The 288,358-nt window shown below is 45.4% G+C and overlaps 5 protein-coding genes and 1 long non-coding RNA gene across 12 annotated transcripts in view; 1 reads left to right on the top strand and 5 right to left on the bottom strand.

Annotated features, from left to right (window-relative positions):
- Window positions 1–44,431, bottom strand: part of TSPAN4 (tetraspanin 4) — a 573,087-nt gene extending 528,656 nt beyond the window's left edge. Inside the window, exons 1-2 of one of the 2 annotated variants that reach the window (XM_067540551.1) lie at window positions 44,171–44,431; window positions 41,761–41,828 (exon numbers count right to left, since the gene is read on the bottom strand). The gene's annotated coding sequence lies outside the window, so the exon portion shown is untranslated. Of the gene's footprint in view, window positions 1–41,760; window positions 42,147–44,170 lie in introns of those variants that run through there. The other variant, XM_067540550.1, reaches the window with a different exon arrangement.
- Window positions 44,432–44,458: 27 nt separating this feature from the next.
- Window positions 44,459–51,255, top strand: POLR2L (RNA polymerase II, I and III subunit L). The gene is made up of 3 exons (XM_067540554.1): window positions 44,459–44,647; window positions 45,759–45,866; window positions 50,823–51,255. The coding sequence occupies exons 2-3, from the start codon at window positions 45,772–45,774 to the stop codon at window positions 50,929–50,931; spliced, it is 204 nt and encodes a 67-aa protein (XP_067396655.1). The 5' UTR covers window positions 44,459–44,647; window positions 45,759–45,771; the 3' UTR covers window positions 50,932–51,255.
- A 2,977-nt stretch (window positions 51,256–54,232) lies between these two features.
- Window positions 54,233–58,017, bottom strand: LOC137147971 (uncharacterized). The gene is made up of 3 exons (XR_010918400.1): window positions 57,926–58,017; window positions 56,165–56,280; window positions 54,233–54,408 (listed from the first exon to the last, which is right to left on the bottom strand). It is a non-coding gene; the product is annotated as an uncharacterized lncRNA (long non-coding RNA).
- Window positions 58,018–74,006: 15,989 nt separating this feature from the next.
- Window positions 74,007–130,095, bottom strand: CD151 (CD151 molecule (Raph blood group)). Its single transcript, XM_067540547.1, has 8 exons — window positions 129,588–130,095; window positions 100,791–100,894; window positions 99,339–99,530; window positions 91,829–91,903; window positions 88,738–88,842; window positions 86,595–86,750; window positions 83,088–83,174; window positions 74,007–81,877 (listed from the first exon to the last, which is right to left on the bottom strand). Exons 2-8 carry the CDS (start codon window positions 100,872–100,874, stop codon window positions 81,818–81,820), a joined length of 759 nt encoding a protein of 252 aa, XP_067396648.1. The 5' UTR covers window positions 100,875–100,894; window positions 129,588–130,095; the 3' UTR covers window positions 74,007–81,817.
- Window positions 130,096–147,271: 17,176 nt separating this feature from the next.
- On the bottom strand, window positions 147,272–220,943 carry CRACR2B (calcium release activated channel regulator 2B). 5 transcript variants are annotated; one of them, XM_067540544.1, is made up of 18 exons: window positions 220,155–220,943; window positions 191,683–191,944; window positions 189,961–190,072; window positions 182,827–182,998; window positions 179,386–179,532; window positions 178,540–178,630; window positions 177,548–177,640; window positions 167,741–167,928; window positions 166,401–166,472; window positions 165,470–165,527; window positions 158,399–158,478; window positions 155,337–155,640; window positions 154,976–155,111; window positions 154,290–154,371; window positions 152,794–152,908; window positions 150,789–150,896; window positions 149,733–149,809; window positions 147,272–148,502 (listed from the first exon to the last, which is right to left on the bottom strand). In XM_067540544.1, the coding sequence occupies exons 2-18, from the start codon at window positions 191,884–191,886 to the stop codon at window positions 148,418–148,420; spliced, it is 2,124 nt and encodes a 707-aa protein (XP_067396645.1). In that variant the 5' UTR covers window positions 191,887–191,944; window positions 220,155–220,943; the 3' UTR covers window positions 147,272–148,417. The 5 variants fall into 5 exon arrangements, 2 of the variants coding, with proteins under 2 accessions (XP_067396645.1, XP_067396647.1); XR_010918430.1 differs by having other exon boundaries at window positions 148,487–148,502; window positions 150,779–150,896; XR_010918431.1 differs by lacking the exons at window positions 147,272–148,502; window positions 149,733–149,809 and adding exons at window positions 150,979–151,096; window positions 152,093–152,150 and having other exon boundaries at window positions 150,788–150,896.
- A 7,152-nt stretch (window positions 220,944–228,095) lies between these two features.
- PNPLA2 (patatin like phospholipase domain containing 2) lies at window positions 228,096–277,400 on the bottom strand. Of its 2 annotated transcripts, none has more exons than XM_067540542.1 (9): window positions 277,079–277,400; window positions 247,570–247,802; window positions 247,011–247,076; window positions 236,624–236,833; window positions 235,485–235,545; window positions 234,262–234,438; window positions 233,309–233,441; window positions 232,195–232,317; window positions 228,096–230,859 (listed from the first exon to the last, which is right to left on the bottom strand). In XM_067540542.1, the coding sequence occupies exons 1-9, from the start codon at window positions 277,263–277,265 to the stop codon at window positions 230,595–230,597; spliced, it is 1,455 nt and encodes a 484-aa protein (XP_067396643.1). In that variant the 5' UTR covers window positions 277,266–277,400; the 3' UTR covers window positions 228,096–230,594. The 2 variants fall into 2 exon arrangements, with proteins under 2 accessions (XP_067396643.1, XP_067396644.1); XM_067540543.1 differs by having other exon boundaries at window positions 230,771–230,859; window positions 232,150–232,317.
- Between the last annotated feature and the right edge of the window lie 10,958 nt (window positions 277,401–288,358).

The raw sequence follows: 288,358 nt of genomic DNA, 5'->3' as shown, positions 1-288,358 counted from the left end.
TAGACACAAAATTTACCTCCATGCCACACTCACCAGGTGTTCCCTAAGTCTCCATAAGATCCCTGGGTCTCCTCGTCACAGTAAACAGGTGTTACTATATATTATTATCTGAAATGCTGACTCAGACATGATTGTTCAAAGCCTGAAGAGACAGTATTCTCTTCAGTGTTCATAAAGCTCTCCTCTCTGCTATTTAGGGTTATGTTCCTCACCACAAATCTATCATTTGAGCTTCAGCAGTCTCAGAGGTATGGGAGGGCAATAATCACATGAGGCAAGAACCGGATAGGATATGGTAGGCTGCTGTTCCCAATGGCAATTGCTGCTTTTCAAAAATGAGGAAAAACAAAAAACCCACTACTACACAGACAGCTGTGCAGCAAAGCAACAAGTTACTGCATACACACGTATACTAGATGTGCCAAGGATTCAAAGCCTATTGAAGTCTAATGATCAATTGCCATGGACTTCAATGAGTTCTGGAGCAGGGCCTACCTTCAAGCCTTGTAAATTCGTTTTATATAAATCGATAGTCCTTTTGCCCCATCCCTCCATAGGGAAGTAGGGCGAGAGACATTAGAAGTGTTCGTTTCTGACCATACTTATATCTTAAGCAGAGTAAAGAGCATCACAATGAAATGTAATCAAACAGAAGGAGTTATAATAGACCCTAAAATGAGAAAACATTAATACCAGCTCCCCAGATGTAAACGGAGCCAATGACCAAGTGCAGCTTCATCACAATTCACTATCCACAAGAAAAGCAGAATTAGCTTTACAACAATCAAAAGAGATCTATGAAAGAGAGACTAGAGCTGGACGGTTATAGACCTGGGTTGAGAACATCTTTGGACATTCAATTTACCTAGCCAAAACAAAAAACAAGTGGAAGGGGACAGGAGCCTTGTCTCAGGCACTCAGAAAGTACACTATGTTTTTGGCCATTTCTGTACTAAAAGTTTCTCAGCACTTGAAAGAGGCACTTTGCAGTGCTTACCACCCCATGCATGCCTTATATATTTTATATGACTTGAGAACAAGACTGTCTACATTATTCCAAGTCAAGCACTAGACCTATCTGCTGAGACCAAATGAGCAGAAGTCCAATTTTCCTATTCTGCCCAACAAAATAAAACAAAAAAAACCAAACAAAACCCCCACAATCCTGACAATTATTTACTGCCTTTGTCCTAGGTCAGGAAACTTGCATGGGGAAACTCTTGTTCCACCAATCCTTCTTTTGTCAATTTAGCAGTCTATCTGGCAGTGATACTGGTCCAAATTTTTCAAAGTAAAAACATTGTATGTCAAAATTTGGCCTTTATTTAAAGCTGTAGTTTTTCCACTGAAATATGTAATCGCTTTAAAAATTTCCACTTGAAACTTTAAATTAAAAAAAAAAAAAAATGGGCTGGTTGTTCCGCTCAATGTCTATTCAGTTTCTGTACTACTGCTATGTAACGTTTGAGCGGCTATTTTGCCTACAGAGAAATATCCCACTATCCTTCTGTGTTAGGTACTTATATGGCTTCCATCACTATAGTATCTGAGCATCACATAATTTTAATGTATTTGTCCTCCCAACACCCTCATGAGGTCGTGTAGTACTATTATCCCAACTTTACAAATGGAAAAATGAGGCATAGAGAGACTAAAAGGCTATGTCTACACTGCAGCACTAATTCGAATTAGCTTAATTCGAATTACAGAAAGCGATTTATAGAAAACGCTGCAGACTGTCCACACTACAGTGTTTGTGCTGGTTTCTTGCATCCACACTGGCCAGCCTTAATTCGAATTAGAAAGCAGTGCAATGTGGGAAGCTATCCCACAGTGCAACTAACCATAGAGGCTGTTGTTACGAGTATCATCATCCCAGGATGCAGCGCTGCTTCCCCCACCCTCTACCCCCACCCCCAAACCAACAGGAAAAGGATTTTCATGCTTTTTTTTACTCCACCGATTGCCATTGCTGCAGGCACATGGAGCCAGCTGAACTATGCCCTCATTTTGACCGTGACAAATACATTGCAGCTTATCCTGGATTACTTTAGAACTGTATGCTGTTTGCCTTTTATGCTCCCCCTACCACACCCTGTATACTGCTTGCCTTTGATTTTGATTCTATAGGTGTCTGTAGAATGTAAGATAAATAACAATGCAGTCAGTTAGTATATTAATACAGTGATACATATGTTTCCATTTCACTGATGGAAAGCATGATATAATGTATCCACATGTAGCACTGTGAATAAATGCTTAAAGTATCAATTTCCATGATTGGCCACTGAAACAATGTAGCAAAAAATTTCCTCTCACTGCTGGCATTTAAAATGTGTTCACCACGCGGGGAGGGGGTGGGTGGTGAAATCTTTCAAAGGGACAAACTTTAAAGGGCTAAACTTTCAAAGGGACAAATCTTAAAGAGACAAACTGCAAAGGGCTTGTGTGTGTGTGTGGAGGGGGGGGTGATCGCAGATTGGATTTTAAACCCATTCACCACAGGAAATGAAGATTTAAATCTTCCCGGGCTTGCTTTGCAGGAGGGTACTGAAATGGGGCATCATGGGATACAGTCTGGAGGCCAATTAACTCGAATTAAGTCCCATTGTGTCCACACTCACACTAATGTGAATTAACTGATGCGCTTCAGGCGCTAATCCACTTGCAGAGGTGGTTTTATTAATTCAATTTTAAAGGCTCCTTAATTCGAATTAACAATGCGCAAGTGTAGATGCGGGAGTAATTAATTCGAATTAAGGGACTTCAATTCGAATTAAGCCACCAGTGAAGACCAGGTCTAAGTGATTTACTCAAGGTCATACACAACGTCTGCAGCAAAGCAGGGAACTGAAGATGAAATTTTTCTCATCTTTTTCACAATTCAAAATTGAAAAATCCCTGTTATTAAAACAATTCTGTGCAAAAACACTGGAAAATGAACAAGCCACCACAAAACATAATGGGATGGAAAATAATTTTGAATTTGCCAGAAATATCTGATGAATGGCATCCCCACCTTTTTTTCAACCAATTGTGTTAGACAGAATAAATGTTGGGGACAGATTCCTTTGGGCAAACACAGGACAAGGACTAGGTGATCATCAGTTCCTATATGTTCCTTCCAACTGAATAATAAGGTATCTTGTGAACGCACCAGTCAGAGGATTAAGGACCATAAATTCCAGCAAACACTGGACCACACAAGAAAGGGTTTTTGTTTTTAAAATGCATGTGTTTAGTTTTAACCCCCAACCTCTAAGATTCATGTTGTGGAGTCCCTATCATCTGGAAGCTAGTTTTATTTGTAAGATATGTTTCTGTTTGTAGTCTCGGGTCACATGTAATATATTATAAAAAGGATACAACTGAAACCTCAAAACAACTCAATAGTCAGGCAAAGTACATTCACCTGCAAAATAATATTCAAGAAAATTGGACTGGTGTTAACATTTGATAGGCATGTCTGGTCTGTTAAATATACATAATCAGATTTCACTCAATTTAATAATATCACTAGAAAAGACATCATAGGTGTTGTAATGGTGCTCATTCTGTAATACAGTAACTCCGTTAATAAGGAGGACTGATTACTGTATTCCTGTATAATGTCTCTTTCAACAAAAGCTCATTGTTGTTATGCTTATTGTTTTGTTTGATATTTATATGGCAAGCATATGCAAACCTGTTAATAGTTCTTAAATAATATGGCAAATTGCCGGCTCTGCTACTGTGGGTCCTGCACTTTTCTCTCTCGTGGAGGGTCATGGCGCTGCCTGTTGCTCCTATTTCTGGGCATTGGGCAGCCCGGTAATACCCAGTGAGGCAAGGGGGGAAGGAGAAGGAACCCTGGGCCTGCCCTCATCTCCAGGTCCCAGATCAGGGGCCCTAACAGTAGCAGCTATGCACTGCTGACAGTGCTTCCAGCTGCAGTTTTCCCCTGGGCTACTTTCCCCATTTGGCCTTTCAGCTTCTGGGTTTCCCCACTCCCTCTCTTCTTGGGCAGGGTCTCTTCCAATCCTCCTGCCTGGGGAAGTTTCTCTGTCCCATTCCTCCCCTTTTGGCAGGGTCCTTTTCCCTCAAGCCTCTGTACCTTTGAGCCAGGGGTTTGGCAGGGAAGCCTCCCTCCCAGCGTGCCCCTTCACCTGGTTTTTCGCTCTGGCCCTCAGTCACTGCACTCCTCCAATACTCCAACCAGCTCGCCTTTCTCTCGCCCACATCTGTCTGGTTTTGTAACAGGTCTCTGGCTGAGCCTTAATTGGTTGCAGGTGCTCCTAATTAACCTGTAGTAACCCCCGTTCAGTCCACAGAGAACAAGGCTTGACCATTCTGGGGCACATAGATCTCCTGTCTATTACCCTCCTGCTGCTTTCTGGCACTGCTCTCTCACAAAAAAAGCTCACAAAGTGACACACACAGGTCAACAAGACCTCCTTGACCCATTCTATCAACTCACACTGCTTATTCTGGGAAAGTCTGGGTCAACAGCCTGAGCTTCTGAGCACAACACAAGGCCTTCAGAAACTGGCCCAGGTCAGACCAATAGGCCCCTATGGAGAACATCTCAATTATGACAAGTACCCCAGGTAATCTTGGCTACTTGAATGGTACATTTAGTGGTTCCCTAGTAGTAAATGAATAGGGCACCCTCAGCACCACTGTAATGAGGAACAGGATGGTTGATGTACAGGTCTAAGCCATTGGACCTGTATCACAGCTGAAGAATGTCTATTATGGTGCAGGAAAAATGCCTCCACAGCTACTAGGAGTGGGAATTTTGCTTCAGGGTGTTGCCCTACTTCTACAGGAACCATTCCAGCTACTGAAGTATGTCTCATGGAAGAAAACTAACCTGTGACTTTCGGAGAATCCATTGGATAATACATGAACTGCTCTTATGAGGTCAAAGGTTCAATTCTTGCTGTGAAGAACCAGAGTTCTCCTATGACCAGGTGAATCCCAGACTCTGGATTCAGACACATAAGATAAGGTCACTTATGTTCTAGAACGATGTGGTTGGTTTCTATGGCTAGCTCAACAAATAAACAAATAGAATGGAGAGTTTCCTTGATTTTGGAGAAGTGAGTTGCTACTGACATAACCTTGTTTGTCTGATTATAGATCGTCAAACACCACTTTGTTTTCAAATGATAAAAAAGCAATCAGTATAAACAACATCCTTGAATGTTGTTTGTCTTAGTGACTAAGATTAGATGCCAATTTAGATAGGAGTAGGAAGCTGTATCTGACACTCCAATTCAGCATACCGTGATGTTTTACTAGGTTATAAAAATTACCTACATAATTCTCTGTTCATTTTTCAAACAGAAAACTCTACTGTCTGTCGTTTTATTTGATGCCTTAAATAAAGCTTGAACAGTTATTTCTTCTGGAGTTTGTTCACGCTTTGTCTCATCTTACTGCCTTTGTCATCTTTACACTGACCTTCGGTAGAACTGCTCTCAACGCGCCAAAGCCCTAATGTGTGACAGTGACCTTTAAAGGAGGACTTCCATAAAAAAGTGATCAAGCAGAGAAGAATCTAGTTAAGAACAATATTGCTGCCTTCTCTCCACGTGTGGAGGAGATTGAAGGGAGCTAGCTGATGGCTTTTTAAAAAGCCTCCAGGAATTTATATGTGCTAAGACATTATTATGTTGTATTACAGTCGTGACTAGAGGCTTCAGCTGAGGGCAGGTCTACACTACCATTTTAGTCGATTTAACTTACGTTGCCAGGGGTGTGGAAAAGACACACCTACCCCCGAGCAATGCAAGTTACACCAACCTAAGCGCTGTCCACACCAGCACTATGTCAGAAGGAGACACTCTCCCGTCAGCATACAGCATCTTCCCCAGATGTGCCACAGCTATGCAGATGTAGCGCTTCTAGTGTAGACCTGCCCTGAGATTGAGGCCTCATGGTGCTAAGCACTGCACATACACAGAGTAAGAGACAGTCCCTGATGTGAAGAGCTTACAATGTAAATAGACAAGGCAGGCAAAGGGTAGGAGAGGAGAGAGAGACACAGTGAGTCCAAGTGACTCACCCAAAGTCACATAGCAGACCTGTGGTAAAGGCAGGATTAGAATGATGTCTCCCAAGTCCCTATCCCATGCCCTAGTACAGTGGTTCCCAACCTGTGGCCCAGGGGCCAAAAGTGGTCCGCGGGGTCTTTCAAAGTGGCCCGCTGCTCCCTGCCGCTGGCTGCAGAAGGGATCCACTGCCTAAGGACTCAGGAAGAGCATGTTACCATGGGGCTACAAGACTGGTGCAGGCTCTTTGCTACAGCCAAGAGGACGGGAGATCAGCACTCCCCTCCCCCTGGCTGTAGCAGGAAGCACGACAAAGTTCTCCTCCTGGGTCCCTAGGCACTGGGGTTCCTGCTGGAACCAGAGGGAGGGGAGCACTGACCTTCCATCTCCCTGGCTGCAGAAGGGCGCCACTGCCTAGGGACCCAGGTGTAGCTCACATGGCTACAGGACATGTGCAGTTTCCCTGCTGCAGCCAGGGAGACAGGAGACCAGCAAGGAGGCAGCCTCCTCACGGAACTCCTTCCGTCTAGATGCAGTGCCTTATGGTTTGGCCTGCCCTTAGCAGGCCACCCACCGTGACTTAGCTGCCCGGCCCTGTGTTTCAGTGTGTAGTGACAGTCACGCATCTATACTAGTGCTTTGTCTCTGAGTGTGACATATTGTGAGTAATCTGTAGGTGTAAAACAGTGAATGTAACAAATGAGCACAGTAGCATCAAAATGTTTACTTTAAATATGTAGTGATCTGTAGTCCTCAACGGTGTGTACATCAATACGTTTTTTTATGAGTTGATAGACTGGTGGCCCTTCAGGGTTGAAAAAATTATATTTGTGGCCCTCAAGCCAACAGGGTTGGGAACCACTGCGTTAGTGTGTGCGCATGCATGCATGCACGCCCTCTTCGGAGCCCTGTAGGAAAGGAACTGTACTGCTGATGAATATTTGGAGAGGCACGATAGATGAAATATCACGGCCACAAGAGTACACTGGGATTCTTCTCCCTCTACAGAGGGCATGATCTACAGCAGCAAATGTGGGCCTCTACACGTCACAATAAACTTAGATGGAATAGGGGTGGTGAATGGATATGAAACACCACTTCTGTTAATTAGTGCAGGTATGGTGTAAGTATAGCTTGTGGGCACAAATGGCACATGTTCACCTTTATATGCAGGACCTACATTAAGTGTCATTTTGCACATTCTTTCCTGCAGCAACGGTTATTTATATTTTAAAAAATCCTGCTTAGGTGAACACAGGACAACATTTATGGCCTGATTTTCAAATATGCTAAGTAACCCAAATCCATACACTTAAATGAGAACTGCGGCTGCTCAGTGTTTTTCCAATATCAAACCACTAAATATTTCAATAGGAATAAACCAGGGTTGAAGTTTTATTGCTACCATATATGTGAAACCATTTTTTAAAATGGATTTAACACACAACCACAAGTTAAACATGGTTGGCCTAGTTAGGGAAAATTGGGAGAGAAACCCTTTATCTAGACTAGACCAAACTTGGCCTAACTGGCAATGAAGCCCTTAATATTTATTTGTTTAAACATGCATACAGCATATAAAATAGCTGTCTAGTGAAACAGAGGTCCTGGCCACCTGTGGTCATTAAGGATCCCACAGCATTTTTTGCAAAAGGGGTTAACTTCATGGTCCTGGGCAAATTCCAACCCTCGTAACTAAGTTCCACACACCCAGCTTCCCCAGCCACAGTTTAGAAATGCTATTCTTCACTTCCTGTCCTGCATTTTACATCATGTTTCTCTGTTGTTGCTGAACAGCTGCAATAGCCACCTACGGAAACAGCAGCACTTCAGCAATAGATGAAGTGAGCCATATCTCCCCCTTACCTGGGAGGCTTCAGAAATTACTCTCATAGCATTTCAAGCTCCTGAGATGAAAGGTGCTAAAGAGGAACCAAGTGTTACGGCTGGGATTTTCAAAAGGAGTCTGAAGAGGCTAGGTGCCCAAATCCCAAGGAAAGTCAACAGATTGTGGGTGCCTAAATCCCATAGGCTTCTGAAAATCCCAGCCTATATTAAAACAAAAGTTTTATTCACAGAACAAGAAACACGAGGATCAATGAATAAAGTAGGGAAGAGAAGATGTGTACCAACCTGCTTGTCCTTTGTTGCAGTGGGCTCTGTGACAGGCCACTTATATCAGGCAATCCAAAAAGGGAGCTGCCCCCTGCAGCTGAACGCCTAGGAGCTGTGATGTACTCATGAGAGCAGGCAGATGTCCTATGTACGTATCGAGATGGTGCAGGCTGTTAAGCACAGATCCCTTTGGTCCAGGGATTACTCACATCTATGCTCTAGAGACGTACCGTACTGAATATCAAACATGTAATCTGCTGGCACATCAATCCTCTCTGTTCTACTCTATACAGGTTCTTACACTGCTGACATCACTGTAGTATCTGAGCACCTCTCGGTAGTGCATTAAGCGCCATGACTAACATCCGACATGTGTAGTTCATTTTCTTCCTCTCCTCAGGGGAAGAAGTGTGTGCGCAGTGGATACAATTGTTTTGATAGGGTTTGGTTTTCAGTATAAATTTTTAAATGTACATGCTACACTGTGTTTCTATTGGAGAAGGCAGACCAAAGAAGCTCTCCTGGCACTCGCAGTGATAGGTGGTGAGTTTGCAGACTCAGAAAGATCTGGATTCTATTCCTAGCTCAGCCACTGACCTGCTGGATGACCTTGGGCAAATTACTTCCCCTTTCCGTGCCTCTGTTTCCCCATCTGTAAAATGGGGGTGATACTGGCACTTCCTTTGTAAAGTGCTTTGAGACATGCTCATGAAAGACCCTATATAAGAGCTAGGAGGCATTACTATTATTACTGTGATGATCTTTAGTTCCTGTGGGAGTTTGTTCACAGTCTCAGACAAATGCATGAGAAAACTCTGTCCCATGCATAGACAAACTCTACCCTCTCTGATGGTAGCAAGTTCCATTGGGCCTGAGGAGCAGAGCTGTTGACCATGGTCTTCAACCCAGAGCTTTTCTCAGGGCTGTTTCTTTTACATGTATTAGTTTTTAAGGCCTCTAGGCACTATTGTAATAGAAATAGTGTAATAATTCATGTTTACAAAGTGCTTTGGGCTCCTTGAATAAGCTACAGGAATACTATGTAGTACAACTATTAATTTAACATCAGTATTTTTCCCTGCTTAATTTTTTCTTCCGATCTCTCAGATCCCAATTTCTTGCCACATGTACCAAATGCTGAAGTTCTCCTTGACCTAGAACTATCCTTTGCCCACCTCCATAATGTTTTCTTTATCTATCTTTGTCTTAGCTCCCCATCTGCTCACATCTTTATCCCCACACTCATGCCTTGAGGCACACAAGAATATAATGCTTCTTAAAAGTTAGATGAAATGTTTGATTGTATCAGTTTAATATTAGATTGTGCATGTAAGCCAGGATTTTCAGTAGGTCTTTAAATTGAAAATCTGCAATCTAGACTGTAAAATAAAGAAATAAATTCTAAAAATGGGAAATGAAACAATACAAGGATGCTTGTATGAAATGTAAACGAAATATAAATCCATTTTTGCAGCATACACAGGCTTGTCAATTCTGAAGAGCGTCTATTATATTTCCTGCCCTACAAAGGGTCAATAGCAAATGATGGGGCCATTTTGTTTCTATTATCTAGTGCTATTGATGGACACAATGCACTTCTTTCCAAGAATTCAACTTTAGGGTTTGTCAAAAGAGTTTCCATCGTAACTATTCTGTGATGGAAAACTGGATTTTCAACTAATCAAGATTTTTAATGGAAAGAAAAGGTCTGTGCACCATGGAAAATTTTGAATTTTCATCAAAAAACAAAACTTAAGTACCAAAAACTTTCTGGTTTTTTATCAAACAGCAAAAATCACCAATGTTCAGCTGGAAATTTTCAGTTTTTCAATGAAAAGCTGAAATTTTACCCCAGAGTAAAAAATTCCGACCAGTTCTATTGAACATAGTGCTTGTGTAGAACCCCCAGGCCTGCAATTGATAGATTGTGAAATTGTATGCATAAGTGTATAACACATTTGCCAGGAGATGGAGTTACTATATGGAAGATATTGACACATCCTACTGATGGAAAGAAGTAGCCAGAAAAGACTTTGGGGCCACAGAAGTTTTAATGCTGGTTCCAGATTTTACAGTAACAATATAATTTTTTTATGTTATAGTCAGGCTCCATATGCAAGTCAGAGATAGATGATTTTTTTAAACACACTGGCAATGAAAATTTAAGGACTTGACTTAACTTAATAGGAAAGAAACTCACAGAAGCGTATCCTGTGTTTCTGTTGTGCCGGAGGGCAGAGATGCCGTGAACGCCACTGGCATTGTCAGTATAGGAAGTGGGAGATCATGGAGGTCTAAGAATTCTGCCCCTGAGTCATTAAGCACAAAAAGCACTGAAGTAGTTCTGATGGGTAATGGTAGCACATGTTTTAAACTATAAGGGTCCAGTGTCAGTAATCACCTTACCTGCACAGGTGAGAAGTCCATGATATACTGCACTTTACAGTGCCCCTACCACTGTGGTGTTCATTTAATGAGTCCCTCCTCTAAAAGATATTACCTCATTCACCTGGTCTCCCTCTCCAAGATAAGTCTCGGCTGAGTCTATTCTGGAGGGAACACACAAACTGCAGTGAATGATGGGGTCAGACAACACATTCCAGAAAACTGAGAGAAGGGGAAAGAAATACGAGAAGAATTCATTTAGAATGTAGCTGGATGCTTGTGCTCTGAAACAGAGGCCAAAACAGAAGGGTAGCTTGAGATAGAGAAACCCATAACAAAGAGAGAACCAAATGCTTTTCAGATGTAAGACAAGAAAGTGGAGAACTGCTCCTTGCCCCCAAACAGAAAGTACCTCAGTAAATCAAACCACTTTTCCCTTCCAGACTAATACATTCCTGCAGATCACCAGATCTCTTTCAAGCAAGGAGGCAGAGGACACAAGAGGTAAATTACAGTATGGTAAATATGACAGCAGCCTAGGAGTTATAAAATTATTTTATTTTAGGTCTGTGTTGCAACTAGTTTCCCCTTATGTCCTTTAGAAATGATGAGACAATTTTACTTGAGGTTTAACGACACATTTCTCTCAGCTAGAAATACTGCTTAATATCTAAGTTTACTACTAATGCATACCCACTTTTGATTTTGCCTTGAGGTGCCTAGATAGAAGATGCTTATGTGAGTGACAAGTATTTTTATATTCAGATTTCTGTATATAAGAAGGTCCATCTGACAGACTATGGGACTCTTTCTACAGCTATATATGATTGAAAACAGGGTCATTCAGATAAGAGTCTGAATATCTTGACTATTTTATTACAGCATCCTATAATATTCTAATCCCACAAGAAGAAGTTGAAAACTAAACCAAATATTTATTGTGATTTCTGCTGATAGCTCATTTTCCTAGAGTTTTCTTCCCTTGTTCTCTGTATTAAGGATAGTCACAGGATATAGCCTCTAATCCAGCAAAGTACGTGAATAGTCCCACTGAAGCCATATGCTCAAGTGCTTTGCTGGATCAGGGCCATAGGATCTTTATTTCTTAAAAGTTCATCAGCTCCTGCTTAATATGCCCCCCACCCCCAAAATCCATAATTTCTGTGATGTCATTACTATCTCTATTGCTTCAATGGTGGTAACCAGGTATTACCCCACATAGGACATCATGATATGTTAACTTTAGTTTCCTGAGGCAACATTTCTTTGAGTGACAGGCAGGTTCTTCCCCCAGTTTGGTGACAAACACAGCTATCAACAGTTGTCATCAACAGTTTCCCCTTCTAGATTAGTGGTCAGATGGCATGCCATCTGCATGCTTGTTTGCCTTGGGAGACAACCATGAAACAAGAAATGTAACGTTTCTTCTTACAAGGGCCAATCTGTAGTTGCCCTCTGCTCTCATTAAAGCCCATAATCCCACATGGTAGTCATGGGTCAAACACTGACTTCAGTGAGGTTTGCTCTGGTGTAACCAAGATCAGTGTTTGACCCAAGAGAACCACTAACATGCCTGGGACAGCTAGCTAGGGAGCTCTGGGAATGTGTTCATAAAAGGTTTAATGAAGAATCGGCCAGTAGCAATAATAAATATTGCCCCAAGGAAATTTAAAATGTTATGCTAGGGTACAGAGGGCCTAAATCTGCCTGAGCTCATGGGTCTCTGGAGATAGCTGGGAGGAGGGGAACATGAATCAGCCAGCACCTGGACAAGTTACATATTGCCATAGGTGAGAGTGAGCATGGGGGATAGGTAGCAACATCACAGATGGAAGAGGATGGATGAGTGCAGATGAAGAGCAGGATCTGATGAACTCTTGAGTGCTGCTAGGAATAAAGACTGAAGAGGCAGAAATAAAGAAATCACGACACAGAATCACCAACTGCATCTGATGAAGTGGGCTGAAGCCCACGAAAGCTTATGCCTGCTGAAATTAAATGTGTTAGTCTTTAAAGTGCTACAGAACTCTCGTTTTTGCTGTATGCAGACTAACACTGCTACCCCTCTGGAACGATACAGAAGGAGACTTATTTTTCAGTTTGCCTCGTGCCAGCAACACCTCCTGATAACCTTCTCCATCCTGTTCCTAAAGGCACAGTCATCCCCCAACGCTTATCTGGTGATCAAGTCAGGAAAAGCAATTTCCTCTGAAGCAGTTTCCTGACTAGAAGCTGGGAAAACATGCTCCTCTAGCGTGCGCCCATCTACCCCTTCCCAAAGCCATACTGCAGCACCTCCGCAGCACTGCTTCTTCCCTTAAAGGAAAAGTGATGTCTGTGCTGCACCCCTTTCTGAAATACAAAGAGCAGCTCAGGGCCTGCTCTGCTCCCTGCCTCCCTTCCTGTTACAGCTGCAGGTGGATCTGCACTAGAGGAAAGTGAAAGTCAGGGACAACAAAGGAAACTTGGACTAAGTAAACAAGTCAGTCTCTTGAACATCTAAATGTTGGATCAGCGGGGTCACTCTGCTGTGGGAGCAGTCTTCCAGAACAGAACTCTTGCACCACAGCAAAGTGACTCCACCAGTCAGACACTCTAGCCTCAAGAGACTGGTTTTCTTCTTATTCAAAGGTCCCCTCCATTTTCCTCACTAGGAAGCAGTGCAAAGAGATACATGGTCCTTTTCTTGAGGGGAGGGAGCAGCAAGGAAATGGAGCAGAAAGAAAGGAACAGGCGCTACCACTGCTTTTCCTGGAGGAGAGGGGGAGCAAGGAGGAAAGTGGTCTGTGTGGAAGAGCTGGTAGGCAGATGGCCTCCTGTGTGCCCAGGAGAGTGGCAACCCCAGAAGTGGCCTGCAAAGAGGGATGGAAGCCTGGCATTCATTAATAGCAGGGAAGGGCCTTCAATGCATTTTCTCAGAGGATGTGGAAGAGTTCAGAATTCAGTAGAGATTGGGAGTGCCCAGAACCCATTCGTGAGCAGAGCCAAAAATTCACTACATGATATGGAAGGGGAAAGAGCCTACAATTTAATAGCAGAGAGGCCATATTTAAGAGGTGGAAACCAGTAATCATTACCTGGAAGGAGTAAGGTGACTAGATGTCCCAATTTTACAGGGACAGTCCCAATATTTGGGGCTTTGTCTTACATAGGCACCTATTACCCCGCATCCCCTGTCCCAATTTTTCACACTTACTTCCTGGTCACCCTAGGGAGACTGGACCTCATCAGGCTTTTTGGAGGTCAGGGGAGGGCATCTAGAATTGATTTTTTTGGTAGGGGAGTGAAGATATGGCAACATAAATTACATTGGGGTGGTTTGGGGTGGACATGGCGATGCAGATACTTTTCATCCGGGATTTTGTAGGTTTAGTCCTTAGGCAAATAGGAACCATAAAAATTTTTCAAGTCTGCATAAAGTGATAATAGTAAAATGTCTAGTAAAAACTGTTTTACATCAGATACAGAAAAAATAGCAGTTAAGACTTTCTGCAGAGCACAAAAACAAGATTAAATTATGCAACTAATGGGGTGGGGGGAAAAGGAAATATAGCATAAAAGGAACAAATTTCTCTGTGTCTCATGAGATCCATACTGAAATTCTGCAGCCCTGTCTGTAGGAAACTGAATATAAGTAAACAACTCTTGTGGAAAGAAGCTTATTTTAAAAAATTTCCTTCTTTTCTTGACAAACCTTCTAGATTGTGAAAATCTAGCCATGCCTTCTTCCCTCTACTGGGAGAATGCACATTCAGGAACAGAAAGAGCAGCAGATGATGAAATGAGGAAGAAAGAGGACAAAAGAAAGAAGGTCATCCTTTAGTTTCAGAGGTGACAGAATCCTGGTCCTATAGTAACACGTCCTGGGGCTCAGAAGGATCTTCTGCAGAGAACCCACCAAAGACTGAATTGGAAGTTGAAGTCAGGAACAACAAAAGAAAAGAAAAAAAAAGCAAACAGAGGTTCCCTCCACCTGTGTGTCCCACAGAGCCTGTGATAGAGCAAACCCTATTGGCCATAGAAACAATCTCACCAACTTGGATGTTTTGACTCCACTGTGGTTTGATTTGGTACCCGCTTTTGAACATGGCTACACGTGTGCAGCCTGCTGCATCACATACCCCACCATCAACTCCCTCTCCAGCACATAGTCAACCAAGGTCAGAATGGACTTCGGTTGCTACATTGTCTTCCAGAGGTTGAAATCCATGCGGCTTAGAGAACCCCTGGGGAAAAGGAAGTCCCTCCTTCACACCACAGGGAAAGGTTGATATTAGGAAGCACAAGGAGCATATATCCATTCACCAAAGCTAATCACACAAGTCATTGCCACTTAATGAAATGCCATTCAAATGTTATACACTGGCATAGATAGAGTCAATCTACAGTTAATTTAGAATAAAGAACACTTGCTTTTACAAGCATATGTTGCTACACCGGTATTGTCTGGATTTACTCATCTTTAGCAACAGAAGTTGGTTCAATAAAAGATATTACCTCACCCACTTTGTCTCTCTAATCTCCTGGGACTAACATGGGCTACAATCAACTGAATTCATATTTCCCATGGCAAACACTACGTACATTTGAACTAAACAGCTTGATCAATGCTCCAAAACAGCCCAATAGCTGGTTTAAAAAAAAAACAAAAAAAACCCACCCAATTTTTAAAAAAACTTGGGGTCTGAATTTGAGGGTTCTTCCCTCATCAAAAGTCAAACATTTGTCCAAAAAAATGATATTTGGAGGATTTTGACCAGCTCTTGTCTCAATTGTTTTCCTATCAATCAGGTGTTTGCATTAAAATTGGGGAGAAGAGGAGGCAGCACCCTCCTTGGAATCTCTGAGCAAAAAGACGTGCATACCGTACTGCCCCCTAACACTCAGAGGGGGTCCCCCTATGTCAGGGTGGAAGCAAGGCAAGGCTGGGGAGCTTACACCGTTGCAGCTGCCCTTATTACACCTGCATTGTGGATTTAAAGACTCGAGTCTCCAGGGCTGTCAATTTGGCACCTTTTGCGAGCACTCAATTAGCTTATAATTTAAGAAAATAAAAGAACAAATTCATTGACCAGTGAAGCCTTTGAACAAACTTGGTACTTTGCCATCACTTGGAAATGAAGGGAACAGACTATGAACAGCCCAAACAATAGGAGCCAAAAATTCCTTCCATGCCAACAACTCCCCAAGTGGCAGCTTTGGCTCTGATCAGAGGAGCTAATGGAATTATTTTTTTTAAAATGCATCTTTGAACATCAGTACCAAGCTAAGTGGCAACCAACTCAAAAATCCTGTGCACAAAAACAATTAAACAATAGCCACGCACACTGCTCATGCCATTGACTTGGTCTGTCCTCCTGGAGTACCTAAAGAATTGATAACTAACTAAAGCACAAAGCACATTATTAAAATGGAAGGGAAAGGCGGAGAGAGCAAGCAAAAGCTGTATTCTGGAATCCATCTCTTCCCAGAAATGTAACTGGAATGAAAATATTAAATCACTCATTTTCATTCTGTATATGGCATAATCCCAACTGCTTTAGGTTATTATAATGACAACCAGGTCTTTTCTACATACATCAGACTAAGAACCTGAATACTTTTAATAGAGCAAAACTGTAATTACACTGAACTTGGGTGTTACTTTGCCATTCCCAATATGTTGTACTGGTCAGCTAATTATAAAGGTCAACACTGGGCCAATGTTTTATCATTGGACCTCTAGGGAAACAAACTATAGTGATTCCAAAGAAAAGCTAACAGTGACTAAGTCCTCACATTTCTTTAGTATATACAGTAGTAGCCTTAGCTTAGCACAATACCAGTTGTGGACTCTGCTTTTATGTTTGTAAAAGGAATCTGTTTTTCAATTATGAGCTCCAGTGACCACGCACATTACAGTAACTGAAAACAAGTTTGTAAATGACAGTAGGTATTAACATTGTTACAGCCCGATATCTCATGACAGAGTAGGGGGATAAAGTGCTGGCCATCTTTATATGCACCAAACTTAGTTGAAATTCCACTGTTTTCAATTACCTTAGCTGCCAAAAGCCCCTCCCCTCTCTTTCCACCCTCAAAGCATGTGCAAATGAGCAAGGCAGACTAAACCAATTATGAAAACACTGTCTATCAGCATATCATTTTTGTAGATCAAAGATCTGCATCCTTAGAATGCTCTTTGGCACCCTATGGAAAATAATGAACCATCACTCATGTCCTCAAAGAGATGGGGAAAAACTGGTTTTGTATCCCTTTTTTTGCTTCTTTATTTATTTTTAATAAATAAAAGTTTCTCCTTGTGTTCACCTTCAAAATACCAAGAATGTCATGTCCCTTTTACTACGGTATTCATTAGAGGATTTGGAGACGCATATTAGGAGCTTTCGCAGCCCTTAATCCTAGAGGGAAGGATATTTAATCTTTAACAATGATATTTCTTCTTCTAATAGTTCATTAGAGTTAGATGTGTTAACAAAAACAATGAGTTCCAAATAGCCTAAAATAAAGATCACTTGTATGATCTTTGTACTTGTATAATCCTAATAGTTTTTCTCCTCCATAAAGTTTTCTAGGAAAAACAGTGCAGGCAAGACCTACATTCTAATGTAAAAAATCAAGCAGAAAATACTTTTAAAATCATTTCAGACCTTATATTTAATAATAAAAAGGTACAAAAAGCCAATTTGTTTTTTCCTGTGTAAAACTCCTTTAAACACATCAAATGTGCTTATTTATCATTCTACCTAAAAGCTTTTATTTTCCATCTCTGGGTTGCTGTATTTCTCATCTGAACAGCTTTGAAAAGTCAAGGCCCAATGACTCCAACAAGCTAGAGTCTCAAGGCAAACTGACACACACACATACAAAGATACAGGTTCAAAATCCCAAGGACACTGTGAGCTCTCTTTAGACAAAGCATACATGGAGTTACATGGGAAATAAAAAAACGTGAGGCACCCAAAAGCTCTGTGCTTTGCCAGGCTGGAGCTGTATTTCAAAGACAAATGACATTATTGAGGGCAAGAAAGTACCACATGGATTAAGATTGACAGGAAGGAGAAAGGTGTGTAGCTTGTTATGCAGTTTAAATGCCAAGTGCAAATCAGGCGACAGGTCACTTCATCAAAGAGTGGTTGTGTTCTTGCTTGATTACTTCTTTCCAGAACCATAAGTGATTACAGAGAAACTTCAACACCATAAAGACACTAGCATAAAGGCAAATTTACTGTCATTTCAGTGGGTTGAGTTACAATTACTGCCCCAATGCAACTTCTGGCTTAAATGTATCATAGCTGGCAAGATGCCACAATGACAAAACTGTGAGAGATACCCAGAATGAAAGTAACACAAGAAAACATGCAATAGGGATACTGGCATCTTCCAGAGTACTAGCTAGGAAAGACATATGTGCCAGGGGGTGAGGAGGGAGTTAAGTTTGGCTAGTGTCTCAAACTCTCTCACATTGCAAGGAAGAGAAATTCTTGAAGAAGGGGTGGCTTTTTGGGATTGGGGGAAATGGGAGGACCTGTATACTATTCCAGATGCGAAATGCAGACAGTTAGCCCCTAGTGACTCTATAGACTAGTGAACATACTGGATTTTCTAGGAACCTGGCACTGCAGGTGGTAGAATCCCTAGAGAAAAGACAAGTTTTATAACTCCTTGCCTCTTCTGTGCTCCAGCAACATCCCCTAAGAGATAAGGAAAGCTATTTTGCCTCACATCTGTGTCCAAATTCTTGAGCAGGAAGATAAAAGGTGGCAATAAAGGCAGTAGAGCTTGAGGAAGAGACCTCTGTGCTGATCCATATGGAAGATAAATCCACTTGGATCAGAGAGTGGCAGAAAATCACAAACAAAGATTTTATGTATATACATACATTTTAAAGATCTTCAGCTAGATCTCTCCTCCTTGCAGCACACAATTTATGTTTCATTTAATAAAAATTAGTTGTAAATAGTGGTTTTCATAAAGGAAGCTGTAACTTTTCATGGGGACTGTATTTTCCTCACAGAAAATAAGTTAATTTCTGATGAGTGAACCAGGAGGGAGAGATATCTGTATGTTATCTGATTGGCTGAGGGGTAAATAATATTTTTCATTGAATTCATCTAAAGCCACTCACAATGCAAAAATTTACATATACAATCTGATCAGTTAGCAATGTAAAGACCTCATTATTGCTGACATCAGACTTCAACAATAGAAACATTTTGATATGTCACATGACCTTTCCAACACTCATGAGACAGGATTTTCTCCACCTGTGTAACAATATAAATTTATCCTAGCACCTGTCAAAGTCTTCAGCCTCACTGCTGCATTTGACCCCTGAAATGCACTTCCTTGGTCTCAAACTACAAACTGGTCTTCCTGCTGGAAAACAGCAGTAACAAAATAATTCCCAAGGAGAGGCACAAGAACAATCTGCTGTTATGGCAATATTAAGACAGAGGCAGATATTCTGATGAAATTTTTTGAAAATTCAGTTTCTATAGTATATATTCTTTCATCAGTAAATATATAACCTAAGACCCTGCCATAGCAAGTGACATCACTGGAGCTCCATTTGGGTACTGAATCCTCTCTCAGGATTCTCCTTGTGGGACTGGAGCCTATGGTATACAAATGGCTCCATTTTACTTTAAAGAGGCACTGTCAGGCACAGGTTTGTTATAGCCAAAAGCATACATTAAAAGAAAGTATGAAGTCATGCCAATATGATTGTCATATTCTTTACATTGGCCTTGAAGTGGTGCTGTTTTGCTCTGGTATGCATATACAGCTTTTAAATCCTTTTATCTGAAAAATGTTTTTAAATAAAACCTATCATTAGAATTGATAGATTATGTTTAAATGGAAACAGATTTGTTGTTTTTTTTTTTTAAACTTGGTATTTAAAAGCATTGTCTTGCAGTGAAAGCATCCAAGATACTTCAGTTCTATGACAGTTCACGAGAACCAGAAGCAGACACAGTAATCCCCATGCTGATCAGACCCAGGGCCCACCTAATCCAGTATCCTCTACCACTGTCAGACGGTAGCTCAAGCTACTTCCGAGGAAGGTTCAAGACCCTGCAGAAGGCAGATGTGGGATGATCTTCTCCTATGGAAAGCCCATCCAAATCCCAGATACTTAGAGACTGGTTTAAACCATGAAGCATGATTTCTTATATCCCTTCCAAAACTTATTTAAAGTGACCATAAAAAGGTACACTGATTAGCATATTTTCCATTGCTTAAACTGAATAACTTCTGACCAATCTACTATTGGTAACACACACAAGAATTTTGGGGGGTTTTTGAAATTCATTATTTTTAAACTGTGTCTCCTTTTAAATTAGGGCAATAGATCCAGGGATTGGTGGGCAAAAGAACAGGCTGGATGAAGAAACGTCTTTGGGCCACAGTCTGTAAAGTTTTATTTGCAAAGCTAGTCAAGGCATAATGAGCATGAAGTCTTGGATTCTAACATGCATGGGTCTGATCTTGCCCTCTGGCTCCTGTCCGACTAGCAACACTGCCTGGGTTCTTTACAGGAAAGTTTGCCAAAAGAGTTTGTTATTTTAAGCCAAAGGCTGGGTTTTATTTTTGTGTTTCAAGTAAATGAAAATGAACACACGGTATATCGGGCGGGAGGGGGGGGGTTTAAAGCTTCACAAACAAGTCTGAAATCTCAGCCAGCATTAAGCCTATCTAAAATTTCCATGGAAAGCATTTGCCCTGGGGAATTACATAGCTAGGGAACAGCCCTCCAACAAGAGCAAGATTTTCTAAGATGCTCAATACCCAGCAGCTCCCATTGAGACACTTATGGCCAGATTGTCAAAAAGCACAACACCCAATGTACTGAACTCATCTGGAAACCTGGGCATTTTGCTGCTAGGTGCCTAAGTTATTACTAAATGTGAGTGGAGCCCTTTTGAAAATCTGGCCCACAGGCCTTGTAAGAAAAAGGTGGTTTTTAAGGGATTATGGATCCCCAGAATGTATTTAAAGTCCCATTTGATGAATAACACAATCCCTCTTTTATCTCAAGATCGGTCACGACCCTTGTGGAAGGATATCTGGAAATGGCCCTAGAGAAGCAGTGGGTAACCTGACAGCAAAAAAAAAAAAGTTCCCGACTAAAAGAAGGTTGGTTAGGAAAGCTGTTTTTCACATGCCCGCATTCAATTATAAACCCAAGCAGCAGCGAGTCCTCCCCCCTTGCGGGAAAAGTGACTAACCACAGCACTCTAAGGAACTTGGAGCTATTGTTTTTCAAAGGGAAGCTGACACAGGTTAAAAGGGCAAGAAGAAGCCATTGGTGAAATAATCTTTTTACTTGCATGTAGCATTTTTCTGGTTTTCCTCAACTAATTAAATAGTTTGGGGAAAATGGCTCTCTGTTGCACAAAGAACCCTCCCATGTAAGAAGTAAACAGAGAAAGACATTCTTTAATTTCAGCCAGATCCCAAGCCTGCCACAATTTTAGAAACCACAGCCGGACAGTTGTAAAAGCATTTCGGCTCCAAACTTTGTTCGTGTGAACTCCTGGAATGTCCACAAGAATCTGGATAAGATCCCAGATTCTAAGAGGGACATGAAGTAATTTATAGTCTATTTATTTTAAACTTATTTGTAGGCCCAGGTTCACAAATCCTCTGACTCATTCCCATAGAGAGCTGAGTGCACCAGCTACACACAGAGAGCAGCAACTGGAATAAAAAAGGCCAGAAATCCAAGATTAACTGGCCAGCCATCGCCACCAAAGAAAGAACCAAGATGCCATGTTTGCTTCTCAAATTATCCCTCTTCTAGCAGACATGAACGTCTTCTATATACAGCTGGAAGGCAGATCTGGACTGGACTAGGACTCAAGAGAATTGAGTTCCAATCCCAGCTCCACGATTAACCTGCTGTATGCAAGTCACTTCATCTCTCTGTGTCCCTCTGTTTCCCCGCCCAAATTTTGTTGGTTTAGACTATACATTCTTGAAGCCAGGGACACTCACTCACTCTCTGTATACAGTGCCAAGCACAATAGGACCTGATTTCAGTTGGAGTCTCTAGGCACTATGTCAATACAAAGTAGTAATAACCACCACCATGCACTAAAACTGGGCCACCTGCCAGCACAAAACTCCAAGACTTCAGTAAATGTAGATGACAGATAACATATAGAATTGAGGCAAATTAAGTTTGGAAAAAACACTGGGGGAGAGGAAGGAATAAAAGAGAGCTCTTCATTAGCTGAGGTGCCACTTAGACATGACCTACAGTGCTCACAACTGCTCTGCTCCACTAAAAAACATGCACAGCTCTGAATGGCACTGCAGCATCCCCCAACTCCCTCCTATTCATCTAAGTTATCAATGCAGTCCTACCATTTTGTTATTCAAGAGCTCATTCATCTGATCAGCATCACTACCACCACCACATCTTCAATTTCTAGAGCACATTTCACCAGAACGTCTGAGCCACAAAGTGCTTTGACAAATAATGTCCGGTAGATCTGATCAAAACTCAGTGATGTCAACGTGAGTCTTGCCATTGACTTCAATGGACTTTGGGCCAGGCCCCATGCCATGGATTGAGCAGTTGTCACCCCTGTTCAGCAAAGCACTTAAGCACTTGCTAAGCCCCTTAAATTCAATGGTCTCTTCATTTTCAATGAGGCACATATGGACCCCACATTCTCATATTTCTTATCCTACAATCCCTGAATTGTTTTCCCCAAAGGCTCCTGATTCAGAAAAGCATTGAAGCATGTGCTGAAGTGCCCTTCTAAATAGGCACAGAAGTAAGCAAGTGCTTCAGGGCCAGATTTTCAAAAAGTATTTAGGCAACTAGTAGGATTTTCAAAACCCCTCAATCAGGTTGGTAACTAACTTCCATTGACTTTAATGAGAGTCTGGCACCTAACCTCCTTAGGGGCTTTTGAAAATCCCCCACTCCGTGCCTACCTTTGTTTTTAGGCACCTAAATGCCTTCAAAAATCTGGCCGCAAGTGCTTTGCTGAGCAGAGATGCCATAAACATATGCTGAAGGACTTTACTGAATAGGAGCCCGCATAATAAAACAATTCACCAGCTGCATGACGATCAGAAATCTGGGTACTTATTTTCTATAACTTAAAGACTGGGGAGCATGAGCCTTCCCTTTTTCCCCCACCCTGCTTTTTCCTTTCTTCTCCCCTCCTTAGCAATAGGGAAGGTGGTTTTATAATTTCAATCTACATCCATTTCAGCTTCCTTGCTGTCACCATGTGTTTAGCAGGTACTAGAAGAATCCGTTCATTTTTTTGTTGTAAACTTCTCTTTTCATAACATTATTCTCCCTCCACAATTCAAAAACAGAGAATTTTAATGAGTTTACATTACACCTTTAAATGGTCAAACTACTTCTTTAGGTGAGACAGCGTGGTGACACCAAATAATTTAGCAATATTGCTCTTCTAACCAGTTCATTAGCTGCGGACATCTAGGAGAGATTTGGTACTATTAAACTATAAACTCCTGGGACCTATGGAAAGGAAATAAACAGTGCAGATTCAAAATGGGGGACTGAGGGAAACCAAACAAGGACTAAGGTAATTTCTTCTAGTCTTGCTATTACAGTTTTACACGGGAAATCAAGTGTTAAGAATTTCCACAGGGAAGGGATGGGACAGAGATTCAGAGGGGTCCATGATAAGGTATCTGTGTCTCTATGGTCCACAACAGGAACAAAGTTTGACGACCATGGTTCCAAACCAGTAGTTTTCAATATTTTCCATACTGGAAGCCCCAGAACTACCACCTCATTTAGTCCAGAACCTCCTGGCTCCTCAGGGTTGCAGTATGGAAATAGCAACATGATCATGACCCCTGACACCTGGTCATTTGCCCGAGGTTAAGAATCTGTGTGCTTGAACCAAGTGATCCAGATAAAGAATGAAAAAAGTACCAGCACCAGACATACAGACACTTATCCAGGACAAACATTTTGGCTCTGTCCTCATACAACTGTCAACTGAGCTTGCAAGCAGCTGCAGGCATGGCTGCTAAACATGGTGTGAGTCCACACACCACATGGTTGTTAGTAACTATGGCACCTGATAGCGTATCAGAAGCCTAGGCCTGCAATTAGTCCTGCATACTGTTCTTTTATATTGCAGACAGATCTCCTAATCACATGTGCAAGAAGTCTGGCCAATCCTCTTTCCTTCCAGCTGTCTGTGTGATAGGACATCCCAGAATGCATGCTGGTTCCATTGTCTGCATGTCCTTTATCCTCAGATGAGGCACTGTGGGAGAGTAGCCCTGATTTCCCCAGCACGCACTGACACAGATGCAGTCAGGTAGCGTGCTAGGTGTTGACACACAAAACAACTATAATAGCAGGGAAAACCACTATGTGGAGTCAAACGTAATCATGTTGCTTACAAACAGCTATGGTGATCAAGGGCCTTAAATGGTTACAAAAATCAGTGAAAAGCTGTAGCATGGACTGGGGCCTTTATGCTGATCTTTCCCCAGTATGAATGTGAAGAGGTGAGAATCCAGCTCTTCCCTGTACATACTGCACAACATACAAACATAAAATGCTGCCCTTTAAAGCTAGACTTCCCCCCTCTTTAATTAGATATTAGCTGCAGTTCAGTGCATGAGAAATTTATCTGAAGACTATAGTGTACAAATACAGTCAGGCAACTGTAAGGAACGCTATACCATCTGCTGTGGCCCTTCTACTTCTCAGAGTGTAATGAAAAAGCACCTCTCTTTCCAAACAATCGAGGAAAATAATGTGGCCAACACAACCTAGTTGAGAGATTAATTATCTACTTGAGGCTGCATGTGAGAGGCAGCTCGTCACACTTTAAAGAGAAAGAAAAAAAAATGAATTAGAGGAAGGTTGCAAAGCTGCTATGCTAACACTCCACTTTCTTGAACCTTCTGCACAGCTCAATGCTAGAAGATAGATGTACAGTATTCAGAAACAATGCTGAGGCCAAACCAAAGCAGGGGAATACAGGTTCCTCTGAATAGGACTAGGAGACGGGTAGGATTCAGAGTACCCACCAAGAGAAGATTATTTGCTTTACCCTAGCTATCCTATCTGCTCACTCCCAAGAGTGGGGAAATAGCTGGAGCCACATTAAGATTCTTGGGGGCTGTCATGATATAGGAAATCACAGACGGTCTTAAATAGGAGGCGTTTATTAAACAAAATAGCTACAAACAACAAACAAACAAGCAGGTTTCCACATAACTTCAGCTCCAATTTTGTCTCCCTTGTTTACCTGGGACCACACCCTGGCTGGAGTTCTACACAGTCAGAGATGTCTAATAACTGAACAACATAATTACTAGCATATGTGATTAAATGGTGAGGAAAGGGAGGGCATGAGAGCCTTAGCCCTACCCCCAGTAACCTCACCACCTTTAGACACTCCAGACATTTCAAACGACCAAAAATCTTTCCTGATTATCTATTTACTTTAGTAACTCCTGACATAGCCTTCTTGGGCCCCAATCCATGATCTCTGATGGGGGAGAAGGACAAGGAGGTGAGGCGGATTGACACTGGATTTGAGAAGCAGGGTGGATCAGGGACAGATGGCAAGAAGATGTAGGGAAAGGAAAATAAAAAGTATCTGATAAGCCACATGCCACACTTCATCTCGCTCCATTTGTATGCTATCCCATCTCCCTTCGGCTTGTTTTTTTTTCCATTTATAACTCAAGGCCCTCTGGATAAGACCCTGCCTTATTCGATGTCTGTGATTGAGCTCTGCTCAGGACAACACTCAAGTACAGTTTCTGAAACCGTGCAGAATGCAGTTTGGTCCTGTCTACACTTCCAGTTAACAATCTTCAGCATTGGTTCATCAGCATTCATTGCTGAGTCCCACTGTCAGCAACAGGTAAATTTCCTAATGGAGAGAAGGCTTAAAGGACTCCAAGTACCCAATCCTAGCATTTAGTAGAGGTATGCCTGCAAAATACAAGGGATGGAGCCAAGTTTCACTTTATCAGCAGCGTAACTAGATGACGCTGTACTGTGTAACTAGAGAAAGAGGAAATCAAACAATTTGGAATTCACCAACTTTGAACATGTCCCTTTAAGCATAAATGAACTTTCCTTTAGCTTCAGTTTTTGCATCCACAGAGATTGAGAAGTCGCAGTCAGACAATACAAACTCTGCGTGTCACCTAGATTCTATGGCACTAGCTAGAAACCGCTATATTAGATACAGCCAGACGTTCAATACCAATGTAACATTGCCCTGCTTAGCTGGGGATTTGTTATGTTCAGAGTGCTGCTATTAGTTCTAATTATTCTGCCTTCATCTTTCACAGTCACCTCCAGATAGACACAGAAACGCCTGACATATTCTGAGCAACGGTCTTGTCCCTCTACACCAGCAAGTAGAAGAAACCTTGTTTTAAACCCATGCCATCTACACAGAAGCAAAAAGCTGGCCCTGCAGTCAAGTTTCAGCAGTGGTAAGTCTAGTTTTCCAGTGATGTAATTTACCCATGGAAGTCATGTTTTGGAAAACAGCAATTGCATCACAGCACTGGACAAACATCAAGGTAAACAATACGTCTAACACGAATCAGTGACCTTGCCATGATCTTTCCATCATAGGAGACTTAAGAGGGATCGTTTCCTGCCTCCTTATGCTAGGAAGCTCAGTAGTGCAATAACAGCAATAACCCAAAAAACACCGTAGAATTTTGTTCGTGTTCACCCGACAGTTAACTCAGATACATCGATGGAAAGGAAATATGTGAATGGAGGCAACCAGGCTTAGCGAATAAAAGCACTGGATTGACCTGGGTTTCTATTCCTGACTGTGCCACTGGCCTGCTGGGTTACCTTGCTCAAAATCACTTTGCCTCTGTTTCCCCATCTGTAAAATGGGAATGGTAGTGACCTCCTCTATAAAGTGCTTTGAGCTCTACACAAGAGCTAGGCATAATAATTATTTTATATGAACTGGCTAAATCTGGCTGACAACATGGGATCAAGACACTGAGGATTTTACATTTCTTCCCCCTATCCCCCATATGAACTCATTTTCTCCACTGGGGAGCAAGAGAAGAAAGATGCAAGCATACTGCAGAAAACTAACAGCAAGAGGTAGCAGCAGCAGGATAAATCCAATAAAATACAGAAGAGGGACCACTAAAGTAAAGGGAAAAAATGTGAGAGAAGTGAAACAGCCTACCTCATGACAACTTAACACATGACTCTGAAGTGAGATGGGAGAGAAAGTAAACAGCCAGCCCAAACTTCTCAGGGTCACTAAAGGGCGTTTTCTGTTAAGCATGAAAAAAGGCAATTGAGCAATTTCTCCTGCTAACCCTCTTCTGGCACATGCCTAATCTGCTTCTGCAGCTGCTAATGGTAAAGCAAAAACTGGCAGGCCAAGGGGCTAGATTGCCTGAGGTCTTCCCTTTCCAGCTGTTTATAGTGTAGGTTTCTCTGCACTGGTGTTTACCTCCATGGGTCAGCTATCACTGAGCCATCTCTCTATCAACAACCCGTCATGACTCAAAAAATTGAGGCACTTGCTCTCTGCCCCTGTGCACACCCTTCCCACATCAGCCCCCCATTATAATTCCCCAGTGGAATACGAGCAGCGAAGAATGAGGAAAGGGAAGGCTCCTTATTACACTGCACCAAGGCTCTTGCTTTTGGTTTGTTTATTTGTCTGAATGTTGGGAAGGCTTTAAAAAGAGAAGACATTTGAGAAATGGGACTGGGAGGCCCAAGGGTCTCTGGGGGCAACGCACCAGATGTGGATTATTTCTTTCTTTTCCATGAGCAGAGCAAGGAAAATAGCACCTTCCCTAATTGAAAACAACTGGGCTTCCTGCATGCTGCACATGGCATTAGGCACACATTGGAGGGGAAGCGGGGGATAGGATTCCTGCCCTGCTCTGGTGGGGAGGAGAAGGATGGCTTACAAAAACTTTATTGAAAGGAAGCCTAAGGGAGTTACGAGCGTAATTCTCAATCTTGCTGCCTCACAGATCGACTCACTCTCGGATCTGTCTACAAGCAGAATCCAGCACTGGAGAAGTGCCTTACTTTGTATTCAAACAGCACTAGCCTCATGTATAAGGTTACAAAACACTGCCTCCCCCTGTACAAGGCCAGACCAATTTCTCTTCATTGGCACAAACAGAGAGTGAAAGCTAACTCTGGCCCACTCTTAGCCTGCAGGACAGGAGATGGAGGGCAATTCCACCCCTGGCAGCAGGAGAGCCACAGAGCAGAGGCATCCTGCTTTTGGGAACTGTGCTGGAGCTCCCTGGCACCTGAAAATCTCAAGTCTGACCAGCATATTTGCTTCCCCTAGAAAAGCTTTAAGTGGGTGATCCTGGTTGGGATCACAAACACAGGGCCAGAACCTCAGCCCCAAAGGCACTTCATAGCAACAGAGCAGCACAAAGGGACTTTAATCTGCCCTAAATGGGCAGTAAAGCAAACCCCCCAGCCTTGGGGGAATTCTCTGCTGGTGTCAAGCTGGCATATTTATCTTTATGCCAGCCCATCCTGCTCCCCCAGCTTCTCACCCACCAGTGTAGGGGACATGTCAGAGGCTGGAAGGGATGAAATCAAAGTGCACTGTACTCACAAAAGTCACTAGAGCACAGTGGCTCAGAAGTGGCCATTACAAGTCAGTGCAGGATAGATGAAGGGCTCCCTCCATCGCCCATTTTCACCTGTGCCAATTGTGAGCTCAGTGTCACATAAGACTGTACCCCTCAACGGAGATGCTAATCACAGCACGATCTGTTGTTGTCATTTGCCCACACACAAAAGAGTTCAACACTAGTTTGTTTTTTGCATCCTCCGTTACTTTTGATTCCCTCTTTCATTGCCTCCCCCTCCCTGATATTTCCATGGCAGACACAATGCTCCTTCAAATATCAATCTGGGTTTCTTGGCATCAAGGACTCTGACATTTTCACTTCCATTTCTTGCTCTTAATCAATTCCTTACTCCTTGTTCTGAGCAGAAATTCAAAACTATACCACAGAACTCTGCTGTTCATGTTCACTTACTTGAGCAAACCCTTCTTTATCACTGTGGTAGCCCTAACCCAAAGTAAGTCTCCAAAAAGTTAGAAACTTGGTTTTGATTTTAAATATTTCAAAGTATAGTTGCTACTATAGCAGAGAAATACAAGCCACAAAAGGCACGAGCAGAACCAAGCCGTGGTGTCAAGTGAGCTCTCTGCAAGCAAGAGCAGAGACATTAAAGTGGTGGCAGAACGATGCTGCTGAACTGTATGGCGTGGTTGCAACTGGCACCCAATTTTTCAATGTCGGTCCAACAGCTGCAATACATGTCACACAGATACCACAGTTCAGAGCAACTGCATCTGGATTCCCCTTCCATGATCCCTCAAGGGCACCCACCCTAGGCTCCTGGCTCCTCAGACATCACCTCTCTTGGGTGGGTGGGAATCTGTGTCTCTTTCCTGCCTGACTCAGGTTTTTCCAGACTTACAGTTCCCTGCTTACACTGTAAATGAGCCAGGCTGTCTAAACAAGCCTGCATCTGTACTGTGCTTTCTCTTCAGAGGCTACAAGCAGCTGTAATTGCCAGCAGTTGTAAGCTACGACACAACCTTTCTAAGCAAGCACATTTATTCTTAGGATAAAAGCATTACAGAGAAAACATGTTAAAATAAAGAAAGAACCTACACACACACTAAGAAGTTTACCAGAGATCACCCCCACCTCTTAATAAGGGCTCTGGTCGGTCAGTCCTTCCAATCCTTCCACCAGGATTGCCCCCAACAGCTCACCCATGGCCAGAAGGTGCTGTCTATTAGAAAGAAGGCCCAGAGTCAGTTAAACTCAGGCTATTTATTCAAATGTCCCTTCTTTCTTGGTCTCTGGAGAATCCAGTTTGAACCTGTATACATGAGCCTTCCCAGGAAGTGGTAGCTCTCTGGAGGTGTAACAACCTGAGTAAGTTTGCCTAATCCTGCACTGTGCTTAGTTCCAAAAGGGCTGTAGTCACCCTCCCGTATGGAATTACATACAGTCCCTGCCCACAATGATACATAAACATAAAACAGTAAAATCTCCCAAAGACATTGCAGGAAATTGCTATATCTGTCACAGTGGGATTGCAGTTTTCCTCCATGGACTGTACAGCAATGCCTAAATGTTTGTCATAGTTCTGCTCATCCACGGCTGGCATGCGTTCAGAGAAGGCAAAGGCAAGCTCAAGCTTAGACCAACTTTTCTACCTCTGATTTACATTGCACTTCCCCCCCCCCCACAAGGATTTCACACGGCTTTGCTTGGATTTGATCTCAGCTGAATCCCCGGGGTGGGACAGAAAGAGGTATCATGCACTAACTTTTTTTTTTTTTGTAATGCACATTCAAATAATTTTTAAACATCAACTATTCAAAATCAGGAATTTTTTTACTCTCTCTAGATTTGCAATGGATTATAATAGTGATACTCTGACCTCAGTGATTCAAAAGCCAAATTGGCAATCAATATTACCCGAAAGAGCCATGGTAGTGTGAATTCATTGTTTCATTTACTATTCATATTTAAACAGTACGACAGGGGAAATATTTAGTTTATATATTTTTCTCACAGCAAATAAGTTAATAACTTAGTGCAAGTTGATAACTTAATTGGTTAACAACATAGTAAAAGCATCCTGATTGGTTAATAATTAAATCACACTGGGTTTTAATATCATGTGTTGCAAATAGCCACAGGAGACACATTAAAAAGCTACAGTCCGAGTGTCACTGCGTTATAACTAAGGGTAATGGGAAGAAATCAATAAAAGGAAAATTTGGACGAGGTACCAAGAAAAACATCCAAACAGTGTAAGTCGTTCAGTTGTAGAACAATCCTCCCCAGGAACTGAAAACCTCATCACTGGATGTTCAAAATTAGACTGAGCAAAACACTACAGTACGCTGAAGGGAACAGCCCTGAACTGACAGCAGAAGAAAACTAGTGAGTGTTCTTTTTCTCCGATTATTGTGATGTAGATAACCCCCTGCTGACTTCACATCACATACTAGACATGCAGAGAAGTGAGTAAGAAACCAGCATCTACTTTGAAGATACAGTACAAACAACAGGTCAGAACTGAGTCTCTGAGAGATGTACAATTGACTCATAACACCAATCACTATGAGAGAGAGAGCTAAAAAAAAAAAGGGTCCAGCAAATCAATATTCCTCACTCAAACCAATGAATCAGTAAAATGCAGTCAGCTCTGGTGTACAACACAGCTCCACTTCAGAACCAGCACCTCACGTAACGAACAAATGGAGCCTTGGCCAGCTTGAGGTCTCCAAGTGTTACAGTGATATAAATGCTAAATAAATAACATCCCCGGTTTGGAGGGGACAGGGAGAGGATCTGGAAAACAAGCAACACTTAAATTACAAGTTCTCTGGAGAAGGGACCATCTGTTTGTTCTGTGTTTGTACAGCGTCTAGCACAATGGTGTCCCAGGCCCTGACTGGGGATCCTAGGTGCCACTACAATACAAATCAACAACATAAAACCTTCCCTGCTCCCCAAGGATCAGTAACTAAGAGTTCATCCTGGATGCTATTTTAAGAAAAAGACTTGAATGTAATATGGCACTAGCATGCATGGGCTTACGGGAGTTTTCCCAGGGATTTATGGGAGTTTGGCCTCTTTTCCCACAATTCCTTGGGCCTCCCTGAGGAATTCCCAAAGGCCTTTTGAAGCCTCTCAGAATGACTGCCTCTAGGACCTATGCAAGGGACAGAGAGATACCCAGAAGGCAGTACAGCTGCAACCCTGTAGCAGAGCATAAAGGTGGACAAGAAATGATATTTATACCGAAACATAGCTCTATTACCTGACCCTAAACACAGTTCAAAATGCAAGATGCTGCAAGAACAGCCATTTAGAAACACTGAAAGCAAACAAAAATATTTTAACAAAACAGTAAGAGTCTCCAGATGAGCTTCTAGAATCACAGGGATTTCGTAAGCATACCATGATGTTCAGGAGAAGAAAACTGTGCTCCAGAGCATGAGCTGAGACCCCAGCGGCTATCCACACGACATTCTCTCCGGCTGTAGTCAAGCTAACTTTGCCCTCCGGGTGGCTCTGGCTTTCAGATACCTGGTCATCCGAATGCCTCCTTCTCCTGGAGTGAGGTTTCCCTCTGAGGCAGTTCAGCGCTAGACCAGGCGAAACAATGCTGCAAGGGGCATTGGAGCCAGCTCTGTGGCCTTTCAATACAGCCCAGTACATGGGGTTACAAGTGAAGCATCTCCAGCTCCTCTACCCTGTAAGCCCCCTCCAACAAAACAGCTGGGGGAAAAAAAGTCATTCTGTGACCCAAATCCTACATTCTTTTACAGCCACAGAGGATTGTGGGATATGGGAAGTTTTTTTTTACTTTGTGGGCCACTAAAAAAATAAAAGGTTGAAAAATCATTGCCTTGAACTGAGCCCCCTTGGGAACTTGTTTCTTCCTTCTGAGCCTGCTTTAAATCCAATCCAGTAAGGAGGATTGCTCCCTGCCCTCCAGCTGTGATGAGGTACTAGCATCTCACATACATACTGCACTAACAGATGCTTCCCAAAAAGGTTTCTTATTCCCCACTGCAAATTAACCCACTGCATACAATTCAGTTATTTAAAAATTAAGTCAATTGTTAGTCTGAGAATTACATGGCAAAAACCCCACACAATTTGTTGATTTTTTTCCAAAAACAAAACTGTAAAATATTCTCTTTTTATCGTAAAGTAGTATTTATTATTAATAGTTAGCTCTTTAGATCCTTAGATATCAAAGCATTTTACAGAGGAAAGTAAATGGTGGTATTCCCTTTTACAGTTGGGGAAACCAAGACACAGAAAGAAGTGACTTGTCCAAGGTCACACAGCAAGCAGGTGAGCAGCAGAGGTAGATATGGAACCCAGGTCTCTCAACTCCCAGTCCACTGTTCTATTCATTAAACTACCACGGCTTCCATTTAAAGACACTGACCTAGACTGCCTTGGAGTTAAAGTCCAGCAAGCACAGTGATACTCAGACCTCAGTAGTTCAGGAGTCAAATTAGCAATCAACATTACTCAAAAGTGCCACAACAGTGTGAAAGATAGGGGAAATATTTAGTGTATTAGATATATTATATATTATTTTCACAGCAATAAGTTAATAATTTATTTGCTGTAAGTTGATAACCTAATTGGTTAATATAGTAAAAGCATCCTGATTGGTTGTTAATTAAATCATACAGTGTTTTAATATCATGTGCTGCAAAGAGCTGCAGGAGACACATTAAAGAGCCCCTTCCAGCTTGAGAGCCAAAGTCTGAGTATCACTGGTCTAGCATAAAATGACTATGACACGAAAGAATTTCAGGGGACCTCACAATGCCAGGTATTTCCTGGGTGGGGATGGAAAAAAATACTCTCCAAAGAAATGTCAGTGGCTTTTCATGTTCAATTTTGGAGTGGGGAGGCCAGAAAAAGGGGATCTTACCTTAGTTTTGGCCAGGCAGGGTGGAAGGCAGCTAACGGACAAAACTGCAACCTTGATCAAATTTTATGTTTATTCAGACCAACCATGAATGCAAAATAATCAGCCCCTAAGTATAGCTGGCTACCAGCTATCAGTATATTCTTCTGAAAGGGTTTATCAATCTTTACAGACAATGCTCTGATCGGGTCATATGATTAGAGGCTCTCTTTTATTATTCCCACTCCCCACAAGCAAGCGTTGCTGCAGCAGCAGATCAGATCAGATGTAGTAGAGGCTGCCCTTCAGAACAAAGTCTTGAATAACTGTTCCCTGATGTGCTGGTGTGTGTGTTTAATCTTGCACTCTGGGAATGCAGGAGTTATAACATGCCACACATACCACTACTATAATGTTTAAAGAGATGACACACAGTGACAACAGCCAGGACATTCAACGTTAAGACTCTCAGTCCTTAATTCACTCCACTAGGCAAGAGTTCCTTTAAAATGAACGACTACGTGTTCTCCTAGGATACATAGTTTGTTGGGTAACTGCGTGTTGTAACTCAGCACTTGCCTTCTTCCCTCCCAATCACCACACACTTAAAAAAGGGGGTTGTACCTAGAGCCCTACACAGATACAAAAATTGTTATCTGCATCTGATCTACAAACATGGTCTGTGGATATAAAGCGGATACCCGCAGATTTGCAGGACTCTACTTGTACCCCTGGATGAAACTGATCAGAGTGTTGGAAAGCTCTGTGAAAGCTTCCTCTGCACAGCTCTGCCAATGCATCTCAGTCCCTACTGCAACATCCCCTACTATCTCAGCCCTGAGGCCCCAAATGCATCTCACCAGTAAGCTGTCAAATTCCCTGCCTGTACTAGCTGTACATAACCCCCATCACCACCACTGCCGCCGTGCACACAAACATCATAGCATCTCATATCCTGACCTGGAGCCCTCTGCTAGTCCAGTGCTGCTATTGCAATGTGAACAAAATCCTGGTAGTGGCACTTTAAAGGGGTGGGGGGAGAGAAACACTCACTAGAAACCAAAACAGCGTCAGAATCCATATTTATAAAGGTGTTGGAAGGATTAAAGGGTTTTTTTTCTCTTTACCCATTAGAACATAACAGCTCCCAGCCCATCATATAAATAAGTGCAATAAAAATCCTTTTGCAGAGTAGTTACTGTGCATATGCAGCCACTGCTTGAATACCATAAAGTTCATTAAAAAATGTTTTGTGCAACAAGAGTGATTCAATGGACTAGCCCTCTGCTAAATGTCAATTTAATATCTGCATTTTAAGTGCTGGACCCCTACAGTTACTGTTTCTGCAGTGCAATAGCTTCAGCGTCTCTTGTGAGACCAAGCATGTCGTCTTAATGCATCCTTAAGGTGAGAGAACCACCAAGCTTAGCAGCTTTATCACCCTAAGGACACACAAAGTGACATGCTTAATCTGCTGAGAGATGCCAAAGCAGCGCCTATTAATATTTTATGAACCATTTGGTTGTTTTTTAATTTTAAAAACAAAAAACAACACAAAAATCCAACAACAGCAACTCAATAAAAAGAGATGAAATGTTCCTTATGGATGGAATAATACTGGACGTGCAATGGCTCATTTCATCCGAGTGATATATTACCTCCTTTGTGTTTACGCTTTTTTTCCATGCCGCTTGCTGAAATCCCACTTCACCGGAAGACTTCAGGCTCTGTTTCCTGACAGGGATGGCTGCTTAAAAAGAGGCCTCTCTCACATTGGCAGAGGAAGCTTCTGGGTTGCTTTAGAATGTTGAACTTCCATACAGCATCATAATCTGAGCACGGCATGTGAACATTTAGCAAGGTGAATTTGCCTACCTCACTCTTTGCCCTAGCAATGCTACCTCTTCCCTAGTCCCTTTGACAGACCACAACAACATCAGGTAGCACTCCCCACCACCCATGGAACTTGAATCCAAACATTAGGGTCCATGGGCCTCCCCAATCCCAGATCCATGGGTGCAGTCACAATTGACTCCTGCTTACAATTGGAGTTTCCCTCCTAATGTCCCTACCCAGTCTTGAAAGAGGCAAGAGAGATTCTTCATAGAAGATATGCAGAGAGGATGGTTGAAATGCAACCTCAAAAATCCCCTGGAACCACGATCCCATCAGGGATTCGATAATTCACAGTTCCAAGACACAAGCATTCACGATCATGTATGGGAGTCTCTCAGATAAGATCTTGAAAGAAACCAGCAGAGCCCTGAACCTATGTATGATTATTAGTGAACCCAGAAAACCAGAGCACCTATATAAAAGAGCAGTGTTTTACTGCAGTATCCTTAATCCAAATGTTTCTCTCCCCTTAGTACTGTATGCACTGATTATTAGTGTGACTAGGATCTGTCCACTCAGAAGATGGCTGCGGTTCCATGGTGCTGTATGGATGTTTCTGCTTCTGTTGGATTTGCTACTGACTTCAATGGGGAACAGGATCAAGCTCTTGGAGCCCAAACCTACAGACACTTATTCATGCTTAGCAGAATCAAGACCCTGAGTTGCTAAGCCCTTGTGGGTGCTTTGGAAGAAAAGGTGCTATCAAATGTAACAAAGTACCCCCAAAAAGGGGACTTCTTATGACATTTGAGAACACCTGCAAGAAATAACAGAGCTGATGGACAGCTTATTGATGAAAATGCTGCCACGGGATTTTACTGAGTTTTTTGGTTTGTGTGTTTTTTACATGAAATGGTCAATTAACCAGCAATATATTCATGTCATCAAGACTTTAGAAACAAGTCCAAGGCAGGCAAAAATTAGTTCTGCCTTGAAATAACCTTACTGAGACCAAACATATCAGATCAAATGCAGCATCGATCAGGTTAAACATTTACATCTGGAGCAACTGAGGTGTGGGTCCTTATAGAGCTCCGTTTCTGTCCTCTACCATCTCACTCCTCTTCAGAAGAGGAAGTTAAGGGTGACTCAGACAACTGCAGGGAAGGGCAGGTCTAGAATTATATAGATTACACGCACACTCTCTCTCTCTCTCTCCCTATGGCACTTTTTGAAGATGCCCCCACACAGTACAATAATAGTTTCTGTGCCAACAACTTCTTTATGGTGTCAGATTTTCAATGGATAACTCTTGATTCTCAATTATGCTAAGACCCCTTTTTATGTTGACAGAGTGCCATAAGAGTCTTATTAAAATAAATAGAAAGTACCCTCTGAGAACTCTCCCTGTGCAAAAGGCATCCCCAGCTAGAATAGAGATGGCATAAGGGCTCTCCTCCTAGCTTCCTGCACAGGGGACAAACTGGAGAGGGGCATGGGCAGAGTTCACTGCTCTATAGCTACTCTCTAGTCCCAAGGCCAAAACCCACTGTGGGCCAGGAGAAGCAGAGCATAAATTACAGCAGCCCTCAGGCAGCTCTGATTTACACCAAAGGCAACACCTTTCCACACAGCCACAGCACACAGTTTAATGCCAGTTTTGTTCCCCACTTCTGCTCCTGCCCCAAATCAGGACCCTTTTCTCCACAGACTGATTAGATAGACAAAAAATGCAACAATTCTTGCCAGTTTCCAAAGGGATCTTTTAAAACAATTGGAATTAATTATTTGTATTGCAGTAGCATGTAGAAGGCACAGTCATGGACCAGGACCCCATTGTCTAGTTGCTGTATGAAATAAAAAAGGAGACATTCCCTGCCCCAAGGAGATTACAATCTAGAAATAAAATAAATCTTTACATGTACAAAATAAACTTTACATCCAGCATGGTATTTTACACAGGATTATGGTGAAATATTTGCATTTGGGATGCGTTGAGGGGATTTTCACGGGTTTTATTTTCTTAAAAACTGGAGATGTTAAGAAACATCTGCTACTCAACATATATTTTTGTATAAAAGGATGTTATGCTGATAATAAAAAGCAATTCTTTGAATCCTTTCCATCGGTCGTGACTAATGAAGTCCGTGTGTGCAAAACTGAGTTTATTCTGCCCCCATTAGGAAACCAATTACACTGGGAAAAACAAGCAATTAACAAGGTGTAAAATAAACAGCTTGCCACCTGCCTTTAATAGCAACCCCACTTCAAACAAGTCAAGGTCTCCGCACAGCTTTTGGAATTGGCAATGGATATTATATACATATTTATTCAGCAGCTGCTCTTCACTGCAACAAATATTACAAGCTTACCAGATAAGGTCAACATATTTTTTTAAAAATACACTAAGTATTAAACCCCGCTTTGAGGCTGCAAATGTTGCTTTTAATGAAAATCGGCAGCATCAGGCTTGTCTGTATTACTGTGAAATCTGCAGTTACATTCCCTAGCTTAGAGACACATTTCCCTTTATTTCCATGGGTTCAGCAGCTTCTGAATTTGTTTCACTAAATTCAGGGGCCTGGACTGCAGTTGAACAGCACATGTGGGCCTGCTGGAGCTGTTAAACAATGCAATGCATTTACGAGCCCAGTAGAGTAGACAATTCAATTCCTCCTATCATCGTCCTTTCCTTTTGTTCTGACCTTTTGCCACCCCTCCACTGTCAGATGCAGAAGGTACGTCAAGGGAAGGCAAAAAGGGCAAGTTTCCCACTCAGCTGTTGGTGTAAAGGGCAGCCAGTCAAGCTTTCAGTTCAGCCCTTTGCCCCTTCACCAGCAGAAGGTGGAGTGCTTCGAAGGAAAAAAAAACAGTATTCTCAGCCTTTATTGGGAGGAGAAGGAGGAGTGAAGTGGAAGGAGGGTTACTTACTGTGCAGCAACTCTTCCAGTACCCTTCCAAAGCAGTGCTGACTAGTTCCAGAATAAGTCACATCCACCCCTGCTCAGATGGAATGATAGTGAGTGAGAGGCTCTACTGGTGGCAGATAAGGACTAATGAGAACCAAAGGTAAAGCCTTTGTAGGCAAAGAATTTGAGGTGAGAGGGTGAAAGAAGCCACCAGTAATTCCTTTTTCCCCCAACCACTACACTCCCAACCTCTGATCTGTAAAATCTTCCCTTTCCTCCAATTCCTAAAATTCATGCACTTCTTTTCTTTAGGATTTCTCTCTCTCTTTGGTTCATTTAAGGGTCAGTAGTGTGGCACTGAGAGGATATCACCAGTGTTTAATATATCAGATCAACACTTCTGAGGAATCAAGACTCGCAGAGATGGGCCAAGCACCTCAGTAAAGATATTCCTTCTCTGAATGACCAAGGGAGGAAGCAAGAAGTAGACCTTCTGCTTCTAACTAGACAAGTGGCCAAACGTCCACAGATTTTAAAAAGGGTGCCGGGCAAAACTAATAGGTCCAAAATTTCACTTAAATCAAAGGAATACTTACAAAAAAGAACCCTTTTGCCTTTCACCCAAACGAGGGTTGCAACAGAGATATAATCAGAGCTTCCCACACTTGAGTAAATCAGATCATTACAGGCCACATCTTCCACTGTTCTGCACTTTTTGTAGTCATTTACCCTTGCATAAAATAAATGTAAATTCAGATCAGGATTTATACCCTCACTGCACAAGTGTAAAATATTCAAACATGTGAGGCAATGGAGAATCAGTTCCTACCTGCCCAAGAGAGTACAATCACGCACACATACGCACGCACAGACCTCCGTGGAGCATGAAAAGGAAGCTGTCAGACACATTCCTTGAATTTCTCAGCATCACCAGAAGGCAGAACAGCTCTATATCAAGGCACCATCCTGCAGTACAAACTACAAAAGCAGGAGGTCACAGAAGACAGTGACACAGCCTTTCAACATGGCTAGATGCAGAAAGTCACTCGCCCTCACACATTATAAAAACACTTTAGGGATGGTAGAGCCAGGCAGGTCACTTAATTGTCTGAATATTGTTAACAAAGGTGCCCTGGGCAATGGAGTGGCTACTGGAACACCAGACTACAGTATTCCACAGAAAGTGCTTTAAGGCAATGGTTCCCAACCTGGGGTGCGGGACCCCCTTCGGGGGGGTGCCAAAGATTACAGGTGATCCATGAGGCTTCAGTAATATTGAGGTATTCAGCCCCGAGTTCCGTGCCAGGAGCAGCAGTCTCAATTTCCGCACTGGCTGGAGCACAGGAGCAACCCCCTCCCAAGCTCCATGCAGGCTGCTTGCAGACCACCTCTCCCCCCGAGGCTGGCCAGAGTGGAGTAGCAGCCCCAAATTCTGCTCCAGCTAGAGCGGTGGAGCAGCCGCCCCCAGCCCGGCGCTGGTGGGGGCCTGCAGCAGCCTCGGCCAACCACCAGGGACAGCCCCCATTATGCTCAGTCCATGATGGACAGGAAGAGGCGGGGCCACATGAGGTGTGCGGTGCCAGCTGCGCCAGGGAAGGCTTCGCTTCTTACTCAGGTAAGAGTCATTTATTAATTATTATTACTACTACTATTATGTAATTTAGTGTTATCAATATATGTGTTTATAGGGATTATATGGGTTTATGGCTGAGGGGACGGCGGGGGGGGAGCACATGTTTTACGTACTGTTAACTAGTAGGGCTTTCGCTCACTGCTTTAAGGGAAAGAGTAGGAAGGAGCATCTACTGTCTAGATAAGGGGGACCTTTTAGAATATGATTTAATATTAATATTTCAAAATTACAATAATTCATACAGGATAGGCCATGTCAGGTACCATTATAATTTGCTAAGTATGATGATATTGTTTATGTGTTTGTGTCATATTTGTATTGTAAGTTATGGATATATTTGACATATCTGTATTTCAACTTGTGCTGCGTTTCTGGGTGATACGCAAGACAGGATGGCAGCAGCAATAAGCCTGCTTAATGGCCCATGAAGGGAACTCAAAGGTACAATAAACCCAGGGAAAGAACCCAGGGGCTACACCTTATCAGTCACCAGGATTTGCCCAGATGACCCTGGACTCCATCTTGTTTCTGTCAATTTCCACCAGGCAAAGGGACATAAAATGCAGCTGTCCCCTCCATCCAATGTTGACTTCATTCCTGCTTCCTATCTCTGGATCAACTCATCTACAACTGCAGCTCTGAAACAAAGAACTGTGACCCACCCAGATACTGGATGTATACCAGAGGGACTGTAGAAGCCTGCAAATTCCACAAGTCTACTGAAAACCTGATATATATAGACTTTCATATCATTTGTATGTATCTGATTGCTTTGACCATTTAACATCTCTCTTCTCATTTATTTTTTTCCTTTTATGATAAACCTTTAGTTTTAGTTACTAAAGGATTGGCTGGCAATGTGGTATTTTGGGTAGAATCCAAACTCACATTGATCTGCCAAGGTGGCTGATCCTTTGGGGTCAGGAGAACATTTTGGTAAAGGGAACAGAGTTTTAATAACTTATCTCTGGACCTAGTTGCTGATTGGGAGCCAGAGACTGAAATGCAGTAAAGGGGATTATGTATTTTTTGTTTTAGCTTTTTGATAACCAGTATGGGGAATCAGAAGCACTGTTTGAAGTTTAATCCTGGGGAGTCTCTCATCAGTTCTGAGAGAACCTACTTTACTTTTGCAGCCTGCCCCGACGTTGGCATTTTCAGGTAGGCTACCCTAAGCACGGACAGGTCACATGTATGATATAAATATTCATCGCTATGAATATTTTATATCCAAGTCTAGACGTCTATTTCTTTGCAGTTCTAAATCCATCCAAAGTCCTCAAGATGTATTTAACCCCAACAGTGTTCGTGCCAAGGTAAATACAGGTAGCCTTCAAAAGCTATGCCAACAGCAAGAGAATCTATATGTACCTAAAGTCTGGTGCATTAATCAGAGAGTGGGTTATACAGATGTCTGCAATTTCACAAAGTCGCACAAACAGCAAAGTTTGCCTTAGAAGACACCCATCCAAAAATATGTTGAGGGGTGGCATCACACTTCTTTACTCATTACAGAGAACTAACGTAGACAAACAAAATCAGAAACTAGTCCACAATACTCCAACCTGTTCCAATTCAATCAGTTCTAGACAAGCCTGTTACGTTCATTGTTGAGAAGCACTCAGATAGGGTCACTAGCTCTGAGCCATTTGAAGCATCCTGCAATCTGAGAGCAGTCCAAAGATCAGGAGGCAGCATATTACTGAAAGTGGTGGGAGGCCTGGGGAATGGGATAGTGTGAAAACTTCTTGGTGTGAGAGATACAACCACATACTTCTAGTGGTATAGAGAATGCCAATACTTGCCAAAGGAGATATTTGATTTAGTGCCAAAGAGCATAGTTTGTATTAGAATGTATAATCCCAAGGTATGCAGCTATCCACCCAATGAAGTAGCAAAGAATCATTCTAATAAGAATGTGCTATGGTTCATAAATTACTGACTCTGCTTCTTAAAACACACAACACACAAATCTTTTAAACAGCCCATTGTGGCTTGGCAGGCAAATACGTTCAGAATAACAGAGGACACACAATGTGCAACATAAAATGTTCTGAAATGTAGCAATCTCTACAGTTCACAGAACATAACAATCCTTAAATGTCATAGGATGAAAGAAGTTAGAGACAGAAGAGATCTATTAGATCATTAAACCCCTTGCCCAGCTAGAGTAGGCTATACACAGAGGACACAGAATGTTAAAGGAATACTGTGGATCGAGCATAATAATGTTTTCTTGATGAAGGTGCAAATGCAGTAACGTCTGAGAATTAGTTCTGAAAATTGCTGTTCATTTAAAGTTTAGTTTTATCTTCCTTAAAAATAAACACATTTCCACAATTTATCAGTAAATTGACCTACCTGTAGCGTTATCACTCTGTCACAACCGCCCAGCAACAGCACCTCCCCTTCTCACTCTCACTTGCTACCTGCAAATACAAACACTTCACTTTGCAGTTCAGCAAGAGAATTTCTGTAGAGCCCCCATCCTGAAAAGGTATCAAATCACAATCTAAGTTCACCAAAAAAAAAAAAAAAAAAATCAAAGGAGAAAAATAAATAATAAACACACACACAGTTCCCATTGGCCTAAGAATCTACAGCTCACAGCAGTTCATTTGCCATTGATGCCAAGTCAATTCATTCTGTTCACAGCTGAAGATAATTATCGTTCCTGGGACTGCAAAAAAAAAAACCATCTCTCGTCAGTGATTAGAATCATAAAACTAGTTATAAACAATCCCAAACCCCATTTGTTATAATGGAAGTATTTGCTCTTCTACAGTTTAAAATGGGTCTGGAGTTTCTGCCTACTTTGCAATAATCCATGTTTAAAAAAAAAAAAAGTCACGAAAAATGTATTAACATAATCTGTGCATTAAGACAATTATGTATATGCTGAGCAGTAATGACTCCACACTGTGCATGGTATCAAATCTCAAATACCTCAGAAAATTACCACTTTAAATAAAGAAAATTAGCATAATGTTAATGTTGTAACAAGTAAACAATAAGAATAGTCAATATTCAAATTGACTCTCTAATCCCACAATCCTCACTCCCCAAAACAGCAGAATATGCCACCAAAGGTGGTAGCAGCCACCTCTCCCTCCATTTTCTGAACACACACACTCTGCTACTAATACACTTCCTCACATCTTTAATTTACTCTAATGAAATACCTCAAACAACCAAAAACAAAATGTAAAATGCATTTTACACACTACCTCTTAGTTTTTGAGGTACCCAATGAGATAATTTGTCACCCTGTCTACACCAACCCCTCAAGTTCTCCTCAATGAGGCATGACCCTTTCTTTCCCTTCCCTTTTCCCTAGATTTTGCAGTGACTTCCTAATAATGCATGATAGAGCTCTAATGCTTAGGCACAAGGAATGAGCCAAGAATGGTGTGTGCCAGTGTTAAATCAGAACATTCTTGCTTTGGCCACACATTGCCTTTTAAGTTTACACTAACACCATGAGTCCCATTAACATCTGTCCCTTACAGGGCCATTTTCAAGTTTCATTTGGCCCTAGTTTAGATTATGTAAAAATAAACTTTTACAAATCTAAAATAATTAGAACTCTCCCCATTTTGTTTTAATTTCAATGAAAACAGTTGTTTTAAATCAGTAAACATTCCCTGTGGTTTGAGAAATACACCACTAGTAACATGGAAGTGAAACAAACAATAAACAAGAATAAAACAAACCATGCTGATTTTCTTCACACAAGCTAACAGAAGTGTAAAAAACAAACAAAGAGTGACAAGTAACTTGGATTTTTAAAATGATTTCTGTTTTAAAACTCTTGTGTATTTGCTTGCAACCAATTATTGATATCTGGTTTTAAATTGGCAGAGTGTGTATTTTGTGCAAATATCTCCACAATTGTTTGTAGGCAGCCAAATTCAGAAACTTTACATTTAATACAAATTATTAAAATACAAAGCAGTACATCAGAACAACCTGCAGGGTGCACTGGGTGGCTCTCCATTGATCTTTGGGATGGAGTCGCACTAATTACTTCAGCTTGGGAGATTTGTGTTTGGACAGAATAAGTTTTTTTGCATGACATCAAGTATGGGATCTATCAGGTTTCACTCACTTGGATAGAGGCTCCCTCCCTTTCGAATCAAGAGCACTATATGAATATGAAGTATTAGGCAGCATTGTGAAATCAGGTCGGATTAATTTCCAAGGGCTGTTTTTGTGTGGGTGTTTGTGTGTGGTTTTAAGTCTCTCCAAGTTAGGATAAGGGATTTTGCACTCTGTGGTTTTTTGTTTGTTGGGGTTTTTGTGTGTGTGGTTGTTTTTACATCGCAGCTTGTCATCACAGCTCGCGAGCAGCTGGGGTGGGGTGGGGGGGGGGAGGCATCCCTTTGCAAACCATTACCGCGCCCTAGGAATTTGGGCATTTCTTGCGTTGCAAAAAAAAGGAATTCACAACTAGCGGTGCCCACAGCAGAAACGCCCCGTCCCTGACTCTGTCCCACCGCACCGCGAAGCGACGGCAGGTCGGGGAGTGCTCTGAACTTGCAACCGGGAGAAGCAGCCCCTTCCTCAGCCCTACCTCGCCTCCCCGCTCTCAAGCGCAACTTGCTGGGGCTGACTCTGAGCCGCTGCAGCCACCAGTTGCGCTTTCCACTCATGCCCAAGCTCTAGCTAGGATGGAAGAAAAATCTTCTTGCTTTTAAAGCCCTTTCTTAGAGCCCGAGCAACAAGTGTCTGCAGAGAGCGCACGGGAATCATTAGGAGTGAAGAGAAGTACCTGACACTGCGCCGCCTCCGCCGCCGCTGCTGCCGCCGGCTCCCTCCAGCTGCTGCAGACCAAGCCCTCTGCTCTCCGAGGGCGCCAGCAGCTGCCACTCAGCGAGCGCAGCAGCAGCGCACGCGATTCGCGAACCTTCCGCCAACGACGCTATCTTGAGCCACCCGAGACGCCGTCGATTTCGGGTTGTACCACCGTCGCATTCCTGGAGGGAAGGGGGGGGGTGTGAGTTGGCTATTCTCCTCCAACGTACCGCTATGCCGTAGGTCGGTCGCTATTATCCCCGGGCACAGTGCGCCTTGTGTACAGAGCCGCCGAGTAGGCGAGGTAGACCGCCACCCTCCCCCCCCATTCAGGTGTAGAGTGGTATCGCCGGCAGAAGAGCGGCACGGACGGGGCGCTACCTACCGTACAGCGGCGCGTGGAGAGAAGCTACGGAGCCTGGTCCCGAGCGCGGTGCGGGCGGGCGCTGCTGAGGTACCTGGGCACACTCGCCCGGGGGGGGGAGGGGCTGCGAGTGAGAGCCCCAACCCCCCCCTCCGGGGGGGCCCCCTTCCTCGGGCCCCGGCTGGCGGGGCGGCCGCCCGCGTCTCTGGGCCCCGTTTCTCTCACCGCCCCCTGCCCGCATCCCCCGGGGACCGACTCGCCCGTCTCCGCGGAGACCCCCCGCCGGGCAGGGAGATGGTCCTTGGCCAGCGCTTCCATCCCGTGCGGCTGCGTGTAAGGCCCGGCCCGGCCCGGCGAGCCTGGGGGGAGTGTGAGGCGGCCACGCGACGTTAAACGGCCCCGAGGTCCTGGAACGGGCGCGAGCCCGCGCGGCCCTCGTGGTGCGTAGGCGGCCCCAGCCGGCCCCGTGTAGCTACCCCGCGCGCTGCTCTGTAAAACAGCTGGGCCGGGTGAGCTCCCGTGTGAGGATGCTCCTCTGAGCCACTCAGCCCCCCCCCTTACTCTAATTCAAGGGCAGCGTGTAGACACCACACGCCCAGCTACCACGGGTGCGAACAGCGTCCTAGACGACCCGGCTTGAGCGACTAGAGGGGCCCTACACAGGCAGTGGCTAAGTGCCCAAGCAATGCCTCCACAAGTTTAGCATCCCACTGCTGCGGCCTTTCCCCTGCATAATAGGGAAAGCATGGGGGGGGGGCTACACTGAAGCGTGGAGCTACACCACAGTGAGGAGTGTGGATTCAGCTTGCCTTTCACTGCGGTCCATAGCTACCTGTGCCATGCCTGTGCTCTGCACACTGAGGTTCGTGTAGCCGTAGCCTCAGCAGGTTGTGTTAAAACTGCTTGTGGACTGAAACTTGGCATGGCCTCTAAGCAACTAAACTGAAATGCTAATGTACAGCTGCTGTATTCTAATAATAGGTTAATCAATTCAGTCATATCATTAAAAGAAACAAAAGGAAAATGTTTATACTTGGGTCATGGAGCTGACCCTTCCAGCTGTGGTTCAGTCCTGGAGTTCCCACCACCCTTTTGGCCTATGTGAAAAACTTCCATAGTGATGTTTTACAGATGCATCAAATGCATTCCAGCACGTGCTTACCACTTGTGTTTACAGGTTATTTGGTTAATGTTTTGACAGTTACTGCAAGAAAATGATTATCCCAGTCAGATGCTTCACCTGCGGTAAAATAGTTGGAAATAAGTGGGAGGCATATCTTGGCCTTCTGCAAGCAGAATACACAGAAGGGTAAGCATTTGTTTATGCTCCTTGGCCGAAATTGGCCCTGATCTTGCAAAGACTTACTCAGACCTGGCCTATAGAACAGTTAGGTTAATGTAAGGCGGCCTATGTCGACATGACTTTGCCAGGGTCTAAGTTACAATGGTGCTCCTACTGATGTAAGTCACCCACTATGTCGACTTAACTCCACCTCCACCAGAGGCATAGCATTTTGGTCGATGTAGTTAGGGCCATGCAATCTTTGTGTAGACACTGGTGGCCCCCTGGTGCTGACAGCCCAAGCTGTCAACAGGGCACAGGGCTCACAGCTGGGGCCCTTGCCCCTGCCCCAGACAGCCAGAGACAATGTGAAATAATAGCTGCCATGAAACTGACAAGAATATCAGTTTTGGGGCTGGTAAGCTCCCTGCTGTGAAATTCAGCCCCATGCTCTGGCTGTTGGTGCCTACAGTCTCCCACTTCAATCAGTGCAAGCACTCATGGTGAGGACATGCACCACTAGGAGAAGGGAGGGTAGGGTGGACACCAACAGCTGATTTAACTGCTGTGGTGGCTGTAGGTTGACCTAATTTTGTTTTATAAACAAGCCCTGAGTGGATATGCATTGACTTCAGTGTGGCAGTGCCTAAAGTTAAGTATGTGTGTCAATATTCACAGGCCCCAGTTTGCCACTTGACTACTTTCCCAGTCTATTAAGTTTTCTCCAGAGGCACTGGAGTTCTCACCAGACCTATCCCATACATCTTGTCTGTAAAATGAACAAGGGCACCCACTGCTTGATTTTTCAGAGATACTGGACACTCACATTTTCTATTGAAGTCAGTAAGTGTTCAGCAACTTAGAAAAACTACCCTTTCTGCCCAACACTTTTTCTAATATCTGAAGTGGAGCTATAATGGAGACTTTGCCACAAAGCCTACACCACTGATTCTTCAACCATAGAGCTAGAAAAGAGCTGTTATATCACTTAGTGAATCCTTCTACCAACTAGCCCAAAGGATAGTCAGGCTTGAGTTAAGACCCAAACAATCTCAGATGATTAACTCTGTACAGGGAAAAATAAACAGAATTCAACTTGCTAGACGTTTGTTACATCAGGACTGCAACTGGAAAATACATGAAAGAGGAAGGAATTATAAATGGAGGCTAAGATTGTCAAAAATAAGTAATTTTGGATACATACCTGGTTGAGCTGTGTGCCTGAGCTCCTACTTTCTGAAAGTCAGGCCCCTTGAAGGTGTCTCAGGTAGACACCCAAAGTTGCTAGTCATCTTTCAGAGAGCTGACTGAGGATTTTTTTGGGAGAATATCCTATTCTTCAGATGAAATGATTAATCACATAATTGTCCCTCAATATTTGGTTGATAACCGTAATGCTATTCCACATTTAACACAATCTACTTGGGGCTGCCCAAGAACTAGAACTATCCTATAACTTGAAGGAGACCTCTCAAGTCACACTATAAATCTCAGTTATGCACCAGCCAAGTCCTAAATGTCTGCTTGAACATTAGGAAGCATAGCACTCTACATTGAAAATAAGCTTTCTTTTCATAAGTCATTTAAAAATAAATCACATAAATCATTTGTACTTTTTACCCACTGTTATATGTACAAATTGACAGGTCAGAAAAAATAATGTATTGTGCATTTGATAATTCTTTATGTATTGTCACTTTCAGTGTTTATTCTCTAGTCTGTTTCCCTTTAAGGAAACTTCTAACCAATTCAGCTTTTCTATGAGGTTTGGGTCTTAAGACTCCCAGCTTTACCAGAGAGACTATGAAGCTGAGATTGGTTTTTAAAAACCCTAAAATCTTCCCTTGCCTATCCTTTAACATGTGGGGATTTATAATCCACCCCTTTATCCTCTTCAGAGGTTCTTGCAAGGCTGTAGAAAAGACATATTATCTCACAACTGACAACTCATTTGTCAGTTGTGTTAGATAAATGTGCAGTGAGACCCATTCTGTACTTTTCCTAAATCCCATTGTTCTCCTGAGTTGGGAGCTTGTAAGTGCCCTTCCAGAAAGATCATAGCAGTTGATGTTGTTGAACTCAGCTACTGCAGGTCCAGAAAGGAAATTATAGCAATTTGTTCTCGCTTCATCATATAGAGTTAGTAACACTGAGCAGGTTTTAAGAATTTTTTTGATAATGCTCATTTTCGTAGCTATTTATCATGGCTATTTTCAGTGGCATGCTGCCAACTACCATTCAGCTCCTAGATAGTGTATTTGTTTTTCAGTCTTTAGTTTAAGTAACTCTACTTAGAGGAATGCCAAAACCATGATTAATTATTTGTATGTTGCAGAAATGTATGTTTGAGACTTTTGATAGGATTGTTTTGACATACTGTGCACCTGGTTCTGAACTTGCACTAGTGTAAATCAGGAACAACTCTGTTCAAGTTTGTGGAGTTACACCATTTTAATATCAGAAGCAGGGCATTGGGCTCTAGAACTTAAAGTTACAGTGAAGCTCAAATACTGTGTTTGCATGATAAATGCAGTCTGAAACAGAGCATGCCTTAGGCGCACACAGTGATTTCCACACCATTTCACTGTATGGATTCCTATCTCCCCTAAGGTGAGGAGTGATTCTGCAAGCTCCTCTCTACTGTACTACCAGCAGTGAAACTACATACAATTTTAAGTAATGGTATGCAGCCTTCTGACAATCACCTGGGCAGATAAATGTGTCAGATGCAACTGAAATCATTTACTGTAACTTAAATGGGTTATGAAAATGGAACAATCTGAGGTTTCGAAGCAGCATGTAGTAGCAGAAACTGCTGCATCTCACTAAACATTTCTTTTCTTCCTTATAAACACAAGTTCCTGGAAGGTTGAAGAGAGGGAAACATCTAAGGAACTGGTGCTTCTGAATACTGTTTTAGCTGAAACTATACAGCGTGTAAGATTTCTAAAGTTGTAGGTCACTCTTGTATTCTGCAGCTCTGTCAGACCAGTAGTATTTGAGGTCAGAATTTTCCAAAGTAAATGTTACTTCCCAGACTTAAACTCTTCCCATGTGAAAAGTGTTCTGCTTTGTAAAAAGTATGACAATGCAGTGTGATGCATTGGTCTTGAAAACCACACTTCCTATGTCCTTGGTAACTTTCACCAAGGTTTGTTTTGCAGTGGAAAATATTCTAGCTGCCGTTGGAAGCCCCACTGTTTAAAACCTTTAAAAGTGAATTAGATGCAGCAGTAGCAAAGATTATAGGAGCAATTCTATGCCAGCCAGTGGAAGAACTAGCTGACTTAATAGAAGTTCTGTAACTTCTGATTCTGCAAACAGTGTTTAGTCCCTATCATATCCACCCAAACATTTTACCAAGATCCAGTTAACGTAAAAACTTCCTGGACTTCTTTCAGTCATTACAAAGAGTTCATGAACAGCAGCTCTCCTCATTCAATGTCCTGTACCATATCACAAATTTGTTTTAAGTTTATTTTGGAAATCAAATAGTGGATTGTTGTAGCACTGAATAATGCAAGTCTAAAGATTAATAGGATGTCCATATGTTTCAGGGATATCAAACCAATTTTGAGGAAAACTGAACTACATTTATGATCTATGGGTTGGGGCTACAAAGTTCAGATGCTATCATTGATCCATTAGGAGAGGCATACGAGTGAGGGTGAAATACAGCTCATGTGGTGACCAAATTTCTAATTGCATTTAGCACCACGTGAGAGGTAAAAGGTGGAAAGTAATACAAGGCCCTTTTAAGATTGTATTTTTTGAGCCATTTGCTTTATTATCCAGTTCACAAATGCAGTTGCATATGCTTAAGTTGTTAGAAAATCTACTTCTTAGAGGATCTTCTTTATGCATCAGTGATAGCATCCCATTTATGAACAGAAGTAGTCACAGTTTTGACCCATTAACCATAACTTCAGACCTTTGTATACTTCTTTCTAGGTACCTTTTTGGCCCCCATCTTTGCAGTAGAAATGCCTCATATCAATCTATTTCTCCTCAAACATCTTTGAGGTAGATAAGTATTATCCCCAGTTTTATAGATGGGAAACTGCAACAGATTGTTTGAGCTGGGAAACTAATTGACATCTTTCTAGTGCCTTAACTACACAATCATCCTTTCTTCCAGTGTAAGAGTAACAGGTCTCCGAGTTGGATATAGTGTGACCACATCTACACTAAGTAAATCACTTAAAATCCTGGACCATTTAACGCTTTTATTACAGTAGTAATATGTAGATGCTGTTATAGTACAAGTTTCCACCAACATCCCTGTTGCCAGGATAATGCTCTGGCTGTCCAACTTTTTAAACCAGAGTAGGTCCCCTCTATGCTACCAATTACAACAGTGTTGAAACCTAGTCCCCTTACTCAGTTATAATAATGTAAATGGTGCCTAAAACTGCTGCACAGGCTCATTTAAAAGATTAATGTTCACAACCATGATTTAGTCTAAAAGCATGTTTCCTAGCTAGAACAACTTGCATTCTACTGATTCGTCATGGGGGCCCAAATACATAAATCACATGGGTTGAGTTTGACAGTCTTTCATAGTGGAGAGAATCCTTCTGAACTATACATAAAGCTTTTGGATTTCCAAAAGCAGTTAATTGTGGCCGCTTGGGAATTAGGCAGAGTCAGATTTACCACCTGTAAGAGCAAGGTAGTAGTATCACTGTCAGTTTGACTCTATATTAGTTCCACAGAAAGGGTTGGACTTCATTGTTGAATTAACCTGACAGGAGGAACAGGCTTCAGCTACATATCCTGCTCAGCAGCAACTCTGGAAAAGAACATTAACTAATAGAAATAAAGATACATTTCCAGGACTAAGCAGGAATTCATAAAAGCTGCAGACAACTTGTGTTTCTCTTGTCACTCTAATTTAAAGGTCTTACGTATGTTGCTTAGGACCATTTTCAATTATACTTTTCTAAGGAATGCTCTTTCACTATGTCATTTGTTCATTGTCAGGGATGCCTTGGACGCCTTAGGATTGAAGAGATACTGTTGCCGTCGAATGCTGCTAGCCCACGTGGATCTGATTGAGAAGCTCTTGAATTATGCCCCTCTGGAGAAATAAGCCGTGTGTGGAACGTTTCATACATCAGACACATAGGCTAAAAAAGCACCACTAGCAAGCCTCCAGTTGTACTGTTTAAGAGTTGAAGAGATGCAAGCCATCCATACACCAGCCAATGAAGGATTTCACTTTCCAGCCACAATACTGCCCGAGCCACTAATCTCTTCCAAGGAAGCATTTGAAAAATGATAGTGTGGATTGAAGTTATTTTTTGCAATCCCAGATAGTCAAGCAAGCAGTTTTCCTCCCCCCCTACTTCCTTCAGATACTTAAGAAATTTTCTCCCAGAAAAAAGTATTTAATAAAGTTTATTATTAAAATGTAGCTAAGTTGTATTGTGATTACTACAGAACTTCCTCTCCCAATCCCATTTCAGGTGCTGAATAGGGTTTTAGCATACACTAAACTTGAAATTCCTTATTCCTGGTGTTAGAGTTAACACCACTCAGTGCTGAGAAGAAATCATTCCTTCTCTTGAGCAGTTGTCCACACTAGTGTATGGGGATGGTCTGAAGTTCTGAGTTCCAATGCAGTAAGGAAAGTAGGTACCGTATAAGAAGTGAAAGGTCATTTTGTAAGAGCAAACATTCTTTTTCACTGCCAGTGATAGTAGAAGGGACTCCCAACCCCCGTGAAGGCAGCAGATGGCCTTCACCAGAAGTTAGTTTGGGAGTGCCTATGCCTCAGCTACTTGAACACTGTAGAAAAACAAATAGAGCAGGCATTATTAGCCCCGCTCCTGCATATACTTACGCAGATACTTAACTTGGGATCTGTCACTCTGAAGCCAATAAAACAACTGTAAAATTAATCAGGTATGTTAGAATTGGCAGGATAGAGGTCTATCACTTTGATCCTGCAAGGTATGGAGTACCCTACGCACGACTCAGCAAAGCACTTAGTCCTGTGCTCAGTTTAAGAGTACATGAGCAGTCAGTGAAGTCAATGAGACTATTCACATCTTAATGTTACATATGTACTAAACTGCTCTGCTGGATCAGGGCCAGAATGCTCAACAGCTTCCACGACTGAACCCTAGGGTCCTCAGCAGTAACTCACATAAAAGTCTGGCTGTTACCTCTTTAAGAAAGAGTGAGTGTTAAGTAGGACTCTTTCCACATCCAGGCTGAAGGATAATTCACCCCTTAGCTTCTGGATGCTGTCGGAACAGACATTTAATCTCATAGCTAAAGGAAGGACTATACATTTCTTACTGTGCCTTTCCCAACACGTACCTGTACCTCTACTGGCTGAAAGACAAGTTTCCACACACAACTCAAACAGAGTAGAGGGCGAGGTCCTGCGTTGTGTGCATGCCCAGGACTCCCCTTGAAAATGCAGCTTCAGTCTGTATGCAAATTTCAGATGCAAGTCACAGCCACACAAGGTTACTAAAAGATAAAATGAAGCACACAATACAATAATCCTCCAACTTGGAGATCACATTCCTTGGCAAAATTCACTTTCTTGGCACATAGAGCTCAGCTGCTGGGTAAGGAGTAACAATTCTTTACCATAAAGAAAACTGCAAAGTTGGGTTAAACAAAATCAGGTTTCTAGACATGTGCTGTTTAGTAATAGGATGACTACTGGGCACAATTTCCTCTACACAGTGGTCCAGTTTTGCTACAATAACTTTAAGGGTGCTTTAACAATTTGCTATAAAAATAAATTACCAAGCTTCTAGCTGTAATCTGTCCCAGGAATCTTTATAGTTTAAACTACCTTTTTAGTTTATTACTGAGACACAGTAGATAAGTTTTCCCACATTCAGCAGTTCTTCATTTGAATGGTCCGTATTTTAAAACACATGCTTTATCCTAATGCAAAGGGCATTAAGTGATTAATTTTGGCATTTGTGTTTCACAGCTGAATAGCTTATGTTCTGCACATCTGCCATCTTATATAGGAAAATACTTTTAAAACATTGTTTAAGGCTATATGGTTAAAGGGACACTATCAAGTACATTAGGTACCTTTTCAAAAGCGGACTCTTCCATTAGAGAGTAATCCTGCACACCAGTGCATGTGGGTTGGGTTAGATGAGCTAATATGGTTTTATTTCTAGCTGTAATTCCTATGATATCAAGCAAGTGTCCTGTTTTACACACTTTTTTAAAAAAGTCTCCCATCTGGGGGAAACAAGTCTATTCTCTTTCAAAACAAGTGAAACACAAGGTCACGTATAAGCAGTGTGATAAAAGTAACTGTTTATGTAGGTCCTACAATGGAAGTAGTGCTTGTTTCTTAAAACCACAGATTTCGTTCAAAAGACATGGAATGGGGGCTCAACAGACATGCTTCTCGCAGGCTCCCATTGTGTTTGTGCTTAGATCTTGGAGTTTCCTACCTTATGACTCCACACTGAGTCTCCTCCAGTCAAACTGGATTTTATGCTAAAAACGATCGTGGGAATGGTATGTCACAGTAAACAAGCATGAAAAAATACAACACAACAGAAAACCTTTCTGCACCATAGCTCTCAGCCCTAGATAAGGTCCTGGATATATGAAACATCCTGATTTGATATCAAACACAGAAAGTGACCCGTCTTGAGATGACACCAAATGGACAATGCACTGGAACATGCGAGTGCTTGCCTCAACAACACAGACACTAGAGCTTTAGGAATAAAGGCAAAAGGCACTGAGCAGGAACAAGCACAAACACTAGAAGACGCAATAGAGGCCCGTGATGTACTTAGCCATATACTTAAAGCTTTAGCTCAATCTCTAACCTACACTATGCTCATTTTGGTACTATACGTAAGGAAGAATCTTGATTTAAGTTAGCTTGTTGGAAAACCTAGAGGCTGATTTAATCAGTATGAAAAAAGCATACAAGCGTCCTTACAAAATATGGTTAAAGTCATAAGCAGTAGGGAAACAAGAGTTCTCCAGCTTTCCTCTCCTGCTACTGAGAAAAATCACAGGAATAACACTGAGCTCCACAAAGGCTGAGTTAGGCACCTAGGCTCCCTGTACAATGAATGGAGAGAAGGAGGTGCCTTAGAATGTGATCCACAAAGCCCAGCATGCTCCCAGGTTAGGCAGTGAGAGATGCTGATGGCAGGGATGTGAACTAAGCCCTTCCCCTTTCGGAGATAGGTGCCTCCCTGCAGCCCAGATTTCGGTGCCCACTGCCTATCTGCTTAGTAATCCAGAGAGGAATCTGCTGCCTGGAGTCAGGCAGCTTCAGTGCCAGAAAATGAGTTAGGCACCTGCCCTGCTCCACAGAAAAACAGCCAGAGGAGGAAGTGCTGGTGACACTGGTGCCCACCTTAAAACTTTTAGCCCAGCAGTTTAGAGTACCCCCCAGGACACGGGAGACCACCCATTCAAGTCCTTCCTCTACCTAAATTGGGAGAAAGGTGGGGAGACAGATCCCTGTTCAAATCCTCTCAGGAGAGTGCTTTAACCACTGTATTATGGTATACTCTGATGTGGGGATCCTTCAGTCTCTTCTGTTGAAGTTGTTCTACTGTGGATAAACAATTAGAAAGTGACTGAAGCAGGGGGAGTAGACCCTGAGTCTTCCACTTCCTCAGTGGATGCCCTAACCGCTAGGCTACTCACACACTCTCTCTCCCACCAATCCCCTCCAATAACTCCAATAACCGGAGATTTTGGTGTCTGTGGATTGAGGCCTAAAGGTTGGATGTTCAATCAGCATAAACTGGAATCACCCTACTACAGGGTATGGAACTATGCCAATTTACATCAGCTGAGGTGGCTCCAAGACTGTAAAATGAACAATCTTCTGTACATATGTATGGATTGGCATGTTCTGAAAGATGTTGTGTACTGTGTGCTTGGAGTTCAGATACAGAATGTCATCAAACCTCCGTCTCACTAGTGAGATGAAAAACCAGCACTGTTGTATCTTTTGAGTGTGGAATAGGTGCACAGGAATACTTTCAGTTCATTCCAGTAATCAAAACAACATAGTAATTAGAGGGCATGTTTCTATTTTTAAAATATAAACGTGCAATTTTTTCAAGAACACACCACACCCACACCATTCTTATCTCTTTAAGATGTGTGGAAAGAGTAATACTTAAATTGGGAGAGCACAGATTTAAATAAGTCCAGTAGTCTTTCGTGTTTGGGGGGTTTGTTCAGTGCTTAACCACTATAGGCTATTAATGTAAGTATTTATTACTCTAGGCCAATAGATGTCTCCCCATTGATTTCACTGGGGTTGCACCCATGTAATAGTGAAGAATTTGGCAATGGCTCTGTGGGCTACTGAATAGATAACTTAATATCTGCACTAAAGAATAAAGATTCCGAACGTATAAGGAGCTCCACTCAGACAGATGCCTATGCCCCTGTGGTGATCCTTGCAGAATCAGGGCCTTAGCAGGCTGCCATGTGTTTACAAGAACTTGACTCTCCTGCACGTAGTAAGTGGCCTGGTCTAAACAGCCAGCGAAATTCAGTGGGAGTTGATGGGAGATACGCAAACTACGTAGAGCTAAATTCTAATTAGCACGGCATCCCCATTATGCTGCACCAACAGGAAATGCCCCCCCGTTGACACAGCATTAATCTTTTTGCAGGGGTGGATTTATTTATTAGACTTCCGGATTGATTGGGTCTCCACTGCTGCTTAATCGATCCTGCACTGCCACCAATGCTGCCGGCAGTGTAGACGTACCCTTGTACCTTTGTGTTAGACTACTGTCATTACACAGAAGTGAATTTAAATGTTAACAGGATACTTGAGTTCTTGAATACAGATCTGAATATTAAACCCGCCCCCAAATTAAGTCACTTTATAGGAAATTTTAGGGCTATTGTAATACACTGTTGTAATTAAACTATCATGCGTCAGTAAATATAAGCATAATATCAGGAAGGCTATTTCTTTAAAATACTTACATGAATAGTTTTTCTCAATACTTAATGCTCCACCTTGCTCCCATAAAAGACAGTCTGGTAGGAGGTTTGCCCTTAACATTGGGCCTGGAGGTGAAATTCTAGCTCCAGTGAAATCAATGAGAGTTCTGCCATAGACCTCAGTGGAGCCAGGATTTCACCCAACATCCTTTGACTATGCTCCAAAAGTGGTTCTGTTCTTATAGCTATTACTTATATGTTGTATAAGAAAAATGCAGGAGAAATGCTAGAGGCTAACATGAACATATCAGATAGACTTAGTGGCGTAGAAAGACTATTTAAAAAGAGCAATCAAACTGATGCACAGGACGGCAGAAATAATCAATATTTACCTTGAAAGCTCAGATGAGTTTTTTTAGGCAAACTTGATCAGCCCCGAATCTTCACAAAAGGAGAATTTTTCACTTCAGCTTAGATACACACAAGAGATCATGCTACTGGGGCAACACTAAATTAAATGCAGAAATCTGTTAGCTAGAGGACCTGTAGAAATCACAGTGATTTCACCATAGCATAGGTCGCTTACCTTCTTCATAATAATTCTTAAGTGGATTTTGGAATTCTAAGTAAAAAAAACAAAACAACAAAACCAAAAAACTAATAGAAGAATTAAAATACTAAAAGGTAACCTGGATTATAAACTCTGAGTCATCAGATGTGCAGTGCCTAGCACAATGGGGCCTGATTTCTGACTGGATTTTTAGGACTCTATAATAAATAAGTAAAATAGTGACTGAGCAATATGTGACAGATATTTAAGTTCTTGAGGCCAGAGACTGGGTCTTCTTATGCTTTTGTGGAGAGTCTAGCACAAAGAGGCATCAGTAATATTGCAACATTGAGAATATCTTTATTCAAATAACCATTTCAAAGAACTATAAACAATCACACTTCTGCGGCACATGAACTGAAATACTTTTAGTGCAGATGCACATAAAGTCTTCAGCTTCAGACCTTCAAGAGCAATTCTATTCTAAAAACAATCAACAAGCAATAATTCTATTCTAAACATCCCATCAGAAGGTTCCATGTTTACTGTCTTGCCAGTGAGGCAAGATCAAATATCCTGAGTTAACATGATTTTTCCAGCTGCCAGTCCTGCAAATTCAACCTGGAATTCTGTAGTCAAATACTGTTGATGAATGAAGACATAATATAGCCCTTTATACTAGAGATCTGCACCTCCATAGGATTCGCGATTAACACGGGAGCATTCCTAGAAAGATCTCTACATGCCAGCATTCTGTAGAGGAGTTTGCACCTGCTGTGGATCTGGCACCCTATTTATAGTGGGATATACACACAGCCAAAGCCTTGCTCAGCCAGTCAAATGCCTCTTCTAATAACGCCCTTCTATAGAACTATAACCAAGATGCAGTACCCAAAGCAGTGCATAACCTGACCCACTTTTTTGTTGGCCCTACTCTACATGTGCTGTGCTGAATGTAATCATAATGCCTTGCAAGAACTGAATCAGAAATAGATACAGGAAAATTCTCTCTTTATCCTTCCCAAATACAAGAGTAACTGCTTTAATAAAACCGGTTGGTTATTTTCCACTTTTGGGGGCAGACGTAATGGTGAGCAAAGGAAGCATTTCATCAGCTGTTGCACTATTGGGAGTGCAAGGAATAAACATAGTTAACACTCCTAAAAAGCCAAAATGTTATGGGCTATGGCCTAAGCTTTCCAGAAGTCACTAGTGATTTTGCATGCCCAATATAAGGGACCTAGTTTTCAGAGGGCAGATGCTCAGAACTTTCTGAAAATCAGACCCTTTTACAAGGAGTCTCAAGTTGGGCACTCCAAAAATCACCAGCTGCTTTTGAAAAATGTAGGCTTGTGGTTTTAAGTGAGAAGAGCCTGATCCAAAACGTTAGGAACAAGACTTTGCTCAACATCAGCACCCTGTCTAATTGAAATTAACAGCTAGACAAGGGCCTGCACTAAACCCCTGGATTTGAATGTGTTCTATCTAGGTATTATACTCTGCTTAATATCATGGTAACTGAGTGCTTTAAATAGGATGCCATGTGTATTAAACAAAATTACCACCAGAACCTCTCTTTAGGGACCTGATCTGGGATACCGACCTCAATGAGTTTGAATCTGGCCCGACCGACCCATCTGATTCTCCTGACAGGCAGAACTCCTATTGCTTTCACTGGGATGTTTTCCATATCTCTGCAACAATGAAGGTCATGTTAGCTATTTGCCAGGAACAGATGGACTCCACCTAATTAGCACACTCATTTGTAGAACTTAAAAACAAACAGTAAATATGCACAGCCATAGGGAAGGAAGGACAGGTTTGTAGTTAAGGCACTGGGCTAGGACTCAGGAGATTTGAGTGAAGTAGCAGAGCCAAGGGCAGATTTCCCAAATGAGTTTAGACAAGCTACTTACTTAATTTCTCTCTGCCTCAATTTTTTATACTTCCCTCATCTTATGACAGCTAGCTAATTTATGAGGCTTTCAGATACCATGATGACAAGCACCACAAAAAAGTCTTTAGATGATGTAATAATCCTAACATTTGCTTCTACTTGTATCTTTCCAATTGATAAATAGAAGTGGCTTTTTGGAGACTGGAGTTCACTTGCAGTACATTGATCAGCTTCATACTCATTCTGCAATGACATGGACAGCACAGACAGGAACTAGGCTCTATTATTACTCTCTGGGTTGTGTTCAGCCCTTGGGCACCATTCTGTGCACTCCTGCAATATTGGATGGAGCTCTTACTGGGAATTTTGTCCTGTACAGAAACCCTATAACTGGAGTTAATTGGCATGCACTCACATGCGTGTGCACACCTCTCCTTCCCCCCAATAGGTTAGACACTTTAACCATCCCTTTCAAACTATATTCCCTGCCTTCCCTTATTAAAGAACTTGTTTAAAAACTGATAGTGAGAAAAGAGAAAAACCTCGTAAGTTCTCCAACTCATGTGGAGTCTTTAAATCAAGGTGGGATCTCTTTCTAAAAGAGATGTTCAAGTTCAATGAGCAGTTGTTGGGCTTGAAAGTCTATGCAAGAGTTCAGATTAGATTATCACAGTGGTCCCTGCTAGTCTTAAATCTATCAAGGTATAGTCTAGTTATCCCAACTTGTTTATTCACAGACTGCTGTGACTACTACAAGCTACTGGGTTTTCACTAAGGCCTGTCTATCTTACTAGTGTTAGCCTTGTTCAGATAGGATTACGAAGAGATCGGTTATGTTTAGTGCCACTAACTAGCCAGCACAGAACAGGACAAATTATGTCCAGCACTGTGTCAGCCATTCATGATTAAACCCCCTGGGTTGCTGAAACATGATGTCTTTATGTACACTGACCAGGCAGTACCAGGCCAGCTAATACGAGTCTTACCAATAACATTTTCTAATATACAGAAGCCCTAAAGTTAACTGTGCTCTGAAAAGTTGGGAGTTCAGTACTCTTTTATTTAACTTGCAAACAAATTCGCAATAATGAAATACTTACCAGCTGGGCTGAAAGTGTAAAACAATAGCACAAGAGGCTTTGCTTAAATTCATGCTGAAAATTTAACAAAATGAAACTGAATTAACATTGTCTTGAGCTGTAGGCCTTTCCCAGTCCTGATCTGTGCAACTCAGGCTGTTAACTGTACTTTTTCTAACTAGCAATAGCAGTTTGACCATGGGGCTTCCTCCAGGAATGATCTAGTAAATGAAAGCATTAAGTTAATAATGACTTGAGTGCATCAGGTCATTATGGAGAAAGCCTACAGCACCAAACATCGCTAACTTGATTTTTTTATTGTCAGGGTGGCTTTAAGAAAACCCACTTTGGTTCCAATCAGTATTAAGTGCGGCCTTGACAAATGGCTGTTCTTCTCCACTAAGCATAATTTCAAGAGGCAAAGGTAATTAAAATTTACTGTTGAGTAATTGTTTGTTTGCAAAACAAAACCATCCCCATCATCCTCGAGGGATTATTGAGTTATCCCAACCAAGTTACTGCTGAAGGAGAGTCACATCATACACTGTGATGGGCATGAGAAATGTGATTAGGGTCGGGGGGGGGGGGGGGGGGGGGAAGAATCACAAGGTCAATTACAAAAAGTAACTTCTCAAGATGCATAAGATCAGGGCTTGAGGGTTAGAGCAAAGCCCTGGAGGGCAGGTGACAGGGTTCCAATCCTATTTTAGGGCCCAGACTCAAAGTTGATTTCAATGCAAAGAGTTCTGCCCATCATTTAGTCACCTGTCATGTAAGCAGTACAATTTAGAACTCTTCTGCCCCCTCCCGCTCAAAAACACCTTCCTGGTAGACAAAGCCCACCCTGCACCACCTCAGCCCTCTCCACTCATGCCTACTTATCTAGATAGTCTGAATTAGTTGTCCTTATGGGCAAGCTGCATAGTCTGTTTCAGATCTTATCATTCCAAAGGAAAGTGACCCTTATAGAAAATTCTCTGCCAGTGGTGCCCTCCCTACTGTTTTAAGTATTTTACAACTTCCCATCTTCCCACTCTCCAAAATCCCCTCCTTGGCTGAAATTTCTAATGCTTCTTCTAAACCCTGTAGTTTTTTTATTATTAAAGGAAATTTGCATTAGCCAAGCATGAAGAAATGTGGCTTTAGGCCCCAATCCTCCAATGATCTCTCTCTGGAAGGAACTCCATGGAGCTCAGCTGAAGTTAACAGGGGGTCTAATCTGCATCCTGAGCTAGCTCAGGAAGTTACACTGACCACATCTTTCTCCTGTGCTTTAAAAAAAGGCGGTTACTCACCTTGTAACTGTTGTTCTTCGAGAGGTGTTGCTCATGTCCATTACATTGTAGGTGGGCACACACCCCCTTGCATGGCTACTGGAACTTTTTCCCCCTTAACAGTTGCTGTAGGGCCAGTTTCAGTGCCCCCTGGAGTCCCGCGCACATGGTGTGGTATATTAGGTGCTGCCAGCCCTATACCCCCTCAGTTCCTTCTTGCCATCAACTCTGACAGTGGGGACGGGGGTCAGGTCATGGAATGGACAGGAGCAATACATTTCGAAGAACAGTTTCAAGGTGAGTAACGGTCTTTTCTTCTTCGATTCCATTGTAGGTGACTCGCAATCAGTACCTTGGAGGCGGGTTCGGAGTTTATAGGTCAGTTGAGCGCGGCACCGCTTTGCTGAAGCTGGCGTCATCCCTTGCCTGCTAACCGATGGCGTAGTGGGACGTAAAGGTGTGCACTGACGGCCACGTAGCAGCATTGCACATGTCCTGAATAGGCACTCATGCTAAGAACGCCGCAGAAGAAGCCTGCGTTCTAGTCGAGTAAGCTGGGACGTTGCCCGGGAGGGGAACCTTTGCCTGCTCGTAGCAGAAGCGTATACAGGAAGTTATCCAGGAAGGATCTGCTGCGATGAGACAGGTAAGCCTTCATCCTATCAGTCACTGTGACGAACAGCTCCGTGGACTTACAAAATGGTTTGTCCTTTGTATGTATAAGGCCAGGGCTCTGCATACATCCAATGTGTGCCTTTTCCATTCCTCGTCTGAAGTGTATGGCTTTGGGAAGAATACCTGCCAGAAGATGTCCTGGCTGGTATGGAATTGCGACACCACCTCGGGCAGGAAGGCCAGATGAGGCCTCAGCTGGACCTTGTCCTTATAAAAAAAAAATCATGTAAGGTGGCTCCGAGGTAAGTGCCTTGATCTCAGACACCCTCCTAGCTGAGGTGATGGCCACTAGGAAGGCCACCTTCCATGATAATAGCAGAAGGGAGCAGATAGCCAAAGGCTCAAATGGTGCCCCCGTGAACCTAGAGAGGACTAAATTTAGGTCCCAAGGGGTTAACGGATCTCTGACCTTGGGGTAGAATCTGTCTATACCCTTCAGGAACCTAGCTGCCATGGCGTTAAAAAATTGACCCCCCCCCCCCCTGTGAATCAGGGGGTGGAAGGCTGAGATGGCGGCCAGATGAACCTTCAATGATGCAGTAGCTAGGACCTGAACTATCTTGCCTCTCAGGAAAGGAAGAAACACTCCACATGCCAAACGGATCATCCTGAGCTCCCTAATGTTTATGTGCAGTTCCTGGTCCTACCTCAACTAGGTCCCTTGGGTGCTGTGGCCAGAGCTAATATGTTCCCTCCACCCCAAATCCAAAGCGTCCGAAACCAGAATCATTGAGGGCCCCATGTGTGAAAAGGGCATCCCCTCCATTACCACCCAGGGGCCCAACCACCAACCCAGGGAGGCTAGGACTGCGGGGGCACCATAACCACCCTGTCCACACAGTGCCTGCTCGGGGCATATGCAGAGGCCAGCCATAGCTGGAGCGGCCTGAGTTTCAGACATGCATGATGGAGCACGTAGTAGCATGCTGCTATGGCCAGCAACTGCAGGCAAGTTCGTGCCTTCGTAAGGGGAGAGGCCCATAGGTTCCTGATCAGGCTGGACATGGCCTCGAACCAAGCCTGTGGCAGAAATGCTCTGGCCCGCTTCAAGTCGAGAACGGCCCCGATACATTCTATTCTCTTTACTGGCACCAGAGTGGATTTTTGTTCGTTCACTAGCAGGCCCAGACGGTGACAGGTGGCCCACACTAAGCCCAGACTGGTTTGAACTGGGCCCGCAACCTGCCTCTGATTAACCAAGCGTCGAGATACGGATAAATCTGCATCCCTTAGCACCTGAGATATGCGGACACCACTGCCATGCATTTTGTAAATACTCTTGGGGCAGATGACAGGCCAAAGGGGAGAGCCATAAACTGGTAGTGGAAGCCCCCCACCACAAACCGGAGGAAGCACCTGTGTCCTGGAAATATCGATATATGAAAATATGCGTCCTTCAGATCAAGGGCGGCATACCAGTCTCCTGAAGCCAATGAGGGGATGATGGAGGCTAGAGAGACCATGCAGAACTTCAGCCTTTTGGTGTATCTGTTTAGGTCCCACAGGTCCAAAATGGGCCTGAGGCCCCTTTTCACCTTGGGAATGAGGAAATAGCAGGAATAGAAAACTCTTCCTCTCATGTCCAGTGGCACCTCCTCCACAGCTCCCCGTATAAGAAGGTTCTCTATCTCCTGCACACGAAAAGTTGCTCGTGAGAGGGGTCCCTGAAGAGGGAAGGGGACAGGAAAGTGTGTGGAGGGGAGGAAGAAAATTGCAGGGTATAATCCACTGCAATGGTGCCCAGGACCCAGCAGTCCAATGTTATATAGGCCCATATCAGGAGGAAGGGGGCAAGTCGGGTCAGGAAGAGCGGGGACGTAGGATCCTGGCGCGAGACTGGAATGCTGTCCTCGGATGCACTATCAAAACGACTGGCGCTGTCCACCCAAGCACGGGGAGGGAGCCGGCTGGTTAGCCAAGGAAGAAGGTGGGGGCTGGCCGGTGCCACCTAAGACTCCTGTTTTTATCCCTCATTCTGTAGGTCCCAAAGCGCTGCGCCTGGAACCTAGGCTGCTGCTGCTGCAGGCGGAACTTCCTTCTCGCAGCCTGGGGTGTGTAAAGGTCTAACGAGCGCAATGTGGCCCTCAAGTCCTTCAGCCCATGGAGCCTGGTGTCTGCTCCAAGAAGAGTGCACTTCCATCAAACGGCAGGTCCTGTATGGACTGTTGCACCTCCTGGGGCAGACCAGATGACTGCCTCCAAGAGCACTGGCACATGGAGATTGCAGAGGCCATGGACCTTGCAGCTGAGTCAGCCGCATCTGAGGCTGCCTGTAAGGCTGCTCTGGCCACTGTATTGCCTTTCTCCAATATGGTGGAGAAGTCCGATGCCTGCTCCAGGGGCAGGGCCTCCCCAAAATGTTTGAGGGAGTCCCAGAGGTTATAATTATACCTCCCTAACAGTGCCTGCTGGCTGGCAATGCGGAATTGCAGGCTGACAGTGGAATAAGTTTTCCTCCCAAACATGTCCAACTTTTTGTTGTCTTTATTTTTGGGGGTTGAGCCGGGCTGCCCCTGCCTGCCCCATTCATTGATGGCTGCCACTACCAGGGAGCTCGGAGTGGGATGCGTGGATAAGCATTGAAACTCCTTTGCGGGGACATAATACCTCTCCTCTGCCCTCTTCGAGGTTGGAGGCAGAGAGGTTGGCATTTGTCACAGACCCTAAGCCAATTTAAGGACCCCATCATTTACTGGCAGGGTGACCCGGGCCGGTGCTGCCTCTGCTAGGACATTGAAGAGATTATCAGACTGCTCCTGTAGCTCCTCCTTTTCCAAACCCAGATTTGAGGTCACCCTCTTAAGAAGCTCCTGATGATCTTGAAAATCATCCAAGGAAGCCAACGGTCCCACAACAACTGCCTAATCCGGGGAGGAGGAGGAGGACTGTCCCGGGGCTGGAGGAGGTGGCACTTCCCCTGGGTGTGGGGGGACCTTTGTGGATGTCCCCTCCAGTGGATCGGATTTTGCCCCCAAAGCAGAGCTGTGGCCTCCACTGGGAGTGCCAGGGCTGTAGATTGTGTGGGTGACCAAGAGCAGTATTGTGCCAATGCTGCTGGGCTCCTCCGGTACCAGTGTTTTGTCTCTGGTGACCATCTCGGTGACGGAGAGCGTGCCCTCAGGGATCGATGCTCGAGGGTGGCAATCTTCTCTGCGGTGACCTGACCCGTGAAGAAGCATGTCGGGGCTCTAGAGAACGGTGTGGCCACTGGGAGGGGGTCCCAGCGGGGGTTTCCCCTTCAACGCCGGCACCCTCCCCTTTGCCTGCTCTGTCTGGGGCATTGGAGTTGGAGGTAAGGGCAGGGCCATCAGGTCGCTTGCTGCTTGAAATGCTTCCAGCGTTGAAGGCATCACAAACTGCAGAGGCCCTCTTCCGCTCCCTGGAGTCGGAGGGTGCCCTCTGGCAGGGTTCAGAGCCCTAGGTGAGGCCTGTTCCTGCAGGGACTGCTCAGCTTGCTGGATCTGTGCTGCTCTGACACTCGACCGCGTATCCTTGGCCTTCTTTTACGCGGGGGAGCGGTCCCTCTCCGAGCACTGTTTCTTATGCTTTTTCTTCGACGGCGAAGAGGAAGCTCGGTGCCGCTGTGGTTCCGGTGTCGGAGGAGCACTTTGCACCGACACAGTGCTTGGTACCCAGAGGGAGCGGGACGGCTCTGAATCCGGTCTCAGAGCCATCTCCATCAATAAGGCCTTCAGACGAATTTCCTGCTCCTTTGGAGTCTGCGGTCAGAACACCTTACAGATCCAACACTTGTCCTTCCTGTGCAACTCCCCAAGGCACTTCAGACAACTGTTGTGGGGGTCACTAAGCAGGAAGGGTTTTCCACAGGACTTGCAAGAGTTGAAGCCCAGAGATCGGAGCATGCCCCGCTTCCGGGTGGAGGTCCCTAAGGGGACTACATTACCGACTAAACTATTTACGCTATCAACTAACAAACAACTACTTAAGGGAAACACTTAACACTAAATTGCTAAGAGGCACTAGCAGATGCAGCAAACTGGAACTGTGTCTGGCAACTGTCAGTGGTGGAGAGAAGGAACTGAGGGGGAGTAGGGCCGGTAGCGCCTAACATACCATGCCATATGTGCAGGACTCCAGGGGGCACCATAGTCGGATCTATGGGAACTGCTAAGGGTTAAAAAATTCCGGTAACCGTGCCTGGGGGTGCGCACACACCTACAATGGAATCGACATGAACAAGCATTCAAAGAAGAATATAGTATTCAGATGATCCAATGGCTGGTTTTTGAGCTATGTCCAAATATGAATCCATCCCAACAGCTAGGGAAAATACAAGAGGTAAGATATTAGAAGAGGAATACTCTGACGCCCAGAGAATATTGTCTCCATCTCTAGGTATACTATTCATAACTGAAGCCAGGTATCATGTTGCTATATTAATATGTGGTATTGATTTGTTCCTAATGCAGTGAAATGCCCCTGTAATGAACTATGCTGTGCCCCTAATGATTTAATATCAAGAGATGTTACGTGCCTTGCTCATAACTGGGGAACTGCAGCTCCAGAAATAGCAAACCACATAATAAAATGTTATGGAGGATCCTGGATTTCAATATAAAAAGGACTCAGCTGTGCTAAAGGGCTTACTGGAAACAAATGCATACGTAAGAGTTGCATTAAAGTCATGTCAGTGACCAAATTACACCAGCACTGGGAGATGTTACTTCAGGAAGTGACTGAGCCCTGGGTCCCTGAGACACTTGTAGACAGATACTGTACAGATGGGATTAATCCCATGGCGTGTGACCGGGGCCAGATGACAAGAAAGCAGCTGGGTTGCCCAGCTTCTGACTAGCGAGGTTTGGAGTTCAGAGGCAGACTGCTGTAACTGGAAAGAACTCATAAAAAGAGACCCAGAATTTAAGATGCAGCATGGGTTGTGAATAGATCAAAGAGGCAGCATGCCTGCATTCTAAATTGGGCTCTGCCACAGATTCATAATGTTGCCTTGGTCATGGCACTTTACCTACCTCTGCCTCAGCTTTCCCTATTTATGGAGAGATTAAATCTATTTACCTCCCTCCCTCACCAGATTTGTTATTCCGTGTTTATGTGAGGCCAGATTTCCAAGGGCTCACCACCTCCAATTTGGACCTGACATCTCAAGAGATCTCAGCTCCCGTTTAGGCACATAAATAAAGGCCAGATGTTCAATAGCATTCAGTGCTCATGAGCTCCCATTGTGATGCTCATGGCCAGATTGTCAAGAAAGTGAAGCCCCCAATGAACTTTACTTTTGAGAAAAGCTGTGTTCTGAAGCATGCTAAAATATTACTATTAAAAGTTACTCGGTTACACACACCAGAAGGTCTAAGAACTGCTTCTGCTTTAATAATTCCGTTCCAGGTGTTGCCTCACTTTAAGGGTCTCATTTTACACAGCAATAGTCCACACATTCATTTAGTCTGCTATGGTTTCTGTATGCAGCGCTCTTTTCATAAAATAGGGTGAGGAAGAAAGCATGGACTTATACACGAGAAACATTTATGAGTACAGATTGAGAACAACGGGGGAGTCAGCAGTGAAGTTCTGTACAGCGGGAACGGGGGAAAAAAAAGGGGAAGAGAATTAATAGTTGGCATCTTCCTATAAAGTGGGAAGAAGCTAAAGATGAACCACATATTTAATGTATGACCTGCCCTCAACACATGCTGCTCACAAGAGGTGTTAATTACCAGGATATCTACCAACTAACGTGCACAAGACTTGCAACTGCTGAGCCAATACATTCCCTATTTTAAAGAGTTAGGAAGTGAGGCACTAGGGGATTTAGGGCCTGATCTAAAGCTTGCTGATGTCAGTGGGAATTTTTCCTTGGACTTCACTGGCCTTTGGATCCAGCCCTTAGCAGTGATCACTAGCATAGAGGATGTCCATAGAGCTCTGCCCGAAACACGAACAGCCCTCTCCTCACTCTGCCAATGTGTTTCAAGCAAGGGTCACTGATCTCTGGCAAGCTCTGCTCTCCCACTTGTCCATTTCACTCACTTGTTGCGAACAAGTGCATTTTCAAGTCCTGCTAATATAGTAAAGGAATCAATATGTCAGCCCCTTATGAGAGAACAACACGATGAGTGATAAGCAACTCAGGCTCATAAAGAACAGATTGTACCAGACAAACCTGATTACATCCTTTGACAAAATTGCAGATTTAGCTGACAAAGGGAATGAAGAGAATTTAATATAGCTAGATGCAGACAGGCTTTAGGCAGAGTCCCTTGTGGAAAAATAGCAGATTGGGAGTAGGTGTCTTCTGATTAGAAGACATCGGCAAGTTTCCCATTATCAAAGTACCGCAGAGAGAAATAGTCATATAAATAAACAAGTTACTAAGACAATCCAAGTACGACTTTCAACACTTCTGCAGGAGGGGGTGGCTACAAAATCATCACATAGATTCAGCCACAATCCTGGGAAATAGCTGAACCAGGGAGGAAAGTTTCTATACCACCTTTTCTCTACAGAGGGGGCTTCGTGGCACTTACCTTATACAAGAGATGTTTAAAGAGACCCTGGAAAGATCCACTTCTTCCCCTGTCCTGCTCTTGGAGTGGAAAACAGAATTAGCACCTATCCAGAGAATAATAAGATCATCCTCCCAAGGAAAGGCAACACATATTCATTCTCCCCCATTTCAAGAAAGCGCCACAGGACATTATCACAGCAGAAAAACCCCTCCGTGGTCCCATTCCACTGGAAGTTCTAATTGCACAGGTTGCTTGTGTCACCTCATTCCCCCTCTCCCGTTCCCTTTCCTACATTCCCTCTTTTTCTCCCTCCTTGCTGCTCCTTTCACACACACAGAAATAAGGTGTCAGTTGATTATCATTCACCTATACTCCCCTCTGCTTCTTCTCTCTAGACTTCTCCCAGCCAAAGGCCCTGATCTTGGCAACAAGTTCAATGTAAGCAGGCTCTTACCCCAGCATGGAGCTCATTAGAGCATATGGGTGCCCTCCAGAGGAGAAACTTCCTGTTAGGGAGGGTCCTGAACACAAACTAATCACCTGAATGTGCCACACCTGGAATATTATTCACGTTAGCCCATTTTCAAGCAGATGAACAGGGAGATCTCTCCTTTCCTTTCATGCCCCAGAGAGAATCAGTCTGCCTTTGTATAACAGGAAAGCAGTTCAGAGGAATTAACTTAGACCACAAGCTGTTTGGGATACTGCTCTACCAGCAGTATTCCTGAGGAAGCAATGAGTCTCAGGTGCCAGTGAAATTTTTTTCTTTAACAATTGCATCTGCAACATAATGGATGAATATAGATTCAGCATCTTCCTCAGAAAAATTCCAAACTGTTGCCACTTTCTCTCTAGCCTACTTCTTGTTAGATGCTGACAGAACCTACAAGAGGACCCTGTGCTACAATATGTGCGTACAGCACCTAGCACAACTGTCTCAGCTGAGGACCAGTGCTAGTGCAATAGAAAGAGGAGCGCTTTCCAAGAGTGTGGAGAATGCAGTTTATCTGTGTTCATATACAAATTCCAGAAGCCTTCTGTCTATAAAACAAATAGAATTGAGTTAACTCAAAGCAAAGCTGTATTTGCCACAGAACAAAAATTGAAATAGTTGCTGAAACTAGCACTCAGAGGTAGATTTGTTTTCCTGATTGAAATCCATGTAATAGAAATGCTGTTGAAGCATTTTCATGGATACATAACTGCTTCTAAGCAATAATTTTTATTATTATTATTATTATTTATATTACAGGAGCACTTTCAGGTCCCAAGACAGAAAGTAGTTGTGCTAGGCACTGTGCATAAACACAGCAAGAGAAACCTTACAAGCTAAAGAGACAAGACAAAGGAAATGTTCTTAGCCCTGTTTGTACACGTGGGACAGAGAGGCACAGAGACATTAGTGACCAGATTTTTCAAAAGTGCTCAGCTGCATCTGCAAGTGGGGCCAAGATTTTCAGATGACCTCAGCTCTCATTTAGGCCTCCAAACCCAGATATTCCCAAGGTGCTGCACCCTCTTCAGCTCCACTGACAACAGTGTTGAGCACAGCTGAACTTCTGGCCCCTTTTTCTAGGTGCAGAAAGAGGCACGGAACTCTTTTGAAAATCTGGCTGCACATTACCTGTCCAAATCTGTGGCAGAGCTGGGAAATGAATTCAAATCAGCTGAGTCCCAGGCCAGTGCTTTAACTAGCTTCACAGGGGAGATTTGTATTTAAAAAAATCAAGCTCCATTCTATTTGATTCAGGGTTGTATGATTCTTGAATCTGGATAAATCACTGAAATGTTCCTTTTGAGAATATTGTTACATGTATATAGACCTGACAGACCATAAACAAATTAACCCTTCACTGAACCCTGTCAGCATAGGTATTAAACAAAGGAAGTACTAAATCAGTCTTGGGATGGATATTATGTAAAACCTTCATGAATGGCCTGGGGGGAGGGGGAAATAAATTACACTTTTGATCACATTTGCAGATCAAACAAAACTAGAAGGGACTGAAAAAACACAGGAGGAGAAATGGAAATTACAGAGTGACAAGGAGATCTTAGAAAGATGGGCAAGTCTAAATGCAGTGACGAGGTTTGAGTCAGCAAAATGTAAAATAATATGTGACAATGCCCTGCAGAAGCGCATATAATAGAAGACTGCTGCCTAAAGAGGAGTAATGTGGAAAATGAATGGGAGTGAGGTAGCTTGCAATGTGACACAGATGAACTTCAGCGGTATACAAACAGGGTCGGTACCTGAAAGAATAGGGAGGTAAGAATGGCTCTTTTTACAACTTTGATTTTACTTGTACTGCAGTAGTGTCTAGAGGCCTCAGTGCGCTAGGTGCTGTACATACACATAACAGACAGACACTAGAATGCTAAATAGACAAGACAGGCAAAAGGAAGAAATGAGGAAGTATTCAAATCCCCATTTTACAGATGGGGAAATTGAAGTAACTGGAAATAAAGTGACTCATCTGAGGTCACACAGGGAGTCTGTGGCAGAGCCAGGAACTGATCCCGATCGCCTGAGTCCCAGTTCAGTCCTAATCCTAAGATTGTCACACTTCACATTCTATGTTTTGGTGCCCCACATTACAGAACAGGCATCAACAAATTAGAGAATCCAAAGCAAGGTGATTAAAGATATGAACTGTGAAGAGGGGGGTGTGATACCCTGTGTCTGAGTACAACACCCCAGAAATTCCATTTTCACCAAGGTCATATAATTATATGTTCTGTACAAAGTATGCCTCGTTTGGTATTATTTTAAAAGTCTTGGTCTGCTGAACATTAATATCTTGGCAGAGTGTATGTGTTACCATTGTATGTACAGTTATGAAACATTGTTGAACATGCTATTAGAACATATTGCCAGGTGGGAAATTCCCACAAACACCCTTTCAGGCACAACAATGGAGTGGCCAGACAGCATTAGCGGCTCTCTCTCACCCATTCAAGAACAGATTCCACTAATAGGAATTGTTTATATGGAAGGCTTCACTATAGGATGCACATTTGCAATGGGATGGCCTGTTCTAGCAAGCTGAAATGGACTATAAAAGGTGGAGTGGGACATCATCATTTGGCTTCTCTCGCCCCCCATCTCAACACCTGAAGGATCATCTGGAAGACAAAAGGACTTTGAGAGGGGAGACTCAGGCAGGGAAGGCTGCCCAGCCTGCATTAAAGAAACTGCTTGTATCGGCTAACCAGGGTGACATTCTCAATTTAAAATCTTGTTGGTGTGTAGAACTTTTTGAGACCTTATGTTTATTGTATTTGGTAACCACTTTTAATCTCTTTACACTTGCCACTTATAATCACTTAAACATCTGTTTCTCTGTAGTTAATAATGTTTTGTTAATGTTTAATCTTAACATTTAATGTTTAATGTTTTATCTTTGTTTAATGTTTTATCTTAACTAGTGTGTTTTTGAGTGAAGTGTTTAGACAAACTGCTCTGTAACAAAAGCTGGCGCACATTCCTTCCCCTTTGAGGGAAAAGTGGACTGGCTAATAATCTTCATTACTCAGGCTTTTTGGCCAGGGTTAGATGGTATAATCCTGGGGTCAAGAGATGGGGAACTAGCTGGAGCTCTAGATTATTGGTTTGAGAGTGGCTGGAAAGCATTCATCAAACTAAATTGGGTGTCTAGCGCCACCTGCTGTCAGGTTGGCTGATAACAGGGTCTGAAGAGGCTGTCTGTGAGTCACGCCCCAGAGTGAGGTGGAGGGCTCACCCCAAGCCAAATAGTTGATAAGGGTACCAGTGGTTCCAGAGCACCTAGCTGTACCCCAGTGGTTCTGCATCCCATCACAAGGGGCTAAAAGCATATTAAATATGCAGATCTTGGAGGAAAAGGAACGGGGAGATATGAAGCTTTATAAATACCAAAGCTAGGCAATAGCTCAGTATCTTTGAGGGCCCATGGGCCAATTATTAGAGTACAGCATTTTATAATGCTGGGTCCTACAGAAAACCCACAAATATGACTGTGATTCAGGATCTCTGGATTCCATTGCCTGATTTGCTACTGACTTTCTGTGTGGTCTTGGACAAAATATCTGGCCTCTCGGTGCCTCAGTTTCCCCATCTAGAGAATGGCAATAATACCTCACATGGGGATTCTGAGCTTTAATAAATGATTATGAGTTGCCCTGAAATTGCCTCAATGAAAGGGGTTATGGAAGTGGCTAGGGTAATGTTACCATTACCAGTCTCCCAATGCCTGAGAAGTTTTACTATTAAGAGACAAGGTAGGGTTATTGATAGTGCCTGACAGTGGCTGGAGCAATGGCTTGAAAATTAAACTGGCCATCTTTGTGTTGTGGAATGACCTGTCTACGAACTTGGATATTCCTGGGATAGGCACCCTAGAAATCCCTTAGCTATGGGAGCAGCTGAGGCTTTGTCAATGCTGGTATGTGAAAACAGGTCAGCTGAAACTCTAGGGGAACTCAAGTAGAAGAGAGTCCCTCTCCCTGCAGGGAGCAGTGATACTTTGAGAACCTGAGCAGATTTCTATGGTGACAAGTTAGTAAGGGTCATTTCAGTGGGAATCTTTATTCTGAACAAATTAGGAAACAAAAATCCAACCTGTAAATGTCCCTGTGCCCTGCTGCTGCCACTGCAAACTCCTTTCCTTGTGCCTGCTTCCTCACCCAGCATGGTATGTGTGCTGCTGCTGCTGATTGTCCAGCCAGAATAAAGGAGAATTGGGCTTGATGTTGAGAGAGCCAGATGCTTGTCATGTGTGAGAAGGAGAAGATCTGCTATGAAAACCTCACTTTCACCTCTTGCCTCTGTATTACACTATAACAAATCTAGGACTTCGTGGTTGTCACTACGCTGCATACCATGGCCACAATCATTTCACAGTGGCAGCAGGGATTTCACCCAGGTCTTCCCGTTCCCAAAGGATAGGACCGTGTCCTCTGCGTTCCAGGAGACTCCATTAACTGCTATGGATATATGACCTAGGACACCCAGCTGAGCGGTTCTGATTCAAGACAGCATATGCTAGCCTGGTCATTATGGTAATTAACTCTGAAAAGCATTTTGGGGGGACAGTTTGCAGGAAATACATTACACTTTGCACATCTTATTTGTGTACATCCTTGTCTAAGGGAGGTCAATGCTTGTCTCAAGGGAGACTGTCAAGAACACCCAGGTGCTGCAAGAACTAATGCTTGCGAGCGACTCATTATGGGCAATCTTCCCTCTCAGTCAGTACTGAGTAAATGCTCCAGCATGGCATAAGGGCACCTTCTCCCAGGAGGGTACTTAGGCTGAGCCAACAGGTGGGACATGCTTCTCAATTTTTTCTCCAAAGGCTCAGCTTTCGTTTTAAAAAAAGAGTTAGTCTTGAGTTGTTAAAAAGAAAACCTTCAACATGGGACCTAAGTGTAACCCATGCAGAAATATCTGCCTGAGTCTGCAGAGAGCCTGAAACAATAGCGCTGAAGGATAAACTGTCCTGTTCATCTCAATGAGTGCTAATTCAGATGCCAATGACGGTACTTTAAATACCACCACTGCTCACTCTGTCACTGCTCTCCAAAACATGTAACAATAGAGAGGCCATGTATTGTGAAGCTCTACACAGTCTGCTTGGGTGCGTGCTTGTTTTGGGTAGGCCTTTTACAGCTTCTGGCAGAACTGAAAGGCAATGCTATTGGATTTGTGGCTTGGCTGTCCAGGGTTTGGGAAATCCTGCCCAGTGGTATGTTTGCAAGGGCGTTAGCACTTGAGAGGAACCAGCATTTCAGTTGGGGAGATAGATCACCCTTCTGGCCATGCAGGAATCTTTCCTTCAGTGCAAATAATGTAGCTTGCTGCTAGCAATGAGTGCTGGAAATGCCCAGCACTGAAAAGCCATTTGTCTGTACCAGGGAGCAGCGATTAGCAAGAGAGAAAGCAACTGATCTTAATAGGCTCGGTGTGTGTGAATTTCTTGCCACTAAAGGAGGCAGTGGTTATGATGCCAGGGCCCAGGCTTCTTTTACAGTGAATAGGAAGGATTTAAACCCCTGTATGCTTAATGATTGACTGTGACTGAATGATTCATTGAATACATTTGTTGGACACAAGCCAGCCCTGCTGTTCATATGATTATAGCTCATTTGAGAGAATAAAACCCCAAAGGAATTTACCTTTTCTGGGGCCTTGGCATAGATTTTTCTCTCCGTTGTTTATTCCTCTCCCCTTCACCCACCTCCAGCGAGTCTGAAGAGGTCACCAACACAGCCACGGCCATTGTTCATGATATGGCTTTTAAACAGAGAAGCTTTATTAGGAAGCGTTTTTCCTGCTGTAACCTCTCTCCAAAGAGGAAGGTGACACACAGTTGGAAGTTGTAATAGCATGGAAAGAGGCCAGGTTACAAATAGCAGAATAATAAAACTCCAGATCTATTTAGCATCTTGTAGTAGCTCCCAGGACCCCGTGAGCAATGTTAGCCAATGGTGCAGGGAGCAAAGGGCAGGCAACACTCAGCCAAACACACATCCAGTGTGCAGTGCCTCAGTTCCTGCGCCAGCAATGCTAACCAGTGCACCATGAACCAAAGGCACGCAGCTGGCAGTGAAATGCTAACAGGTGCACTGGTAATGAGCGAACATCTTGCAAATCCCAAATTCAGCGTCAACTGACTGCCACATTAGTACAACAACAATTGGACAAAACATAGCACCTTTTCTGCAGCTATGGCAATATTATGGTCTACATTAGGCTGTGTGTTTTGTGGAACCCCGCTGAGCAAGCTGAGCGGAGGACAGACCAGCACGAGGCAGATGTATAGATTCGAAGGTCAGAAGTGATTACTGTGATCATCTCATCTGACCTGTACAACGCAGGCCCTTGGACTGCCACAAAATAATTCCTGTTTGATCCAGGGTATGAACAATATTATGGCAGCCCCCCTGGGCAGAGAGAGAGAATATGTGGGGGGGCTCTACTGTCTGGTCCACAGGAGCATCAGCAGCTAGGACCAACTCCAAGGAGGGAATTCATAGGCTGCAAAAGAAACAAGCTTTGGGAAACCCTCCTGATTAAAAAGGAGACACAGAAGGCATGGGGCTCTCTGCAGATGTCCCAGTGCATGTTCTTGGCTTGGCGTCAATTTGGAGATCATCATCAACTACAGGGCTTGCTCCACTGACTGTCAGTCGAGGGTTCCTGGCTGCTGGCGGTTACTCTGAAAGATGTTGCTTCACCACCTAGCATGCCCCAGGCCTGAGCCCCCTCTCAGTTATTCCAGTGTGGATCAGGAGGCACTACTGGAAAGGCACTGGCATGCCACAAGCATGGCGCTTGGAATCAGGCCCCCTCAGTCCATGCTGGTTAAACACAGCCAGCAAGATCACTGCAAGATGGTAACCATGGAACAGGCCAACTCCAAAAGGGGAGAGAGAACCGCTCTTAAGAGACAGCTCTTCTTTCAAGATGATTTTCAGACAGCGGCAGAGCTTGCGGTTTCCTGGCAAGTCGTCAGCCCATGACACCTGGCTCTAAGGGGGCTATTTTCCTTTAGAGGTGGCTATGGGCTTTGTTGGGCCTGGATTCCCCTGCCATAGATATCAACGGCATCAGAATCAGGCCCACTGAAGGGAGACCAGACAATTAATGCTCAGGGTTGGCAGAGCAGCCGGAAGGGGCAGGTCAGACACTAGCTTTCCCTATTGGAAAGCATAATTCAGCCCTGCCCCGATAGCAAGTGAAATGACTTTGGTGGCCTCCCTCCCTGCCAGGTGGAGTATAGGGACGCAAGGAAATTGGCACATCTGATCAAGTTGAGTGGTGTCTGCTAAGAAGCATCCCACAGCTGGGATGGAGGGGAGGGGGAAGAGGCAGAGCTGCATAGCAGAACTGTGCTGGCGAAGGCTGCCCAGCCACACCTGTCCCACAGCCCGTGCCTTCACACCCCCTCCCCCACTTTACTGAGCACCGACATGCAGCAGATCGTCTCACTTCTGTGTGAAACAGTAAAATAAGCAAGCGTTTATTAGGTGGGTCCCTTCAAGAAGGATAGAAGTTAAATGACTGATCAGTAATGGGAAGGGGACAGTTGGTTTAGCAAGGGGCATACAGCAGTGGGGAGCTGGGTTAGTTAGGGGCATATGGCAATGGGGAGGGTTTAGTGTGAGGCATACGGCAAGGGGGGGGGGGGGGGGGAAGGGCAGTGGAGTTATCCTGAGGTGTGCAGGTGAGGAGGAATATCCCAGGATGAGTGGTGTGTTTTCCAGCACTCCCAAAGGGACCAGAGATTTTTGCCTAGTGCCCACTGGGATCAAAAAGGTAAAACAGTTAGAGCCGTGATAGGCATAATGCTGAAGTGTAACTAGACCCAAGTGAGCTCTGGATGGACAAATAAATGCGCTCACCAAGAGGCGCTGGCACTCAGAGAGCAGTGGAGGAAACGCCTTGCGTCACTCACTGCCCACACCCAGATCTGATGGCTTCTGGAAGGTGTGTTGTCCCGTCCCTAAAATAACACTACCATTGCCAGAGGAGTCGGTTCTGCTCTGGTTCCCTCCAGCATTTTTCCCCGCTGGTACTTCTGCCCGGGCCCGTTCCAATGTGTGTGAACTGCAAGGGGAGGAAACGAAGCTATGAACATGAGGGAAGGACAGGCAGAGGTTTACAAGAACTGTGTTTATTACATAAAGTGATTTGAACAGGCTTTTGCTCCCCTGTCCCCCCTTTCCTGCAGGCCTAAGCATATTGCAACATCTCCTCTTCGCCACAGGCCAAACTCAGCGTGATAACAAAAATCTACCGTACAATGTGAAAGTGCCCATTTCTCTAGAGCTGCGATTAGCTTCCTTCCCTCAGACGAGGGGAGCAGAGGCCTCCCCACTTCAATCTCTTCTGGAGTTATGTGCAATATGCCCCCCTCAGGTCTGGTGGTGACTTGAGTGCACAAACCGTCACAGCTGCACTGTTTGCATTAACCCAGCTAAGTTAGCTGAGGCTATGTCTTCACTGAGATGGCACATTCGCTGCTGTCAGATCGACTTATCTGGATCGACTGAGCGGTCAGTGAAGACCCGCTCAGTCGATCCAGAAATCGACGTATTAAGACCACCTTCTGAAGTGGCGTAGCGCTGCGTCGATGGGAACGCGGTTCCATTAGGTGCAGTGCAGTGAAGACAGCGCGCAGAAGAGAAGCACAGAAGTCGACAGGAGTTATGCAAGTTTTTTGCGTAGTTTGCGTAATTCCGGTCGACAGCCGCCGAATCTCCGAGGTAAGTGAAGACAAGCCCTGAGAGAGCTGGGATGCGGCAATGCTTCATGCGATGCACTGTACATGGGATGCAGAGTGCCACCACGTGGTCAGACATGTTAATGGCGGGTGGACTTTTCTCCAAGGGTCTCCGGTCACATTGGCACAGGGCTAATAACGGTGGCACTTGTGGCTTATGCTTGTCATTTTTCATTCCTAAGGCAAACCCAGCGTGAGCTCAAAGCTGGACTGTGGAGAGGCTGCCAGACCCATCTGCACCTGCACTCTCTGTGCACACGTCCCTGGCTGATGCTGGACTGCTGTGAGCTACGCCCAGATCTCAGACACAGGAATACATCCCTGCAGCACGGGCACAGAGACAGAAAGTGAGTTCAACGTATGGCACTAAAATGGTGCTGCATTCCACTGACCTGCAGCAGCTAGCGCAAGTCCCTACACCAGAGGTGGAGGACCTCGGTTATGTTTCATATGAGTGGGTGCTGGGTGCAGAATTAAGCACAGAGTAGTGCTCTCTGTCCAGTGGTTGGACTCACTATCCATGCACATCCTGCCTGTGACTGCTGTCAGGGCTTGAACAGAGCCCCTGGTAGTCCACGGGCAGCAGCACCAGCAACTGGGCTGGACAGGAGCCGCCCACAGGCAGAGCTGTGCTGAGCGTGTTTCACTCTCTGCATCGCCATGGACAGCAGTGCCTTTCCCGCTATGGCAACTGTGAAGCTGAACCTACTGAAAAATACTATAATACACGCTGTGTGGCACGTGTGCCTCTGCCGCACACCGTGTAGCAAACGCCTCTGCGTACTCTCATTTAGGGCCTGACCCCAGGAGGTCCTAGGGCCTCAGCTTTCATAGGAACTCTAGTTGCTGGGTGCCTTCCGGGGCTGGACCCCTATAAAGCTGGCTAAAAAGTGCCATCAAACTAATTTGTCAGCTGCTCCCTTCCTACCCCATTCTCCCAGGTCAGCTTGTTCAGGTTTGAAGGACTGACTGGGGTCCAGCAGGTTTCTTTATCCTGTCCCATGCTCACGATTTATTCAGCCCTTGTTGTTTACAGCATGTACCGTGCACAACTGGCGCCCGTGGCCAGAGAGACATGCTTCAGGATGGGCCTGATTCAAAGCCTAGTGAAGCCAATGGGAGTTTTTCCATAGACTTTGATCAGGCCTCTTGTTTGGGGAACAGGAGGGGCTGAGTGCCCTAAACTTCTATTGGCTCCAAGGGGGTTTAATGGCCCTCAGCACCTTGCAGGACTCCGACATCCAGGAGTGCTGGGCATCGACAGCTCCCAGCGCCTGCCAGTGCTCAGCGCTCTGAGAACCAGCTCTGTAGATCAGCGCTTTTCAAGCTTTTCCATAGGGGGACCCCCTCCCCCCCACACTCCCACTGAGCAATATAGGAAGGGCAGGGTTGTTGTGATTTCCTTACATAGGTATGTAACCCCTTGGGGGATCATGACCCTCCAGATTGAGAAGCCCTGCTTTCCAGCATTAGCTTGTTTTCTCTGACACCCTTCCTGTCGCTGTAGCTAACCAACTACTGCACGTTAACTCTTTAGTATTATTACAAAGGATAAGTAAAAAGCATCTTTAGCTTTATTGGCCAGCATCTTAAACTGGGTTAAAGAAAAGCATGAACATTACATGGGGGAAATATAAAGCAGCTCAGCAGACACAGGCTACTGACTGATCCCAGCCCATTCTGCCCAGTCACTCCCTCCCTCTGGATGGCGTGTCTTCCAGGGAGTGGATACAGACTACTAGCACTACACGCTTAAGTAACTAGAAATATTGCTTCAAGCAATGTGGTCAGTATTTTCCTTTTCATGAATTGTCAACTTCTAAGGAACTGAAGTAGAAAAACGAGCAATAATTTACTTTTATCCTTTAGAGCGTTCTACAATAATTTAGGTTCTCTTTCCCCCTTTCCACTATCTCAAGGTCAAAAAGGCCCCTCACCCATGCTCTTTCCCCATGTTAGCATTGAGAATTATTTCATGTTGCTGCCGCATTGGGGACTCCCAGTTTCTCCTGCCCTGATTTTTTTTTAACCTCATCACCTTTTAACCTCTCACCAGGAGGCCTCTGCTATGTTGAGCAAAGCCTCCCAACTGGGTCACAGGTCCTGTGGCACTTTGGGGGATTCCACAACTGTTAATTGTCTGGCTGCAGGGCTCAGTAGTGCCCAGAGTTGCAACAAACTCCATAACAAAAGGCCAAGGAAGGGAATAAGTCACCCAGTTTATACCATCTTCCTGCAGTGAATTGACCTTCCTCACCCACACTCCAGCTCTGTTCACTTTTATTGACAGATGACGTATCTCCAAGGACCCCTTGTTATTTCCACAGACAATTTTAGGCTGGGGCTCTCAAGAAGAAAGCTAACCCCAAAACCCCTGCATTATTGACTGTACAGCACACACCCCCCCATGTGGGTTTTAGTCATCACTTCACCATGGATCTGCTGTCTCAGGCGAACTTCTGTAGGAACTGAGGGTGGAGAGGGGAGTAATCAGTTTAGGGGAATGGGATGGAGTTTGCAGTTGCTGATCATCAGGGAGAAATTATGTACCTTAGTTGCTTGATTTCTCCCCTCCAGAACCACAGAAAGCTCTGCAAAGCAAAACTTAACCAGAACACGGAAGGGCATAGGATCCAATGCCATGAATCTGCTGCTGTGCTGGGTGGCATACTGAATCCAATGGGGGATGGGGAGAATAGAATGGGGGGGGGGGGGTAGCATAGGATGCTGTGCTGGGTGCATATAGTGAATTCCTGGGTGGAAGGGGGCCACTGCTGGTGCTTATGATGGAAAACAGCCACAAGTGGCTGGTGGTGAACAGAGATCAGCACCGCAGCATCTGGAGAGGACAAGGATCATGGTCACCCAGCAGTTCTTGGAGGGCTCCAAAAGGAAAAGAATATACAGGTGCAAGCCCAAGGAGAATTTGGATTTCTACAAAGATAGCTAGAATGGGAACCCCACAAAGATTATACTTCAGGGCCCTGCACTACATTTTAAAGCACTTTCCCATAACCCAGATGGATGTTTCTCTTACTGCAGCCTCAAGAGCACACTGCTCCCTTTAGGAACTACAGCCACCCACTCCGCAGCATTGAGATAGCTTTCAAGGCCAAAAGGGACCATGATGATAATCTGGTCTGACCTCCTGCATAACACAGGCCAGAGAATTCCACCCACTGACTCCTGCATCAAACCCATCTCTACTGGTTGAGCTCCACCATATATTTTTTAGAAAGGTATCCAACCCTGATTTAGTTTAACTTTATTGCTGATTACCAGACGGGGCATTTGAGGACCAAATTTTCACCCATGCGTCTCTAAAGGCATTATGTAAATTTTGTAGCTACACCAATTTGTGTGTGCAAAACCTGCCAGGTGCCCGTGTGCCAGGTCTATCCTTTGGAAGCACTGATGTAACTCTGGCAATATCTGGGACAGAACAGCAGCTGCCAGGAATTCAGGCTAGCACCCAGCTGACATCATGGTCCATAGCCAGTGGAGGGACTATGGTGGCAATAGATGTCTACTGCTATATTAAGTGTCACGGATTCTAGTGGCGTCACCTTGTATTTACACTTAATTTACAGCCACCAGACAGTTAATTTGCATCCCCTGGTACTACCAATTTACCAAGTGTATTTTGCAATCAGATGAAGCTGACCTGGCATATTAGGTGAGAGGAATAAGAAAGCAGGGTTACAGGTTTAATTAGAGCCAGAGAGTGACTAACTGATTAATGAGATCCTGGGAGGCCAGTACAAAACCCTTAGTGTACTTCCTCTGCAGCCTCCATGCCTCTCTCTCTTGGGCAGGAATTAATCCATAAGGCTGGAGTATATCTAGTCACATAAGAGGGTTTGTCTGGGGAGTAGTGTTCCAGGAAGCCATTCAGGCAACTGAAAAGGCAAAGGAGTGAAACACCCATATATGGAAAGGTACAGTGCATTCCCCACATGGACCAATTATATATACCTCACTGTAGGGCCTGTCAGATAGGGAGAGGAGGGGGACGAGTTAATGGTTTCCAATGTGAATGGGAAAAGTTAAATAAAAAATAAATCACAGAGAATCAGAAAATGATTGAACATCCCCTCTCCAGTCACTGAAGGCAAAAGGCCCCTATTTTCCCAATGGGCTCTGAGTGGGATGGAGACTTTGAGGAAGAAGGGGCAAGGTTGCTGTGTAATCCCAGCCAGCCACATCTCAGGCAATATCAGAGTTCTGGCAGGTCACCCTCCTACTGGGGAGATGGAGAGAGGTGACTGCAGCAACTGATAAGATCAGGTATGGATGGAAGATAGCTCTGTTAGGACATGGGCATGGCCCAAGGGGAATCTTCTGGATGTGAGAAGAATTGGTGTGGACTCACACACAGCACAGAGACATCATCTGTCCTCATGGTCAGTGCACAGTCTGTTGAATGGTCTATCAGACAGAGCAAACCCTTGTTCTTGTGTGGCATCCTGATACCTCAACGGCTGGGCCCCAATTGGCCCCAGTTGACTTGGATGATCTGTCTTTGAGGTTGCATCATGGGCTTGGTTTTTAAAGCTCGTAGCAGAGTGGAATCTGCAGCTCAGTTGTTTCAGAACACACAGGGAACCCACTGAACTCCTGGCCATCCTGTGCTGCATCAAAAAGAGTGGCCTTCTCTGGCAGAGGCAGGATAGGTGCTGGATGATCCAAAAGGAATTTCATAAGGAAGGCAAGTCCTCGGTTTACTGATGTTTCTGTGCTGCTGGGTAGAAGCTGGTGGGGTTGACAGACATTGAGGGTAGTGGTAAAGGGGGAGCCGATGGATTTCCTGGTGTTCCTAGTAGGGTTCTGACTTTAAACTCTTGTACAAGCAGCAGGTGAAGATCATCCCAAAGATCTAAATGGTGAGGAGAGAAGAGATTGAGAAACATGGCGTGTGCTTAGAGGCAGCTGTGTAAAGATGGGTCTATGTAACCTAACAGCTATCAGCCAGTTGAGTCTTCTCACAGACGCCAGTTTGACTCTTCCATCTGACACAAGACCTGACTTTCAGACATGCCAAGCACCCACAACTCCAGCTGAAGTCAACGAGATCTGCATGTATTCAGCACCTCTGAAAAATCAGGCCCATTGGGACTTAAAGCATCTGAGGATTGACTGTACTTCCAGGAATCCTGGAAGGGAAAGGGTCAGTCTGGATGTAAACAGGATGAGGAGAAATGACCTTGTAACATTCCTACTGGACCTTGCCATGAGTACTCAATGGATGAGCTGAGTATTTGGGAAACTAAGCTCTGTGTTTCAATAAAACAGCAGGATGGACCATCATCAAAGCAGGGTGTCTTCCCCTACAACCAGCCACAGACATCAAATTGGCACAGTTGGGTTACTAGCCAGGAGAAGGGGAACTGAGACCATCTCCCACTGTCACTCCTCTGGGAAAGCCTCAATCTTGAATCAGAGAAAATACCCTGCACCTTTCCTCTGAGATACAGGCAGGCTAAGAGGAACATGTACCACCCCTGCAATGTGTGTCCCTTTTTCAAATTATTCTCACAATGGTATTAAGACCACAGCACCGTTCACCTCTGGTGACAAAGCAAAGGAAAATAATTGTGGAGTAACTAAAAATCAGGGTACAAAACTACTCCACATGGGCAACATCTATTCTGAAGACCTCTCATGCCGCTCAGCTTCACTTGTAATTGTGGGGGGTCCCCACCAGAGGTCTCCCTCAGTCTGCAATAGAGAACACCAAGTGGTACCATTCTGCTTCTCTCTCCGTCTGCATTTCAGAACAAACCCATAGCTCAGTTCTCACCCAGTCTGCTGCACTGGGTTTTATAATCAGAATTTCTCTCTTGGAAGAATAGTTAAAGCCTCCATTTTTACAGGCTCAAGGAAAGTGAATTATCTCAGGGCATCTGTACCTTGGATCCCACAAACTACTTAGCACAGTTTGTGGAGATCCACAAACCAAACTTCCAATGAATCAGTGCCATAACTTCCTAGCCATGCTCTGGGCACAGCAGACAGTGCTTTGCTGTCCTATGGTCCTTTTTATACTTGGGCCAAGCTTTACCACTCTAGAGCAGTCAGTCCTTTACCTGAACGCAAGCAATTCCAATCCCCACCGCTCCAATAATTTTCAGGTGTTCCTGGATGAAGTTTTCCAGCTTAGTGATGCAGCCACTCTGGGGGGGGGAAACAAAAAGGATAGATAGGTGTTAATGCCTTGCCCCTCATGCATTACAACATTGGCAACCCTTTAAGGTGGGTGAAGGGATGTCAGTGAAAACTAACAGGATGGATTCCTTGATACAGCTGATAGTTTGTATTCTGGAACCCCAGTCAGGCATCATTGTCCCATCCTGTTAGGCACTATCCAGGCAGTGCACAGAGAGCTCATAATCTACACCTCCATCTTTGTTACAAATATAGAATGTAACAGTGCAACATGGACGGTAGCCACTGTTATAGCAGGGAGTCTGGCAGCTGCCCAGAAATGGCTAGCAGGCTTCAATAGGTCCAGGGCAACAGCCTTACAAATCACAAGTGAGCGAGGCAGTGACGGCAGACCTTAGGGCAAGACGGCAGCCCAGCTGGGCATAGGTGACCAAGAGGCAGTCCCCTCGTAGAGACCAACTAACATCAGCCCTGCAGCCCAGGTTCTGCATCGATACCCAGTGACCGCAAAGAGTCACCCTAGGACTGTAATGGCTTTGACCTGAAAAAGGACAAGGAAGCCCTTGCCGGGTCTCCAGGAGCTGCAGTTGGGGCTGGCCAGAAGGTCTCCAAAAAGAGCAGCAGCCCTTTAAAGGAGAATTCCTTGTAGGATTGTTTCTAAGAGTGACGAGGCGCGGGCCCAGAAAGGTCAGACACTGCCTGCCTCCATCTTGTAATTATGTCCTTGGCTGGCAGCCTGCTCCCCGCCCAGCCCTACCAAATCATTGCTGACACACAAGCAGCAACAGGGTTGGTTGAGTTTTGATCCAAGGGTCTTTATGTGATTAAGTGGGTCAATCTAGTGAAGCAGATCTGTGGGACATGGCACCTTCCAAACAGATGGCAACAAGGCTCCTGCCCCAAAGAGCTCACAACCCACAGAGACACAGCAGGAAGGGAGAGGAGCGTAACATGTAGGCTGAGGAGTTGGCGAAGGAGTAGCACAAGGCTTGCTCATGCCATGGTTGGGCTTGGGTGTCAAAATCTAAAGTCTCCCCAGCTGTCCCCCTCTGGAGCCATTCATGACCCAACCCTTGTCTAACTTTTTCAAACCCACTAATATCCTGCTTGAACTATCTCCTCTTAGCCAGCCCCCAAGAGCCACTCTGCAGGTCTCTCTCCCCAGAGCTAACCCATGCCATGCCACCCCACAGGCTCTCTCTCCAAAGCTCACCTAGTCCCCATTATCCCATGGTCCCTTCCCCCCCCAGCTAATCTGGCCCCTGCCACCCATGGGCTCTCCCTCAGCCCCCAAAGCCCTAGGCACTCTCTCAGTAGGTCAACTGTTGTATGCAATGTAGTTGTGGCCCTGTCAGTCCCAGGGTATTAGAGAGACAAGGTGGGTGAGGTAGTATCTTTTATGGGACCAGCTTCTTTGGGCGAGAGACAAGAGCTCTGTGCAGCTTGAAAGCTTGTCTCTCTCACCAGTTGGTCCAATGAAAGATACTACCTCATCCACCTTTGTAGGCCAACTGGGCAGCTTTGTGGGCAGTGTACAGTGATGGGCAAAAAAGGCAGCCCCCAACCCTCTCTCTGACATGGGTTCCCCCTTCATACTGTCTCAGGGCTGCCTCATAGGCCCTCTGTCATTTGTTTGGTTTCACTTCTGCACTTCCTGGTTGGGGCCAGGAGCAGATGTGGGGGAAGTGCCAGGCAAGAGGTTCTACTCAGTTCTAGCCAACCAGCCCAGAGTCACAAATCTTCTGAGCTAGCCCCTTTCTCCTGACATTCCTAGCTCAGGACGGTCTGGCTAAGCAGCTGAACTTGAGGGAACTGTGCTGAACCAGAGAGTCTCAGGTTCCATTATCACTATTCATGCCCTGAGGCATGAGAGCTGATTTCTCTTGGATCTGTCGGATCTGCTCAACTTCGCTGCAGATGTTATTCATGCTCCTAAAATTGTCAAATCCTTGCGTGACTCCTGCTGAAAGCACACACCCTGTGAGTAGGAATGTTTGCCTTAAAGGGGTCACCTCTTCTTGTCTCCCATCATGGGAAATTATAAATAAGGAAAAGATTCCAGCAGGCGTTCTCCACCCCTCTGATTACCTGTCTCAAGGCAGCCAACCAGGATGCTGACTCCACAGGTTAGGGAACTGGCTGTGCTACTGGGAAAAATCAGGCTAGAAAGCCAGTGAACAGTTCCTGGGTTGAGGCAAATGCATTTATAATGTTGTGAGCTAGGTGAAACCTTGCTATAGGTTTAGTTAAAACCTTGTTCAAACTATGTGTGGACAATAGTTGTAAGAGACAGTTAAAGGGGCCACACCTAATACAAGGCCTTACTAGAGGCTGCCCAGAAACTAGCACCCTGTGGGAGGAGGCTTCCACTGGGTAGTGTGACCGGGTGTGTGAGAGAACACACAGAAACGGAGAACAGTCAAGAATGGAGAGAGTGGCAGAGGCCAAAAGCAAGAAAGGCAAGCAAACAGTAGCCTGTGAGTACAGTGTGACCCTAGGGAATGCTATTGATAGAGCTTTGGGGTCTTTTGGTAAAGAGACTAGGAGGGGTAAACTAACAAACTGCTCCTTTAGTTCCTGGTTCCTCCTGCAATCAGAGAAGAAGGACTTTGCATTGATGAGAATACCAGACTCCATCACTTTCTACTTCTAACTGGAGCATCCTCAGAGCCCCAAAATTTGATTAGCTGCCTCCTCATCCCATTTCTTTCCTTCACGCTGGAGGCCAAATCCATTCACCCTACCATCCTAGCACGTACCACTCTTCCAGAAGAGGACTGGATGGGACTCCATTTGAAGCCTACCAAAGCCAAAGTTGCTGAGATGCCACTCGTGTTCTGGGACTCAAACCCAGGTTTCCTGCACAGAACTGAAGAGGAGAAGCGCTACGCCACTGGGCCTGCCTCACTTTTCCCGTTAGCAACCCGCTTCCCAGTCTCCCCTTCACCATTTCCTGGGGTGCACTTTTTGTCAACTTCCTGTTCTCCACCCACAACCAAGTTCCCTACAAAAATCCAGACCCGCTACTTCTGCGCTAGTCGCTAGCACTGTCTGCTGCACACTGGATTCTTTAACTTGTTCCTCAAGCTTTTTAATGCCAGAAGGCAATTTCTGGACTGATTTTACATGAACTACTTGCCCAATCCACACTCCCATCTGCAAGGTGCGGCCTATGTAACTTGCACCACACTTGCTCAGGACATCAGCTCTGATCCCAGATGCAAGACACCCGTGATTAGTACAGCAAGTGCATTTGTAGTAATGCCCTTGCTGCTGGAGTGAAACACTAGCGTCTTCAGTAGAAAGCCCCTGCCCACCCCTGACTTCAGTAGGCTTTGCATTCAGCCTTAAGGAAGCACCAAACAAGTCTGTCCAGCAGGTGCCCCATAGTGTGATCCGGGGAACTTTGAAGTCAGCCTGTTCTTTACCTCCTTGTTGATGTTGGAAGGATGGTCTCTCCGACTACAATGTTCTGTTATCGTCTTACAACAGCTGTCTGGGAATTTCCGGCCTCCAGCCTCCGCAGATTTGATCCAGACACTCTCGCTCCAGTCTGTAGCATTATTGCTTCCGCAGCACTTGAACTGTGTGCGCACAAAAGCACAGGATGAGTCTGCAGTTTGTCACCAGAAAGCATAGCCCTGTCCCCCACATCCATCCTCACCGCACCACGCTCCTAGTTGCACTCCCCCAGAGCATCGTCAATCAGTGAATCTGGCTGCTTATGTTTACCTCTGCTTTTGTGAGCGCCGTAATTATTAGTGACCATTGTGTCTAAGGTTCCTAAAAACGTCTGTTAAATATCAGCAATGCCTTTCTTTTAGCTGTGGTGGCATCAGTGCCACTTACTTCTCTGAGCAGAGATGGACCTAGCAGTCGCTGGTACATGTCTGCAGCTATTTCTGGTCTGAACAACACAACTGAACAGCACCAATCATGCTCGTATTGTTGAATCAAATTACAGATAATCCTGCATTTCTCATGTCGATGTATCAGAACAGAAGTGAGAGTCAGGCAGTGGGACATTAGGCTGTTGTGGGTTGGAAGTAAATTCAGGTCTATTGCGAGGGGCACGTCTCCTAGAGAGGGGCTGAGAGGTACTGGATTATGAAGTTATCAAGACTGTTCAACCACTCGGATCACTCAGTCACTCCAAATCTCCAGCAGTGCCAATAATGTTACTAATAGCAGTAACAGAGCACTTCATTCATTATACTTCACTCCCAGGGGCACTGGGAAGCTTATTAACATTAGCAATGCCCCTAAGCCACTCCACTTACATCTCAGAGACAACCTGTTGGAAGTGATCAGTATTGAACTGGCCAGCACTAGTTCATCCAGTAAGTGATGTGAAGGTCACCCTTCCCCTTACAATCCATCACGCTGTCCAGGGAGCAGGAGTCCCAGTCTCTGTGATAGCAGACCAGTACCATACCCATCCTGACTGAGTTGGATTGGCAAGAGCTGGCCAAGGCTGTAGGCATCAGATGAACACTGACAAATTCATAGCTGGAAACCAGACCAGCTCACCTGGATGTTAATATTGTTCAAGACAGCTGTTAGACTTGTAAGGATGTGTTTAGACTGTATAAAATGCTTGTAAGTTGCTGCATGCATTAATCTTACTTGTAATGTCTGTATCCTGTGCTATAAGGTAATGTGAAAGTTTTGCTTTATAATTGTAAAAATGCCTGCTCTGAACTTGTGAGCTTAGGCAGGAAGAGTGGTTCCCCCGCTCATCAAGAAGGACTATGAATATTAAATGAGCCATTGTAGGACAAAAACTTTGTTGATTTCCCCATCCACCCATAAAGAAATTACATGCAGAAACACTCATCCAATGGGTTTGAACTGGGGGGTGGGACGACACACACGACACATAAAGGTGGTCACAAGAAGTAGTTGTATCTTTGCTGTTTGGACTCTAACAAGGGCTGGAGCTAGGAAACAAAAGCACAGATCCCCAGGGTCAACTTGGGTTAGCCCTAAAAGACATTCAGTGGACAGATCACTACATCTCTCTCACCTTTAGAAACCGAAGACTAACTCATTTGTGCCTATATGTTGCTTGCTTTAACCCATAAACAACTCTCTCATTTCTTTTTCCTAGTTAATAAATCCTTAGTTAATTTACTATAGGATTGGTTACCAGTATTATCTTTGGTAAGAGATTTAAGGTACAAATTGATCTGGGGTAAGTGACAGGAAGCAACCTGAATATTTTATGATTTTTGGTGTAAGTGACCATTTATCACTAAGTCCAGCTTGCAGGGGGGGCAAGATAGACCAGAGTGCCCAGGGCGACTTATCTGTGACTCCATGTTAAGACTAGTACAGCGATCCAGGTGTTTTATTGGTGAAATCCAATTACTGCGCATACCACCAGCTTGGAGTCTCTGCCTGCTTTTTGACAGTCTGCCCTGAGGCTGGTACTCGTGCTCGTGAAGATCTCGAGACAGTGTGACATGGGGAACACCACTGTCTCTTCAGTGACAGGATCCCGTGATCTAAGGATGGTATGTTTTTTAGCTATATCCTTGGTTTAATTCTCCCTCTGTCTTTGAGGCCTACCTCCTGCTGCAGTTTGTCCACTGCGCTGGTCACGCCCTCCTCACCCTCCTTCCGGTACTTCTGGGTCATGGTCTCCTTCAGGTTTTGCTTCAGCTCCATACTCAGCTAAACAAAAGGAGCAGAGAGGGTGAAATCACGAGGCAGACCCTTCCTTACTGACAGCCCTTTATATTTTCACTCCAAGACAACAGCAGAGAGCCTTGTGGAAGCTATAGCCCCCTTGTAGCGTCCCTCCTCCACTGTAGACCGTTTTGGTTCCAAGAAAGCGCATGCGGTTATTTCTGCCTCTCCTGGCTCTTTAAACATCATTCTCCCATTTTAAAGTGAGAAAGTCTCTCACTGGGCCAAATCTCTGTCAGTCTGTGGCACGCCCCACTGCAAGAGTCCCGCCGCGCACCTGCCTCCACAGTGAAAGGGATACCATCAAGATGGACAGCCCTGCCCCAAAACAGGATTGGCCCTCTCTAAAAATCTCTTTCCTGCCTTATGAATATTCCTCTGATATCAAAGGGGCTCTCATGCCTCTGGAAGCAGGGCTGCCAGAGCAATAAAACCAAAATGATCTGGCCTGGAGTATTAGGAATTCAGAGTTCTGGGCCTGCTGGGCTGAAGTTGTGCAGTCTAAACACCTTTTGTATCAGTGATTTAAAGGAGATTGAGAGCATGAGGAGGGATCTTAAGACTGTTGCCTTCCTGGCTTCAGCAGCCTGTCTGATAGTAGGGATATGTTCAGAAAGCACGATTGACATTGCTCAGAAAGAGGGTCTGATATTGGGAGCATGTCAACCATGAAAGTGTCCTTTACAGTGAATGGCTGACACACACAAATGTATCCACAAACTTCTCTCTCTGTATAGTTGGCTGGCGTGCCACAGACTGCCACATCCTTTTCCAGTATTCTCCTGCCTGCTGATAGACAAAATACAGCTAACATCTGCCTCCTTTCTAATCACCCTCCCACTGCCTGGCGCATCCAGTAACAATGCCATCATCCGGTGCCTGTGAAATTACAATTATCCCATGCTCCTGAACAATGTCATCACATGTACTGGATGGCATCGCTGAATAAACCAAACAGGAAGAAAAGGCCAGATGGAGAGATAAGGAAAAGCTTCCCTATATATGTGTATTTCTTAGTAATAAGCAATAATTGTGGGGTGGATTAAAGTGAAAACACATTTCGATTACACTGGATTGGGGGAATATGACCTGAGTTCCCCCCACCCTTTCAAATCTGCTGAATGTAGCAGTGGTTCTTCAGACCCCATCTGTCAAATGGAGGGAACACCTACTTCACAGAGGTGATGTGAGACTTCATTCATTAACTTTTGCAAAGTGCTTTGAGATCTTGGGATGGGAGGATCTTTAGAAGCGCAAAGTATTTAGCGTAACAAAGACAAGAAGAAAGATTTGGCAGCTCACTGGCCCCAAAGGCAAATAGAGAGACAAAACCCATTCGCGGAAATATTACTCCAGAGGAGAAAAGCAGTTACCTGCGGGCTGACGGGGAAGAACTGCAGCATGGAGCAGAGACAGCAAAAGAAACACACAGTTTATACACACACACACACTGGACACAACAGCAAGGGAAGGAGAGAAAGAAAACCAACTGCAAAACAGAGAAAGCAGCCTGAGCCCAGGAAAGGAGGGTCATTTACATAAAAGAGGGCATGGGGATAAGGGCAGCCAGTAAGCCAAATGCCAGTGGGTGATCTACAGAACAGCCTGAGACTCTACCAGAGACACTACAACTCTGAGCATGCCATGCTCCATCTTGATCTGAGAAGTTCCCACTGTTTCCTCCATTGCCATGTGTTACTTTAGTCTTTGCTCAGGTCCAGATGGAGCATGGCTTTCTGGGCTCTACAGCCTCCTTAGGGGCTATCCCTCCATACTAAAGAGAGGCAGCTGGAAAGTATTCCACTTGATAACAATAAGGCGTAGCTCTTTGGCTCCAGGCAAACTGCTAAAGCTGCCCTCGGAGTGCCACTGAATGGATGAAAGGTCCTGGTTTAAGGGTGTAATCCAGGGAAGCCTACAGTATGTGAATACAGAGCCACTGAAATTGCTTGCATCCCTCTGCAATGTGCACTTCCCTGTCAGACACACCCCACAGACAATCTCCAACAGTCTGCCCTCTTCAGACACCCAGCCTCTCCCAAAGGATGGAGGTCGGGGGAGAGAAGACATGGGGGGCAGCCTCATCTGAGGAAGCCTTCCAAGCAGTATGCCTCCCACTGGCCATATCTAGTGTGATAACATGACACCATCACTCCCCCATGGTGATTTCAAGCTTAGAGCTGTCTGTGACTGCAGCAGACTCTTGGCTATAATCAGGGGTACTCTGAGCTGCGACAGTGTTGCTCTATCCTCAGCCGGACCATTTCCTATCCCTTCCGACCCAGGTATATTACAGTGAGCTTGCTGGGTTTAGCAGGAGCATTTCTGCTTGGCTATTAGCCAAGATGGCCAGGGCCGCAGCACCATGCTCTGGGCATCCCTAAGCCTCTGACTGCCAGATGCGGGGACTGGACAACAGGGGATGGATCACTTGATGATTGCCCTGTTCTGTTCATTCCCTCTGAAAGCATCTAGCATTGGCCACTGGTGGAAGACAGGAGACTGGGCCAGATGGCCAATATTGCCATTCTTATTTCTGCTTCATGGACATACTAGATGGCATGACTGTAACTACAATTGCCTGTATTACTCTTATGGGCATCAGAAAAATCCTCGGGCTGACAGTCTGTGCTAGAAACAACACAATTCACTCCAACAGCCCTCTTCATAAGGCATCACAGAGGCGGGGGAGAAAAGATGATATTCAGGAAGGAACTGGATTGCATCTGACACACAACAGATGAATGCCTTGTCAAATATGTTTTATAACTCAATGCATTTTGTATATTGGGGGAAGTGAGTAAGGAGGGATAAAGATGGGGTAAGGAATAGACAGGCCCAAACCAACCACCGGATCCCTTCCAAAGCCCTTGAAATTTTGGCTTAGGCCCACTCTCTAAATAGAAATTGGATGATAAGCAGCTGCTCCCTCCCTCTCTGTTTTGATCCTCTTTGTTCGACATTCACTTACCTGTTGGTAATAGATATAGGCCAGGATTCCAGCAATGATCTCAAGCAGGAAAATGCACAGCAGCAATATGAAGTACTGCAAAACAATGGTAAAATTGTATATGTTAAAAGAGAGCATCAAGGGGGGTGGGAGAGAAGTCCTGGAAGCTAAATTGAGATTATCAGGAAAAAAGGCTTAAAACCATCATTATTATTGCTTTGAGCAGGGGTTGGATTAGATGACCGCCTGAGGTCCCTTTCAACCCCAATATTCTATGATTGTTTGTATTACAGCAGCTCTCAAAGGATGTGATCAGTATTAGGGCTTTATCGTATTGGGTGCTGGGCATGGAAAAGGTTATAATGTAATTTAAGATAGGCAGCAACAAGTGAGTTTATTAATGAGTAGGAGGTAGAGAAGGAAGAAAGAATGAGGGTAACAGTGATATGATAAGTGCATCAAGTAAAGGACAAAACAGAAATTCCAGCTGAACTGGAGGAGAGATGCTCCTATCTACCCTTTTTCCTGCTACAAGAACAAGGGGGTATCCACTGAAATTGAAAAGTAACATTTAAATTGATACAAGAATTTCTCTTTTTACAAGATGCATGCTTAGCTCACTGCTACAAAGTCTCCTGAAGGCAAGAGTTTAGCATGATTCCAAAAGAGACAGGATGTTGCTTTGGATAATAAAAACATCCACAGTCGCATTAGATGGGATTAAAAAAAAAAGTATAAGAGATCTAAACGTTCATATTTCAGGGCATAACTCAAAGGTACTTGGAGGAAAATACCACTCTTGACAACTTAATCCATAATTATCTATTCTCTAGGGGTTCTTGCATCATTTTCTGCAGCAGCCTGTACTGCCCCACTGTCAGAAATAAGATTTTGGGCTGGATGGACCATGGGTTTGATCTGGAATGGTCATTCCTATAAGCAGGCATGTATAAATATAATTAAATGCAGCCAACTAGATTCCACGGTTGCAGCAGCTCAGTTGCTGATGCCACACACCCCAAAATGCAGCTGCACCAGTTGCTCTGTAGAAACTCAACACTAACTTGTTAAGTAGGAGCGTAATGTCTGATTGAGCCAGGTGGCAGGAGCCCCAGAATAACCATGCCTATGGGGAGGGCTCTCGGAACGGACTAGAAGCCAAGGATGAGGGTGCAACATAAAAAGCAACTGCAGGACTTAATACTGAATGGCCAACTAGTTGTTAAAAAGGAGGAAACAATGCAACAAGGTGGCACAATTTGGCAATTGCAATGCTCCTGGATTTGGGGTGGGAAATTCCCTGCTCTGGGGAGCTTCAAGCAGAACACAGAGTGAAACACCAACACTGAAGCTCTGTATTAAAATGTGCCTGTTACTCACACAGGGTGAAATTCATCCCTATGCACCACACCGGTCCCAATTAGACCCTTAGAACAGAGCTTAAACTTAAGTAGAGCATACACCGTACTAGTGATAGTGGTATGTAAGCCCTAGCAGTGAATTTCACCCACCACAATTAGCCGTGGAGGGCTGACCTCCATCCTTGGTGTAATTCTGTGGAGCACAGTGAGATACAGAAGGGATGAACTGAACTTGAGCTTATTGCTTAATCTTTTACACCCTATGTATCTGCTTAAAATTTCAAAAAGTGTGATTTTAATATTGGTGAAGGAATCAAACTGACATCCCTGGAGACCAACTAGTGCTCGCTTTCTAAAGTGCCCAGTGCTGTAGGGTCTAAGCTTCATGTAGTTCATGAGTCCAAATTCTCTTAGAAAACAGGGCTGTGCCCAGGCTAGCCACCCTGCCGTCGTTTAAGCTACTATCCTAAATGTAGTATCACCATGGCCACGGTCACCTATGCAGCTAAAGCCAGGTCATTCTATGGCTCTGTGATTAAGGGAAGAGAAGGACTAAATTTGGGCTCATCCTATAATATTCTATGTCATCACAGCACTCAGCAGTGCAATCTTCCCCACACGCTGCCCCACCCAAGAGCATTGGCCAGAGCTGGAGAGACTACCTTTAGAGACCCTTGAGGCTCCATACTCATTCTGTGGCCTTTCTGCTGAGATTGTCAGGTAGTATCAGTTCTGATGGTGACTGACTCCACTAAGAACCAGACAAACACACGCGCCCAAGCTTATTCCACAGAAAGAAGCCATGCTGGAAAGCCCCATTTTTACCCCACCCCTGACATCTGTTCTCCTTGCAGCCTCATGTTGTTCTGCATGGGGAACACACTCACTATTGGATTTGATACCACGCTGCACCAGTCAGAACAAGGGCAGTATGGGGAGGTGCTTTGTAAAGTCCCATCAAGCCCCTGAAATCCCCCCCGTCATGCTGGCTGGATTGGGGGGGGCCATTTATTATGTTATTTAACATAAATACATCAGAATCATAATAATTCATGTGAGATATGCCATGTCGGGTACCGTTAAAAAGGCTATAATGTGCTAAGTAAGATGATGATGTTTATATTCATGTGTTATGTGTGTAATGGAAGTTATGGATATGTTTGATATATCTGTATTTCAACTTGTGCTGTGTCTGGGAGACACCCCAGACAGGATGGCTGCAGCACTAGCCTGCTTAATGGCCCATTAAGAAATTCACAGGTACCAGGAGCCCATGGAGAGAAGTCAGGGATATACCTGATGAGTCACCAGGACTTACTCACGTGACTCTGGACTCCATCTTATTCCTGTAAATTTCCACAAGCAGCATGGCAAAGGCCAAAGGACATACAAGGCAGCTGCACCACCTCCATTTTGTCTTCTGTCTTCGGTCAGTCTTCAGTCTCCAGCCTACCGCTGGATCAATTCATCTACAACTGAACTGAAGCTGTGAAACAAAGGACTGAGACCCATCCAGGTACTGGATGTATACCAGAGGGACTATATAAACCTGCAAACTCCACAATTCTGTTAGAAACCTGATATATATGGACTTTCAAATCAATTGTATGTGTCTGATTGCTTTAATCCTTTAACATTTCTCTTATAGTTTGTTTCTTTCTTTTTATAATAAACCTTTAGTTTTAGTTACTAAAGGATTGGCTGGCAGCGTGGTATTTTGGGTAAGATCCAAACTTATATTGATCTGGTACTGTGGCTGACCCTTTGGGGTCAGGAGAAACCTTTTTGGTAAAGAGCATAGAGTTTAAATAACTGGTCTCTTTACTGGACCTAGTGTCTGATCAGGAGCCAGAGACTGAAATGCAGTGTGTATATTTTTATTTTGGCACCACAACACCCTGGTAGGAGAAGCAAAGAACTAGAGGCAAGAAATCTGCCTTTGCATCACAGCTTGTCTTTTGCTGAGTGACACCTCCATGTTTCACTGTGCTCCCTCTTTGTCTGAAGACACAGGCAATCAAAATGCCTTGCCCCAGTGAGATAATGCCAATGCATAATACTTGTCTATTGGCCTTCGGGGAGCATTTCACCCTCTGCTGGGATTCAGCAGCTGTATGGGAGGGACAACTGGGTTTTATCTGCAGGCTGGGTTTTAATAGGAGTGTACAATCTCAGGCATTCACTCCCAGCCCCAAACTCCCCCCACTGGCTCTCAGCTGAACATTGCAAGTGTCTGCACATGTTTGTACAAGGTACCCATTCATACCATGGGAATGAGTCACCCGATGTAGTGCTGGATAACCAAAGGCGGGGCTCCTCACTAATAGGCGGCTGAAAGGGACAGAAAAGGAGAGGAACCTTCCTAAACAAAGGGTCTCTGTCTTTTGTTGGAGCTTGGTTACGTAATACCTCTCTGACATCACCGTGCTGTCAGGCTGCTGCACTGGGGGAAAGAAAACCACCAGTTAACTGGAAAGTTTCTGTTTCCTGCATCTATACATGCGGGTATTTTCTGCACTGATATCCAAGGCATTCCGGTGGAGCTGGCATGTGACACAATGTCTCAGCTCACCACATTATTTTAAAGAGTCCTCCCACCTTTTAGTAAACAAGTTTTACCAAAGCCTGGATAGAGTGAAGGTTATTACATCTACCACTTGTGCCCTCAGCTAGCCCGGGCTAAAACGTCTTGTTATTATTTTTGCCCCTGCCTGCTTGTTTCATTTACCTGTTACACCTTGTTTATTTAGACTATGCTCTTTGGGACAAGAACTGACTATACTCTGCACGTACAGCACCTAGGACAATGGGGTCACCAGCCTAGTCATAGCCAGTTGTAATCTAGATAATAATAGCAAAATGTTTTCCACCAATTCTCTTTTCCAAGGTAGCTAAATATTTGAGAGAGGTGTATGTATGTGGGAAAAACAGGTCCTTTTTTTATATTCAGCTTTTCTACTCTGATGGGCTCCTGCTTTTATCGTGTGCGCTGTGTTGGTCTCCACGTGACTGCAAGATCCACGATCACCCGACATGCTTGAAATGAGCGGTGTGCACCAATAGTGACCTATACATTATGTTCCTGATCCTCAGTTACGTTTCCCCTGCTTTATGCTCTTCCAACAGCGTAAAGCATGATGAAAGCTGGCTTAACAGGCATTTCCTTAGCAAAACGGGAATCCTAGGTGGCAATCCTACACCGTGTCCATCTTTGTAGCCCACAGGAGAGGGATGTGTCAGGTTGTGTGGGGTGGGAAAGGGTATGACCTGAACATCCATGTGCCCTGGTTATTCCTGACTGTTAGAATGGCTGCAGCATCTGAGCTCTAGTTAGAGTAGGCCTTGGGATTCCACTACCTATGCTAGGGACCAGAGCATTCCCTGGCTAGCTGCACCATCTGAAACTCTGAAACTCAGAGTCAGGATGAACTATAAGCAACCAGACTTTGTGATGTCATAGCTCATCATTGTGGGCCTGATCCTGCAGCTCTTTGCTCACGTGAGTGTAACTCACTGAAGTCAATAGGCTTCAGGCCTAGAACCCCTGGAAGCAATTGTGGAGTCACATGTGCTGGACCACTGTGGCATCACTGATTGTGAATCAGGCTGGCTGCAAAAGAGAAAAATGCTCTTGACACAAACCGATCATGGTGATCGGCGATGAGAAATGAAACACAGGGGAAAGCCTGGAACTGAGAGTGAAAACCCACCAGAAGCTATAAAAACAGCAAGAATATACCTTCCTGGATCAAAAAATCCACACATGCGCCCACATGCCTACCCCTGGTCTGAAATTATCCTTGCAACTTGCTTTAAAGACCCTCTGGAAAATTACAGGACACTCCCCATCACAGCACACCTCTCTATATACGTGGTCCTTTGGTACAGAGAGAAATTGGGACAGACTGGCACAGACGCATTTGTCTTTGTTGTGAAGATGTCGGGATTACTGGTTGAGCTAAGAGCTGGCAGGTCCCTTCAGCCTCAGCCCTGTCCAGCACAAAGTATTTCTTTTATGGATTATTTAATATCAACTAAGCCAGAGGACAGGAGAGACAATAGATCTGTCACAGGCAGCCACTCAGCGGGGGGAAAAAAAAGACAGAACAACCTATTGTTTCCATGAGACAATTATTAGTTTTCTGGGTCAGAAAAACAAAGAAAACCCCACCAGATTTTCATGTCACTTCTGGCTGAGAGAGACAAAGGGAGATGAATAGAACTCTTTCGCACAGTGAGTAATTGTGCTAGTGCCAAAATGAACTGCTAACGGCCAGGGGCCAAATACCACCCCAATGAATCAAATGAACGAGCCATTGCCAAGCACTCCCTGAGAGCTCATCACAGGCCTTTTGGGGGCATTTTCCACCACTTTGTATTTTCAGTTCAGTCTGCATCACTCCTTTCCCTACCCCGGCCCCTGTCTCCACTCCACTGGGACAAAGGAAAGAGATGGGACAATCAGGCCAGCAGCAGTTTACAGAACTGAAGGAACTTCAGGCACAACAGTGGAAGTGTCTCCCTTTGTTACTATAAAATGACAATTAATGGCCTTTAGTCACTACAGTTGCCCCTGCAGATGGGCTGCTTAATGATCCACTGCCACATTCTGAACAGCAAAGGAGATTTGAGAGGGAGGGAGAAATAGGGCAGGTCTACACTTAAAACGCTGCACTGGCATGGCTGCACTGAAGCAGCTGTGCCACTGAAGCACTTTAATGAAGATGCTCTGGAGACAGCTCTCCAGTCAGCGTAGTTATCCACCTTCCCAAGATGTGATAGCTATGTCAACAGGAGAAGCTCTTCCACCAACTTAGCGCTGTCTACACAGGGGTTAGGTTGGTATAACTATGGGCTAGTGAGTCTAACACTATAGAGTTTTTTCGACTAAAGTCAGCTTTTGTTGACAAACGAGTGGAGGTGCACACACTGAAGTGCTCCTACCACTGATGGAACTCCCCTGCTATGCTGACACAATAAAACCACCTCAAGGAGAGGTGTAGGGATTATGTTAGTGTAGTTAGGGCGACACAGTATCAGTGTAGACACTGCCTTGGTTGCATCAGCTGTTGGCCATCATTCCTGTCAATTTCATGGCTCCAAGCTGGGCAACTAGAGCCCAGCTCTCCCCCCACCCCATCCCCGGACAGATGAGTGCTGGGAGCAGGGTGAGATGCCTGAGCAGCTTCCCCAGGTTCCTGGCTGGGAATGGGGAAGGGAGAAGCCTGGGTGGCTTGTCTGCCTGCTCCCCACTGGCAGCTGGATCCCGCAGGGGGAGTTAAACCCGGGGCAGCTGGACCCTGCTTCCCAGGAGTGAGAAGCCCCAGGCTTCCCCTGGCTCCTGGCGGGAAATGAGGAAGGGAGAAGCCCCAGGTGGCTTCCTAAGATAGTATAGCTTCTTCCAGCTCCCAGGGGGGAATGGGAAGTGGGGGGGCGGCAGCCTGCCAGGAGCCTGTGGGGCAGCCAGGCTCCTAGCAAGGCTCTCAGTTCCCCAAACTGACCCTCTTAGGTGGGTGGAAGTGACCCAAGGAAGGTAGTGTGGACATCAGTCACTGCAGTGATTTTTCACACCCCATGAGCAATGTAGTTATACCAATATAGGTCCGTAGCATAGACCTGAGTTGAGATTTATTAGGGCTGATAAAAAATGTCATAGCTTATTTATTTATTTTTTTAACCAAAAAGATGATTGAGCTATGCAAAATAATTGTGTGGAAAAAAAGAAATTGGGAGTGTAAATGTTTATACTGTTAGAAATTTTCCAATGTCCAAAAAAAGAATCAAAACAATTTTTTTGATTTGAATCAAGTGGAATCACGGTAATTTTTTGACTTTATACATCTCCCTCCCTTCTCTCCAAAATATAGTCTCATTGGTTTCCTACCAGCCCAATATTTCCTTTGTTTGGAAATGTTTTGACATGTTCAGATGAAAAGTACCATATAGTTATTATTTAGCACCTCTTGAGACACACCGAAGTAAATACATTCTCTGGGTGGGACAGAATGAAAGGAAAGTTTCCTCTGTAATAGAAACCATCCATCCTGAACAGGGAGAGCTGTCAGGGGTTAGGGAATCGTCTCTCCAGGAGGGAGAGAGAGACCACTTTCTCTTCACATGCCCAAGACATTCTGTGCCCAGCGCTGTCCCAGCGCAAACAGAAAACCTACCACTCTCAGCAGGTTCCGCCGTTCTTTGAAGGTGGCGCAGCAACCGAGGATGCCGGTAACCATGACGACGATCCCCGCTACCACCAGGATGTAGGCGGTCGCCATGTACGTGTTGGAGGACAGGAGACTGATGTAGTCGCTCTTCTCGGCCAGGGTCCAGATGCCCACTGCCATCACGGCCCCACCTGCCAGCTTAATAAAGAGACAGGCAAGCAGGTGAGACGCCTCTGCGGTCGGAGCTTCCTCCTTTTCAAGAGCAGCAGCCCCTGCTGGGCCACAGGGATCAGTTTTCTGCTCATTCACAGAGAGGCCCTGATCCAAAACCTATTCAAGTCAAGGGAAAGACACCCACTGACTTCAATGGGTTTTAGATCAGGCCTTAAATGAAGCCAATTCTTCCTCTCTTCCCAGTCTCTCAAGGGCCCTGGGTGGGGGGGCAGTTCAAGGCACAGTATTCCAACTGGAAGGGGATGCCAGCTGGCTGAGGATTTGCCCATGCCAGGCAGGGAACTTTGAAACTGGACTTGTGTTTCCAAGCTTAATCAGAGGGAGGGGATGCTTTGCTTTGCACCCCTGGATGATCAAGGAGTGATACAGATTGCTTCTAACCATAGCTGTGTCTAGTACCTCCCTCCAGGACAGTGCCACTGGGGTGCAAGACAGTAAAAGGTGGGAATCCTGGCTAGTTAAACACCAGTGAAAATGAACATTAGCACAGGAATACCCCAGCCATGGGGGCATGTTGGGTGAGCCAACTTCTTTCCTTCAGGCTCCCCTTCCTCTTTACAGGCCTTGTGTTCACTAGAGATTTTTATCTGGTTGCCAGTTCACTGAGGCAGTTCCTAATTCATTCCTCTGTAAAGCCTAGTCTGGACTCTCCCCAATCATTTGTTCCAGCCCACGAATGTTTGTGGTTGACAATAAGCTGATTCCCTTGGCCATGAAGTAACTTGAGTAAAAACTCGAGTGTAGACATAGCCGTAAGGGCTACCTCCATAATCACAGCCTAGCCATCGTCATTCCACTGCCAGCATGTGCTGTGATGCTGGACAGAACAAGAGAGGAACTGAATGATGTCCTTTGTCTGAGAGCAGCCCTGGAACAATCTGATGCCTTGAGAATTGTTCGCCGGGTCATCCTCTCCTCAAGTGGGCAAAGCAGAACTTTTCAGACCACCCATTGCTGTCTATACTTGATCATTTCAGGGTCTACTGCTGGCCAGACAGGTTATAACCCTTCCCTCAATGCTGGCAACATTGATCTAGTTAGATATCTGGGGTGAAATCCTGGACCTATTGAAGACCATGAGCATTTTTGCCATTGTCTTCAGTGGGGCCAGGATTTCACCCATGCTATTTATCCCTCCATCCTGGCCATTGAAACAATACATGTAGACCCCTAAAGAGTGTGGGAGCAAGGCACGCAAATGGGGTGGGGGAGCTGATGCGTTACCCAGAAGAAGAAGTTAAAGACGAAGAGCAGGTATTTGAGGCAGATAGTGCCGCATGTCTCCTTCTTCTCCGTGTACTCACGCATCTTCCCGGCTTAGCAGGCCTCTGAAATGTGACAAGAACAAAAGCCTGTTAGTTTTCCTGTCTCCCACCAGGGCAGCATCACTACCCTCCCCTTGCAAACAGCAGCCACTGCTCAAAGCCTGTGCTGAGGTGCCCACCCGAGGAACCCCAGCGCGGTGACTGATGTGACTCCAGAAAGAACCAGAAAATGAAAAGACGCCTGCATCATGATCGTCATTGTAACACTCCTGACAAAGTTAGAGAGAGGCAAGCTGTGTAATCATCTCATCTTATTGTGTTACCCCCGTCCATCTTCCCCTTGGTCCTCTTCCTATTTGTCAGGCACACTTCTTGTGGCTCATCTTCAGTCAGATGGTAATGTCTTTGGGGTAGGGACCTGTCTAACCATGTTTGTGCAGCACCTAGCACGATGGGATCCAAATCCTGACTGGGGCCTTGTATTGCTATTGTAATAGTAATCCTGATCATGACAGTAAGGAAACACCTCAGGAAGAAAATGGACACATACTTCCCACCCCTTTTCATTTTTTTACTATTTGAATAAAGGAAATGTTAAGTCCCCGGCCTGTTCAAAACGACATCCTTGATCCAGATCACACAGAAACAACTCCCTTAGAATGTCAGGAAATGGAGAGGACTTTTGGTGGACATGAAGGAGCAAGCCCCCATCCTAGCCAGTGTCCAGATGATAAATCACTTCCCTGGAATTCTGCCTTACATTCAACCATCATCTCCAGCAGGAACTATTATACCAACCATGTCCACTTCTGTCTTTATGTCAACACCTCTTGTAGGATCGTCAGACTGGATCAGACCCCTGGTCCATTCAGTCCAGTATCCTGTCTCCAACAGTGAGTAACACTAGCCATGTCAGAAGAAGGAGCACGAAACCCTGCAGTTTGCAATTACGGAATATCTGACCCCCTAGGAAAGTTCCCTCGTACCCTCAATAATTTAACAGAAGTTGCTTTAAACCTTTAAGCAGGAGGGTTTATATAACTTCCAAGAACTCCTGGGCATTTTTAATCCTTACTGTCACAACTCTGGACTTGTTAGCCAGACAAATATCCAATCCTTTCTTGGAATCCTGCAAAGCATTTGGACCAAGTGATATCCTGTTGCAATGGGTTCCAGTGGCTAATTGTATGTTATGCCTTTCCAACTTTGCCAGCATACTTCTCCTATAGATTATGAAGGCCCTAAGCCTTTTCATGAACCAGCTCTGGCTCCCAAGGTCAGTTTTAACCAAGCACTAGGAGGGAAAAGCACATGCAGATTGGTTTCATACTATCTGTTGGTCATTGCAGCTGCATATTAAGTTGGAAGTACTTGTGGCATGGATGGAACAATCCTACCACAGGATGTTGGGAGATCCAGGAGGTTTCTGATCTTGGGCTTTCTGAACAAGATCCTCAGCAGATGTAAGGTCAGTGTGACTGCGCTGCATCAGCTGATGCCAGAGGAGGATGTGGGCCTTTCAGAGGAATCAGATTGTCATCTGTAGAGGCGACTAGTTGAAAAGCATTACCAGGGACATCAGTATCTGCACTAGCTGTCTGCAATAGTCAGCGGAGGTGGACTCATGCCCTTAATCCCCCTCCTGGGGTTATGTTCAGCCCCAAAGAGTCCTCTCCTCACCCCCTCACAGCAAGCGGTGGCACGTGGAGGCCTCCCACTGTCTCTCTTTCCAACACAGAACATGTTGCACCCAAATCAAATCGGCAGGATACCCCGAAACAGAGCACGAGCAGGCGAACGGGCGGCCTAGTAGTCTTTCCCTCTTCCCATGGAACCCGAGTTAGAGCTTGTCTAGGCTAGGGAAATTCTCACCGGTGTAACTACACGTATGTACAAGCCCTTCATGGAGACACACTACACCAATGCAAGCCCAGCCCATCTAGCCGGGGGGTCTGCAGCAGCATATCTACCAATGTTAAAAAAAACAAAAAAACCCTCTACAGACAGGGCTTTAGCTGAGGATCTTAGTTATTTTACATAATAGGTACATGCATAATTACAGAAATGGTAGCCTCAGGGCATAGCTGGATCCAGAGCTGCTCAGGTAACCAGTTGTGGCCCTTTTCCCATTTACGGTCAGTCCAAGGCTCTGCACTGTCCTCACTTGCCAGTCAGCCTTCCCTCTTCACATCTTTGTCACCCTCAGGCTCCTTTACTCAGGGCTACCTCTGGAGACAACCTGGAAACTTCAGCTAGTGCAGAAGGCAGCTGGCCACTCCCTAAGCCAGGTAGCCTCCCAAGACTACCTAACCCCTGCGCATCAGCACGCTGCTCTGGCTGCCATTTAGGGTGTTAGCTGCGATCACCACCCCTGGCACTTGGCACATGGGATAATCAATCATTGCCATTGCTTTCCATCCATTCAGCAGCTGCCCCAGGAGCCTGCTCTGGCCAGGTCTACACTACAAACTTACAGGGGTGTAACTAAGTCTCTCAGGAGTGCGAAAATCCATCCCCTGAGCAATGCAGTTACACTGACTTAACCCCCAGTGTAGACCTAGCGACTGCCTCTCATGGAGGTGGACTGACTACGCCGATGTAAGAAGCTCTCCTGTCGGCATAGTAGCATCTTCACTAAAGCGCTACAGTGGCGCAGCTGCAGCACTGCATGTGTAGCAAGCCTTTAGGAACGGCAGGCCAGCCCGCTGCAGGGAGAAACTTCCCTTTGCTTCTCTCTGGTCCACAAACACCCAAGATAGGCCCGTGCTTTAGGAGCCAGTAAATCAGACCCATAGGAATGCAGTAATGGGAATACACCCATCCCCAAAGCTGATCTGTCCAAACCTGTCCTTGGCCTGATCTCACAAGAAAACATTTTTCCCTAGAAGAGGTTCTGACACCATAGTTGGCAACAGAAAGTCACTTCACCTGGGAGGAGAGTAGCTCTGAGATGATGGAATTAATCAGGGAGAATAACCACGAGGCTCTTTTCTCCTGGCCTCTGGACAGCTCTGTTGTCACTTGGAGAAAAATTAATTACCGCATTGCTGTGCAAAAGCACGGGGGAGTGGATGGTAGTGCCGTCATATGCGCCAAATTGCCTTGTACTATCAGAGGGTTTCTTCCCTCCTTTTAAACAATGTTCCTATGAATTTAAGGTTCCTGAAAGGTGACAGTTTTACAGTCCCAAAATCTTTGTTTAGCCACAGAACATTTAGAGCAGCAGAAGGGCTAGTGTCCACACATTGTCTTCTCAGTGTGCCTCAGCCCACATCTGCATAGATAATCTCTAGGTAATTCTGTCTCTGAGGCCCATGCTTATTGCCCAAGACTGCCAGTAAGGGGGCCTCTTGGGACCAACAAACTCATTTTATTGAACAGCCAGGAAATTGTAACAGTTGTGGTTGCTCTCAAGCTGTGTAGAATCTGAACTAGCAACCCAGATGTGAAAGGTCTACAATAGCCCCATACTAATCACCTGAGCCATCCAATACCCAACTCTGGAGTCCTCTCCTACCTGCACAGGATCCCAGGATACAGATGCCCACTCCAGCATCTTTTTACCCCCACAAAGAACCACAATACGCAGTTACATGACATCGCCTGAGCTTTAGTGAAAGACCAACTATGGTAGGTTAATGCATTGGTCTTTCACCTGCAGCAATCTGGAGGCAAGTGTACGTTAAGTCACTGATGGAAATATGTCTTTGTCCCTAGTAGATATTTATTCACAGCATGAAACCACCCAACAGCTTGATATGAGGCAACATAACGGGCTGTTTTTCCCCAAGAGAGGACCCAAACCAAGACAGGAGGAGGCAAGGATTGAAGTTTAACAGCACAAGGGAGGGGGGGAAGCAGAACTAGAAATCGTATAGTCAGAGATGAATAGGAGTTGAGGTGAACTGAGTGAGCTGTGTAAGGAGATGCAGGAATGAAATAGCAGTGGATGGTGGTTCCAGGTTAAGATTTAGATGCAGGCAGATCTGTGTGAGAGGGAAGCTTGCAGAGCAACAATCCCAAATCTGGTCTACACTTCATACTTACTTTGGTAAAACTGCGCTGCTCAGGGGTGTGAAAAATTCATCTGTCCGTCTTGTCTATTTAGATTGTAAACTCTTTGAGGCAGGGACTTTCTTTTTGTGTGTGTGTGTGTGTGTGTGTGTGTGTGTGTGTGTGTGTGTGTGTGTGTGTGTGTGTGTGTGTGTGTGTGTGTGTGTGTGTGTGTGTGTGTGTGTGTGTGTGTGTGTGTGTGTGTGTGTGTGTGTGTGTGTGTGTACACTAAGCCTAGCACAATGGGGCTCTGATCTTAGTTGGAGCCTCTATGTGTTACCAATAATTAGTAATAACAATGACAAAAAAAATCAAAGTCTCCTATCCAGCTCTGGAGTACTGGTAAGTTATTACTGTGAGCCAGATCCTCAGTGGGTGTAAATCTGTATCGTTCCCTTGGCCGATTGACACTCACTGAGGATCTGCCTTTTATCTCATACAGTGTAACCCTTTCCCCTGAAGTCCATAGGATCAGATTTTCACTTCACCCAATCTCCCAGTCTAACTGGAGGACAGCGCTTTTCCATTAAAAAAATAGAGGCTATTTAATAGCATCTTCACTGCCAAACAGCAAATGTCACAGACTGTTACTCAAAAGGCAACCCAGAGGCAGTGTTTCACTCTCCTCGCCCTGGGCCAGATCCCCTGCTGAGGTACACCTCCCAAGGGTCCCATGTATTTAAAGTGGGAGATGCAAGACTTGCCAGAAGCTTATTGTGCACTGGGAGGGAACGGACAACCAGCATAGGCTTTTCTCCACCCTGAGTGAGGTGGAGTCTCTACCTACGCTCTACACACCAAACCGCTGCCATTGCTTGAGGCCTACTGGAAATTTTTCTCTCTCTGACACAGAAGTTTCTGTCAATCCTCAGGTAAGGACTTTTCAGAGGATCTTGCAGAACTAAGCTCTGCTGGTTTGACAAGAGGAGCCATAAAAGCAGAGAAGAGGTCCTCCTCTTTATTTGTTCTCAAAGAACGGGCAGAGAACAGCTGCAGGTTTATGAAGCACAATGATTCATGGAACGGTGATAGCCAGTGAATCACAGAGCAATAATTGCTGTCTGCTGTTTGATCTATCCCTCCTAGCCAGCACAGGCTGCTCCTGCATACTTGGTGACTAGCCAAGGAGACTATTCAGGGAAACATGTCACATGACCCTCTGGACCCTCCCTTTTGTGTGTAATGCATTTTCTTTTCCTTGTATCTCACACAGAGTGGACTAGCTCTCTGCCAGAGGCCATTCCAGGCTACTCCGCAGGGAGCAACCCCAGTCTTCAGGGAAACAGACAAAGGAAAGATACATTTGAATTGAATGTCTTGCCCAAGCAGCTAAGAAGTTGATCCTGAGCAGTGGTGAGCATCCAAGCCTTTCACTGACACCACTGAGGTACAGCTGCACCATACCTCTCCGGGTCAGGCTGTTAAAGGTGATTTTAGGCATTCAGGGCCTGATCCAATCTTTACAGAAGTGAAGGGGAGTCCTTCCATTGACTTCAGTGGGCTTTGGATCAGACCACTGATTTTAAATCTTTCTTGAAACTGGATAAGGTTTAAGAATAGCCAACATTAAAAACCACACAACTATATTTGATCTTGAATGCAGAGGGGGAATAAGGACCCAAACCTATAATAACTGCCTGTTAAAGGAAATCTTTACAGCATTTTCCAAAGCACACAGAGAATTATGTAGGAACTTGCAAAAGGCCAGAAAATGCCTAGCTGTGTTGTGTGGGTGTATTTACAAGGTTATAAAATATTAACTGGGGATTAGGTTCATAGGAGAAAAAGTTTGCTCTGCCAATTGAAAGTCTGGCTGACAGCACAGTTGAACCCTCAAGGTAACTGCGCTGTTGTATTGAAGGTCAGTCAATTCAATCCAAGGAGCAATGAACTAAAATCAAAATCCACTCAGTGTAATTGGGATGGGGATTGTGGCATTTATTTACACAATAAGGGGAGTTTCTGATACAAGCTTCATTATGTGTATTACGGTAATGGCTAGAGATCCCAACTGAGAACAGGTCCTGTTGTGCTAGGTGCTGAACAGACCCAAAACGAGAGACAATTCCTGCCCTGAAGAGTTTATAATCTAAATTAGACAAGAGAGAGACTGGGAGAAAAACAACAACTATTATTTATAGATGGGAAACTGAGGTACAGAGAGATTAAGTAACTTGTCCATGGTCACACAGGAAGTCTGGGGCACAGGAAGGGGGAGAAGGGATTTGAGAGACCTGGGACCAGCTCTCTGCTCTGTCACAAACTCCCCGGGTGACCTTAGGCAAGTCACTTAATCTACTCTGTACCTCAGTTCCCCCATCTGTAACATAGGGAGAGTAACGCCCTGCCTCACTGGAGAGTTGAGAGGATAAATTCTGAAGTGATTGTGACATGCTCTGATCATATGACTGTATCATATTTCATTACATAGTCTTTTGTAAGGGTTTTTCACACCCTTCCTATGTTGACAGAGGAAGGATGGCCCACTGGTTAGGGCAGGGCCCAAGCATAATTTTTTTGGGCCCAATACAAACTTGTAACACAGACCCTCTCCCACACACATACCATAAGTGTCACAGTGGGAGCTGAGCACTACACAGTGCTACAGTTGTTCACCAACTGCCAGAGTTCATAAGGAGCTCCTGGAAGCAAAGCATAAGGTAGAGCAGTTCTGAGGCTGACTCTCGGGGCCAGGAAGGGCCCTCTGCTGCTCCAGAACATGCAGAGCACAAAGGTGGTTTAAAGCCACCTTTTCCCAGCCCCCAGCTCTGTCCCAAGCGATGGGGTTGGGGAACCAAGAATTGTCGGGCCTATGTGCCATGCCAGTCTCTGTCCATGCACGAGTTATCAGTGAGTGAGCTTATCAGCAGGCTAACTACAGCCCAGTGGAACAGCTGATCCGGTCTGACCTCCCCTGCCTGCCTAGGTTTTTATATCACGCTCAGCACCACAGCGTCTCTCTCAGCCAAAAATGCCTCCCAAATCTGCCATAAGCCCAAGCTGTATGGCCTGGACATAGCTCACCATTGTTGTGATTCACCTGCCACTGCCTAAGGCCTCTTCCCCCAGTTGTGAACTGATCGACTCTCCTACAGAATGGGTTACAAACAACCTGCAGAAAAAGGCGAGCGGAAGGCAGGAATTTGCCTAAAACTATTTATTTATATTGCAGACCAGGACCCCACCGTGCTAGGTGCTGTACAAACATAGAATAAAAAAGAATCCCCATTCCCACCCATGATCAGTGTCCCTCTCTCAAAAGCAATATTAATGTATCATCATGAGAATGCTACAGTTTCTTATACCTACCCCATGCCCTGCCTTGTCCTTTAGCTGCTTGTGGAGATAACAGCTAGAGGAACTGGAATTCCTACTTGTAAGTGGTTTGCACACATCCACCTCAAACAAAAATACTGTCTTGGGTGCTGCAGGTTAGAAAGCAGAAGTAAACGGCTGAGCTGACTTGTTTCTATTCCCGCTACTTTCCTTCCCCACCCCAGAACAGAACACTGTTTACTTCTGTTGTCTTTAAAGTCAAACTCCTAGCTGCAGAACAACAGGTGACAAGTTAGTCTGGGATTTTTCTCAAAATGCTGGGCAATTATTGCAGGGTCACGGGTGCCCAACCTTCCCCTGTGCCCTTACCCAGGTGATTGTGTGCAGAGCCATGAACGGGGCGGGGGCTGCCTGAATGGCTTCCCTTGGGGCTCCAGCTTTAATCCTGTCTCTGACATGACTTAGTCACAACACACCTGCTGCGTCCCCCCAAGCCTACTGTACCTCAGAAACCTCAGAAACACTGAGGATTCCACAGGTAGGAGTTTTTCTCTCTCCTGAAATCTCTGCCCTTGCTGACGATGCTGCTGGGGGTGAGGATGTGGCTTTGGCATGGATTGATCCTCTGCAAAAGAGGCGTGGCCCAGCAGTCTGAGCATAGGACTCCCTGGGTTCTTACCCCTGGCTGTGACGTTAACTCCCTTTGTGGCTTGGGGCAAGTCACTTCATTTTTCTGTCTTCATTAATGTTTGCTAACCTGCCTTGCTGGGAAGTTATAAGGATTAGTGTCTGCTACACACCTGGAAGAAAAGGGTTAAGTATTACCAAAAGGCCAAAACTCCAGGTTCTCACCCAGTTTTTACTCAGGCAGCTCCCCCGGAAGTTACTAGGAGTTTGAACAAGACCCATGGTACTTGGTGTACAATAAGTACAGGGAATAAATTCTCACGCACCTACAACATCCCTCATTCCTCTCCCTCCCACCCCTCCCCACCAAAACCAAAAAACAACCCTGGAATGAGCAGAATTAACTTCCTGGCAGCAAAGTGGCTATGAGACCATGGAACAGTCTCCCAAGAGAAGTGGGAGAAGCCCTAGCATTTGAGACGCTCTGGAAAAGCCTTAGAAAATAAAGGAAGCTAGAGGACAATACTGCATTGTCAGGGAGCTTGGCTGGGTGAGCCAGCAGGACCCTCCCACCTCTACTGTCTGTGTTCCTAGGAAAGCCATTTGAAAAAAATGGGCAAAATTACAGCAACAACGTTAAAAAAAGTAACAAAAGGTTGCCAGACTCTCTTCTCCAGGCACTCTCCACACCGGCTGACAGACGCTAAGTGACTGACAGCACCACTGCCCTCTTTCTTCTCCTTCTGGATTTGAAGCTGCCAGTCTCAGAGCCCAGCATGCCAGACACGGGCTCTGATTTCCTAGGACCAGCCCTTAGGCCTAGTTCAGCTCATTCAGAGCCATTACACATACACGCAGGCCAAGGGGCAGAGGTATGGAATGGACTTGGAGCTGAATCCCCCCCCACCCCTTGATTCACCTTTGTTTTTTTTAATGGAAGCATGATCTAGTGGATTTGGTACTGGATTGGGACTCAAGAAACCTGCGTTCGCTTCCTGTCTCCAGTCCTGACCCACTGTTTGACTTCAGGCAAGTCAATTCACTGCTCTGTGCCTCTGTTTCCCCTTCCACCCTGCATCTGCTTTGTCTATTTAGATTGCAAGGCCTTTGGGATGGAGAATAGCTTTGAGAATATTTGTGCTGCACCAAGCACAGTCAGGCCCCAATCTTGGTTGGGGACCTCTGGGGGCTACCGTAATACAACAACTAATCATAAGATGCCAAGCTATTTATTCCCTGGTCTCAGGGGCTTGCCTTACTTTTTCCACCGGCATCAAACCTGTACACAATGATTCTGGAAAAGATGAAAGTGAGTGCAGAAGTCACTTCCAGCCACTGGAAAACACTCTTAGCAAACCTTGGCAGGTCTCCTGTCCTACCAGGAGAAGCCTTTCCAAAGACGTTATAATGATGGAGTGAAATTCTAGCCCCATTGAAGTCAATGGGAATCTTGCCAGGATTTAAGCCAGTGATCTTGTGTTTACAGCACTAGGCTGGAACTCGAGAGATGTACGTTAAATTCCGCGCTCTGTCACAGCCTCCCTGTGTGACCTTGGGCAAGTCTCTCAGACTTCCTGGGTCTTAGTTCATCATCTGCAAAATGAGGAAATAATCCTTCCTTTCTCCCACCTATCTTGTCTATTTAGACTGTAAGCTCTTTGGGGCAGGGGCTGTCTCTCTCTGGGTGAAGGTACAACTCTACATCTCGTTTGTCTCTTCACTGTTTGCTATTCAGGGCAGGGAGTTACCAAAATACAAATAATTATGGACTTAACTTTGAACAGTTCAAGTTCAACAGAGATTTAGATATAGGCTGTAGGTCATTCAAATCAAATCTAAACTAAACTTTTATTACAATTCAAAAAGAGTTTGAGCCCCAGGACTGTACCACTAAAAATCACTCTCAATTTCATGAGGCTTTATCGGCATGGCAAGCTCTACCGGTGTGGCTACAGTAGGCCAGGATACGGTTGCCAATTTTGGTTGGATGTATTCCTAGAGGTTTTATCACATGACATAATCTTTAATTAAAGATTAATCTTTAATTCCTGGCAACTCCAGGGCAATCCTGGAGGGTTGGCAACCCTAGGCCAGGAGGCAACAGGCCACAGCTCCCAGAACCTGACCCTCTGGAAAGCAACAGATCACTCAAAACAGACTCCAAAGCAGCTGAAGGTGGTACATGCTGCAAAATACGGAGCTGCAGATAGAGCAAGGGCTGGAGATGTGCACTCCATGCATGATTAATGAAAGGTCTTCTGTGCAAACATCATCATCTTGTAAGAAATAAAGCTCCCTTTCATCCCAAAGGATCCCAGAGCACTTTATACTATTTATACACAGGAACCACTTCACCAGCCACTGAGCTGAAAAGAGCGATAATAAAAGGCTTTCACTCTTTCATTGGAAGTGTCAGAGCTTAGGGCCCGCTCTGTGTCTGCAAACAGCTCCTTGCGATCTGGGTTTGTCTTGCCTAGGAACAGTGGACAAGTGGGGTCGGTCTTAGCTAACAGACAAGACAATCTGATATGACTGCACTACCTTTTTCCCATCTAAAGTTCCCCATTGTTACTACTGCTGATGTAGCTCTGCAATGGTGGCGCAGACACGGATCCAAGCAAGGTCTGGTATTTTAACTCACACACCCTCTAATCCTCCTCACACACCTGGCAAGAAAGCTGGAAGTGCTTGTCCTGCTTTCAGCCCGTAGGCCTATTTTGAGTAAGACTAAATCTACACTACCACTTAAGTCGGTATAACTTATGTCAGTCGGGTGTGAATTAACCAGCTCCCTGAGTACCATAAATTACACTGACCTAAGCGTCGGTGTGTACAGTGCTATGTCAGTGGGAGAGCTTCTCCTGCTGATGTAGCTACCCCCGCTCATTGAGGGTAGATTAATTAAGTCGAAGGGAGAGCTCTCTGGATCCAGTGCATGATGTCAGTTTAATCACAAGCTGTTTAGTGAATCCGCATTCCTCACACTGAATCCATTTAAGTCAGTGGTTCCCAACCTGTGGGCCAGGGGCCAAAAGTGGCCTGCGGGGTCTTTCAAAGTGGCCCGCCGCTCCCCTCCCGCTAGCTGCAAAAAGGAGCTGCTACCTAAGGACCCAGGCCGAGCGTGTTGCCATGGGGCTACAAGACCGGTGCAGGCTCCTTGCTGCAGCCAAAGGGATGGGAGATCAACGCTCCCCTTCCCCTGGCTGTAGCAGGAAGCATGGCAAAGCTCTCTGCCTGGGTCCCTAGGCACTGGGGTCCCTGCTGGAGCCAGAGGGAGGGCAGCACTGATCTCCCATCCCCCTGGCTGCAGAATGAAGCCACTGCCTAAGGATCCAGGTGGAGCGCACCGGGCTACAGGATGCGTGCGGCTTCCCTGCTGCAGCCAGGGGCACAGATCAGCAGGGAAACTGCTTCCTTGCTGAACTCCTTCCGCCTGGCTGTAGGGGGGCTGCTGGCAGAGTAGCCAGGACCCACCATGCTTGAGGAGGGGCAGGACTCTAAAAATCAGTGCCCACTGTGACTTACGGTGAGTAATTTGTAAGTGTAAAATAGTGAATGTAAAAATGAACAGAGTAGCATCAAAATGTTTACTTTAACATGTAGCGATTTGTAGTCCTTAACAGTGTGTACATCAATACATTTTTATGAGCTGACAGACTGGTAGCCCTTCAGGATTGTAAAAGTGATATTGTGGCCCTTGAGCCAAAAAGGTTGGGAACCACTGGTTTAAGTTATGCCCCCTTCCATACACACTAATGCTGTCCTGATCGGCTTTCCTGGAAATGCCCTCTGTGCCCCGTGCCCCCCCAGCTCAGCTCCCACTGGATGATTCCCCATTGTCACCAGTACACTGCAGTTGGACTAGTTAAATCGTTTTGGCTTTCTCTGAGTCCATGATGGCACTAAATCAGTTCAGACTGAACTGGTTAGACCATTTGTAACCTATCTGTAGACAGAGGAGTTTCTGTGTGTGGATGTAGTGCTTAACAAATATTCTAGGGACCTTAACCAGTTTAATTTCACTAGCATAGATCAGACTCTTTTTACAAGACAGTTTCACCTCATCCACACGGGCTAGCCAAACTGTGCTGTAACTTACTTTAGCTTAAGTAAACACAGTTGAGTCCACAGATCCCTTACAGTTTTATTAATCACAGGTCCCTCAACATCATCCCAGTTACCAAGCTGGTTATCAGCAGATTTTGGATCTGTACACAGTGTTAGGTGTGTGCCAACTGTAGGCAGTTATCTTCATCCTACTTAATTCACACTGTCAGTTATTAGACTTTTAATCACAACAATAAAAAGTACTTTCAGGAACCACTGGACGATGAGGTAGCTTCTATAGGTGCTTCTATAGCCCGCAGAGTCATAGCAACTGGGCACCTCACCATCTTTAGTGTATTTCTCCTAACAACAGTCCTGGGAGGTAGAACAGCATTGTCCCCATTTAACAGATGGGGAGCTAAGGCACAGCAAGACTGGCTTGTCCAACATCACACAGGAGGTCAATGAGAGAGCAGGGAATTGAACCTAGGTCTCCTGAAGTGCAAGCTAATTCCTCAGCCACTAGACCTTTAAAGCAAGGGAAGGCTAATGGAGTCAAGGCCCACCATGTAGACTTCCCCTAGCAGTGACTAGGTAAGCACCCGTAATCACAGGCAACACAGTAGAAAGTGCACAGATGCTTAGAAAGCAGACAGTCCGTTGACTCTGGTTTCCTTTTAAGTTTGTTCTGCCATGGCAGAGTCTTTCCTGCTATTTCACTCATTCTGTGGCAGGAATGTCTGATATGAAAATCTTTAGTTCACCTCTTGTTTAAAAAAACAAAACAAAACAGTTCCAATTAAATCTCATCACAAACATGCTAAACCTACACTTACAGTCTCATAAAAATGAATTAATGGCTCTAGTCTGTCCAGCCCAACTATCATCTCTTGCTTCTTGAAGGTTCTGGGCTTTCAGTTTCTGTTTCTCAGCAGACTCAAGTCACATGTGCAAAGAAAGACACAGGATGGGTAGCATGGATAGGATTGTTGTTGTTCTGTGCTTATATGGTGGTGGAGCTGGGCCAAGCAAGGCAGAGGAGTTTGTTAAGACACAGTCTTAAAGACAGAGAGACAAACGACGGAGGCAGAGTAGAAAGGAACAGTGGAGTGGACTGCAAAGAAAAAGGGAAGACATTATTCAATACACACACAGCTTCCTATATTCCCCCACACATTTGCCACAGAAAAACTATCATAGCTTCTGGGCATAAGAGAGACCCTATCTGGGAATATTTTGAAGAAATTCCTTCCCTGGGCAAAAAAGGAAAACGTGTCAAGTGTAAGCAGTGCAAGAAGGAGATGCAGGGCCTAGTTGCAAGAATGAAACATCATAATGAAAACAGCTTATTGAGAGAAAATGATGTGGATGAAGATGGGGATATGTCTGAAGAACAATGTGGATCAACTGGTTAGTAACTTAAATAATTCACTTTGCAATGCATCATTCTTCAAGACTCTCTCTATGCCTTTTAGTATAAGTGTGATTTAACGAGTAAATTCCCAAACTGTTTGCTATGTTGGATGTTGCTAGAAAAAAAAGTTTAGTTTAGCTAATCCTTATGGCTTGTTTAATTAGTTAACTAGGCTTAGAATCTATCACCCAAGTATACTGTACAGAAAGCTGCCGTAAGAGAAATCTAGAGTTGCCAGTTGCCACTGGGTGTCATTTTCTTATTTTATATTACATAATACATGCCCCTTATTTTGGAACATCATGGCCACAGACCATAATGGTGATGACATAAGTCTATTCCCTATTTTACTTCAGCATAATTCAGCTTTCCCAAGGGAACCCATCCGATACTGGTTTTCTCAAAAAATACAGACGTGCCAGTGAGTTTTATGGGCCTTAATCCAAAATTAAATGCACTCTAAGTGCAGTCAGTCTTAGCATTTTGGGTAATTTGGAATCAGATCTGCATCCTTGCTGGAAAAATATGTAAAATGATTAACAGTGAGAAGAATGACTATTCAAAATCATTTTTTAATTTTGTTTCAGGATCCCATTTAAGCAGAAGAGACTGACTATCTACAACAACTTCAGAGTCATCCGTTGGTACTTTTAGCAGCAGTGCTGCAACTAAACATATTTCAGACAACAAAGTATCAGTAGCAAGCAGAAGATTTCAATCATCCAGTAAAACCACCACCACCATGGATGGGTTTGTAGTAAGGACCAGCAAATACCAACAAGACACCATAGATGAAAAGAATGCTCGGTTCATTTATGCCGCAAATTCTCCTTTTTGCATTGTTAACAATAAACACTTCATTGACATGGTTGAGTCCTTACGACCAGGCTATACTGTACTTGATAGAGCAGACATTGGTGGAAGGTTGCTAGATACAGTGTATGAGAAGGAACTTGAACAGTGTGCAAGAAATACTGAGGGGAAATTTGCTAATTTAAGCCTTGATGGGTGGAGCCATGTACACAATGATCCAGTAATATGTGCCTGTGTGACAACAAAAGATGGGGTTGCATATCTTTCAGAAACAATAGATACATAGGGAAATGCCCACACAACCGAATATTTAAAAGAAGTGGCAGTGAAAGCTGTAATAAATGGTGAACAAAAACTCAACTGTCACGTGCGCGGTTTTGTCACAGACAATGCTGCAAACATGGCAAAGATGAGAAGATCCTTAGAAGAAGAAATGGAAGGAGGCTCCTTAATAACATATGGCTGCAGTGTCCTTTTAATGCATCTTTTAGCCAAAGACTTCAGTACGTCTTCTCCAGGAATAAAAGAAAATGTTGTTGAGGTTGCAAAATACTTCCGTAACAACCATTTTGCTTCAGCTTCACTGAAGAGAGCAGGAGGATCCAAACTAATTCTCCCTCAAGATGTTCGATGGAATTCTGTGGTTGATTGTTTTGAACAATTTATTAAGAACTGGCCTATTCTCATATATCTAACATTGTAATAAAGAGGAATGTAGAGGATACACTCACTATACTGAAGCCTATATCCATAGCCTTAAACAAACTTCAGAGAAATTGTTGCCGCATTGCTGATGCTGTCGAAATTTAGAAGGCAGTTCAAGAGACACTGAAGAAAGAAATACCTCACCAGAAAGTTAAACTGCAGGCAATAAAGAAGTGAATGGATCAAGCACTAACCATCTCATTTTCTTGCGAACATTCTCAATCCCGGTTATAAAGGTAGGTGCCTAACTTCTGAAGATGATGATGTTGCCATGGCATGGGCATCTCAAAATCACTCCTCAGTTATGCCAGTCATAATAAATATCAGGGCTGGAGTGGAACCATTTAAACAGTACATGTTTACGGATGATGTTTTGAACAAAGTCACTCTCCTGAATTGGTGGAAATCATCAGCCAGGCACTTGAAACAGAGTTCCTTCAGTTGCTAAGCCAACTTTTCACAGCAGTAACTTCCGCTACAGGCACAGAGAGAATATTTTAATCATTTGGTATTATTTAAGATTTAGTTTAATAAAATATAAGTGTTATTGTGTTTGTGCGTGTGATTTAGTTCTTACCATTCCTAATGTACTGCTGCTGCATCTGCAGCTTGACACAGGTAATGAGTATTATGTACTATTTCCTAAATTAATAAAAATCAAGTTATCTAAAAAAAAATCACACAAAGTATACCCTCCTAGATGTTGTAAAATGCTGTATTGAGTTGTAAATTAACTTGTTTTAGTGATCAGATTTGCACCATTGTTTAAGAAATATGTGAAGAAGTATCAGTGGGGAACTTGATTTAAATTAATGATTTTCTCTCAGTGATTTAAATAATGACTTAATCGCCTTGATTTAAATCTATCCACCCTGCTGCAAAGTGGGACAGCGTTTTGGAATCAGTGGAGAAGAGATTTGATAAATGATACTAAGGTGACAAATCTAATAACTTCAGACAAATGGTGCCAATTAATTCAGTCCTGGTGCCAATTAACTCCACTGACTCTACTTCCATAGATTGGCTCTGTGTGGCTTGAAAACTTGTCTCTCTCACCAACTGAAGTTGGTCCCATAAAAGATATTCCCTCACCCACCTTGGCTCTCTAATATCTTTGAACCAACATGGCTAAAACTACGCTGCATATATCCCTGGAAAAAGCAGGGCAGCTAGTTCATAGCACATCAACAGGAAACGGAGCATCCAAAACAGCCACGCAAGGGGCAACACACTCTGGGATACCTCACTGCACTGACAGCAGGGAGAAAGGATGACCAGCCAACCTGGTTACACAGATAAAATTCGGAGATCCCCTCTACAGAGCTAAACAGTGCTATGACTAGGATTACAGGGTACTGACAAGGACGGCACATGGCTACTATTTGAGTCTTAGCCACGTGGCATGGGAACATGGACATGTTTAGAATCAACCATGTTCCTAACTGGTGACAAGCTCTTCTAAAAACGATAGCGTAGTTAGAACCTTCATGGGATAGGAGGTCTTTTCCACCTATCATTTCTATATTTCTCTGGTTTCCATTTCTCTGAGGGCTCCGTTTTTGAAGCCTGAGTATCACTGGCTATTATTAAGGCTTTGAGTAGCTCTCTCTCTCTCTTTTCCACAGTTGAAATCATTTACTAAAAAAGACAGATCAAATATTGAGTCTCAAGGGCAAATTGAATGATAGTTCATTCCCTGAAGCAAGACCAGTCAGGAGAAGCCTCTCTCTCTGCTGCTGTTGTAGCAATAGCAAAGTGTAATGTGCAGTAAACTCTGTACTGATCTGCTTCTAAAATAATCTTCCTTAGCATCAAAATAACACTCAGTTGCTAGAAATAAGAGTTCCTTCCTTCCCCCCCTCTCTTTTGCAAGCAACCCTTAATGGGTCCACCAAAACCCTTTACTCAGCTGTTTGTCTACCAGCCTGCAAACATCAGAGGGAAGTATAAGCATGTGAATAAACAACCGGAAGGCATGGGCTGTTTCAAGGCAATTACTGGCTGGCTGAGTGCCAATGTTAGGAGGGGTCGGGGAACAGCAACCTCAAACAAGCTCTAAATCACATTCCCCTGAAAGATGTCATATTCCCTCTCTGCCCCCATTCACATAACACAGTGCCTACAGGAGCTAGTGAATGCTCCCTCCTAAGAAGCTGTCTACATCAGAGATCCCCAATCTCCCTAGGGGAGGTGCGGAGGAACATTCAGGCAGGGTGCGGAGGGCCCAGGCCAACCTCCATCGGGGGTGGAGAGGGAGCACCACCCAGCCCCACTCTGCCCCCAGATCTACTCCGCTCCCGACTGTGGCCCTCAGCCCACCCACAGCCTTGGTCCTGACCACAGCCTGGCACGGTTTGCCATCAAGCCCCGCTCCCAGCCCCTGAACCGCCCCCAGCCTCAGCCCCTGGCTCTGATGGCAGCCCTGCTTCTGGCTCTGCTCCGGGCCTCAGCCAGGGCCCCAGCTTCGACTCGTGGCTACCTGCGCCAGTCCCGGACTTGGCCTCCAGCCCCGACTGTAACCCCACTCCCAGCTGCGGACCAAGCCACAGCTCTGGCACTGACTGTGGCCCTACTCCTGGTCCCAGCACCAGGTGGGAGCAGGGGGGAGGGGGATGGGTGTTTGTAGACAGGAGTGGAGGGGAACGCACCATAAAAATTTGGAGACCATTGTTCTACACACAACTTAGTATCACTTTACCTCTACAGGTACAATGAAGGCAATACAATGCCTCGTAGAGCGGATGCAGTTATAGCAGTATGCTTTGGAGTTTGGTGCAAAGTGGACTCTGAATCCATCTCAGCGAATCTCCGCCCTTGTTGAGAATTAGCGTACCAATCTGTAGTGGAGAGAAGAGTCCCACTGCTACATTCCAGTGCAGTCTGTTAGTCTGATTATGGCTGGGAAATGCTGGCCTGGATTTCTGCAGCTAGCAAACATGCAGTTTGCCCCTGCTCTTCCATCTCTCCGGTGAACAGAGAAGTACATGACCAAAGACGAAGCATAAAAGCAGTTTGGGGTTCACTCCCTCTATTTTGCTCCCATACAGTTTAAGGCCAGAAGGACCATTAGATTATCTAGTCCAGTGGTTTTCAACCTTTTTTCATATGCGGAGCCCTAAAATATTTCAAATGCAGGTGCAGACCCCTTTGGAAATCTTAGGCATAGTCTGTGGATCCCCAGTCGTCTGTGGACCACAGGTTGAAAATCACTGATCTACTCTGACCTCTTGTACAAGGCAGGCCAGATGATTTCACCTAGTTACCCCTCTATTGAGCCCAATAACTGATTTGACTAAAGCACATCTTCCAGGTCAAGACTGGATACCTTGAAGGCATCAAGAGATGGAGAATCCACCACATGCCTGGTTGGTTGTTTCAATGGTTCCACTCTTGCAGATGGTTCTGCCTGCTTCTTTAAGCTCATTAAAAACTAGCAAAGTTCAAACGGAAAATGCCAATGTGACGACTGTCCACGGTAACGCAGGCTCTCAGTCTGCTTTCCAACTCATCCCCATGGCACCAGCAGGCTTGGGAGAACAATCAGAGCTGTGATTTTCAAATTAGGCCTTTAAGATCTCAGCACTAAAAAATGGGATCTTTCTAGTACTCAAGTTTTAAGAGAAATAGTGAGAATTCAGGAACGCTAAGGCCGAAGTGTTCAGAAGTGATTAGTCATTTTTTTAAGTGCCTCCATTTTTGGGTGCCCACCATGAAATAATTTGAAGGGGCCTATTCTTCAGAAGTTAGGTGCTCAGCACTTTCTGAAAGTCATGCCCTTTTAAGACATATCAAGTTGGACAACCGAAAAATGAGGCTCATAAAAAAACCCACCAGTCACTTCTGAAAAGGTAGATTTAAACCTAAAATTCATGCTGGAAGTAGCCATGACGGCCTCATAGGATCTAATCCCGTTGCTGTTGAAATCAGTCGATGGGTGTGTCACTACTGACTGCAATGGCAGCAGGATCAGGGCCATATCAGTGTGACTGGACCAACTCCTCATGTCTGCCTCACACAGGTTACCACAACAGCCTCCGACTAGAAAACCCCTACAATCAACCTGGACTCTAATGATATCAGCACAGACACGGAGAAGGAAAGAATCTGAACAGGGAGATACAGGGAACACGCCTATAGGCTGACCCAAGGGAGTTGAATGGTTACAACCTTGCTATGATATTAATGGGTAGGAACTGTTTGCTGGCTCCCCTCCTCTTGGCCCCAGATATTTAAGGCTCTCAGGGCTTGTCTATATGGGAAAGTTTCACCAGTTACACAGTTATATTACAATTATACCAGTATAGTTACACTGGCAGAGTTACACTAGTGTAACTCCCGGTGTGGACAATCTCTCAGGTGTGAAGAGAGGCAGTTTGTGTTACACATCCCACAGCTTGCATCAGAGGACAGGCACAGGGAGCACCGCACCCTTCTCCAGTCACTGCAGCAGCAGGTTTCCTACAGTACCGTAGGCTCTCCAGTTCCTCCTCAGCGGGATGTTGTGAACAGCAGCCACAGCCTCAAAGGAAAGCAGCCTAATGGTTTCTTTGCCCCAAACACAGAGAAAGGCCTTCTCTACAGTGTGCATTTGCCCTGATTTCAGCCATTGGAGCAGCTGCACCTGCACAAATCCCTCGAGTAGACACGGGAAGCTGGGAGTTTGCACTGGTGCAGCTGCCTCAGAGGTTGGAAAATCTCCGGCATAGACAAGGCCAAGAATGGGAGAGGACACAAACAGATGTGCCCCCTGAATGAGGAGAGGTTCCTAAACTCCTTCACATACCACTGTGTGGCCTTCCTGGGATCACAAGGCGATGGGTGTCAGGGGGGCTGCAGAACCCAAAATACAGCCTCAGTCTAGGGGGCAGCTCTGCCTCTTATTAGGCTGCATTTCAATATACCTTTGAGTTCATCCCTTCCCACTCTAGAGCTTGATTTACTGCCACTGCAGAGGAAGCTGCAAACACAAAGCCAAAAGCTTTCCTGTAGTTATGCAGTTATTTATGTATTTATTAATTAATAAACAGAGACCCAACAGGGGGAGAGAGTGGGAATCTAAACAGGGGTCTTGGTTTTCTAAAGACAACACTGCTCAGAGTGTTTGTGCCACATCAACCCACTCTTCTATCTAAACCACTTCCTAATCAGAGGCGGTACTTAATATGTGCAAGTGTTTGCATCCTAAGAGCCCCGGACGCTGCTCTGTGACTACACGCACAGCTCTCCATGACATCCAAGGGGAGTTCAGGTCTGGCTCTCCGCAGCCCCAGGGCAGCGTGCAACCCTCGAACAAGATGGATGTTAATTCTTCTCTAACGGATTCCACTGAGGCTAATGCAAGATACAAAAATTCACAACCCATGACTCACTCCCACTGCTCCTGGCACCTAAACTATGCTGCTTGCTGGACAGCATGTCTGAAACGCTGACATGATTTTGTTTGTGTAGCCTGGTTCTATGCAGCATGGAGATTCTGCTGGTCTTTCTTCCACTTTTTTCTTCCGATCTTGCATTTCCTTCACTGGAGACAAAAACAACTTCTGAAACTCAGCTCTGCACACACCAACAGCCACTTCTGGTTTTAGAGTTTAGGGGGTCACTAATCAGCCACATTTTTAAAAAAAAAATTATCCACAACATGAACAATTTTTAAAAAGTCACCATAAATTCCTGCCTCCAGCTACTCCTGTTCCACGATTTTCAGTGAATTCTGTGTGGGTGAAATGTGCTAGGTTGACATCAGTAGTCTATTATCATTTGTATATGGTATCTGAGCTCACAGCACCATCGTGCTGGGCACTGTGTGTACACAGTGTAAGAGACAGTCCTTGCCCTAGAGAGCTTACACTATGAAAAGACAAGACAGACAAAGGAAGTTTTATTATCCTCATTTTCCAGACAAGGAACTGAGGTACAGAGTGGTTAAGTGATTCAATCAAGGTGACACAAGAAGTCTGTAGCAGAGCCAGAAATTAAACCCAGATTTCCTGACTCCCAGACTAACAGGTACAATATAAGTGGTAGTATCAGACTGAGACACACTGCCTCCAGCAATGTGATAAGCAGGAGAGACCACCCCTAGCTCTAAGAAGGGAGTTCAGCCTCCTTGCTAATTTGGTCCTTGGCCTCTTGCTGAGAGTGCCAATAAGGGGGCTGGAATTGCCACCCGGACTGGATCTGAACCAGTGGCCTAAAGATTCCATCACCAGTCCAGCCCCCCCTGCAGGTTTATGCGTTGTACGCTGAAGGGGATTTAGTGATAGTGGTTTGGTAATTGAGAAGCAAAGAGGTCCAGAAAATTGTTCTGATTGCATCTTACACCACCTTAAGTCCTCACATTTACAAGGGTCTCTGCAGCTTACGGACTCCCCCTTCTATTAAAAACCTTTAATAGCAGCTAATTATTTTCAGAAAAGATGCTGACGAGCCTGTAAAGGGCTCTTGAACTTCTGTCAGGGAGAATGCTCTTCAACTCCCACATCAGGGCCCAAGCTTTCTATGGCTAACTATCTTTCAATGCAACCCAAACCAGGCTTCAGACACGGACCAGGAACGTGACAATGTGATGTAGCAGAGCCCTGTAACATACTTGGCTGACATAAGCCACATTCACCTTGCCCATCTGTCACACTCAGATTTTAAATACATCAGTGACAAAGTCCCTTAGAATTGTTCTCTTCTTCCCTGCCCACTCTGCTCCTGTAAAGACTCACCTGGGAGGGGTGCTGCAAATGTAATTTCAACTGCAAACACTGGCACCTACATCTTTCTTGAGAGCAAAAGCCTTTCACACTGCAACTCTAGGAGCAGCATCAGTGCAAGAATGGACTCATGCAGGCCAACATCTCTTCCAAAGCCCTTCTTCCCACGAGTACATGCTCTGTACACCTCAGGCTTATGGCATTTATCTGCCCCCTGGGGGGGACATGAGAAAAGTGCATTGAAATATCTTACACGTTTAGGAAGTGGGGGGAAGCAGACTTTGTTCCTTTAATTTTAGGCTCCAGGACCAGCAGTAGATTTAAAAAAAAAAAACAAAAAAAACAGCATCTAGTGCCAAGGAGTTACTTTGCTCCCAGCTTTCAGCTCTGTTTGTTCCTTTAGGGCATAGATACTGTTGCCAAGATCAACCCACAGGTCTGGCTGACACCTCCTTTTGTCATGCACTTACTATATTTCTCATTTCCCTCCCCGCTTCTTATCTCTTCTCCTATTGGTGTTTCCCCCGCCCTCCCGCACTAGCAGCACCCACTGGGAATGGAAAAAAGTGATTCCATCACTTGCTGCCTGTGCAGTCTGGATTCAGAGAGTTTGTATTTTATAATGCACCGCACGATAAAAGGCTCAGTTTGCTTAGGTGTGCCCTTTTTATTAACAGCTTGGCGCCACTGGCCGAGGTGCAACACACAACTGACTGAAGTATGGGTGCCAGGCTGACCCACCTCTGCTGGGCAAAAGGAGCAACTTTGTTATTAGCCTCCATAGTACATACCAGGGGTAGCCAACTTACTGACCTCCACTCCCCCAACCCTCCCCCCGACTGGGCAGAATCCTCTAGCCGCACCACCCTGCCACAGGGCGGAAGCTCTGAACTCCCCTCCCCAGTCTGGTAGGCACAGAGTGGGGGGCGGGGAGTACATAGAGGGCTCTGAGAGCCACACATAAACTGTAAGAGAGCCACATGCAGCTCACGAGTCACAGTTAAGCCACCGCTGGTACCTACTACCCTACGTCTGAATTGCCCTGATGGATCAGATTGATGGGCCATCCTGTCCAGTATCCTGTCTCCAATGCTGGACCGTAACCAGCTGCATCAGAGGAAGATGCAGAATGGAATAACCTTAGCTCATGTGAGTGGTGGTTGGCGTGTGCCCTGAAGCATGAGCCAACAGCTACATTTTATTATATAGCTCCAAGACTCCAAAGTACTTTCAGTCACTCACAGGGATTATTTCACCAATAGCTGAAATGCAGCCACTTCTAAAGCAGAATCCAGCAGCAATGGTGGACAACAGTTTACAGCTGAAAGCGAAGAATCCCATCACTGAGACCCGCAAGGGGAATTTAGGATGCAAATGTGGCTGTGACACCAAAGTGAAGACCCTGGCTCTTACATAAAGTGCCCCAGGGTCTTTACTGATCAGTCCTGCTGCCTTTCCTTTACTGTGCAGTAGTTTATTACGCAGTAGCCAGGACATGCGGTTAATACAACTGACTGAAGTAACTTTCTCTAATACAACTGATGAAGTAACTTTCTCAAGCTGCTGAGATCAGGAACAAAATAGTCCAACATGGTGACATGAGCAGGTTACCGGCAAAGATGGAGCAGGAAATGAGAACCTACTGTCAATTACACTCCTAACAGAGCACTGACAGCCGTAAACAGGGGCTGGGTACAAACTCCCTCAGTGCCCTATGGAACAAAGGCCTAATCTTCTGCCCGTAGTTCTGTCAAGGAACCTCATTCGCAATCTGCAGTTCCCCATCCCCTCCACTTCTCATCCCGCTATCTATGTGAGTGCACCCCAACCCAGGGCACCAGAGAGCGGTATTTCCCCATACAGAGACCTAGTCATAATGGACAGGGGTTTGCAATATAAGAATAGTCAGCAGGCTCCCAAAAGGGAATGCACTGGGGAGGAAGAAGGAAAGCATGGCCATGCTGCAAGTAGGAATTGCTTGGTTTATTAAGCTTTGTTGCAGCCAGAAGTTGTGGCAGGAAAAGGAACACATGGGGCGTGAGAGATGTATGAGGTATAGGTGGGTCCCAACAGCTGAGAGGACTTGGGGGGAAAGGGGAGAGTGAGTAATGGAGGAAGATCTAACCTCAAGCCTCAGGCTCCTGAGGTTTTGAAACTGTCAAGTCTAATTAATTTCCTGGTCTTGGTGGGAGCCCATTGGGACTGCTATGGTAGGGAGGGGTGTTGGCTAGGGAAAAGAGGGGCATGACTTTTAGGTGGAGTCACCCTGCCTCATTCTGGCTGACACCCCAGCCCTCTCCTAACCTAACTTGTCTGGCACCCAGGGCCCTGCTGCAGCAGAAACTGGAGGTAACCAGGTACTGAGACTAGAAGTAGGTAGAAAACAGAAGGCTCTTGACCCCCCTAAGTAATTGGGCAGGGGAGGGTTTGTTATTAGGAGATGGGGGCAGCAAAAGCAGAGAAAATGGCAGGAATGCTGACAGGGGTTTGCAGGGCATGGTGCAAGAAACAGATGTGTAAATGCCACTCTTCTCCTTTCTGATCCCACACTTTCTTCAGCTTGTGTGTGTGTGTGTGTGTGTTAAGGATGGGAAATGCTGCTTTGTATTTACATGCACTGGATTCTACCTGCTATAAACCAACATGGCAATGCCGTGGGGACACCACCATAACTGGAAGACAGATGAGGAAGTTGCAATGAGATGCATGGAGACACCTGACAGGATGGTTTGCTATCCACTAATATTGGTAAAAAACACATGGAGGGTGGAGATGTCCAGCGAGTGATTTTCCTTCCCAAAAACACGATTAGGGGAGTTTTAAAGAAACACATTTAATAGAAGACAGATGCATATTTTGTCAGATCAGAAGGAGGTGGCTCCCTGCATGGAGTGGAGGAGAACTAAAGAAAGCAAAGGTCAAAATTTTCAGAAGTAACTAGAGATTTTTAGGTACCTTGATTTTTGGTCACCTAACTTGCGACAACATAAAGGCGACTAATTTTCTGAGGGTGAGCAAATATGTAGTTGCTGCCTGTGTAATGTTTGTGCAGAGTGAACAGCTACAGCCATTGAACTCCACTTATTATTGGTTTTGCATAATCCAATCTGCTTCTTGAAAGGCCCATGACAGGACCATGTTAACCCTGCCTGGGCCACCCATCTCAAAACTGGTTTTTGTGTTACAAAGACAGATGGCAACTTCTCTCCATCCCCTCCCCAAGAATCCCTCATATACCTTTAGGATGGCCATAATGGAAATGTCCTGTGGAGCTAGGATTTACATTGTAAGTACCTTATTATGCTTCAGGAGAGGCAATGTTAAGTGTGTCAGCGTAGCACTAGGCTGAATGGGAATGTGCCTGCACTCATGCAGATTCTGTAAATCATTTCCGGGCGGGGGGTGGGGGGGAGGAAACACACACCATGTGCAGAGCAGCAGTCCAGGCTGCATTTAGGCAAGGGAGAGAGAGTTTGTGCTAGCAAAGATCATCACCACAGTTACTGTATCTGATCAGCAAGAGAGCGGGCCCTGACAGACAGACGACACTAAGACAGTCTACCGGTGCACTCTGACCACAAAACCACTGGTTTCATGAGAGCAATATAATATCAGCCCCCTGCACACTGCACCGCAAGGATGCAGGTGACCCTAAGGGCTGTTCCCAGTCATTTTACACAGTAACAATGTCAGAGAGAGGGGCTCTGAGCACAGCGCTAGAAGCCAGGACCTCTGTTGTTCTAACCGCAGCGTTAGCTCTAATACTGACTTTGCAGCAGCTTTCAGCAATTTCTTCATTTATCTGCCTCAGTTTCCGTATAGATGCTTCCCTACCTCACAGGCATGTCAGGAGGCTTAAGTGTTTGTAAAGTGCTTTGAAGATGGCAAGTGACAAATAACTGCTCAGTACAGGATGCTCATAAAGTGGGTCCTTTAACCCCCCACCCACAGCAGCTGGTGCACTCATGACAATTTTGCTGTTAAGGAGTTTCTCCTATACAGTGCTCTGCACCCTCTATAGGCTGCACAGAGATGAAACCACCCACTAAAAACAGTGGTCTCCAGTTTTTTTACCCCACACTCTGCCTTACCCCTCCCCTGTCCATGCCCCATCCCCATGGGACCACAGCAGGTGGGAGCCCAAGGCTGGGAGCAAGGCCAGGCGCTGAAGCAGTGCTGGGGGCAGAGCAGGGTTGGGTGGCGCTCCCTCCCCACCTCCCCTTGGGGCTAGCCCTGGCCCTGCCACAACCCCACCCAGAACCATCCCCTAGGGGGGCCCGCCCCATAGCTTGGGGGTCTCTGTATTAGAGCAAGCACTTCTGAAGCAGACCCGGCCTCTGAGGAAGCTCTCAGCACCCTGGGGAAGGGATCCCTTGCTGCTCACCCACCATGGCAAAGAGGGCATTGGGGAGGTATTGAGAGCAGCTGAACTGAGCAGAGCAGGAGTGAGTGAATGAATGCAGAACCCGCCTGAGAACAGTAAGAAGAGCTCCGAAGAGGAGCATGAGATGGGAAACTTATCTCAAAACTACATCAAGGTTGCAAGGCCTTTGTACCAAGCTGTGGGAAAGTCCCATGGTGACACCGGGAGACTGAACAAAATAAGCTCTTTTGGACTTCTCTATTGCCTTTGAAGACACCAAACACAGGGAGACCGGGACTAATTGATGTGGCACTGCAAAGCAACCACCTAGAGGAGAACGCTCGGAAGCTGTTTATCCAGCTTCAGCAAATGCTTCACTACAGGTCAGACGGTGAAGAATATTGGACTGAAGCCATGAAAGGAAAACGCAGGGGTGTGAGAGGAGCTTTGTGGGTCAGAAGATGCAGCTCAGCTCTCCTGCTCAGTGTAATCTTTCACTGCAAGCAGCTAGGCTCAGTAACTTTCACTTTTCTAACAGCAAAATAACGATTCCCTCTACGGCTGGAGGCAAGTTCCAGAGAGGTAGCCGTGTTAGTCTGTATACAGCAAAAACATCGAGAGTCCTGTAGCACCTTAAAGACTAACAAATTTCTGCAGGCATAAGCTTTCGTGGGCTGTAAGGCAGTGGGTTTGTTAATTATGTTTATTACAATAGCGCCTAAAAGGGCCACCCAAGAATGTGGCCCTACTGGACTAGGCAATGTATAAACACAGTAGTAGAAGACATGACATTTGACAGCCTATGTTATACCAAGAGGTCAGAATAGACTGAAGACAAAAAGGCACTACTGTGATCAAAGTCTATGAAATCCTACCAAGTGTGCTAGAACAAGGAGAGTTTCAGATTGGTTACAGTACGCAAAAGTTGCATCCATTTTGCCCTGAACTCTACTTTCCTTAGCCTATAGCAAGAGGCAGGTTAGCAGTAGCATGATGGTAGCACCCAGAGGGCCTAAAGACAAATGATGTGCTAGCTGCCTAAAAATCCCTGTGGGGGTAGAGGTTGTCTTCCTAACTTCACTGCAAACACCCCCACAAGTTGAGGTTTTAACTCAGAAGGGGCTTTTGAGTCTCCTCCATCAGAAGCAACCATTTTTAGTAACTGCTGAAGTCCAGGGGCAGGGATGGGGGAAGACCTTCCTGTTCTGTCTTCCTGTTGATTTAAATGATAAAGAGTCCCAAATGGCTGTTTTGTAGGACATAACTTTATTAAAATGGCTGCCACCATGCATCGCCTCTCTAATATTTTAACTAAACCCTTGATCCATGGGAAGGGCTGATCTTTAGCACCCTGTGAAACCCCAGAGCAAGAAAGGGGATGTGGGGAGAGAAGATGGATGCCTTATTTAAAAAAAAAAAATCTGCTACAGTGGGGTGGGTTCAATATCAAGGGCTTCTGTGATCAAGACATCCTGAATGCTATCTATTCTTTTCATTAGATGCCTTGAAGCAAAGGCTACTGGGAAATGCTACCTACAGCCAGCACAGCTCTTATCAGTTTTAAACTGGGAGACAGAGAGATAAGTAGAACAGCACATGGAGAATAACACTTGATTGGATTTCCTGGCAAATGTGTCCTCTCTTTCTCCCACCCTGAGCTCCCTAGGAGGATTTCACCAATTAATATTTAAACCTGAAGGCCGAGGTTTTATTTATACAGAAGGGGAACCTTAATCAAAACAAAAGCGAAAAGATATAAGCTCTATTCAGCAAAAAGAGAAGAGAATACACAGAATCCCAGTGTTAAGACTGAATTTAGACAACACCTAAAGATTTCCTAGTGATAAAGGCAGTTATGTTAAAAAATGCAACAACAAAATGTGGGACAATTTTTGTCCATGACTCTCACTAGGAAGGAAAAATGGTTTTGTGATTAAAGCACTAGAGCTGACCCCAGGAGATCACAGACAACATATGTGCCCTTGGGCAAGTCCCTTGATCGCTTTATGCTTCAGATCTGGCTCTAGATACATTAAAAAGAAAGTCTGGATTTCTCATAAGGCATCTCCTATGCTGCATGGAAATTCATGGCCTTCAAGAGAACACCAGCTGCACTGCTCCAGGCCAGGGGTTTGGGATTAATACAGCTCTTTGCCAGGGAATGCTCTCGACTCATTGTGACTCAACAGGGTGGCTGAGACAAAGTGGTTAAAATAATAATTAAAACAAAGTCATTTCTGCACCTCACAAAGTGTGAGATGGGTCCAGTTTAGAGTGCACATGAAAACTGCCTTTCCACAGGGAGGCGTTGGCTCTTTACAAACACCCCTTTCAAAACGCTGGACGCTAGAGACTTTTTGCTAGGCAAGAACTTGGGGGGGAGAGAAGAGTTTAACCAAGCTATGTAAACAAAAGGCAGCTGGGGGGGGGGGGAACGCCCTGTACACTAGCCCCTCTCTAAAAATATCCAACTTTCGAACTTGGTGGAGTCCCCGGGGAGAGTTTTGCCTCCCCCTCTCTGCCCACTCCAAACAAAACAGGCTCGATCCACTCCTCTTCCCCCAGCCTTCACTTTTCCCGGCCAGGAGTAGGACAGGAGGGTTTCCTTTGTTGTTGCTGCTGCTGCAGCTCCTGTTTCAGGTACGCTTCCCCTCCCCTCTCAGTCCCCACGCCACTTCCTTGCTTTGGCCATTGCATGCGTCTCCCTTGCAGGCAGAGCCCCTCCCCAAACAAAGAGCCCCGCGTACCTCCCTTTACCTTTTCCTGGCGCCTTGAGTGCCCAGTGACTGGGGCAGGAGAGCGATTCCAATCTTCTCACCGGCAGAGCTGCTGCGGCAGTGAAAACAGAGAGACAGGCACCCCCTGCTTTGCAGCCGCTATCACAAACCCCTCCCAGCCAGTCCCCAGCTCCAGCAGCTGCTCCAATGTTTAACTGTTTGAATAAACTCGGATCCTTCTCTCCAATAACTCAGGGACGCCTAGTGGGCAAAGGGGGCTAGAACTACCTAGGGTGCCAGCTCTGTGTAAACTGCAACGCCCCTCTCTTCCCAACAGCAGGGAAGGTGGGCCAAGAAAATATATTACCTCATCCACCCTCTCTGGCTAATATCCTGGAACCAACAAGGCTATGCCAACACTGCCTTCATTCAGCACAGAAGGACAACCTGCCACACCCACGTGGGGTGGGTGTGTATGTCTGTGAGAGAAGGTCAAAACAGACCAAAAATTTTTTAAAACCTCATAATTTGAGGGGCCTGGCTCACGATTTTTGAACTCCCCCAAGTAGCACTATTGCACATGGGAATTTTTGGGTTATTTCTGAACAACCCTGTAAGGACCAGACATTTCTAAAGTGCTGAATGCTTGCCACTCCCATTGACTGTGGAGTTGAGGGTGCCTGATTGGTACTTCTCATAATCACAGCCTGAGCATTACCCTGCCTTCCCCACCCCTTATCCTCTCCTGTCCCCTACCTCCATCAGCTGTCTGAAGGGTTACAGCTGATCCTCAGAGTGTCCTGGTGCCTTGGGAACTTTGCAGAGAATTGCAGGCACATGTACCACACAATTTTGTTGTATGGCAGATTTTTTTTCCCCTTGATGTTTTTAAAGGATTTGGTAACATTCAAAGACCAAAAGTTTGCCTTGGCCTGTCTCTTTGAAACTTTTTTATCCAATCAATCCATTAAAACAGGAAGGGGGGGGGGTGTCTCTATCTTAATCTCAGACTAGGAATTCAGGGTCCAGGAGTGCCAACCACAAATGTTCAAATATCATGAGTCAGGCCCACCAAAAATCATGAAGCCTGTAGTGTAGCACAGAAATCCAGTCCCAGTGAGCCAGACCCCACCCCTCATTTCAAGGCTTAGCAGCAGCTGGAAAGGAACTAGCAGGGAGCAGTTCTCTTTACTCACTGCCTTTTTGTTGGTTTTCTTGGACAGAAGCAGATGCTCAGCTCTGGGTGGGACACCTCCTTGTGGAATAGGCACGTTTGAACATTTTGTGCAGTTTTGTCTCACTTAATGCCTAGCAGGATGTTCCGTGGCATGATGCAGTAGTACCCCTTTGCCTGGGTGTTGGCCCAATCCTGTTTTCATGAAAGAACAGAGCCACAAACAAACCCCCCACCCACCCACCAAGAGCCACTTCAGCCTGACACATTTTAACTTTAATCAAAAGCTAAAATCTCAGCTGACTCTTATTGTTCTACCCTTTGAAATGTTCACTTCCGTCTTTTAAAAATATTCATTTACTGCATATCATTGGAACAAGCGATCCCAGATTTTTGTCTAAGCTATTCTCTGTAAATCCTGCATTAGTTTGACATGGTTCCAAATCATATTTAGTAATTCAAGTCTGTCTTTACTTAGAATAATTCTGTTTTAAGATTGTTTTGTAAAACCACTCCACTAACAATTTTATCTGTTTTTTACCCACTTTCAGAATATTTGTAAAAATCCTTTTTATATTTGCTTAAGTCAAAAATGAAATGTTTGCTTTAAAAGACACATGAATTCTTCCACTAGGAGTTGGCACTGAGTGAAGTGTGAATGGCTGAGCAATTAAGGTGGATGTAGACAGGGAGAGCGATTGAACAATGGTCAAACACAATGAAGACACCAGCCTCACTTCAAACATTTGAGGGAGGAAGAAAGGAGCGAAGATAATAACTTTTACCATTCAACTGGTGGAAGAGGAGCCCACCCTGATAACTTTGGAGTCAGCCCACTTCAAAGAACAAAAGCTGATCAGGCTTGCAACAATGTGGGTGATTAAGGATCACACCAAATGCAGATGCATCATGACAGAGCAAAAACCCATAGACTTACATGGGGTCTTTTCCCTATAAAATGGGACAGAAAGATGGAGGCTCACGTCTATATCACGACACCAGCCAAGAGTACCAGTGCGCATTGGCAGAACCTTGCTCCTCACCCTTGTGCTACAGTCACCTGGCCAGTGACTACCACGAGCACCAAGAGGCTGGTAACAATAACATCCGAGACCCCATGTATGTTTGTCTGTCTCCCTGTCTGTGTATGCCTGTCAGTGTGTGTGTGTGAGAGAATGAAAGTACCAATTGAAACATGTCAATGAAGTATATTTTATTAACAAGAATCTCTAATTGTAGTATTGCTACAATGTTGAGACTGTTTTCCTAGTATTTACATTATTGATACTATTTCACTAAACAATATTGATGTTAGTGGTTTTTAATTGATACTATTTACCAAATTTCTGTAGTCACAAACCTGTGATATTTGTTTGAATAACATGGGTCAGGTACATGGCTGCCTCCAGCACTTCAGCAGTCAGGTACTGCAGCAGGGAGCCCAGGTAGAGAGCTGCAGTGGGGCTTACTCTCACTGCAGAGTGCCCCTTCTTCAGGTAGCGGTGGACATGACTCACAGGGAATTGCAAACCAGCCCTCTTTGACGGGGATCTTGAAGACCAGGGATTAGCCTTCATCTTGCTATACCCAGACATTCTTTCACTAGACTAGAAGAAAGAGTGAACCGTCACCCAGAGCTGCCTTGACAGACAGACAGACAGACAAGAGACGAGGGGGAGTGTGCTAAACTAGATAGAAGCCCCCCTAGGAACAAGCCAGCATCACAACACTAAACACACTTAATGGTGAAGTGGTTAGCTGTATGAGAGTGTAGCTGCACAGATACCATTACTCTTCACCTTGGAAGGGAGAAAGATGTTGTACAGGAGGGGACCTGTTGCTCACAACTCATTGTAGCCTGTGTAATATACAAGAGCCCAGCTCAATAAATGCAGAAAGTTAAAGGGTAAGTGGCATGGGCAGCAGAGACACTTAACTAGAGAAGTTGTGGGGTCCCAGTGTGGGTGCCAGCTATTGTCCAGTATGTGAAGGAGAACAGGTATTGCTGTTTTGCTTTGGGGCCTTTGCAGGGAAGAACCTCTCTATGTGCCACAACACTCCTTTTTTCCACACCGTCTGACCACCTCCAGCAACACGCGTTCTTTAGAGGAACCCAGTTAGGTTGTGAAACTCATACCTTAAGGGCCTTCACCTTTGCTGGAGACAGTTTGCCACAGGGCTGAGGGGGCAGGCTATCAGTAGGGATAACAAAGCCGCTGGGGTGGGAAAGTCAGCTCAGCAGGCTGAAGGGGTAGGTACTCCCTGTAGATAGTTTTCCTCCTGTCTCCACAAGCCAAGACCCTACATCCCTCCACACCCCATCTCCCCACTAGCAGTGAAGCCATATTGAAGGCTAGTTCAGACACACAAATTTCGGCTAGTTGTCAACAGGGCCTTCCAGGACCTTTGCTGACCCATCTGCAAAAGGAGGCCTTTTCCATTACAGCCCATAGGCTGAGAAGAGGTTCCCTGTCCCTGAGAGAAACTCCTAGTACATTGGAAACTAGTTATAGGATAAAGTATTCTTGGTGTGGGAGTGTCTCTGCCAAGGCTTATGTTAAGCCATGGAGCATGCCCACTGTGAACTAAGGTAATGGATTCAAGCATCTCACTCCTAATTACAGTGGTGCAGCTATGGGAGGCCTTGCCCACCCCCAGAGTCCAAAGAGAGTTAATTGAAGGTGCCTAGCACCTCCTGAAGGAGGTGGCGGCAGAAGAAAGTAAATAAATAAAATCAGGCCACTTATTTAGGTGCTCACCATAAGCCTGAAATGCAGACTCAGTCCAAGATGACTGCTCAGTTACCCAGAGCATGGTGACTTGCTCTCTCCAGCCACCCTACATACTCACCATTACACATATCCCACCAATATAAATTCTCAGCACTAATGTCAAAGTGCAGTTCTGTCTGACCCAGCAACCCCAGGCTAATAGCATAAACTTATGCAAGAGAGAGGCAGCCATATCCCCCCATCAGAAGTTAAAGGATGCTATACCTGTCCCTCTTGGCAGAAAAGAATATTACAGCAATACACAGCAGTTGTTTTTCCCTTACAAACCCCTTTATTTATGTCTTTCCTGTTGCCTATTAAATCCCTCCCACCATCCCAGAACAGAAACCCTCTCCACAGAGAGTACACTTCCTTCATACAAAAGGACTGATCAAAAGCCAAGAAGAAGCTAATAGTTCACTTCTAAGGGTCTTCACAACATGTCCTCCTAGCAGCCTGTTGTCTAAACCCCACAAATTTCTCAGGTGTGAGAATCCAGTTGGTCCTTTTTAACTTTTTCAGCAGCAAGTGCCTCCACTGTCATAATACTTAGCTGTAGGGCCAACACCTGGGTTACTGACTACCCATTCCCCCCTCCCACAAAACCCCAAGAAGAGCTAAAGGGAGATGGTAAGTAGAGGAAATCATCAAAAAAACCCAGGCTGAGTTGATCAATTTGCTAATTGGGAAAGCAGTAGTTATGAATAGTTTGCTGTCAGACTCGGCAAGTGTATCTAATGGGATCTCACAGGGGTTGTCCTGGGTGTGGTACAATTCAATATTTTTGCTAATGACTTGGATGATGGGATGGAGAGTAGGCTTACAAAATTTGCAGATAACACCAAGCTGGAAGGGTTGTAAGCACTTTGGAGGACAGGATTAGAATTTAGACATTTAGAATTTAGATCTTAACAAATTGGATAATTGGTCTGGAATCAGTAAGATGACATTCAGTAAAGACAAATGCAGATTACTATACCTAGGAAGGAAAAATCAAATGCAGAAATAAAAAATGGGGAATAACTGGCAAGGTGGTAGTACTGCAGAAAAGGATCTGAGGGTCATGGTGCAGCACAAATTGAATATGAGCCAACAATATGATGTCATTGCAAAAAAGGCTAATATAATTCTAGGGTGTATGAACAGGAGTGTTGTACCTAAGACCTGGGAAGTAATTATCCTGCTCTACTCAGCAATATTGAGGCCTCAGCTGGAGTATTGCATTGTTTTGGGGGTCACACTTTAAGAAAGATGTGAATGTTTGGAGAGAATCCAGAAGAGAGCAATGAAAACGATAAAAGGTTTAGAAAACCTGACCTATGAGGACAGGATAAGAAAACCTGTACATACTGAATCTTAAGAGGACCTGACAACAGTCTTTAAATATGTTAAGGGCTATTACAAAGAGGACTGTGATCAATTGTTCTCCATGTCCATGAAAGTAGGGCAAGAAGCAATGGCTTAATCTGCAACAAGGGAGATTTAGGTTAGATATTAGGAAACACTTTCTAGCTATACCGATAGTTATGTACTGGAACAGTTTACCAAGGGAGGCTGTGGTATTCCTGTCCCTGGAGGTTTGTAAGAATAGGTTAGACGGACAACTGTCAGGAATGGTCTAGGTTTACTTGGTCCTGTCTCAGCATGGGGGGGCTGGACTAGATGACCTTGTGAGGTCCCTTCCAGTCTGACATTTCTATGATTCTACGTGCATAACTTTACTCACATGACTAGTCCCACTGACTTCAGAAAGACTAGCTACATGAATGCAGGTGCTCAAGTGTCTGCAGGAACAGGAACTGAGATTTAAGCTGCTTTGAGCAGGGTTATTTTTTAAGAGCTATGCTAACAGCACTCTACATAATTATATTGCCTTTAGAGTGAGAGGACTGACTCTACTACCACAGTGCCTCTCAGTATATCTTGGGCCTGATTCTCTACTCCACTTACCCTCAGGGAAGAGTGAGTGTGACAGGGGTGCAGAATGTTGCCATGTCAGAATGATACACTGTAACCCTGCTTTGCATAGGTGAAAGTAACTGTGCCAAGTGCAGGTGTTGGGGGATCAGGGCCCATGGGGTAACATTTGCACTGTAGTAAATAAATGTGGTTTTTGTAGTAAATACAGCCCTCTATTCCCCACCATTTCCCAAATTGCCCAAGAAGTGATTGCTTAGTCTGCATCCCTTACACATAATTTTTATCAGTGGAAGAGAACAAAATGTCTCAAACCTTTGGGATGTTGAGTATCTTTGTCCCATGGGAAAATTCTAGTTTTAAATTTAAACACTGGGGCCTTTTCTTAACCTCTGGTTTGGTTTTTCACAGAGACACTCTCAGCATAATCCTATTTTCAATCATTAGATTATTAAACTGAAAGAATCTGAACACTCTTAAATTTCTCTTGCCAATGTACAAAACTTCGTGTGACCTTGTCTATTCATTGGAGCTATTGTGTTTTCTCCTCATGCTTCTGGCTGTACTTGTGTCTTTAGGAGAAAGGATTTTCAGTGCTATGATCCCAAAATGCCTTATAGGTTGTGCACATGGGGTCACTCCCCTACCAGGAAAATGTAGCCAGTTTGATGGTGGAACAGCACTGGGCAGAGATCACCATTTCTCTCTCTCAAAATAAGGGTGATTCCCATTTTCATACATTTGTGCTGCAGCTTCCAGTAACAGCTTGCAAATTGGGCATGTTAAAATCTTCCATTGAAACTTCTTTGATGAAAAACTGGGTTTTTGGTGAAATTAGAAGTTTTGTGTAAAGTGTCTATTTCCCTGAAATATAGCACAAAACCAAAAATGTTCCAGTTTTCAGCAGGTTTGGGGTGGATTTTTTTGTTTGTTTTCCACAAAAATTTGAAATTCTGCAGAGAAAGTATCCATTTTCCAACCAGCTGTATTGGCATATACAGTTTGAAACATTCCCTACTATTTACATAGCCTACCCCCAGGGCCATCTGACAGGGCAATGTTGGCTGGCTGGGTTGAATGCTAGGATGTGATAAAGTCATATCAATGCACGATAGAGGAAATTTCTGTGTGGTACACAGTGTACATAACCAAGCTGGAATTTGGCCAGAGCTTATCAAAAGAATACATAGGATTTAAAAATACTTTAAAAACTAGACACAAAAGTGGCACCCAATCATGTGCCATGCATGAAGCAATAAATTGCCACAGATTTCTGGGGGTCTGGCTCTGTTAGCACCCATAGGGGCTGCCTCTCCTAATGACCCAAACCGTGATTTCTAACCTTTAAAGATGAAAGTGTGGGACCCAACACTGTTGCACTGTCTCAGAGACAAGTGTCCTGAGCCAACCCCTTTACCTGGTTGTCAAAGCCACCTGGTTATATAACCAGTTGCAAACTTCTCAACTCCCGTTCTAGAGGATTGAGTTCTCCTGCAGCTGCAGAACCAGTTCTATCACGGAAAAATAGGCAAATACCTAGGGCAGCCAAATTTTAAGGGTCTGGGTGCCTGTGGGCTGATATGGGCAGATGTTTCCCTGTATGCTGTGCAGATTACAGAAGTCTGCCTGAGGACTTTGTGCATAACTTAGGGTCAGAAAATATATAGAGTGGTATTTGTATCTACTAGCCTATAACAGCAAAAACAGATCCTGAAAAGCACTCATGTGATGGGCTCTTCCAAGAACATGTGTGCTCCAGACCTTAGATTTACATCTCGCTAACAGAGGGCCAGACTGGTGGTATATGCTGATGTAACTCCAGTGAAGTCAATAGGGCTATGCAGGTTTACAGCAGCTGGGGACACGGCCAGGAAACTAACAGTAAAATGGCTGCTGAGACAGGGATCCCTCATGTAAGCAGGAGAATGGGCCCACTATTGTGGGGAACTTTCCTTGCTTATATACTACCCCGGTAGAGTTGGCTAGCAAAAGGATCTGAGTCCCTGCTCCCACTCTCTTTACCCAGAGGCCCACCTGACCTCAAAGGCTCCCCTCCCACTCTCCTGTGTGGTGGGGTCCCTGTAACCCTGACAAGGCTGGGCCCAGGATTCCTGGGGCTCAACCCCCACTCTTGCCGTGGTCCTTTAGGGCAGGGGCTAGGCACTGGTTCTTAACCTTTCCAAACTACTGTACCCCTGTAGCCTGAGTCCCACCCCCACGGGGCTGAGGCATGTAACTTAGTTTCATGGCGCCCCTGTGGCTCCAGGCAATTGCCTTTCTTGCCACCCCCAATACCAGCTCTGCACTTGCGACCCCTCTAAAACCCCAGGTTAAGAAACACTGGGCTAGGGTGTCCCCACTCTGCACTGGGCGCTTCCCTGACCCACTAATCATTGCATACAATGCAAAGCAATACTATTTATTAAACAAACAGCCATCAAAAATCAAATAAAAAATAAGAAAAAAGGAGAAAGATTAAAGGAAAACACCCAACACTGCCCCCTGGTACGGGGCACCACAGTGTTTCCGGGGTATAAGGAAAGTTCACAGTCTGTGTCACACGTCGCAGGCCCACTGTCCAGGCCCTGGCTACACTGCAGGGATGCAGAGAGTCAGACACTTGCTCTGGCAGTAGCCACACACTCCCAGGGTCCCCCTCACTCTCCCCAGCTGCTCACAGCACCGGCTCCAGACAGCCCCAGCCCAGCTCCTGCTCTGCGCAGCTCTGCTCTGCTCTCTGGGATGTCCCTCTGGATCTGCTGCTGTGGGTCAGTTCAGCTCCTGGGCTCCTTTTCTGGCCTCAGCACCCAGTTCCAGACCCAGCTTCTGCTTCGCTCTGCTCAATGCGGCTGGGCTGGGCTCTCTGGGATGCCCCTCTGGTTCTGCTGCTGTGGGTCAGCTCAGCTTTCTGTGCTCCTCTTCTGGCCTCCCAGCTGCTGGCTGCTTTGTCCTTAGCTCTGCCCAGGCATGCTTAGGCAGGCAGCTCCAGCTCACATGGAGGGCCGGGCTCCCCCCACCCTCCTGGTTCCCTCATTGGCCTGCCCTCCCTGTCAATCAGGCTGACCTGAGTTGGCTTCTCTCCACTGGCCCTGGGGGCTGTGTCTGTTGCAGGGTCCTGCTTCCTCCAGAGATGGCCAACCAGAAAAACCCACTAAGTTTCAGTAAGGGGCTAATAGACCCCTTACACCAAGTCACTCTGTCACTGACAGCTGTAGTGCTGCAGGGAGAGGCCACTGAGTTACTCGGTCCCTTGCTGGCAGCTGGAAAAGAGCAGTTTGCTTGTAACTGCCAGGGTTGTGTGTTTACCCCCTTATACAACAGGATCTCATAGCCCAGCCATATGGCATTAGCCTCCTTTACAACACCACTCCCCTCTAGGGACCAGAACATGAGGGTAAAATACAGCTGCTAAATCACTGGGAAATAGTGTGTGCGTGCGTGTTTCTTTTCCCCCCCACCCCAAGGCTTTAGCCACATGACATTCTGGCTGAAATATAGCAAAAGACGCATGAAAGTCAGAGGCAAAATCTCCAGCCCCATGCTATGGTATTTTCTCACTTCAGCTGGAAAAAAGATGAACCCAGACTCAAAAGATTAGCATTGATGGGAGCTTATGAAACAGTCTCCAGCCCCATTCTCCCAGCACTGATCCCAGCCTCCTTGAACCTAACATGCTCTTTTATACGTAAGAAAGAGGACTCTTCCTTTGAGAATGTTCCTCAAACTAAATTTATCACTAACCTGCCTCTTATTATTTAGTATTACACTAGTGCCTTAACAGAGCTTGGAGGCCCCATTTACATACACATAGTACGGGACAGATAAGCTTACAGTCTCTTAGGCATTGACCACTTCCACCTAGTAATGTACACTAGTGTGCCACTGCTATCTACTGGATGGAAATGGAACCATGCATCTGTGAGTTGTACGCCTGCTATTGGTTACCACTAATGGAGAGTCTCTTAACTCTAGTAAAAGGGTCTTGTTCTATGGGGGGTAATCAGGAGAACTTGGGTTCGATCTCTACAATAACCCTCAAGCACCTGGGTTGCAGCATAGTGACAATTGTTAACTTTCTTGGGGGTTATAGCTCATTTACAATATTAGTAAAAATCCATCCCATGGTTATCATAGTTAGGAGTATAGAACTATCATGGCTCTCATAGCAAGAGGAATAACTAATATACAGTTGTGTATATATAATTTCAATACAGCATGTATTGTCTCCTTCTTCCAGTTGGTGGCAGATGTTAGGATCATGCAGATTGGCTTCCCATTGCGAGAGAAATCGGTAAGACAGAATCTGCATATTTTCTTATTGTAACTTGTTTTATTTATCCATACACCAGTTCTAGAACACAGGTGGTCACAAACAACACATAGGCACACCCCCTCATTCAGAACTCTTAACCCAAACACCAATGCACAGTTCCTACCAAGCAACTTACCCCAAAATTAACTGTAGTTAGAGAAATTAGGCTGTGAGAAATCTCCCCTGCTGTTTGCAACAGCTCCCCCAAAGAACTGACTTCACCAAGCTACCAACAATGCAACATTTCCACAAAATCTGTACACTGCTTCCACACTAGGAAAAAGAACTTGTAAGACTACATGTAACAGCACCAGCTGGTGATTCTTCCCATAACAATATTATATACAATAGGTAGTAAATGTGCTAGCCCATATTTTTGTGCATGCAGTATGTGTTCAGCTCAGTTCTGCACTGTAGGCTCTGTACAAAGAGTACAAGAGGTGTGTGTTCATACTCGGCTAGCAAAGTGGCAACATGCTCTTTTCCACCACTAGTGAATTTGAAAGCCATGGTTTCAGATCCTGTGCCCTGGCACAGGCTCGCACTGCAGTTGCAACATAGTGCAACATATGCTCTGTTTTGGATGAGACCCAAAAGAGCTGCTCAAGTCTTGATCAGTCTGTAACTGTATCACACACCAGCTGCTGATCAAAAAGGCGATTCCGAGTCCCCTTACCGACAGCAGCTAATAGAGTTTCTCTTGCAGCTCAAGTAGCAGGCTTGAGTTCTTTGACCAAGTGCTGATGATTTCTATCCCTCCATTGCTACTTAGTTTTGTGGATCAGCCAATGGATGACTGCTGTTTTTGTGCATGAGGCCATGGGGTCACTATACAGTGCCAGCCGCACAAGGGGATGCTACATGGTTAGAGGTGCCTGTTGGATGGGACTTTCCTTGCTGGAGATCATCGGGGAGGCAGTTAAGGCTTTTTGAAGAGTAAGAAAGCGCCCCAGGATGGTTATTGCTGAGCACAGAGTAGCTGCTGCCCTAGCCCCTGTGGTCACTGCACTACCAGTCTCTGATTCACTGCATCAGCGGGGACACCTGGTCTATCAAAATGCCCAAGCTCTAGGGTATTCAGCAAACAGCATCAATGCCATTGGCAGTGAAGCAGGCGGAGGAAATACCCAGCAGACTTAGCTGTTTGGTGACTCCCTCCAGTCACAGTTTCCATTTCCTTAGAAATAAGTGTTCTTATCCCTTCCAGAATCCAAATGCAGAGGGATGTTTCTATGGAAAGTCTGTGAAGTGGCTGCCTTGCAGGTGACTAAGATGGCATTTCCTGCCCAGGAGATTCCTGGGGAGTTCTGACCACCAGCGTGAAACTCATAGTCACTGCAGAAGCCTGAGTCATTGCTGTGCTCTGGGAGGGAAAGGACACTGAATCAGAGCAGGGCTTCTCTAGAGCAACAGCCCAAATGCACAGCGTGGGTGGCAGCTCCAGCTTTAGTTCCACACCTGCCCCCACACCAGCAGACGGCAGGGCAGCAGAGGGTTCCAAAGAAACACACAGAGACAGGATGGAGCAGCCCTACAGGAGACAGAGATGGGGCTTTTTAAAAGTTCACTTGGTCAAACAAGCCTCTGGAAACTCTAGAAGAGTCCTGGACTGAGCTACAGCACACAGGAAATATCACGGCTTGAAAAGCAGAGAGGCTGCAGCACTGGCGTCAAAGGAGCTCTATGGAGTGTGCTGAGATGACTGCTGTGTAGCACCACACAGCTCCCTCCCTGCTCACCGTCACTTCCATTCATGTAGGGCCCATTCTAGCTCCCTCTGCAGCCAGTGGGAGAATTTCCATTGCCTCTAATGGGAGCTGGATCAGGCCAGCCAAATATTAGGGCCAAGGCATTTCTTTATTTTTAAAGTTTGTATGGAAATTTGGTTGTGCTCTTGGCAACATGCCAGTGGTTGAGAGCCTTTTAGTTAGTGCAGAAGGGTCCCTTGCACCGTTAGCTAGATGAGTGGTCCCTAAATGGGAACACTTGTTGGTGATCTGCAGAGAATGGACTGGTCACATGGTGCTGGGTCTCATCTTTGTGTCTAGCAGTTATCTTGCTCTAAAAGCAGCTAAAAATACTTTCCTTACATTGCTTTTTCTACGTCAGCCATTGCTACTGTCACCTCAGAGATGCTACGGATCATGAATGGGAGTGGGAGGGGAGATGGGTCTGAGCAGTCCAGCAGAGGAAGGGAAGAATCCACCACACAAATCCTCTGTTGAAAACATTTGAGAAATTAGATCATACATGAATATCTAAATAGAACCCCTCTTCTTCACCCACCCCAAAATCCCCGAGCCAGGCTGTGGCCAGGCCCAAAGTGTTCTAATAGCACGTTTCACTACCTAAGTAAGTTTCACAACTGAAAAGAATCATTACACAAACCAACTAAGTTTAAAATATCACAGCAGTAAAGACATACAGGCAAGATCTTCTACTGTTTGGTAAGATTTCTTAGAACTGCTAATAATTCAGGCTGGGCAGTTCCCACACCAGGAAAGGGAAGGGTAAGGCAGGAAGAGAGGAAACAGGAGGACACCCAGGAGGACAGTCCTGTAGTGTGTTCAGTTTATGTTATATAACAGCAGCAATGAACAGGCATAAAACAACGGATGTGAACAGCACAAAGACAAGCCACAATTCCCTGAACAACAGTTCAACAGGCTGTAAATAAGCCCTCAGAGCACACACCAAATACTAAAGCTTCATTAGGATAATTAAAAAGCAGAAATCTAACATTGCCACTGGGGCTAATGGTTAAGAAAAGTCATTCCCTCAGATGGACTTAGTTAACTACAATGTTGGCATACCAAGGCTGGTTTTCCTGTGAGAAACTAGAGTCTGATCCAAAGCCCATGGAAGCCAAAGGGGGTCTTTCCACTGACTTCAATGGCACCATAATTACCGTGGGCCCGGTGGGATATGCCCTTGTAGAGAATGAGGGCGATATCTTCATTATTGTTTATGAATATCATATACACCCCAGTTTACCTGTTTAATATTATCCTGCCTGGCTGCATAGAGTTAAATCAAAATTTAGGCTGTTAAGGGGAAACAAAACAATGGCAAAGATCAGGTGTCAGACTTCAAAATAAACTACGATACATTCCAAATTTTAGGAATTAATATTCCCAAAAGGGTCAAAACAAACTATTATCAGCGACATACATTTAAATGGGTAAAGGGAATCTTTAAAATATTTAGGAATATTGTGGGGAAACATAAAGCAAATTACCCTCCAATGTGGAATAAAATAATAGAAGATTTGAAGGAACAGAACAAATATGAAATTTCTTGGCTAGGTAGGGCATGCAAGGGGACTATAAACATTCTTCTGAAGTTATTAGTTTTGTTTCAGTGCATCTCTGTTGGCATTCCTGATGTGACATTAAATACATGGCAGGTGCACTATTCCTCTGGAAACATAAAAGACTAAGGGCGAATTCTACACTTCTGTGTCACCCTACAAAGCAGGATGGATAGCTTGCCTTAATTTGGCTTGTTATTATTATACATCACATTCAAAAGATGTGATTGTGACAGACATTGCAACTGCATGCAGTATCTTTGGGGGCACATCATGTATTAAGTTTATGTACCACTGGGGGCAGGGATTACATGTTATACTCCATGGCGGGAAGATTAACAGAGTTCCTTCATGAACTAAAACAGTGGGGGGTGACTAAGGTGACTCACTCACATTATAAACACCTCCTGGGAGATACCACATAGGCAGGTTTGCATATACTGGTTCAAACTGAGTGTTCAGGGACTAGAAAAACAGAGAAAGGGCATTTGGCTGTGTTTAAACTGATACAGGGCCTTATTTCTGACCCAGCAAACAGACAGGCTCTTCTGTCCAAGGGTCCCAATGTTTGTGGAAGGGCTGGACAGACTTTGGCCACTCAGGGCTCCATAAGATTGAGGGGTGACCTCTGGTAAGCTTTTAGCATGCATGTAGGTTCTTTCATATTTTTTCTCTCTAATGCTTTTACTTTAGAATAAAGGTGCTTGCTTAGAAAGAGCTGTGGGGTAACTTGTAACTGCTGGCAGTACACTGTTCATAGCCCTCAGAGAGAAAGCAAAGCTCAGGCACTGGGCTTACTGGGGACATCACAGTGTAAGGCAGGGAGCTATGCAGCCCTAAAACCCTAGTCAGGAGGGAGAGAGAGAGATGGGTCTTCACCCAACAGAGGTGACAGCTGGGAGCTGGAAACCTTACATGTATGCCCTCAGGGGACCATGGAGGGGGAATGCAGGTACAAGTTACCCTGAAAATGTGACAGTGATCAAATGAATTATCAACAGACCTTCCAAACACCGGGTAAAACGTTGATAAAATTGGAGCCCAAATTAGAGCTATTCACAGTAATTGTTGGCTTAAAAAGAAATGTAAGCCCCCCAAAGTAAAACCTTTTGGAGGGAGCGCAGCATGGCAGTTGTGTGGAGCCATTTTGGCAGTCTGGCCATGAATGTCATTCACATGAGGTGCGGGCGGCAGGGCATATTTGGAAATCCGAACCCAACAGCTGGTGCTGATCACTGGCCAATCTGGCCCCACGTGGGTAAATGTCCTGCACATTATGTGAAAGGCGGAGATGGTACAGGGGAGGCAGCTTTAGGAAACATAAATGGGGGGAGGGAGGGATGGTGATTATGATTATTAGTCCTCATTGCAATTGCCCAAACGCAAAGGCAGAGGTTTTCCCTGTGCCACAACGAGGCACTTGCGATGCCTCATCAGGCCATGGGAACTCCTCACGAGAGGCCAGCAGAGAGTGACAGCTGTGGGGATCCTGTGGGAGACCCCACTGCAGTAATCTGTGAGAATCCTTTAGAGAACTAAACAAATAGCTATTGGGCTCGATGCAGAAGCCACCGGGTGAAGTTCTGTGGCCGTGCTATGCAGGAGGGGGAGGCCAGCCGAGATAGTCACAATCCTCTAGTTTTTAAGGCTCCCTTCTGCCTTAAAATCTATAGTTCTATAAAGAGGGATGAAAAAAATGCCTTGTCAAGAGTTCTTAAGAAACCTTGGCTGCTGTTTTGGCAATTCCTTCACTGCGCTATCTTGTTCTGGTCGCGTTCCCATTCCAGCATCATCCTTCGCAGTCTCATGACATGGATCAGGAGTTAGGACCCGCAGCTCCCAGCAGACACCACTGGAAAAGTCAAGCAGTTTCAAAGGTGTTTCTCATATCCGTTTTTATTTTCTGTACATGATCCTAGTTCATTTAACTGCTGATTTAAATCACTAAGACCATTGATTATTATCTGACTGGAGGTAGTACCTAGGCCCCAGCCTTCTTGTGCTAGGCACTGTATAAATACACCCAGGCAGTCCCTGCTCTTGTTTGGGATGGTCTCATTACAGGCTTCTCCTTCTGAAGTGCACTCTAAAGTCACCTTTTCCACTGGGGTCAGATGCTCTGATGGCCTCTGTCCAGCCACACACACAAGCAAAAGGATTCCCAGTGGGAGCTGCACAGTGTCTCTCTGGTGTTGTTCATAAGCCTATTGTTTAACCTCAGTGTGTACCATAAAAGACACATTAGTTGTTGCCTCTGGGACCCTCTCCCTTTGGTCACACAACGGTGTCTCTGCACTGTAAAGTAGCTATCCTGTCCCTTCGCTATACAATACATGCTGCAGAGGCAGGAAAACACAGGGATGATATCATGGATCTCATCTCAACCACAGGTGTGCCTCCCTCCACCCCACAAAGCATGACTGAATACAATTTGGGCCCTAGTATAGACAGCCAAACCCTATTCAGCGAAATTGGGTTCCGCTATTGATTGGGGAAACAGGATAGCTCCGAGGGGGGGAGAGAGAGAGAGAGAAAGTGTGTGTGTGTGAGTGTATGTGTGTGCGTGTGAGAATGAGAGAGAGAGGGGGGAGATACAAAGGACCATATGACCTTGCTGAGGGTCCTATAGACAGAGTTCAGTTCCCATTGGAAAGATGAGCAAGGTAAGATTTGAATGGAGATGAAACACGTGAACTGGCACAGCAATAATGTTAACAGTGGCCTGAACAATTGTGAGGTTTGCCTGTAACAGGGGGGAAAAGAGGCAGAAATGACCCCCTCCCCCCCCCACACACACACACGAATTTCTGCTCAGGTTCTCAGCTGCCATTTCACTACCAGTTGCTCTGGTTGGCTGAGTTCTGAATTTAGCCACTTTTGGTCAATTTTCCAAAAGTGCCTCCATGGTTTAGGCGCCTAAGACCCATTTTCAAAAGTGACTTAAGCCTGGTTTATGCTGCCGCCGCTACAGCACATAACTTACGTATCTCCCATCGACTCACTTACGTTGCGGTACCGCAGCATCTCCACCATGCTGCGTCAACAGGAGACGCCCACCAGTCGACACAGCCTTACTCCTTTGGGAAGGGGGTAGAGGGTTGGATTAATGACGTCAACCGAAGAGCACTTCGGGGATCGATTGAGCAGGTTTCCACAGCCCGCTCAATCCATCCCGCTGCATCCATCCCTGCAGCCCCGGCAGTGTAGACATACCCTTAGTCCGTGTCCACACACTAAAGTTGAACCATTTTAGTGCTTAAGGTAGTACAACCCACCCCCATTGTTGTGGATGCAGCAGTTATACCAGAATAAAGGTTTTAAACCAGCAGAACTAAGTCCCATAAAGAAGGGGAAACAGCTCTAATGGCATAAGCATCTTTACCCAGTATAACGGCGACCACACCAGAGCTTGTACTGATCTGAGTATATTAGTAACAAGCTTTCCCGCTTCCCCACCTCCCAACCGACACAGTCACTGTGGTACAAAAACAGTGTGCAGAGCAGAGCTGAGGCACTTGGCAGCCTAAGTCTCTTTTGTAAAATGGGGCCCAAGTGCTTTTGAAAAGGTTCCCCATTGTTTCATTTCCCTTCCCCACAGGACACTGAGCTACACCTGGGAAATCCCACCCTTCCCACTGAAGCCATTCAGGAAATACAGGAATGCATGCAAGCACCTGATCCTTTGTTTAGCCTGCAGGCGTCAGAGCTGTTCTGCCACTGGAACGGCCTCTGCAGCTTTCTGCCTGACCTTCCTTCCCATTGACTCATCTGTGAATGGAAGAGCACCACCCTGTGCTCAGTTACAGAAATCACTGGTGTGAACTCCATGGAGGAACAGAAAATCCCAGAGAGTGAGCTCATGCCCACTCAGGAGAAAATTTAGGCAGTTCACTTTGTGGGGAGGGGAGAGGAGGGGAGGGAAGAGGGAGGAAGGGGAGACACAGCAAGCAACTTCTCTACACCAGTTCAGACAATATTACGGAACTAGCAGCAACTGGGGACCCCTTCCCATTAGGTGTGGATTGAATTTGAAATGCTAGTTTTTTGCTCACTGCTCCTGATTCACTGATACCTGAAGCGGGGGATGAGGGCCTTAGCTCTGGGTGTGTGCTATATAGCAAGCGATAACAATTAGAGCTACTGGGGAATCAGGAGGTGACCTCTCCTGAGCTTTTCAGGGGCTGTACCAGCAAGGGACAGAAAGGCTTCTTCCCGGGATAGCTGCAACACATCATCAGGCACTAAAGGGTTACAGAGTTCTCTGAATTTGCAACAGATTCTAGCCCTCTGGAGTTCCCTAGCTTGGTGTCAACGGGAGCTGAATCCAAACCTCCAAGTCCCAGGCTAGTTACAGTCCCAGGCTGAATTTCCCCAGACTTCAGAGATTTGGTTTGGGCGTGTCTGTGCTATCCTCCAAACTTCACCAGCAGGTGGAATCCATGTGCATTGAGCAAAGAAGAAATCCAGTGTCCACCTACCCCACTGTCACCTTCTCAGCTGGCTGTAGCTGTAAAATTAGCAACAGATGTTAGGGCCACATCATCTCCATGCCCCTGCCTAGAAGATAGGGATCAGGTTTCATTATAACCTTAGATCAAAATACTATGAGGCCTACACCTCCCTTCAAAAAACACAAGTGCGAAAGCCAGATAGAACCAGTGCTATCTGGGTCAACACTAGGGTTTGAACCAGGGACCTACAGAGCTATAAGCATAAGAATAAGCTAAGCATTCACTACTTGAACTAAAAGGCTACTTACCTTAAGACTCATTGCTAGAAGACTCATACACCTTTTAAGGGGAGCAGCCGCTAGACGGCGACAAAGAGCCACGCTTTCCTAGCACAGGTTCCCTAGCTGAGTAACTCTGATTAGGCAGTCTGCTCCCAAAGGCCAGGTGAACTTTACCTTTAAGACACACCAACACTTCCAGTGCTCATTCCAAGTTTAAAATAATCATCTCTTTATTAAATGGTTGGACATTGCTTTAGTGTATTTAAAACTGAGGATTAGAGGCACCCTCCGTTCTCCTGTGTGCGTTTCCCATCCGGGTGAGACACAAAAGGAGGAAGCAAAAAGGAGAACCAATTTTTGTCAGGTCAATGCAACATCTCAAAGAGTATCTTCCCTGGAGAGGTGTGGGGGCGGGAGGGGGAGAGAATGCTGCAGCTGCCTGAGAGCATAGGGGTGGGGGTGTAGGGAGATTAGAATGATTCTATTGCACACAAGTTTGTTTCATTTGATGCTTGGATGTTCCCTGTTGGGTCAAGTTTCCCCCTTCCTTGAGTCCTTATGGAGCTGATAACCAGTTCTCAGCTTGCTGGGAGACAACCTGCTTAGCCAGCCATGTGCAGCCCCATACGTTCCTCAGGGATGCTCTCTGCTCCATCACGTGCAGCACCCCTTTCTCTTGTGATAATCTTCCAGGTGCAGGGCTCGCTCTCTCTGCTTGTCCTCTTGAGCTGTTAGCAACCTGGAATGTTCAACACATTAGCAGTTCAAGAACACAGCACCCTGATACTGCCATCTTCCTGCCAAGCCATCCAGGCCCTTCCTTTCCCATCAGGCAAGAATAAACTAGATGTTGAAGAGTAAAGGGCAATAGTGAGAACTGGGCTTCTTTTGGAGTTGGACTAAATAAAAGACAGACCCACAATATTGGTGAGAAATTCCAAATGGACTCAGAGGAGGAAGTGGAATATACTAGAGGAGGCAGTGTGTTGTACTGGCCTGGACGCAAAAGATGTGGGATTTATTCCTGGCCCTGCCACTGGCCTGCTGGGTGACCTGGGGCAAGTGATGTCCCTCTCTGTGCCTCAGTTTCCCCATCAGGAAAATGGGAATGCTGCATTCTTTGTAAAGCACTTTGAGATCTCCTGATGAAAAGCACAATATAAGAGCTTGGTGGTATTATTATTACACTACATTAGAAACACAGCAGGATTTCCTGCTTAATAAATCATTAACTACTAGAGTGGGTCAAAAGTTGTAAAATGATGTTATAAAAGTTTTTGTTTCAAAGCTTTCAAAGAGAAATTATTTTCCCCCCAATGTTTGTGAATTTTTTAAAATAATTTAAAAATGAAAATTTGTCAGATTTGACATTTTTTGTTTCCCTGTCCTTTTCCCATTTTGCCACTAGCAAAATAAATAAATAAATAAACAAATAAAGGGGGAGGGGAGTTAGAAGAAAGGAAAATCTGAAAACTGATAAAAATGAAAAATGAAAATTGTTCAGTTTTCATAGAAAAACCCAGAAATATCAATTATATATTATACACACATGCGCGCACACACAAAATTAAATTTCTGAGGTATCCTATAAAAACTGAACTACCCGTATAAAATAAAGTTTTGGGGAATTTTTTTAAAAGGCCTTTTTTGGCCCAAAAAAACCTCAAAAACAAAACCAAAAAAGTGTTCAAAACATTTTGACGAACTCTGATCTTTCCTTAGGCTGTGGTAGTATCCAAAATGTGCTAGGTACTTTCCAACCACAGAGGAAAATAACAACCACTCCCCTGGCATGTTGACCCCTCAGCCTGTTGAGTCACCAGAACCATCTGCCAATCCAACTTCTCATTTGGGACCAAATTCTATCTTAGATTAACACCCCTTCTCCTTGCCTGCACCTGAGAGAGATTGTAGCAACTAGGCCGTGATTGAAAAAGGCGCAAGGGTGATTCTGTTCCATTCCACTGACCTTGCCATATGCAGCATGGGCTCCAGGATGTTATAGCCAGTCCTAGCACTGCACTCATAGAAGATAGCTTTGTACTCCTGCAGGAAAGGAGAGTGAGAAGATAATTTCTGCCACTCTCACCACCACCCTCACCTAGACACACATGCATTGGGGAACGATTCTTCCCCATCTCCAGCACTTGCAAAGAATTATCCTCCATCTCCACATACACTGTGTAACAGCATCCCTCTCTGGAACTCTCACAGGATGCTGCATACATGCTGCCAGTAATACCACTGATAGCATAACAGAGTGTCATCCTGTAAGTGGTACAGGTACATTCTTTTTCCGCAGCTTAGGGTCTGGTTGGGGCTGTGGGTTCAAGGGTCTGACCAGGTGTTAGCACCCAAGAGCAGCATTGGGTTGGGTTTTTTAGCTGGAAGGAACAGCAGAAATGCCCCTTCACTGATCTGTGTGGGCTGCTGTGCAATGAAGCATGGGAGAGTCAAGATCCTGGTCGGGTGCAGTTTGGAGCACCTCATGTTCCACTATACAATTCAATGCATCAAGGCCCAGTGCAAGAGTCTTTTAGGCTAAGGGGAGGCAGGGATCACTGGGCATTAAAACCAGGAAAATAAATATTCCCATTTCATAACCAACTGGTGCATTCCCGGCACAACTAGGGTATGTCAAGAGCATGGAACCTGGACTGGTGGAGTGGGCTGGATCCCTGGGTTAAACTGCCACTATTTCAAGGGAATGCTGTGGGCTGCACCATCTCCCTTTGGGGTGAAAGTCACTTTGGATGTATCCAGCCCAAGCAGAAAGAGACCAGAAGTCCTGCCAGAGCCAGGGACATCACAAGCTAGCCACTTTATATTACCATTTAAGGACTTCACCCTGCACCGCTGAAGTCAATGGGAGCTTGGCTGTTGATTCCAGTGGGGACAGGATCATGCCCTGCAATGGCTGTGAGCACAGAAGAGTTCCCTCCCATTTCCTAAATATGGCTGTGAGCATGCAAACCAAACCAGAGCAAAATCCATAGAGTCTTTGGAGTAGCATACAGAGCGGCACCTTTGCCAGCCTTTCCCCCTCGGTCTTGGGCACGTTTTGGGTCTCTCTCTCTGCTGCATCCATTTTGTTTCCGAGCAGAAAGATGATGGCTCCATCCTCAATCCCTTCCTGCAGGACAGACAGAGCAAGGCTCCAGTGAGAACTGTCTGGAGGACAGGAGTATCTTGAAGCTGATCCTGCTCCCACCAACCTGAATAGGAGCCTTGTCGTTGACTTCCATGGAAGCAGGCTCAGACCCTACAGGACTTGCCAATATGCCAGGTGATTCAGTTTATTTAGGAACTGATCTGCAAGCTCTTCAAGTGACACTGTGAAAGGAAGTTAAATTATGGGTATGTTCTGATTCCAACTCGTTGATTTATCAGGCCTTAATGCTAAGGTTTTGGTGAATGGAAGGGGAGGCGAGCAGGTGGGATTTTAATTTTGGGGGGAAGGAGTTGCATTTAGTCTCGCTGACCTTTAAAAGAAAGAAAGAAATCTGCACTACTGGGTTTATGAGAGTTTAAATGTCTGCCAGTTTTTCCTGTGGAGCCTAAATTTCCTTGGTCAGGAGCTATTCAGCTTGATGTCTGCTGAACCCAGCCATCCTTAACTGAAAATCCACAAGCTAAATCAGCTAAGTACATTTACGCTTTCACTTAGCATTTTAGCAGCAGCTGTCATTCAGGGAGTCACATCTGAAGTCCCTTACTTAGGTAAAACCCCCATATAACTTCACTGCAAGTCCACCTGAATAAGGACTTCAGAATTTGGCCCTTCATCGTTTCCAAACTTAAGCACTCTGCACCATCCACATTTGAAGTGCTCAGGCTTAGTCAGTTGAAAAATATGGGCCAAATTCTCAGAAGTGACTAGAGATTTTGGATGCCTCCATTTTTGGGTACTCACAGAGGCCTGATTTTCAGAAGGTGGGTGCTCAGCACAATCTGAAAACTAGGCCCCTTTAAGGTGTCAAGTTGGATTTAAAAAAAACGGCACCTGAAATCACTGAAATCACCTGAAATCTTGGCCCTGAGTCCTTAAAATTCCTTGGAAAAAAATGACCAAGCTATTTCTAATGGGTATGTGCAAACTCACTGACATTATTAATAAAACTAATTGAGCAGATTTACTTCTACCTTGGCTGGATTTTTATGTCTCAGCGTGATCCACAAAACAAGCAAAGTTTGACATTTTCAGCTTCAGTTTTGTATCACTGGTACACAAAATATCTAATCAGAACATACAGGGAAAGTATTCACTCCTTCACCCTCCCCGCAACTCAAATATATCTGAAATTATTTTGCTTTCAAACTTTCACTCACACACAAAAACTTCCAAATCGACTGAGACTTTTGCAGAAGAATGTCATCCCAGAAGAATCTGTTTGTTAAAATTATAGCAAAATGGAAAAAGGGTTAGAAGAGAATTTATTTATGATTAGTAATGCAGTAACGCATGGAGGCTCTAAATTGAAGTCAGGTCCTCATTGTGTTAGGTGCTGCACATACATGTAGTAAGATACAGTCTCTGCCTCAAAGAGCTTTTGATCAAAACAGATCACATCGTGTGTTTGCTCTCTGAACAGCAGTAAGAGTATTAGGAAACCCGATTGACACAGCTGAGTTCCAGATAACCAGGTTTACTAAATATATATAAACATGCTACACATAGCTACATATATACACTGTTGCTCTGCTAGGTTTTGGTGACTTCTGCAACAGAAGACAAGGAGGCTTCCAAACAATTTAACAGGATGCTCCCCAATTCCTGTCTACTACAATCACCCAGACCAAACCTTAGCTATAGTAGCTTAGCTAATCATATCTGCTCTTATTCACTATGATTAATATTGTTTGAATATCCTACAGACCGTAGGACCTTCCAGGCCTCTACTAGCATACAACGTGGCTGCTTCAAATGGCCTCATTTCTAGAGCAGTTCCATTCGGGGTCATTACAGTGAAAGGAGATTCTTGAGCAATGCCAGCCTGTCAGAAACAAGGCCAAACGTGTCTCACTCTTACCTGGATGCTGCTCATCCAATTCCGCACTGCCACGAAGGAGCACTCTGCGGTGATGTCATACATCACAAAGATACCAGCCACCTTCCGGAAATACTGCTTGGTGATGCTCCGAAACCTGAAGCCAAATGAAACCGAAGATGCTTTCAGCACCCATTCACAAGCAAACGAAGGATCCCTTTCTTAACGTAGACCCTCTTTGCAGGGCCTGGTGATAGCAGCAGCAGGCTCAATCTTCCTTGAGCCAGTTGTGGCTCCCACTCACAAACAGGGGTGATAAAAGCAGGAGTCTTGGACTTTTGGGGTTCCATCTCAGTGGAGGGGCCCACGGCAGCAGTGAGTCAGCGAGGAAACAACCATCTGTCCAGAAGGGTGGTGTTTAGGAAGCAGGAAGGAAAAGCACACCTGGGTTAGGGGAAGGGGACTGGGAGGAGAGTCCATTTGGATGGGATCAGGGAGAAAAATGAAGGATTTGTTGGGGGGAACGAGGGGCAGGGAAATCTCTGCAGAGCGATGTTTTGGCAGATCTGTAACTTGGGCCTTTTCTACATTACTTATACTTCTTACTTATAAGCACATGCTAAAGTCCCATTGATTTCAATGGGATTTATACCTATGCTCAAGTGCTCTCCTGAGGAGGGATGATTTCCTGAACTAGGGTCCCTGTGCGATTCAGCCACAGGTAAAGCATGTTACAACTAGCTTAGAGGAAAAACACACAGTGTTGGAGACAACTGCAGTGTATGTATGCCACACTCCATGCAGTTAAATGGTCCCCTTGAAGTGGTAAATTCAGATTTCAAAACACATCGTAATTAAACAGGAGTAGCACGCAGTAAATTAATGTAGCCACTCTAACACAGTGTGGTTCTTTGTCCCCTCTAGCAGCTAGCTCACAGAAGAGGTTTAGGATTGTGTTACTGGTTCCAAGCTAGTCAGTTCTTTATCTTAAGAAATAGAGGCTCATGCTTTTAAATCCGGAGCTCTTAAATACAATCCCAGCCAAGGCCATTGTTACATAAAACTATTTTCCAACACTCCTGGAGGCATCAGGATCTGTTCTGGCTGCCACCTGCCCTGTTGTTTTCCCGAAGCATGCCGGTTTAGGTAGGAGAGCTTTGAGGGCCAGAAAGCAAGTTTGTATCCCATGCAATGATGTATGGAAAGGCGGGTCCCCAACCTTAACTATATGGACAAGGATTCCGGGTGTATTGAAATTCACATCCTTCTCATGGCATGACCTGCTTGGGAACCACAGATCCTACAGATCTCCTGAATGGACATGTGATACAGACACTGATGGCAGAACTGCTTCTGGTGTCAACTAACAACTCCTCTAAGGTTAAAATGAACATCACATTCCTCAGGACCTGATACAGGTCTGCTCGCTCCTCCCACTCCCTGCCCGCAAACTCAGTAGCCTCTCTCAGCACTTACTGTCACGTGCTGTGAGCTTGGCAGCATGAAATCCTAGCATGGAACTCAAATGCTTCATTTACCTCTCCTGGCCCGCTGTGTCCCATAGCTGCAAGGCCACCTGCGTGTTATCCACCATTAAATTCTTCTCTTGGTAATCAATACCTGCAGGAGAGGGAAGGGGAAAACAGGGAAATGAGGCCTATAGAAAGGATCAGCTGAATTACTTCAGTGAAACAGAAGAGTAGACACTTTGGGGCAGGGATTCTGTCTCCCGTTTTATTGGGGAATTGCCAGGGTCATCTGAGCTGCTCCAGCAGCCTAAAGAAATAATGTGACAGCAAAGACACCAATCCTTCCCATCTCCCTCTTTTCCCTTTCTCTTCCCCAGAATTTGCAGGGGGTGGCCATAGGTCAGACCAGCCTCCTGGATAATTCGGAGATCAACAACCCACTCGCTGAAGAGCAGGTCCCTTTAAGGTGTCTCAGGCTGGGCATCCCAGAATCACTAATCCTTTTTGAAAAAATCTTGGCCATGTCGACAGTGTGTCCAGCACTGTGTGGTGCATACAGGACAGACAAATGTTCAACACCACTAATATTGAAGGAGATGGTGCTTACGGGTAACTCAGCGCTGCATGGATCAGACACACAAGGGTGGGATCATTTCAAGCTTCCTCTTTTATGTTTCATTATGTCCTTCATTTCCCAGGCCAGCGGCTCACCCCGCTGTAACCCGGCAGCACAGGGGGGGGACCTTTTCACTTACCAATGGTCGCACTGAGCTCAGCCAAGAACCTGTCATAACAAAAGCGATGGATGAAGGAGCTCTTGCCAACACCAGAGTTGCCCACAAATACCACTTTGAAGATACGATCCGGGGAGGAACTGACTGGTTCGGGTGCCTGAATTTAGGGAAAAGAGGGTGAGAAGAGAAGAGGCGAAGAAGAGAATTTATAGACTCCAAGGCTCAAGTTGTGCTTTATGGGCCAGAACCGCAGCTGGTGTAAACCAATGGAGATTGGAGGTGGGGGGTGAGATTCAAAAAGCTCAATCTCCACAAGGTTCACCCCCTCCCCCCGTAGTAAACATGTGAGGGAAAAGGAAGAGCCCTAAATGATGAGACTTACCAGGGTTTCCTTGCCAATGGGCTGCCCTCTGGGGGACAGTGGAGCATTGTCCAATTCATCTTCTGTTTTCCTCCAGTCAGCATCACCCTTCGGAGCCATCCTTGGGTTCCCACCAGCCCCTGCCATTTGCTGCCTCTCTCTCTCGCTGCTTGAGCTGCTGCCCTCTCCAAAGCTCATGCTGCTTGCTTTTCCCTTTGTCCGTCTGGTTGTGGTGTCCAAGAAGTATTTACAGCTCTTCTTGTTAGGCTCTTCCACAGTCACGTCCTCCAGGAAGGTGAGAGGAAGATCCCCAGGAACCAGTTGTCTGTGCCGAGACCCACATGTGCCCCAGAGATGGGATGGGGGGGGGAGGGCAGGTTCCCAGAAATGATCAGTGTGACCAAGTTAGAGCACACAGAATACCGACTGGGGGACACACATACAAACACAGAGACATAAGACCAACCTCCCTAGGGGAGAAGGGACAGGAGAGGATACAGCACACGTCCCAGTTCTGCACACACTTACGCACGTGTTTAAGCATTTGCAAGACTGGGGCCTCAGCTAGTGGACCTTACCCACATGTTATACTGGTTCAAGGACTGTTAATGGAGCAAAACTCAAAGGAAACTCAGAGACGGTGGCAATAGTATCCTGACACAAGCAGGGGTATGGACAGGCTGACTAAGAGTCCGTTTCAAACAGCTTCTTATGTCTTTGTTGTAATTAGAGGTGCTCAAAACACAGGGGGAATTTCAAGAAAAAAAAAATTGTAGCCAATCATATTTGGCACGTTTCTAAAAAGGGCAATGTTTGGGGTTTTTTGAATTTTGCATGATTTTTTTTTTTTTTTTAATAGAAAATTTCTTTTTTCTGTTTTTTGGTTCTTTCAGCTTTTGGTTCTCTCTCTCTCCATCCCACTTTCCCCCCCACTTCCTTTTTCCTATTGCCACTGGAATGGGGAAAGAAAAACGGGCGAAAGGAACTGGGGGTTGGTGGGGAGAGGAAAAACAAGACACTGCGAGAACGACTCCGTTTTTTCAATTTCTAATTTAATCCAATATGTGCGCCTTAGAACATGTCCATTATTAGCAGCCACAGTTTTGTGGAGCACTCACATTTCCCCCAACCTCCCCAAGTACAGGGGGCTGAGCTTGATGACTTCTCAAGGTCCCTTCCATCCTTACATTTCTCTGATTCTATCATTTACTGCAGTGTTATCTCTGCAACCAGTTCTAAAAAAAAGTGTTTTATCACCACATACAACTGGCTCAGGGGAAAGAAGAAATCAAAGATCTGGGCTCTGACAGATGATTATTCTTCGGAGCCTTCTGCTTCCCCAGGTGACCTCTCAACTGCAGTGAAGCTTTTCCCTAGAGCAGACGGTCAAGGGGGTCATCACCCACTATGTTGTAGCTGTGAAACTGCTGCATGACTGCCATCTGCTGCATGTGTTTGAAGCCATGTCTCCACTATGAGAGAGGATTATAGGGCTTCAGGCAGGCCAACGTGTGCAGTCTGTCATATTTGAGGATAATAGGATGGCAGGGAGAACAACCACCTTTGGAATAATTCGCTAGGTTCTGGGGAATCATGAGCACTTGGAGCACACAAGTGAGGAACTGGCGCTGTTAAGCGTTTTATGGCCAAGTTGGCTTGCCATTGTTAAGGAACTAGAAGAAGGGAAAGGGAAGATGTAAAACTGAAGCAAGGACTTGAACCAGTGCACACTGAACTCAACGGAAATATTTTCTTTAGCTTCCATGGACACTAGATCAGGTCCAAAGGAGATGGGGGGGGGAAGGAAGAGACGCATGCCTAATCTTAGGGTATCATGCTCACAACTGTATCGAGCTCACACTGAATATACATGGTAAATACCTTTTACACAAGACACTAGTGGATGGGCCAGGGGTCAGATATTTTCCCTCTCCCCTAAGCTTGCACGTGGCCAATACCACGAGGGCTGTGAAAATTCATTACCTGCCTGTATCATAGGGTGGTCAGACTGGCAGTGATGGAGAATAGTTAACCAAATGACATTCTCACCCATAGAAAGCACACACATGTTGCCCTGGATGCCGGCTTTTGGAGAACAGAAATGTGCATAACCCTCTCTTCACACCCTAGAGATTCACAAGCACGACTGGCTGAACTATGGAGTTAAGAGGCAAAGGCCACTGAAAGCAAACCCCCACCTCAGGGGGAGTGTCACAGCTGCAAGTTTACAAGCTCTCCTGCGTTTTAAGAATTCTTAAGTAACATGATGTAGTCCGAGAGCAAGAATGGGAACAGAAGGATGATCAGCAAGCACTCCTCCTCTTCTCCACACAACCCCAATCTCCAAGTCTCTGGCCCTGCGAAACCCTTTGGATCATCACATGCCAGCAGCTGTGTGCTGGATTTCCAAAGGAAGAGCTCTGGAGAAGAGCAGGAGGGCAATATCACCATCTGGTCCCACTGGACAGAATCTCAGCAAGGGGCTCAAGGGTCCTTCCCAGCTTGTTCAAATTCCCTCCCAGCTCAAGATGTTGTAAGCCATATTTTTACCAGGGGCTTAAAAATGTGGCCACTAAGTCTGCAGGGGTAAAAAAAGGGTTTTGCATCCAGTTTGGTAAACAGGTTCTTGGACAAAGGAGCATACACACCAGGAGTTAACTGCAGACTCTTTTAGCTGCAGGGGCAAAATTGGGCCCACACAACTACAGATTATTTCTTAAAATTAGTCCTTGTGATTTGAGCAATTTAACCACTTTAGTAGCATCACTGCTCTAAAGGGGCAACCATCCATGGGAGGTCAGCACTGTAGCTTTGTCTACATGGGGAATTTGCCTTGATTCCAACAACTGAAGTCAGCTACCCACATTGTTGCACCAGTGCAAGCCTCATTTATAGACGAAGAACACCTGCTAGAAGCTCCCACCCCCATCAAGCTGCAACCTATTAATCTCCAACAATTAACCCAAGCCTATCATTGGCCCACGTAGTGGGGGAGCAGACACAGAATACAGATGGGCCAGCAGGCTGGCGCAGCTGCCCACAGACTTATGGCATGCAACTAACGACACAGATTCCTGTCTAACCGTTTGACTGGCTTGTCCTCCAACAGGTAATTGCCTATCACTGACCCTTTCTTCAACATGGGCTTTTTGCTCTGAGGTGCCTGGAAATTAAAGAGAGGGGATGAAAAGAGCAATTAGGATACATCAGCCGAATGATCACGCACCAGATGGAACCAGCTCAAACCCCACCGTGTGAATGGGAGCTCCAGCTTGATGAGGGAGATGGTTTTTCAGCCCTTTAAAGGTTTTGGGCTGTACAGCAATTGAGTCCAACTAATAGCCAACAGCTTTGGGTGGATGTGTAAGGGGGTGAAAGAATGACATGAAATTAGAAGTCATAATGGAGAGATTCAGGAGATTTTCACTGTAACTAATAAATTACATTTCTAGGTCCTGATTCTGGAAGGTATTTAAGCATGCACCTATCTTTAAGCACACAAATGGTCCCAGTGAAAACCAACAGCCTTATTCTCAGCATAAGCAGAAATAACTAGCTGAATTTGGGTCTGACCTATGATTTTTCATACTTTGAGATGGTGAAGGCGGGGTCCTGATCAAAAAGATTATGGCAAACCGGCATTTCCGGTTAAGTATGGAATCACACTGCCCTTCTGTATGGATCAGTATCTCATAAAGCTAGAGGTTAACTGGTTACTGCACACTTTCTGTTCTTAAGCACAACTGTTGCACCCCTGTTCACCTAATCCCATCATGTGTAGATACTGCAGCAGATGGAGAGGGATCAGTGCTCCATTCTGGTACTATCTCCTCAAAGGGTACCACCAGCACCAGGACCACCGCCTGCTTGCACTATGTGGAAAGCCATGCATACACCATAGGAATAGTAGGCGAGAAAAATCACTTCTCCAGTAGGGATTTAATGTTAATGTGCATGTGTGTTTAAGAAGAACATGTCACTGTGGCACCTGTTGTGATAACGGGGCCGACAAAGTTACCACAGTCGCGAGCTTAATTGTAGGAGTGTATGAAAATTCCTAAGATGTTACAATAACCTGTAATAACAAATGTTGATGGCACGTAGGTCAAGTTGTTGTTAGTAATGACTGTTATAAATAGGTTCAAGAGAACCAGGCAGAGAAACTAAACTAGTTTTTTTTTAAAAAAAAAAGGCCACATTGACAAACTATGCTGAACTCATGCTTGGTAACAACAGAAGATACGGAACTGGAAAACAATGAACCAAAACCATTGTGTCAGCTATTAGGTCAAACTGGTAGACCAGATAACAAGGGGATGGGCTATTCCAACCACCATTCTCTTTGAGGGTGAGACTTTGGGGGGAGAAAATAGAAGAACAGTTGGAAGTTACTGGACCTAGCTTCACCATCCTGGCTGATGACCCCATCATCTCCTGGGGCCCCGAGCCTTCATCGTCCTAATCCTGAGAGATGTCCTGACCAAACTGGGCCAGAGGGAGAGATCCAGAAGACATTGCCACCCCTACCAGCTATTGCTCAATCCCAACCACCACCTGAGATGAAATGGGGTCAGACTAACAGTGGCAGCAACAGCGCCAGCCCATCTCACCTAACTTCTCTTTTACCCAAAAGGCCGGTTGTTACCATCTTTGATACCACCCAAGATACTGTCAGACAAGGGGGTTTTTCCTTCTAAACTCCTGCTAAAAGGAAAGGGACCAAGGGATGTTGTTAAAGCCAACCCTTATTGAATGCTTTATGTTTCAAATGCTTTAACTGGTTCTTTTTCTTTCCTTGATCTTTAATTAAAGGTTAAAAGGATTTTTAACGGTATGTTTGCCATGGTGCTAAGCAGGTTGAGGTCTCAAACCCCAAACCTTGCTTAACACTATTGAATGTTGGGCATGACTAGGTTATGTCAATATCTCCCTGTATTCCAGCTAAATTAATGCCATACACCATTGCAGCTTTTTAATGGCATTTTCCAGCTTCCCAGAGAGCCCTGATTGTCAGACAGCCACAGAGCACATATCCCCTACCATAAGAGCTCAAAACACACTTGGTAACCCATTTCACAAAGCTCATGTTAGCACATGGTTCAAGCATTCCTCCCAGGGTGAAGCAAAGCACTGGAGACATTCAGCCAGGGAGGGAGGAGAAAACATGCCTGGGGTCAAAATGGGAATAGCAGATGGAATTCGAGTGCATTCTCTCAGCACTCAAACCACTTAGCTACCCGATTGCCTGTATCACATGAGCCTCAGGCAATCCCTCGGAGCCCTGCAGTCACCTTTGGAGCTCAGGTGACTCCTGGCTAATCTGTTACCACCCAGCCCTGCCCAGAGAGTAAACGTTACCTACTAAATAAATACCTATTTCTCAAAATAAAGAGAGACAGTTGCTGGGATTTTTTCATTGGTTCATCAGGCTTTTATTGGCTTGTTGGCTTTTGCGTAACTTTGGCTTTTCACACAGATGGTACAGACACAAACAGGACATCACAACTGTACAATATACACTGCCAAGGATTCCATGAAGACAACAGAATACATAGACTTACTGGGGGGGAAAGGCAGGGGAAGGGAAGAAGGCCTGTCCTGTAGTTTTCATTCACATTCCACTGCTGGCATGTCCTGGAAGTCTATGTCCTAGGGCATGACTGGTGGTGAATAGAGGCATTTTGCTTGTTCAGGACAGCACCTTTGCTAACATTCACCATACTGGCTGGGGATCAAATGTGGGACTTCTGGATCTAAAAGCATGAGTCTGTACTACTTCTGCTGAAGGATCAGAGCTGTTTGCTCATAAATCTCTCTCTGTGGTCTAGCCACTAGAGGGAGAAGTCAAGCCACACCATGTTAGCTTGGGTGGCACAAACATGCCCATGGCAAGGTTAGAAGCTTTTAGGAAGAACGATGGATAAAACCCTTCACAGAAGCATGCAGAGGATCAGGGTTCTTGTTGCAATCAGGTCCGTACAGTCCCCTCACTCTAGTCCATATGTTTGCTATAAGAGAACACCTTGTTCCTTACACCTTCATTTCATAGAAATAACATTATCCTTCCTAAGATTTGCAAAGAACTATTTGCATATTTAAAAAATAGATCTATTCCCTCTCCACGAGCGTCTCTGTTACACACACGCCAGATCCTTAGAAAAGGCCAGGTAGAAAAACGCCCCATTGCTGCTGCAGATGGATAGACCTTGCATCACCAGCCAGTCGGCAGACGCCCTATAAGGAAGCAGCTGCAAATCAATGTCCCCAAGAGCTGCATGGGCCTTGAATTACTTCATATTGAAATGAGATTTAGATTGGTTGACCACCAGAATCCCTGGCTTGAAAAGCAGCATGCTCATCCCACTAGTCCAATATTAATAGAAACACCAGGCTGGGAAGTCCAAAGCGCCCCCTAGCTAGGGGTTCACCGTGGCAAGAAAGCCCTGTGTCTGGAACACATGCCTCAGCCTCATTCAGCCTTTGAATGCAGTTCCCATTATAACCCACCCAGGTTATTAGTTCTCTCTCTCGAGGGACAGACTCTTCCATGAGGCTGCTTTGCACCATACCACCAGCATGACCTGCTCTTAAAGCAGCATGAAATTGATTGGCCAAGGTTGCACAGCTGATGTCGGGGTTCTTACACCATTGACCCGCCCTGCTACCAGCATAGAAGGGAGAAGGGGAAAGGCTGCACCTCTGGGCCATGGCATTCTTAGGCTGCACTTCAGCCTCTTGGGTCTGTTACAGCTAGCACAAGTCAGAGCAGCCCTCAGGTTGCTCTAATGCAGCACAAGGGGACCAGCCCTGGACAGAGCTATAGCTGGTGCAGAGAATGGCAAGTGAACTTTATGCCATCTTTGCATGCATACCCCTGAACTGGACTCTGTGCAACAGCCATACCCTACCTAGCATCTGGCTCATGCTTTGAATACACATTGTGCCACTCATGCACGCTCACACACACACAAACAATAGCTAAACGTTTGAATGGTTCCAAATAAGAGACCCAACTATTGTTGTAACAGATGAAGTGGCCTGGAAGCTGGTCTTGCCTGAATGCTGAACTGGCTTTTTTCAGGAGCAGATTTTAACTGCTGTCTATGGTGAATCCAAGCCTATGGGTAACTGAGGTTTCAGTTGCTAACTCTGTACAGTAACATTTCACATACAGCATGTAAATCAGCACCCTTCCACTGACTTCATTTGAACTCTGAATGCTGATTTACACCCGATGAGGATCTGGCCCATAAATTCCTAAAATAAAAAAGGATGACATGATCAGTGAGTTTTTTTTTACCTATAATTTTGAATGGGACTGAGTTTTCAATGCAATGGACAGGCAAGGGCTCAGGGACAGATTCCCCTCTAAGATGCAGTCTGTACCTCAAGTGCACTATGTTCGGTACCGAAGTGTTTTCTGACATCTTTAATGGCATCTGTGTTTCCTTGAGTAAGTTGCTAACTTTTTCCTATAGTCAGCACCCCCTTCAATTAAAATCGTTTTAAAACAACCATCTAAGACAGAGGAGACCCACAGTTATGGAGCAGAAATATCTTCGAGTGGAGGTTTGTCTGTATTGTTACTCTGTGTCTGCTGAATGTGTCTGCTCTTGAACAAAACAAACTGATTCTGTTTCTGCTCTTTAGGCTATCTAGACTTCCTCAAAGGGGGTCATTTCCCCCATCTTATTTACTATTAGAAATACCAGGCCCTGACTTCCTTCATACTGGTGGAGGACCAGGATGGTGATATCACAATAGGCTGAAATCTGAGCTGAACCTCTAGGAAGGGGAAGAGGATGCTAAGGCCTTGGCCACACTGTGAAATTATTCATATATTTGCACCAATGCCACTGAACCAGTGCAAACAAGCTCACCAATGCCTTGCACCAGTATGACTGTCTCAGTTTGAAATCAAGGTAAAAGGATGGGGGACAGGAAAGGTTTCCTCTACACAAACCGATCCTTACGAAGACACGTGAAGATGCCAAGAAAGCAGTCATCATCCCAACAACCCACCATAGAGCTCAATGCCCCACCTACTGGACCTCAGAAGTTGAGAGGCAAGACCTGGCATTGAAGCAGAATACAGTGAAAAAGGTATTTTTCCTGTTTGCATGGGACTCTGCAATAAAGTGATCTGGTTTTATTGGGTTCTTTTTCCAGAAGAGGGCAGTATGCTAACATTCCAATCACATGCAAGCCTGATGATAAAAAAGCCAGCAACTGGACTGGATATCCGGAGTTATTGCATACTGTCTCTGTGGTGCAGCAGGAACCGCAGACACTCTGGAACAGGTGAGCTGGCACCTCCTCCAGATGCCTTAGCTAGTACTTTTCACCCAGTACACAGGCAGAGTTGGAAGCCTGCCTGGAATCATGTGCTCTGAATGGGTGGATTCCAGCTATAGCCAGTATAAACGATTAGATCGCGGCCAGATATCTACCACCAGCTGGCACCACTACACTCACGCACGCTATTAGCAGCTTCAACAAATTCCCATGCAGGATTCCAAAACAACTATCGCCCCTGAGCCCCAAAAGAAAGAGTCAATACAATGAAGTTGTTCTGAAACAAGCCCTTCCTTCTTTGGATTTTACTCCAGCTTTTCTTCCAGGAGGAGCAGCTCGCAGCCAAAGCATAGGCGGGACCTCTGGCACGGCTTCCACCACACTTCAGTTCACATTTCATCACACTGGTGTTGCTGGTTTTACTGGATTCTACCCAAGTGCCAGCCTGGCTTGGACATGTTGGATCCTCATTATCCCAGCCCTCCGCTTTGCTGCATCCCCTCCTTGCATGCTCATTGACATTGCTGGAAGGCTGTTCCCTCCAAGTCTTCACCAGTGGAGCACGGTGGCAGGGTTGGGGGAAGATGAGCCCTTATTGCAAGGATGGGAAAGGAGCTTTGCTGCAGGATGAATGAAGGGGCCACAAGGACTTCCATGTATGCCACATGCTCTTACTAGTCTTAAAGGCCATCCAGCTTTTAAGTCAGTGGTCCCCAAACTGTGGAGTGCGCTCCCCTAAGGGGGTGTGGAAGAACATTCAGGGGTGTGCAGCAGGGCTTGAGCCAGCCCCCACAGGGGGTGGGGAGGAAGAGCCACTCAGCCTTACTCTGCCCCCAGCTTTGCTCCAGCCCCGTCCCCAACCGCGGCTCTGCTCCCAGCTGCCGGCCCTGCCCCTGGGCTTGGCTCATAGCCACAGCCCCAGCACTCGGCCCTGCTTCTGGCCCCAGCCGCGGCCCCAGCCTTGGCTCTGCTCCTGGTGCTGGCTTCGCTCCTGGCTGCGGCCCCAGTTGCAGCTCTGGCCCCAGCCTCGGCCCACAGTTCCAACCGCAGGCCCGCTCCCGACCACAGCTCCTGGGGAAGGGGGGCATGGGCAGATTACATTAGGGGGAAGGGGGGGCATGATTTTAAAAGTTTGGAGACCTCTATTCTAAGTAAATGGTGGGATGTCGGTGAGCCTGCCTGCCCCAGGCATCATAGGGTGCCAATGGCTCTGCTCACCCCCCATCCGAGGCTGCGTCTCCAAGACGATCAGACTGTGGGTGAAGGCAATGAAGATGAGGCCCATAGTGAACCGTGTGGTGCTGTTCCCCTTCCTTGATGGGGTCCGAGTCCCATCTCCCTAATTGTGGGCTTGCTGTTGCCCATCTGTGCAGCACATTTGACAGGGCTGGGGTTGGGGGCAGGCTGGCACAAAGGAAAGAGGGGTATGACTCGCAAGTGGGGTATGGAGGCTGCAGAAACGGGTGCCAGCAAGCAGACAAGCTCTCTGGGACTCTACTCCCTCACTGTCATTCAGGTTAACATAGGCCTCAGGTGTGGGATTCTGCACCAGGCACATCCTTGCCTTGAATTCCCCGGCTCAGTCACAAACACACCAGGTCCCCACACGTGGGCTCCCCCTTCAGAACAGTCACAGGGCAATGGACTCCAGCAGTCCCTTCCCACCAGCCTGAATGCAATCAGGGCCGCGCCCTCCGGAACCCGGAGAGGGACGTGGAAGTCTATCCGAGGGCTACACCAGGCCTCGGGTACTTTGGTCAGTGTCCCCCATGGAAGTGCAGGGCCCCGGAGTGGTGACAAGAACAGCAGCAGACAAAAGGGCAGTGGCTGGGGATTAGGATTTTCTTTTTGAGACTAACCAGCTTCTTGGCTTCAAAGGCATCTCGCTCATCCCGAAGCTTCTTGTTCATCTCTCTGCTCCAAGGGAAGGTTAGAGAGAGACAAGCAGAGGGGTTACAAAGTGCTCATTGGGAGCAGGGCAGAGATGCTCTAGTGCAGCGGTTCCCAAACTCTACCACATTGCATGCCATCAACATAAAAAGCCACCCCCTGTAGCACCACCACCTATAGGGGCAGGGGGGAAGGGGTGGGGCCGGGAGAGGGGAGCGGCTGCTGCGCTGCTTGGGGGCGGAGCCGGCACTGGAGCAGCTCTTGGCCAGCCCCCCAGCAGCAGGTGGACACGTACCATTGGGAGGTGGCCTGCGTACCCCTGGTAGTACGTGTACCACAGTTTAAGAACCGCTGCTCTAGAAGGAGAGATAATTAGGGAAATAAGGCCCCCCTTCTTGCCAGATGGGTGGGGTGTGGGCCTCAGTCCAGATAATGATGGAACTCCATAGTATTCCCTTAAACAGGAGGAAATAATTCCCTCCACTGTGTGAATCGCTGAGTGACAATCTGTGGCCTGTCTTATGCAGGAGGTCAGACTAGATGGTCATACTTGTCCCTCAGAGAATCTATGGATGCCATTGAAATATATTAAACATTACTATAGCTTCCACGAGAGACAAAGAATTTGTAAGGTGCTTCAGCCTCGTTGGCACATCTGGAAACAAGCTAGCCAGAAGAGACCAGAGCTAATTAACCAGCCCGAATCCCTTTGGCTATTGGTTGGATGATTCCCAATTCCCACCGCAAACAGTCACTAATTCTGGAAGCCAAGCATTCCTGTGCACTGCTGGAGTTTTGAACCCGTTTCTAGCTGTGTGGTGGATAACGCCCCCCAACCCTTCCACCTCTTCTCCAGTTTCCGCTCTAGGGAAGTTGCAGTCTCTCAACACTCCCCCTTACCTGAGGAGCTCCAGCTGTCGAAGAAGACTTTGTTTCTCTTTCTGCATGTTCTTAGAGACTCTAAAGACATCCCTGAGTTAAGGGGAGGGGAAGGGGAAAAAAAGGAAAAGAACAAGAAACAAGGTTAAGAGAAAGACTAGAAAAGTTGGAAAATCCCTCCTCCTTCTCTCACTCTCTCTCTCATGCACATGCAAGTCATGTTGCTAGAGGTACAAGCCTGCCACTGCAATGATAGTTCAGTGAATAGAGGACTGGCTCAGGAGCCAGAAGACCTGAATTCTCCTCCTAATTCTGCCACTAGCTCCCACTGTATGGCCTTGGGCAAGTCACTTTCCTTCTCCGCACCTCAGTTTCCCCACTTGAAAAATAGGGATAATGTCATGGCTGGGTTGCAGGTAGTCCCACTTAGTAGCTGGAGCCAGAGTGTGCAGTCACAATACAGGAGTTAAGAGTCAGCTGCCTCAGGATACTGGGGGTCAGAAGCAGGAGACAAGCTGGAGGTCAGGAACCACAAGTCAGATGCTAGGAGTCAGACTGGACTGGGATGAAGCAGGAGCAGAAAGCACAAGGCACACAGTCCAGAGCAGGATGGAGGCCAGTTGTTCAGACACCTTCCTGTCCCGGTCCCTGCTTCTGCTTTAAGTAGGACCAGTAGGCCAATCTGCTGTCCTGGGACCCTGCCAATCCAACTTCAGGGGCAGAGCCTCACACTGGGGCAAGGCTTTGTAGGTCCCAGATAAGCTACTGCCAGCTGGAGCATGGCTGCTCTCATGAACCTTGTGGGCCCAGGTTTGAGACCCATGGATCATGACAGGTACGTGCCTTGGTTTGTAATGCACCATGATATGAATAGATGAAAAACTGCTGTATTAGAGCTAAGTGTTGTTATTAGCTAAAGGCTGAAGAAATGTACCCCCCGGTGGTTACAACAGATTGGTGATACAATGATTGTAGCCACTCTACTGCGGCTACAATAAACTGGAGAGTACACATGAAAGAACCCCCGCTACTGCTTTAAATAAAAATAATAATTCTTTGCCTTTGCTTTCTAGCCATGCATCTATTAACACATTAATTTAGTCTCACAATTCCCCTAGCAGGGGGCTATTAGTACTATTCATGTTTTATCAATGAGAAAACCACCACAAGGATGATTATTTGTCTTCCCCAAGATCAGGCACTGAGCTCATGACAGAACCAGTAATAGAACCCAGGTCTCCAGATTCCCCGTCCTATTCCTTAAACACTAGACATCTCCTCTTACTGGCTACCAGCAAGTTGTTCTGCACAAGAAGCTGACAGCTTCCCCAGCATATTCTGTAACCTCCATCCAGCCACACCTGTCTTTCTGCTTCTGTTCACACTGAGCCTCCTTCTGGAGACGCTCCAGATGCCCTTTGGCTACCTCCAGCTCCCACTTGCTTCTCTCCAGCTGCTCCAGGAGGTTTTCATTCAGAAGCCGGAGCCGCTCGTTCTGCACCCGGGTCTCCAGCTTTTCAGAGTTCAGAGACTGTAGTTGATGTTCCAGCTGTGAAAGAGGCAGAAAAAGAACAATAAGAGGCACCTGCCAGATTGAGGAAGCCACAATTGTACAAGGGGCCAGAAAAGCCAATACACAACATGCTATTGAGGAGCTGCTCCAATTAAGCCGCCCAGAAGGATGTAGATAGGATGTCAGCATTACACTTGGTGTGAAGTAAAGCCACAAACTGGGAAATTCAAAAGCTGCTATCCTGTACTGACCCCTCTCAATCTATGCATCACAGCACACAAATCACCCTCTGTGCAGTGGCAATGTCAAAGGAGACTGGGGGAGTCAAGGATGGAGGAGCAACAATAACTCTGCTCCTCTCACACCAAGAATAGGACATTATTATTTATTGTTTGTATTACAGAAGGACCTTGCAGCTCAGTCATGGACCAGGAACCTCCTCTGATAGGTGCTATAAACAGAACAAAAAGAGAGTCCCTGCCCCAAAGAGCTTACTGTGTAACTAAAAGACGAGAAACAACAGATGGATACAGGCAGACAGATGAGGAGCCCAAGGAAACAAGACAACATTGGTCACCATGCTAGGCAGTGGTCTCAACCTTTCATTGAAGTTTGTGAGTTTCACATTTGGGGTAGGTCTTTGTTTGGTAGAGGCAATGAGTAACATCATTAAAGCAGGGAACTGAAAGTCAGGTTTCCTGGGTCTCACTCAAAATACCCTTTAAATCTCATCTTGCAACTGCTCACTTACAAACTAGAATGAGAAGGTTTACAGCACTTTGGCTGGGGCTATCCAAGGAAGTTAGGCACCCAGTTCCCATAGTGATGATCATCCAGACTGAAAGGCCTTCATGCACCAGACTGTCACAGGCAAGTGTCCCGCTGAGCCACGTTTAACCCTTTGGAGACAAGTAGATGTGCACTATATTACCTAGCCACAAGGTCAAGTTAAGGACAAGGTGAGATCTGATCTCACGCACTTGCCAACCTTAGTAGGGCCTCTCTAGGAGGGGATGTGTACTCTGAACTGCCTTCTTGCTGCAAGCTTACATCAGACTCTTATCTGAAAGCAAGATAGAGAGAGAGAGAAAACAGGATCTCATACATGGTCATCTCTGGACAGAAGACTCCTGTAAAATGTAAACATCCAACTGTGCTGGGGAAGCCTGGCTCTCCTCTACTGCTTGGTATGCTGTACCTGCTCTACCAGGCCAGATGGAGACAGGTGATGTGTGCAAACATTGGATCGCCAGAGGTATGCTAGAGCAAGGGCCATTCATCCTGGATTTCTTAGAAAGACACATACGGAACCCCTTATCTGAAGAAACCTTAAATCCAGCCTCAAAGATGAAATGTTTTAGCTTGCTAAGCACCCAGAGCAGACCCAATGAATCCCAGTTACTTGAACCCCATCTCTTCAAACCTCCCTATCTAACAGATGGCCAACATTCCTCTGTGCCCATTGATTCTTCATTATACAGAGCTGCCTGGTGCTGCCCAAGCAATGTGGGTATCTGGGACTCTACCCGTTCAAGAAGAAGTTTGTATGCAACTAAAGCTAAATCATTAGCTGGTCTGGTTGTGGAATGTACACCAAGAAAACCCCAGGAGACATCCACTGAGCAAAATGTCTCTGATATTTTGCTTGCTGCAGATTTGTCTAGTCCAGTGGATTTCCAGCTAAGCCCCTCCCATCTCCTCCAAACCATTTCTGAGAACCCAGCTCTTCCACAAAGTGTTCCAGCTAGAGCTGGTTGGAACATGGGTCATTCTTCACCCTATGGAAAATTTTGAATTTTTTTCTTGAAAACAAACAAACAAACGAAGAAAAATGTTGGCTCAAAAACAGAAAATATTTCCATTTTCCAAAAAAGAATTGAAATGTTTTGATGAAAGCAGACAGGTGCTTCCAATACAAATTTTCACTTGCCTGAAAAGCCTATCTTTCATCTAAAAATAATTTCAATAAGCCCTAATACCAGCTGTGATGACCTGTGTGTATAAACTGAATCCAACTAGCTTGTACTTTAAGACAGCAATTCTTTCATGGCAGGACTTCGTTACTGAAGTGAGGCAGTTTGTCTGCTACACAAAGCCATGAATACTTACAGCAATATATACATAAAAATATTGCCATTTCAATATGACCACTATGGAGTCCCCTCTCAGAACAGCAGCACTGCCCTCCCGTGTGGCTGGCACTGACATGAACGCCTCTGACTGACATAAGTACTCCCTGGATTCAGTCAGCAGGCTCCAGGCAGGGAATTTGCAGTGAAACAGCTCTGAAGCAGAGAGAGGAGGACAGCTAAACTGGGAGCTGCTTTAGGAGAGGGAGCCATCAAACGAAAGGGTCTTGCTGTGTAAGGCAAGATTAGAGCCATCCCAGTTGCATAAATGAAAATCAGGGTAGGGGGAACAGGGCAATGAGCTAATACGTGGCTGTGCTACTTAGGTTGAGTCCAGAGCACATCTCTGTCCCCGCAAGTATCAGCAAGACAGGCCATCCCCATAGTGTGACCTAAGGTGCTGCCTGTCTCTTGCCCTGGGTTGCCAGAGTGCCTCCACCAGGCTGCTAGGGCCTGACCTAAAGCCTGTTGCAGCCAGTGGGAGTCTTCCCATTGACTTCAGTGGATAACATCGCCAAGTCTTTGTCAACCCAAAGCGCTTGAGATTCAAACATAGATCCCCATCTTGTTTGTCACGACTGTGCTGTCCCCCTACCTGTTGGTTGTGGGTTTAGTCATGACGATCCATATATTAGAAACCTCCATGCCTAATTATTGCATTTATCTGTACCAAGGTATGAAACCACCCCCCTTAAAAAAGCCTGAGTTTTACATGCAGGACAGACAAGGCATCCTGAACATGCAGGAAAGGCTGTTGCCCCATGCGAGATCCCAGACATTTAGCAGAGGAGTTGACCAAGAGCGCACTGAGGAAGAGGAGATGGACAGGAAATGGATTCTGCCAATTACAGGCTTCTGATTTCACTCTGTGATAGTATCCCCTTACAGGTGGGAGTGTTATAATTTGGTCTCACTGTGCCAGTATGTGTCACAATTTTCCCTAGCATGGGAAGGATTTTCCGGCTCTGGTTATTTCAATGGTGGGAGATGAAGCAGATCACACAGATGTTCTACACCCACTTATCTGTTAGTTTTAGTTTCACAATCCAAGGACCAGAACTACAAATGCATTCTCCCCAAGTGGATTTGGGGGTGGCCTATCCACTCCTGCAGCCTTGGTAGTTACCAGATCACAAGTCTCAAGTGTCTCTGGCACGATACGTATATTCTTTGTGTTAGTCTTATGCCTTGGTTAAAGGGCCTCTATTCCCAACAAGGAAAGATGTGGAAGACCCCTCATGCCCAATAGTGAGTGAATATCAGGCAATGTTTTATGATGTTTGATTTAATACCCTTCCTCCACTCACCTGAAGATGCCCCTTCCATCCATAAATTGGACTTTGGTGCATTCAGATAGTACATTTGGACTTTAGAACCATCCTCTGGACACTGACTGCACTGTTTACAATGTGCTACAGCATATGACCTGCATCATGGTTATCTGCTGATATGGGCAGTTGTTCCTAGTCAGAAGAATATCTACAGAGGTTTAAGAAAAACAACAACAAAACCACACACACACACACACACACACAGGCCTAGCTGGTGAGCTTGAACGAGCAACCAGGGAAGTCTCTCTCACTTTTATTCATAGGCAATATCTATCCTGGTTCTGGAAATAATATGAGGACAGCCCTACTGGGTCAGACCAATGGTCCATCTAGCTCAGTATCCTGTCCTCCGACAGTGGTCAATGCCAGGTGCTTCAGAGGGCATGAACAGAACAAGCAATCATTGAATGATCCATCCTCTGCCGTCCACTCCCAGCTTCTGGCAATCAGAGGCTAGGGACACCCAGCGCATGCGGTTGCATCCCGGACCATCTTGGTGAATAGCCATTGATGGACCTATCCTCCATGAATTTATCTAATTCTTTTTTTAATCCCATTATAGTTTTGGCCTTCACAATATCCCAAGGTAATGATTACCACAGGCTGACTGTGCGTTATGTGAAGAAATGCTTCTTTTGTCTGTTTTAAACATGCTGCCTATTAATTTCACTGGGTGCCCTCTGGTTCTTGTGTTATGTGAAGGAATAAATAACACTTCCTTATTCACCATCTCCACATCAGTCATGATTTTATAGACTTCTAGCATATCCTCTCTTAATCATCTCTTTTCCAACAAGAAAAGTCCCAGTCTTTTTAATCTCTCCTCATACAGAAGCTGTTCCATACCCTTAATAATTTTTGTTGCCCTTCTCTGTATCTTTTTTGAGATGGGGTGACCAGAACTGCATGCACTATTCAAGTTGTGGGCATACTATGGATTTAGATACTGGCCTTATGATATTTTCTGTCTTATTATCTATCCATTTCCTAATGGTTCTTAACTTTCTGTTAGCTTTTTTGACTGCATCTGCACATTATTCACAGTGACTCCAAGATCTCTTTCTTGAGTGGTAACAGCTAAAATCAATCCCACCATTTTCTATGTATAGTTTGGATTATATTTTCCATGTGCATTACTTTGCATTTCTCAACATTGAATTTCATCAGCCACTTTGTTGCCCAGTCACCCAGTTTTGTGAGATCCCTTTGTAAATCTTCAAAGTCAGCTTTGGACTTAACTATCTTGAGCAATTTTGTATCATTTGCAAATTTTGCCCTCTCACTGTTTACCTCTTTTTCCAGATCAAATAGTTTGCATGTTTTGCTCACTATCTCATTTATCACGTGGAAGTGAGTGAGGTGCCCCTGTATTTTTAGCCCAGCATTAGGAACTGTAATAGATTCCTAATATAATATGCACAGTGCTTTATCCTAATCCTATTGCCAGCCAACGTCATTCAATAGTAGCATGGCCCTGGAAGGAAGCAGCTTGAGATTTGGAGCCAGATCCTCCGACAACATAAATTGGCCTGATTCCACTGAAGTCAGTAGAGTTATGCCAGTTTACACCAAGTGAGGATATGGCCCTGGGAGTCCATTCTCCATCCCCACCGCTATACACACAGCCCATGTGTGTGTGTCTGGGAGGCAGGGGCAAGGGCATAGGATTAACAGGCATTGAAGAACATAGCTACTATCCATGAGACCACTTTAGAAAGTCCTCTTCACAGGACATTAGATCAAAGCACAACCCTCTCCTCCAGTTTACATAAAGAATGATATAATTCATCATATAAGAATCTGAACATGGCCCTGTCAACTCCATACAAATATTGACACAACAGTTACACAAGCAGCATAGTGCTACATGACCCAGAAAACTTGTTTCTTCACTACGCTCTTTTATGAGAATGTAGTCATACAATGATCAGGAAGAATAAACATAGTTACCCTTCCTTATCTTGCTAGAAAAGGGACCATCTGGCTGAAACTAGGTTTATAGTAGTGTTGGAGTCAGGCGAACGCTTGGCGCCTATAGGTCACGAAGCGCTAGTACCTCTTGTGTCTGGGAGGTCAGATTAAATTAAAGTGGGATCCCCTATTTCTGGCAGCTGAAGTCAAACACCAGATGCTTATGGGAAGAAGGATTACTAGAAAGAGACTGGATTCACCTAACGAAGAGAGGGAAGATTATCTTCGCAGACAGGCTGGCTAACCTAGTGAGGAGGACTTTAAACTATGTTCGATGGGGGATGGGGATCTAAGCCTGGAGGTAAGTGGGGAAGTGGGACACTAGGAGGAAGCAGGAGGAGGGTGCAACAGGGGAGGCCTCCTGAATTGCACTGAGAAAGTAGGGCAATTGGACAGTTATCTCAAGTGCCTATACACAAACGCAAGAAGCCTGGGAAACAAGCAGGAGGAATTGGAAGCCCTGGCACAGTCAAGGAACTATGATATGATTGGAATAACAGAGATTTGGTGGGGTAACACACACAACTGGAGCACTGTCATGGATGGGCATAAACTGTTCAGGAAGGACAGGCAGGGGGCAAAAGGATGGAGGAGTTGCACTGTATGCAAGAGAGCACTAGGATTGCTCTGAGCTCCAATATGAAACTGAGATAATCCAGTTGAGAGTCTCTGGGTTAATCTTAGAAGCAAGAACAATAAGGGTGATGTCACGGTGGGTGTCTGTTATAGACCATCAGACCAGGAGGACGAGGTAGATGAGGCTTTCTTCAGTCAACTAGGGAAAGTTTCCAGTTCACAGGACCTAGTTCTCATGGGGGACTTCAAATCACCCTGACATCTGCTGGAAGAACAATACAGCAGAGCACAGACAATCCAGGAAGTTTTTGGAGAGTGTTGCAGACAACTTCCGGGTGCAAGTGCTGGAGCAACCAACTAGGGGTCATGCTGCTCTTGACCTGCTGCTGACAAACAGGGAAGATTTGGTAGGGGAAGTAGAAGTGGGTGGCAACCTAGGCAACAGTGACTATGAGATGGTAGAGTTCAGGATCCTGACAAAAGGAAGAAAGAAGAACAGCAGGATATGGACCATGGATTTCAGAAAAGCAAACTTTGACTCCCTGAGGGAGCTGATGGGCAGGATCCCCTGGAAGACTAATATGAGGGGGGAAAGGAATCCAAGAAAGCTGGCTGTATTTTAAAGAAACCTTATTGAGGATGCAGAAGCAAACCATCCCGATGTGCAGAAAGAATAGAAAATATGGTAGGCACCCAGCTTGGCTTAACAAAGAAGTCTTTGGTGAGCTTAAACACAAAAAAGAAGCTTACCAGAAGTGGAAGCTTGGTCAGATGACTAGGGAGGATTATAAAAATACTGCTTGAACATGCAGGAATGAAATCAGGAAGGCCAAAGTGCAATTGGAGTTGCAGCTAGCAAGGGATGTGAAGGGGAACAAGAAGGGTTTCTACAGGTATGTTACCAACAAGAGGAAGATTAGGGAAAGTGGGCCCCTTACAGAATGGGGGAGGCAACCTAGTGACAAAGGATGTGGAGAAAGTTGAGGTACTCAATGCCTTTTTTGTCTCTGTCTTCACAGACAAGGTCAGCTCCCAGACTGCTGCACTGGGCAGCAGAGAATGGGGAGGAGGTGAACATCCCTTAGTGCTGAAGGAACAGGTTCAGGACTATTTAGAAAGATTGGACAGACGCAAGTCCATGGGGCCAGATGCAATGCACCCAAGGGTGCTGAGGGAGTTGGCTGATGTGATTTCAGAGCCACTGGCTATTATCTTTGAAAGCTCGTGGCAATTGGGGGAGATCCCTGATGATTGAAAAAGGCAAATAAAGTGCCCATCTTCAAGAAAGTGAAGAAAGAGGATTTAGGGAACTACAGACCGGTCAGCCTCACCTCAATCCCTGGAAAAATCATGGAGCAGGTCCTCAAGGAATCCATTTTAAGGCACTTGGAAGAGAGGAAGGTGATCAGGAACAGTCAACATGGATTCACCAAGGGCAAGTCATGCCTGACCAACCTGATTGCCGTCTATGAAGAGGTGACTGGCTCTGTGGATGTGGGGAAAGCGGTGGACGTGATATACCTTGACTTTAGCAAAATTTTTGATACAGTCTCCCACAGTATTCTTATCAGCAAGTTAAAGAAGTATGAGTTGGATGAATGGACTATAAAATGGATAAAGACCTGGTTAGATCATCGGGCTCAATGGATAGTGATTAATGGCTTGATGTCTAGCTAGCAGCCGGTAACAAACTGAGTGCCCCAGGGGTCGGTCCTGGGACTGGTTTTGTTCAACATCTTCATTAATAATCTGGAGGATGGGGTAGATTGCACCCTCAGCAAGTTTGCAGATGACACTAAGATAGGGGGAGTTGTAGATACCCTGGAAGGTAGGGACAGGATACAGAGTGACCTAGACAAATTGGAAGATTGGGCCAAAAGAAATCTGATGAAGTTCAACAAGGACCAGTGCAGAGTCCTGCACTGAGGATGGAAGAATCCCATGCACAGCTACAGACTGGGGACCGACAGGCTAGACAGCAGTTAGGCAGAAAAGAACCTGGGGGTTACAGTGGATAAGAAGCTGGATATGAGTCAGCAGTGTGCCAAGAAGGCTAATAGCATATTGGGCTGCATTAGTAGGAGCATTGCCAGCAGATTGAGGGAAGTGATTATTCCCCTCTATTCGGCATTGGTGAGGCCGCATTTAGAGTATTGTGTCCAGTTTTGGGCCCCCCACTACAAAAAGGATGTGGAGAAGTTGGAGAGAGTCCAGTGAAGAGCAACAAAAATGATTAGGGGGCTGGAGTACAAGACTTATGAGGAAAGACTGAGGGAACTAGGCTTGTTTAGTCTGCAAAAGAGAAGAATGAGGGGAATTTGATAGCAGCCTTTAACTACCTGAAAGGGGGTTCCAGGGAGGATGGAGCTAGGCTATTCTCCATGGTAGTAGATGACAGAACAAGGAGCAATGGTCTCAAGTTGCAGTGGGTGAGGTCTAAGTTGGATATTAGGAAAAAGTTTTTCACTAGGAGGGTGGTGAAGCACTGGAATGGGTTACCTAGGGAGGTGGTGGAATCTCCATCTTTAAAGGTTTTTAAGCTGTGGCTTGACAAAGCTCTGGCTGGGATGATTTAGCTGAGGTTAGTCCTGCTTTGAGCAGGGGGTTGGACTAGATGACCTCCTGAGGTCCCTTCCAACTCTAATCTTCTATAATTCTATGAGAGCAAAAGGTAGGAATGCTGGCCAAGTACCAATTTGGGTCCTTTGCTAGGCTGGTAGATATGCTTTGGGTTAAGCCCAGGCTCCTGGTTAGGAAAGCTACATACAGGATGGAATATAGATAGTCTGAAGCAACACAGGAGACTTGCATGTATCTATACTAGATTACTGTGATGGTCCATCTAGTCTGGTATAAACTCTCATAGATCTCAAAGCACTTTACAAAGGAAGGCAAGTCTGTGAGTCAGAGAGAGGTTAAGTCAATTACCCGAGGTCACATATATCAGCAGCAGTTCTGGATATAGAATTCAGGCATCCCAACTCCCAGTCTAGGGCACCACTGACTTGACCACAACATCTCCTGTACTCATGCTTCTGAGGAAAGCAAAGGCCACCATAATGCACATGGTCACTTGTGAAATGAGGCATATGAACAGGGGAAAAGTTTCCTTTTTGGCCCTGGAGGCAATCAACCAATACCTTGAAGAATGAGATAGGAGCACCTCCATTTTAGCACACACAACTGAAGTGGCATAAAACTGTCTAGACCCTTTTTAAATCCAGCTGCCGCGTTTTACTCCATGAGTTTTTCTGAAGGAACTGGAAAACCATAAACCACAGAGGTAAAGGTGAATTGCTGCCGGTGTGCACATGCATGGATTGCTTCCACATCACAGTCAGAATTGTGGAAGGACACACGCACACTTTATTATCTATCCCTCGCCAGATTACATTATCCTGCAGCTGGTGAAAGGAATAAAAGGTGCCAAAACTGATCAAATGAATAGAGTCGCAGTTTAAAATGAACTCTGGTAACGAGCAAGAACGCTCAGGGCAAAGCCTTGCTGGAGCAGTAGGAAGGAATGGGATCGACTAGTGCGATGCATGACTTCAGGAGCAGGGAGTTAGCTTTCAGGGTTGCCAAGGGCAGTTAAAAAGGAATTAAAGGAAGATACTATACGGCATGTGTTTCTCTGGGCCAGGTTACCTTTTTTTGCTGGTGGAGGATTTTCTCAAGCTCCTGCTCCTTGCTGCGCAGCTCCTTCTGCAGCAGGTTGCTCCTGTTGTGCTTCAGTGATTCCTGCACAGGGTAAAGACCCGCAGATTGTCATATAGTGCACAGAACACTGGACTAACATTTCCCAACACCAGGGACCATAATATCATCTGCTGCCCAATGACCGATCACAACCACCTCTTTCTTCAGAGATAGGAGATCTTTGGGTTCTCCAATGAGCCTGGTATTGAAGCCAGCTCCCACATGGTGGTTGAGTCTCTCTGGGGAACATCCAAGCTTGTTGCCGATGTCTTGGCCCACCCATGTCCCAAATCTATTTATTTTGTGCCTCACACTGAAGAAGATTTACAAGGAACATCTGTCCCTTTCTTCCAACAGCCTCTTTGCAGGAGAGCTGCTCAGAGAAGAGGAGATAAGAGAAGGGCAGAGCAGGCAACAGACAGCAGTTCTTCTAGAAGATGTGTCTGGTTGACTTTAATATTCCCTGATGCCGAATTCCCACTGATTAAATCAAATCTCAGTAGCCATTCTCAAGCTGACTAATGTCAAAGATGGAAAAAGGACACTCCACAATTAACATCTTCCCACACTGAAAACAAAAGGATGTTTTTCAGTCCCCTGGAGAGCAGAGACCACAACCTCCCAAAAGGACAGAGATCAGAAATGAAGCCTAGATTAGGCTTTAGCTGTCGTCCATGCCAGAACATATTAACTGAGGTTCTGTGTACGGATGCACGAGGAACACTGAAACAGAAGATGTCCTGGCCAAATCTCCTCCAGCTAACACAGATCCTTGCACCAGTAGAAGAACAAGGCCACTGATGATTTCAACAAAAGACACATGGGGAGCAGAGGCAACAGGATCACTGCTCTGGAAAATGTAGATGAAACCAAATATTTGCCTCATTTAAGAATCAAAATGCATGCAGGTAGGAGGGAGGAAAGGACCAGGAAGGATCTACCTGGCAGAGCAGTCGTTCCCTTTCTGCTTTGATCTGTTGCTCCATTTCTTCATATAGGCACCTGATTTCTCTGTCATGGTCTGTCTCCTTCCTACCGAGGAGAAAGAGAGTGTGAGGGAGGGAAACTGAGAATGAATGTGAAAGGAAAAGAAGAAGAAATAATAAGGAAAAGGAGTGGGGAATCTTCTTTCCCAAATAGGAGGATACAGATTTAATTTAGAATTCACACTAATAGCTTACGGGTATTGCCCCATTCCCAAGAACCTGGGCTCACCTACACTGATAAGGGAATCCAGGGACACTGGAGATCTCCATGGGAGCATATTTATTTGCACAAAAATTTATTTATTAGAGCGATGCATCTTAGGTTCTTATGTGGCTCCCATCAGCACAGTATCTGACTGCCTCACCATCTTTAACGTATTTATCCTCACAACATTCCTGTGAGGTAGGTCAGTATGATTACCCGCATATTACAGATGGGGAACTGAGGCACAGAAAGATTAAATGACTTGCCCAAGATCACACAGGAATTCATTGGCAGAGGTCTGCCAAGTCCTACACTGAAGCCCTAATCACTAAACCATCCTTCCTCTCTGAATGGAGAAAACCACGTAAGTTGAAGCTAGAACTCTGGCTAAATTAATGCAAAATCTGGAGGAAACGGGCTAAAATAGTCAACACAGCATTATATGTGGCACAGAAGTCTCCTTTCCCTCCTTAATCTCAGCCTCCACCAGTTTCTCCTTGAGTTTTGGGATAAGGCAACGGGTCAAGTTGCATGTAAATGAGTATTAGCTGGTTTTCCTGCAGCACACCAGGGAGCTGCCATGGAGGCCTTCTTACCTCTTCAATGCCTGCTCCATGGATTCCTTCTCATAATGCACCTCCCTGATGTACGATGAAACATGGAACAGGAATTCCTCAAAGTTGACCAAGAGATCTGGCTGTTCTTTCCGGAGACGAGTCCAGAGCTCCTGAACCGCACTCTGACTGGAGCAAAGATAAGAGAGGGACAGAAGAAGAGCAGGGGAGTTCCCATGTTATCACAGGGTGGGTATTCTTTCTAACTTACACATGGTCAAGAAGAGAGGGGCTGCTCTCCGTGATCTCAGAGGTTGCCTCGGATGGGCCTATAATACTGAAGTGCGGGGCGGGGTGTGGGGGAGTGAACCATGACTGGGAATGAAGATTATGAAGCAGCAGGTGGCCAGAGTGAGGTAAGTCATCCCCAAACCACCCTATAAAACTAACTCAGTATTACCAATGCCAAGCACTGGAAAAAGAAAATCACGAGTCAGGTCCCACAAAATCATGAGGTTTAAAAAAAATACTAATAAATTGTGTGCATCCTAATAAAAAGCAGCAATTATTATAATGCAAGGATTTTAGAGTACTTTACCAGTTTATTAATTATCGCAGAGCTACTGTGAAGTAGAGCAGTATGATCCCCATTGTTTTACAGGTGGGGAAACTGAGGCACGGGGAAGTGAAGTACCTTGAGCAAAGACCCATGCCAAGCTAGTGGCAGAGCTAGGAGGCATGCCTTCCAGTCCCCTCTTCTAACCATTAGACTATGCTACTTTTAATGAAAACCTGTGATGAAATAGCCCCTCTCTAAATGACTTAACCACTTATACTCTGGGGGAAATTACTCCTGTGCCCTATTTCTGCAGAAAACATCTTTGGGGCAGGGATGATCCTTTTGTTCTGTGTTTGTATAGTGCTGAACACAATGGGGTCCTGGGTCCATGATTTCCAGGCACTACTGCAGTACAAATAATCAGACAGACAAAAAAATGTAGACTATGTCTTAGCACTCTCAGCTTAAAATAATAATAAGTCCTCTTCAGCTCTTAGTTCTATTGCACTTTTCATCAGTGGACCCCAAAGGGCTTTACAAAGCAGATCAGTACCAAAAACTGAGCCACAGGGAGCGAAGTAACTTGTCAAAGTCACCCAGCAAAGCAGTGGTAGAGCTGGGAACTGAACTCAGCTCTCATGGCAAAATACAAGTAATTAAGGGGGAGGTTTTAAAAAAATGCCTAAAGGATTTAGGAATAGACCCCGTTGACAGTCAACATGACGTGTGCTCCTAAACCCACTAAACACTCACAGAACACATTTAATTGACCACCGTAAGCTTTTATATTTGAGCTGATCACTATTTTTCAAACAAACATTTTTTCCTCAAAAAATGGTCTTTTTTCAAAACAGATTTTTTGCACAAAAGTTGTCATTGACTTTTTTTAATTTTTCATGAAATGTTTCACAGTCCTTTAAAAACTGAAATATGGTTATCAATATTTTTCATTTACTAAACACCCAGATTTTAGTGAACAAAAAAATTTCCATCTAGGGGAGTCTGTTCCGTTTAATTGAGACAGCTCTTTTCCTGGGATGTTTCTCAGGGGACAGAGGTGAATGGCAATGAGTAATGGATGGTAATATCATTATAGTAAAAGTGAACAGGTGGTGCTGTTGCACATCAGCTTCCCAGTTCTTTTTGTAAGTATCTGAGCAAGTTTTTAGTCTTAAAAGAAATGCTTGTGACACTGTTAGTTTTGTTATGCAAGGCTCTGAAGAGGAAACTTTGTGAGCAGCAGCAGAGTTTGTTCTCTGCCTTGTTCTCTCACTAGACCGTGAGTACTTGAGGCAGAGTTGCTCTCAGGGAACTGGGCATTGGTGTTGGCTGAGACTCCTGAAAGAGGGAGTTGCCTGCATGCTGTCTGACCATCTCTGTTCCAGAACTGGTATCTGTGCATAAATCAAAGAAGTTACACTTTGGGTATACCCATACTCTGCATCTCTGATTTCTCCTTCACTGGAAAACACCCAGCAAGGCCTTGGAATTCTGCTACTGCCAGGCAGTGGGGCAATACTGATTGTCAGAAGAAGGGACAACGATATCATCAATTCCACTTACTGGGGAGACATGTATCCTGTTGCAAGTGATTAAATGGTGCTTAAACAGATATACAAGTCTAGTCTTAAAGAAGCTGTCAGATTTTAAAAGTGTAAAAGAAATAAGGTAGAAAGGAAGTCAGTATCATTTTATTCCATGCAGCATTTTATGCCATTTAGTATCTTTTTTAAATGTTGCCTGTTTATAACCCTTTCTCTTAAATCAGGAGAGGTTGTCCATGGAGTGCTGCAACGAAGACGATGCTCGTGCATCTAAATTCCTTTGGATAGTAACCAAAAACCATGTCACCTTAGCCTAGAGGATAAGTTCTGTTTCTTTAGGCCCGGTGATCAGTTCTGTTGGGGTTTGGGGCAAATGTTTAATTTAAAAACTATTTCTCTGGCCAAATAAACTTTTGCCTGGACTGATGGATCAGTGGCAGTTTCAAAGAACATCTCCTATAAACCAGCAGGGCTAGAGACTGATGATATACGTCAACGGAAAGTTGGACACTCCAGCTTTTGACTGATGTATTGCAGCTTTTTCTGCCTATCATGGTTCATGATGTATCCAATCATAAAAGTCACATTTGGACAGTGCATGTATGTCCACTGTGCCCTGTTCTTGTGGAACAGCAGCCTGGCCCAGGACCCAGCCCGACCTGCTACTGTCAATATTTAAAGGAGAATCCTGAAAATGAGGAGGAAAAAGAAATCCTACCAACGGAGGAATGCAAATTCATTTAGTTCAGAGAATTATCTGCACTGGGGTGAATATTCCATGTGAGGGGAATGCTAACGACATATGCGTCAGATCTGAATTACCGAGGTTCCCTGGGTGTTCAGATTCAAGTGCCAACAGGGTCAATTTACCTCCTCATCTTTTTAGGTGGCTCAGTAGAGCTCCAGCCAGTGCATTGTGCAGCCATCTACAAATAAGATCTTAAAGTCTAAGGTCCTCTGCATGGATGTTGAAGACTTCATGGCACTTTTGGAAAGAGAAAGAATTCATCCCTTAGCCAAAATCCTCCCCATCCCCCCATGGCTGTGCTGCATACTGTGCACCAGTTGGTTGCTGTCTTGACCACAGCGATATTTCGTAGCTGAAACGCATCTATAGCCTGGAAAGTTCTTTGGGGAAAGTGCTGTATTACAGGCAAGCTGATGACTATTCAGGTAGATATCCCAGACTCCCTTGCATTTCCAACGAAGCACATGAATTGACACAAGGTTGGGATACAAAGCGCCAAAGCAGCATTTCTGAAAGTGTGTCCCTCAAGATAATCAGCAGTTCAAGGTCAACTTCTCAGTGTCGATGCTGAGGCATTGAGGTTTTGCTACTGTAAGATCAGACCAGGATGGGATTTGAGATTTGAGACTTACTCTTCAAAGGCCTGGGCTGCTCCAAGCTGCTCCATCATTGAAAAAAATCGCTTCTCCTCTTCGTCGTCTGTCTGGTCCAAGTCATCAGACCAGCCTGACTCAAAGGTCTCCTCATGTCTGGCGTGATCTGTGCTCCCAGCTCCTTGATACAGCTCAATCCCTATGAACTTCCCTGTGGGAAGGGGGAGGGAGAGAAGAGGGAGCAGAAGGTCACACTATATTTAGCACTAGGAAAGCTCTTTGAGGGACAGCCTGAACCAGCTCCATTAAAGATGGCCAAATCCAGTGGTGCCTATTAAACACTGCCCTCAGATAGCAAATAGAGTGCCTGTTCTTATCTCATTATGAACGGGAGGAAATTGGTAAGTATCCAATAAGAGGTGAAGCACCCCTACTGGAGGCCCAGGAACCAGGACTTTCAAGCTGATGTGCATTTGGTGTTGAGTTCCTTACACCACAGCCCAGGCATGATAAGAATGGAAGGATAGGCCTGCGGTTAAGGCAGTGGACTGACGCTGGGGGTTCAATTCCCAGCTCTGCTGTAAACGCCTTACGTGATCTCAGGCAAGTCACTGAATCTTTCTGGGCCTCAGTTTCCCGGTCTGTAAAAATGGGCATAAAACCATCCCTCTCTCTCCTGCCCTGTGTCTACCTTGCTTGTTTAGATTGTAATCTTTTTGGGGCAGGGCCCATCTCTCACTATGTGTTTATACAGTGCCTAGCACAGAGTCTCTCTGATCTCACTTGGGGCCTCTAGGTTCTACCATAATATTAATAATTCTCCTCTCTGCCAGCTCAGCTCCTCAACTACTATGCTGAACAAAAGGGGTACAGCTCTCTGAACAAGGCCCCCTTCCTGCAAAGATGGCTCCCTCTTTTCAGGTCTCAGTTTATCCTGAGCCCTTCACTAGGAAGGTGACAAATATTGAGATGGAAGAGAGTAGGGAGGAAATTCTTCCTAAAGGAATACATCAAGCAGCTCTCTCTAAAAAAAGAAATAGATTTTATGCCAGAAGAGACCATTATGATCATCTAATCTGCCCTCTTGCATAATACAGGCCAGATGACCTCACCCAGTAATTCCTGCATCACTTCTGTTGGAGTTAAAGTGTAACTTCAATACCTGGAAAGATACTGGAACAAATGATTAAGCACCCAATTTATAAGCACCTAGAGGATAATAAGGTTGAAAGGAACAGTCAGCATGGATTTGTCAAGATTTGCCAGACCAACCTGACTTCCTTCTTTAATAGGGTTACTGGCCTGGTGGAAGGGGGGGGAAGCAGAAGACATGATATATCTTGATTTTAGTAAGACTTTTGACACAGTCCCACATGACATTCTCATAAACAAACTGGAGAAATGCGGTTTAGTTGAAATTAATATAAAAATAGATGCACAAATGGTTGAAAAACATACTCAAAAAGTAGTTATCAATGGTTCCCTGTCAAACTGGGAAGGCATATCTAGAGGAGACCCACCAGGGTCAGGCCTGAATATGGTACTATTCAATGTTTTCCCTAATGACTTGGATAATGAGGTTGAGAGTATGCTTATAAATTTGCAGATGATACCAAGCTGGGAGGGGTTGCAAGCATTTTGGAGGACAGGATTAGAATTCAAAACCACCTTGCCAAATTGGAGAATTGGTCTGAATTCACCAAAATGAAATTCAGTAAAGATAAGTGAAGTACTTTGCACTTAGGAAGGAAATACCAAATGCACAGCTACAAAATGGGGAATAACTGACTAGGTGGTAGTACTCCTGAAAAGGATCTGGAGGTTAAAGTGGATCACAAATTGAATATGTCAATGTGATGCCATTGGCTAATATTATTTTGGGGTGTATTAACTGGAGTGTTCTATGTAAGATACAGGAGCCAATTATTCTGCTCTGCTTCACATTGGTAAGGCCCCAGCTGGAGTAGTGTGTCCAGTTCTGGGCGCTGCACTTTAGGAAGGATGTGGACAAATTGGAGAAAGTCCAGAAGATAGCACAAAAATAATAAGTTTAGAAAACCTGACCTATGGAAAAAAAAGGTTACAAAAACCGGGCATGTTTAGTCTTGAGAAAAGATGATTGAGGGGGGAACCTGACATCAGTCTCCAAATATGTTAAGTGCTGTTATAAAGAGGATAGTGATCAACTTTTCCTCCATGTCCACTGTAGGTAGGACAAGAAGTAATGGGCTTAATCTGCAGCAAGGGAGATTTAGGTTAGATATTAGGAAATACTTTCTAAGTATAAGGGTGGTTAAGCTCTGCAATTGGCTTCCAAAGAAGTTCTGAAATCCCCATCACTGGAAGTCTGTAATAACAGATTAGACAAACACTGCTGGGGGATGGTCTAGGTTTACTTAGTCCTGTTTCAGTGCAGTGGACTGGACTTGATGACTTCTCTAAGTCCCTTCCAGCCCTATATTTCTATGATTCTATCTTTTTAAAAGACATCCAGTCTGGTTTTAAAGATAAGCAAGCAGAGGCATAGGGTGGTTGTGTCTAGTTTCCTGAGCCAGGAATTTCTGAGGTCTACTCCCAGCCCTGAAATGTATTTATGACCTTGGGGAAACCTCAGGTCAATAGTAGAGCTAGAATCTTAATTCTATCATTCCTGGCTCCAAGCTGCATGCGCAGACCACATATCTACTGCATCCTTTCCATTTACTACATACATTGTTTTGGTATGTCATTTGTATGAGACACACTATAATAATGAGTTCCAGAAGGGTAGCCGTGTTAGTCTGTTTTTAGCAAAACAGCAAGAGTCCCATGCCACCTTAAAGACTAGCAACCATGAAAGCTTATGCCCAAATAAATGTGTTAGTCTTTAAGGTGCCACAGGATTCTCCCTGTTTTACCATAATAATGTTCTGTTTTATTTTGAATGAGAATCCGTCATTCCTCTCAGCCTTCCCCCTGTAGCCTCGGTCAGTGCTCTCCATGCCAATTCATAGAGTTTATGAACACTTCAGTCTCAATTCTCTTATCGGTGGAAGGCCATAAACATGTCTGGGCAGTTGCCATTTTCTGACATATGGAACGTGCCCAGGAAATAGGTGGGTTGCACTGTAATAAAAGTGTATCCTTCTGTCGTAGCTACAGTTTAACTCTCTATGCCTGAAGTGACTGCTGTAAATCTACAGGCCTGATGCCAGCACCGAGTGCCAAGTCCAGTACAGAATGCAGGCCTGCTGGGATTCCCGACTGATCAGATTAACTCAGAAACCCCGGTGCAATGCAGGAGAGCAGAGTAGCACTGCTTATCTCCCATTATTGTTTTCTGGCCAAATGCTAGTTACTCATATAAAGTCCTTGGTCCAGAGAGCTTAAAATCAAAAGAGACAGAACACAGAAAGCACCAGGACACAAACAAACTGGGGTCAGATTAGATATTTGTAAATATATTTGTGTATTTCTGCAGTTTTTATAAACCAAAACCCAGCTCAGCTTGGTTAATGCCAAACACTCAGTCCCAGAGGCTCTTCCACTGTCTAGGTCTATTCCTTGAGATCTCTCTTAAAATGGGAATTCCATCTAAAGACACTGGGCCTGACTGAACACCAACCTACACCAGTTTTACACTGGTCCAACTCCACTAATTTCAGTGGGCCAGACAAGTGTAAAACTTGAGTAACAGAGCAATAAATCCGGTCCACCATCTGTTGTGTTAATTTTGATGGAGTAAGTGGGCCTAGAGAGTCAAAGGTGTTACCATGACCTAGTCTTGAGTGAAAGGTGGCGCTTAGATTAAGGAAATGGTAACACACACACTTGGGCCAAGATTTTTCCAAGTGGTTACCGATTCTGAGTGGCTCCTTTTTTGGGTGCCCAACTTGACACACTGGAAAGCACTGAGTATCTGCCCTCTTAAAATCAGGACCCTTTTAGAATATCTCATAAGAACGGCCATACTGGGTCAGACCAATGGTTCATCTAGCCCAGTATACTGTCTTCTGACAGTGGCCGATACCATATGCTTCAGAGGGAATGAACAGAACAGGGCAATTAGCTATATACAGTATTCAAGGTGTGGTTGTCTCATGGATTTAGATACTAGAATTGTGATATCTTCTGTTTTGTTATCTATCCCTGTCCTAACAGTTCTTGATATTATTGGCTTTTTTGGCTGCTGCGTCACACTGAACAGATGTTTTCAGAAAACTATTCACGATAACTCCCTGATCTCTTCCTTGAGTGGTATCAGCAAATTTAGACCTCATCATTTTGTACGTATAGTTGGGATTATGTTTTCCAATGTGCTTTACTTTGCATTTATCAACATGGAATTGCGGTGGCCATTTTGTTGCCCAGTTACCCAGTTTTGTGAGATCCCTTTGTAACTCTTCATGGACTTAACCTTGGACTTAACTATCTTGAGTAATTTTGTATCATCTGGTAACTTTGTCACCTCACTGCTTACCCCCTTTTCAGATCATTTATGAATATGTTGACCAGCACAGGTCCCAGTGCAGATCCTTGGGGGACCCCGCTATTTACCTCTCTCCATTATGAAAACTGATAATTTATTCCTACCCTTTGTTTCCTGTCTTGTAACCAGTTACTCATCCATGAGAGGACCTTCCCTTTTAGCCCAATACTCTTTTCTTTACTTAAGAGCCTTTGATGTGGGACCTTGACAAATGCTTTCTGAAAGTCCAAGTACATTATATCAACTGGATCACCATTGTTCACATGCTTGATGGCACCCTCAATGAATTCTAATAGATTAATGAGGCATGATTTCTCTTTACAAAAGCCATGTTGACTCTTCCTCAACATATTGTGTTCATTTACATGTCTGATAATTTTGTTCTTTACTATAGTTTCAACCAATTTGCCTGGTACTGAAGTTAGGCTTTCCAGCCTGTAGTGGCCAGGATCCCCTCTGGAGCCTTTTAAAAAAATAATGTCACATTATCTATCCTCCAGTCATCTGGTACAGAGGCTGATTTAAGTAATAGGTTACGTACCACAGTTAGTAGTTCGGCAATTTCATATTTGAGTTCCTTCAGAACTGTTGGGTGGATATGATCTGATCCTTATTGACTTATTACTGTTTAATTTATCAATTGGATCCAAACCTCCTCTACTGACACCTCAATCTGGGACAGTTACTCAGTTCTGTCACCTAAAAGAATGTCTCAGACGTGAGTATCTCCCTCATATCCTCTGCAATGACGACCAATGCAAAGAATTCATTTAGCTTCTTCACAACAGCCTTGTCTTCCCCGAGTTCTCCTTTAGCACCTTGACAGTCCAGTGGCCCACTGATTGTTCAGCAGGCTTCCTCCCTTTCATGTATTCAAACAAATATTTTTGCTGTTAGTTTTTGTGTCTTTTGCTAATTGCACTACAAATTCTTTTTTGGCCTGCATAATTACACTTGACTCGCCAGAGTTTATGCGCCTTTCTATTTTCCTCACTAGGATTTGACTTCCAATTTTTAAAAGGATGCCTTTTTTACTCTAACTGCCTCTTTTACTGTGTTGTTTAGCCATGGTATCATTTTTTTATCTTCTTACTGTTTTTTGTTTTTACTTATTAGTTATTTTATTTAATACTGTTTTTATTTATTTATTATTTTTTATCTCAGATTGACGTATCCCAAATGCCAAGTCACTTTTGAAAAATCTTGGTCCTGATTCATACATTACCCCTCTGCTCCAAGCCAGATAGCCATTAGAACATCCATAAAGCCTAGCCACACAACCCAATACACACAGAGGTGCCTCTTCTTTAGACAATAAAAGCCAGCAGGGAGTGAGTTTTCTTAGAGTTCATGACCAGCTGGAGGAACGCAGTGCCCAACTTGGAGGTCATTATTGTTATAAACATTCCTCTTTCTCATCAGTTGTGTCATGAGCTGCACTGGCAGCTGCTGCTGTGGACTTTAGTTTATAGTACCAGCATTTCCTAGTGGCTAATAGAGAGTACAGTAACCAATAATAAAGCAGGACTTCATTCTCTTCACTGTATTATCAAACTAACAGCACTTCCATCAGAACACAGGACAGCTGAAATGCTGCATTGAATAAATCCATAAAGGCATAAATCTTTCCTAATGAGGGTAATTAACCATTGGAACAACTTACCAAGAGTCATTATGGATTCTCCATCATTGGCAATTTTTAAATCAAGATTGGATGTTTGTTTCAAAGATACTCTCTAGGATTTATTTTGGGAAAGTTCTATGGCCTGTGTCATACAGGAGATCAGATCAGATGATCACAATGTTCCCCTCTGGCCTTGGAATCTATGATTGGAGCTGATTTCCGAGATGCAGATTTTGCCCTCTCATAAAACAAGGTTCCATATGGAGCTGGTTGACATGGGATTTTCTGCCTGCTGATTACACAGGAGGGAAGCCCAAGCATGACATGTGACTAGTTATATGTGCCAACTGTCTCAGATAAGAGAGGTTCAGAGATGTGGCTGGCACTTTGGCACAAGTACTGTGGAAGCTGATAAAAGGAACATTTTACAGCAGTGGTTCTCAGCCAGGAGTACATGTACCCCTGGGGAGATGCAGCGGTCTGCCAGGGGGTACATCAACTCATCTAGATATTTGGCTAATTTTTACAACAGGCTACATAAAAAGCACTAGCGAAGTCAGTACAAACTAAAATTTCATATAGGCAATGACTTGTTTATACTGCTTTATATAATATTATATGGTAAGAAAGTACAATATTTATATGCCAATCAATTTATTTTATAATTATATGGTAAAGATGAGAAAGTAAGCAATCTTTCAGTACTAGTGTGCTGTGACACTTCTGTATATTTATGTCTGGTTTTATAAGCAAGTAGTTTTAAAATGAGATGAAACTTGGGGCACACAAGACAAATCTGACTCCTGGAAAGGTTGAGAGTCACTGTTCTACAGGACTGGAATGACAGGAATGCTTAGTAGGGATGGGCGGCATCTCAGGGTTATACTACACAGACATGACCTAGGTTAATATTAACATAGGATAGAGGAGAAACAAGAAGGATTGAGCCAAAAGGTTGCAGGTAGTTGTCAGGTGGGTGTTTAGAGCCCATGAGCTCTGCTCCATTTCTTCTACATATATCTTAGCGCATACACACACACACACACACACTGCATTACTCACGTCTACCCGCGGCTCTTACCTAGTCCCATCCTGAACTCGACAGGTGTCAGGTACCCATTATTGTCCTGCTCCAGGCTATCAAAGACAGCCTCCAGTTGTTCTGGGGTCAGGGGCAGTTCGCTCTGCAGCCGCTGGATAGACAGGAAGAGGGATAAAATAAATACCAAACTCTGGACCCCAACTACAACCCAACTCAAGTGTTTCCAAGGCCTCCCACTGGGCTTGGATCAGTGCCCGCACACCCACCCCTATTTGGAATGAGGTGCTACAACTGTCAAGACAATGCAGCCGAGCCGTGACCGAAAGGTCTCTTTTGGGCACTGCCTGTATGAAGGAGTTTGGAATGCCCATCAGCACGGGGAGCTGGATCAGTGGCCAGGTCTGTGCAGAGGACATTTTATTTTCTCTGGATTAGCTGGTTCTGAGGAGCATTCTTTCAGGATCGGCCCTCATCCCCAGCTTCCTCCAGTACCACCTGTTATCTTTTTAGTTGTCCTCTATCATCTGCTGGGCTTTTCCTGACATTCTGACTGAAGAGGGCTGCCTGTGGCTCTCTCATGGCATTGACACTTCTTGGTGGCCAGTTAGAAATACTGCTTATGGCATAATAGTGTGGTATTATGGGTACCAGCTCCCTCACCCCTACTACTCCCATCAAAGAGAACAGATGGTCTTGGGGACTGGGATTCAGAAGATGATCTGGGTTCAACTCCCAGCTCTGCCACAAAATTCCTGTATAACCTTGGGCAAATCATTTAATCTCTCTGTGCCTCAGTTCCCCATCTGTAAAATAAGAATAATGATACAAATCTAAATAGACAAAGGATGGGAGAAAGAAGATTAAATCTTCAGGGAAGGGACTATCTCTTGCTATGTGTGTGTGTGTGCAGCATCTAGCACAATGGGCCATGATCTCAACTGGAGCTCATAGGAGCACCCATAATACACACAACAAAAAACATGGCAGAGATCCTGATAGTGCTTGTTAAACATATGGCTCTGGGTAAAGCTTAATAACACCTCGGATCAAAAGCACATGAAACTAGGCATTTCATGACCCAATAAAAAATGACTCAACAGCTTTGGTTTGTTAAACATAGTATATGCCTGTAATGTTAATTGTTAAGAAAGAGCTGGGACAGAACAGAATCCCAATGGGACCTTACCAATACATATTTTAAAGGGAATTATCCTGCTTGTGGTAAAGCTGTAAAGCCCAAGATTTTAACTTGAAATAGAAAGCAGAGAGATGTCTCTCCCCAGATCACAGTCACAATTCGGTCCTCGAGCTAGTTTTTAAAGGAGAGAGACCATTCACAGAAATTACAGGTACAACCAACGTGACAAAACTCAAATGATGTGTCCAGTTATGGGGGACATGGTGGGGAGATGGGACACAATATTTTCATAAAAGTGTCAAAATTCTGAAATCTCTCCCCAGTTCTAGAATAGGCCGGAGTAGTGGTGGTAGTAAGGGGGGGCAAATTCTGGAAAAATTCTGACAACTTTCCTCCTTCTACCTCCCAAAATTAGAAATTTTCTTCAGTTCTCTCTATTTTCCAGTGAGCTTCTGACACAGTCCCTCTCAGAGGGCCCATATGGCAACGGGGGCTATACGTGGCCAGTCCAAGAGCACCTAGTAGTGTGAGGTAAAGCAGTCCCCCTTGAGTGCAACCTTCTGGCTCTCATGGCTCCATAGCTTCCTGCCCAGAAGGACAGCAGGAGGGATTCCTCCCCTTACCTGCATGTCCAGCTTGGTAATGAAGCCCTTCTCCTCCTTGTCACACAATTGGAAGAGTTCCCTGGCCTTCTCCAGCATCTCCACCTGCACGTCCCCTGCTTCACTCAGGCGGAGGATTGAGGTGGCACTGGCAGTCACCTCATCTTCTTCCTCTTCCTCTTCCTCCCAGAGGGCATCCAGCATCTCCCTCCTCCGGTTCTCCATCTTCAGAAAGCTCTCCCTGCCAGGGCTGGGGCAGGGGGAAGAGCTGTGGTGGAGGAAGCTGAAACAGTTAAATGAAAATGAACTGCAGATGACATATGTGTTCCCCCAGTCCTACCCACCACACACACACTTCAGAGAGAGGCCGACTCAATCCAGGTTACCTAGTAACGCCTCCTTGGTCGGGAAGCACTCTACTAAGAGCATCTCACATCTCTTACTGAGGTCACTGGGCACACAGGAGAAGAGGCCTCAGAAAGAGAGAGGGCAATACCTCTGATTGCCTCACAAAGAGTTGCTGGCTACAGACAAGGCACAGAATTGCTGAACTGACTTCAGAGAACTAGTGCTGTTGACTGTGATGGGGCTGGCTTTTGCTGTGTCCTCAGACAAAGGCGTGCCCATCTTCTGCTCAGTCCTGCAGTGGAGTCATAATTCTCCACTGGCAACAGTTGGTTGCCATGGAATATTCAACAGGATGAGATCACGTCAGGATTGAAATAAGAAAAGATGGTACAGGAAGGCGCAAAGCCCTCATTTAAACAAACCAGGCAATCTTCAAGAATTAGGTAAGGGAGATATATTGGTTCAGACACTGGGCTGGGACCTAGGAGAGCTGGGTATAATTCCTGGTTCTGCCATGGGCAAATCATTTTAGTCTCTATGCCTTAATTTCCCATATGCATAATCTTTCCTTACAGGGGCCAGGGTTTCAGTGTCCAATCCTAGTCATTCACTCCGCAGGCTGAGCGAACTATGCAGGCAGCATTCGGGCCCTGGAGAGGCAAGATGAAAGTAATAAACCATGGCTGCTTGGGGGTGACCCTTTAGCAGAGGTAAGAGCAGACTGGAAGGCAACCTCTTCCATTCCCTCCTTTGTAGATGGGATGTGGGATGTAAAGTGAGGGAGGATAGAATCCTTTGGGTTGCAGCAGGTTTCCCTGATGGGGCAGAAGGAAACACAGAAAGGAAAGCAACTCTCAGTAGTGTTTAAGCTAAAAGTACTCCCTCACCCACCCCCCAAAATCTGATCTTACAGCGTCCTGCTAGTAGCCTCTCCCGGTGCCCAATGTTTAAGTGGGTGTTTGACACCCACTACTGTCAAATCTGTACCACTAGGGTGATGAGATCTAAAAATTCAGAACAAGGGGCTGAGGCACAGAGGACTATTTTGGTGGGGGAATCAAGAAGAATTTTCACAACTAAGGGAAGGGAGATGAGAGATATAAGGCACAGACCTCCCCACTCTCCTCAGCTTGGTTCCTCTCCCCTCCCCGGCCTTTTAACTTTGATTTTCAACTTTTTTTTTTTTTAGATGGGAGTATTTTCAACCTCTCTTGCCCCATTTTATTAAAGCACAAAGAAAAGTCAGAAAATTCTTAGAGTGGGAAATGAATCATAGAATCATAGAAGAGTAGAATTGGAAGGGACCTCAGGAGGTCATCTAGTCCAACCCCCTGCTCAAAGCAGGACCAACCCCAACTAAACCATCCCAGCCAGTGCTTTGTCAGGTCAGACTTTGAAAACCTCTAAGGCTGGAGAAATAAACAATAAATAAGCCAAACACTTTTCCTCCTTATCTACAAGCCTACATGTTCTGAGAACTCAAAAGCTGCCAAATTGAATTTTAATCCAAAATGTTCATTTTGTAGGAAGACACACACGAATTTCAGCTGCAAAAGAAAACGATTTCTAGTAAATTAGGAGCATCTGAAAATAAAGGCCTCAAGTTGACTATAGTATTGCTAATGTGATACTGTGTTTGTGTACACACACACACACACACACACACACACACACACCCCTCACCTTCCAATTCAGAGGTTCAGTACAGTCCCTATAAACTGTTTTTCCTTATTACCAGTAACACATTTTAAGCCTTCCTGAACTGTGTGCTTAGGATTTCAACTCTGCATTGCAGGGCAGGAGAGTGATACAGGAGGACTGAGACAGATTTAACAGCACTAGCCAAAGAATGTATTTAATTTCCAAGAAATTAAAACCATTGCACAGTGCAAGAACAATAACCGAGTGAATTTTTGGCTGCACTCCTAATATCCTGGAAGAACAAAGAAGGTCATGTACGTAAGCAAGACGTAACTGACACTAATACAAAAGGAGGTGGCAGTTATGTACCACGCTGTTAACTTTCTGTTCATTATTGTTATTTTGACAGTTGAAATGTGGCTCTGCTCTGAAAAGTGACTGAGTAAGAAGGAGCCATTTTTACATAAGAGATCTCCCTGAGATCATTCAGAATCAAATTTCCTGATTTTAGTGGTAACCATAATGATATATTTCTTTACAGTATAGTATTCAGATGTCCCTGGGCACTGTATAGATGGCCAGACAAGGGGTGATCTTTGGTAAACAATGGAAACTAAACTGGAAGTCAATCTATGTGGAAGCTCATTTGTTTGTGTCTGTCGTTATAGGTGCATTTATTAACCCTCTCCTGTTTAAGATAATAAGACTTTATACCTATTATTCTTGTAGCCCTGTATAGCCAACGCAACATTTGGAGGCTGAGCTGGTTTCTATTTCAGTTTACATATCATTAATTTAACTGTTAACTCATTTCTGACTGCAGAATCTTTACAGATGATGGGTGAGCCAGAAAGAACTCTGCTTGATTTTCACATTCTGGGTTGAGGCTGCAGGGTTGGCACTCACAAAAACCATCCTTTAACAGTGTAGCTTTATGCACGGCTTAGGAGACAGGTTATGTGGCTATACCTTGATGGATGATATTATGGGCAGTAACAAGCTATCTTGCAGAAGTTCCCAGGAGGGAAGAGTTCATCCAGATCACTGTTTCATAAAAGAGTGATTTCCACCATGGTAAGAGTTGAAAAGATCACCAGCTTCCATTCCTTTACAGAGAGCCTAAGGGACACAGTTTGGTCAATAACATGGTCATGTAAATTCACACTCAGATGAATCTTTTAAACTGACCTGTTCCAGTAGATTTATAGGGTTTTCAAGGTACACGATTTTGTATGTGACCAGGGTAAATCACCAGAACTTCTCTCTCTCAGACCAGGGCACAAATCTCAAGCCACTGAATAATCTGACTGCATATCATCTGTGGATGTCTCTATGCTCTGCCTATACCAACGACATTGTTTCCATGGTAACTAATGTAACTTCAAAAGGGGCAGGGGAGAAAGCAGAGAAGAGTGAGGAATAAATAAAGCAAGTGGCATAAACTCTGTATGAAATGGTATAGGGACCTATAAAGTTTTTATTGCCGCTAGCCTTAAAATCTTCATGTGACTGCACTATTCACCAGTAATACAGCAATCCCAAAGGCATGCAATAAAATCTTTATAGGAGTGTCAGCTTTTCAGCCTAAACCTCTTTGGCACTACAGCTGGGGTTTTGTTGTTGGGTATTTTTAAAGTGCAAGAATTGCTTTATTATGGGAGAAGGATTTTCTTCCTCTCCTCATTCTCATCAAATGGCTGAATTGTTTTTAACTCAAAACTTAAAAATTACCTTTGGGGAAAGACGAGGCAAGGTCAACGTTATGCCGCTCTTGATTTCCCAGTCACAAAATTTCCCCACAAGCACCTTTGCACTTTCTCACACAGCACTCCTTAGGCATGGGAGGAGCTCTCTGCAAATATCTAAAGGTATGTCTACACTGCAGAGTGAAGTGCGATTATTTTAAATCAACTTTCACCTGCCAAATTTTAGAAGTCAGAGGAGTGTGATCACACCACACTCATTGCCTCGGTGAATTGCATTCCCACTAGCTGTGCTTGGGTCAACAATCAAAGCAGTGCAGCATGGGTAACTATCCCACAGTGCAACTAGCTGCAGAGGCTTTTGGGAATGTTGTCGTCCTCCCATGATACAACGTACTCCCCCCCTCCACCAACACGCCCCAGTCCAAAACAAACAATCTCCTTTTTGCACCATTTTTTCCAAACCCTTCAGTCTCTGCCATGCGCATTCCATTGCCTGAGAAGAACAGAGCCCGCTCAGCTCTGTACTGTTATTATAAGCATCACAAACACCTCATGACTTATTCTGCAGTACTTTCAGGGGCAAGACAGGAACCGCAGCACTGAAAATTGCGATGTAACAAAGGCCGCCTTGCTGCAAGCCATAGAATGAAACAGGCTGTCACGCACCATGTGCAGTCGGTGGAGCACCGCTTCTGGTCCCGGGAAATAAGCAGTGACTGGTGGGATCGTATTGTTATGAAGGTGTGGGATGATGAGCAGTGGCTGTAGAACTTTTGAATGCAAAAGGCCACTTTCTTTTAACTTTGCAGAGAGGTCTCCCCAGCCCTGAAACGCATGAATACTTCCTTGAGACCAGCTCTGATGGCGGAGAAGAGAGTGGCCATCGCTCTGTGGACACTAGCATCATCAGACTGTCAGTTGGGAATCAATTCGGAGTCGGTAAACCTACTGGGGGAGCAGCTGTGATTCAAATGTGCCCTAACATTAACAGACTTCTGCTAAGAAGGGTAGTGACTTTGGGAAACGTGGAGGTCATAGTAGAAGGCCTTTCTGCAATGGGGTTCCCAAACTGTGGTGGGGCGATAAATGGCATGCACATCCCTACCTTAGCCCTGGACCACCTTGCCACAGGGTATATAAACCAAAAGGGATACTTCTCAATGGTGTGGATCACAGCGGCCACTTCACCAACATCAGTGTGGGGTTGTCTGGAAAGATGCATGACACGCGCATCTTTAGGAACTCAGGTGTGTTCAAAAAGATGCAGGCAGACACTTTCTTCCCAGACCATAAAGTAAATATTGATGATGTGAAATGCCAATAGTGATCCTGAGTGATCCTACCTACCCCTTGATCCCCTGGCTAATGAAACCCTGGACCAGGCACCTGGACAGCAAGATGGATCATTTTAATAATAGGCTCAGCAAGTGCAGAATGGTGGTGGAATGTGCATTCGGACATTTAAAAGCGCGCTGGCAAAGTCTGCTCACTAGGTTAGACTTCAGTGAAAAAAAACATTCCAATAGTTATCTCTGCCTGCTGTGTGCTCCATAATGTCTGTGAGACAAAGAGGGAGAAGTTCTCATTGGGATGGGTTGGGGAGGCAGATACACTGGCTGCAAATTTTGAACAGCCAGATGCCACTGCAATGCTGAGAGCCAATTGCAGAGCACTGCACCTCAGAGAAGCATTGAAAAACTGCTTTTGCAATGAGACACAACAGTAATGTGCATTGCTTATCTGTGATTTCACTTTGCATCCTCTACCCATCCCCCACCAAACCAGTTCCCTCCTCCCCCACACCCACCATTCCAGTCCCCACTCTTCTCCCTCTCTTTATTCTCTTCTTATCACTAAACAAACAGTAATGAAATGTGAAGCAGTATGTTTTCCTCCCCAAACTCCCCCCTCTGATCCATTCCTCCCACCTCCCCCTCCCTTTATTCCCTTTTTATCAATAAATAAATAAAGAGTAATGAATTGGAAAGCAGTACTTTCTTTATTGGTGATCCTTCACAGAAGGGGAAAATGGAATATAATGGAATTTTCCGCATACATTTTGTGGAGCCAGGAGTACAGAGCCCATTTTGGCTGTGCACACAGGAAAGAATCACACATCCCCACTCCTTAAAGGGGCCATTGCCTCTTTTTGCTCAACTCAGCTGGCGAGGAGTGCAGCACATACTGCACCCTGATCAACCTCCTCCTAGACTGCATTGGGGTGGGGGCTAGGAAAGACTGCATTAGCTCAGAGATTTGCAGGGGCTGCACAGGGAGTCTCTCGCCTCTGAGCTTCCTGAAGCTCAACCAGATGCCTCAACATGTCTGACTGATCCCACATTATACATAGCATCTCTTCCTGTGTTGAACGCACATACTCCTGTGCTGTCTTCCTGTTGTCCATGTCCATGTCCAGTTTGTCAGATAATGAAATCCTCCACACTCTTAGCTCTGTGTCAGCAGCCACGGAGGGGTTCATTAGCTCATTAAACATGTCATCCCAGGGGTTTTTTCCCCCCTTTCTTATCTGCGACAGGTGCTTTGCAGGAGTATGAGATGGTGGTGTGTTGAAGGCCATGTTGTCCACTGTGAGGGAAGCAAAGCACAAGGTACCTTTGTTAACTCATCACGTGGATGAAAAGCAATGTTACAATGTAAAAATAAGTCCCCTGAACATTCCCAAGGGAAGGCTACAACCGCATTCCATTGCCAGACTATTGCAGGAGTCAGAGAGCCATTCCAGCCCTGGTAAGTAAGGGGCGAGTGCATCTGTGTTAGTCAAACCCCCGTGGCCCATGCTGCCCAAGTCCATGCTCTCTAGAGCAGCATGGATGTGGGGCTCCCAACTGATCAGGTTTTTAACAGGTGGAAGAAAGGGTGTGGGGTGGGTACAGGTTAACTGTCTCTAGAGTAAAAAAATGGGAACCCATTTGCGGATGCCCAAAGGCCATAGCAACAATGTCCTGCTTAGGGACTTGTGGTATGCTGAACCAAGAAACCATCCCTGGCTGTGCAATAACGCACATTTTAAAAAACTTCCTTGGTCAGCTACTGTAAACGTGTGTCATTTTCCCTAGGTAACCATGAGTGATATCAGTCTGCTGAGAGTCACAGAGGAAGAAAGAAAGGAAGTGCTACAAGTATCTGGCCGCTATGCTGTGTTCCGCGATGATGCCTGCACAATTAATAACAGAGCGGTGGGGGAAAGTGTTCTATCGTGGTAGAAGAAATAAGGCAGCCCTCCCAAGAAACCTTCTCCAAAGGATTGCAGAATACCTGCATGAAAGCTTCCTGGAGATATGCATGTAAGATTCTTGGAGCATCCCTGTGCACATAATCTTTTCTGGGGTGAACCCAGTGCTTAAGCACACGAAGTACGAGGAAGCACAGCCCCACACACCACTTTTTCCTGCTGGTACAAGATTCTGGACAGGGGATATAACCAAAGACATGCAATTTTCAGTACATACCTCACCAGATGTGCTTTCCCTGTCATCCCAATCAGTCACAGTTTCCTGAGTCTGGGTGGGCTGCTCCTGTCTTGCAAATAGCTCCCGGCTTTCAGGAAGAAGGGATACCACACTTGCTGGTCCCGTTCTCATCATCCTTCTCCTCCTCATCCTCATTCATCCTGGACTCAGATTCCCCAGAGGTATCAACGCCGCGTGGTGGCATATTGGTAGGGTCTCCACTGAGAAACACATGCAGCTCCTCGCAAAAGCAGCGTTTTGGGTGAGGAGCCAGAATGGCTGTTAGCTTCCCTAGTTTTCTGATAAGCCTGCCTTAGCTCTTTGATCTTAATGCGGCACTGCTGCACGTCCCTATTGTGCCCCTTCTCCAAGAAGATATCTTGCAGCATGCTGTAGCTATCCAGATTTCTTTTGCTGGCTTGAAGCTGAGCCAGAATAGACTCCTCATCCAACAGACTGATGAGATCCAAGACCTCAGGTCAACTCCAGGCTGGAGCATGTTTGGGGTGTGCAGTCACCATGATCAGCTGTGTGCTGGCAAGCTCTATTCACACTGATCAAACAGGAAATGGGAATTCAAAATTTCCTGGGGCTTGTGGGGAGGAACTATCTCCTGTTTATGTGGCCACAGTGCAGCAGACTACAAATGTGCAGAGCGGTCAGAACAGAGCATTATGGATTACCTCCTGGAGGCCAATGACGTCAATTTACGTTACGCTCTGCCTACACTGACGTTCATTCGACCCACAGAATTCAACTTCAGCATTACACCACTTGCGGTGGTGGTTTTATTAAGTTGAATTTTACTGCAATTTAGTTCGGTGGAACTGTCATGCCAGTGGAAACACATACTTTAGGGGGTCGATGTAAGCGGAGTTAGGTCGACCGCCATTGTCAGTGTAGACCAGGCCTAAGAACGAAAGAAACACACACTCTGAACTTAGATATCTACTAATCCCGGCTCTGAATTCTGACAATGGGCAAGTCTTTTAACCAATCAGTGTCTCAGTTTTCAGCATCTGTGAAACAGTGATTGAACAGTCACCGACCTCAGTGGGCTGTTGGAAAGGCTGAGTATTAATGCTTGTCCAGCACTCTGAAGATAAATAATACCTACAAGGACTAATGGTTCAGCTCTTCAGTTGGCCAAAACTTGGATCTGACTGGGCTAAAACCCAGTCATCTTGGAGTACTTTTGCCCCAAAGTGCTCCAATCTCTGTACTTATGAAGGGGACACTGGTAAAGAACTTTTTAATAAATGGTCACAGAGAGAAACGTCACTGAAAGTTTTGGGATGGTTTGTTTACCCTGTTCCCTTTTATTTCATATGTTTTTATTTCTGTTCAATTCAGATTCCTTTCCTTCCAAAGACAGGACCACATGAAGCACAGAGCCAATGGAGCACTCTAAACAAGAGAAAATGCTCTCTAAATGCAGAATTAATTAGCTAACCCTCTAGATGTGTGATTCAAACAAACCCTTTCAAATTCACTTTGCCAGCCGCAAGTCCCAGCTCTTCTAATTAGAAGGCTTTTAGCTCTGCTAATTATTTAGGAACTATAAAGTGGGATCTTTTGATAAAATGATAATGTGCTGGAGGTGGACGGTAGCAATTTGTCTTGGAGATGGTTAATTCCAGCTCATGAATAGGTCTCATATGGCGAAAGACTATCCTGCCTCTCCAACCTTTTATGTACCAAAGAAAAGTGCTGTAGGCTCATTATCCATGTGGGCTACTCCCACTTTTGAAATGGAAACGAATGATTAATCTCCTAACAGGGAAGATGAAACCTTGCGTGTGCTGTCAATGACCGAAGAGATCCCACCATCACCTAGATGTACCTCAGAGCAGGCTTTTTCAGTGTCACATAGTTGTTTTGTTCCTCATTACTGCCCTTCTGTACAACTCTGATGCTGCTCTTCCTCTTGTCTCACAATCCCCTCTTCCCCGACACACCATCCATGGTACCCTCCCACTCATCAAAGAGAAGGCAGAATTACCTCTGTGTCAGCTTCAGGGTCACCTAGCATTCTCTCAAGCAGCAAAGCCACCATCTTCTCGCACCCCATGCAGAGCAAGCTCTCTGCTTACTGCAGGGCGACACTCTGAAGAGATGATATTGGACTCCAGCAAGACTTCACTCAGCTAAGCTAACAGACGCATAAGGATGGCATTGTCACCACTCTCCGACTTGTCTTTGGCACAGGCCCAGATTACATGGTGTTTGAAACCCATGGCATGAAGTTTTTTACTTTACAGTGCTTGAGAAGTCCAGCCATAGAACCACAAAGATCAATGCCCTAAACTGATTTTCGCCGTATGTATCTAGGCCGAGATTTTTAAAACTGCATAAGGAATTTGGATACCCATTAATCTGAGGCTGCTTTGAAAATCTCAGTCCTACTGTCTCAAGTGACTAAAGTTAATCACTCTTTTCTCTATATGATCAGTTAGTTTCCCTTGTTCTTTGTTTTTTTACAACTTTGTTTCCCTGCTTTTTATGGATTTTTTTCCCTCTTTCGTTTCTATCTGAAAAAAACAAAAACCAAACAAAGAAAATCCTTCATAAAAGTTGGCCTGGGGACTCAGGAGCAGGTATGATATCTGGAACTATATCTGTACAACTTTCTCTTCTTTTTTTAATTGACTAGATTTCAGGCTGATTGTATCCCTTTAAGGAAACAGGAAAGAACGCAGGAACCTTGGTGTTGTTTACTCAGCAGGAGAAGATTAGCTCCAACTTGGTAGCAGGCTGTGTTAATACATTGCAACCTTTATTAGTGACTATATCATGGAATGAGCCAGACGGATAAAGTGGCTTATTCCAGGAATTCACAGAAGGCTGGAAAAGGCCTTGCCATTGAAGATAGAGTGTAACCAACAAAAAATAAATAAAGCTGCCACCCATCCCCATTTCTCTATCCCCCTCTTCCTTTAAACTTCCATGGAAAGAGAGAGAAAAGTCCCATATACTGTGTAGTTACAGTAAACATTTTGTTCTAACTGTACTCAGGTTTGTTTGAATATTGACAGTCTATCTTCATTTGAAAACCTTTGCCTGTAACAACGACCTATCATGATCTTTGCCAATAAAGTCCTCCCACTGAGAACTCATTACACAGTTTAATACACTGATTCTATATTTCTGCCTATAAATAGTAGGAGCTTGGTAACAAATATATACAAAGGCTCCTTATATCAGAAAATCAGTACAAATTATATTCTTAAAATTTTATACACTAGTTAATCTTCTGACACAAAGAGATATGGAGTTAAAATCAACATTAAAAATACATCATGTTACAAGCAAAACTTCAGAATATTAGAATAGAAGAAATAGTCTCTCGTCATTTAGCACCTCTCTGCTAAGATCACAAACAGACAAGCCATTTTCACAACATTTGGATTGCAAACCTTGAGGGGGAATGCTCACTTTGGAGCAACTGTTTCTATTAGAAATTGTTTGTTTCTAAAATCATGGCAGCTTCTAATATAATATATTTTATCACTTGTTTAAAAAAATATAAAACCAAAATTTGGGGCCAAAAATTTCTCTCTATTTCCCTAATATGACCCTAGCAATAAAATTAAGACGGTTCATTCTGTTTCACAGATACAACTAAAGTTCCATGCTACTGATCTAATTAAAATGGTACACACATGCATTTTTCAGAATATAAGTAATATGGCATTTATGGTAGCATCAAATACTTGGAAAAAGCTCAGTGAAAACAATTATAACTGTGTTTCGCTTTAATGTGGATGTATTGTTCAAAGGACTTGATTCTTTAAAATAAAGTAAAAGATATTTAAAGAAATAATGCCCACATCACATGTGGTGCTTGAACACCTAAGCCATAGCAAAAAGGGGAAGAGTAACGGCTACCGCATGGGCCTGATACAATGCCCTTTGAACTCAATAGAAAGGCTACTGCTGATTTCAATGGGTTTGGGATCAGGCCCTATATCTATAAAGGACACTATAGCCAAGAAGGAGCAAATACACCCCATGAATTCAATTTAATAATGGACGGGCTGAGTGGCATCAGAAGTTGCTTTACCAGCAGTGATGTTGCAAAGCTCTTTGGCAATTAAATAATCCCTAATGGAGGCACCTCAGCCACGGAGGTCACCAATCAGGCCCATGACGTCATTTGAAATGTATGGGAAATCATTATTTTCTAATGACACGTTCTGACCTTCAGCTCATACCAGTCTAGGAGGCGTTTGTATAAGATTGCTAATTCAGTAGTAACCAAATGATTAAAGAAGGGTTAGGTTTTGCTTGGAATACAGCAATGAGCCAGTGTAAAAAGCTTGCTCACTATGGCAGAGGCAGCATCAGTTGACAAGTGGCAAATCTTGTTTTGCTTGATTAGTGACATTTGCTGGCTAAACAGAAGGGGCAGCTGAGCATTACTTGCTAGAGGAGTGTTGCAGTGACAGGCAGAAGGTTCTATTGGGAGAAAAGACCTAGAACTGTAAAATGATTAAGATTTAGCACTAGCAACACTTGGGATATCATGATCAAGCAAGACTGCCATTACCCAAACAGCCCCAGCTTATGGGTGCATATGGGGCTAGGGTTACAGAGAACCCTATCACAGAGCTCTCTCTTGGCAGGACACAGTGCAGCAAGCTTGAAGAAGTGAAGCTTCAGTAACACTAGGCAAGCCTCGAAACCATTAAATAAAAGCTCTCAGTTCCTTTTCCAGACAGGGGAGACGACAATACAGGGCCAGCTCCTCCTCATTGGAGGTAAATTGACATAGCTCTGCTGACTTCAGTAGAGCTTTGCTGACTTACCCCAGCTGAGCATCTGACTCTCTAAGCAAAGAAAGCCAGTCTGTACCCAGAGTGCTTCATGAAAGCTCCGAAGAGCGAGAGTCAGTGCCACTCTGTTGGGCTCATGCCACTTAACAGGCCACGTACTGTCCAGGAAAACTTAACACACGATTGCCACCATCTCAGCTACCAGAGCTCAGCAAGGGCATGTCAACATCAATGAGACTCCTCTTTCATCCTACCAGTCAGCGCGCCAGCTTCACTCATGTGCACCATATTATTTCATTGCCCTCGGGAAAGCTCTGTAACTGCCTGGCCATACACACACTTGGATGCCGTCCTATGTGGAGAAACGTCACATTGGACAGAGGCTCCCCTTGTTACCATAATAATAATGTTTTTAAAATGCTGGACACTCTGTACTACATCCTGAATATACTTCAAGGTCACTAAAAGCATGTTACACAGGAAGCTACCTTTTCATAAGTACAGCAGAAAAAGAGTTCACACGCATGCATGTGCACATGCACCTGCCTTCCTTCTAGGTTCTGCATACACATAAAGCTGAGACCACCTATCAACTATTGGTCTTATAATTATTCAGCACAGGAAGGAACATTTTAAAAGAAAGGGGTGGGGTTGGAACCTACCCCCAGCTAACCTCCAAATGTGAGCAAGGGTCACACTCCGTCAGTATGCACAGTTCATGGTGTATTGCACATTTGGACTAAAGGATCATGGCATTTACTATATCAGATCAGACCACTGAGTCATCACAGCTCGAAGACCGAAGGCCTTGTCGTTAAGGCACTAGATTTCAACCTGGGAAGGGTGGGGTCAATACTCCACTCTGACTTCCTGTTCAACATTATGAAAATAACTTGTGAGATTTTCAGAGCATTGTGCTTTGACCTAATGCTGCTGCTATTGAAATCAATGGGAGCAGAGTTAGGCCAAAGCAGAGCGCTTTTGAAAATCCCCCTCAATCTTGCTGTGCCTCAGGTCCCCATCTGTAAAATAGGAAGCATTATTATTCCTCTCTCCAACCTTTTTTCTGTCTTGTCTATTTAGATTGCAAATCTTTTGGGGCAGGGGCTGTCTCTCATGGGGCATATGTACAGTGCCTAGCACAATGAGACTCTGATCTTAGTTAGGCCCTCTAGGAACTAACAACAACAAACTACCTGTTAGTCTGTATAACTCCACTGGTATATTTCATATACTTTATCAGATCAGAGCACTGGTCCATTGCGCCCTTTTGTGGAGCAGGGGGACATTTAAATAAAGCTTTCCAAGGGTCACAATGGTTATTTAATGTATTTGCTGTACAGAGGTTGCCCCTCCAGCAGATCTCCACAAGCTCCCCACAGCACCTAGCATGAGTCACCTCACGATAGGGGATGCTGGAGATGCGGGAGAGGCAGATAGTTAAGAGACACTGCGTCCATACTCCCTCACCCCAGCACATTCATTTCAAGTCTCTTTAGAAATAGACAGAATGAATAGGATGATCTCTTCACCAAAACCTTTTCTAGGTTGCAAGTGCCAGGCAGGGGAAGGGTGATGGTCCCATGCAGCCTAACGGACAGAGAGTGAACAGAACCATTCATTCGCTGTTCACAGCCTTTGAGATGGATTCAAAAGCCACAAATGGTCCGCAGAAATTAAAAGCAGAAGAGGGTTTCCAGACACCACCATCTTTCTTCACTCAGTGCTTGGTGTTGTATCAGTGTTTCCCTTTAGTGGTTTATAAGGTTCCTAGAAAGTTTGACTTTTCTGAACAAGGCATTTCAATAGCAAACATAATGGGAGTAGCTATGTGTGTCCAGTTTATACCATGCCTTCTCTCTCCAGTTTCTACCAGGCTTGTGAAGGCTAAAAGTATAACAGAATTCCAAAAAGAATTAGATAATAGGTCCATTAGTGACTATTTGCTAAGATAGTCAGGGATGCAACCCCATGCTCCAAGTATCCCTAAACCTCCAACTGCCAGAAGCTGGGATTGGACCACTTGAAACTGCTCTGTTCTGTTCATTCCCTCTGACACATCTGGGACCAGCCACTGTGAGAAGACAGGATACTGGACTAGAATGGCCATTGGTCTGACCCAGTATGGACATTCTTATGTTCTTGTTTTTTCCTTTGAGGATCATTAACGCTCTTCCTGCCCCACGGATATTCAATGAGACGCACGCACACACGTATTGCCCAGTGACCGAACTCTAGGACAACCAGATGCATCCCAGTTTAAAATTTGCCAAGGGAGCAGTGGGTGCAAAGCAGAGATTTGCCCCTTCCCTGAACAAAGCAAGTTCCAGCTGTACTGTTCAAAGCCTTAACTCTGCCATTCAAAGCAGGCCTCCTCAGTAGCTTCTAAGGATTCACTTTCCTAAACAAGATTAATCTAGTGCTTTATGTGCATATATTAAATACATTTTCTGAGTACAACACACCCTGTTTTCCTGATCCCAGCATCAAAAATCACTGTGGATGAAATCTTGACTTCACTGAATTCAATAGAGCCAGGATTTCACCCTTCAGATCAAATTCGGAGTTCCCAGGGTTCTGGGAAACGTCTTGCAGGATAACTGAAGTGTCCTAGTTTTTCCATTTAAAACACACGTATTTGGGTTTGTTTTAACTAGCAACATGCCTTGGACAGATATTCCATGTGCTGAACAGCATGTGCTCCGTGTTTACCAGGAGCTGCCCCATGAAGCAAGCATTCAGTGTGTGAAACAGTGTTCGAAGCCAAGCGAGAAGTAGAATGAAAGCAGACGCTATTGGAGTGGGTCACTAGTTTAACTACCTTTGTTCAGCTGTCCCAACTGTATTCTGAAGGAGTCACATCACAGGAAAAATGTTGCCACTAACTGTTGAGTCAGAAGCTGGCAGCAGTTACACAAGCACAGGTTTAAAAAAATAAAAAAGTATTAGTAGGGCTGGTCAAAAATTCTGTCAAAACAGTTTATCAAAGAAAAATTGGGTTTTCAGCTGAACCAAGTTTTTCCACAGCGACTGTCTGATTTGTGCAGAAAGTTTTAATTTTTCATTGAAAAAACAAATGCCTGAAAAGATAAATATTTCCATTTGGCTATGCTACCGCAATGCCTCATGGAAGTTGTAGTTCAGTTGTTTCTCGTACCCATTCTCATCTATGGGTTGGGCTCTCTGGTTTGTCTACATCTCATACAAATGCACCAAGGTCTCACCCTTTTGGAGAAGGGTGGTACTGTACCATAGGAGTCCTTAGCTTTGGTGCATCATGGGAGATGTAGTCCTGCTGTGGCCTTCAGCTTATAAAGGAGATCAGGAATATGAGGTACTGAAGCAGCATATCCAAGTTAAAACTTGCTGATTTGGGCTGAAATATCAGCTTTTGAATTTTTGCCAAAAAAAGTGTCACAATATTCAGCAAAAAAATTTTTTTTTTCCAGCTAGCTCTAGAATTTAGTTTTTGGGTATTTTGGGAACCTATCAGGTGTTTTGAAAATGTGGCCACCCTAATGATTAATCAAAAACTTAATCAATCAGCCTACCTCCACGGATAGCAATGGCTACCACTTATTGGTAGCACCATGCAATTCTCTTCCACTTATCCAAATCCTCATCCCATTTGTGTACAGTTTCCTAAAATATAAAGCAAGAAACCACGGGGGCTAGGGAAGGTTCTAGGCAGGAGCTCTGCAGCAAAGCAGAGACACAGAGCAGCTTTTGGGATAACAACTCTTTGAGCAGCCCTTTCACATCGTCACACAACACCATTCACACACACCTCCCCAGGGGGTTTCATATGTCCCTGAATTCCTTCAGAGAAAGACAGGAATTGTCCTGCACTCCTCCCTCCTAGACCTGCCAACATTCCAAATCTAAAAGCAGTGAAGGAAATGAGAGAGGGATATACACATCAGTGCCATCAAAATTAATCAGACTGTGTCAGATCAGGTGCATCCTAGGAGCCCACTAATGGGTCAAGTTGCTCTGAGGTAAGCTGTTTCCTTTAGGAACACAGACATTACCCCTAGTACATCCATCCTGTCTCAGATCATGGGTAAGGCCAATTGCTTCAGAGGAAGATGCAAGACACTCTGAAGATGGCAGTTATGGGATAACCTGCCCCCAGGGAAAGTTACCTCCTAAGCAGGGTCCCCATATGGGGGGGAAGGGTACATTTTACCAGAGCCCGGAGGCCCTAGGGGGGGCCAGCCCAGGTTGCAACCCCCATTACCATGAGGGAAAAAAAATTCATGGCTCATGAGATTGTATGTATGGAATGAGGGATTGTATGTATGGAATGAGGGATTGTGGTATGTGTGTGGGAGGAGGCCCATGCTACAAGTTGTCCTGGGCCTGAAAAAATTATACTTGGGCCCTGCTCCTAACCCCTGTTAGTTAGTGGTTGCTTGGTTTATGTTCTGAAGGAGGAGGGTTTCTGTCCCTCTCTGTTTTGGAAGGGTAAGATGGGAAATGCAAAGAGGTAAGAGCACATGGGGTCAGAGGCTACCCTGTAAACAGATAGCCATGGCTGGGATTTCCAAAGCAGCCTAAAAGAACCAGGCACCCATCTCCTGGGGAATTTCAGTAGGTGCCTAACTTCCTTTGGAAATCCTGCCCCATGTTTGTCCCGATTTACACGCTTTGCTGCCTGTTTACAAAGAGAAGTACATAGAGCATTGGGGAGAGAGAGGGAGATATGTTAAACTTTTGGCTACACAACAGATACTGGCCCTCCAAAGCAGAGTAGTGGTACATACAGTCCCCATGAGTGCCCTATTAAATCAGCCTTTGCCAGCCTCCTCTGTCCTGGGACCATCCAGAGCCTCTCCTTCCCTCCAGTTTTCTCCATTAACACTGAAAAGAAAGAGCCAGACCAGGCCAATTTGCAATGATGAACTGGAACTCTGGTTTGTTGTTCAAGACAGCAGCTTCAGGGCTTCAAGCCAATACAAAGCTGCCCTTGACCTTCTTCGCTCCTATCAGCCAGGCTAGGGCCTTATCAGAGGGACATGAGGAAAAAACACACTGAGGCCCTGACAGGGCAACTCACCATTGCGTGGCTAGGTTTAATCCCCTTCACTTCCCATACCGAGCCCAACACATCTCCTCAGCATCCCTCAAGCACAATATTTACCCAGCAAACACAAGCCTTGATGTACAAAGAGTGACGTGGTGGGTGGAAGTGGCTGTCTCTTTAGAGAGAAAACATTCTTCTAAATGTTACCAACTCAGAGATTTCAGCTGATAGATTAATCAAATGAAAAGGCTTTTTATCAGTTATGTTATTTACAGCCTGGGGAGGGAGGATTTGTGGACTGCAAATAATCCCTATCCCTGCAGGAACCAACGATAATATGACCCATGAAGAGCAAAGGTAAATGTGAGTCCTTCTGAGGGAATTTTTGAAGTATGATCTAGTGGCTCAGACTCAAAATGGAAGAGACCCAGTCACAAAGGCTGTCACTCACAGGCACACGTGTCTTCAAATGACTTTGACCCAGGTGTGGGGGGACTAGCTCTTTGGTCAGTAGAGAGGCTCAGGTTACACGTGGAATGAGAATGATGGTTTCCAATGCAGAAGTGCAACCAAGGTGATCTGCAAATGTTGGTAGAACCCAGTCATATTAACCTCCCAATACATGTACACTGGTTGAGTGTATATTTCTTTAGCTCTTGGACAAGCCAGTGTATGTTGTAGATAAGGCCTCAATGAATCCATTTGTGATACCCCTTTCATTCCCTCTCTAGTCCAACCTGTGCCTTCTTCCATGTTGCCCCCATACATGACATGCCCTCCCCAAACCCATTTTCCAAGTCACCACCTGACCCCCAAACCCTCCTTCAACCAAACCCTCACAATACACTTGGACATAAGCCAAAAACTATGCCAAACCAACCCCCCACTTTTGCTATCTCAACTATGGGAAATAAGGAAGGAGGAAGAAAAATATACTTAGTTAATTGAATCATCAAAATGTAGACATGCCTTACACCCCGATCCTGTAGTCCGCTTTACAGGAATGAACCCCTTTAACAATGCAGAGCCCCATTGGCGTCAGGGGGACCTCATAGGGTCATAAATATCTGCCCAGGAGATTATAAGATCAGCCCTTACTGATTAATAGCATCATCTTCTTACTCCTCTCCTCACACCATAGCTCTCTATAGCCCTCACTGTCTCATCTCATCTCAGATTCAGGACTGGGTGCTCCTTGGGGCAGGCTCATGTTCAGTGCCTAGCACAGTGGACCCCGATCTCAGCTGGAGTCTCTAGGTGCTACCAGAAATACAAATAAAAAAAGGGAACAAACTGTTTTCTTACATCTGAATTTTGCAGGTTTCTCACGCCCTCAGCATAGTCCCTCCTAGATTCCTTTATAAATCTGAGCCACGTTAGCAATATTCACTATGTTTCCCTAAAGCTAGTCTTGAACTTTGCAGACTGAAACACTGAGCTTATTAAGTAAAAACATAACAAAAACCAAAGCCATGTTAATGCAGCATTAAGATTACATAGATAAGGGTCTGGAAACGCAAAAGTTAAGGTTTCCATAACAATGCTAATTCAACCACATTGCTCATCCTGTGTATTTTATGGTACCTGCATAAAGGGAAGAGAGTTTATTCATTGAGGCCAGAAAGGTTTTTGATTTAGTTCATGTGTTTTGTTTGTGGATTTTTAATTTTTGTTCTTATGGAAAGCAGATTTCCTGGCAGAATTCATACTACTGATTAAACCAGGTGGGCTTTATTAGAGCTGTCCTAAATTAGAACAACAGCAAGGATTCCCAGAAGGGAGTAGTGATGGGGTGCCTCCAATTTTTGGTTGCTCAACCTGACTTAAAAGGACCTGATTTTCAGAAAGTGCAGAGCGCCCACCCTCTGAAAAGTCAGAGTTCTTTAAGGCATCTCCATCTGGGTCTCTAAAAATGACTATTAAATTTTGGCTCAAATCTAAGAGAGAATCATTGATTGACAGATACACACTAAGATCACCCTTTTTCACTACTCCAGCTCAACAGAACCAGTGGCAGCCAGTACCAGAAAAAACTAAAAAAAATAAAGGGGATTAAAAATATTAAATAAAGTCTGTACAGCAATTCCACAGTAAAAAACATCTTTTTTAAAATGCAGATTAAAAAAATAGTGTGTGCAACTTGGCCTCATTAATGTCTCTCAGGGGACCTTAACATTCATTAGTTGACTTTCTACAGTTCTAAACACTGCCATTTTAATATTCTGTTAGAGTTTGTTCAGTACAATTTCTCTCTCCTCCCATCACCCCTCAAACACAAAGAAAGAGAGAGAGTGTGTGTCTGTGTGAGTGAGAGAGATACCCTGCATAGCCTTGTGACTAAGACACTAGCTGAGGCACTAAACTCAGGAAATTTTGGTTCACTTCTCATATGACTTTGGGCGGGTCACTTAATCTCTCTCTATGCCTTAGCTCCTCATCTTTAAAATGGGGACAATACATCCCTCTCTCACAGGGGTATTGTGAGGATAAAGTCCATTTATGATCATGAGGCACTTGGAAACTATGAGGAAGAGGGCCATAAATTCCCAGACTGATCAACTGATTATATAGGACCTACACCATTAAATGGTCCATTATTGCAAGGGAACAGTTCCAGAAGCTAATAGAGCATCACAAAGCTGTGCTGACATGAACGATTTACTACACCATCACAAACAAGCTAAAGAGACCAAGATCAAGTTGGCTCGTATGAGGGATCATGAACACTTTTCTCCATCATCAAGAGCCAGCTATTCCAAGATGGCCCACAAATCCAAGCCTTGTCCTGCTCACACAGCTGCTGAGGTTCTACCTTTAAATTCTGTGTAACTCTTGTTCACATCTCCCTGGGGGTAAGAAATGCAAATAGATCACTTGACATGGCAGCTTAAATCAGCAGCCAGATTTGCATGGAAAGCAACATGCAGATCCAAATACTTCCGCTGACACAGCAATGAACAGAAACCTACTATACATCCATACTGGAGCTTAAGGCTACTCCCCCACAAGTGGAAAGGGGCAGAATGTGGTTGTACATTACTGTTTGGTGCGTTCACTATGGAGATCGTGCTAGACCTTTAAATATCAGTTTAGAGGTAGATTAGAGACATTGGAGAATTCTCTTTAGGTAAGAAGCAAAAAATTGGAGAGAAATAAGTTATCATCGGACCTGAAAGCTGCCAGTGTCGAGGAGATGGGAAGCCAGACTTAGGCATTTGTGGCAGGATTTTCTTACAACTACCACAGGTGAAAAGCTATTGGGTAAGGTTAGATGGCCCTTGTCAAGATATAGGCAATCCCCCCTGGTTATTTTCTAGGAAAACATCATTAATTAAATGACTTTGGGAATGTTTAAAAACTGAATTTTAATCCTCCTTCCCTGACAGGAGCACTAGCAACATTTGCTCCCCCTCTTCCAGCCATGGATGGGGTATTCCTCGCATTATATGGTGTAGGACCTGCATGATTTAATGATCCATTACAGGAAACAAAGTTCAGATAACAGCAAGCAACAGCAACCCTGTCACTGGTGGAATCACCTGTGGGAGGGTTTTTCCCTCTCTGTCTTGCAAATTAAGAGCTAAAACCTGCCACCGTCCCCTCCGAGTTCCATCACATTCACACCTACTTTTCAGGTGCCAGCTATTCCAAGATGGCCCACAAATCTAAGCCAGAATGTAGCCTCGACTGCCACATCTGAGAAGGGCTACATACATTTTTGCCTCACCTAGATTAGGCCTGTCTCAGCCTGGTCATTTGCAGGATTGCGCCTAGGAGGGGAGCTGGATTCAATCTAGCTGTTAGGGAATGTTAATGTCAAAATTTCCACTGAAAAGCATTAGCATGGGAATCTGCCAGGATAGAAAAGGAAAATCTGCATACACCCTCCATCCTTCCCCCTCTCCCCAGTGCTTTGGTATGAACCGTTGCCAACTTCTCCAATCACACACACATCCAGTGGTTAAAGCAAATTGAGACAGGAGGGGGCGGTTTCACCACACCAGCCCAGGAGACAGAGCTGTGCAGCTGAGAAATATTCACAGACGTCTTCTTATTTTCACCTCTTTGTTTCAACTATACTTACCTGGATTTCTCTGGACACTTTGTGCAGTCACGATACTCTCTGCCTTTAGTTTAGGACCAGGTGAGAGCAGATAACATGTACAGAAAACAAACACTGAGTTGGGTTTATATTCTCTTATGAAGGCAGCCATTCACTCCAAGTGGAGATTTTCATCACAACAGTGGCATCACATTACACCCTGTTATTTATAGCGCTTACTCATAAGATACAACACAGGATGCAGAAAACATATGCAAATCTCAAACCTCCTGTGAGCCAGTAAAAAAAAAAAAAACAAGAAATCAGAGAGGTAAATAAAATCTCCTGCCTAGTAAGATTTTCCCCAGCTTCATCCTAACTTCTGCAGAAAAGACCATAGTTGATTTGTTTTTTCTTTTCCACTGTTCCTTAGCAAGATGACAATTTGGTTTTGTTTTATTTATAAATAAGCCCCCTTTTTGATGATAGCATATTAGATCAATAAATCCCAAAATGCCAATACCAAGATATTGAGAGTTGCATCAGACGTTTCCCCCTACAAAAATATAGATCAAGAAGACAAATAATTAAGTTTTTTGCACTTTGATCCAGACAACTCGATGTATATTTAGACTGTCAGACAGAAATGTAGATGGTTATGATGAACCATATATATAATGGCCATCACCTGTTAATCAAAATGACTCTCCACACAAGGTGGAAGGACGGTCCAATGGTTAGGGGCTATCCTGGCCCTCGGGAGGCTTGGGTTCAATTCCCTGCTCCACAACAGACTCCCTGTGTGACCATGGGCAAGTCACTTAGTCTCTCTGTGACTCAAGTCACCATCTGTAAAATGGGGATAGTAGCAGTTCCCTACTGTACAAGGGTGCTGTAAGGATAAATACATTAAAGATTGTGCTCAGATACTACTGTGATGGGGGCCATGAAAGTACTTAAGTAGAAACTTCCTCCTCCTATATATGGCAACACCTTCCCTACCAAGAGAGTTACTAACCTGATATCATGTACACACAGAAGGATAGCAAGGTACAAAAAACTCTCTGCATAGTCATACGTTCACGGATACTCTCAAGTAAGTGCCTCCTTAACACAGGCAGGTGCCAGTTACCAGATGCTATGTTAGTTGCTTTGAACATTGCCATGACAACCACAGGCCTAGAGTAAGCTTATCGGTCTCCATCTGACTGTGCTCCGGGACTGTTTGAGAGTATGTCAGAGGGTTCAGATTTCCCTCAGTTACTTCTCATAGACAGAGGTATCCTTTTCCCCACCACCGTGAACTCTGTTCTAGCAGAGTTCCTGAATCTGGACTAATACTAACACTTGACACTCCTGTAGGGCTTTCAGTTTCAAGTAATCCTCACCAACAGCCCTGTCTTTCTGTGTAGGATGAACCGCATTTTACAATGGGAAGAGGAGGCAGAGAGGTGAGGCAAAGTCTGTGTCAGAGCTGCTGTCTCCAAAGTCCGTGTTCAGACCAGGCTCTTCTTGCTAAGTCAAGCACGCTGACTTAGACAAGAGCCACACGCTATATTGGGGTATCCATTTCTAGTCTGGCTAGCGAAGACTAGAGATACGTCTATACTGCAACCACGGGGAGTGATTACAGCTTGAGTAGACACCCTGGAGCTAGCTTTATTTTAGCTGCCTTGGGTACCTGAGCAGTGACATACTTCAGCACAGACGAGGGCCATGAGTAATTACTCAGGGATCTGGCCGGGCCTGTACAGCCCGCGCTGCTGTGTCTTTGCTGTGCCGGGAGCTGAGCTAACTAGAGGAAGGCTAGCTTGTCTTGAGCTGCAATCATACTTCACGGTTGCAGTATAGATATACCCTTACAATCGGTCTATCACTCGATAAAAATGACACACGCACACATATATATACAGACAGCCCGGGTGGCAGGACAGATAGCCACCCCAGTACAATCCCATCCAGGACCCGGGGTACGTACGCAGCTCGCCCATGCCATCATCCATGCTGCCATGGCTACGCTGCTACTTCAGCAAGCGAGCGAGTGAGCTCCATACTAGTTTGGGTGTGCCCACAAGTGCTAAAAAAAAAAAAAAAATCACACCTCTTAGCTATACTGCAGACATACCCATAGTGAACGGGTCTGGATGCTACCAGCATCCTCTCACGTAGCCATAACGATCTGTCACTTAAGTTTCCTTCAGCGTTGCCTATCAGCTCAGAACATCAGTGCCTGTCAGCATGCCAGCAGTAAACGTCTCCCACCTGCTTCATGAACAAACCTCTGAGTCAAATAAAGCGTTCTCGGAATCTGTGCCAACACTAGACATGAGTCATGGGGCGCTGCCACAGGTCGCAAAGGGGGAATACCTGTTGGGAAACCCTACCTACTTATCAGCCCCTAGGGAATGCAGAACTCACTCTCCCAACCTGAGCTAGAGACAGGAGAATCCAACAGAGCTCTCGCTCTGACTCAAAGTCCACAGGGCCATAATCCACACACGACCCACAACAGATGCCAGCCTGAGACATACAATCATGAGAGGTGACAACACTGTATCACAAGTCTCACAATATTTGCTGGTTTTCGAAAAATCCAGCTGTGGAGTCATGTGATTAAACAAGACTCAGCTTTCATTTTAAAAAAGAAAAAAAAAAAAAAATCTCTTGCCCTCCTGGTTGCAGAGGAAAGCTTGAAAACATGATCTGAGCGCATATGAAAACACAGCAAACGAACCCCAAAACTTCTTATTTTGAAAATTCTCATGATTTTTGGTGCCTGACTCATGATTTTTTGAACGCTTGGAGCTGGCAATGTGCAATGTACCCTAGAACAGGGGTAGTCAATTACTTTTTGTCAAGGTCCAAATTTCTTGGTCAAAGTATAGTCAAGATCTAGTCCCCAGAGAAACTTTTTTCATGCCACAAGTGCCCCTGATCAACAAACACATACAGTTCTGTGCATTAGTAATATACCACATGGCTTATATTTTTAGCGCATTAAATGAAAAATAAAATCAAACCACCGCATAACCTAAAAATAACCTCCAAGAAAGATGTAATAAATTATATCTGAGACTTTGAGAAAGTGCATACTCTTGGTTTTTTATTGTTGGAAACTGATGATAAGTCAAATTAAGCAAATAAGGAATTAAGGGTAACCAGTAAATCATTAATTCACAGTATAATGTATTGGATATTGCATTGTGAGAGAATGAGAGGATAAAAATAAATTTAAAAATAGTAACAATAATGATAACAAGATTTTGCAATCTCTTCAAAAGCATCTGGTGATCTGGACTTGGCCCATGGTCTACGTATTGACTACCCGTGCCCTTGAACATGGGACAAGCACAGAGGGAATGCTCACTGAAGCCACCCCAGGAATCCCTGTACAGAAGCAGAATCAAGAGAGGCACACTTAGTGTGGCATGTTCCTTTCAATGATCCTTAGGATTTGGAACCACGTACATATGTCGGGAAATAGCTCTTGGCAACAATTATGGAATTATGGCTTTGGGATGCAGGATGAGGAAAAGGGGATTTTTGCATTACAGGCACTAAAACAAGTGATCGGAACATCTCCAGCTTGCATCATCTCCATTTCACTCTTCAAGGCTTTGCCAGACCTCACAGTAAGTGCAGTGACAAAGGAAAGAGAACCTGGCCAATAGTCATAGCGCTGCTCTTTTTATGTTTCAGTAAAACCAATTGCTCAAGATTCAAATATTTAGTGAAATAAAATTTGCACTTTATTCTCTACCCAGAGATCCACAGCTGGTGTAAGATGACAGCTCAACTAAAGTAATGGAGCTGTGCACATTTATTCCAGTTGAGGACCTTGTTCAGTCTCTTAAATCCAAGGTAAGCACCTTCACGTAGATTAAAAGGGATTCAGCACCTAGGGCAGTCCCATTATCAGACCAGAACAGGTTTAGTTAGCGAATCCCCTGTATGAGATTTTTGCCATTATACTGAGGAAACTAACTCTAGCCTACTGTATGTCAAAGCTATTGCAAGGACTGATATCCATAAAGTTCTTTCAGCATGAAAAACATCACATTGGTAATGAATTTGGTACTGGTATGATTTGCATCACTGTTAATTGACTGTATCCCATTCTTTTTCCTCTGCTGCTTCTTGGCAAAACTATGAGCAATAGCAGAGAAACTGGAAACTGTCTTCTGTCTGCAGACTAAGGAAGATGGTACATCTAGTTCTAATTTGAAAATTGATCTTTGCAACAGTAAATAGTAGAAGCTTGATTTTTAATAGCTTATATTCTGCAGAACTTGATGGCAAGTTGCATGAGAAACTTTTTGCTCACCAGAGGCAAATAGTAACATTGTTAGGGCTTGAAAAATCACCTGATTGGTTGGCCTCATTACTGAGGTTGGCAACAAGCATTCAGAGGCTCCAGATCTCTCACCCATTGAGGTGATTTCCATATATCATGGTTGAAGTATACAGACAGGCAATCATCTATCCTATGAATCAATACTGAACTTCTTCAGTTCAAATATTGGAAGAGATTTAAAACTTCATGCTTCTTAAATCTGTCCAGAGATTAGGCTGAGACCTTTAGTGGCGGAGAGATTACCCTACATTTGCCTACTGCAGGGTTCCTGGCTCCTTTCTCTGAAGCGGCTGGTTCTGGCCACTGTCAGAGGCAGTGTACTGGATTAGATGGAGCACTGGTCTGATCTGGTATGGCAATTTCTATGTTCCAGTCTCCTGGGCTGTCCAGCCAGCACCTTTTTAGCAGCACAGAATGCATATTTTTTTAAAGTATATGTTTACTTATGATCCCAACAAAAACAGGGACAGGAAGGTTTGAATGACATCCAAAATTCAGGGTGAACCAGTTAGGTAAGAGGTTCTAGATGTTTAGATGTTCTCTTCATGTATGTGTTGTCTGTAAAGAGCACATTCATCAGCTCACAACAGCAACCTCCCAGACATCTCCATCAGAAAATCTTGGATTAGCTGAGAGAGACACTCCCAGATCATTACGTCTCTGCAGGATATTCCTGGCCAAGAGTCACTGACATTTATATGTATCTGAGGCTTGCAGTCATTGGCCTCTTTCCCCTGTTGCTTTCAGGAAGCCCTACAGGAAGGATCTGAGGTTACATACACAGTCATGGCAGTGTGGATGAGAGGAAGGCGCCAGGGTTCAAAGACAGGGCTTTCCTTTGTAAGGCACCAAGCTCTGCTGTTTCTGACTTAGAAAGTTCAGCTAGCAGAGAACCATTATAGCTGAGCGAGCCATTATTCTGTAAAGGTCACCAATCCCGCATCACCTTCTGTGCACCCAATGTCATCGGCATCCAAACACTGGCAAGAGAGGAGATTCCAAATTGGGTGATGATCCACATGTAAAGGGGAGGAGGTGAAAAGAGCCCCATCAAAGTCAGAGGGAGCTCACCTGCACACAAGGAGTTGCAGGATCAAGGCCCTAAGCTCTAAACTCCTCAGGTCAGAGCCCACATCTTTGTTGTCTGTAAAGTGCCACGCACTCCATAGCACTATATACAAGTGCAAAGGCAATAACAGAACTCCCAGTCCCATGCACATAGCATTACAGTTTGCTCTCTCCTATAGAGCTGAGACATATTTAATCACCTTACCAGAGCAGGGCAGTGTTTGGGAGGGAAGAGGACTTAAGAAAGGAAACTTAAACCAAGGTGCCATCTTTGACAAGAAAGAGACTAATAATAATAGTTAAGCAGATAGGGTAAGGACAGCCCTGCAGTCATTACGAAGAAAGGGATAGTTAATTCTGAATAAACGAGAACATTCCCAACTCAGGGAGATAATCCCAATGCAGTATTAGGCCAACTTTCCCCACCAACCTACATACCCCATATTACAAGCTTTCAGATAAATACAGAGAATAAAACAGACCGGTGATCCAGTAAAGCCAGGTGAGTGTTCAAGTGAACAGGGTGCTCCATTGACTAGTCAGCATGAAAGTGAAGCTCTATAATTGCTCTGAACCAACAATTTTGTCCTAATCCCATGCCTACCCATTTCTCCCTCTGCACTCTGTTGGCAGTTGCCTTCAGAATATTCCATTTTAATGGAATATGACCAGCTTTAAACTGCCATAGCCATCTCTCTTGCCCTACTGGAAATATACAGGATGAGAAGCCAGGAGTTGAGAAAAGGGACATAAATTTATCCTTCTAACAACCTATGAGCAGCTCCAGTCAACAATCTTTTCATAAAAGCCTTCTAGAAGCAGAAGTGCTGAATTTTTAACGACCTCCGGCTCAGAGAGAATGAAAAGCTCAAAAAAAAAATCCTCTCGTTTGTTTGCAGGACCTGAGCTAAAGCCTTAAGTCAAACCACCAAGCAAACACACAGTTGCAAGGAATGTGCCAGACAACGTTCTTTATAAAACACCCTCCCTTACCCAGGAGGTCACTCTAACAATTCCAGAGTAATCAAACATTAGTGAGCCAATCTAAAGGCTGAGGAGGAAAAGGGAGTATATACAGAGGCTAAAGCAGAAAAAACCTGAATGAGTTCTCAGACATGAGAAGAGAAACTGAGCTGGGTAATTCAGAGAATGCTCCTCATTAATGCTCAGAATCTACAGTGATGGGCAGCAGTATACACAGTCCTAAAATAGATTAGGCCTAGTGTACCTATTGCCAACTGGTGGCATTCCTGGGTGTCCCTCCCAGGGTGTAATTACCTCCCCCTAAACCTTTCACAATAGGGAGCAGTGTTTCCCTGGCAATCATCAACATCCATCAACCTGCCAGGGGCAAATGGAGAACAAGAGGCCAAAAACTAAGGACGCCAGGTGTGGGAAGGGGGAAGAAGGAGAATGATGGAATGGGAATTTTACAAGTATTACTTAGCATGTGTCTCCCAGGCATTACCCAGCCTGCGGGATGGAAATAAGGTGGGGCAAGAGAAAACGGGGATGCCAGCGTGTGGGGGACACTGGTTAATCATGTCATTCTGAAATGAGGGCCCTGGAGGTGGTGGGAAGTGGGACCCCCACTCCACCCCGCCAAAGCGGCAGAGCCAGACTGAACAGCCCTGTCTCCACCATAGATCTCCAGCGGGGCTAGCTGAGCTTTGAGGGGAAAAGCCCCAGCCGGGCCTGCCTGACCCCTGGTGTGCCCGCCAGGCTTTGGGCGTAGAAGCAAAGCCACAGGAAGGTCAAGCTCAGCGCGCAGCCGAGATCAGCCCCGCTGGAGAGGGAAGCCGGCGGGAGGGGGGCACTCTGCCGGCAGACAGCTGCGTTTTCAGACGCGCCTCGGAGCTCATTAAAAAAAAAAAGCAGCGGACTTACCCGATCCCTCAAGAAACACCCCTACACACACACACACACACATCCTGCCCGCCAGCCTCCCTCTCCTGGACTCGCTGCGAGCAAGGCGCAAGGCACACGCCTGCCCGAGCCTGCCCCCGCGAGCCAGAGCGCAGCGGCCAAGGGAGAACTTCTGCCGCCGGCTGCTCTCCGCTTACCTGGCGCCTGGGCTCCGGGAGCGCAGCGGATCCGCAGCGGCCGGGCTATCTACCTGCGGTGGGGCGAGCCAAGGCAGGCAGGGGCAGAGCGGATCGGTGGTTACCGCTGGAGGCGGCTCTCAACCCGGAAATGCCGCCACCGGGCCGGAGCCCAAGGCCAGCAAAGGGAAAGGAGCCAAGCCCACGCGGATCTCCTCGCCTCGGCTGAACTTTCTCAGCCCCAGGCGCCGACAGCCTGAACCGGCTCGGGGCTGGTTTGCAGGCGGCACCCGCGCTCTGCCTCCCACCCAGCCGGGCACAGTCTAGGTGGGTGGGGAACTGGCTCTTGGGAGGCACTCATCATCCGCGCCCCCCTTTCAGGGCCGCGCACGGGAGCTGGCCTGGAGCGGCGGGGGAGGCTGCAGGCACTTGGCCCAGCTGCCCTTGAAATGCCCACGTCGAGTTATTGCTTTTTCCAACCCGCGCGCAGGGAGGGACAGCCTGCCCGAGAGGCAATCCAGAAAGATCGCGCCGCTATAAATCCGGGCAGAGGGGGGCTCTGTTTTTAAGCTAGTTGTTCTCCCGAGACACTAAACGGCGAGCAAAAGCGGGGGGCTAGTCAAGGAGCCAGCAGCAGCCCCTCCAGAGAGAAGCGTGGGGGAAAGCGGCTGAAAGGATCAATCTGAAGGGCTCACACACACCAGGGGGGAAGAAATCCCGCCGCCAAGGTCAGCTAATCAACAAACGGGCTGACATTAACCACCCCAGCAGAGCCGAGATCATACCGCGGTCCTTCCTTTAAATCTAGAAAAGACGTTTTGAGCAATGAACAGGGGAGGGACAATCTGTAAAGCTATAAAGAGCAGGCAAATGGGACACTTGGAAAGTTTGAATATATACAAATTAGCCTCTCCACACTGTGTCCTTCCAAGGGTATTCAAGAAATCGAAGCTCACTCCTGCCCTTTGCTGTGACTGGGAAGACAATTGCAAGCCTGAGACTAAAAGCTGACTTTTAATTGCTGTTTAATTGACAAGGCTTCCAATTAATAATGTCCCTTTAAGAGGGAGGGAGACATTCGTAGGGCAAAAAAATCAGGAGAGATTTCCTAAAAGTGAGATTAGTTTGGAAAGCGTCACAAAGCAAGCGAGGCTTTGTCCTATCTAAAGTTTCAAAGTGCTGGGCCATGTGGTGGAGGGAACAACGGATTGCAATAAATATACGTTTTCATGTTAACGCTGAAGTTTAACTTTTTCCCCTGCATAAAGATCTCTTGATCTATTGGCATGAAAAAGGGGTGCCTGGTAAAAACAATTCTGAGGTGTAGGAAGACGTGAGAGCATCTGACGTGATCAGAGCCTGAATTTATACATATGAAAAAATTGCGCTGGAATTGATTTTTATTACCCGATTCAGCGCAGAATAGATTCTGGCCAAATTCCGAATCTAGACCCTTAGAGAATATGGGTTGTTGATGAAAGGTTACACACTGTCATATTATACTTGTACATCTGTCATACGCTTTTATGTGTCCTATTTAGAGAGAATTATACCTCTCTTTTCTAAGAGCCAGATTGTGATGCTTTTACTTATGCTGAATAGTACCTTCCTCCGCAAGTAGCCCCACTGATTTGAGGCAGAGCAACCTAAGGCACTGGTTCACAACCCAGGGTCCAGGACCACCTGGGGGCCCATGAACAGATTTCAGGGGGGTCCACTAAGGACCAGACTTCAACCCCACCACCTCCACCCCCTGCTCATCTCAGGGGGGAGGGGGGGAGAAGGGAAGGCGCAACCAAATATTGCAATGTCACTGTAGAAGAGTGATTGCTCCCTGCCATCAGAAGCCGTTGCCTCACAGTTATTGAATCCATGAGCAGGCAACAGATAGCCAAGGAGATACACCACTGCTCTGCCCCAAATCAGCACTTCAGGGAGCAGGGCCAAATGGAAAGCAGAAACGCTGGGGGAACATGTTGTGCCGCCCCCCCCCCCCCACTGCATCGCCTCTGGTTGGGGGGGGGCTGCAGATTTGTCTATTTAAGTTTAGGGGTCCCTGGTTAAAAAAAGGTTGAGAACCACGGATCTAGAGGATAGAGCACTGGACTAGGACCCAGGACACCTGGGTTCTATTCTGGGCTCTGGCACTGGCCTGTTGGGTGACCATTAGCAAGTACACCCCTCATGCCTCAGTTCCCCCATCTGTAAAATGGGGATAAGGATAGTGACCACCTTTGTAAAGGAATTTAAGATCTATAGTAGAAAAGAGCTAAGTGGTATTACTACTACTAGTGGTGTAAGGTACAATTCAAGATAATTAAGGGTATTACAATCTGCCCCTCAATTGCTTGTGATGATGCAGCTCCTCATACCTTAACTGAGGGTAAGAATCAGGCCCAAAATTTTGTAAGGTTCCATTCCACCTCACTTGTCCTGAGAATTACCTGAAATATTCAGACAATCCTCTGTTTTACATCCTTTTTCCTCTGTCAGGAAAATGTGGTAATTGCCAGCCAGAAAAATATCAGGAATAAAAGCAAGAGCAACCTGAGGATGAAACAGAACAAGGGTGAAGCATCATTGTGCTCAGTTTGCACAGGCAGTTCTCACACAGCCGTTCTCACAGGCACACCTCAACTCCACTCACAACCTGTGTCCAAGAATAAAAGGCATCCTCAGACGTCACAAAGACCTTATTGAATGACTATAAATTCTGGAGACTAATGGCATGCTATGCATGAGCCTGGGATATTTATTCTGACATTAAAGGCAAAAAGACTGTTTGATCAGTCAGCTGTGTGCTATAGAATATAAAATACTGCAGCAATTTCCATCCCCTGCTATATATGGGACCTGCATAACCCTGTATGACATATCAAGTGTGCAAAATACTGCCATCAGTTATTGGCAAACAAGTGTTTGAAAATTAGAAGTCAGGCCATGAAAAATTATGAGATTTTAAAATAATCGCATTGGTGTCACTTATTAAACCCTGGGGTGAAATCCTGGCCTCATTGAAGTCAATGGCAAAACCTCAGTGAAGCCAAAATTTCACTCTTGGCATCTACCATCCACTGGAAGGAGCAGCGCTGTTGTCTGTCCCCCCTGAAACCTTCCTCTTCTCTCATTTGTGGGCAGGGGAAGTTGAAATGTAAAGGAGAATCCCCCGCTTTCATTAAAAAAAAATTCTAACCCTTGGCAATTGGCACCAGTTAGTGGCTTGCTGGGCCTGAACAGGAGCTGCAACGGTGCTCTCTTTCTGCAGCAGGAGCTGAGGGACCTCAAGATCTCTCTCACACTTCTTACTGTCAGATGAGTTTGAGTTGTATCCCAAAGAACCATTTTGCTAATCCCAAAATAACGGGAGGCAGCAGCTAATCTGTGGGGAGGCTCCCCAAGTTCCCCCACTTATCCTTAGCAACTTGATCCATTCAGAGAGTTGGTAAGAGCTAGGAATAGAAGCCAGGTCTCCTAAATCCTAACTGTTTCCAATGCACTTGATGAACTGGGTGCAGCTCAAAGATTCCAATGTACAACTTGGCGTGCACTTAAAATCTTTCATAGGCCTTTAGTAGAAAGAAGAAAACCACCACACCAGCTGAGCATTTTTATAATGTTTTTATTAGAGGTATATTTTTGCCAAAATAAATAGTTACACTTTCTTCAGCGAAACATTAGAAAACAGGAACAGGAGTTGGGGGGGGGGGGGGGGGGGGGGGGGTAGGCATCAAAATGTTAATACTGAACTTTCAAGTGACTGAGTGCTACTTAATGACATTGTTGCATAAAATAAATCAATTGCTTATGTTGTCACTGGTCGAATCACTGCATGACTTCAGTAAATTCCCCGCAGCATTTACTCTATATGCTCTGCACAAGCACAGAGCTCTGGGGAGGGTTGGCATACAGCGTTTTCATTTATACACTGCAATTGAAATAAGTGTTATTTCTATACCTGGACTTGGCATCTTCGGCTCTCTACATTTTGTGGGAAGGCCTGTGTGGATCAATGCAGGGCCAGGGTGCTAATGGATGAGAGAATTACTGTAGTGCAGCTCTGCACAGAGGTGGGGAGGGGGGTGGCAGATAGATTGCTCTGGTTTCTGTCCCCCACCTGGAGCATGCTGAGAAACAACAAACTGCAGCCAAATTCAGAAAGGCAGATTCCATGGGGAGAGTGGAAAGCAGGAGGTAGGGAGTGTGATGGAGAGCATGACAAGGAAGGGAATCGGGTGGGAACACAATGTAAAGAACACCCGGTGTGGAGTTCAGCACAATGCTGAACTGACAGATGCATGTGACTGACCAAGCTAGTCCATTGTTTCCTTATCTCCTCTTAAATCAAATGCCAGCTCTTGTGTGAGAAAAACGAACTCTGAACGGCAACTCCTGGGACGCTTGCAAACCTCAACACTACCAAGGCCACCATAGATTTGACCAGAGAGGGACTCCCCAAGGCTGACAGCAGGAATATTGTCCACACCCCCACGTGAACACAAGCCCTTTCTCCCAAGGGAAGTGGGGGAAGTCTCATAATTGGAGTCATTTAAAACTGGACAGAATAAGGAAGATTCTCTTCTGTAGTCTGGTAACAGCCGGCATTGGCAGAGGGCTAGCATAGATGACTTGAGAGAGCAAAGGTTCTCTGGCCTCCTATGATTTTCCAGCTGGCTAGATACATTTGGACAGAAGGAAGTGATCCCCAGGACCACTGATTATCAAAGAAGAGTTGGGCAACCCCTCCCTTGTAGGAGCCACTTACAATATTATTTGCATCAGGGCAGACACCAAACAAACCCAGCATATGGTACATTCATCATGGCTTACAGAGCAACTTCAGAAGATATGCATTGTTGTGCATAACATAAAATAACTATACAGCACAGCATAATTTAGTCACTGGTTATATACACAAGTCCACTATGTGCCTTATTACAAGCAGCAAGAGATATTTACATTACAGAAAGTATATTTATTTTCTTATGCTCCATGGCCTACGGCTAAGATGTTATATTAATAAACCTGACATAACAGAAAGCAAAGAGGATCACCAAACACACACGACCTTGGCGTGAAAGTGGTGGAAGTTACATGGCTCAGGACATTAGATAAAGCACTAGAAATCTACTGTAGGGAAGTACCCTGCACTGGCTCCCAAGTGATTAGCTCAATGTAATAGGGCTTTTCTCTTATTTCTTAAAGCCACGCATTGACTAGGACCAGCAGCACCACATTCAAGGGCTTTGAACTATTGTGTAATGCACTTTCAGGTTGGTTTCTCACAAGCCAAGCTGTCAGAGTGTCCTCTTGTTTTGGGCACTTCAGATCTTGGGCTCCCACCTAAGACTTAATTTGCAGAAGTGCTGAGCATCGACAACTCCTGTTGATTTTCCTTGGAGATGCAGGTGCTCTGCACCTCTGAAAAGTTAGATATAAGGTGTTCAGAGTGAGGCACTCAGGGTTAGAATGGCTTTTGAAGTGTGAGCTTTAGCCAGCTTGATTCCTTGGGAACCTATCAATAAACACTAACCCCAGAAGCCATCATGGGATAACTTTAAAATATTTTATTACTCTAGTCTCCCAACTTAAGTAACCTTTTTGCTACCTTGGCAAGCCCAGAAATGACCTTTTGGTTCTAGGAGCTGAGCCCTCCAAACTCCATAGGTAGGTGAGCAGCCATAGTTGTATAGTTAATTAGCCCTCAATGAGATGCACACAGTAAAGAATTTCTGTCCAATGACCAAAGGCAATTACCTCATTTTTTAAGCCAACCATATTAGTTGCCACCTGGAATTCTACTAAGCTTGTCAGACATTTATAAAGCATCTCTTGGTGCTTAAAAGATTTAGCATGGCCCATTAGGTCATCAAGGTATAACAGGGTAAGAGCTGCATGCCATTCAGCACTCTTACCACAAACCATTCCAGGCTGAATGCAAATCCCATTGAAGCTAATGGGAGCTTTCCACTGGTTTCAACTCAAGCTGTATAGCAGGATTGTATAATCTGAGAGACATTACTTTAAATCATGGAATCATAGAAATGTAGGACTAGAAGGGACCTCAAAGTCATCAAGTCCAGCTCCCTATGCTATGGCAAGACCAAGTAAACCTAGACCATCCATAACCTAGACCATCCCCAAGTGTTCGTCCAAACAAAGAATGAGTTACAGCTGGCAAGGAATGTTAGAGAAAACAAAGGGGTTCCTCAAATATGTCAGACAAAAAAGAAAGATCAGGGATGGTGTGGGAGAGGCCTGATGCTATTCACCCCATGGTACTGAAGGAATTAGCTGAAGAAATCTCGGAGCCACTGGCAATATTTACAAATTCGTGTATGACAGGAGAGGACCCAGAAGACTGGAGAAGGACTAACGTAGTGCCCATCTTTAAAAGGGGGGGAAAGGAGAAGCTGAGAAACTATAGACCAGTCATCCTGACTTTGACACCTTGTAAGCTACTAGAGCAATGTATAAAACATTCAATTTGCAAATACCTGGAGGATGAAGGGGTAATCACTAGCAGCCAGCATGATTTACTAGTAGCCAGCATGGATTTATCAAGAACAAATCATGCCTAAGCAGCTTGATTTTGTTCTTTGAAAGGGTAACTGGTTTGGCGGATAGGTGGAATGCGGTGAACATGGCTTTTGACATAGTCCCACATTACATTCTGATATGCAAGCTGGAGAAATGCAGGCTCAGTGGAACTACCATTAAGTGGATGCATAATTGGTTAAACAACTTCAAACAAAGAGTAACTATTAATGGAATGATGTTAGATTGGAGGAGGTCTCAAATGGAGTTCCACTGGGATCTGTTCTAGGTCCAGTGTTGTTTCACTTCTTTATTAACGACCTGGATGTAGGAACAGAGCATACTGATCAAATTTGCAGATGACAAAGCAAGGAATGGATGCCAACATTTTGGATGATAGAGCTAAAATGCAAAGGGATCTTGACAGATTGGAGAACTGGGCTATAGACAAGAAAATGAAGTTCAACACAGACAAATGTAAAGTGCTACACTTAGGGAAGAAAAATCAAATGCACAAATACAGATAGGGGAGAACTGTCCTGGCAGCAACACAGCTGAGACGGATCGGGGAGTTGTGGTGGATCACAGCCCCAACATAAATCAGCAATGCGATTCTAGGTTGAATTAACAAAGGTATAGCATGCAAGTCATGAGAGGTGATAGTACCGCTCTACTCAGCGCTGATTAGGCCTCAGCTAGTGTACTGTGTCCAATTTTGATCACCAATGTATAGAAAGGATGTAGAAAACTGGAAGGGATCCAGAGGTGAGTGATCAAAGAAATGGAATGCAAGCTATATGAGCAAAGGCTGAAGGTACCGGGTATGTTTAGTTTGGAAGAGAGATTAAGGGGGGACATGATAACAGTCTTCAAATACTTGAAAGGCTGCCATAAAAAAGATGGAGAAAAGTTCTCTCTCTTGTCACAGAGGACAAGACAAGAGTCAATGGGTTCAAAACTGTAGCATAGTAGATTTAGATTAAATCTCAGGAAAAACTTCTTAACTATAAGAATAGTAGGACAATGGAACAGACTGCCTTGGGAGATTGTGGAAGCTCCTTCATTAGATGTTTTCAAAAGGAGGCCAGATAGCCATCTGTCTTGGCTGGTTCAGACACAAAAAATCCAGCACCTTGGCAATGGCTTAGACTAGATGACCCTTGTGGTCCCTTCTAATCATATGGTTCTATGATTCTCACCTGTTTTTAAAAACTTCCAGTGATGGGGGTTCCACAACCTTCTTTGGAAGTCTATTCCAGAGCTTAACTACCCTGACAGTTAGAAAAAGTGTTTCCTAATATCTAACCTAAATCTCCCTTACTGCAGATTAAGGCCATTACTTCTTGTCCCATCATCAGTGCACAGGGAGAACAATTGGCCTACAGCCAGACAGCAGCACATTCCTGGCCACTAATGGTGTTTAGATACAGTGACATGTATCGGACATTCAACCCCATCTTCCCCACTTTTAACCCGTTTCCCCTGAGTCACACACACTCTGACTAATGGCTCCTCTATTCCAAATTTCATTAATTATCTCAGATCGATTAATGAAGGCTAGATTGGACTACTGCAGAGACAAATACCAGGCCCATTTCATCAACTTAAGCAGGCACTTGCGCTACATATGTAGTGTCACTTAAGGGCTGGTGAGGGAAGATTCTCTAAATCACACAAGCTTGTTTCCAGACTAGTATCTTGTGGGAATGGACAGCTCAACCATCCCCATGGCCCCACCAACCTAAGACTCCTACTTGCAGATGGTAACCACAAAATTAACGCCATGGTTACTTGGTGAGCTCTTGGCCACTTTCTCCCAGAAGTCTCTATGGTGCACGGCCTTATAGACATTATAGCGATGCTCCTTTTTGTGGAGTCTGACACTTCCACCCACACCAAGTGTACCACAGAGGCCCTCGCTACTAGCGAGCAGCTCACCTTTAAGAGACAAATCATTTCTCATCAGATCCAGGACCTGCATGTCCTGCTAGACTTTCTATTCTCTCTCTCCCCTTCCAAGCAGTTAGTTACTTATCAAGTGCCAATAACCAGGTTTTCTGGGTGCCTCTCCTTTTCTTTACAAAGTGGCATCTGAAAGCCTTTTACAAGTCACTATTCTATATTATATAGTTGAAATTTAGGCATTCCCCCCCAAAGAGAACACATGCATTTGCTTTGGCCTATTGCAGCCTGTTTGTACTAGGAGAGGTAGAAGGAAGCCCAACACAGCTAGATGCATTGCAAATATAGGAACCTTGAAGATGGTTTTGTGTCACAGACACAGACACAGTGTTAGGATTTTGGCTTTTTCAGTACATACAATCCCCACTGGAAGCCATCTTGCACCCAAGTGAGAAAGGAAAGGAGGCAAGTAATAGGTGGGGCTGCACACTCATCCTCTTATGGAGAACGTGCCAAAGAAATAGCTTTGCTATAAACATATGCGCAATGGAATGCTACTGGGTGACTTTGGGACACTACATATTTCAGGCAGCACCCTTCACAACAATGGTCATGAAACATTGGGCAGAGCTCAGCTGTGGTATATCCCCACTGACTCATCTGCACACGGATTTGGCACTTCTTGCTTCACCCCCGTCTTTCTTTCCTTGTTCCTCTTGCTCATGCTGTGCTATCACCTTCGGGACAGCACCGCCGTCCGTCAGAATGGGAAGCACACAGCTCCCGCTCATGAAGCCAAATGGCTGCATCTCTGAGACCAGCAATCCGCACCATTCAACGTCAGCTTCCTCACTAAGGTCCAAATTCACCACAAGATCATGCAGGTGCAAGGTCACTGACGACAACGGAGTTCCATCCGTTTGCGCCAGCAGTGAATTTGGTTTCCGGGCTCTCTAGCTCCAGGGTTCCTTGGAGTTGGAACCCACTCCCTCCTCCAGACGACTATCTCCCAGGCACCTGCTGTGACATTCCACCACAAGCCACTCGGAGACAACTCGCATTGTGCAGTCTTCACCTTCTGCCTTCCTGTAAGCCCTTGATGTTCCTTCCCCACTGGCAGCCGTTGGGCCAATCCAGGGAAGGAAGGTTGAGATTTTTCAAAGCCACCTAACGCTAGTTCAGTTAAAATGAATGAGAATCAGGCACTTACATCCTGAAAAATCTCAGCCTAACGTCTCAGCCTAATGTTTCAAAAAAAATCCCAGCCAGTTTTAGCACTACATTTTCTCAGGCCACCACAGCCGAATTGTGACAAAGATCCCTAAGGGAGAGACGCAAGAGAGACCAAGAAGAGATGAAGGAAGCTTAGAGTAACAACTGTGGCTAACCAGTTCTCTCCAGTAACTCTGCAGTCCCAATGCCAATGAAATCGACATTAAAAACAGAAAGGTCAGAGCTGGCTTTGAGTGGAAAGGGGGAGTGGGGAGAGAGGTCAAAATTTGGCTCCAGTGAAGGAGAGTTGAGAGGCAGTCTTGGGCCCAAATGATAGCTGCTTTGGCACTACAGGCTGCTTTACACTCTTCGGTAGCACAAACAGTGAAGATCCACAGGGTGTTGGATTGTTTAAAACCAAAACAAAGCCCTAAATTAGTAGATCTAAAACCGGAGGCAATTAAAACACGCTCCAGAGCATTAACTATGTCCTAATCTAGTGATTCAAGGTATGTCTCCTGGAGGAGGCCATTAGAACCGTTACAGTATAGCAGGAGACTGCCATCTCCCCGCCGCTGGCTATCAACATACATCTCTAAGTGGTGATCATCAGCCAACGTGTTCACTTTACCACTGTGGCCTTCCCCATGTCAGGTGAGCAGCAATTGGCTACACTGGATGCCACTGACCACATTTTCTTTGTTCATGGGGAGACTCCCACAACAGGCTAGCAAGAACCAAAGGCAGCAGGTTGCTGAGATGCAGGACCGACCCCACCCGCCCCTCCTCCTCCCCCCCATTGCAGCAGAGGGCTCATAAGGGCGGCAGGCTCTCTTGCACGCAGTCTGCCGGTGAGAATCTCATTTGCAGCCCATCCGGTGGGAAGATGGAGGCCTGCATGTCCACGTTGATGCAGAACAATCCCAGCATGAGCTGGCGTTGATACTCCTCCCACTTCGTCATAACGTCCGTCAGGGAGAGGTTGCTTCGCATCCACTGGGGCAGAGCCTCACCGTAGGTAGAGGCCAAGGGGACTGGCAGGCTCTGGGTCCTTCGGAGCTCAAAATGGTAGTAAAGCCTGAAAGGTAATGAACATGGGGATTAGGGAAGTTTAGGCAGCATAATCCAGTGGACAGGGCACTGGACTGGGAGTTGGGAAACGTAGGGTTCTAGTCCCAGTTATACCACTGACTTGCTTGTGTGACGGTGAGCAACTCTCTACACCTCCGTTTCCCCTCCACCCTTTGCCTGTCTTGTGTATTTAGTCCGTAAACTCTTCCGGGTAGGGTCTGACTCTTACTAGGTACATGTACAGTGCTTAGCACAATGAAATCCTGATCTCCTTTGGAGGCGCTAGGCATTTCCACAAGACAAAGAATATTATTTATACTGTAAGCATTATATTCTCACCTCAGTCTCGGACCACGCACTGGCATGAGGGGCACTGGCCAGAGCCCAGGCACAATGCAGAGAAGCAATGCTGGAGCTCTCTCTAAGTACCTCAACACTAGAGCTGGTTGGGAATTTTTCAGCAAAACCAGTTATCCGTCGGAAAGTCCAAATTTGTCAAAATGGAAACTTTTTGTGGGAAAGGTCAGTTTTGATTAAACTTTTGTTGGGAAGGTTGCCTAGGTCCGGAACAGAATTTCTGGCCAAAGCAAAGATAGAGAAAGAGCTACATCCCAGAATAGCCAACAGCTTGGTGGTTAGGGCACTCAACTGGGAGACCTAGGTTCCAGTCGCTGCTCTGCCTGATTCACAGCCAAGGCCTTGAACCTTGAACCTCCCACATCCAAGGTGAGTGTCCTCACCACAGGCTGTTTTGAGGTGGGTCTCTCTCAATCTCTCTTGTAAAGATTTCAGTTTTGTGCCAATGCAGAATGGGAACATTTTTTGAAATGGCCACAATTTTCATGGGACAAGAAAACTGTTTCCCATCCAACTGTACTCCATGCTGACCTGTAACATCCTAGATAACCTATTTCTGCCCCACGCTACTCCAGTCAGAGGCCTCTAAGCAGAAACTGCCACTTGAGCTGAATTATGTTCGAAGGCTCCAGAGTCCTCTAGCTGGCAACCACCATACAGATGGGCATCACTGCGTCTTCTATGAAATGGAGCCAGGTGGACAAGCAAGTACGGTGTTTATGTAGGCTTTTATACCATGTCCACGGCTGTGGAACCTGACCGTTTCAATACAGTATTATCCTGGGCAGAAGGGAACTTTACCACAGGCCCTGCCAGGACTAAACAACCCAACAGGTGAGGGTTCCTGATTTTCTCCGGCTGAGCGGATTCAGTGAGAATGACATCGTGGAAGGCAAAATGGATGTGTCCCCCTCTCTACCCTCCCACAGGCCATACACACCCCTAGATGGCTGCAGAGGGACAGCTGTGAGGAAAACAGAAGAACCTGGCTGAGAGATGGCTTCCCAGTTTCTTCTTGGCTTTCCTCATGAGATAGTCGCATACTTTACTCGTCTGTTCCTTCATCCACCTAATGTCCTCAGGGACATCCGGCAGCCACTCCAGCAACCTGACCCGGAAGAGGAAGGACAGAAAGAGAACAATTAGCTGAGTGGCCAATGCTAGATCTTCAGACATGAGAGATGGAAAACATCTAGCAGACCATCTAGAGCAAGCCCAATGGGGCCAATGCACGATTGTTCTTCAGGGCATCATATTAGATGGTTTGAATGATGGTGCTTCCACCACTTCCTTGATAAGGCAGACCCTAGTTTTGCCTGGAGCAGCAAGTTATCCATTGATTTCACCCCTGAGGCATGACAGTCAGCAGCTCTTTTATGCTGCCATCTCATGAAAATTTAATGGAATCTAAGGAGGAAGTAAGTAATAAATGAAAGGTCACTGCAAGTTCAATGCCATATTTAAACTAAATCTCTGCATTCCCGACACTTTTAAGCCCTCTTAGAGGTTTGGAAAGTGGTTTTCTTCTACCTCTATTGACTTCTTCCAACCAGAAACACTGTTTTCATATGGTAGGTCAGTCCTTTACACCAATACCAACAAACCACTGAGACTTATTGCCCTGCCCTTCCCCCGTGGGCAGCAAAATGGGGTCAAAATTCAGATCCAAAAATCATCCCCCTGCCCCTCCCTTCCCCAAACTAAGCAAAATGGCATGTTAAGCCTTCTAGGATTCATCCCACCCCCATATTAACAATTGGGAGGGATGGGACTATGCAAACACCACCCCTCTCTACCTTAGTTCCTCTCTTATATCCTTCCACTCCCACATTTAAAGGCTTCGTTAGCTGCTCTGGGGAGGTACAACTCTCAGGGCACATTTTGAAACACAACCAGCTCTATTCAGCTAGTGAGTCAGACTGGTCACGGCTGAAGTGAGTCCACACACAGCGGCTGACAGGAACTGAAGTTGTCTCCATCCTGGGCGGCTGTTGTACGCCATAGGATTGAAATGGATCCTAGCCCTGCCCTATATCCACGCCCTCCTGGCCACGTTGAACGCTACGCAGCGCTCCCAAGGAAACAGGTGCGGGCTTTACCTGACTGTGAAGGAGACAGCTGATTCCACAGGCAGCGTGTAGGGGATCATCATGGCAGAGGCCAAGCGCACAGGCAACAAGTTGGCGATGCCGACTAACAGGCCTCTTCTCTCAGTGCAAGCTTCCAAAAGGGCTGGGGATGGAGAACACTCCGGGTGAGACCAGTTACCTGGCAAACACAGCGGGATTGCCCACCACCTCCTTCCCCAGTCCCACGTGAGCTGCAAAATTAAACCACTTCAGGGAAAGTCTCATTCAGAGCATCGGCCTTTCCGAACAAGGAGACAAAGCACTGAAGCATTTGGCTTCATTTGACTCAAGAGGTGTAAATCCAGAAGCCCCCTTCTCTCCCTCCTGCAAAGGAGAGGGGAGTGAGGTCCTGCACCAGCTCACTTAGGCCACCTCTATACTATGGGGACTATATCAGCATGGCTCTGTAGTGTAGAAGCAGCCCACAGTGACGGAGGGGGTTTTCCTAACACCACCTCCCTGAGCGACAGTAGCGAGGTCAACGGGCGCATTCTTCCATCAGCCTAGCTACAGCCACACTGGGGGCTTGGTCGATGCAGCGCCGGCGCTCAAGGAGGTGGGCTTTTCACAACCCTGATGCCATAGCTATGTCAACCCACATTTTAAGCGTAGACCAGGCCATGGTCTCTGTGGTCCCCCAGAACCTGTGCCAGCATAACCCATGAGTCAGGGAGTGTTGCACATGCCCCTTGGGGCCCAGTCTCTAGAGAATGGGAGTCTGGTAGAGCCGCTCAAGATGTAGAGATTCCAGCTGTTAGCTCAGGAGGGCTCCCGTTTGATACGTGGTACGTTAGCTGACATGGCGGTCAACAAGCAAACACTCGTAACCCAACATGCCAGTGAGCTATGCTGGTCAGCTTAGAGAGGAGAGTGCTTTTCACTGGAGCAACTAGCAGTTTGGACTCTCCGCCTAGGGACCATACCTTGGTTCAGTCTGGGTGGCAAGTGTTCAAAGATGTGGTCTTCGACAGCAGCCAGGGCAGCATTCTCTCTCAGTTGGTCCTCAGCTCCCAATTCCTCCTCCTCCTCGGGGTCCCTCTCCCCTGAAGAATTCTCAATGGCAAGGAGAGGACGTGAGGGCCTTGGGCGATGAAGGAGACCTGTGGAGGGAAGGTGGGTGGTGGGACTGTGGCAAATTCCGCCAGTCGTTTTGCTTGCTGATTGGTTAGAGCGCTGGCTTTCACCTCGTCTGATGCCACAAGGGGGTTAACATTACAGCCGTGAAAGAGGCCTTCTGTTGCCAACGACGGACAGCCATTATGATGCATAGCAAGGAATATTAGATCCCTGCTCACATAGGCACTCCAGCTTCACTGTGCGCCCTTTCTCAACCAGAGATGCTCATGTCTCTCAGGACACTCTGGAAATACTGTAGGTTATTGCTTTCATAATTTTTTTTGTTGCTATACACTGGAACCGCAGGCAGAGTCCTAACCCACACAGGTGTATCCAATCCATGCTTAATCCAAACATCTCGGATTTACTGTATGGCACAGATCCATCCCTCCATGCAAGGCTATACCTACTTGTACCTTCACCATTGGCAAGACCCTGCCTACATTAAGGTCATTTGCACCAGTGTAACCACACTCCCTCGGTGCAGACCCCTCATATTGATGCACTGCGCTGGCACAAAGCACAGCTTGCCCCAGAGCAGCTTCATCCAGTAACGTAACAGAGACACTGCATTCGTTTCCTGAATGTACAAGGGGGCTAAGTGTGCAGGACAAAATGAATGAGTAAGCTTGATCTGCTACAGGCTGGCCGCAAGGTGGCACCACAGACCCATGCAGTGTACCATGGAAGCAGCGTTAACACAGGATGGCAGTAAAGTTGGAGCAGAAGCTTCTCACTGCATCAGGGCAGAGCATACTCAGCTCTGTTCTCTGAAGTGCTGAGACACACTTTCGTCAATTCCACTGCTTACAGGCTCTGATGCCTCAGAGGTCAGATTCACACCTGGTGTAACCCCAACTTCAATGGTGTTTCACCAGGAATCAATTTGGCTCTGAGTTTTCCTGCACATCTCTCCCCACCACCACCAACATAGTTAAACCCCACTGCCTGGTATAGAAGGGGTTAAGCAAGTCAGACAGCATCCCTCAAGCAAATGCAATCAGTGCAAGGAGGTAGCCTGGGGCCTTACCATTTTTCTTCAGGAAGTGGAGCGCATCCCGATAGCCCTGCTTGCACATGTCCCGGAGCACCTGCACAGAGACACAGAGTGGGTCACTGGAGAGGCAGAGGAGTTTGAGTCCAAGTTCGTTTGGCTGGGTGGAGCCTGAAGCAGATTCAACCCTGGGCTGAGATTTCTACAGGAAATGCATGAATTCTCTCCCCCTCCTGTCCCTCCCAATCAGGTTTGTTGTTCATAGAATCATAGAAGATTAGGGTTGGAAGGGACCTCAGGAGGTCATCTAGTCCAACCCCCTGCTCAAAGCAGGGCCCATCCCAACTCTCCTCCTTCCATCTCTCATCAACTCATCCCTGCCATCCTCTTCATCTGCTCCCAGCCCTGGCACTTGAGCAACCATGGAGGGGGGAGGGGAATAAGAAACAGTATTGTGGGCAAGGGGACACCATGTGCAAGGAGGCACCACTTGCACAGCCACTGCACCTCAACAGCCAGCTCTCTCTGACCCAAGGTCACAGTGGGCATGTCACATAGATACATAGCCCTAAAAGTACCTCTTGGTCTCCCCTGTAAGCTGCTTTGATTGGTAGGTATGTCCTAGAATCCTTCACCAATAGAAGCCAGAATGGTCCACTGAGCATCTGTCCTCATAAAGCCCTCCAGAGAATGGTGTGGGCAGTGTGTGTGTGTGTGTGCGCGCGAGACAGCACACACTATCCAAGTTACCCAGGGCGCTTGTAACAAACAAGCATGCTCACAATGTCGGTGCCTATCAGCTATTTGGCTGGCAGTCACTGCTGAGTCACCAATGACAAGATGATGTTTAAAGCCCATGGCTAAAGGTTCCAGACTGGCCTTTCGAAGCCAGTGGCAGATTGGTCCTGGGTGCACGTGTGTCATTGTTCAGAAGTGGTACCCACTTCTTGGATGGTGCCAATTAAATCAAAAACCACGCACAGGAGGGTATTTGCAGGGTTTCAACCAATGCCTAGATTCGGGATTTCCCAGGGGAAGGATACCAGTGTAGCTTATTTAGATGGCGATGGGATGAACTCTAGAGGCTTAAATGTTAATGCAAACACAGAATCCAGAGCTCCAACCGCCATGCCGCTGTGTAGAAGCGGCATTCTGCTACAGAGCAAGGCTCTCACCTGCGGCTCCGGGGGGAACAAGGCTTTCGAGAGGCGGTAGAGGTTGCGAAGGTTGAACTGGATGCTGGTGTTGGTGACTCTCAGCTCATGAATGTTGGTGGAGCTGTCCCGGGGACAGATGTCACTCTCGCCTGAGAACGGAGACACCGTGATGGTGTTCTTCAGCTCGTACTGGGGCACGTTGTCCGAAATCCCTCCATCAACGTACCTCTGGAGGAAAAGAGACATAAATGACTGGAGCGGGGAGAGGGGACTGTTTCCACCTCTTCCTCTGTAAGACAGTTTCTATCAACACTCTGCATTCCTATTGCAGACACCCACAAGCCAGGCAAGTAGAGTTTTCACTAGCAGTGGCTGGACTGACAGCCATGACTTCACATCTAGGGTGTTCGGGACTCTTTCTAACCAGCTCTCTGTGCCTGTTCTGTTCACCTGAGTGAGTTTTAGTCACAGGAATGTGTGTGAAAAGGTCACCCCTGTGAATACGGATTCACAAGTATTTGCATCAGAAACCTTAATCAGCACTCTTCGCAGGTTTGGGCGCCAGCCAATCAAGCAGCTGAAATGATATGGTGACCCTGGGGTGACCAATCACAGTGCAGGTTGGCACGAACCTAAGCTACAGTGACCGTGACTAGTTTGCAAGGAAGGCTGTACTTTGAGCATTCATATAAACCCGGCATCTAATCATTTTAGAATGAATGCCTTAGTAAATACAGAAGCCTGCTGGTGGATAACTTGGCAATAAAAACAAATTAAGGCAGAGGCTGTTTGCTGCCAATTTATCTGCCAATTTATCTGCCCAGCTGTAAAAGTCGCATACGTGTCTATTTTAAACCCATTTCACAGAACACATCAGCGGGCGGGGTTGATCTTTGGCATGGGAGTGGAATAGGAGGGTTCTCTCTGGTTTTGCCCACAATAATCATGCTATTTTATTAGCGAAGTTTCTGCGCACACACTTACTGCTGATTATCCTTGGTTGAAGGACAGCTTTGGCACATTCAGATCTCGCTAACAAGGCCAATTCAAAGCGTCCTTTAACTTTTGCATGATCATAGACTGAACAAGACAGCTCCCACCGTGGGCCTTCATGATGACACAACAAGCAGTAGCCAGATGCTAAAGGGATAGGTTGTTGGCGAGGCTGACAAAGCAATTCGACCGAGGAAACTCCCGCAGAGCAATGAGCAGGAACCAGTAGCCTCTCAGATAAGGCTCCCATTGACTTGCAGAGAACTGCAGGATCAGCTCAAATGCAAGGGACCCTTCAGTCCGGGTAGGTGCATAACAAAAAGTAATGCCTGGGAGAAGAAGAGCTGGCTAGAGCAGAACCCAAGCAAGACTAAGGAGATGCTGATAGGAAGAGAGAAATGTCCATACACACAGTTCCAGTGAGCAACCCATTAAAAGGACTGCAAGGCTGAGGGCAGACCAGCATTGCAAGACTGCTTGGAAGTCAGCCTAGCCCCACAACAGGACATTTGAGTTCTGGCCCCCTTTTCAGACAGGCCCATAACAAAGGTGGATCTTTTGCTGTGCAGTGCCTGGGAGGGTTGGAGGTTGTGGGCCAGGGGAGGCAGAGGAAAATGTTTTACATTTTGTTCTCTCCAGCTGGAAGGGAAACAATCTAGGCTTATCTGTGAACGGCTCCCGTCAGCCCCCCGCTGTCACTGTTATTAATGTCCTTACGGAACAGGCCAGAAAAAATTCCTCCTCCCCAGACAGCCTTTCACCTACTTCCACAGGGGAACACACACTGAACTTCTCCAGCAGACTCCTGGGGCCCAGGAAACATGTGCACCAGCACGCTTCCTAATCCCACCTGGACTGGGTGCTTTTGCCCACTGGGTGATCTCCTGGATAGTCACAGTGGGCTGCACTGCACATTCCTCCGAGATAGCCCAGGGTCTTGCTTTCCCTTGTGTTTTTTATTGCTAAGTTTGTAGACATTGGACAATTCTGATTCAAAGGGCCTAAAAAAGAGTTCAAGGAGGGGCTGGAGTTCCTCAACTGGTTTTTATAGGCAATGCATGCACTGGCTCCTACTGTAATGCAATTAGCTAATGAGCTGGGTGTTCACTGAGCAGATGCTGGCAGCCTGACACACCAGATATGTGGAACTCAGGGACCGAGTAGGAGTCAGCAATGGCAGGGTAAGAGGGAGATAAATCAAAAAGAGGGAACAGACAAAACTCAGGAGGAAACAGTCAGCATGGAATAGCAATAAGTGACCCTTGCACAGGATGCTGCATGGGTATTAGTGAACCCCACCTCAGCAAATCCCTAAGGAGGGTTCTGCATCTCCATCTGGCATTTCACAAACTGTCTTCCTCCAGTCGCAGGCTGAAGACAGTTGCACTGGTTGGGCACCGTTCCCTTCCCAGGCAGCTGCTAATTTGAGGGGGTCACCGTGTACAGGCAGGGATGGAGAGACCTACCCACCCCACAATTGCAGGAGACAGAGAGGGGGAAAGGCAGGAGGAGAGAAGCCTGCTTTACAGTGTGAGAGGTGGTTATAACTTTGACTATCTTTTTGTTCCTTGTTTGTACAGTGTCTTAGTACCCTAGGGTGCTGGGCCATGATGAGAGTTCCTAGGCACTACTACAGTAAAACAAGCATTAAATAAATAATAATTGTTTAGACCATGGCACCAAGGGCATGGCTACTGGTTTTCTGGCCAGCATGCCACAGCAGATGCTTTCCTGCAGCCAGCAATATAAAGTGAACAGCAACGAAAGGGTGTTTTACTGCCGAAAGGTGATGATGCAGGGGGGCTCTCTCATTAAAGGGACCTAGATGCAGGCTAATAGACCCTACTATCTGGTTGACTGGGGCCGGTTGTTCCTAATTCAGGCTCATCTGCAGAAGTACTTTTGCCACAGTGCCCATCTCTAGCCACCCTTACTGCCATGCAAACCCAGCCTTACTCTGTGCAGCCCATGATAACCTAGGCTTTAAGTCCTGGAGCAATCCCTTCTCCCTCGGTTTCTGCCCAGTGGTTACTGCCCTGCTAAATGGGTTTGCTCAGTCCACCAGGGCCCATCTCTGGCTCCCCTCCAAGGCATGTTACAAGCTCCATTTCTTTCAGCAGGCCGGGGCTCAATTCTGGGCCCCTTTCCCCTCCTTTCGTGTATGATCTCCACAGCACCTACATCCTCAGCTGATCCCATAGCAGGTGCCTACTGGCCCCCCTCTTTGGTTGGGTGGCATACAGATACTTCCCCACCCCCTCCCATAAAGAGGCCACAATGGAATTGCTTTGGCTGCACACAAGGAAAGCAACAGGCTCACCCACCAGGGGGAGAAATGTGTAGTGGCTGGTGATCTTAATAGCAAAACCAGGAGCTTTTATTGGGAGAGCCAGGGCCAAAGGGAGCCAGGACAGGAACTAGTCTAAAGCCTTGTCCCAGAGAGCACCCTGAAATATTCCTGCTGGAGAGGTGGCCCTGCCTTGTCACAGCGCTCTGCTCCCCTTTATAGCACCTCTGGTGCCAAGGGTGTGTGCAGCATTACAAGCAGGGGCTGCAGTGGGCGGGGGTAGCAGTGTCAGCAATTTAAGAGAAGGTGGTTTAAGAACAGCCAAGACATGCCTTTGCTGTCTCTAGGTCCCTTTTGCTCCAGGGCCGGAAGAGCTGTGCCCTGAACACAAAACTTGTCCTCCTGGTGTACCCGCCCCCTGAATATTTTACCTGCTGCATAGTCACGGACCTGCTCTGGTGACAGGAGCCTATGGTCCCTGGTAAGTGGTTACAGTACCAGAAGCACAGGCTTAGGACACTGTTGCATTTTGATAGAAGAAAAAGATGTCAGTAGAGAGAAACTAATCACAGAGGAACCATGCTGAGGGGCCTAAAAGGATGGGAACCCTACGAAGGGCTTGTGGGAGATGCCCAGGGGGCATTTATGTTAGCCCTTGCAGGCCCTAAGGGGGTGTACCCTTGCCACCTCTGTCTGAGTATCTAGTGTGGTAGTTCTCTGGGCTGGGGGGGAGAGAGGGCTGTGTAGTTTGATAGCCTGATTTTGTACTTGGGAGCAGTGCAGTATGTTTGAGCATCTATAGAGCACTCTTCTACTTTCTCACATGCTCATGCACTCTTTTGGCCAGCATGGCAAGGGGTTGGGGGTGTGGCAAATGATGACTGTGCTGTTGCTGTGTTCTCCACCTCCCACCCGCAGCAGGTTAGCTGCCATGGAATCCAGCTGCTAAGTATATTCCACCTCATGCACACGTGTCAGTTAATCCTCCATCTCCAGAGGCTACCCCAGGGGGCAGCAACAATTCTGCAGGAAGACGGTGGGATGGGGGAGTGTATGAACTTACTGCCTCCTCCCATCTCTCTCTCCCCATAAGAGACCTTGGCCCATGGAAAGCTGTTCTGGACGCATCAGCAAAACCAAGAGGGGGAAGGCAAAAAACATCTTTAGCTGCCAAGAACACAGCTCATCCTGCGCCTTAGGGGGGAGAAAAAAGCTTGAGTATTTAATGTGGTTTTGGAATAAAGGGTTTTGGCAGCAATATGCCACCACTGCAGAATGGCACAATCAACATGTTCTCATGAGCAAGACCCAGAGTCACCCACATCTGCTATTCACAGCCCCCGTAGGTCATCCCAGCCACATGCTACTGTTTCAATTGCTTTTCTGAAGGGTCAACAAGCAATTGCACGTGTTAGTCTTAGTCCCCGTTCTCCTCACTTTCCCCACTGCTTGCATAAGAAAGAGGGAGGCAGTTATGTTGTATAAGAGGGAGCCTAGGCTCATAAGTAAGGAGCTGAACTGGCACTCAGGAGAGCTGTGGTCAAGTCTCTGCTCAGTCACAGACTGCATGGGTAACCTTGAGCAAGTCACTTCATCTCTCTCTGGCTTCAGGTTCCCCTCTGTAAAATGAAGATAACACATCCTTGCCTGTTTAGACTGTAAGCTCTTCAAGGCAGGGACTGGCCTTTATGTGTATGAACTGCACCTTGCACATGGAGGGTCTCTAGCTATCAGATAAATACATACAAAATATGGCAGCACTTGGAAGAGGGAAGATAGCCAGGACAAGTACTTGGACCTAAAAAGGTGTAAATACAAAAAGGAGGGAGAGGAACTGGCCAGGGTGAGCCTAACAAGAGAAGGCTGAAGAAAGCAGCAGTGTAAGCAGAGGCCTAGGCCAGCTGTGTTCACTAAAGAGCTCTGAGTTCCTGGAACAGTATCCCCACTAGAAATGGAGGAAAGAAAGCCTCCTAGATAAGTGATCTAGAACTAGACTGGCCCAGGTGCTTGAGAAAATCCTGCATGGAAAAATCCAGCAGGATCCACTGGGCTGGACTAGATGACTACAGCTCCTGGTGCATCTGTAATTTCTATCACACTGCTTAACTGGGCAGCATTCCTTAGGAGTTCAGCAAGCACCAGAGAGCCAGGCCAGCTATACCAGGAAGCCAAAGTGATAGTCTGCTAAATCATCAGGTTTTGACATGCAGCGGGCACCTGTCCAGGTAGCCCAAGGAGAAGTGAGAGCAGCAGCCAGTGCCAGGTCTCTAGCAGGATGACCCAGTAAATGCAGCACTGTGGTTGCCCGGGGCAGGGATAGCAGCAGTGCCCTACAGCAGAAAAAAATCCACTGTTACACATCATTGGTTACAGCAAAAGCTTTAGCTGCAAAAACTGAATGAAGGTTAATGCAAGGCCAAAGGAAGCAGTGAGTGGGTGTGGAGGGGCATTAGCTATAGCAAGCTGCACCAGCAGTTCCTCCCAAGCCTGTTCTAGCCCATCAGCACATTCCACTTCACATGAACAGCGAGGCCCCATGCTAGCCTGTGCAAGATAATTCTGATTCACCTTCCACGTCCTGGGCAGCATTTATGTTGCTAACAACCCACTTCCACCTCCCACCCAGTTTTCCCTCAGGGAATTCCCCTCTGCCCAGTTCCCATCAACACTCTGCAGTTAGCAAGGAGGGAAGAGAGCCGCTCCAGCACTGCAGCGTAAAATCATTTTTAAACAGACTCCCTTTTCATGGCACTGTAGTACGATTGCTCTTTTAAGGGCTTCTGGGTCGAAATATCAACCAGGAGCACCAGGTCACGTCCCCAAGCTGAAGGAGAGTCATTAAGGATAAACCCATTCCACATCCACCAACTGGGCTGAGCTATGTAGGTCTCACACTTCCAAACCTGCAGTACAGAGGAGCAACTGGTTGATCATAGCCATGGCCAGGTGAGTCCTTTGTACCACAGAGAGGTGATAATTCCACAGGTCATGGCAGCCAGATGTTCCCCCCGGAATCCTCACTCCACGCTGGTGGGTGTGAGAGGTACAGAGGGGTGAACAATAATCTTATGGACATTTTGGTTTTGCCTCTGCCAGGGAAGGGGTGAGTCTGAAGTCAGGTCAGCCAAGTTGTAGAGTTTTAAAAATCACTGTAGACCAAGGAAGCCAGGTTTTGGTTTTGCAAATCCAGGGATGGTTTGGATCCAGGCTCTGTTTTATCAAAACCGCCAGAGCTTGATAAGAGGTGGGGGGAGGTGGGGTGAAGAGAAGGGAAATCAGCGGTTCTAGATTCCAGGCCTGGATGAGCTATAGCAGTTACTGGATTTACAGGATTGCTGATTTATTTACTATGGCAGGAAAATAAGGCTGACAGCATAGGCAGGAATTCAGGAAGGCAACTGAATTCAATAAGACACAAATCAAGGGTGACTTCAACTCCCTGCATATGAACGGGGCAAGTGTCATGTCAGGAAAAGGTTTAGGGGAACACTTTCAATGATCGCTTCTTGGAACAGCTAGTTTTACAACCCCCGCCAGGAGAAGCTAGTTTTGATTTCACTGCAAGTACCATATGGAGTTAATTCAGAATGTAACTATAGTTGAACCCTTGGGTACTAGTGACCAGCTACAACTACTGAATGTGACATTCCTGGTGGAGGGACTGTGCCAGAGACTAGCACTGGACATTACAGTTTAGAAAGGGGAGGTGAAGTGTATAGGAACAGGGTGGTATCCTTTTAAATGGTTTGGGAAACAGTCAGCAGAGCTCCCTGTTTTCTATCGAGGAAGCCACCAGAACTTGAGAGCAACAGCCTACATGTGTAGTAAGCCATCTGTTCATATATTTATAGACACAGTCTATAAAAAAAAATAAAAATAAAAATAAAAGGACTTAGTCTTTTAAAACCTGAAGTAAAAAAATATGAGCCAGTTAAGATCCTTAGACTCAGTTCAGAGGCTACTTTCGCAGCCCATGTCTGAGTCACGAGAGGAATGTATTCTCTCTCATTTAATTTATATATGAATGAAAGGAAGGAAGAAAGGAAACAAATTGACCAGTAATGTTAAATGGAATGGTTATTTGAGTTAAGCCATTGAGAAAATGGAAAGCCAGCTCATTTGAAGCCAATGAGCTAAAGCATAAGGAGAAAGTCATAAGGGCCAAGAGAAAAAAAATGTGAGGAGCAAATAGACACAGGCACAAGAAATATCAGTGAGTTTCCTGTGAGAATGGGTGGGACCCCTTAATCATAAGGGAGTGAGCAAAATAATTATGGAGGAGATGGATGCTTTGGAGAGGCTCAATGGATTTCTTAGCTATCTACTCTTCTCAGACAATAAAGATGCATTGTCTGAAACTCTGGTGTTGAGAAGAACAAGCTGATGATAAAGTGACAAGACACCAGCCCCAGGTGGCTTACACCCAAGAGCTCAGATTCAGTTTCAGAGCACATGGAACAAGCAGTTAGCAACCTCTGATCACAGTTCAGAAGTTAGAGCGGTGGTTCCCAAGCTGTGGCCTGCGGGGTCTTTTAAAGTGGCCCACCTCTCCCCTTCCGCTGGCTGCAGAAGGGAGCTACTGCCTAAGGACCCAGGCAGAGTGCATGGTCGTGGGGCTACAAGACCACTGCAGGCTCCTTGCTGCAGCCAAGGGGACAGGAGATCAGTGCTCCCCTTCTCCCCCCCCCCCCACCTGTAGCAGGGAGCACAGCAAAGTGCTCTCTGCCTGAGTCCCTAGGCACTGGGGTCCCTGCTGGAGCCAGAGGGAGGGCACCATTGATCTCCCGTCCCCCTGGCTGCAGAAGGAAGCCACTGCCTAGGGACCCAGGTGGAGTCCTGTAGCCCCAGGCACACGTGCAGTTTTCCTGCTGCAGCCAAGGGGACAGGAGGTAAGTGAGAAGGTCCTTGCTGAACTCCTTCCATCTGACTGCGGGGGGGGAGGGAAGGGGAGGAGGTGCTGCCGGCGGAGACTGGTGGCCCTTCAGGGTTGTAAAATCTGTGGCCCTCGAGCCAAAAAGGTTGGGAACCACTGAATTAGAGGATGGGTATGTAGCAGGAGTGTGTGCAGAAGTTTTATTTTGACCCCTTTTGTGGGGAGGCACGTTGTGTCCCTGCCCTGGGAGGAGCATCTCGCTCTTTCTTCCCTCCTTCCTCCCACCCCACGGCCCCCTGGGAGGACCAGTTCACTCCCCCACCTGCAACTGCAGCCCCAGGGCCTGAGGCATTCTGGGCCCCCTGACCATTACTGCAGGGCCCTGTGCCCCAGCTTGCCCCCCTCCCCCGCTTGCACATGCCCCTGGTGTGTATCAAATATTGTACCCATGTCTTAAAAGAAAGTTGCTGGGGTGATTGTAAGAATTACTGGTCAAAACCTTCCTGCTCCTGAAGGCAGTCTGACAAAGTATTGTGAAGAATGAATTATCAGAGCCCTTGAGAAACATGATATGGTAGAGACATAATCAACCCAGTTCCATAAAGGAACAGGGTCATGTCTCTCCCATCAGATAGGATTATTTGGGCAGGTCAGCAAAATAATGACGAGGAGAACTGGTTGGCAATTTAGACTTTCAAAAAAGCCCTTGACAAAGTCGCTCACACGTAGTCATGAAATGAGAGGCAAAATACAGTTATGGATTAGTAATTGCCTAAGAACCTGAACACAAAGCGCAAGACTCAACTATCAGGTTCAACATGGGGTTCCCCAAAGCTTCTGTATTGGAATTGGCATTTCATAGATTTGTTAATGGTCTGAAAAAGGGGAGAAAAACCAATATGGGAAAACTTGCACATGGATAAAATTATTTCTGTAAATTAAGATTAGAGAAAATATGAGGAACTTCAGAGGAAGAGCTAAAACAAGTAAGGTGATGGCGCAACACAACAGCTGAGGAAATTCAGTGTTGACAAATAAAAAGGAACCATTTGAACTGCTTGTACGAATTAAATACGTTCCAAATTATCTGTAGCCACTCAGAAAAGGCCTGGTTTTCCTGATGGGCAGCTCCATGCAAATCTCTGCTCAGTGTGCAGTGGCCATCGAAGCAGCAAAGTGCATAAAGAATTCAGTAGAAAATGAAAACATGAAGTCCTGATACATGTTGACACTATGCCCTCACCTGGAGTACCTGCTTCAGTTCTAATCACCCTATCTCAGAAAGGCTAGAACAGAAACCAGAGTTTAGACAGGTGACAAATAGTTAAACAGATTTCCAAGAAGAGGACAGACAGTCTGTATTTTGGAGAAGAGACAGCATAGAGGTCTATATAAAACAAAAAGGACAGAGAGGAGGTAAAATAAGGCACTCCTAGTTTCTGTCTCTCATAATACAAGAGCAGGAGGGCACCAATGAAAGTGAAAGGCAAGATATTTAGATACGAGAGAAAAAATTATTTCCCAGTGCATAATTAGCCGGCAACATTCCTTACCATGAGATATCATTGCAATCAAGGTCTTAGTAGGATTAGATTAGGGATTAGAAAAGGGATTAGATACTTATATGGATAATGAAGATAGCCACAGAAACAATTGTAAGGATTAGAGCTTGTTGGCAAATGTTCCATGGAAAGTTTCTATGATGAAAAAAAATATATATATACACACTCTTTTCAATAGAATTGTCAATAGAAAATTGACTCTCCCACCCCAACAAAACGTTTAAAATCCCCTAAACAGATTCTCTTCCCGGCCAGCAAAAATCTACTTCGCTGAAATTTCTCTTGTTTTCAGTGAAAGTTTGAACATTTTCAAGGGCGGAAAACACTTCATGAAAAGTTTTGTTTGGTCAAAAGCCCAGTTTTCCACTGGGGAAAGAAAAAAAAAAAAAAGAATTGATAGAACATTTTCAGCCAACCATAAGTAGAATTAAAAAACATATGTAAAGAATACAAACCTTCAGGCTTGAGGGCATAAGAAAAATCACAAACTGATGGGATTAGGAAGCTGCTTTCATTATGGGCAAGGTATTCCATAAATTGCACATCTCTTTGAAGCATGTCACTACACTCTATCGGATTCAAGATACTGGACTAGATGGACTATCAATGTTATCCATCATGGCTATTTCTAGGAGTCTCACTCTTTTGCACAGAACTCCACAAAAGGGGAATGTCATGAGATCTACTTACCACTCCCTGCAGGCTTGGAGGGATCAGCCCACAGTACACAGGGATGAAGGTGCTGCAAACACAGGCCTGAAAGAAAGAGAGTACAAGTCCAGCATAAGAAATGTTTTTGTACGAACTAAGCCAGGACCTGAAAAGAGCAACTCACTGTGAAGACAACAAGAGTCCTGTAGCGCCTTAAAGACTTCCTCAGATGCATCTGAAGTGGGTTGCAGCCCACAAAAGCTTATGCCTGCAGAAATGTGTTAGTATTTAAGGCGCTACAGGACTCTCGTTGTTTTTGCTGTATACAGACTAACACGGCTACCCCTCTGGAACTTTTCGCTGGGAAGAATGGCTCAGTTCTTCTAGAGGCTCAGCTGCCTGTTGGATCAACTGGAGAGAGGCAGCCTCTAGGCCATCGGTAATCTATTTAGACTCTTGGCTACTGTTGGGTTCTAATGTGACAGAACTTTGGGACAAAGACAAGGCAAATGCAAACCCCTCAGTAATTCTCTGGTAGAAGAGGGAGCCTGCAGCTACCCCCATTCCACTGCTTGGCAGATAACGAGTTCCCACTCACCTGGATAAGCTCCTCTTTGGAAGTGAACTCTGACAGTATCACATTCTCTCCATCAGAGACCCGCGTCAGCGAGATGCCCAGGCGGCCTCTTGCCACTTCGTGCCCATTGTCTGGCAGGGTCTTATACAGGCAGCTACGGATGATTTTCACCAAGTTGAAGGATGGGTGTAGAGGACCCAGGAACCTCTTCCGAGCTTCTTTCGAGACCTGAATGATATTAGCACCCGCCTCACCTACAACCAAGATAGATAGCAATCATTTGAAAGATGCACCATGAAACTCGAGGCTGGTAGACTGAGAATAAGGGACAGGAAAACCTAATGCAGCGGACAGTCACCTTGTGGGACAGGAGGTCACTGAGAGATACTGGAGCCAGATCGTTTAGTTTTATGACCATTAACATCATCTGTGATTATGCAGCTTAAGACAGAGGTAAATGAGACTCATGCTTCAGAACATCAGCTGATCTGCCTTGAGATTAGGAAGGAGATTTCCATCCCACCCCACCCTCTATATGCAGCACTGCATGGTTGCTCTAGTGCATTATGGGCTCCCAAGATGCCAGCCCGTAGACAAAACACAGATATGGTCACACCCTGCTCATCTATCCCCTCCATCACTCCTACTGGCCCACCTTTACCTGCCATCCCATACATTCTTGCAGGGAGAACAGAGTGAAATTTGGCATTTCAGTCCTGTGGGAAACTGATATTTCCAACATTTGTTTTCATCATTCCAAATGGAGTCAACAATTTGAAATCAAGGGTTTTGTTTTTTTAAACTAGAATGAAAAGGGTTTTTTAAATCATTTCAGAAGTGTCAAAACATTCCAAGTCAGTTTGGCATGGCAGCTATCGAAGATGTGATGAAACACCAGAATTACAAATTCTATAAGGCACCTTGTCCCCTTTCTCCCCTACTGACTGAGATCCTTGGCCAGACGATATCCCCCATGATGCACCATGTGACTTGGACAGAGGTGAGACTGCAGTGCATCATGGGAAACAGCTTGGTTCAGTTCAATCAACTGAAATCTTTCCATTCAGGTGTAATGGACATGAAACATTTGGTTTTTCCCTCAACTAGGTAAAAGGGGGGCTAATTTAGTCCAAAATAAATAAAAATAAAAAAATTCTTATGGAAACTTTCCATTTGAAACTTTCATTTTGAAAAACTTGCATTTTTTTAAAAACACATCCTAGGCAGAAATGTCCTGACCAGCTCTACTTGCAGGTTTCTTACTGCTTGCTCCTATGATTGGTTAGCTGGCATCTGGCAAGCCAAGTCTTGGGAATAGGGTCAGTGTTACATAAAAATCACATCAGTTAATTGCATTTCCTCTCACATTCCTCTCCTCCAGACTGGGTGAATTCCCCTTATTTTTAAAGGGCCATTGTCACATTCACCTTGTTCATGTTAAGCTGTGGCGCTTAGCCTGACTTCTGGGGATATCTAGCCCCTCATCTTTCCAGTAGAACTCTTGACTAGCCAAATGGCGGTCTGGCGTAAGCAGGTGCATTTTCATTGGACCCAGCAGCTGAGCCACTCCTATTTATGCCCATGGCTAGACTTACAAGGAAACTCATTTTGATAGATGATTCCTAGCCATCTCTCTCTATCTGTAATTGCAAGTTTGGAATGAACCACCCTGCCACTAATAGAAATACTGCATGTTTTCCAACCATTAATTAATCCTCACAACTCTGAGCATCACCCACATTTCATGGATGGGGAAACTGAGGCAGGGAGGTTTAGGCCACCACTTTCCAAAAGGTCTTTTAACTTGTGTACCTCAGTCATTTAGGTACCCAAGCAGAGACACTCAGGCCCCAATTTTCAGAGTGCTGGCCACCTGCAACTCATCCTGAGCACCTGGAACTCCCGTGGACTTCAGAGGAGTTGCAGGGGCTCAGCACCTCTATAGATCAGGCCCTAGGTGTCTCAAGTCAGGCATCTAAGTGACTGAGATACTTAAAATGAGTAGAGCTTTTGGAGACATTTGAGGCCCAGTGATTGCCTAAGACCTCAGAGAGAGCACACAGCAAAGCTGGGATTCACACACAGCAAGCCATTGCTCCCAGAGCCTTGCTCAGACCCCACCTCTACATTTACCACCTCACCTTGCTCTCCTTCCACAGATTGGAGAGTCAGACTCTCTGCGCGGGGGGGGGCGCCAGAGGTCAGCTGACCACCAACCATATCAGCAAGGCGGCAATGAAATACAGACCCTACTGACCTAGGTTGGATTCGAATGAGTGGGCTAGAAACGAAAGGCTCCATGTCCCAATTTGCAGGCCACTGCTTGAAGAGAGATCATTAAAACCCGCGGCTAAATTAGACAAACTGGAGGAGGGGTGCTCCCCAGACATCAGAGGGCAAGGTGGGGAGCACTGCTCGGCCAAACCAGGGAGTGCTGCCCCTCTGCTTTTAGGAGGATTAAGAATACTACTTCAACAGCTCCAAGCCTGGAAGGGAACATCTAGAAAAGGGTCAGCTGGGGAAGAAGACATGGACTAGGCTTTGATTTGCTGAGTGCGGTTACAGTCAGACGTGACGTGGCGATGCTTTTCCCTGCAGAAAGTGCTTAATTTGTGCCAGGGCTTGCCAGGACTGAGCCCCAGCACCTCTGGGCGTGCCACATCAGTTCTGAATGTAAAAATTGTTTGAGCCCTGGCACCTAATTGCGTGAGCCTCGGCCCCTCTTTCATTCCAAATTAAGCGCTGCCTGCAGATCAGTTCCACCATTAACTATGCAGCTCTAGAGAGGGACCCAATGGGAAGCAGAGAACTCAGCAATGCATGCCTGCTTCAACTTTAGCACAGTGACCTAACTGGAACCGGAGAGGGACTGCAGCAGTCTCCCTACGGAGGGAAGGAACAGAGTATTCTTTCTGAGTCTCCTCTAGCGACCCAGTCTGGGAGGAGCTCTGCTAAAAGAGAATGATGGGAAGAGAGGCAAAGCGGGCAGAATACCAGCCTTAGCCAAAGCAAAAACCAGCCCAGCTCAAAGCTGTTTGCACGCACACACACACACACACACACACACACACACACACGCACCTCTCCTAGCAGAGCTGGGAAACGAGAACCTTTGCTTTACAGGCAGAAGAGGAGCTACTTTCAAGCTTGTGTTGTGTGTGAGAGACAGAGGGAGAGGGGACAAAGTCAGGAATGAAGCCGATTGTGGGCGGTAAAGGACTCACAAAACAGAGCTTCAGCTTCACACAGGAACTGGCTTTGTCCGATTTGAAGAGAAGGAAGGCAGAGAAGAAGTTAAGGTCAGCTCAAAAACCAATGCCATTCCCCTCTCCAACTGCAGGGTGGGAGGGAGGGAGAACAGTTGAGTGGAATTAAAATGAGAGAGAGAGATTACAATTTGCTAATCAGCAACAAGCCACCACATTTTCAGAGCCCTGAGGTATTGTGACACTTCCTTGTTGATAACAGGAAATGAAAAGCCACTTAGCACTTATAAAGCACTCTTTCGTGCTCAAAAGCATTCGGAGCCAGTTCTACACCACTGAGTCAATAGAACCTTTGCCAGTGACCTGAGTGGGTGCAGGATTTGGCCCTGGAACTGGACTGAATATTTCTAAATAAAGAGATTTCATTTTTTAAGTGGAATTTGGAAATGGGTCGGCTGTAGCAGAGCAGACAGCCTGAGCTCCTGTCACTGAAGCAGGTTTCAGCACTATCACCCTTTGTCCTGCTTGGTCTGAGACCAGTATTCAGTGAGTGGCTTCAATACTTAGTCCAATCTCCTCTCATCCCCTGCACCCCATTTTATCCCTACCCATCTAATGCTGGGAGCATTTGAGGAGGTGGTGGGGGTAGTGCTATATATAGTCCTAACCTGAAAAGGTTATCAGCATTATATCTGAGTTATTCTATCATAATCACTGTAGTATCCAAGTGCCTCAAATCCCTCTGTAAGGGACAGGTATATTAGGTCCATTTTACTGATGGGGAAACAGTGGTTAAGTGACTTGCCCAAAGTCCCACAAGGAGTCTGTGGCAGAGCTGAGAATTGAACCCAGCTCTCACAAATTCCAGTTCAGTGCCTTAACCACAAGGCCATCTAGCCTCCATGCAAAACAGGATCCGTCCTGGGATGTGTAGGTTGGGAAACCATAGGTTTAGCCAAGAACACCAAGCTCAGTTGCTGGGGTTCCCGCACTCTGGCTTTGAATGCCTGAATGGGGAACAAGAGAGGCACAGGGTTAAAGAACCACATTGGAAGAATTACACAACAGGAGATGTTTACTGACACAGAAGAGTTCTTTGAGCCAGCGCTTCAGTTTGCTGGCCACTGTTGAGAGAGAGAACACGCGCGCACGCACACAGCGCAAATATTGTTGGTATTTTAGCAAAACATCTGGGTGGGATTTTTTTAAAGCAGAGCTTGAGCAGCAAATGCTAGGTTAAGCAGAGGTATGTTGCTCCTCATGTCTGAGCATCCACCTATCCCCTCCCTCCCCCGTCAGTCTTAAAATAGGGCATGACATGGATGGAAGGGGGCAGGGAGGTGAAATGAGGAAGATGGGGAATATGACCAGAAGAGATAAGAAATCTTTTCCCTCCCCCACTGATCTCCCCACCACCATCACCACACAGGGCACAGCAGAAATCTTTAAAAACAGAAGCCTTAAAAGCTCAGGTACTGGTGCATGGGGGGCAGCGATACAGCGAGGCAGAACTCTAAGGGACTGAGTGAACAACATCTTTGGGGACTTCCCCTGCCTCTAACACTAATACATAAGTACAGAGTTGAGACAACAGTAGGCTGTGGGCTTCGTAGGTTATTTTGAGCTATTACAAATGATAATAGGAGGGGCCATACTGAGACCATACTATGCTTTCATAGGACCATTAACTTTGGTTCTCTCCCCCCCCCCCCTTTTTTTTTTTTGTTTTGTTATTTCCTTCAATCTAGAAGGACTTAGACTAAAAGTCTAGGGTTGTTCTGTGTGTATTTAAAAAACTAAAAATAAAATAAAAAGGTGTACCATGATCAGACCAGTGGGCCCATCTAGCTGGATATCCTGCCTTTGGGAATGGTTAGTACCTGAGCCAGCAGAGGAAAGGGTCCTAGCATGCCATGCAAGGTAATTGTGCAATGCTGGACAGAGGTTGAGGAGAAGCTTCCCAAATGCCACAGGGAACAACTAAAAGGCAGAATAGGAGGATGAGATTTGATTAATCTCAGCTTGCATAGCCACAGAGGTTTATTACTAGGTCACATCAGTTACCCCACCATTTTATAAATTGTCCCCACACCCTCCCATGGCAGCCAGTGCCAGGGGTTGACTACACACTGTAAGCACAGAAGTTGGATAGCAGGTCTGTGGATCAAAGGTAGCAACCCAAACACCCTAACCTGTCTGTCTAGCTCAGGGCGTAGAAAGTTTGATGGGGCAATACAGGGAGCCATTTGCACTGCTGCTGCCCATGCTGGATTTGTTCCCTGGAGAGAAATGCTGGTCTCCAAGGCTGTCAATACTGCACTTTGCACCAGCACTAAGCTCACCACGTTACGTGAGATGAGCCACGAAAGGGAATTGATCCTTGTGAGCTAGTTACTCTGAGCCCATATACATATACAGATAACTTTCCATGATAAGCAACTATGAGGCTATTTCATTTAAAAGCTGCCATTGCCCTGAAATCTTGGGCATGCTAGCACTGTGGGATAAAGACCCTCTGGGGGAGAGATGGACAGAGTCAACTCCAGCACCAGGGACTTTCCTGGAATCGGGGCCAGCGCAGAGATCCTGCCAAAGGGAATCAGGTTCATTCATTTGGATGGTCATTGCCACAGGACAGGTGACAGCTGTGAAGGCATCTCAACATAATGGGGTGGGGGGAAGGAGGAGTGTTATAATCCCACAACAACCAGAGACACGGTTCCAGGAAAAGCGCAAGACAAAATTCGGTTTTGGGTTTTGCTAGGGACTGCCAGTGAGGATGACGAAGGAGAGCTGGTGAAGGCCAAACAGCCGGGGTAGTGGGGGAGGAAGCCTCCCCAAGGCACTAACCAGACTACAAGGGATGTGTGCATATTAGCACTACCCTCATTACTGGGCCCGGCCTAATGCCAACGGAAGTCAGTGGAAAGCTCCCACGGATTTCAGTGAGTCGTGGGATAGGCCTTAACTTTTGACATAGTTGAAGGGAGAACCACCTGACCCAGAAGCCGCTTCTGCAGGCTGTGCCTATGGTCATAGGGAGAAAAGTCTGTTTCATCAGAAAGCTGTTTTTCACTACAAAAAAAGAGACCAGTCAGTGGAAAAGTTTTGACCAGCTGTAGCTAGAAACAAACTCCTCCTCCCTGCAGTTTGGTCCTCTCTGCAAATCTGAATGCTCCTGAACTGTACCAGCCTATTGGAATCCCAGGACATGGTAGCACCTGAGAAACACCAGATTGACAGCCCTTGAGAATGAAATCCAGAATATCCCCCTGCTGTCCTGATGCTGGAGAGTCCTGGCAGAACCAGTTCCAGGGAAAGGTCATAGTTCAGTCTCCAAGGCAGCTCAGACCTTCGCCTCTGCACAGAGGCTACCAAAGGTTTGAGTTAGTACTAGCTGTGGTGCTGATCTGCTTGTTCTTAGTCTAGTTCCTAGCGACACCAAACCCATTTCCACATAGGTTACTATATAACCAGGCATTCTAAAGACACCACCATCTGTGAAGCAGCTGTGGTCTGGTTCCCAACTCTGGAAGAGGTGGAAACTGGCTCCAGAAACACCAGAGGTCCAAGTCTCCATTGCCCTGCACATTGTGTGGTCACTCACATTAGCGTAAAGGGTGTGTAAAGGAACCCACACCATGCAGGACACCAGGGAATTGGACCTAAAGCTGCCAGGAAAACTGGGGAAGAGAAAATGGAAGAGTAAGAGATATTCTACAGAGATCAAGCAGCCTAAAAGTCTATGATCTCCGGTGAGACCAGGCAAGGGGTTAGTTACACAATCTAACCGGACTTCTGCAATAAAGGTTTGGGGTGAGGCAAGAGGATGATGGGCCATTTTCAGCATTAAAACTGGATCTAGCAGCAGCACCACCTTGAACCAAGGGCATGCGGTACTAAACCTCCCCCCCCCAGAGCCTCACCAGACCCAATTAACATCAGCCCTTGTGCCAGCAAAGAACATTTGACCTGCAAAATATTTAAGCAAATAAAAACCAAAATGGAATAGTGACAGCAAATAAAGATAGGAACAGGGAGTCCAGGGGAATGAGAGAGGAGATTTAATATTAGATTAATGCCACTTCTGCAGTCACCCACCCAGGGAGTTGTGACTCCCTCTGGAAAGGCTCCATCTCAGTATAAAGAACGCCAGTCTGTGCCAGGGACATTCCTGTTCCATGAGCTATAACAGCCGGCACACACGAAGCATGAACTTAGGACTTGGTGGGAAAGCAATTTGATGCTGGGTGGAACCACAAGTAAAGGGAAAGTTAATGGTATCACCGCTCCCTAGCTTCCAATGCAGCTTGGGAAAAAAAAATTAGGATGAACAGTGAGGAATGGATGGCTTTGTAACACCACCATCTCGGCCTGCCACCCATCTCCAGGGGAGTAAGGAACCTATACAGCCCCTCAGAGAGATTTAAGGGCTTCAGAAAGAATTCAGGCATTTCATGAAGTCAGGGAACAGCACTGGAAAGGCCAGAGACTGGCCTATGCTAGCCTCTCCACCAGTGCTAGGCACCCATGAGGCTAACTGAGGCGCAGCTTTCCCATTCCAATGGGCTCCACCCGCATTCTAATGCGCTCAGACCCATTTTGCCACCCTTGGACTGCTTTCATTCATTCAATTTCAGGTCAACACTATGGAAAACACTCCCAAGAGGATTCGAGTGAGTTCCCCTCTGCACAGGGAAGGGCATGAGCAGCGGGATGTTAGTCAAGCACCACGGATCTGCCATGGCTATTTAGAGTGCAAACGCTTCGCGGCAGGGGCTGTCTTCCAGTGTGTACACACAGCACCCAGAGCCCCAGCCAAGATCAGGGCCCCATTGCCACGCTGCTGTAGTACAGACACCGTCACAGAGGGTTTGATCAGACATCCACATTCCCAACTTCCTGGCTATATTCTGCTGCTCCTTATTATGAGAGGCTGTGTTCTCCCCAGCCCTCTAAGTCAGACTTATGCTCTAATATTACAGGACATGCCTTATTGCCTTCCTCCACTCTGGTGCTCTCCCTCAGCTTGCCAGTGGAGCATTAGAGGTGCTCCCGCCCATTTTCCCCTTCTCTCGCTCCTGCTCAGAATAGCTTTTCAGAGGATTTGCCTGCTATTTCCCTAGGAGCAAACGATGCAGGACTCAGTTGTGCCATACTCACTCTACATGGAGGTCCATGTTACACTTACTCTTAGTACTTAGTGCATGCCACTTGCCTACTTTCCATTTCCCCAGTTGTCATTTCCAGGAAGGTTGTATTGTATTTTTTAATTTTAAAGATGTAAACAGAGCTGGTCAGGAATTTTCCTGCTGCTGGGTTTGAGGGGTAGGAAGATGGAAAAAGTCAGAAAATGCTAATCTGTCAAAACCAAAAAACTGTTGGTGGGAAAGGATCAAAGTTTCCAAACATCCCATCTTGACATGGCATAAAACAGTTCATTTTTCAGTTCCAAGTCATTTTGTTTTGAAGTGTAGTTATTTATACTAAAGAGTGAAAAACAAAAGGTCAAAATTTAAACAAAACATTGACTGACCCAACTAGAAATTCTTTGGATTCTTGGTTCATGAGAATTTAAGATGGACTTTTCATCCTGATTCAAGATGGGGGAAAGTTCTTGAAAGCTCTAAAACTCTCCTGGGATTGGAAAACCATTTCCTGGCCCGCTTGAGATGTAAACAAGATGATTGCAAATTCTGTTGCTGTGTAACAGCATGGGAATTTCACAGGAAGGGAAAATTTGCTTACGGAACTTTTCCTTAGCAGCTTGATTGCCAGAAAGATCACTGCTCATCACTTACTAGGAAACTTGCCTTGGAACCAGTGCTGCAAACGGAGAGCTCCAGTTGCTTTGGGTGGGTCAGTTAGTAGACTTAGCATGTGGAAGATCCTCATCATTTGCTCTGCTTTCTGTCAGTTTCTACATCCACTGATAGAACAGTTTGGTATCTGCCCCCACACACAGTAGGAACCAAGGGCCAGATCCTCAGCTGACGCAAAGGGAGCTAAACCAGTTTATACCAGCTGAGGATATGGCCCAAGAGGTGGGTTGAGTATATCCCTATGGGACAGGAAGTATGCTAAGAGAGGGCCCTCTATGCTAGCAGGCAACATAGCTGAGAACCAAACTCACTTTCATATAGAATCAGAAATTTAAGACTGAAAAGGTCCTCAGGTGGTCATCTAGGCTAGCCCTGTGCTGTGGCAGGATTAATTATATAATTGCCTGGAACGGGGGGGGGGGGGGGGGAGGAGGAGGAGAGAGAGAGAGGAGGGAGAGGGAGGAGAGAGAAAGGGAGTCACAGCCGATGAGGTTTTTAAAAAATTGTTCTGAAAGTCACTTCCCCTTTCCTGTACTCATCAACAGGAAAGCACGATATTCACATTGTGTACCGCCAACAGCTCACATGGCCCAACCCATCTGTCCCCGGGGATGGCTCAGGGGAGGAGAAAACCGCGCCTGCATAAGAGAAGGCCAAGTCTGCAATGGACAAGCGACCAAGGGACAGCGTTGGAACCGTTCCCTGAGTTTTGAGGTTAAGTCATCCCAGCTTCACGTAGGGTAACCCAGGTTGCTTTAGCCATTTTTACACAGGGCATCACACTGCAGTGTAACTGGGAGGGTGCAGTCCCTTTCATTATCTGTCTCTTGCAGGCCGCTGCAGTGCTGCTTTTATTCCTGCTATGGTTCCACTGTGACTATCTCCTGGGCTCATTAGGGTGAGAAGCAATGAGTTTGGTTGGAGTTTTTACAGCAACATTTATTGGCTGTTCAAGTTAGGGAATTGGGAAGGGGAAGAGAGCAGGTCACAGCTTTTGAACAAACGGGGGGAAAAGGGGCACCATACCAAGAGGGGCAGAGGTAAGAGGTTCCTTCACCTACCATCACTAGGAACACAAAATGAACTCCACAAAAAACCAATAGTGCAGGTAAAGACTTAGACATTTCAATTTTTTTTCTTGCCATGCTTCACAGGTGACATCCATGCTGAAGGAATCTATAGCAGGCTGTTCACTGGGGGAGGAACAAGTGACTTGTGGCAGGCAGGCAAACCGGGTTCCAATCCTGGTTCTGCCACAGATACTTGCATGATCTTGGACAGGTCACTTGGGGCCAGATTTTTCAGGCCTTAACCTCCCCTGGGCATGAGCACGAGCTTACACCTGCATTTCACAGGCAGACACCTCCACGTGTGTATCAACAACTGCACACACAGAGCAGTGGAACTGTTATCAGGGTTTGCACCTGCAGAGTATTGTGTGCGTGGGGCTGTTGCTCACAGCACCCATGCATGTGGGCCAAAAATACACACAGGTGAAGACAATCATTCTCAAAATAAAAACCAAACGATCCATCCCTTACTGTATCTGCCTCAGTTTCCTCAGCTTTAGAGTCGGGATTGTATGACACCAACTGGCATACATGGCCTTTCTGCAGTGACTGCTTCCTGCATCCCCGAACCATGCATCTTATTGGGGTAGAGAGGGACGGGGAGTGGATTTCTCACAGATTAGTGTCCCACATTCTACACCTTTTCAATTCTGTTTGCTATCTTGGCAACCCCCTCCCCACTTCTGGAAGTCATAAATTCTTAGATCAGAAACGATTTAAAAATAATATTTCCAGAGTCCTTTAATAGGAATTAGAAGTAGCATGAATTTTTTGCAGGCATTTGCTATTTTCCCCACTTATATGAAAGCCAAGCATGTTAAGGACTGCCATACACTAGTATAAAGTGTTCCTCTGGAGCTTTTTTTTTTTTTTTTTTAAAATGATTTTCATTCCCTCCCCGCATTGCTTTGGCATCTGTTAATGAGAAGGTGACTGGCTGGCTGTTCCTGATCAGCGTGTGGGAAAGGCGGCTTTTCTAAGCTGCAGCACATGGTAAATACAGACCCCCCAGGTCAACCAAGAGGTCAGCCTTGATGCACAGTCAGTTACTCCCATGGTAGAGGTGATGTTCGTCAGCAGGCCTGTGCAGAGCTCAGATACAGCCTGCACAAACAGTTCTGCGAAGGAGGGTTCTTGGAAAGCCTGGCCAAAGGCCATAAATAATTGCCTGGTTTTTTCCTTGAATTGTCAGGCTCATATCCCTCTTGTTTCCAATACGAGCAGAACAAGGGATCTATTAGAGCAACTCTGAGATCCTTTACAATCTAGATAAGCAAGTACTGTTACCTTCTGTGGCAGATTTATCCCGACCAGGGTGCCCTCCTATGGGGAGACGGGCAAATTCTGCCTCAACATCCCCTACAGTCCCTGGGGCCGACTGAGTTTCCCCATCTTCTCTACCGCCAATCAAACTGACTGCCAGCTTCTCTGCAGAGGACAGGCATGTTATCAGACCAGTTCTAGCCCTGCTTCCAGGCATAATTTATTAGCATAAATGCAGCTATCAGCAGTTCCTTCAGAGTATGACAAGTCTCAAAACCCCCAACGCAAAAAGGATTAAAATGTAGCAGTTTTCCAATCCCACTCCAGGGATCATCTCCAGGCCACCCACCCACCCAAAAGGCAGTCCTCTGCCCCTCTTACAGGGTCTTTATACCCCTGAAAGTTCTCCAGGCTGTTTCAATTCTTCTCCCACAGCCCACAACTTAGACCTTCTCCAAGAGGGCTCTCTGCAATGTTCTGCTCCCGCGGCCCATTTGCCAGCAAGTCCTATCCCTGCTCATGGGAACCTTCTTCCCGACTCAGTCCTCTCATTCCTGTGCTCGGTCTGCACAGGCTGAGCTGGTTCTTCCCCCTTTACCGAGGGGCTGCTGCACAAGTCTTCTTCTCAGCTGAGCTTCCCAGCTCTCTGCAATAAGTCCCATCCACAGCACCCTCCCACTGGTGCATCAGTTCTCGCTCTACGCTGCTTCCACCCCCAGCAGCTCCCGACAATGGTACTCCTGCAACTCTCACCAATGCCCTGAGGCTCTTTCCTGTTGCCTGGGTCTTTATAGAGGCCAGGTGCCCTATATCAGACCCCCTTCCTCAGGAGACAAAAATCTAGTCCTAGGTGACTTGAACCCATTCTCGCAAAAGGGGCCAGTCACCCTTTCACACCCCCATTTTACAGGTAAGGGGCGAACGCAGAGAGATCCAGGAGCAGATTTTCATGGGCACTTGGCCCCCACAATCAAGGCCAGATATTCAAGAGGGCTCAGCATGCATCTGGTCCAGAGCTATAGGTGCCAAGTGCTTGGAGGTCTGGCCCACCTAACGACAGAGCTGGTAATTGGACTGCCACCTCCTGGGTCCAGAGCAGTGCTTCAACAAGAGACCAGCCTTCCTCCCTACAGAATACTTATTTATTACAGGTTGTTAATTTCAGAGGGGTAGCGTGTGTGTGTGTGTGTGTGTGTGGGGGGGGGGGGGGGGGGGGGGGGGGGGAGAAAAAGAGTCCTGTAGCATTTAAAAAAAAAAAAAAAAAAAAAAAAAGACTAAAAATTTAATTTCTGCAGGCATAAGTTTTTGTGGGCTGTAACCCACTTCGTCAGATGTAAGGAATAGAAATCAGAGAGGAGGTGTCTCTCTTTCTCACACACACACACACACACACACACACACCCCCCCCCCCCCCCCAGGGTAGGTAATAACAATGGGGAAGTTAGGTATGAGCAAAGTCCATTCAGTTAGAGTAGTTGAGGCCTATTCACAACCATTGATAGGCCTCAACTACTCTAACTGAATGGACTTTGCTCATACCTAACTTCCCCATTGTTGTTCCTTACCCTTCGATGTGTATATTTATACCTCCTATGTGATTTCTATTCCTTACATCTGACGAAGTGGGTTACAGCACACGAAAGCTTTTGCCTGAAGAAATTACATTTGTTAGTCTTTTTAAAGTGCTACAGGATTCAGGTTAATTGTTTCCCAGTCAGAGTCAAGAGCCACTGGCCACATTTGCCAGCATGCTACCATTTATTTACAAAAAAAGGGCTGACCTACAGAAGAGGCCTTTAGAAGACAAGGAGACGCAGTCATCAGCTGTGGTCTGGTCTCCTATTAGGAGAGAAACCTCAACTAGAAATAGGCCTGTCCCCTCTCCATGCCCTAGCAAAGAGGGAGGAGGTGGTGGATAAAAAAAATGGAACTTAGATTTATGCCACCCGGGTTTTGCCTCTTGTGAGAGCTGAGTCAAAGTCAGTCACCCCGCCATACACAGCACTGCAAGACAGAGTCCCACAGTCCATACGTAAGCAGAATTGTTTGCCATGCATAGAGGGGGCTGGAGATTCTGGAACTGGAACTCAGCCGGCAGCTTGGAGGGTGCTGGTGCAAGGCAGTAGCTTTGTGCCACTGGATTTGTGGCCATGAGGGCTAACAGGAATTCACCTGTGTTTTTTCAGCTAAACGGAGCAGACTTAGGAGAGCTAGTGGGGGCAGGTGGGTGAACTGTAAGAGCAGCCATGCTTTGTTAGGTTTTACATCCAAATCACTGCACAGCCATGTGGGCAGCAGCCCACTGACTCATGACTGCCTTTGTTTCAAGTACTGAAATACTTAGCATATGACACAAGCCAAAGTAGAATGGAGCAGGGATGGATTGTTTCATAACAAGCATGTGTGTGTGTGTGGAGAGGGGGTGGGGGGGGAGAGGCAGAGGAGAGCTAAGCTCGGACTTGCAGCCAGGATCATTCTGCTTCATTGCTATTGGGATTAAAGCAGTTATACAACCCTAAATCATCTTTTCTTTCATCATAAAAATAATTCCTTTATGCAAGTCTTAATATGGCGATCAGCAGTGCAGCATTAGAGATGCTGGACTGGTACAACAGAGCACAAAGAGGGGAGGTTTTAAATAAGACTCACCTTTATCCAGGAATCTTAGCAAGATCTTCAGTGCTCTATGCAGCCCTACAGAATTCAGTAAGCTCTGATGTGTGGACAGAATGAAGCCCACTAAGCACAAGGGAAGACTCTATTCTGAGCCCTGCTGCTGGGTTAAGGAGAGATCAAAATTTTCTGCCATGTTGCATCTACAGGAGATGGGATAGATCAGGAGCTGCACGCCTAGTAAACAGCAAGGCTCATTTCTTTGCTGTTCCCCATACAGTGTACAGCCTGCAAATGACAAACTGGGCAAAGGAAGACTCCACTGCCTTGCATTGGCATGAAGGACCATACACACAGGGAAAAGTGGGGCCAGATTCTCCTCATGCAGTATAAGTGTGGAGCAACCCCGCAAAAAAAAAATATTTAAAAAAAAAAAAAAAAATCAGTGGTGTTTTGCCAGCATAAGACTGAATGAAAAAACTAGCCCAGTGAGTGCCAGGTGCATGTAAAATGCTACCATTCACCACTAGTAAGTTACATCACTAGTAAGTTACAGCCACTTTGCACAGGGTTAAGGGACTACTCAAGGTGGGAGACAGTGCAGAATCAGGCCCTCAGCTGACAAGTCTGCAGGACAAGCCACCATCAGCTGCTGTCCTGGTACAATTTTGTCACAGTGGTGCGCCTCCACCACAGGAGAGAGGGGCTACACGCTCTCACCCCAAGGGAGAGGTGCAATAGGGTTGTGACACAGGAGTCTTGCTTTGGGAGAAGGGTTTTTTGGGGTTGGCTCTAAGGCCAGCTCCTTCACTGGTGCAAATCAAGGGAGCTGCATGGATTGACACATCTGCCCTGGAGCATTGGAGCAGCTGTTCTAGAAGCAGCAGTGAAGTCAGACAGCCTTTCAGCAAGAAGCCTGCATTTCCATTTCAAGGCAGGAGAGACGCAGAGGAGCTGGTGTCCATTTTCAGGGGCCCAAGGGTAGCACAGAGAAAATTCCACTGAGCACTTGACAGATCTGCTGCAGCCTCAGAACCCCAAGAGAAGCAAAACTGCTGCATGCAGCACATCCCCACCCCCCGCTGAGCTCACCCGGCAATCTGCCTTGGAGAGCAGCAGGGACAAAGGTCATTTCTGCGCTAGTCAGCTGATGAAAATCAACTCTCATCGCCTCGGTTTCTCCTGTCACTCATTCAGACTGGAGAAAGCCAGACTGCTTCTGTGGAGACCTGGGCCTGGACTGGCTGGTCCTGGGGAGTTAATAGCAACTAGCCCAGGGGTATGAGCATGAACGTAGGAGTCACACTGGCTAACTCACTTGATAATCGGAGGCACTTTCCTTGACATTCTTCCTCTCACCCGCAGGCCCACATGATCCTGACTTAAAATATATCTATGCCAGGGATTAGCGGCCTAACCCAAATCCCACTGAAGTTAGCAGAAAGACGCCCATTCCCCAGATAGGAAGGATGGTTGTGTGATTAAAGCTCTGAACTGGGACTGAGAAGACCTGTGTTTGATTCCTAGCTCTGCTACAGACTCCTCTTGTGTGCACAGGCAAGTCATCAATCTCTTGGTGCCTCAGTAAAAAGGGGCTAGTGATACTTCCTCTGCAGCCTAACTAGACAAGTCAGGCAATTTCTTTAGCACAGGGACTCATCTCTGAATGTGTGCACGTACAAAGGCCTCATTTTCCTAGAGCCTTCCCAACCAAAACTCAGCACCTAACACAATAATAGACCAAGTTAAAGAGCTTGCACCAAATCTCATTAGTTAGCACTGCACCAGGACCATTACCCAGAGATACGAGTGTCCTTTAGATAACTGTACTTGTTTGCAGGAGACAAGGGGGTTCCAATTTTCATACACGCTAAGAGTATGTGGCGGCTGATCTGCATCATTTATCTTTGGGATGAAAGACAAATGCTTATAATCTCATGGGGGAAAAAAAACGGCCACCCCCCCCAAAAATAGCAGCATGTTAGGCTCCATGCACATCACATCAATTTTCTCACTTGGCACTATGTGCCACCCACCTTATTCTAGACCAAGCACCTGCCTCTGCACCTGTTGTGGCCCTGTTTGCTATGTCCTCTTTGCCCTTCCATCATGTGAGTACGCATTAAAAGCTACCTTACACCAGCCAACATTTCTCTAGTAGCATTAGGTCATTCAGAGCAAATTGCAAGCAATTAAGTGATGAGAAATTTTGCTCCGAGTCACCTTCAGTGGAGACCAGGGACACATTTAGCTTTGCTAGGAATCTTGTTCCATATGGAATTTTACTTATGGGGATGAAGGGCTGAAATTGAGTTCGTAGGTTCTCTTGGAGTCCCAGTGCTGCAATACCCAAAAGGTGAAGTAAGATGATCACCGCGCCGGACTATCACAGATGACCCCTGGTCCACAAGCAATGGATTACTGGGTACAAAAATGACTGATGTTTCTAACCGATCCAAGTTTGTACTGCTCATAAAGCACAGCATGCAGCCCATTTAAGAGTAAACCCTCTGCTCCTCCTACCAGGCTGTTGGGCAGAATGGAAGCGTGAAGAGTTATGAGACAGCAGAGTGTCTAATGAGGTCTGCCAGGCACAGCAGAGCCCTCATGGAGCTAAGACTGTGCCTGGAATTGGCTTTTCTGTACAACCATGTATCTTAAGAGACTTAGGGCTTGTCAACATGGGAAAGTTACACCAGTATAATTAGACCCTGCCCCCGGAGACACTCTGATTTCAGAATAAGAGCATCCACATTGGGAGTTGTAAATGTTAAACATTTACACCTTACCATATGCCAGCATAACCTTTCTGTGTAGACAAGCTCTAAATAAACTGCATCCAGGGACCCCACTAAGAGGTGAATTAGCGTATGTCATGTCAGCCTGGGCATTGCTGAAGGGCTCACCCAACCATTACAATCTTTCATCAGTTTCTAGGCTGCTTCTCTCAGCCCCTCTAAGTCATGAAAATTTGCAGGGGAGAAATTCTCCAAGACATTGCACCAGACTAAAGCTCCAAATGGCACTGCAGCCTTCAAATCCTACCTCCAAACAGGGATCTTCAAGAACACCAAGAGACTCGTTGTGGTGTGAACCCGTTTCCCCTTCCTCTTCACAGCAAGGAACAATAATCAAGGTTTCCCCACTCAAAGGCCTGGAAAAAGGCTGCTCAAAACACAGTCACCAGGGATTTGTCCACTGGGGACTTGCCAGACTGCAGCCATCAGTACAGCTGCACCTGCAGAGACCGAGTAAAGCCACTTTTTGCACTGGTGCAGCTCACCCTGGTTTCACTCACAGGTATGCTCCACAGTAACTACAGGAGGGGGTTTGCTCTGCTGAACTGGCCGGCCATGGCTGGGATCAAGGCAAACCTCCCTAGCGTGGGCAAGGTCCAAGACTTTGGAGGGGAAAAGTGTGACTTGGAGAAAGAGCCACATCAGAATCCCTCAGCCATGTTGTGGGAAGGCAGAGAGGAGTCACTCTCCTGTAACTAGCCTTTGAATCAGGAGGATGAGTGATGTCGCTGTAGGCTATGGGAGGTGACCAGCAGGAGGTAAATGGGCTTCTAATTATAGATGCCAATGTGAGGAGCTCCTAAGGCCTTAATCTACACTACAAAGGAAAGTTGACCTATGTTATGCAGTGGCTGTAAGTCGACTTAATTACCACAGTGGCTGATGTCCACACTTCCCGCCTCAGGGCGGTGGATTGCATCCTCACCAGGAGCATTTCCATTGCCCTTAGAGGGGCGGTGCAAGGAGAGGAGAGCCCGGTTTCCCAGCTCTGCTGGCAGCTCCCTGACAAGAGCCCGGCCGCCCCTCCTCACTCCCCATTCCCCACCAGGGGACGCCACTCAGGGCTTCTCACCCCTGGGGAGCAGGGTCCAGCTGCTCCGGCTTCTTGCCCAGCTCCCAGCCAGAAGCGGGGTCCAGCTGCTCAGCTCTCCAAGGGAGCAGGGGGAAGCTGGGCTCTAGCTGCCTGGCTTTCTTGTCAATTTCACGGCTCCAGAATGAGGGCTAAGCGGATGTAAGGAACACAGTGTCTACACTGACACTGCATCACCTTAACTACACAGACATAAGCCCCACACCTCTTGTTGAGGTGGTTTTATTGTGTCAGTATAGCAGGGGAGTTGCATTGGTGGGAGGAGCATTTCAGTGTGTGCACCTCTGCTGCTTGTTGACAAAAGTCAGATTTTGTCAAAACTCCATAGCACAGAGCAGCCCTAATACACTGGTCTGCAGCAAAATCCCTACTCTTCCATTCATAGTCTGGGGATCATTCCTTTAAGAGCCTGAAGCTCCAGCAATCTGATCACAGGTAGTTTACATGGTTGAGTCACCCAACTCCGAGGAAGTGATCCAACTGGTTATTGGACAAACAGACACACAACTCACAAGCCTTGAATTTGGCCTATCATGCACTTCCAGTTTTAGAAAAGCAGAGGGAGATTTCAGACTCCAGAGATATTTTTGGGGAGGAGTTGGGGGGGGGGGGGCGGGGGAGGAGAGGAGAAAGGGCAGAATTGATTAAGTCTGGAGGAGACCAGTTGATATTATCCTTTTTAAAAAAAGTAAAAGTACTGTTCTAGTCCATAATGAGTTTTCAACCTTTGCAGGACAACTGTACCCCCTTTCAAGAAGCTGATTTGTCTTGCATACCCCAAGTTTCACCTCACTTAAAAAAAAAAAAAAAAAAACCCCACTACTTGCTTACAAAATCAGACATAAAAACCACAAGTGTCACAGCACGCTAGTACTGAAAAATTTACTCTCATTTTACCATGCAATTATTAAATATTGTACTTACATCTCAGTGTGATATTTACCACATAATTGTATACAGAGCAATACAAACAAGTCATTGTCAGTATGTGATTTTAGTTTGTACTGACTTCGCTAGTGCTTTTTATGTAGCCTGTTGTAAAACTAGGCAAATATCTAGAGGAGTTGATGTACCCCCTGGAAGACCTCTGCATACCCCCAGGGGTACTTGTACCCCTGGTTGACAACCACTGGACTAGAATTACCATTTCCCTCCAAATCAGATGCTAACCCGACATGCACCAGCCATAGCTGATGGCAAAAACAAACCAAAACGACACTTTCCATATTATACATAAGCCTTACGGGATCTTCAAAGGATTTCCAAGAGTGAGCAAGTAATGATGATCAGTCATCATCACAGTCATCTTTTTCCAGGTGGGGAGGGAGATGGAGGCGGGCAGGTCAAAACAACATTGGCCATGTTGGAACAGAACTAGCATCTCCTCTTTCCCTGTCTCACATAGGTCAGAAGAGCCCTAGAGCAAGAGCCTGGTTCAGCAGAACTGCTTCCTGGTGGAGGCACGTTTGACCTGCCCATTCCATTGCCAGAAGCATCCACCAGTTTTTACTACTGTTATCACCACTGACAGTGCAGAGCCAATGCACCTGGCTGAGAGGAAGCTGGGTGCTAGGCTGCTTTGCACAGTGCATACCAGAGCTCAGATTTAGCATCTGTAACAGAGGAGGCCAGACACACACTTCTTGACAACATCTTTGGCCACTGGCAGCCACTTGGCCTCCCCTCAAGACATGTGAGAGCTTGGTCAGCAGGCCCATTTCCCCAAAGATCCACCTCCCCCATCAGCAACTCCAGGGAGATTGGGAGGGGAGCATGGCTCTGCCACCTCTCAGTAAGAGGACTGGGAAATGCTCCTCCAGTCCCACTGCTGGCTCTCGGATCATGCCTGCCAGGCTCAGGTCCCCTACTGCTTTGTACCTTAGGTTGGCACTTCCCCCTGTGCTGAGTGGGGGTGAGATGCTCCCTCAGGGCCCTCTCTCTCATCTTCTCTTTATACTGATGCCTCCTAAATGTACCTCTCCTCCCCCCTCCCCCTCCCCTTTGACTCCTCCCCTTCCATTCAATCCTGCCTACCTCCCTCCCCAGCCTCTCTCTTACTGGAGGTTCAGCCACTGACATCCCCAGCATGGGGAGATCAGAACTCCTATCACCACCCCCCAAGCACAGGGCACCTCTCTTCCCCTTCAAAACTCAGCTCTGCCCATCAGCCTCCCTCATCCACCTCTAGCCAGAGGGGAGGAGGCAGTGAGTGCAAGGCCTCATGGAACCAAGCTGGGAGGGGAACTGTCAGTCTGCAAGCCAAAGGCATTTGCCAGCTAACAGATTTGACAGCATACAGATTGTGCCTGTGTGGATGAATCATACCATCATCATTTAAGACTCAGGGCTTCACCACCACTGACTTTGGGGGTAGGTTGTATGGATTGCTGGGGGGGAAGTGAGGGGGTGTCCTGGAAATCAATGGGAGTATTGTGCATGTAGATGCAAGGTGGTAGTTCTTCCAGACAAGGCCACAGTGGTTAAAGTAGCGAGGTCTGCCAGAACAGGTACCTATCCTTTAAGAGTGTTTGTGAGTCCCCATGAACAATTACTGCTTTCCCACAAGTCTTTCGCTGTATCTTAAGAAACTGTCCACATGCCAGAACTACTGCACCTCAGGTATAAATTGCTATCTTTTCATGTAGGGACACCTTCTTTCCACGATCCCAGATCATCATATCACGTCTCCTCCCAATCTACACATCATAGGCCAGACCTCAGCTGGTGTAAGATGGTGTAGCTTTGACTTCAGTGGGGCTTTGTCTATTTACATTAACTGAGGATTTGGTCTCATATTTTCCATACACAGTACCCTCTGCTGTCCATTGATAAGCCATTGTGTGGGCATTCTAGGTTTAGCAGGAGGTTATTCTTCATTGACCTTAATGAACCTCAGCAGAAAGGGAAAAAAAAGTGCTGCCCCCAAAAAGGTCTCTGGTGTTGAGCAGTGTTCTTTCTTGTGGTCACATGACAGCTGTTAGATGATAAAACAAGCATATACCTGAACATCAAATAGCCATTGCCTAGTCCCAGATCAAGGCTGGGACAAAAGGTCTTAACTATGACACCAATAAACTTAAGCCTCTAACCTAAGGAAAACCTCAAAGAATGTCATGAGCAAACAATATTATCCTGCTCATAAATCTGTGGCCTCCTCTATGTTGGCACACAGCAATGTGTGCAGGATTCTCATTACTGGTGATGTCCTTATGTGCTTTATGGCATTTACCGATAGTGTCACAGCTGATTTATGCTTCAGGAGACTCAGGGAGGCGCCCACTGATAACTTGTTTTCATGGTAGCCAGGTGTGTGCAATAAAGCCACCTCCTCCTTGAAAAAAAGTGGATGATTTAAGCAGAGCCACTCTACAGGAGAGAGCATCTGCATGCTACAGGAATACTGGAGATGGTTACAGGTCTGGGGACATTAGAGGTTAATCATAAGACAGAAGCAATGGTCTACTGCTCTAAGCATCAGGTTAAAAATACCATGGTTCTGAAGAACAGGTTCAAATCCCTGAAGAGTTGATTTGCCTTTGGAAGGATGACTGCCTATATTAACTTCCATGCTATGGGAATGTTAAAGATGGTTACAGGTCACTCAGAGGAAGTCCAGAGAGACCTTACACGGAGGACCTTTCTCTGCTCTGCATTAGAGATTCTATGGCATTGAGAACAGAGCTTTGCCCTAGTGTTCATATCCAAGTTTTCCTCATCTCACTACCCCACTGTTTAAAACAGCTGTTTGCTCCTCTCTGATCCAGAGATCAGGGTGGATAAAAAAATATATATATTTCTTTTATTTAAAATAAAATACTAAATTTCTTTCATTAAAAAAACAGTTCCAATTAAATCTCATCACAAACATGCTAAACCTACACTTACAGTCTCATAAAAATGAATTAATGGCTCTAGTCTGTCCAGCCTGACTATCAGCTCTTGATTCTTGAAAGTTCTGGGCTTTCAGTTTCTGAGCAGACTAAAGTTACATGTGCAAAGACACAGGCTGGATAGGATTGTTGTTGTTCTGTGCTTATGTGGTGGTGGAGCTGGGCCAAGCAAGGCAGAGGACTTTGTTAAGACACTGTCTTAGAGAGACAAAGGGCGGTGGCAGAGTAGAAAGGAACAGTGGAGTGGACTACAAAGAAAGAGGGAAGACATTATTCAGTACGTACACAGCTTCCTATATTCCCCCACACATTTGCCACAGAAAAACTATCATAGCTTCTGGGCATAAGAGAATCAGAGTTGGAAGGGACCTCAGGAGGTCATCTAGTCCAACCCCCTGCTCAAAGCAGGACTAACCTCAGCTAAATAGAGAGACCCTATCTGGGAATATTTTGAAGAAATTCCTTCCCTGGGTGGAAAAGGAAAACATGTCAAGTGTAAGCAGTGCAAGAAGGAAATGCAGGGCCTAGTCGCAAGAATGAAACATCATAATGAAAACTGCTTATTGAGAGAAGATGATGTGGATGAAGATGGAGATGTCTCTGAAGAACAAATGTGGATCAATTGGCTAGTAACTTAAATAATTCACTTTGCAATGCATCATTCTTCAAAACTCTCTCTATGCCTTTTAGTATAAGTGTAATTTAACAAGTAAATTCCCAAGCTGTTTGCTATGTTGGATGTTGCTAGGAAAAAAAAGTTTAGTTTAGCTAATCCTTATGGCTTGTGTAATTAGTTAACTAGGCTTAGAATCTATCACCCAAGTATACTGTCTAGATTTCTCTTACTGCAGCTTTCTCTAGTTGCCAGTTGCCACTGGGTGTCATTTTCTTATTTTATATTACATAATACATGCCCCTTATTTTGGAACATCATGGCCACAGACCATAATGCTGATGCCATAAGTCTATTCCCTATTTTACTTCAGCATAATTCAGCTTTCCCAAGGGAACCCCATCCGATACTGGTTTTCTCAAAAAACACAGACGTGCCAGTGAGTTTTATGGGCCTTAATCCAAAATTAAATGCACTCTAAGTGCAGTCAGTCTTAGCATTTTGGGTAATTTGGAATCAGATCTGCATCCTTGCTGGAAAAATATGTAAAATGATTAACTGAATAATAGTGAGAAAAACAGCTATTCAAAATAATTTATGAATTTTGTTTCAGGATTCCATTTAAGCAGAAGAGACGGACTATCTACAACAACTTCAGAGTCATCCGTTGGTACTTTTAGTGCTGCAACTAAATATATTTCAGACAACAAAGTATCAGTAGCAAACAGAAGATGTCAATCATCCAGTAAAACCACCACCGTGGATGGGTTTGTAGTAAGGACCAGCAAATACTAACAAGACACCATAGATGAAAAGAATGCTCGGTTCATTTATGCCACAAATTCTTCTTTTCGCAATATTAACAATAAAACACTCCATTGACATGGTTGAGTCCTTACGACCAGGCTACATGCCACCTGGTAGAGCAGACATTGGTGGAAGGTTGCTAGACACAGTGTATGAGAAGGAATTTGAAGTGTGCAAGAAATACTGAGGGGAAATTTGCTAATTTAAGCCTTGATGGGTGGAGCCATGTACACAATGATCCAGTAACATGTGCCTGTGTGACAACAAAAGATGGGGTTGCATATCTTTCAGAAACAATAGATACATCGGGAAATGCCCACACAACCGAATATTTAAAAGAAGTGGCAGTGAAAGCTGTAATAAACTGTGAACAAAAATTCAACTGTCACGTGCGCGGTTTTGTCACAGACAATGCTGCAAACATGGCAAAGATGAGAAGATCCTTAGAAGAAGAAATGGAAGGAGGCTCCTTAACAACATATGGCTGCAGTGTCCATTTAATGCATCTTTTAGCCAAAGACTTCGGTACGTCTTCTCCAGGAATAAAAGAAAATGTTGTTGAGGTTGCAAAATACTTCCGTAACAACCATTTTGCTTCCGCTTCACTGAAGAGAGCAGGAGAATCCAAACTAATTCTCCCTCAAGTGTTCAATGGAATTCTGTGGTTGATTGTTTTGAACAATTTATTAAGAACTGGCCTATTCTCATAAAACTTTGTGAAGAAAACCGTGATAAAATAGATGGAAGTATCTCATCCAAAGTATCTAACATTGGATTAAAGAGGAATGTAGAAGATGTGTCAGTGTACTGAAGCCTATATCCATAGCCTTAAACTTCACAGAAATTGTTGCCGCATTGCTGATGCTGTCGAAATTTGGAAGGCAGTTCAAGAGACACTGAAGAAAGAAATACCTCACCAGAAAGTTAAACTGCAGGCAATAAAGAAGTGAATGGATCAAGCACTAACCATCTCATTTTCTTGCGAACATTCTCAACCCCGGTTATAAAGGTAGGTGCCTAACTTCTGAAGATGATGTTGCCATGGCATGGGCATCTCAAAATCACTCCTCAGTTATGCCAGTCATAATAAATATCAGGGCTGGAGTGGAACCATTTAAACAGTACATGTTTACGGATGATGTTTTGAACAAAATCACTCCCCTGAATTGGTGGAAATCATCAGCCAGGCACCTTGAAACAGAGTTCCTTCAGTTGCTAAGCCAACTTTTCACAGCAGTAACTTCCGCTACAGGCACAGAGAGAATATTTTAATCATTTGGTATTATTCACTCAAAGCTAAGAAATCGACTGGGAGTTGAAAAAGCAAGAAAACTTGTATTTGTTTCAGTCTATGAACAAAAATGACAGTAGGAGTGGGGAAAAAGGAGAGGTAGTTTTAGACGTTAAGGACAGTGTACATTCAGTGTTGTGATGACTTGTCTGTTAGAGTTACATTTTTTTTTAATCTTTCCAAAAGAGTTTAAGGACAGCCGTCAGCTGGCAACTCAAGAGACTGCTGCAATTGCAAATGTGAAACATTTTATGTAACATTTAAGATTTAGTTTAATAAATTAAGTGCTATTGTGTTTGTGTGTGTGATTTAGTTCTTACCATCCCTAATGTAATGCTGCTTCATCTGCAGCTTGACACAGGTATTATGTACTATTTCCTAAATTAATAAAAATCAAGTTATCTAAGAAATTACACAAAGTATACCCTCCTAGATGTTGTTAACTTCCAACTCAATACAGCATTTTACATGTTCAGTGATCAGATTTTCACCATTGTTTAAGAAATGTGAAGTAATATCAGTGGGAAACTTGATTTAAATCAATGGTTTTCTCTTAGTGATTTAAATCACCTTGATTTAAAAAAAAAAAAAAAAAAAAAAAAAAAAAACCATCACCAATCCACCCTGCCAGAGATGGCTGCATTTTAGAAGTGGTTCATTCTACCTACAGCTGTACATTTGCACATATCAATGCCTTGAAATTGTTTGGGACTCTATTAGTATTTCTCTATATCCAAGTTCACTTTGAGAGTTCTAATGTGGAATGTGTTCCACTCAAGTGCACAGGCACTAGACCAGTGTAGAACGCTACCTTTGAACATATTTCAAATGTAGATCAGATGCCACCAACGTAGTAGCCCTCTGGGAAGAATCCAAAATCATCACAGTGGATTGTGGGTCCCAAGGAGGGTAAACTGCCTAACAATGACTAGGTGAAGATCCATTAGTGATTTATCCATGCCTATTCTTCACATATCTTATTTCTAAAGAAGAGCCATGGAGACCACACTTAACTAATATACACAACTTTGTGTTCCTTCAATGAGCGCTCTTGTCTTTGACACTCACCTGTGGCATCTTGTCCCTGTTTAAACTAATAGTTCTTTGGTCACAGACTCTTCTGTTCTACATTTGTGCAGCACCCACTGCAATGAAGCCTTGATTCTAAATGGTGCTCTACCATAATACAAATAATGAATTGCTCTTAATTCAGGGATGATCGAGAACTAGCCCAATGACAAGCTGGAGGCAATCAGAGACCATGACAGTTACATGCTGCAGAGACAGACCGCTGACTGGGAAGGTGTTGCTACAAACAAAAGCCTGACTGCCGGAAACTTGGGGCTCAAGGTTGACGAGAGTCTCTCTCTCAAAGGCTCTGATCAAAGTCAGTGGAATGAAATCAGGCAGAATACTCTGACACGCAAGAGAACCCCACTCCTGCCCAGAAAGCATTTAACATGACGGTGTCCGGTTGAGTTCAGAGCCAAGGTACAAATGCGCCATTGCCTGCAGATAAGATTGAGGCTAACAAACAGGACTTCTCTGAAATGCCCCTCTGCTGGTCATCTGTCAGCAAAAATGGCGCAATCAAAACACAAAGAAACATTAAGGTTCGAATTGGATGACTAGAGGGCACCACCGGGCAGCTGCCGCAGTTAGCATTAAAGCCTTGAGCAACTTGTACCCTGCAGCACTTGCTGCCATGCAGCCACTGATCACGTTTGCTGGAACAAGCTGTTTTGCTGACAAGTGCAGAAGCCTGCAGCTTTGTGTCCACTCCTCCCCTCCCATTAGTGAGTCAATCCACCCACTCCCCAACCCTAACCCCTGAACTACAGTCTGGCGTTCATCCTTATCGCAAACACTTTTGACTCTGAAGTGCAGAGATCATCTGACACGCCCCATCTGGGCACCAAGGCCACTTTTCCCTTCAGTTTCAAACCAGAGTCAGCTACCTTCTATTCTGTTGATTTCTCTGCCCTCCTATTAATAGGAAGTGACAGATGCCAGCTAGATACAGAGCTCCACACACAGCTATAGAAATAAACTAGAGATGCCAAGTTCAGATCAGATTTCAAACCATCTTACCAGGCACAGAAGAGTTGGGATCTAGGCACTGAATCTTCTGCAGGCATAAATCAGCCTGGTTTCATTGAGTCAATGGAGTTGTGTTGATTTACAGTAGCGGAGAATCAGGTTTTAGGCTTCTCTCTCCTCAACACCCCCAGCATAGACAAAATTAATTTTAATCTTAGTTTATAGAAGTCAGATTTTTAGATTGTGAATTTTTGGGGGCAGGGAGCCTGGCACACTGTAGGCACTAGTAGAATACAAACAGTTATAGAGGCAGACAAGATAAGTGACTTGCTCAAGGCTACGAAGGGAATCTGTATCAGAGCCAGAAGCAGTACTCAGGAGTTCCTGGTACCCAGGCTCTTGTTTACACCACATCTCTCTCCCACAGAGCAGGATGGCACTGGGATTCTTTAAGTAGGAAGGCATTGTTCTGCCATGGAACAAAGTTGTGGCAGGTAGAGAAGCAGCTGCATCAGGTGAGTCCCTGGTGGGATCAGTCAGAGAGCTGCCAAGAGTAATGATAGAAGTCCTACCCCCTCTCCTCCCAGAGCAACGGGCACAAGGAGCAGGGCTACAGGCCCAAGAAGTCCCAGACTGTGGTTTGATTAACCCATGTACTCTGCACCCAAGGTAGATTTTGGCAAACTCCCCGCAAATAAGTGTTTGGAGGTCCCATAGTTACCTTTAGGCTGGTCATCACAGTGGAAATAGCCATGTTAGGGGAAACCAGTTACAGCCTTTAGATCTCCCATCTAGGTAAAAAACATGGTTTGGTCTTGCCATGTAAGTTGGCCTGATCCACTGCATGTAGGTCCCCTCCTCCAAAACCACAGCAGGTCCACAGAGCAGAGAGAGTCTTTAGAAAGGCTTCACATCCATGGTTCAGGTAAGGAGAGGAGGACAAGATAAGCATTTCTTATTGCGCCCAGGCTTAGAGTGACTGTAGCCTAGTATGAAGAGGCAGATACTTGTGAGCCATTGTTAACCCTTTCACCTCCGAATTCTTTGCAGCCAGACACAAAATATGCCTCATTACACACACTTCAGTTTAGTTATATAAAACATTTTTGGGGGGGGAGGGGGGGAGAGAAAGGGGGACGCTATCCTGCTGTTAAGTGGCCCACTCCACCAAGTGACAAAGTTTCCAGGGCATTTCGTCTATGGCATCACTGAACTTTTTGGATTATGGGAGTCTCGTAAACAGTTCAGGAATAAATAGGCACAAGGCCCCTTCTGATTTCACTTAGTTGGCGTCCACAGTAAACACCAACAAAACAACGCTTGCTGACTCGTGCAACCTGGGCAGGAAATGGAGCTTTAAGGACTATTTCCTTTGAAGTTCCAGAGGAAACAACTGAACAGAAGGAGGAGTCCCTGCAAAGCAGCAGATGATTTAGAAAGGGGATACCCACCCCTGTCTGATTTTCAGCCTCTCTATTTAAAGAGATTTCCTAATTACTTGGAGACACAGAGAATCAGTGTGGGTGGCCAAACTCCAATGCACATTGCATGCTGCCGCCCTCTTTTCTCCAGTAGTTTTCTGCTTTTAGTGCAAAGCCATGAAGCACTCATCTGCTGTATGTTTATGTCCCCACACTGTGGTGGGAGAGTGATAAAGAGCCAGGAGTATGTTTCTTTTAACTACATGGAAGTTAGAGAACTTAAAATCAAAAGCTGAATGTTTGCTCTTGGACTACAATGGCACAGGTTAACAATAATGGAGGTTAAAAAATAAAATGCCATGCTTGATTGGCTTTAATTAAAGCCAATTAATAAATTAATTAATTTAATTAGTCTTTAAAGTGCTACAGGACTTTCCTTGTTTTTGATCATACTCCAGTACCAGGAATGCCCAGCAGATTCCACCTACAGTGGCAATGTTATACCAAAAGTACCTTTAGAACCAAGCTGAATGAAAGTGCCACATTTTCTCAGTGCATTACAACCTACAACACACAGTTTTAGCTGTCAGACATGCTATATAGCATATGGAAAGACTCCTATTAACTATGCTACAAACTGACTTCCACTACAGGCCCACCAAACTCAGCAGGAATCCTTCCATAAATGTTAATGGGTTAGAGCAGACCCATAATCAACACTTACAGAGATGGTCTGTCAAAAACCAGCTTCACTGAAATGTAGCCACATATATACATCCATAATAGCAAGATTAACATGAGCTGTTTTCACTTCCATTTCACATCAAATATCCCTTTTTGGTTTCAGTCTACGCTCAGTGTTCAATAACACTGAACTTTATAACAGAAAAACATCAAAATATCCTTTCAGGTTAGTTTGAGGAAGAATAGAGGAGAAGTAGTTCCCTAGAGGCAGATACATATATGTAAGAAAAAGAGATCCCATGTGGGCACTCTATTCCACAGGACAGCCTCTTTTCTTCCGGTATAAAGTGTTTACAGGCGGAGCTGTTCCCAAATAGCTTACTCCACAACAGTTATGCCCATCAATTCCCCAAGCGGGAAGAGGCAGTCCCTGCCCCGGCTCAAAGAGCTTCTAAACAAACAAAAAAAATGAAGTGCTATATGCAACACAGGATTCACCAGCAGAAAGGATCAGGTGATGCAAAATGATCTGCATCTTCCAGTGTATTTTTTTGTTCCTATGAACAGAGAGGAAGCTCCCCCTACCTGCCTTCCCTTGTCCAATGGATTTCAAGCTTGTCCAGTCCTTGACCCACCTCCCCTCTCGCCAGGACCTAGAGACGTAGGGGAACAAGGGCAGGAGGGCCACGAAACCCACCCACACACACACACGTTTACGATATACACGCGCGTGCGCGAGTCACAACCCCAAGTTGACAACCCCCCCAACCTCTCCCCCATGCCCTAGCCTACATGGCTGGGAAGGCAGAAGGCCGGATCGGCCCTGCGTTAGCCGCGGGGAGTGGGAGCGGCTCTAGGACTCCGCACCGCCACGCACCCCGCCAGAGAAGGCGGTGACCGCCTCGCTCGCTCGCTCACTCACCCAAGCAGGCTCCAGTGACCAGGGCCGTGGCAGTCAGGGCTCCGGCTGAGGCTCCGTAGATCGTCTTGGCGTTGGCTACCAGGAAGGGGGCATGCTCCTGGAGGCAGCTGGCCACCCCGATGTGGTACACCCCCAGGAAGCCGCAGCCGGCGAAAGAGATGCTCCAGCTGGAGTCCGGCGGGAACATCGCCTCCCCCGCCTCACAGCGCCCGCGGGAGGGGAGAGACGGGGGCAGAGGGCAGCAGAGGCTCGCCGCCAAGCCCTCCTCGGCGGACAAACGCCCCGCTCCCCCCTGGGCCAAGCGAGCGGAGGCCGGAGGAGGGGGACAAGCCCAACAAGAGCGAGCTCGACACAGAAGACGCTGTGGCGCCGCCGATCCGCCTGCCCCGCTCGTCCAGCTCACATTATACCGCGCTCTGCCGGCCCCGGCCCGGAGCAGAGGGGAAGCTGGGCTCCCACAGCAATGGATGCGCCTTCCGCCCTGTCCCTTCCTGCAACGCTGCTCTACCCTTGCTCCTTCGCCTGCTCGCGCACCTCCGCCGCTGCCGGCACCTGAGGATGAGCGATAAAGGGAGGCGGACAGTGTTATATCGGGTGCGCGTCTGCCAGGGGAGGGACTCCGGCTTGTCAGCTGTGGGGCTGGAGCGGCCAATCCCACGCCGGATGCAAAGGGGTGGGGGCTCCTGCACCGGCTAATGGCAGCGTGGGTGAGCCTATACCGCCTTCCCGGCGGGTGGGGCCAGGCAGCGAGGCTTCCCTTCCGAGTGACTCCGGAATGGAAAAAACCAAATCATTTAAGACTGGGAGTTCCGCGTTCCCGCTGGGCACCGGCAGCAGCTGCTTGCTCCCGAAGGAGGAGGGAGGCGGCTCTGTTGCAAAGGGGCAGCACGCAGCTGTGGAACGCACGCACATCTGGAACGCACATCGGGCGGGCTGCGGTGCGCAGTTATGGCTGCCGGTGGTGGCGGTCGGCCCTGACTGATTACGAGAGATCCTCTGGCCGGAGGAAGTCTAGCGAGGCAGCCTGGTGTCTGCGTGCGTGTTGTGGAGGGTCGTGGCGTGGTTTGTAATGTATTGTGATGATGCTTGTGTGTTTTGAGGACTGTGGGGGGAGGGGGTGAAAGAGAGAGAGGGCAGATGGAGAGCTGTGGCCTGGTGCGTGTGTGTTTTTGTGGGGTGCAGAGTTCCGGAGTGGTGGGCGTGGAATAGGGTTATGTAAGGCATATTGTGTGGTTTTCTGGGGTGGTTTGTGTATGTGCGAGTGCAGAGTTTTGGAGTGGGGATGTATTGTGCGGTGGGTTGTGTCTGTGTTGTAGGCGTACAGGATATTAAAGTGAGGTGTGTGTTGCTGATGAACAAAGAAAAATATTTTTTGTGTGTGGTGTTGCTTTTGCTCTCTCTTGCTGGTGGCCTCCCCCTCTTTACCCCAGCCCCAGTTTTCCTGCACATCATCAGTGAGAGATGACTGCACACAGAAACATACACAGCACCCTCTAAGGAGGATCATTGGTGTGGCTAATCTGGAGCCATCAGCTGGAGGGGCATGGGGAGAAGGGAAAGCCCTAGCTGCAGGGCTGGAGAAGCACATGTACCAGCTGGAGGCAGAAAGGGAGAGGGAAGCCCAAGACTCCATATTCCACTTCAGGGACTAATGTAAGGGGAAGGGGCTCTGCCCAACACTGCATGCAGCACAGGAGGATTAGGATTGAACCTCCCCATTCATCTCCATGGCATGCTCTCAGCTGAAGGAGAACATCAGGTGTGACACATCAGCTGTGAGAGGCATGAACCACACTGTTCATCTCCATGGGTGCTTGCCCTCATCTCCTATCCAAAGCCCTGTTGCAGAATACCAGGTTTCAAGGCTGCCACCCCATTCCCCTGCCCATGGATTTTAGAGTAATTTGAATATTAAAATGAGGTCCTTAGGGGGATGGGAGCTGTAGCCAAGGAACCCTTTGCCCAAATTACCCCTGGACATGGATACTAGAGCATTTTGAAAATTAAAACAGCTCCTTTTGGGGGGCCATATATGGGGAGCCCCCTTCAAATAGCCCCAAATGTTTACCACAAATCCCAGACTGTTGCAGCATGCCAGTTTATCCATGAACAGGGATTCTAGAGCATTTTGATAATTAGGAGCATCTCATATTGGTGTGGCTGTATCTCAGGAAACATTTGACCAGATGATGCTGTATTTGCTTCACAAACACTACTCAACTCCCTGTTGCACCTCTGAGCATACCTTTCCATTATTCAGATACCAAATCCCATCTCTCCTTGGGCCCTCCATGACCTTGGAAAGATTAGAGGGGCTATGGGAATGCAGAAAGATAGAGGAGAGAGGAGAGCCAGAGTTCCTATCCCAGATCTGGGCTCCTGTATGGGGAAGGGGATTTGCATAACTACCTGCAGGTTTGGAGGCAGAGAATGAACTGGCCCATTCACGTCAACAAAATGTTCTCAGTTAAAAGAGTTCACTTCCTGACACTGAATGAAGCCTGAAAATAGTTTTAAGATAAGTGAACTGCTCCATTCATTTTAATGGATGTTCTCATCCCCATTTCCCTACCTTATGGTTTGTCTACACATGGATTTATTTTGGAATAGATATTGCACTTTAAATTCAGACCTTACTTTAATCCAAATTAGTTTCCACATGTAGACAAGCCCTAAGTGCTTGTGCCACACACTGAGCATGCCTGATCTCCATATTCTCCCATCCCCACCACTGCCTGCAGTGCTGTGTCTCTGGAGTGTCCAACCCCAGGCCTGTTCCAGTGGTCAGCACAGCTCTAGTCCATCATACTGAAAGCAGCCTGGTAGGAGTTAAACCAGCTTCTGCCAGCAGAGAACTGATTCATCTTGGCTGGGACTCTTGCACCAGCCTGCTAATGTCATTTTTATGTAGCACCTAGTCTCTCTCATATCAGCCCAGCTCTATACCACCTTACTAGGCTTCATTCTCCACACACGGTGCTGCCTAAATAATCCCACGACAGGACTTTCACAGACAGGTAGATGGAATTGAGGCATTGGAATTGGAGTTGTGGGATGCTGATCTCCTTCATAATGTACACCACTCTCACTTTCAAGGAGAGCCCCACTGTGGCCCCAGTCACTAAGCAAAGGCAGGTTGTGCACAGCATGCAAATCTCCCAAGGAAAAGAGAGACTCATGGTTCTTGGATACAAAGAGCTGTGAGTGTTCCCCATAGCTCCCATGTCCCTCACAAAGGAGTTTGCATCTCTGCTCAGAAAGACTCTGTAAGCAGCAGTGCTAATGCTTTTATTGCTTCCCTAGAGGGGCAGTGGGTGCTGGACACCAGCTGACAAAATTGGGGTGGATGAGTGCAACAGTGTGAGTCCCAGGTGCGCATAATAAGACATAAGAACTGTAAAATGTTGATGTGATTTTTTTGGGGTGGGTATCTCAGTACCCCCTTGCTCCAATGACCCAAAAAATGGATCACTAATCCTATATGCTGAATCCCACTGAGGCACAGCACATTTCAAGGCAATCTGAGTCAGCATGTGGCTTTTAGAGCACTTAGCAGAGTCATCTGTTAAACTGTAAGCCACTCTCAGCTATGGTGGAGCTACTGCCCCATTAGAACAGAAATGATGAGCCTGATGCCAAGAGATGCCAAGTGCCCACAGCCATCAGTGAAGTCAATGGGCACTGTGGGAATCCAGAACTCCCAGGATCAAGGCCCAAAGCAAAGCACTAGTGAGACATTCTGAGGAAAAATGGGGGAGTGAGAAAAACATCACAAAAATGTTTATAGAAAAGATTTTCCATTTCCCTGCCTCTTCTACAGCGGGTCAGAAAAACCAGAAACTGTGCTGGAAACACCAATATATACAGAACTGACAGAAGCAGAGCATGAGAACCAGCCCTATGACCCTTATTCTGGTCACCCCACACACTTTTGAAACCAATAGAGAGGGTTGGTGGTCTAAGAATGCAGGATCAGCATCATGCTGCCATTAGGGAGACCATGTGGTGAGAGTAATTCCATAGCAGTTCTTCACAATTTCCTCTAATTAGCTGGAAGAACAGAGGCAGCGGTTGTGCCTCTGAGGGTTGGTGGTGGTAGAAACAACAGGAGATTTGCTGTAAAGTAATCCAGACTAAGGATCCAATTCAGTGCAAACTCTTCCAAGTGTTGTGCTCTAGTGCTATAACCTGCCTTCCCCAGGGATGCCGCTTCTTGGAGATCGCTGATCCAGAGGGATAGCACAGGGGACATTCTTGGACTTCCACATAATGCAATGCTTCATTTTCCTGGGAAGAAGGCAGTGCTCACAAACTTGGCTGAGAAAGGATTATCTCCTTCAGTGGAAGAGAATGCAAAGTGCAGGACGCAGGGGGATCAGTGTGCCCAAGATCTTCATTTTTTTGTGGGAGGGCAGACAGCAATGGTAATACATCAGTGAGCCATCTCTGGGCAACGTGTTCTGGGCCTGACCCAAAGCCCAACAAAGTAGAAAGACTCCCATTGACTCCAGTGGGCATTGGATCAGCTGCCTTTATCAGATTGTCCCACAGCCAGCGTGACAAAGTACTATATCAGCACTACCTCAGCACACAGGCCCAGAAAGATCCTGGAATGTATGAGCCGTATTTATGGCCTGCACCTGAAATGGCACAACAATGTGATAACGAGAAATGCTGATGGGAGACCAAAATTAAAACAACGGGAAAGAGAAAAGATTCCCAGGCCTAAACCGTGCTTGTGAGATCCGTTGTGTGGCTGCATTATTTATAGAGGCATGAAAGGAGGGTGGGAAAAAAAATCAGAAGAGCCGCAAATTAAGCAGCAATGAAGTCAGGAAAAGAACAGCTGCAAGGAGGGAGCCCAGTACCCTAATTGCCATTGGCTTCAATGGTCTCAGGATCAAGAAAAAAAAAAAGCCACATATGAGGATAACTAGGGGTGTGTTCCCATGTAGGCAAGGCCTAAAAGTTAGTTTGTGCCCTGATGAGCTCATGGACAAGGCAGACAAAGGCCTTGACTACACAGGAGAATTTTTCCGTTTATCCCATTATAACTCTCCATGTGGAGACTCTTATGCCAGAATCAGCGTGGCTTTTTTTTTTTTTTTTTTTGATTTAGCTTTAAACCCCTTCCCAAGCCACACAAGTTAACACAAAAGAAATTCATGCCATGACAAAAATAGCTACCTAGGGAGATATACAAGTTGCAGCAGCAAGCTACACAGCCTGGGTCCAGGCCCATCTGCTGCCTCAGTTTCCCTCACTCCAGCCAACCACCGGAATCCAGCACTAGTCAGACCTTTAATCTTCCCTTGTTCACAGAGCTCACCACATCACCTCACTAGATGACAATACAGTCTGTCCATCCTCCTCACAAAAGACAGCAGTATAGGGCCACCCACATCATTCTCTACTACAGGTTCCCAACTCTGGGAACCCTTTGTAACACAGCTATTTAGCCTCCCTCCAATAGCCTCTTCCTGGATTCACTCCCCTCCCACTCTTTATAGAGCACTAATTCTGAGGTGAGACTTTCTCTGATCTCCCAGTTCTGCTGTCTGCAATTCCTCCCTGTTCATGCTCCACAGGCTGTTCTTATACCCCCAACAAGCCTGGTTTAAGTCACAGGACCTTGGTCACAGGAGTTCAGCACTTATCTCCTCATCTGGGAAGGAGAGTTAAGCTGGGACAATGCTGATGTAGGCAAAGCCAAAGGAAACGTTCCTAGTCACATTTTACAAAGGGGAAACCAAGGCATAGAGAGGTTATATCACTGCCTCAACATCATACAGGAAGTCTGTAGCAGAGGTGGGACTTAAATCCAGATCCCATGAGTCCTACCTGCATGCTGCAACCAAAAGACCTACCTTCCTCTTGTGCTAATGTTGCTTCTGCCTGTTTTCTGTACCTTGTAAAATGCAAGGTTCAATCTGTATTTGAAGGAGAAAAACAATGGTTCTGTAACTGTGCTGTTTTTCTCAATACCGCTCTAGTCCACTTAGATGTTTACATCACTCAGTCTTTGGCCTTCAAGGTTATACAACCGAGGACTTATTATTGCATGGCAAAACAGCACAACGTTGCTATGATGGTTACAATAAACTGTGTAAATAGTAGTTTCTTGCTGAACACTTCCTGGATTCTTTAGACGGTAAGAAAATGTTGGCAAACAAAATAATAATGATGTTTTTCTTCCTGGTGGTAATCCCTCAAAGCCAGAGATTTTTCAGTAAGCCATCAGAGGCAGGGAATCTGTATGAGCCTCAAATGCGTTGTGTCAGCAGGCTTTCCACCACTGCCTTTCTTACATGTTGGATGCTCATCAAAAATTGCATGTTCATTCATGGCCATTGAATGCTCAGTATGCAGTGACAAAGCTTTTTCTGCAACCCTTTGATTACATTCTTGTTAGTCACATGCGTTACATAAAATTAACATGAGTAAGTATAGCACGCACACAATCAATCTCAGCCTTGCTTCTTTACAACATTCAAACGTCACAGCTTGACTACACAACATTTCTTTAAACAATCCAGGGCCTGATCCAACTCTTATTAAAGCTGATGGAAAGACTCCAGTTGACTTTAATGGGAATAGATCATGCTCCTAGTCCATACAGTTAATGTAAGGACTCCATATTTTAGGATTGGCTTAGTATGTTGTGACTATCTATTAGACCTTCATAACTCAGCTCTGCTTCACTTGTCTATGACAGTACAGAGTCTTTACTTTCATAGTATGGCAATATTTGGTCTTACAACTATTTATTTTCTTTCAAAAACAAACCCTAGTTTAATGCAAGTAAGTGTAGGCTGGATCAATAGCCTTGGAAAAATAAGTCTGCTCTTTATCCACAGCACATGTATAGCCTGGATACACCAGAACAAGCTTCCCCACCAATATGCTTCATGCTATCTGGAGGGGCACCTTAAGGGTCAGGTAATAGTTCAGTCTTCAGGGTCATTTGATCCTTGACCTTCCTTCTGGGGCTGCTAATAAGGGTGCTGACTGTAATTGGACGTTTTAGCCCCTGCTGGCTGTTCTGTGCAGTGGACCCTTGTGCCTGTGTGCAGCGCCATTGACTTTGATGGGGCTCTGCCCACCTGGAGCAGTTTGCAAAACTGGGGCAAGACTCTCAGCCTGGGTAGACAGCCCCACATGAGTCGGTCTCAAGCTACTGTGCTAAAAGTAGCAGCATGGCTGTTGTGATTCAGGCAGCAGCTCTGGCTCTCAAGCCCACCCCATACCCTGAGTCTGAGCTTCTGTGGGTAGCCAAGGTCTCCGCCCCAGCCACAAGGGCCACATTTCTATTTTTAGCATGCTACCTTGAGTCTGTTTACCTGAGCTGGGAGGCTTGCTTCCATGTGCGGTGTAGACATACCTACAGTGACTCAATGGAGAATACTGACTGACTTCACAGGTGCCACAAGGGAGCCATCGCTTATTTACTATTTCCAGTGGCACCTGGGATATACTTGGTGGTTTCCAAACAGAGATGTCATGCTTTCTGCCCTGGGGAGTTCACAAGAAACAACTTTCAGTCAGTGCTGACCAGAGTTGGAGTAGAACTAATAATATCCCAGAGATGAAAGTTTCCATCTCTCAGGACCAACTTTATTAGCAGATCATTTTCCCTTGCTAGGTATTTCATGGTAATCAGTTACCACCATAACCTCCATGATAAAGGTTTGTTTCTGCTTCCTTTTCCAATATTGCTGATGTCACTAACTTTGGAACAGAGCTTTGTATAAGACCATAGAATGTGCCAAAGTGAGCCACTCCTAACAGAGAGATACTTAAAGAGAAAGGTATTTCTTTTAGAGGATTATAATGTATACAATATACCACAACTTCCTGGGCCTTCCCTTTGACTTCAGTGGGAAATAGCCCTTGCCCTTATCTATTAAGGCACCTTTTATGATGATTCATGCAAGAAGCATTGTTATGACTGAGAAGAGGGAAGTTACAACTGAAAAACAGAACAGCATCTATAGAGACACAGCACCAGACCAAATTGCTCAGTGGTAGACGCCTGCTGAAGTCAATGGAGTTACAACAATGCCATTTGATCTGGAGCATTAAATGAAGCTCTGATGGATGTTTCTAGATACAGTACTCTTGATTATAAACCAGTTCAGGGGCAACTGGAAAGACTGGGAGTTAGCGAGACTAGATGGAAGTACTTTGCTTCCATGTTTGGATTAAACTTTTACCATGTCACAGGACGGACTACTGGTTTGCTATTGACTTATGAAGCAGGCATGCAAACTTTCTGCATAGCTAATAGTTTAAAACAGACATGTCCACCTCCCTCTGTAAGTCTCCTGGATTATTTAAAATGTATTGCCACCTTGAGGATGTGCTGGGAACTCCATCATTGAAGTATTTAACAAGCACTGGTGTGCTCAAAACACAGAAGTGGTCCCCGAACCCAGAGGTTTACCATAGACCAGCAACATGCTGCAGCCACACAAACCACCAAGTGATCTGATGACATACATTACTTATCACAAAGTAGTGTGATGTAGTCAGTTGATTTTTAAACATACAAACCTGAGACTTCTCTTTCCAGGGCAGAGTAGTGGCACAAGGTTTAGCAGAAATCATGCATTTTCAGGATGGATTTGAAGGACAGGGTAGATGGCCATCGCACAGAGTTGGGTGGATAGCTCTAAGCCTGAAGAACCGGATGGTAGGACAGGTGAAGAATGGGAGAAGGACAGACAGATTAGTTAGGGCTCTCATGCAAAGCACAGCTAGTGCTAAGTGCTAGACTAGGCACCATGAAGACTAGGCGAGGACAGTTTATCACCCTGGATCTCATTTACCTTTTCTGGTTCCAATTATTGAACAGATGGTCATGAAACAACTCTGGTGATCAGGTGGCCTCAGTACTCTTGGATACTTGTCAACTTGGGTACTGGTGAGGGCAAAGGACAGACTACCTCTTGTTACATCAGTAGATAATGTCCTGGCACTGGCCCAAGATTGCATCTCCACTCTGACATTCTTAGAACCACTACATGCCTTCAATACCATTGATCACGAGGTGGGGTGGACGCAGTTGGGGACTATAACATGAGTGAATGGAGTTACTTTGGAGTGAGCCCTTCTTGTACAAATAAAGGCTGCTGGTGAAGCCATTCCACACAGGCCCTCCCATGGAGTGCTGCAGGGTATCTTGTCATCTGTCCCCTTCACAGCACAATGGGGCAACTAGAAGGGTTGGTGAGGAGGTGGGGTTTGCTGTGCCTTCCCAGCTTGCAAGTAGTCTAGCCAGAAGGGTTAAGTACCTCACCTGGTGCTTGGATGAGAACTAGCTGATTTTTATTTGGCCCAGGGAACATGTAAGTGATGTTGGCTGTAGGGAAAAAAAATGGCAGAAATAATATCACCTCTTTTGACTGAGGGAGGGGCTAGCCCACCATTTGTGGGCAAGTGAGCAATCCAGGAGACTGGCTGGACTCCCAGCCACTATTAGAAAATCAGGTAGAGGCTACAGCCACAATCAGCTTTTTTCAGCTACATACAAAAAGAGCCTGTGCCTGTTTCTTTCAGCTAGACCTCTGCAACTGTGCTGTCAGCCCCTCTCGTGCAGACTACTCTAATATGACCTGTGGTGTTATGCATCTTAAATCTAGCCAAAAACTAATGCTGTGTTCACGTGTTACAGATACATCTTGTCCTGACACCACCGCTTCTTCAAGGCCTGCAATGGCTATTTATTACATTGGCACTGTAGCATAGTCAAGGTTGTATCACAGACATCAGTCCAATGGGAGCTTTAAACCTTGATTTTGTACAAACCTCACTGAAGTGGCAAAAATCAAAACATCACATTGGTGAGCACAGTTTGAGCTTTTCATGGTGGGTTGATAAAAAATGAATGGTAGAGAGAACAAATTAAAAAATACCTTTGGCAAATTTTCACTCTTCTTTGTACCCTTTTTAAAGAAATCTAACATGCTGGAGGCCTGTCCTTTGACCACAATATTGCTCCTCCAACGTCAATTGCTCAAATAGCACAGATTCATAGGTGGCTTGTTTATAGAGTATTTTACAACGTTTTAGCCATAAGACAACACATGCACCAGGCAGAACCCACCAACTTTAAACGAGTCAGACAGGGAACCCAGGGGCAAGGTCTTTGAGCTAGGAAAGAGGAAACCATTTCAAATCTCACCTCTATTTAAAATTTCCATGTACGTAACTATCCTTAATATTGACCAAGCCCATGAACCCTTCTCTAGAAGGCAGTCAGGGAGGAGCTGCTGAATCCCCCTTATTTAAAGCAAGTTAGCACAGAGCCTGTGCAAGAACCCTGAATGCATGAAACCCAGGTCTCTAGTGGTAAGATTTTCAAAAGTGCCTCAGCAAGTTAGGCACCCAAATCCTAGTGACTTTCAGTGGAACTTCAGTTCTTGTTACTAAAGCACTTACTAGTACAGCTGAAACGTACAGCTTGTATGTAAACAAGGTAACTCAAGACCATACTTAACCTCAGCAGTGTTAGCCACTATAACTTCCCAAAAACAAGAAATAAGTCCATCTGTTGACATAATTGATATTAAAGCTGTGAAGTGATTTAAGATTGTGTTCGCAAGTTTGATGAAATCGAGGTATGCATTGCTTTTGGAGATCTGTTGGAGATGGAAGTGAAATCCTTACAGAGTGTGTTGTTGACAGCATTGTAGGCAACATGCAGGTGGAAAGGAATACACAAGTCTTGGAATAAGATCTAATTTGGCAACGAAATCAGTGCAGTTTTGGTCCTTTGCAGAATATAATAATTTACAAGAGTGAGCTTTGAAGTTATGTAGTAGAATTTACAAGCTAATTATGATTTTCTTTCCATTGGGTTTCAGACAATTTAGCATTGGGTTGGCAGCTTCACATGACAAGCAATTAATGGCATCCTATTAAAAACACATCTGGATAATAACTGGCATTTTTTATGGTTGATCTAACAGACATGTAATTAGAATTATCTCTGAGATGGGCAAGTTTAGGTAGAACTGCCTTCTACAGACCGTAGTTATTTCTTACCCCAAAAAGGGAGCCATTGTCCAAAATTTAAAAAAAAAAAAAAAGGAGCCTAAAGTTGGGCACCAAGTCCATGTGAGATTTTCAAAAGTGTTTAAGTGATTTAGAAGCATAATCCCATTGGCTTTTCCTAAATGCAGAATCAACAAGGCTAGTTAAGATTCTCTTTAAACAGAACCCAAATCCAGAACACTGTTCTTAGACAAAAGTGAATGAACTCTAGTGGCAGGATAAGAA

The sequence above is a fragment of the Emydura macquarii genome, unplaced genomic scaffold (genome assembly GCF_026122565.2).
Source record: "Emydura macquarii macquarii isolate MOO-44397 ecotype Brisbane River unplaced genomic scaffold, CSIRO-AGI_Emac_v2 contig_587, whole genome shotgun sequence".
NCBI lineage: Eukaryota > Metazoa > Chordata > Testudines > Chelidae > Emydura > Emydura macquarii.
The sequence above is the reverse complement of the archived record's forward strand: the minus strand, read 5'-3'. Positions and strand labels throughout refer to the sequence as shown.

Coding starts and splice junctions, on each gene's coding strand:
- POLR2L (XM_067540554.1), top strand. CDS start 45,772: ATGATTATCCCAGTCAGATGCTTCACCTGCGGTAAAATAGTTGGAAAT. Junction 45,867..50,822: donor CAAGCAGAATACACAGAAGG/GTAAGCATTTGT, acceptor GTTCATTGTCAG/GGATGCCTTGGACGCCTTAG.
- CD151 (XM_067540547.1), bottom strand. CDS start 100,874: ATGCGTGAGTACACGGAGAAGAAGGAGACATGCGGCACTATCTGCCTC. Junction 83,175..86,594: donor CTTCCAACATCAACAAGGAG/GTAAAGAACAGG, acceptor TCCCCCCCCCAG/AGTGGCTGCATCACTAAGCT. Junction 81,878..83,087: donor TTGGAATTGCTTGCGTTCAG/GTAAAGGACTGA, acceptor CTCACCATTTAG/ATCTTTGGGATGATCTTCAC.
- CRACR2B (XM_067540544.1), bottom strand. CDS start 191,886: ATGGAGAACCGGAGGAGGGAGATGCTGGATGCCCTCTGGGAGGAAGAG. Junction 166,473..167,740: donor GAACAGAAGCAGAAAGACAG/GTGTGGCTGGAT, acceptor CCCTTAACTCAG/GGATGTCTTTAGAGTCTCTA. Junction 155,112..155,336: donor CCATTGGCAAGGAAACCCTG/GTAAGTCTCATC, acceptor CCCTAAATTCAG/GCACCCGAACCAGTCAGTTC.
- PNPLA2 (XM_067540542.1), bottom strand. CDS start 277,265: ATGTTCCCGCCGGACTCCAGCTGGAGCATCTCTTTCGCCGGCTGCGGC. Junction 247,077..247,569: donor CCAAAGAGGAGCTTATCCAG/GTGAGTGGGAAC, acceptor TCTTTCTTTCAG/GCCTGTGTTTGCAGCACCTT. Junction 236,834..247,010: donor CTCCAAGCCTGCAGGGAGTG/GTAAGTAGATCT, acceptor CTTTTCCTCCAG/AGGTACGTTGATGGAGGGAT.